The sequence below is a fragment of the Vanessa atalanta genome, chromosome 5 (assembly GCF_905147765.1).
Source record: "Vanessa atalanta chromosome 5, ilVanAtal1.2, whole genome shotgun sequence".
In the NCBI taxonomy this organism is placed as follows: domain Eukaryota; kingdom Metazoa; phylum Arthropoda; class Insecta; order Lepidoptera; family Nymphalidae; genus Vanessa; species Vanessa atalanta.
The window spans coordinates 2,295,104-2,523,090 of NC_061875.1; the positions used below are offsets into that span (position 1 = coordinate 2,295,104).

A 227,987-nucleotide genomic window follows, 5' to 3' on the forward strand; every position below is an offset into this window, starting at 1 on the left:
ACGTTTGCTTCACATATACGCTAGGGACATAGTACGTTAGTTACCAAGGTTGGCCGCGCATTAGCGACGTAAGGAATGAGTTAATATTTATAGTAGTTCTAATTTTTACGGACGGTGGTGACACTTACCATCAGGTGAAAATTTTCCCATCTCCAATAAGCTTCACCAATAAAATTTCAAAGTTGGTGGTGAGTGGGCGACGCTAATGGTGAATATTTTTTACATTGTCGATGTCCGTGGGCGATTGTAATCATTTACCATCAGGTGACCCAGTCTTGCATTCAATTATATATTTAATTTAAAGAAAAACATTGGTATGAATCCCGTTATTTTTCTCATTAATTTCGGATCACACTTCACTTGTCACACGCTTGTAAGCGCACATGCGGAAGGAAGATACTCAGCCAGTCAGTGTTTGTAATGCGGAAAGAGACCTTCATGCTCATCTTAACAAATATACAAACTTTTTTATATTAACACTGGCCACAATCTCACTTGATTATTTAAAAAAAAAAACTGATTATTTTTGTCTTGAAAATTTATAAGGCTTAGAAGAAACTAGACGTGTTTAGTATTTTCTCTCGCTTGAAATATGTATGTATGTCGTTTCATTCGCCTTATAATATTACACTCATTCACTATATGTATAATCTTTGCATTACATAAATAAATTTCTTTTATAAATTTGAACCAGGAAGTATATACAATATAAATTATATAAAATTGTCAAATAGTTACAACTGTCCAAAGTCATTGGCGCTGTAATAAATATTAACCATTTTCTATATTACCAATGCGCCACCAACCTTGGGACCAATCTCATGTCCCTCGTACCTCTAGTTACACTGACTCATTCAGTATATAAATCTTCAAATCGTCTCTTCAAAATTGAGAGGAAGGAGACCTAAAACCAACAGTTTAAATTAATAGTTAATTCCTCAGATATTAAAAAAGAGCTTTTAAATTAAATTTCAACCATATAAAAAAATGCACTAAGAGTGAAAACCGAATAAAATATTTTTAAATCAAAACCTTTTTACAAGGTAAATAAAAAAAAAACATAAGAAAGAATTTTTAAAGACAGATTTTTAAAAAAGGAACATTTCAAGCAAACGTTGAACAGTGAAGTCCCATTTCGACACTACACCCACACTCAAGTGGATGTTTTTTTTGTATTGCAGACGTAGGAAGTTGGAGTAATGACCCTCAACGCTATCTTTAAAACTTGAAAATACTTTTAACGAAGATTTTTCAAATATGCGCAAATAAAACAAAAAAGCCGGTGGAAGGGACTGTCCATATCGTAATGACACACACATGTATATGCGAAAGTAACTCTGTCTGTTTGTTATTCTTTCACAGCCCAACCGCTTAACTGAATTTGATGGAATAAAAAATACGACCACCCCATATAGTATATCAATCGATTATTTTTATGTAATGTCTAAAATTACTAAACGTATGTATGTAAAAAAATGTACTAGAGATGCCATCTGATAAAGTGTTAGTACTTATTTTCTTTTTACTATACAAAGAAACCTACTTTAAGTTTATTCCGCACGCTGTACAACTGAAAACGTTCAAGTGATTCAAGTTACGATAATAGTAAAGTGTAATTAATATATAAAGTTCTGGAATCATAAATGTTATTCAAGAGATCATTTAAGACCTTTAAATTTTTTTAAATCAAATCAACAACAATTATAAATATTTTTATCCAATATTTTAGTCTAAGACATTTTCTTTATATTTTTGTTAAATTATTATTTGACCTTTGCCATTGATCTTGAAGAAATAATAAAAATTTGAATTTGGAACAATATAATTTTGTAAAGAAAACAGCGCGGCGGACATGTGGTAAAAAAATTGAGCATCATTTCGAACAAGATACCGGCAACGCGTGAATCAAAGACATTTTACATTAAAAACATAATTTTCTTTAAGTATGCCCTATGTTATTACGTTACAGAATTTGGTCCTTATTAGCGATACTGCCGAATATATGGGTATTATAAACAGGTTATGTTCTATTTTTTCAAAATGTTGATTGAATGAGGAATATTGATTTTTCTAAAAAACAATTTAAAAATACTAATTTATATTTTTTATTATTTTGTTTAATTTCAGAAATCTTATAATCCTGAAGCTAAAATAAAAACCCAATTGACAAAAATCTACTATTCACATCACTTGAGTGATCGTAATTTTTTTATTTCTAATTTTGCGCGGGAAAACATCTTGTATTATTTTTTAGAGCCATACGAATGACGTTCTGAAATCGATTACACATATTTTTATGAAATCGGATACAATAAAAAAAAATGAGTTTATTAAATGTGTAATTATAATATAAATGTAACTGCATAATTTTTTTTCTTACACAATAATGCGGTTTTAGAATTCATCAAAATTCCGGACCCTCCTTTGAGTATTTTTAACTATTTCTCATAGTTTCGGACTTGGACATCCACCAGTTGAAAAATTAACTTATATACGAATCAGAAATGCTTTAAAAGTGACGGATTTAATCTCGAAGGTTAATCATAAAGTACGGTGATTTCCGGCCGTGGACGATGAAATTCTGAAATACTTCTAAGCCCGATATCATCGTGAAGGTTATCTGATACTTTCTACAATCTTTACCTTTAGGGAGCAGTTACCAGTTTTATGGGAAAAATATGAATTTTGTGGACTACGTTATGACACGTAACTTTGCCTGCAAATTCTTTAGTTTATCAATACCATTTCATATCTATTTGTATGGGTTCTATCCATAATCAAATATGAGTGCAATTTTGTGTTAAGTTTCTGTATTTGGTAGTAGTTGTTTGGGATGTGACTTGATATTAGGGCAATAACTAATAAAATACTTATAATAATAACCTTGACTATATAATCATATACCCAAATTTAACATTGGCAAGTATGAAAATTATAATATTCATTATTATTTTTTATGCCCCATTTTTTTTCCTAGATAGTACCTTTGATATTCTTCGTATTTTAAGTTATTCATAAACTTAATATCGTCAAAGACAATTTTATTTTCCAAATACTGGCTATGATTTATAAATATTATTTAATTAATTGCAGCTTAAGCACGAATAACAAAAAAAAGGGTAATCATAATTACAGATAAAATATTAAACTTCGTAATTGCTAAACTCAAAAGACTTCTTACTATTAAATTTTGGTACGCCGAAAATTATCTTTTCATTTTGTTCAACCGACTTGTACGACTTGCGGCGTTCGACGTAGATTTATCAGTGTAAACTTTATATTTCGAATGACATGTTTTTTTAAAGAAAATATGATTTTGATGGAGTATTAAATACAGAAATATATATTCTTAAAGTATTATTTATCATTATCTGTTTAATAATTATAAAACACATAGATATATAATAGTTGAACTACTGATAAAATACTATCATTCCCCTTTCTAGGTAAGATTGGTGATTGTACAAGATCTGACATAATTTTAGCCACATGACTTTTCCTCGCAATGTTTTCCTTCACCGAGTGACTCATTTTTTTATGAAATACATATATAAACTTTTATAACCAGTCTTGGACTTCTTCGTCCAGAAAAAGGAAGGAGTCCAGGACGGAAATTAAATCTATAAAAACTCAGCTTGCCCAGGTGCAAGATCGCAATAAGTTCAGAATCATACGTTTAAGTCACTGGACTTTCTTCGGTCTAATTTATATACATCTTGGTCACAACGATATAAAAAAAAACAGTGTATGACGGAATTAAAAATGGTCGCGAGACTACACAATTCGAACAGCGATGGTCCTAGTATTAAACAGAAACCTAATGAACAGAAGAAACTTATAAATCACAGAAGTTCTACACGAGATCATATAAATCCATTCATTGACTTCTGACGAACTCAATACTTCGCGATTGACTTAAAAGTTTATGTAACTTTTTGTATTCATACTTATTACTTCAGCAGGAATCGTTCATAGAGACATACTGATATAAATTAATACGTTGACAATATAATTAATGTTTAAAAATAAAGAATCAATGCAATCGAGCATTAAGTTCTAAAGCAATTAATTTTATAAAAAGGAAAAATATGTGCTGTGAAATTGTATCTTTAGGTAATCTTATCGCTGATAGCAATCTCTTACAACCAACACGAGGTGTGAGTTTTAATCATAATGGCTTTCTCCGCGTAACGTGTGATTGGTTGGTTATCACGTCATCTCTCGGCATTGGTTGCCAAAGCATCGTAGTCAGAATCGAAATTGCACACCGACTTTTATCCTATTTTATATTTTCTATGTATGTATATGTACTTGCTATGTACATTTTAATTTATGTATTTTAAATCAAAATAATCTTGAATCAAATCTGCTCATAAAACAATTCTTGAAGCACCATGCTACAGTATTGATTTAATGCAAAGTACCACAAATGTTATTATAATTATTTTTTATGGTGTAGAAAACAAACGTGCGGGAGGCCCACCTGATGGTAAGTACTACCACCGCCAATGGGTATCTACAACATCGGGGCTTGCAGGTATATTGCCGGTCTTAAGGAAGTGTGTAGGCTGTTTTCTTAAAGGAAGTCTAATCGAAACGGTTCGGAAAATCGACGGCAAAAACTGGTTCATCAGACCGAATCGAATCGTCAAAAAACTCAGAATTACTCTTTTATTTTAATTACAGAAACCATATCAATAAAGTCAATTCTGAAAATCGAAATTGTATTAAGTAATTAGATTAAATTAAAAAAAAAAAAAACGATTGCTATTTATATATCTCTATCATTTCTGACATATATTATATATATCTTATTAATTTTATTTTACGAAGAAAGGAAAACTATATGTAAATTGCAAATTGGGATTAGAGACAACGGCAATTTTTGTTCTATGTATTCTCTTTTATAAACACGTGAATATTTGGACGAAGGCAAACACGACATGTCCATTCTATTGTATATTTTATTGAAAAAAGTTAAAGAGGTCATCGTCCCCATATAAAATTATGTACAAAAGAAAGTAATATGAATAGCTTTGATATAGTAAACATACAGAATGACGGACCGATTCTGTTATTATATAACAATTGTCAGTCACGTATTCTTGTCACTCGGTCGACTTACGAAGTTTCTTTCAGAGGAATAGTTTGAAATTGCATTTCGAGGAGTGTCACCATAATTAATATAATAGGACTATTATACTAGCGCCGTGTCGCAGTTTTATCTGTACAGCATCTTCTTTGGGTCAAGATGTTTTTACCTTTGGTATGTTAATAATATGTTTATTGAGAACATTGATTATTTTCTCACATGTATGTTTCTTTACTATGTTTGTTTGAATTATAATCACATTCTTAGAGCAAGTGGAATTAATAGCACATGAACAAATAAAACATTCGGGTGAGATTCGATTTTTATCCACTAGCCCATCTTGATTTTTTTTTTTATATATTTTTTTTATAATATCATGTGCATGTGTCATAGAATCTATGACTAATGCAGAAGATAATTCACGGAATCAAGGTCAAATTTGGGAAAACGAGAGAGAGAGAACAAAAGACAAAATGGCTGCTGTTAGTTAGATAATTAAAGAATCGAATAGTATTACATCCATGAGCAGAAGAATATTGATATTTATAATGTTGTGCATGTTTGCCAATGCAAGGGTAGACCGATTTTTATGCCATCGTGTGTAAAAAAACAGCTTTTCTGATGCACGGGATTATATAGAGTACCAAAAGATTATATGAATGATTACTTGTTATAGAGATTTAACTCCACCATATCGACTAACATAAGGTGCAATTGATATTCAATAACTTTCCATTCATATTATATCGTAGCTTTATAACAAGCGTTCGACAGCACCAATCACGTCGGCCATCGAGTTTGAAAATGGAATAAGAATAGAACGGATTCTATTATTAATTGGAGATATTAATTTATTCCTCGTTAAACAAATCTAAACATCAATTTCGTCTCAATAGTACAGGATATGCCGTTAAATATGCAGGGCGGGTTCGTGTTGATCCGAATAATAGGTACCTATATCAATATTTAACTATGTGATTAGATCGGATATTATGTTACTTATTGTTTTATTGTTGTTATCTGACCTTGTCATAGGTGGAGACTAAATCTGAAACATTTATATATTTAATTAGATTAAAACATTCATTCATTAATTTAACCGAATGTCTTTTTGTGTCGTTTTTATTCCTAAGCTATCCAATTACCTTCAAACATCAATTAACAAAATTATTCTATGATTTAATTTACTATAAAACGCACATATTCGTTTCTAACTATGTAAATATAACAAATTTTAAAAGTTTAGTTTAGTTGTTTAGTTCATTAAAACATTACCGTTTATTTACATAAGAATTATTTACGTTGAGATAAATAACTACCGAACAAATCATGACTGCGTGGTATGTTACACAAAATGCTAGCAGCATTTCCCTTTTGAAACGCAATTTCTATTATTTAGATGGAAAATGATAATATACATATAATATGTTTAATATGTTTTAGAAATGCTTTTGTACAATTGCTACAAAGTCTAAGTTTATGCGTTCCTGATATGATATGGGGCCAATGTGCTTAACATCCAACAATGGACCCGTCTCTATTTCCAAGGAACCATTGCCAGCCGAAATTATTTCATATAAATTGAGGTGTTACTATTTTTACGGTATGTCTTCTCTATGTTTTATCAAGCAAGTGAATTATATTTAAAATATTAAATGTATAATTGTATTTCGGAAATGGCATTGATGATTTTTTCGGTCTATAATTTTTCTGAAATACATAATTGTTAATATTTTTTTAAATATCTAATTAATAAATACGTCCAGGTACTAAAGTCCATAAATAATAATAAGCTGCTTGACAATTTAGTGTACATGATGTTCTGTTGGCGTAGTCGCTAGATTAAAACACTAAAAATTCTGAAGGCAATAGCATCTTAGATTTCAAATATACGATGGGTGACTTTATACTTCTATCAGTGTCGAGGGTTACTTGTTCACATACCATCAGGTGATCAGTATGTTCCAATGCCTTTCTAAATAAAAAAAATCGAGAATTAAATAATACGTTCTTATTTTAAATTTATAATTATATCAGTAAAAGGTTAAACACAAAAAGTTACTTACCTACTTAATATTGTAAACTAGTTCGGCCGCGAAATTGTAATGTCAATATTCCAGATTTTCAAGGTACGATAAATTATAATTATAATGTAATTATCCACTTATTTTATTTACGTAATATTTTCTGCAACTTCGCATAAAAAAAAATATTATGAACATTTTGACAATTCATTAAAAATTACGGAGATGCTTAAACTTTTAAACGGCTTCGATATAAAGATAAAACTTTAACAATTAATGGTACGGGCTAAAAGTTATTGGTTTTACACAAGGATCAATTTTGGGTCCTTTTTTATTTTTGTTATATATATAATAAATAACATCTTCCGTATTCATATATAATGTTCTTCCTTTTTATATTAAAGGTTTTTATGATATTGTATTGTTTAAAAAATACTTCATAATTTTTAAGCGTGTATGTGGTATACAAAAAATTATTTAGTTTTAAATGGCAAAACGACTTCCCTAATGATCTAAATGTTATTGATACAGCATTTCTGGCAATAACTTTAAGTATTGAGACTTCAGTGGAATCCAAATTCATCATTCCTGACAGAAATTAACTGATATTTATACAATCATTTTCATAGTAGTATGTCTTATGTCACTCACTTTTGGGGTGACGTAACGGGTAACAGATATTTAAACTGTTTTTATAATGCAAAAAATAATTGTCCGGCTTATTAATAATCTTGGAGCTCGAGACTCCCTTCAGGATGTTTTTAATAGAGAGGGTGCACTTACAGTTGCTTTACGATATGTTTACAACAATATTATGTATATTCGCAATTGTGTAGATCGTTTTGAAATGAACAGTAACGATAATTGAATAGATACGAGGAGTAAAGGTAAACTTAAAACACCTAGTTGCCTTCGCATAGTCAATACAACCTTTTCGAGGTGCAGTGTTCGTTTCCATAATAATATTCCACAGTTATTAACTTGGTCTGTTACTAAATTTTACAGTTAAAAGTATTGATAACTAAGGCCGATATAAAACCGTGAAGTTATTTATCGTTGATTTCCAGGCAGGATATTTATAAATTTGATTGTACTTTATTGATATAATCTCAGTAATCGAAGTGGTGGAAAAAAATAACTACTGGGTTTACTACCAATTTTTTTTTAATTTCGAACCATTGGTAACTTTTAAGTAAAATTATCTTATATCTTGTGACAGTTAAAAACGGTTTTAAGAACCTTTTTTAATAAAGTATGTATATTTTCATAATGAATTTTATTTATAAGTAACTTATTTTTCTATACTAATATTTTTATAATATTATAAAGAGTTAAAACTTGTTTCTTTGTATGTAATCTCAGGAGCTCATGGTCGAATACTGAAATAAAAATCACTGTTAGGAACTTACATTATTCCTGAGTGTTATAGGATGTAAATAAATTATATTATATCATTTTCTTTATTAATAAATAGCTCTCGTGCGATGTCGGAGTGGGTCTTGCATATAAATATTGTCATGGGATAGCATTAAATTTGTTCGTAAAATTCTTTCCAAAAAAAATAGATACTCATGTAAAAAATACTGCTATCAAATTATTTAAGATAAGCGAATAAAGATCACCCTTTGACTATCAATGAACTGACATTACCAGCGCTGTAAGCACCTTTAAATAGCACATTTAGAAGATGTTTTTTGTAGATTATACAGGAATAATAAAAATATCGCAAAAAGTAATGACAGTACTTGTCTCTGATAAATGTAATACTTTAAGATTGCAGAAAAAGTGTTGGCGTTTATTATAATTTATAAATATATTAAGATTTTGACAATATATCGAAAGCTGAGGTGACCCAGTGGTTAGAATACGTAGAAACTTAACTAATTGTTCAATTGAAGGTTTGAATTTTCATGTGCTTCATTTGTTTTCATTCATATCGTGCCTCACCACCAATCCGCATAGGAGAAGAGTGGACAAGCTCCAAAAACTTCAACTACTTCAAATAGAATTAGACTTTGTTAGGCAAGCACGCTGGTAATTAGTAGAATTTAGTAGTTTATTGTGTTTGAGTAAATTAAGCGTCTTTTATATTTTCTTTGCACGTAAATATACGGCATTTTTGGACTTTTGTAACAGCTGTTCTCACAACTGCGGTTGATTTATATGTGGCTTTGAACGTGGCGTCATTAGTTTTATATAACGGAAATTAAACGTAGTCTTGGCATCTTTGGTAAAAGCGTAAGCTCTATAAGTAGTCTCCAGTTGCTTAAAGTCTTAAAACACGCGATACAAGAACAAATTATTTCGCCGATTATGATATATATGTTTCGTTAGAGTAATAGTTAATATTTTTTCTAACGTGGAAATTTTATTCTTTTATGTTATGATATACTGACAATATTTCGTAATCACTTCGAACTAGATTTCCCCATGCAAATGCATTATTAGGGCTGTTAAAGTGAGTTCTTAGAACGTACGCTAAGTCTCGATCGGGTGCACGGACAGGATGTCCGCTCCGGACATCTGACTCGGGCTTTCGATCCGACGTCGCAGTGGTGCGCGAAATTTATAGAAACGACCCACCGGCCATTTATGTGAAACCCCAGCGCATGCGCACCTCTTAAAGCTAAAACGATTTCTCAAAACAGACACTCGAGCGTGAACCCGTACGAGTTTTAGCGGACGCGTGTAAACTTTTGACTGATCACAATACAAGATTTTCATTGTAGACTGTTTGATTACTGTATAATTATTTCAATCAAAATTATATATAATGAAAATCAATGACTACGACCTCAAGGATATTATCTATAATTATATTCTAGTATATAATAATATACTCTATATAGCAATTTTTCTTCTCACTGTTCAACTGCGCATATGTAGTGCACAAATGTGTCCGCAAATACAGGTGCATTGTTTATTTATCCACTTTGATAATCCAATAGAGGTAAATTTCAATTCGAATGGTTCCGTAATGTAAGCGATGGCTTTATTGGTTTTTCAAAGAAAACATACAAGACTACCGATCTCTAGATTCACAGAAGTCAATGGAAAATTACTATGTCATCAATCAATTCAAATTTCATCCGTACCACCTCGTTGTCCAGAAATCCAAAGCGCGGTTTTTAAGGCATCTTCTGTCTGGCACGACTTTTTTTTATAGGCGGTTTTTTCGAGCCTGTATGACTTAGGGAACCTTCATGAAAAGAGCCTACTCATTACTTCGAGGCTCGCAATGCATCTGTAAGGTCCCAGGTAAGTACTGTTCAAGATGAGACTGCTTGTTAGCCACCTATGGCAAAAAAATAATTAATCAATTAAATTTAACAATAAAGCATCTTTGAATCGTCAATATGTTAACCACAGTTTTTGTAAACGGTGTCTATCGAACGGTATACACAAACATGCGTATCCTGCCTCTATGTGAATTGTGAATGACGACCTCCGTGGTCGAGTAGTGTGTACACCGGTTTTCATGGGTACGCCACTCCGAGGTCCCGGGTTCGATTCCCAGCCTAGTCGATGTAGAAAAAGTTCATTAGTTTTCTATGTTGTCTTGGGTCTTGGTGTTTGTTGTACCGTCGTTACTTCTGATTTCCATAACACAAGTGCTTTAGCTACTTACATTGGGATCAGAGTAATGTATGTGATGTTGTCCAATGTTTATATTTATTTATTAAAAATGCAGTTTACACTTAACAAATAACGTTAACATGAAAGGTAAACATTAACTAAATCATGGTTCAATACGTGAACTTGTTAGTATAGATTACCGATGTGACAAATTCGTGAATAATTCCATTAGGATGCAAGTAATTGAGTTTCCAGTCTTAGGTCAACATATCTTGCTTACCTTTGAAATCTTTGGTTAGCTACAATGAAGCTATTCCTGCTATAAGTGTTGATTATTACATGTATATATTATATACATGAAATATTTATAAGCCATGGAAATAAACGGCTTTTTTATATTATAAGATTTAAACAGTAAAAAAATAAAAAAAAATATATCAATTTTTATTTGTTGTAAAATAAATAAAATTAAGTATTTTTTTATAAATGTAGATATTTTTAAAGACATGTTATTGAACTTCACAGTTTTTATATTGTTTTCACAAATGAAATAGAGTCTTTGAACACCCAAAATGTAAGCAGTATGTAACTTTTAATCAAAAAATTAAACTATAAAATTATGGACAATGAACTAAGCGAATGATAATATTTAAACGATTCTGCTAAGATAAAACATTATTCGTTTGTGATTAATATTTTTTATTTAAATATATTTTTTTTATGGTATCGATGGCGGTTAAGCATATGGGCCACCTGGTGATAAGTGATCAACACCGCCCATAGACAATGGCGCTGTAAGTAAAATTAACCATTCGTTACATCACTAATGCGCCACCAACCTTGGTAACTAAGATGTTAAGTCCCTTGTGTCTGTAGTTACATTGGGTCACTCACTACTGCTTTTTGGCGGTAGAGTATCTGGTAGGTGGTACCTACCCAGCCGGATTTGCACAAGGCTCTACCACCAAGTGTAATAGTACAAGTGACTGACGTTGATGGGTCTTTTTTAATTTTATATTTAGTGATATTGTTTTATTCAAGATCAGGAAATTCACGCTTGTGTCGTTAATAGTCGGTATTGATACCGAGTGAAACTACGAAGCAGAACTACTTATATAATAACACAAGCTATACATCCCAGTTTCACTTGGTCACAATAATTTTATATACAACTTTCAGATAAAAGAACAAACATAAAAAGAAAAATTCTTGCTTTTTTTCTGCTATAACAGCGGAATTACTCGGCTTTTCTCTAGTATACATGTACGTATTATAAATGTAAACCTTCCCTTGAATTAGTCTGTTTATTAATGAAAAACGCATCAATAACCGTCGCGTAGTTTAAAAGATCTAAGGGTACAGATAAGGCGACTTTGTTTTATGCTATGTAGAGATTATTTATTAAAAACTTTTCTGAAACGCGTCGAATCATTCTGGTGTAAGTTTATATATGTTGCTTCAGTAGCTCACTCAGCCGAGATGGCCCAGTGGTTAGAACGCGTGCATCTTAACCGATGATTTCGGGCTTAAACCCAGACAAGCACCACTGAATTTTCATGTTCTTAATTTGGGTTTATAACTCATCTCGTGCTCGGCGGTGAAGGAAAACATCGTGAGGAAATCTGCATGTGTCTAATTTCAACGATATTCTGCCACATGTGTATTCCACCAACCGGCATTGGAGCAGCGTGGTGGAATATGCTCCAAACCATCTCCTCAAAGGGAGACGAGGCCTTAGCCCAGTAGTGGGAAATTTACAGGCTGTATGTAATGTAATGTAAAATGTATATGTTTGTTCATCTGGACATGACGTAAATCATTTATTGAGATATGCTTTCTATTATATCACGTATTAGTATCATTTAAATTTTTTTTTTTTTTAGCATTAGCAGCCCGTAAATGTCCCACTGCTGGGATAAAGGCCTCCTCTCCCTTTGAGGAGAAGGTTTGGAGCATATTCCACCACGCTGCTCCAATGCGGGTTGGCGGAATACACATGTGGCAGAATTTCGTTGAAATTAGACACATGCAGGTTTCCTCACGATGTTTTCCTTCACCGCCGAGCACGAGATGAATTATAAACACAAATTAAGCACATGAAAATTCAGTGGTGCCTGCCTGGGTTTGAACCCGAAATCATCAGTTAAGATGCACGCGTTCTAACCACTGGGCCATCTCGGCTCTTTCCTGTCATTTAATTACAAGGAGCAAATTTCTATAGACTGCATATGTTTAAGTAAATATTCATCGTAGCTTTGAGTAAATCTCAACGTTAACTCAGACTTGGTCTGGATTTAATGCAGAAGTTCACATTTCGAATTGTTCCTCGGATTAAATTTGCAAATTCACAATCAAACAATGTTGTCTTGTATTTCATTACCACCAGTCCCGATCCGCGTGTCTGAATCCAGAGATTACTTCTTTCTTGGTCGTGTTATAGAGACAATAGACACACACATTCAATTTTGTTCAATTTTGTATAAAACACTGAAAATAATGTTAAAATCAAGTAAATTTACTTGTATGTAAATGCAAATACTATCAATAAATAATATAACTGTATTTTAATTGTTATTTCAATTAAATTGTAATTATATTTGTATTGATCTTGTACAGCCCGTAATATATTTAAATAATAAAAAATCCATATAAACATGCATATAATTGTTGCTCCAAGTGTCAATAGATGTGAAAACCATATTTGAATGATGTTGATAATTTAATTTAATTAATTATCCCTTACGATTTTGTTGCAGCCTGAGTGTGCTCACAAAGATAGACATCTGGTCTATTTCCCATATAACGTAGTAAATTATTTGACATACTGTTATTTAACGTAACCATGTTTTGTTATGATAAATAAATAAATTATATAAGAAAATTTTAATACTAAATGTTCTAAGTTTTCACTTCTATCGGCAGTTCCTATAACTGCCAATTTTTTTTTTAAATATAAATGAAGAATTAGTTAACTGTATATCAGTACATTATACTTATACCGTTGGCTATTAAAATATACGGCTATATAAAAATGTTCCGCAATTAGAATGGTTTTAACAAGTTATACTGGTTATACTAGTTTCGTATGAAACCAAATATTTCAAGTAATAATTTCTCCAATCGCTGCGTGACATGTTTTGCGGTGAAAAGTCGACACAATAAAGTGACTATAGTAGCCGTTTTACTCTTTCATATTCTGTGCTAATATGTAAGAACACGCTTCAAAATCAAAATCAAAATCAAAATATACTGTATTCAAGTAAGCCTTTAGCACAAGCACAAGCACTTTTGAATCGTCATTAAACAAACATTCCGAGCCGTTGGTAGCTTTACTTAATAAGTAAAGCCAAATACCAACGGTTCGGAATGTCTACCGAGAAGAACCGGCAAGAAACTCATTAGTTACTCATTTTCAACATTCATTAATGTTAGTTAAATACAATTATATATGTATGTAATATATCCTGCCTGGGTTTTTTTATCATCTATATAATCTTGTATCGAATAATATGCCTTCTTCAGCGATGTATTTTTTACAAATGATTTGAATTTATGAAACGGCAAAGTTAAAAATGTCTCAGCTAAAGCGACTTACGATGATACGCATTTTTGACGTGTGTATCGTAATTCGTAAGAGGGTTGTTAATTTTAAAGTTGTCATGTCAAATTCTGACATATCACGATCAGGTGCTACGGTGAGTTTTGAGTTTTGTCTTACAGAATAGTATTCTTGTCAGACTTACCTACTAATAATTTATACAACGGGTCTAGTTTTCTATGATACTCGTGCTATAGACATTATCTATGATATTCACTTAAGATAATTTCAAAACAATTATATTTCTAAAGTGAAATTAATTTTAAATATTGTGACGTCGAAATTGAAAGCTGCGTTTCTGACGGTGTTTTATCGAAATAACTACTTATAGTCAAAATCCATAAAAAAATTACTTATACTAGTTTAAAGTATTAATATCTTCGCATAATAAATGAAACAGATAAAATAATGAAGAATATCATAGGAATGAAATTTATTACTTTGTATATTCGGGAGCTTGTAGTTCTAGAACTGATTTGAAATTTAATATTGCGGTTGCTAAGCATAAGGTATGTTCCTTTGTGAGGAAGACGAATTCTAAATTCAATATTGTTACTGAATTTCTTCATACTTGCTATGTTTGATAATGAAAAAATAAAATGCTTTAATATAAAGCACATTACCAAGTACAAGATTATATAGAAGATAAAAAAGCGTAAAGTACGTATTTGACATCATACAGGATGTATAAATTTAAATCGTATTTAATTAACATATTATTTAATTTAATTGGCGGAAAAAAAAGTAACAACTGATTTCATCTCGATAGAATTTACATTCCGAAACGGTAGTTTTGTATTCAATGTAATCTTGTGGGATGATGAAAAGTAATTATTAGTATTTGAAGTATTCAACAAGTTGGTAAGGAGTAATAAGTAATGGCTGCATTTATTTATTGTAACGAACATTTACACGGATGACAGTAGAGTGACAGAGACTGGCAGAGATTATCATGTAAGGAATTGCCCCTCCCGGCGACCTTTCCCTCTCTTTCCTTTTATCTCTGTCTCTTTTTATTGTTTATGTTTTTATACAATATGATTTAAATTTATTATTTTATTCATCTCTTATAACTGTTAAACTGTTTACCATAATTCGACGAATGAGGTCTCTTTAGAAGCGGCTTCATCATCCGCAGGCTATGTGACGTCACACTGAAGCCTATAAGGTGCCCTCTAAGATCTAAGTTCTGTAATAAAATAGTATCGAAGTCGATATAAAAAAATCACATACTAAATTTCAGATTCTGATTTTTCCTTTATCAGGTTTTAGTTTTAAATGTCTTATTATAAATAATTTAAACTTATTAAGTTCTTGTCTTTTACTATCATGAGTACGTTATGAATAATAAGGTTATGTGGAATTCGTTCAACCGAAGGTAAAGTTAATAAATAATTTAAAAATAAGCCTTCAATAAAACAATCTCTCATTGCGAAATATGTTATTGAATTATTGTTAAACTCATTAGCACGATATATGAATATTAAATTTACTTTTCAACTGGAATGCAATTACTATTATAGGTCACCGGAATTTTAATTTATATCTATATTCTAGAAGGGCATATTTAATTATCTTTGTATGAGTATGTAGAGATCTATTCACTAATAAAAGCGCGCGTCCCTATTAGGTAAAATTCATTAATTTTTAATAAAATGAACATAACAAATATTCAGTAACAGCCTGAAAATTTCCCACTGCTGGGCTACTCTCCCCTTGAGGAGAAGGTTTGGAGCATATTCCACCACGCTGCTCTAATACAACCTGTATTGGTTCCTCACGATGTTTTCCTTCACCACCGAGCAAAAAATTAATTATATACATAAATGAAGTACATGAAAATTCAGTGGTGCTGGCCTGGGTTTGAACCCGAAATCATCGGTTAAGATGAATGCTAACCACTGGGCCATCTCGGCTCAGTAGTTATAGACATAGGAGGAAAGGTCACCTGGAGGGGAGCATAACGCTTTTCCTTACGTGATGATTTTTGCCGGTTCATTAAGAAAGCCGCGTAAAAAAAATTTATTCCAATAACGAAAAAAACTGCATTGTCATGGTTATAACCGGAATAAAATATATACTGTCATCAGTAGCGCAATGGTTCATTGTAGCGTAGCGATCTGAATGTCGCAGGCTTATTCCTGATACTTGAGTATAATATCGTTACCTAATCTCGTACTCGTATTAGAGTACAAGCGTAAAGTTTAACTGGAGGGGTCAAAGGGCTTTTCAAATTTGTAGCATTATTCTTGCCTAATGATTGCCAAAAATCAACCACCCGTTAGAAAACCCGGCCGGATTTTGTTTTTTATGTCTTGTTTTACAACTGTAACCGCGGCTTTATGCGCGTGAATTTTATGAAACTTCATAATACATCAACCTGATTGTTCAATGCATAAACATTATTTAAGTTAACGAAGTTTTAAATTTATTCCCCGTACAAAATCCTCCCCTCTCTTCACACCTTTAAGGGATTGATTTCCGTGATAAAAACTGACCTATATCCTTCCTAGGGACTCAAAATATCTAATCTGAATTGGTCCAGCGGTTTAAGCGTAAAGAGGTAACAGACAGAGTTACTTTCGAATTTATAATATGTATAAATATAATTATACACATAAAAATATCTAGGTATAAATTCATGATATTTCATATTATAAAACATGCAAATTATATGCTATGTATAATAGTCAACGTGTAAATAATTGCATTGTAAATTTATGGCACCATTGTATACGATTACATAAAATTGACCTTTTACTCATTGTCAGTATATCTGTATACTTTGTAATTATCCTAGCTTAGGTATCATTTTGATTCTGTTAGAACCGTTTCAAATTAAATTTATTTGTAACGTTACGTACGATTAATCCTTTATAAATATTACATAATTAGAATAGAATATGACATTGTAGACGGACGTGTAAATGTGCCATCTCAGTAAGAAATATTAAACATTCCTACATCTTCAATGTGCTACCAACCTTGGGAACTAAGATTTTTAGTCTTAGACAGACCGTAAACAGACAGAAAAGAAAATCTATTAATCAAAATCAAATTGTTCTTTATTCAAGTAGGCTTTTAGAAGCACTTTTGAACCGTCATTTTACAAAATTGTACTGAGTGAAGTTGCCACCGTTCGTTCGGAATATAGATTATATCGATAAAACGGGCAAGAATCTCAGGAGTTACTCTTTTCCAATATTTAAATTGGAATTATATGTATAATATATTTTGTCTGAAACTCGATATCTTGTGTTGAATAATACGATTTATTTATCAATGTAATTTTTCAAATGATTCGAAGTTATGAATCGGCAAAGTTAATAATATCTTCATTTTTTCAATTAAAATTCAAATTATGAATTTTCAAAGTTCAAAATATCAAGTTAAATTTAATTTCGATACTTTGCCCCAAGAAGGATTTATTAGTAGTTGAAAATCATAAATAATGTAATTGTTTCGTTATCCTTTGTGTTTGAATTACGATTTAATTTTAACGATAAAAATAATGATGGTACATTGATTACCATTTTTATTGAAGGTGGAAAAAAAGTCGGTATCGCACCAAATGGTACCGATACAGTATTATGCTTCGTGTCGTTATGTGTGTCACGTATTGTATTCGATGTTCTCCTGATTCCGTTTTTCTTTTGACTGAAATGATTATTAAGAAACGAGCTTGCGATCCCACGCTGTGCGTTTACGATATATAGTATTTCAAGGACGTTTTAAATTACCTGGATAATATGTAACTTTACGTGGCCGTACCTTGATCAATGTAACCACAAATTAATACTATTTTATAATAAAAAAAAAAAAAATATTAAACAATTATATATTATATAGAAGCTGAAAGAGATCGCCGATAGAGTAACGTAAATTGTGAAAACTTTAAGTAGGATTCGTATGTCGTGACGTCAAACGGCATGACGTCATCTTCTGGTGCCGTCAGTAGTAGTAGTTATTGGAAACTTTTTCGTTGTATCCATTTAAAACGACACACGAAGAAAGCTGCTATCACAATTTCTCGTCTACATTTAAAACAATTATGCTACTTTTCACGACTAGGAAATACTTATAAATATTTAATTGAAAACGACACTAACATTGAATTAATCGAAGTAGACTACAAAATTTGTTTTGTAATTTCCCGACTCGAGGCCATTATTCGCATATCTGAAAGGGCTATACGTCACTATCGAATTTAGGCTAAACGTACATCTACATACGGCATAATTTAGCGCTATCTGTCTCTAATAATATCTTGATGTATATTGAACGTATTTCTATTAAATCCACTCAGAATACTATTCAGTTCTGATTATGGTCTGCAATATTTTTCTTATAAATATTAAATATTGGACAACATCACATACATTACTCTGATCCCAATGTAAGTAGCTAAAGAACTTGTATTATGGAAAATCAGAAGTAACGACGGTACCACAAACACCCAGACCCAAGACAACACAGAAAACTGATGAACTTGTTCTATATTGACTTGGCTGGGACTCGAGCCCGGGACCTCGGAGTGGCGTACCCGTGAAAACCGGTGTACACACTACTCGACCACGGAGGTCAGTCATCATAATTACCTTTTACAATTGTATAAATTATTGTAAAAGGAAATGTAAATTTGTATTTTATTAAATTTTTGTATTTTGGTAATGTCTATTTGATTCGAATTCCAGGAACCATGTATGTATATATATTACTACTTGGCCCTTGAAGTAGTAGGGTAAAAAAATAATTAATAGTCTAACATCTCGCTTTCTTGCCTTCACTGATGACAAGAGGACTGGTTCATTTTTTGCCCAGAGGATCGGAATAGCGATTCAATGGGGAAATGCGGCTAGCATTCATGACCGCGATAAAAGGTGTCAATTAACGCGGTCATGATTTGTAGAGTAACTATTAATGGATATAATGTTGTTTCACTTTGTTTAATCACAATAAATATGGGCGTTGGTGACCGCAAATTAACGCAAATCAAATCAATTTTACTCAAGTAAACTTCACAATGAAGCGTTCTTGAATAGTCGATTTTAAAATACTACCACCGTTTCGGAAAGCAGCTTCCAGCGAAAGGAAACAGCAAGAGACTCGCATAGTTGTTCTTTTCAAATAAACAGATTTACAATGCTGTTTCTTTACAATAATTAGTATTCGGTGATGGGACCCGAGCCTAAATCCAGGCGTTTTTTTTCTAAAAAGTACTCTTTTAATGAATAATAAAATTTATTTATTAATTTATTAAACTTTTTAAATTTTGTAAATGGTATATTGATTACATATCCCGGTATCTTATTATATATGCGTATACCATTGCCCAAAAACGTTCACTGTACCATAAGCAAACGGAAAGTAGGGGTTACAAGTTTATTCTTATTTCTTGTATTAATAGTATGCATATCAGCTTTTATGGAATACTTTTGTATATTCATCTGTATAAACATTACATTATCGTAAATATATTGTGAAGTAGCCGTTAATACACCTATACAACATCAGGATATCCATGTAATTATCAACGTATATCAGTCATTCATTCATGTGCAGTCGTAAATAGATAGTAGTAGCCGAAAATCGCATGATGTGTACAATTCATGATGAGCACCGCCGTCACCAATTTAGTACTGGTCAGCCTTATTATTCGTCAATTACACGGACGCGTGTCAATTTTCAACTTGTTACGGAAAGCGAGTATATAACTCACATAATATAATAGAATGTTTAATACAAATGGCCCATTGGCTAGAACGCGTGCATCTTAACCGATGATTTCGGGTTCAAGCCCAGGCGTTTATTATTCATCTCGTGCTCGACGGCGAAAGAAAACATTGTAAGGAAACCTGCATGTGTTTAATTTCAACGGAATTCTGCCACATGTGTATTCCACCAACCCGCATTGGAGCTGCGTGGTGGAATATGCTCCAAACCTTCTCCTCAAAGGGAGAGGAAAACTTAGCCCAGCAGTGGGAAATTTACACGCTGCTAATGTAAATGTAATGTAATACAAATAATATGTGTGTGTGTTTTATTTGCTAACACAAACCGGCAGACGTTTACCTTCTTATGTATACCATTATATAAGAGGAAGTTCGTCGTCGTTGAGTGATCTAAAGAAGAACCATATCTATACAAAAATACGTGACGCAATGATCGGTCAAATGGCTTTGAATCCTTTTTAGAAACAAAAGACATTTAACATATAGGGTGTTAGAAAGCGGACGAGCTGACGGTCCTGTATATGGTAAGCATTTATGTTTACTCATACTCATTGCACTGTAAGAAGTACAGGCCACTTCTTATATCATCATTACATTACCACATTAAGCACATGTAAATTCAGTGGTGCTTGTCTGGGCTTAAACCCGAAATCATCGGTTAAGATACACGTGTACCACTGGACCATCTCGGCTCACGCTCACTTATATCATCAACGCGTCGGAATAATAGTACAGGTATATGGCATCTAAGATGTCTTTTGTACACTTTTCAACACAAACACAAAGATTAAAATAACCGATGAGTGTTGAAATTGTAAGTGAAATTAAAGCAAATGTTTTATGATGTTATGAGATATATCAGTCGTATAGTAATTTCGATGGAACTAATTTGTTATTTGATATTGGAGTCAGTTATAGCAACTGACGTTCTAGCTTTGCTTTTATTTATTTTAACTTAAAAATAAAATCTTTCATGAAAATTGCTTTTCGAACAATATATCCAGTAAAGCGATAGAGTCATAATGAACATTACTCTGACGTTTAAATTGTCTGTCTCTTTTGTTTAGTTGCTAGTTTAAAAGGCTGTAACGAGAAGTCATGTGGTCTGAAACCAGCTTAGGCTAATCAAAAGAAAGTACGAATATAACATTTGTTGAATTTATTAAAAGAATATTAATTGTTTTTGTTAAGTCTTGTCGTCTTGCTAAAATCTTTCCAATCATTTTCGATGAGGTGGACATCTAAAGCATGCCACCCTGTTATTTTTTGAGAAATCAGAGCGCTTACCTACTTTGAAAAAATACTGTAAACGAACAAAAGGCTAGTCCCCGTAAATATAGTCGTCGTGGCTCGTGGTTAGGAAGTCATCATCACTTGGTGGTAGGGCTTTGTACAAGCCCGTCTGTGTAGGTACTCATCAGATATTCTACCGCCAAACAGCAGTACTCAGTATTGTTGTGTTCCTGTTTGAAGGGTGAGTGAGCCAGTGTAACTACAGACATACGGGACGTAACATCTTAGTTTCCAAGGTTAGTGGCGCATTGGTGATGTAAGGAATGGTTTATATTTCTTGCAGCGCCATTTTTTATCAGGTGGCCAATTTGCTCGTCCGTCTACCGATATCATAAAAAAATTATTATCGTTTAAATTTTTTTAATGCGTATGCGTACATCGTATTTTGAACTAATATAAGCTTACACGAAGCTTATGAATTATTAAAAAAAGAAAGATAAAAAAGGTAGATAAATACATATTCATATTTATTGAATACATTAAAAAGAACACACACATTTATCAATACATATAATCAATTATGTAAAACATATATGATCTTGTTATACTATTATAATTTGTTAAGTAGATATCACGCGGTCATCGACCTCACTTGTAACAAATTCTAAGATTAGCGATATTGATATACGAGATAATTATTTTGAAAAATGTGTATTATATAATGTTAGTAGATTATATATTTCATTATATAATTATTTATTTGTTAACATATTTAACATAATGAACGGATATTTTGTTCTCAGAAATGTAATTATTTTCTGTTTTTTTTTTAACAAATTGATTAGCGTGGATGACTTAGGTATGTAACTCATGAATATTTTGAGCCAATTAGTTAATAGAGACTGGCATCCAGTCATTGGCGTGCTCTTACCTTACTTATATATCTAGCCTACAAGAGCTATCTTGGTGTGCGTGACATCTAAACTTGTCACTTGCCAACTACTACTTTACTAGTGTGCATGTAGTTAGTAGCCAACAGTTGGCTAATATATTATTCTATGCGTTTTGAGCTTTAACGCTCTGTCTACATGTAAATAAAATCAAAGTTACGTAAACTAGATTTGAAAGTTTAATAAATTAATCTTTATAAGTGTGTAATTTTAAAAGTGTATATGTGTATTATTTGTGTTTTTGTGATTATAATATTAATTCTTTTTTCTAATGAAATATATTTTAACGTGTTTAGTGAATACCAAAAGTAAAGAAAAATAGTTACTTAAATTGGTATTCAGTGGGTGAAATTTCAACCGTGCATGGATAATATCCCTGCTAAATACACTACATATTATGTGCATGTATATAATGTTGATGTGTCTGTTAGTGATCGTGGACTTCTGAGCGACTGCCGATTGAGGTCATATTCAAACAAAATATTTGTTTTCCCGCGAAGATAAATAGCTATGCTAGGATCGTTCTATCGTAGCGTCGTTGGCCTAGTAGTTTTATAACCTGGTAACCCCAGGGGCTCAGGTACCTTTCTGAAGGTTTTCAAAGGCTATAAATCCAAAGACCCCGAGCTCGTACAAACTGTAAGTTCAACCAATTAATAATTTTAGCTTTTTGTTTACAGAAATTCTGCAATAATATTTATGTAGTCAGTGGTGTTAAAAAAAGAATAATAAACCGTTGGTAAAGTGTGATTAGAATAATTTAATTTTAACCGAATTTCCGGGTTCAAATCCGGGCACCAATCTCTTAAAATAAAGGGAACCTGCATGTGAGGGACTTGCCATACGTGTACACAATAAGCTGCGTTAGAACATCGTGGTGGAATCCAAGCCTTTTTGCAAAGAGAAGTTTTTAGCAGTGGCACATTGTTACTTAACATTATGTAAAATTAGGCATGTTATTTATCGGATATGTTTATCGGATATCCGAAATAAAAATCTATCCGAAACCGTAACCGAATCCGATAAAAAAATTATATATTTATTTATGCATATTTAAAGAAAGTAGGTATAATTGTTTTTTATTTTTATTTTATATAGTTTTCTGTGATTATTCCTAATTCCAAATAAACATAAATTGGTACCTTGCAAATTTCACTCTTGTATTTTCTAAATAATCTAATATTTATAACTAAAAAACTATCCGAAATAATTTCGTATCCGTAGCCGTATCTGAAACCGGTCAAATATTATTCATATATCCGAATCCATATCCAGATACAAAATTACATATCCATTTTTTTTTTTTTTAGCAGCCCGTAAATGTCCCACTGCTGGGATAAAGGCCTCCTCTCCTTTGAGGAGAAGGTTTGGAGCATATTCCACCACGCTGCTCCAATGCGGGTTGGCGGAATACACATGTGGCAGAATTTCGTTGAAATTAGACACATGCAGGTTTCCTCACGATGTTTTCCTTCACCGCCGAGCACGAGATGAATTATAAACACAAATTAAGCACATGAAAATTCAGTGGTGCCTGCCTGGGTTTGAACCCGAAATCATCGGTTAAGATGCACGCGTTCAAACCACTGGGCCATCTCGGCTCCATACTATAGACATATTAATAATAACATTCTAGTCAAGTGTAATAAGATACTTGAAAAGAACATTATCAGAGTATTCATAGATGTTTAATCACGTTTAAAAACGTATCCCTGTTAAATAAGCGTTGTAATGATTTATTTGTATAAAAAAGTTAATAGCGCTAGACGTCATTATTGAAGATAATTGTGATAATTATGAGAATAGTGTTGTGTCTATTGCCAAATGTATAACACACAAGTCATTATCGCACTTTGTTAATACGGTCTTATAAATTCGTGTTGTATATACACTGTTTAAAAATATCATAATATAATTTGTAAATATAAATACAAAGATTAAAGTAATATTTTCGGGTTTAATAATTTATATATTTAGAAGTGTTTCGTGTCGTATTTTGTTTATGTTATAATGAAATTCAATGAAGTGTGTATACAATTATGCAGTTTTAAAACAATTTTCACAGATGAATTCACATTTATAAAGATGCACACGTACAGATTAACCTTTGATATATGTAGTGGATAATCTAAAATTATCTCGAGAGATCTCAAACGCACGCCTGAGATGTAGTGATGATAAAAAAACTTATTCAAGAAGATCCAACAGATCCGAGTGTTAAAATACGCGCCATACAAAGTATATCTCTCGAAGAAAAAAAAAAAATGTGTCGAAAGTAGAAAGTTGGATAATCCGCTCTCAGTGCTCAAGTAATCGCGAGATTTATTGCAAAGGAACTGCGAAAATTTTCGTCGGACGCACGAGAAATTCTCGATATAAAACCTACGTGGTAAATACATTGTACAATTCTTTTTTTTTAAATCAGCTAACGTTCAATCTCGTTATAATCCTCCTTAATTGACTGACACGGATCGTTTTGTCGCAAAAACACGACGGGATAGCTTCTGATAGTGACGATGCGGGAGCGTTCCTTGCTCTTTTCATTTGACGTCTGAACTTCTCTGCGTGCGCCCGTGTCGCTGCATCTTCTGAACCCGCGCGAATTTTAAATAAAAACTAAATAAAACTTACGATGTTCGAAAGAGATGTGACTTAAATTCTGTTTATGAAAAATGTAGTTTTTAAAGGTTTTAATCAACAATTCAATCATGATTTCATTTTTAAATATAACGTATAATATTTTTTTTATTTAAAAAGTGAATTCGCGTAGTGTTTTGTCAATGACTAAACTAATTTAAGGAGATAAGTGGATTATTGGGTGTCGCCGAATTTCGAGTCAAGGATCAATTGAATTGTAAGTAATTATGTATAGTTAATGTCTGTTAAGTGTCAACGCATAGTAATTCACCTAATTATTATGAATAATTTATGTCTTGAACTCCTTGGAGTAAATTGCTCATATGAATACGTTTTATGAAATTGTTTTGAAATTCCAAGTAATAATAACTTAGAGGTGTTATAATAGTTTGTAAATGTGGAACGAGAAAATTAGCTCAGTGTTTTAATCAACTATTAAATTAATTGAATGAATAATTTTCATATAAAATTAATTAATGATTTTAGGCTTGTAATGATTTTTATAATTTAAGGAGAACAAAGTTCTCCTTTAGAGAACTTGAAAAACTAGACTAAACTAGAAAAGAGTCGGGATGTTAAAATAAAATAATTAATATACGCGATTAAATCCGTTAAAAAAAACTAGTTTTATTTCAATGTGTAATAATCGCGAAAATCTAAGACAACATTATAGAACAAAGTTAGTTTAAAAATAATATATAGATACTTGTTGATGTAAAACAAAATAATAACGTTGATGCAAGAATTAAGTGGTTTATTTATTGTTGTTTTAAAGTAACTAGTTTCGCGACACTCATTATTCAATAAAATAAAATAACTCTGGTCCTTATAACTATTTAATTTAAAGTATACATCGCTTTGATTAAAATAAATCAATAAAGTTTATAAACTTTTAAAAATAAATGATAAAAAATGAACTCTAGATTAAAAGTACGCGAGTAAATAAATTGTATTGAAGGATTTATTATACAAATAAGGAAAAAATAAATAAAGTTAATGATAGGACTGTAACCTTCGTTTAGTATCAATTAATGTACTTATTGTCATTTCTCTATCAGTCAATAATAAAAGAATATTCCTATTTTATTAATACCAAATAACATTCCAAAGAGTCGAGATGGCCCAGTGGTTAGAACGCGTGCATCTTAACCGATGATTTCGGGTTCAAACCCAGGCAGGCACCACTGAAATTTCATGTGCTTTATTTGTGTTTATAATTCATCTCGTGCTCGGCGGTGAAGGAAAACATCGTGAGGACACCTGCATGTGTCTAATTTCAACGAAATTCTGACACATGTGTATTCCGCCAACCCGCATTGGAGCAGCGTGGTGGAATATGCTCCAAACCTTCTCCTCAAAGGAGAGGAGGCCTTTATCCCAGCAGTGGGACATTTACGGGCTGCTAATGCTAATGCTAATGCTAAACATTCCATATTAAGGTAAGTAAATGACTCTTAATTTTTCGTCATATTTTGGTGATCCCTAAAAATGAACGAATTGACTTATAATATTAGATCGTTTTGTTTAATTTAGATAAAATAACTAAAATATATTTTTAAATAGATTATGTGAACTGAACTCACTATGTTAATAAAAAAAATAATATTGTAGGATTTTTAATTTATTGTTTAATTAGTATAACGAAAGAGTAAATTTATATATTAGGTACGTATTTTTTTAATTTAGTACTTGGAGTATGTAATGTTTTTTACTATTCAAGAATCTAAATAATTGTCAATAATAAATGTAAAAAGTTTCAACTTAAAAGAGTATGCACTATCATAGAATTCAGACAGAGAAATATTGACGTGGGCTGTTTGGCATTATACCATCACCACACAATATATGGTAAAAGTTTCGTGTCGAATTAAAAAATAAAGAGTATTTCAATATACTTAACGAACGTAATACCGAAGTTATCGTAACTATATGTATTTACGTTAATAATTATGTGAGACTATATCACCTAATTAAATGAGCAATTAACACTACTCGTAAGAAAGTATTGGAATTTTTCACGGTCAAATTGACACCGTTAAAGGGATTTTCCTAAATCGACAAAGCGCTGCTATTAGTTCGGTTTAATTGTTCCGATACCTCTTACTCTTGTGATTGCGTAGTAGGTACACGTGTCAGGTTAAATCGCGGTAGATCGCGAGTTACAATCCGGCCAAGTACAAAGTGTTTTGACATGATTCATTTGTACGTGTAATTCATTCTATTCTGCTCGTCAATAAAGTTCAGGTAAAAAAACAGCTTCTTATTATCCACTGTTGTGCAGGCCTCCTCTCCTTTTTTGAGGATAGGCTTGAAGTATAACTTTACATATAGAAACAATGTACAAAACTTGTCACTAGTCAAAATATGTACATAAAATACTATCAATAAAACTTGCTAATTGTGTGGTACCACCTACTCATCAGAAATTCTACCATCAAACAGCAGTACTCAGTATTTTTGTTTTTTTTAAATGTTTGAATTGTTACTAAAGAATAACAAATTTAGTTATAATAATACCATTGTGTGATTAATAAATATTAAATTAAAAAAAAAACTTTATCTAAATTGATTATTTTTATGTCATAGTCAGGCGTACGTGCAAGCTGGTCACCACTGTTGGTAGACATTGGTATCATTCATATGTCAACATACCTAGTTGTTAAGACACTTTTTTATTTACAGTATATATTTTTACCGTTGTTATATTATATATTATTAGCGTAAGCCGATTTTTGTCCCAGTGATTATGGGGCGATTGCTGCACATAAAAAAACGGTTATGGTCTCATTTTGAAGAGCTCATTTTTTAAAGTTACTGGCCGGCTAGAGGGCGGCGCAATGGATGTATAAGAAAAAAATGAAAAACGTAAATAAAATAAAATAAAATTGCTATTTGAATGATGCTAGAAATTTCATTTAAAAGAGGTATCATATCATAATTTTGGCGCCAAATGTAGACGAGTGTCTCGCAGTTTACAATTAAACGAAATCAAAACAAAACCTGTCATAGGTTTCGAAATTCCTAAAAAAACCCGAATAAACGCCAAATTTCGCGGGAGATCCACTAGTATCATATCGTGATTGTTATATCTCATTTATAATATTTCAATGCCCCTACATTTTATTGCCTCTTGCCAGGCAGTACAATCTGAATTTTCGGATTGAAAATTTATAATATTAGTTGAGACTATTTCAATTATTTTGAAGTTGAGGTTTCACAATAGTCAGTTAAGAAACAAAAGATTTTCAACGAGGTACTGTTCTTGATAAATATACAGTTTAAAACTTTGTTGAATTCAAACAAACGAATCTTAAATTACTTTATTGTATTGTTATAGTAATTAAAATATATTATTTTTGCCTCGTTGGTTTAGTGGCTAGTGTATAAGGCTGCCGAACGAGATCCTATAGCCATGATTGAAAAAAAAAAATATGCTGGAATGTTTACACTTGCCTTGAAAAGTCTGGAGTCAATCAGTTCTAGGTCTGAACTTTTCTTGATATGTCGGCCGGATTTTAAATTTAATTTATTTATATTAGATGTATCGACTATAGGAGATGTTGGTATTTGTGTAAGTAAACACACCTGTATAGTATATTATAACCCAGCTATTCTCTCTTGAAAATGTCCGCCGAGGACAAAACGGCCTAGCTTATGTTTATATAACACTTCTTCACGATTTTCTGAAATGTGTGGGACGAAAGTGTGTAACAAGAAATCGGGGAAGCGCGCGCTATTTGATTTAACCAATGAGCGCGTGGAAGGCTCAAGTTCTAGATTTAAGTATAGGTCAGTTTAGTTTACTTTGTTGTAGGGCTTTGTGCTAGCCCGTCTGGGTAGGTACCACCCACTCATCAGATATTCTACCGCCAAACAACAATACCCAGTGTTGTTGTGGTCCTAAGGTTGGTGGCACATTGGCGATGTAAGGAATGGTTAATATTTCTTACAGCATCATTGTTCATAGGTGGTGGTGACCACTTACCACCAGGTGGCCCATTTGCTCTTCCGCCAACCTATATCATAAAGAAAAGTTCATGTAAAGACAAGAACGTCTCCTGTGTTCATATTTCTATTATTATAATCCTTCTATTATACTTTGTCGATATTCATGGGCAGCAGCGACGTAACAATAAATACACTTTATACATAAATAAATGTTATTTTATAAATCTCAGCCTTAAAATTATTTTAGACTAATCGTCGTAATCTTCTCGCTCGCGTTTATGATGTTGATGGCCTATGACCTTCCTTAGAGTTCAAGCTTGTTTTATACCGATTTCATCAACTTCGGTTCAGTGATTTGACCGTGAAAGCGTTATACATAGAGAGACTTTCGTATTTATAATATTTGTATTCATTATCAATCAAAGTAACAGCTACCGATGTCGCAGTAACTAAACTACAATTATTACGGCTTCACGTGTTTTGTATCCGTTTTAATAAATAAATATGTTAATTTGAAACAAGATATTTATGAATCGAAAATAGATTTAATTTAAATCATACCTTAAAGAAAAAAAAAAATAACTAAAGAATCATTAAAAATAATATAAATAATCAGTTTCAATAAATTAAAAAAGGTTTAAATTATAATTACAAAATACTTATAACTTCAACACGCTTCCCTAATGATCGGATGTTATAAAAAAAAGCATTCTTTTTTTAATTCGTAAAATTTATGGTCATACAAATTTTTAAGCGAAGGATTTAAATAGACTATATATTTATTATAATTGATCACGCTATTTATCACCAAGTAAAGTGGCAATGGTGTGATAATATCCATCGTAATAATAACAATAATAATGACACTTAAATTTCGGCAACAGCCGTCGATTTAAAAGTGCACGCGATATTTTAGAGGACAGTTATATGCATTAAAAGAGGTGTATTGTCTGTTAGTCTTGAAGAAATGTCCATGTGTATTTGCCAACTCGCATTTTAATTAGGAATGGAGGTTTTCTTCCAGGTGTAAGACTTTCACGAGCAACAACATTAGGATGTATAGGTTGCCTGGAAGAGATCGCTGTTTTAGCGATAAGGCCTAAGGCCTCGTGCATCTTTCTTGAACGTGACTAATATTTGTGTTTATTGGTGTATAATAAAGAGTATTTTGATTTTTATATGGTTTGATATATAAAAACAAGTAATTAATATTTAAATTGAATCAATAATAAAACATTCATCGAAATTCCTGTTCCATAAAAACAGTGACGTGACGCATTGTTTAATTAAAGATAGAACCAGAACATGGTCGATAATTAAATTTTTATTTCGAAAGTAATCAACTATATTGCGATGCAAAATGATTTCATTAAATTATTGGCTTTCATTTAGCCGATTTCGCGGGTTAACTGTGTTTTAATTTAACAGAGGATGACGATTTTTCTTATTGACAAACGATACAGGGTAACTATAATGAACGATCTTAGTAAGATTATAATTGCGATAGTATCTGATCATAAAGGAAGATGGATGGAAGATTTTTTATGTCATATAGGTAGGCGGACTGGCTTATGAGACCACTGTCTTATTGGTGCTGTAAAAAATACGTATCATACTTCATTTTAACAATGCGCCAATATCTTTGGAAATTGTGATATTATGTCAATGTAAGATACATATCTTTAGTTACATTAAATCACTCGCTCTTTAAACTAGAATCCAACAATAATAAGCATTGCTGTTTGGCGGTAGAATATATCATGAGTGAACTTACCAGGCTTCCACAAAACCCTACCACAAAGTAATTATGGAAGAAAAACGGCTGAACGGAAACTGCCACACAAAAAAAAGAAAAGATTACAGTCTGGAATAGTACACAGGTTTGTCCTGACACGTACATGACCGGAAATATTTCGACGGAGTTCCGGAGTTTTAAAAGAGTTTTACGTGCTTTCTGAGGCATGGGAGTCCGAGGCAGGAACACCAACTTATGGACTCTAGGCTACTATTGAGTATTTTCCGACTGTAAACCCCTTGTTTTATTGGTCCGACCTGGGTTATGAACCACAAACGTTGGAATCTGTGATCTTATCTCTAGTAATAACTAGAGACTAATGAGGCAGTTGATTTATTAAAATAATTACTAAATAGCCAAGCCAACCAATGTTAAAGTAAAAAATAATAAAGTAATATTTTAATTTTTTTTTATATCGATATATATCGGCGTCTGGCCTGTCGTCAGGCCTACCTGTTAAGTAGTCGCTAGCGCCTATACACATTCGCGCCGATATAATTATTAACCATTCATATTCATCACCAATACGACTCAGAACTTGTGATGACATGTCCCTTGTAAGTTACACTGGCTCACTCACCTTTCGAACCGGAACACAAATACACTAAGTATTGATGTTTGTCGCTAGAATATCTGATGATTGGGTGGTACCTTTCCAGACTGGGGCTTGCATAAAGCATTGTGGTAGGCCACCAAGTGTTAAAAATAAATAATTATAATTTGCGAATAAGGTAACTTATTTTTAAATTTATTAAATCAAAAACTTTTAACGCTCTGTAACTGACAGGAATGTTGGCTCGTATTACTTTCAAAGAACTGCAAAGTCTTACTTACAGGGAATGCGGATGTCATTTAAAGCTCTAATTTTATGGAAATATTTGTAAAATATATTTTTTATGAGTTAAACTAATATCCTATACAACTTATACTAGAAGATGCAGTGCGTTTTGGAGAAGCTATATGGTATCTATACTAATGAATTGATGATATTTGATGACGGTTTAACCTCAAATAAGGACACAGGCTACATTTTTATATCTAAGACCTACAAACAATAATATTATTTCTTAATCATCAATTAAACCTACACTATTGGAACCAGACAAGGATTTGTCTATATTATAAATGTTTCCATTTAAGGTGTCTGTGCAATTTAAAACAAGTTAATTTCAAAAGTCATGTATCAAATTCTTAATAAGTAGCTGGGCCTCCTTCATCTTCAGGAGCTTCTTCACGCTGTTCTAATGCTGATCGAAACTCTTCCTTATTCATCTATAAAAGTCACTGTATTCAACTAATATTTAAACAAAAAAAAACATTCGTTGCGAAAACTTTTTAAAAGTCGGTGCAAGTCAATAATTAGCTTTGTGTAAATAATATAATTAATTGAACGTTACTATTACACTGTGTAGCTTATATTGCAAACGTTGGCTGAACTCTAAGAGTAGATCAAAATAATGTACTACAGTATTGTACACCTTGAAAGGTCTACAAAAAAGTCAGCGATGGTATTGGTCTATCTCTTAGGGATAACCCACAATAACTTTTTTTATCTCTTACTTTTTATGAGAAATAATGACTTATTTATGAAACGATTTTAAGCAATACAGCATTAATCCTTATCCAATTAAGTAACTTGAAAACATTGTGCAATTAATATAGAACAATATGGCCTTTTACAGCATGTAATTTAAATGAATATTTTCGAAGATATTACAAACTTAAAATGCAGGGACATAGTTCGCTTGTATTTTCTATTGACATAAAAGCTGTGACCGTTGTATATAAAGACATAGTATATTTAGTATCAATATAAAAAATGTTATATATGAAGCATAGGTCGACCCCTTCCGAAGCTTGTGACGCTATACAAGCTTCCTTTTACCTACAGTTCTAACATCTTCCACCCACGTTCAGCCCACGTGGTTTCGTTGATGTATTTACTACATACATCATTTTCTAAGCTAATTTTCGTGGAAAGAAATTCTCTCAGGTTTAGCAGATAAGTTAGAGAAATATATTTAAAAAGACAAAGGACGTTGACATTATTTCCTCATGAAACCACTAAACACTAACTCTAATTAAATACGTATTGATATTTCTATAAGAGCCGAGATGGCCCAGTGGTTAGAACGCGTGCATCTTAACCGATGATTTCGGGTTTAAACCCAGGCAGGCACCACTGAAATTTCATGTGCTTAATTTGTGTTTATAATTCATCTCGTGCTCGGCGGTGAAGGAAAACATCGTGAGGAAACCTGCATGTGTCTAATTTCAATGAAATTCTGCCACATGTGTATTCCGCCAACCCGCATTGGAGCAGCGTGGTGGAATATGCTCCAAACCTTCTCCTCAAAGGGAGAGGAGGCCTTTATCCCAGCAGTGGGACATTTACAGGCTGCTAATGCTAAAAAAAAAATGCTAAAATTTCTATATTAAGTTAAAAATATATTTGTATTGGTAGTAAATTAATTCAAATCAAATACCACAAACGGGGAATTAATTAATCAATATTTGACGCAACGAAAATTTTTAATAAATAACTTTGACAAGCTGACGTTTTTTCGAAGCTTAATAAAATTTCGTTCGATAAAATTGTTAATGTTCGTCGTAGAAATTTGCAAATATTTGTATAAACGTTAAAAATAAATGATTTAATTTACAATATGTTTTATATTTAAAACGTTTAATTATAAAATATGACCGGTTATTATATTTTTGTACAGGAAGAAAGAATGAAAAAATATCTATGTTTTTTAATTTTTTTCGTTGGGCAAAGAATTCGTCCGAGATATATCGCAAAGTCAAACCAGAAAAATAGTACAACGTGACGTTTGGTGTGTATAATAAATAATTGATAATCCTGAGCTGACTACGCAAACCTAAAGAAACAAAATTCTATAAAAAAAAAAAATTGAATCGCGCTAACGTTTGGTTCGCCACATTTATATAAAGTGTCTGACTTAGAAATATTTACTGTAGATGTTTCTTTAGTTTTTATCAGCTACCTATCTTCAGTAGTGGTGACAATTCGAATGCGGAAGTGTGTTTTTGGATCGTGAGTGTAGACCTAACATAACATAAAATAATTTGACAAAGAATTAAAAGTTAGTATAGAATAATTAAATCATATAAATTTGTATTTTAAATAGTATTTTAAGTAGGTTAAAAGTGGAATAAATTTTAAAACGATCTAAATATGTAAGAATGCCTTGGACACTTAAATATTTCCCGTCTGATATCTGGTATGCCGTAACGTCCAGATAATTAATAATATAAGCAGATAAGAGCAGCTAGACTCGGATATAATTGCTTTAATTAAATCAGAATAGTCGAGAGGTTGATTGGTCGGTGCTTGATCCCAGAAATGTATGCAGAATATATTACATTACTCTTGAACATCGTTTGGCTTCGATTGCAATAAGCGATACAGTTCTTGAGTCCATATCAAATCCAGCTGCCGCGATTATCTACGCAAGGTAATCAAACCCGAAACCTTAATATTTGCAACCGCATAAGCTAGCCACCAGACCAAAAGGGTATTTATTACGACTATTAGTATGTTATTTTTTTAATTTATTTCATAATAGTAGCAATAACAGGGCATGAAAAATAGTACCGGTCTTGCAATAGTATTTTAAGATAAATCTGAATATAATTTCGATTTTTCTTAGAATTAGACTCTAATGGGAAATGGGGGTTTATTGGGGAAAATTATTATAATTTATATTATTAAAAAAAAAAATCAAGATAGAAATGAAAATGTAATCTAAGTCAAAATTGCCTACATCACTACAATTAATAAAAATAATAATTTTAATTAATTAAAAATTTAATTCATATTTATATATATATATAAGCAATTAATTGTATTATGTCTTATGTTAATTAAATATTCTTTATTAGAGTAGGCTCACAAAAGCACACTTCACCACTAAACCATATCATAGCCTCAAAGGTCATATTTCTTGTTAGTAGGTTTATTCAATATAAAAGTACCAGCATTTGTACGTACATTTTAATATATAATTATAAGTGTTTAAAACGGGATATTTACCATGTTTTTTTTATTATTATTTGGTGGACTTCGATATATCGACTTTATCTACGAATGTTCTTGTTCTTGTATATAATGTACTTGTAGTAATAAAAATAAACATGTTAATTTAAAATCTTATAAAAAATATAACGAAAAAAATATATATATAATTATAAAAATTGAAATGATAATACTTGATGATTATTGCAATTAATATGTTTTAATTAACATTCTATCGTTTAATCAATTTAATGATTACATAACTTATCAAAGTTTATTTCGTTGCATAGAAAAATATCTTTACAGATTCACAGCTTATTACAGCTTACTAGTTTAAATTATTATAAAATTATTTAAAAATTACACCTCTTTTGTTTTATACGAACAAGGTCCAATAATATTTTGGTAGATAAAAAATATATTCGGTATTATTCTTCAATAGACATCAAAGTTACGTACTTGTATGTTCGAACTAAACTTTTAATCCTATTGACTAAAGTTCTAAAACTTAAAGTCTTACTTATCAACGTTGTTTAGCGGGTTTAATACTGATCTATTTTAATTTAGCATTGATTTGATATTCGAAAACTGACGTCGTAGAATATACAAATATTATTATATCTGTGTCAGAGCTTTCTGCAAACTATAAATTCGTGCATATCATTTTAGTTCCAATTAGTAATCTCTTGTGGTAGCTTGTTGGGGCTAGGCTTCTGTTACATCCATCAAGTAATTTTCCACTAAAAATGGATACACAATATATTATTTGTTTTTAAAAATCTTTAACAAATGAGTCATATTACTCTACAGAAGTTTTAGTTAGAGTAGTAGTTGTCTTTCGGGCAGGATTTAATATATAAATTTATTGTATTTTATTGATATAACTTTGTATTTAAAATCTGAAAAAAAACTATATTTCGTAACGGTAGTAACTTTACATTTAATTTAATTCTGTAAAATGAAGATTCAAAAGTGCTTGTGAAGGTCCACTCGAATAAAGTATATTTTGATTTAATAATGATTATTGGACAACATTACGTACATTACTCTGATCCCAAGTAGCTAAAGCACTTGTGTTATGGAAAATCGGAAGTAACGATGGTACCACAAACACCCAGATCAGTGATCAAGACAACATAGAAAACTAATAATGAACTTTTTCTACATCGACTCGGCCGGGAATCGAACCCGGGACCTCGGAGTGAAAACAGGTGTACACATTACTCGACCACGGAGGTTGTCAAATGTACGGAGGTTGATTTGATTTGATACACTCGACACTAAAGTCTATGAGCGACTTACTGAGGTGTCTACTTTTTTAAAGGCACACGACCTATTTTTTATTAAACAGAAATCTATATTTTTAGGACAATTTCAATTGAATGCAATAAAATGCTGCAACTGGCGTGCTCATAAATCAACTTTTTGGGGTAGTTCTATTGAGTTTTTGCATTGATTTCATTAAAATACATAAATATATCTTATTATTAGAGGTTTTTCTTCCTGTTCTTCGTGGTAAATCTACATTCCAAGCCGGTTGTGCCCTTTAAATTAATTTAGCTTTTAAAAATAACGATTTAAAATTGCTTGCATTTTAATGGTTGCAAAATAATTTTAAGCTTGAAAAATTTTTAAAATATCGATAATGCATAATTTTGCGTGCATTCGAGAGAAAACGATCACACATTTCTTCCGTCGACTGGCTTAACTGAAGTTTATGGTTTTATTTGGGTTTTGCGAGCGATTTAGTTTGCATGAAATGCCCTTACTGAATTATTGGAGCTGACTTCGTTGAATTGACCAATCCATTACCTTAATGTCACGCACAATCTCTCGATAACGTGCCAAAGTGCTGTGATATAGGACAACAACAAAATTAAATTGTTTATGACGTCATACATCCTCTGTCGCTCTGCGGATTTTATAGCTGTCGAGTAATTGTGCTGACATTGTTTCTGTGCGGTCATTGTATCTGGTTTATGTGCTAACGATCCCAGTTTCGATCACTTATTTGTATAGGCTATATGGATATGTAATGGATACTCTTAGAGCTATGAATAGGTAAATAAAAACCGTATCGAGAAAAAGAGGTTGCGGTTGACGTAATATTTGAAGCGTTCACTAGTCATTTTTTTATATTATCTGTCCAATTCCACTCCATAGAAACTTTCCGTTCTCACTGTCTCACAGAATAACGCTTCGCTCTTCCACATCAATGCCATGTAGAGTATCCTCGATACGATTATTCGCAGGGAGAAGTCTCGTCTTGCTTCGAGCACCAAGATATTCCCAATAAAAGTTATGCGAGGCACATCTACAGCGTTACTTGATCCATCTTTCAGTTTCCAATTCAGTGTTTAACCCATATAAATATTTTGCAATAGCTTTAAAACTAATGTTCGAATAGCAAAGCATAAACGGTAATTTTAATGAATAGAAAACGCTTACAGTTTGAACTAAAGTAACAATTTAAAGTTCATTTGTTTTCCGTACCGTACCTAACTATGAAATATGAATGCTAATACTAACATGAACTATTAAATATATACGTATATATATGTATAAATATAAACCCTATATACAAAGTTTTCTCATGTCTGCTATATTTATGATACGGTTGTTTTTGTTCAGAAAGTACCCGGACCGCCTACTTTCTCTACTGATAAAATTTTCTACATTTCAAAAAAAATATTTCTCATACTACACTTAGCATCACAATATAAAACTTCAATAGGAATCGATGTACTAGTTTTTGTGTGATTTGGCAAACAATTTTTGATATTGTTCTGCCATATGATATACGACTCTCATCGTTTCCTCATAACCTCATCATTATTATTATCATCATAATACGAATGAGGACGACATGATCGATTTATTCCAAAGCACCCAATCTTCAGAGATAATAGTCAACTGGGCGAGAGATATTACAGTTCACAAGTGTAAACTAATATAATCATTAACATGATTCTCGTAATCCGTTGGGTGGGCCAATTGAATGCTATCAAGAGTTTGGAGCGCAGGACCAATGATTTTACGTGCGAGTTACAATACCAATATCTACAGTACCGTCTCAGAATTTCTCTACAGAAAGACCTAATGACCCAAGGCTTAAACCTAAGACATCTCAATCTGCAGCCTTATAGCTAGCCACTAGACCAACGAGGCAGTTAAATGCATTATATGTTAGATACATTACCAAATAATTGTCGTACAACAACTCATTAATTATTAAACATTGATCTGGATAGTGCCCATCAATAAGTTCATTGTTGTGTAACGTTATATTAATAAAGGTATATTCGTTCATAAATGTATGTGTGTTATAAATATTATTCAACCATAACTCAGCGGGGAAAAATTAATGAAACTATTTGAAGATTATACGAAAGTATTTGCTGAGCATTATAAAATTAACTAAATATTTTCAGGAAGAAACCAGTAGACAGGATTAATGTACCAAAGTAAAACGTCTTATCATGGTAACTTAGTAATAAGAAGGTCATAAAGAGGACAGATCAAGAGGTCAAGCGATTATCAAAGTGAGAAATAAAGTAGAATATATTACGATTATTGGATTGTATAGAGGGTACTAATGGCACCTATCTCGGGATGCTCGACCATAAATACAAAGTTTTTGATAGTAATCAGCGTAGTTCGTAAAGTTATTTAACATTTGTTAGAGAATAAAGGATTTATTTTGTATTAGTTTCATCCGGACCTAACAACTCTTACTATTGTCTATATTATTACGAAAATCCTTAGACATTAATCTGTCACTAAGCAAAATGTCATAGATTATGTCAGGGTTGAAAATGAGGAGTTGTCTGAGGTTCTAAACTACGTAGTTGAAGTTGTGGTAAATACTTTAGCAAATTAATTAATTTTTAGGCTTAATACAAATTTTTGATTAGGCGCTGGAACCCTAGATTACGAAATATGTATTGTCCTTAGTTTAGGGTTTACAGTTTATTGCTTCGCATAATCCTCCACGAGAACGTTTTTTGTTTATGGGTTAGATTCCTGTCTGTAGATGTAGATGTAAAAATTCTCTTAGTCGGTTCGTATGACGTCTTTAGTTTAGAAGCAATTTATTCTATGACACCGAAGAGATAAAGTTTTCATAATTATGATGGTAATGATGACGATGACGAATCATTTATCATTTGTATATAGTCGTATAAGAAGTTAAATGTAACTGAGCCGCGAGTTATAATAGAAATAGGAACAAAAATAAAAAAAGCACAGTCGCTAGTCTCTGTGTGGAAGTAATTATAAATAAAATCGAGGGAATCTGAAGGAACACATTTGATAAAATAAGACCGCACTAATAATACATGAAAAGTTGTAAAGAAGAACCTATTAATTTAATGTCCTCACAATAGTTTCACGTTTTCAATATAATTATTACCAGTGACATAATTGGCTACATTAAATAAATTCACAATAGTAACAGTATATAATCCAAATATCCATAATACAATATTGTGGGCTTTGGTCATGCCACAATTATTGCGTTCCAAATTTAGAAAGGAATCAATTAAATATCTTCAATACTTGAACGAGACCAAAGTTCGATACTAAATGTTGATTTGGTACGAACACTTAATTGAAGTTGCAACGTTTAGGTGCCTTAACTATCCGCTAAAATACCTTAAATTAGTTTCAGATACCAGTTGAAATGGTTCGCTTTGTTATAATAAGGATTTAGTTGGAGTTCGTCGGTATCACGATTTCCAATTAAACCAAACTAGAAAACTAGTTAATAAAGAAGTTTATTTATAGAATACTAAACTCGTTGATCTAGTGACTGATGCATCCATAGGTTCCGAGGTTCAAGTCCCAGGTCTAGCCGATAAAGGGTTTGAGTTTTTCTGACGAAAAATTCTCTGTAAGAGCTCATAGTTTGGAAGTTCGAAGTATGTCTACTCCCGTGCCTTGAAAACAAGTAAAGATCCAGCGCATGAACTCTTTCAGATTTTCCATCCCATCGGATTATGAGAGTAAGTTTATGGAAACACATGTGCCCTGTAATATATCTGACGTAGTTTCCTGTATCTTGAGATTGATAGCCATGACTGAAATCGGTCATGACAACAACATCATTAAAATTGAAAAATAAATAAAAAACAAATATATCAGATTATCTTAAGATAGGTAAATAGATTTTAACTAGTCAAGTTGCTAGAACCCGAGAATATAAGTCGAAGGTACGGATTCTGTCTTTATTCTATTCTGTCACATGTCTTTTTACAAACGCGCATTGCAGCAGCATTCTTCTTCTTCAGCTCCAGATGAGGGCAGAATTACACTAGCAGGTAAATGTGATGTACCCAACATCACATTTACCTGTTTTTTTTTTATTTCATATATTTAGGTGGACTGACAAATAGGCCATCCGTTGATAAGTGACCGTCTTGTCTATAGACATTGCTACTGTTAGAAATATTAACCATTCCTTACGTTCCCTCTGCATCACCAATCTTGGGAACGTAAATGTTATATCGATGAACCATGAACATGAACACATGAACATGTTCCAATGAACATTGTGCCTGTAATATTACAGGCACAATGTTCATTGGACCATATGTACCTAATATGATTCACTCACCTTTTCAGCCAGGAAAAACAATAATAATTGCTGTTTGGCGGTAGAATATATGATGAGTGGGTGGTTACCCACCCACATGGTGTTGCACAAAGCCGTAATATCAAGTAAACTTACTTTACTGGCTAAAAACGATACCGATGCCTCGCACGGGGATTCTATGATTCCACAGACATAAACTATCGTCAGTTGGGATTAATAAGTGTAGGTAAAATTATTGAATATATACATTTCTGAAAATAACTCACAAAACATAAACGCATGTTTATTTGCATCCACACGTGATAAAAACGCGCTAACGCATCCGCACACCTACTAACAATTTTCACTAGCTATTATTAGACGTTGTACTCAACTAGTGTACAATATATTAAGAAAAAAAACTAGACAGTATCGCGAACTGGAATTAACCGTTTAACCAGTACAAGTTGATCCATTGTCGGTATAATACCGTTTCTAGAACCAGAACTTCCTACGAATCATGTATGATTGGATTTTTACCGTGAGAAACTTCGAACATGTCTTACATTGAACAATTTAATCTTAAAGTATTTTTCCTTGACGAGATCATAAGAAATACTAAAAACGATGTATTGTAGACTGGCACTGGAAATGGATTGTGCTTATGATTTTATTTTCGGAAGGAAATCATCGTCAGGAAACCTGCATAATATGCAGAATCCAAACGAAGCCGTAGAACGAACGCGCGCTTATTATTATTATTAATTCAGGAAGTTCGTGTCAACCTACGCATATGGTTCGGTTCTCTGTCATGCAAATTGTATGAGATAATTGTTTTGCGCGGTATAATTGTGTTTTTGTAAGGACACAATTGTCTGATTACTTAGTTAAAGATCTCACAACGTGTTCTATAGAAGGGTAGAATGATAATTACGTGATATTTACCCATTTAATTGACGCAGATTATAAATATCGTTTTACAAAGTTTATTTTCCGAGATAGAGCTTCGTATCTTAGTATTTTGAATGCTTAATTAATCTACAGTTCGTTCAAATTATAAAGCTACCCATTCTTCGTGTAGTAAAATGAGGATTGAATCTCGTGCTACTAAATTAATCCAATACATTGATATAATATGCATTATGCAATACTATTTTTTACGAGTTTGTTTGTGTAAATCTATGTCGCGTAATTTTTCTGAAACTATCGAGCCGAGATGGCCCAGTGGTTAGAACGCGTGCATCTTAACCGATGATTTCGGGTTCATACCCAGGCAGGCACCACTGAATTTTCATGTGCTTAATTTGTGTTTATAATTCATCTCGTGATCGACGGTGAAGGAAAACACCGTGAAGTAACCTACATGAAGTGTCTAATTTCAACGAAATTCTGCCACATGTGTATTCCACCAACTCGCATTGGAGCAGCGTGGTGGAATATGCTCCAAACCTTCTCCTCAAAGGGAGAGGAGGCCTTTAGCCCAGCAGTGGGAAAATTTACAGGCTGCTAATGCTAATGCTAATGCTATCGGAATTGCAAAGTATAAAGGCAAAATTGATGTTGTTTATTTTAATGAAGATTAACAAAAGTAAACTACAACTGTGTTTGTTTTCCTCTTTATTTAAACATTTTTATGTTGCTTAAGTTTGGGAAGACTCGATATTTTCAAAGACCTAATACTTCGACTGACTGATTTTGAGACTTTTAAAAATATTTCTTGGTTAGTTGTTAAAAATAACCAAACTTAATCTACACAGCATAAGTACTTGACCAGAGCTGGCTCTATATAGAGGTTTTATTAACGTCGCGGCTGTTTATATTTTAATTTTATAAAATATCTAAATGTTTGCCATTGTGTCAAATAGTTTTTGCCTTATTAACGAATCGGGCTGCAGATCTTAAGGTCTTGAAAATATATAAAATCATTGGTCTTGCGATTATGACATTTCTATGAATTTTATTATAATCTTAGATTATAATACAAGCAAATACGGAAGACGAAGCATGGAAGTGCATCAAAGACGAATATAAATTCCCGGTAGTTCGAAAAGACGTGCCGTTTTGTTAATACGTCAAAAGTGCTGTCACTTTAAGTATTAACTATTGAGGTATTAATGTTATGCGCACTCTATCTCAATTATTTTATAATCTAAGAGATAATTGTCAAAAGTCAGAGCAAACTAAGTTACACAATATAAATCGAGGAGTGAAATCTGGAAATACCTCCGAAATCTAAAATTATTTGTTCACTTTTGGCTCTACTAATTGTCAACTGGATTGTATGGACTGGAAAACACTTTCCAATTTCTGCTGCAATTTTTCCAATGTGACAACAAATATGGTTGAAAATTTTAGCTATTTTGAAATTAATTTAGAGAATTTTTTGACTTCACGGCTATTTAAATGTCAATCCCTTGAAACTGATTCTTAGTGACAAAATTTCCTGTTTTTTTTTTTTTTTTTATAATTCAAATATAAGTATTTGGTATTAAAAATTCAGAGTAAAATTATTAACGCATTAAACAATGCCAAAGGCGCTTTATTTAGAAATTTCATTATTTAGTGTTTCTTCAATATTGCAAATATTTGTAAATAGATAAAAGTAATTATTATAACATAAAATAAAACTATGAATCTGTATTATAGTTAGTAATAGTGACTTCTGTTTTAATTAGTTATTTAATTATTTATTTAATTAGTTGTTTATTTAATTAGTTGTTTAATCCACTGATCCGAATCCGCCCACGGTAACGCTAAACAAATGTAATATTGGCTCCGTTTTTATCAATCTAACCCAAGCACTGACCTGTCAATAAACGGACATCGGATCTAATATAAAATTCATGAAAGATATACGACGAGTTAACACACAAAAACTTAGTTACATCTATATGATATAAACAGATTAAAACATTTTAATCTACGTTGACATTAGGTCTGATAATTATTACTACAAAGCCTAAAATTGATTCCAACAATGTTTAAGCTTACGCAGCTTCGACTGACAATGTATTATTTTCACCCTATGCAGCTTCTAGTGAATATAGTTGTGTTTATTGTTTTTTTTTTTCAGGTTAAGTTTCACTTTTATAATTTTGTAGGAGTCTATATATTGAGAGGTCAGTCACCTTAAAACTGTCCACGCAATATTTATATGTAATTATAATTGTCCCACTGTTGGGAGAACGCCTCCACAGTTTAACAGGACTTGAAGCTTATACAATCTCGCTGTACTTTGCGTGGCGGATATATGTTTTTTTTTTAAATAATTTGACTTTGAATTGAGCTATCATCGATTGACTTATGTGTTGTATCCACTTGCCCATCATAGTACAAATCCATTCCATTCGTTATAAAAGCTTAACTTCAACGCTGATTGGTTTCGATCGATTTGATTCCACGAAACAGTTATTTTTACGATATATTTATATTTTATCGATACAAAATTAATTGTTTGTTTTTTTATTTATCGCGGCATAATTTGTTCTGACACCTTATTTGAAAAGGGATATAATTATTGTCATATTTTTTAATTAAAAAAAAAACATTATATTGTTAATGAGATAATTAATCGAAACATTAATAACTGTAAAGTTATTTGATGTCACAAGCCTTCGCTATTTTCGTCACCAGTATCACGTATTCCATCGATGCACACAATATTATTTCGAGTTAACCAATCCGTGAGCGTCGCTTGCATCGCGCTTACGAAGTTTTCTAAATTTTAACTATAAAACGAAATTTCAAACAGATATATCGGGCAGTCCGTATCTACGCAGTTAAATGCAAATATTGCATTATTAGTTCTCGAATGTATAGTACATTCAAAATGCATATCGGGTTGTAAAAATGCAGTTTTGAGTGTAGTATCACTAATAGGGTCAGATCAGTAGGATTTCTTCGGAGGCAAATTTACTTACACCTCTGTACAGTTGGGAGTTCGTGAGTTTGTCTATGTTGAAATTCTGCAAATCTGTTAGTTGTTTCGATGAACTCCTCAGGTCAATTCAATGACTGATACCTACTGACGTAGATGATTCATGACTTCCTTTTGCGCATACAATTTCTAGTAGCAGAAAATCTTGTTAGAATAACAATATTTTACGTTAATAGTAATAACTGATATTCTTGCCCGTTACATCTCGGTAGATTCAACATTCCGAACCATTGGTATCATTCATTATTAATTCCTGACACTGCAATGCTGTTATTTCAAGAGCTTGAATAAAGAATATTATGATTTTTTCGAATTAATGTTCCAATAAAAGTGATTTGTATCGTCCATTAATTTAACCTGGTCAAATTGTTTGGTTAAAACTAAATTTAAATCTGGGAGGTCAAACGCTCCGATCGTAACATCATTAGTGAATTTACAGATTCATTCAGCTATAAATCGTTTTGCGTCATTCTCTAGCGCCGTGTGTAGCGAATTGTATGATAGAACGGGTGAGCTATAAATCAAGATACGAAGATTACATAGCCAAATCCTATCTCAGATTAGTTAGAAAAATATACGTAACATTTTAATGTATCATACAAAGAAACTAATGAATTATGAGAAGTGAAAATACAACTCTGGTATTACTTTGAAGTGAATAAAAAATGTTATCTTTGGTTATTATTGGTACACGAGAATTTTTCCTTGAATTCAAAAATAGAGCACATAAATAAGTTATAGGGTACAGCTCGGAAAGCTGCCTCAGTGTTTAACTCGGATATTCATTTTACTTGGTAGTAGGGTGTTGTGCAAGCCCGTCTGGGTACCACCCACTTATCAGTCACCGCCAATTAGCAATACTTAGAATTCTTGTAGTTCTGTAGTAAGCGAGCCAGTGTAATGCATAACTCCTTAGCTCCCAAGGTTGGTGGTGCATTGGTTATGTAAGTAATGGTTAATATTTCAGCTCTAATGTCTATGGGTGGTGGTGACCACTTATCATCAGATGGCCCAGTCACCCGTCAAGCTATTTAAATCATAAAAAAGTGGGATAGATGCCTCTGATTTTGAATAAAGTTTGAATAAAGTCAGGGATCTCTTTGCCATTAGCGCTCTTGATAATGAGAAGCGCTCTTCCCGAGGGTCGAGGTGTCATGAAGTCAGCAATAATCTTACATGGCAAGATGTCGACGAACATCGAAATAATAATAGTTATAATTCTTTATTGATTTTTGGAAGGGAGTTCTTTTATGCGGCTTACAGTAGAGTGAACTGTCAGAAATCATCACGTAAGGTTTTGCACGCTTTTGCGTTATGTTCCTCCAGACCTCTCATTCTCATTATCTCTGTCTCTTTCTAATACATATGATTTAATATAACATTATGTTTACTTATTTTTCGTGGAATTTAATTTTATACGGCAATTTTATTTTTTATCATTTAATTATTCTTAATCGTTTTAAATTTATTCAATTTAGTCTTATTAATACATAATATATAATAGCAAAAGCAAATTAATTCCAATCGGGTAGCCCATGACACATCTCTATTTTTATGGATGTTTATTTCGAAAAAAAATTGTTTCTCACGCCGATGTCAATTGTGATTAACCGTTAGATTCACAATCAATCAACAGAAAGATAATATTATTATAATTATTATGAAATCAGAAAGCTGACCAGATAGTAAAGCAATGCAAGTCTGCCTGGGTAGGTATCAAACACTCATCTCTACCACCATACACAACAATCTTAAGTAATGCTACTATGATTGCTGTATACCGGTTTAAAGGTTTACTGAGTCAGCGTTATTACAAACACAGTTATGTCCCTGTGTTTGTAATATAATATATTGTTCCTCAAGATTGGCGGTGCATTGATGTTGAACGTGAATATTATAACAATGTTAGGAATGGCTAATATTTCTTACAGAGAAAGTGTTGTTACAAGGACTGTGGAATGGTGACAATTTACCATATATAGATAGCCCATCTGCCAGTCTGTCAAGCTTTTTTTATGATGTAGTAGGCGGACGAGCAAATGGGCCACCTGATGGTAAGTGGTCAACATCACCCATAAACAATGGCACTGTAAGAAATATTAACCATTCCTTACATCGCCAATGTGCCACCAACCTTAGGAACTAAGATGTTATGTCCCTTGTGCCTGTAGTAACACTGGCTCCCCCACTCTTCAAACCGCAACACAATACACCGTGTATTGCTATTTGGTAGAATATCTGATGAATGGGTGGTACCTACCCAGACGGGCTAGCATAAAGCTCTACTACCAAGTAAACCTACTAGAAATAAAAACAAATGAAAGGCAAGCAACTATTTACCGTTACCAACATCACAAAATAAAAACAAAATGGCCAACGTCGAGCAAGTAAAACATAATTAAAAAACGAATACTGTCATTTTAAGAAGTAAGAAATTTCGAGAAGTTACGGAATGTGTTAACATTAAGACTAATTCATTTATACAGCGAGCTGGATTGCAGGAACTTGAATGATATATTCAAAGGAGAAGATTGGCTGCACGTGTCGCTAAAATTTACCTGTCTAGTGCATTTCAACTATTTAATATACTGAGTTACAATCGTGTTAAATTTAACAAGTTATATGATTACTAATATTATAAATTAGTTAGTTATATTTCTTTAAAAAACGAAACGAAACGAAAACGCATGCCCTTAATACCTAAATAATAATATAACTGAGTTAGATTCGTGTTAAATTCAACAAGTTATATGATTACTAATATTATAAATTAGTTAGTTATATTTCTTTAAAAAACGAAACGAAACGAAAACTTAATAAGTGATTGAATTCATAGGTCACACATGTGATGTCAAAGTCAAGTCAAAGTCAAAAATCTTTATTCAATATGCTTATTGATAGTCAAAAATCTACCACCGATTCGGAATGGACCTAAGAAGAACCGGCGAAAGAAAATCAGCGGGATTCTTTTTTTTTTTCATTTTGCATGTACAATAATAATTATATTTTAGTTATTTGAAACATCCTGGAGGCGATCATTTCATTCCCAAGGTGTGCAGTCAACTAAAAAGTCATTAGTGTTGTAATATCCTTAGCACACAAACGCTCTTTAACGATTATTTTGAATTTTATAATTGAATAATTTTGAACTTTTTCTGGGATCCTGTTGTAAAAACGTATACATTGTTCCAAAAAAGAGTTACTAATCCTGTGTAATCGGGTACTTGGAGTAACAAGTTTATTCTAGATGGATGGTTGACATCCACTTATCATATATTGTACCACCAAAGAGAGTGAGGTAGAGCTACAGGCAGGAGGGATATAGCATCTTAGTTTCCAAGGTTGGTGGCACATTAGTGATGTAAGGAATTGTTAATATATCTATGTACATATTATGTTTGTAATATAATATTTCATGTTAAGTGTTACAAACAGTCAAAAAAAAGTATAGCGTTGTTATATAAATTTGGATAAATAAATAAAACATAACTTCGCTGTACAAGATATCGATAAACTGCGATACCAAGAGCTGAAATCTTTTACTTCTGGAACGTTTTAAACTTTTTCAATTTAACATAACAAAATTTTCCCCAACCATAAGTTTCATAAGAAATCTTCTGACGGCTACGTAATTCTCCTATATTTACGTTTTCCGCCAGTAAATTTTATTCATAATCGAATCGTTCCACGAATCATGCAAAATTATCGAACATCTTGCACGGATTCCAATCGCGTGAATTATTTACGTATTTATGTCGATATTTTCAGATCGACATTAAATTGAATGATTAATTAAACAATGCTCCGTCTTCTTCTTTCGAATACGAAATCGATTTGATAGAACGAGACATGAGTATTAAATTTTAAGTAAGGCTGTTAGCTTACTTAATAGCAGAATTAAAGTAGATACCAGTCGTTCGACAGGTATTCTACCGCCAAACAGAAATTTTTAGTATTGTTGTGTTCTGGTTTGAAGGGAGAGTGAGCCGGTATACACAATGGATAATCTTAACCAGGGTTGGTGGTGCATTGGCGGCCAATATCTATACATATATTTAAATAAAACTCTTATTTAAGCCAAGACGAGACAGGCAGCTGTCATATATTAAATAGTTATCTGAAACAACGATTGACTCAGACTTGACTTCAACGTGACTCGATATTTAAGCGCGATATTAAATGAGCAATACAAATGCTGAATAAGTTACAAAGAGACGACAGTATTCCTAATGGAAATGTCGGTAACAGATGTGAGCATCGCTTTACAGAAGAAAAAACGTCAATAACAAGATATAAAAATATATAAATACACTAGTTTAAGAACATCAATGCGATACTTAATTCACATTGCTATTGTCATCTTCAGTTGTTTCATGAGAGGAATCAGCTTAATCTGAGATGCTGTGTGGGATTCTCCCGGCAAAAACCTCACCATATAACCTTACCATATTCACTTTTAAAAACGGGCACTGCTAGTATTATTTATATTTTTAATACAATTATCCGATAGTAAGTATTTTTTTTTATTACTAATATTTTATACTTTGTGTGCCTTGTTTGGTTGTTGTATGTTTTCAAATTATTTTAAACATAACAATAACATTTGTCTCATATAGGATGCTAGAACAAATTGTGATTTAAATAATTATAAGACTGATTTATTGCTCTAAGCATTTATATTGAAGTTATAGTTAAAAATACACCATAATGCATAAGTTTCCAATCGCAAAAATATCTGAAACCAATTTCAGGACTTCCAAATAATTATATTCATCAACTCTTAAATTTTTATGATTTCATTTAATAAACTTAAAGGTAGCAATAAACAAATACGTAAGACGATTGTGTTGATATTAAGTGAGGTGTTATTTATATTTCAATGATTATTTTTAACGTCTTAGTCCTTTAATTCGAGCCGAGATGGCCCAGTGGTTAGAACGCGTGCATCTTAACCGATGATTTCGGGTTCAAGCCCAGGCAGGCACCACTGAATTTTTATGTGCTTAATTAGTGTTTATAATTCATCTCATGCTCGGCGGAGAAGAAAAACATCGAGAGGAAACCTGCATGTGTCTAATTTCAACGAAATTCTGCCACATGTGTATTACACCAACCCGCATTGGAGCAGCGTGGTGGAATATGCTCCAAACCTTCTCCTCAAAGGGAGAGGAGGCCTTTATCCCAGCAGTGGGACATTTACGGGCTGTTTATGTTTATGTTATGTTTTATTGTATAAACTCGAGGAGTAAGGATAAGCTTATAAAGTTAACTGCCCGAATCCGCAAAGTCAATAAATCCTTCCCGGGTCAAGGTAATATTCCAAAGGTATTATATAATTTATAATAAATTTCAATATTTAGTAATAAAATATTAATATATACGACATATTTAGCAACACTAAATAGTCTGTACTTTAAGATGGGAAACGAAAACAATAGTGAAAAAACTACTGAGTTTTTCGGTTCTTCTGGGAGATATGGCGCGCGTTAAAATATATTGACACTATACGAGCGGAGAAATTGCTTAGCTCAATTTATTATAATATTATATGAAAACCCGGCTTCGCTCGGATAAAATAAATAAAACTGAACAAATATGGTATATCATTTACTAATCATTTATTGTGGATAAGTTTCCATTGAGTTTAACGTATCCCTGCACGAAATTTTATTTGTAACACACTTTCTGAACGCACCCGTAAACGTCAAACATGGCCGCCCGTTGAACTTCATGTCTTTGCATTTTATGGATATCGAAATATCTCGATTATACGAATTTTGCTTTGATATATGTTGTCGGCTAAAAAATCATTATTTTTAAAGATCTATAATTATAAATAGGTTTCGATCGGATCTATCTACATCTACATGAAATGATTACTATAAAAAATGGTATTTATTTATATAACTCAATTTTCCATAATGAAACAAAAACATGAAGTTACGCTTGTGCTTGCTTGCACGTTAATAGTCTAAATTTAAACCTAGTGAAATTGCGAAGTGCATCTACTCATATAGTTATTTTATATATTAAGACATTTCCTGAAATAGGATGTACTATCTAGCATAAATATTTTTAAATATTAGTTTTTCAGTTAAAAATAATTTAAAAAAAGATGACGATTTTCATGTGCAGATATTTCTGGTACCTAGTATGTATAAGGTAGTAAGTACAAATACGCTTTAATCTTTATTTTACCTTGTGCAACAAAATTTAAGTCGCGTTTTCATTCGGCTCGCTTTTAGAGTCAGCAGGGAAGTGACAGTAGTGCTAAATAAACACTCACTAACTTCAGCGCTATTATTGTAGTATCGAAAGCGGTTGGCATTCCACATGTAGGTAGTAAACAAGAAAATGTGTGCAGACTTAAAGTGGACAGAATATACACAAGAAAGCGAATGACCTGTGTAGAATAGCGATCACTTCCAGCCGTGCTTAAGGTTGGAAAATAATATATAACATTGTACATACTATAATAGTAAAGAGGTCATTTTTTTTTTTTATTAATAAATAGCACTCGTGCGGTGCCGGGAGGTTAAATTTAAATATAATTCTTTGTAATTTTAAAAAATGGTCCTTAACGTAATTTCTTTAATTATTATTTGTTTTAAATTTTCAGGCAGCCCCATAGATATTGGTATTATATTAAATATTAATAATTAATCACATCGTCCTCTAAACTATTATGATTTTTATTCCATGTACTTGTATTCTTGTATCACACTGGCTCACTCACTCTCAAAACCGGAAAACAACAATACTTGAAAATATTTTAATAAATACCAATTTTCAGTATTGTTGATGGTTACATTTTTATACTAAAAAACTCCATCAAACATACTTTTTACAGCCGTTAAAAACATGGTACACTTTAGGTATTCTAATATACACTTTAAGTCTTGATCAGTATTACCCCCTCGAGGGGTGAATTAAAAGAAGTACTGATATCCTTTCTTAGGGCTTAAATCTACTCCGTACAGTGGACGAACATCTAGCAATTTAGCAATCATTCTATTAGTAAAGATTGTGCGTTGATAAATCACTTATTACATTTTTAATAAAACGCACCGAAATACATTGACAATTTAAAATGAATTTTATTCCAAAATTTCATTATTCACGGATGATTGATGCTACCTAATGACACATTTTAATAGTCGGGCTGGCTCGACCTTGGAAAAGGGCTTAAAGACGTTTATCATATTGTTAAAAGACTTGTCGGATCCAATAAAATTACGAGTCTGGGGTAAGAATAATGTTTTTTTTTTTAAACTGATAAACGCCAAAACGATTTGAGTTTTCATTTTTACTTTTAGAATTATGATAAATGTAGATTTTGGTGTATTGCACAGTAAATAAAATTATTGAAAAAAAAAAATGATATAATTACCTACCATCTGATGGTAAGTGTTCAGTGGAAATATTAATCATTCCTTGCATCGCCAATGCGTTACCAACCTTTGGAACTTTGATTGGCTGTAGAACATAGTCACAGAATGAACGCAGACGTGTTGACGTACTGTGCATAAGGAGCATCTTGTTCCAGCCATTATGTAAGTAAATAAGTAACGGTTCATAAAATTCCACAAAATTATTTATTTTTATATATTTGTATTTCGTATATAAAAGTCTTAATAACTCTAACTAACAAAAAAGTCGAACTAACTCTGCCTGCTATTATGAAATTTGGTACGGAGATAGTTTGAGTCCCGGATAGAATATAGTCACCCCTCGAGGGAGTGAAATGGTGGTAATGGTTTTTTGCTATAGGTAAAGTTAAATAAATGTCGCGTGGGTGAAGCCAGCTCAGCTAGTAATGTGTAAATAAAGTTTGATTTAAAATATGTTCCTGTTTATTTTAATTTCAATTTAATTCAATCTCCAATCAACAAAACTTGAATTTTCACTGTACCGAAAAATATTAAATACGCGAAACGAAGAAAACTTTAATACAGCTGTATCAAAATTTACGCAAAGTACCGTCTGTTCAACCCAACTTCGTTTATTTTGATAATGTTATAAGTAAGACAATATTATTATAGTAACCCTTTGAGTTAATGGAGCCGGGCTCATTGATTACGAGGCGTGACTCTTAGTCGATGATTCTGAGTTCAAACCCGGGGCTATTAACATTGAATTCATGTGATTAATTTGTGTTTATAATTCATCTCGCGCTCGGAAGGAAACCATAGAGATGAAACTAGCACGCGGCCGAAGAGAATTTGCCACCATCTCGCATTGAGGCAGCGTGTTGTCAACTCTAAACCTCAAAATTAGAGGAGGCCTTTGCCCAGCAGTGGGAAATTTAAACGCTGTTAATGTAAAAAAAATGCCTATTTTTTTAGTAGATTCTACATTCAAATTTAATTTGGCTTGTGAAATGATAATTCAAATAAGTAGTATATTTCGATTTTGTCAGGATCAGTGAGCCGCGCACCAATTTACAAGGATACTTATATTGCTTGCAGTGGCAATGGGTAGATGGACTTACTATTAGATGGTCTGAGAGTATCTATTGACCAGACAGACTGCATTCCCGGTAACATAAAAACTTACTAATGACTTTTTTTCCACCAACAAAATCATATCGGCATTTTAATTAAATACGGTTCAATTTATTTATCTAGGATGAAAATCAGCGAATAAATAACTCCACGCTTTATTATCTTTAATACAATCTTGTAATTAGTAATAGGCGTTATAATGTATTAATGTTTTTACGTAATATTAAAACTAATTAATTTGCAAATAAAAAAAATGCCTTCATATATATGTATATAAAATGGGATTTAAAGTGTAAAAAATTAACCTCATTTCCCAAATTCACGATTTTGGCGCTTCCGCTCTTCTTCCTCTCAACTGACGATGTTACAACAAGAGCGTGGCCACCCGAGTCAAACGTTACTATTCCGCCTCTTTGGGTTACAGCATGCTACATGATGTTGTATAGTCTACCTTTCTCGATAAACAGAATACTTCAGTAATTCAAACAAATAAAAAGTGGGAAACGCACATAACATATTAGTATAAATACACCTCTTACAATGATCATTGTCATCACTTGATTACTCTTATCTTATTTCTTTTGGAATCGGCAAAGTGGAAAATTAACAGACGGTCATTCACTTGTCTGACGCCAAACCTCCCTGTGAATGCGTTTCCTAGTAGGTTGGGTACCCGCCAACATACAAGTGTTTGAGGCGCTTATGTATTCGATGATGGAGCGCTTAAAATTCCTTAGTTACACCCACACGGGTCAAGACGGACTGGTGCAATTTTATTTACCAGAACTGGTTTGCTTTACCTAAGTACATAATTACATTGAAATTAATTGGTTTTAATAAAATTAATTAATAATTAATTTTAGAGCTTTGTCGTCTTTCCGCTGACGATATACAAATTGGTTTTGTACGGAAAAGTCAGAGACTATAACGATTAATTCCAACAAAACAGACGTGAAATTGCGTGGAGAAAAAATATAATTATAGATAATGAAATAATAAGAAAAGTACGTAAAAAACCGAAATTATTTCTTTGATAGTAATTAATTGATAAATTTTGTTGATTTGGGACCTTAATGATCGTTTATTTTCTTTCGCATAATTTCGGAAATCGTTTATAAAAATAATTTAATGGACATTCATTTGTAATTTTCAAAAATATATATGACGGAGTAGATTGTCCCGGCTTGTTTTTAAAAAAACATGACGTCAGCATAGCTGACGTCGCGAATGTCAGGTTTTGGATTTCTATCCATCCTCGAAGATATGAAATTAAACTCAGGAAATATTCTTCTCTGATTTATTCCAAGCTAGGGAGGTCCGAATGCTCCGACGGCTTGAACAAGCCTTCCATACCGGCGGGCGTTCGGCGTTTTATAACAAAAATAGGTGGCACTATTCACTCAATATAACACCTATTTATGGACGGTAAAATATTTCAATCTAATTTAACATCTCAAAATTCACTAAATATTATTAAATTAATGTTTGTTTATTAATTTAATAATATTTAGTGAATTTTGATTTTGGTTTTCAATTATTAAAAATAATTAAAACAATAACTTCCGGGCACGTGTTTTTCTTAAATAAGTAATTTTCCGCCGACATATAAAACATAATAGAAACGTTAAAAAAATAATAACCTAAAATTTTTTCCTGACAGTCAAATGTGAAACCTGAAAAATCTAAGTAACGAAAAAAAATGCTAGTTATTTCAGTAATTGAAGCTTCCCTATTGCGAGTTACTGTTATAGTTAGTTATCTTACTCAGTGTCAGTGTATAGTATAAAAAAAACTAAAATCTATGCCACAAAAAAAAATTATTGCACATTTATATTTTTTCATTTAACTTTGATATTTGGCAATAAGTAGAATTATTTTTTTCGTTGCAAAGAGCATTATGATTCGGTCTTATGAGTTTTCCATCGTTTTTACTACCAATGATGACTTTTGCTTATGATTTTAAATATAGTTTATCGTATTAGATAGAACAATTAGAACCTTGAAAATATTAAGATATTTGAATGATTACAAGTGTCTTAAGTCTAAGATTTATGTAGAGTATTCATTTCTTAAAAAAAAATCACAGTTTGGGAATGCGACATACTTTAGACATTTCTCTATATATAAAAAACGTACTATTTTTAATACCACGCATATTTCACAAATTTTGATCGTCGTGATAAAACAGTTAATAATGTTTAACTTAGGGATGAGAGTGAAAATTTATAAATTATTGGCTTCATTAAGAAGCGTTAGCAACACTTCATCAAATAGAAGCGTATCTTAATGAATATTCATACACGAGTAAATAATTTAACACTAATTAATTTTAATTTATAAGAAGTTCCGTTACTATTAACAGCTACCCCAAGACAGCGATAAATAATGAAGGTCCATTTTTCGGTTATCGCTGATAAAAAAATAAACTACATATTTCTTCTTCTGCCTGGAATTTATTAATCCTAGTTATTGTCAGGGTCTGCATCCCGACGAAGCCAATTATAATTTTCAGGGTATTTAACGTCATTTTATGTAATTCCATTGGCTCTAATGTCTTGCTTCACGACACCCAGCCATCGCGTCCAGGTACAAGCATATCAAGGCATTTTCTTCCAATATAATCCTTGGACCGATTCACGACATAGTCATACAACCTCAGATGACAATCTTGGAGTTTCTTCGCTACGTCATCAAAAATAAACTAACATTTTATAAATGTATAATTTTTTAAATGAACAAATCATTAAAATGAATCGCATATTATTCCAGAAAGATTTGCCAGTAGATTGTTAAACAAAAATCGGAAAGAATATTTGTCTCAGTACACAAATGCTTTTTTGATATTCCTTAATAATTAGCACACCCATTAATTTACATTAATTATATTCTAAGATATGCTAACAACTCTTAAAGTTAATAAACACTAGTTTGATAATAGTTGAACTTTACATTTAGAATTTGTAATCGTTAATCCTACGTTTTTTATCCGACTATTTCTGGGTAATTATTGTTTACAGATAGAATTTGAATTTACAAGAAAAAAGCCATAAAACTCTCGTTTGCGTGTATGAATAAAAAAATTACTTACACATGTGTAAGAATAAAAAAATTGAGGATATGTTTAGGGATAAATATTGGAAAGAAAAATTCTAAGCGAACTTATATAAATCGGTTGTTTAGAACACCATCATCGTCATCATTATCATTATCATCTCAATCATTGTGATTAATCCAATGAACATAATAATAGTTTACTTACAATTCTGATTTTATGGACGTGTTTACAAGAATCCTTATTACAAATGATTTGAAATACTCAAGGCATTCTCAACTCAAAAATTATTTTTGGTATCTCTTAGTTCTATTAGGTAGTTACTTAAAATGAGGACAATAAAAAAAAATATATTGGGGTTTTCTGTCAATAAATTCTGCAAGTAAACCCAAATTTTGGAAGTTGGTCGCGCTTATACTGTGTCTCGGAAAGTAAGGATTTCTTTTGGTGCTACACGTGAACTCAATTTCAGTCGGATCCGATTTGTCAGTCTTTTGGATAAGCGATAAAGAGTCAAGATTCAGAGAGTACTTACGTACTAGTATCTTTGCGCGATATTTAGCGATCCTCCACTAAGAATAGCCGCCGTGGATAAAAGAAGTCAGATCATCAGAACAAGATCATCGTATAATTTTCAGCTGATAAATATGACAAAACAATATAAAATTAGCTAGATTGCTATTCGTGATTGCGAGAACATAATTTCAATTATTTGCCACAATCGAAAACCATTATCGTTTCGAATCACGAATTATAATTAGATGATTAATTAAGCTGACTCGTGCACGAATCAATGTTTGGTATCTGCTAATAAAATATGATGTTATTGTGCACAAGCAATTTGATTTTATTGTCTAAGCATTTTTACTTGACAGCGGTTTTTTGGGAATCAATCTGGTTAAGTTCCCCCTCATTAAATATTCGACCGCGACTTAGCCACCTTGTAATGCAGTGTTTCGGTTTAAGTGTGAGCTTGTCTTATTAAAAACACAATTGATGTAACATTTAATTGTCATGACTTGTGGAGAATAGTTAATAGATAGAATTGTATGTCGATTGTGTACTCAGGTGAAACTATTCGCCCGACTAAATTATTATATTAAGATTGAAAAATATGATGTAGAAGAAAGTCTGATATTGGCATAAGTATTTATATTCAATAATAGCCAAGATTTCCCAGTGGATTTCCCACATACACCTAACTACTGCTCTATTAAAGATTGCAGGTTTTCATAAGTTTATAAATTACCTCCGCCTCGACGTTGAATATATTTTCCAAGAATCTTTCAATCTTTGAATGATTAGAAAAGTTACTATCTTTAAAATCAGGGTATTAATATTGAAAAGGCAAAAATTGTTTTCATTATACAGTACTACATTATACAATATTTCCATTCCACTGACTTTTGGAACTCTCCACATAATGAATTGCCTATTCCATTAATACTGGAAGGTAAAATATAATTGGAGTACCTCATGACTGGATCACATAAAAAGTCCACGCAAAATCTTTTTGTTCAATATAACCTCACAAGAGAAACTCGCATAGTCTCCGGAAAAGTGCTATTGAAACTTTTAATGAATGACTTGATTGTTTAAAAAATTCAATCTAATTTCAAATGATCATACATTGATAAAATTTTACTAAATAAATGACATGATATCAATTAAAAATGCTTCGTGTTGAATTTATGAAAAAGATATCCATGTGAGGAAACCTGCATGTGTCTAATTTCAACGAAATTCTGCCACATGTGTATTCCGCCAACCCGCATTGGAGCAGCGTGGTGGAATATGCTCCAAACCTTCTCCTCAAAGGGAGAGGAGGTCTTTATCCCAGCAGTGGGACATTTACGGGCTGCTAATGCTAATGTTTTATTAGGAGTTTTGATTTAATTTGATTTTATTCGTACGTAGATATAATTTATAAATCGGTGTATTCTAAATTTACTAGTACCGATAACTGTTCGAAATTTGAGCATAAACATTATTGAAGAATTAAAAAAATATTTTTGACTCTTATTTAATTTTTTATTGGTCTCCTAAAGTTAACCCTAGGGCTCAGCTAAATAGTTTTATATACAGAAGATAATAGCAGTAAAATGTTTTGTCTTTGCCTATTTAAATTTTTTATGTAATATTACATAATACAGTGTACTATTCTTATATTTAAAATAATGATAGGCGACCTTTAAATTTGTTTGTATTCTTACGTTTTATGTACGTATATTTTGATCAAAGATTGAACATAGTTTCAACATCGTGTTTGACGTAGTTAAGAAGATATTTTTAGAGACTTGCATTTTAAAAAGGAACTCGAAATGTTGTATATTTAAAAGTCGTCAAGAAAAATAGGTATCTAAGTTTTATGTATTTTAAGACATGGTTTCTTCCGACATTTATGCTGACATTATTAATGGGCTAACTATTTTGACCTCGCTTTAACAGGACACTACTTGTACTCACGATAGCGATCAACCTCAACTGAAGATAACAAATGTTATAGGACAATTATATGTTGTAATACGAAAGGGCTTAACTTATTATAAAATTTCATAGACATTAATTATTTTAGACATATGTCTAAAATATTTATATTTCAAGATGACGTATTTGTTTGAAATTTGAAAAGTAATCAATTCAAACCCGGTGCTGTAAGAAATATTAACCATTCCTTTCACCACCAATGCGCCACCAACCTTGGGAACTAAGATGTTACGTCCCTTGTGCCTGTAGTTACAATGGCTCACATACCCTCCAAAACAGAACATAACAAAACTGACTGCTGCTGTTTGACGGTAAAAAATCTGATGAGTGGATACTATTTTTGTACTGCAGAAGAGGGCTAATCGTGCAATTTATAATCTGGGCCCAAAAGATTCGTTAAGAGGTAAATTTAAAGAAATTAAAATAATGACTGTCGTTTCTCAGTTTGTTTTTGATAATGTTATGTATGTTCGCAAAAACATAAATGATTTTCCCAGAAATTGTGACGTACATTCTATTAACACTAGGAACAAGAATAAACTTGTAACTCCAAGTACCCGATTACACAGGGTTAGTAACTCTTTTTTGAGGCAATGTATACGTTTTTACAACAGGATCCCAGAAAACGTTCAAAATTATTCAATTATAAAATTCAAAAGAATCGTTAAAGAGCGTTTGTGTGCTAAAGGATATTACAACACTAATGACTTTTTAGTTGACTGCCCACCTTGGGAATGAAATGATCGCCTCCAGGCTTCAAATAACTATAATATAATTATCATTGTACATGCAAAATGGTAAAAAAAATAATATATATATATCCCGCTGAGTTTCTTTCGCCGGTTCTTTTCAGGTCCAAGGTGCTAAATTCCGAACCGGTGGTAGATTTTTGACTAAACACTTCATAAGCAAGTGTAAACACTTCTATATTGAATAAAGATTTTTGACTTTGACTTTGGTACCTACCCAGGCTTGCACAAAGCCCCACCACCAAGTAACATAGTTGCTTGGTGTTAAAGTTTACCATTACGTTTTGGGTTTTTATACAATGATTGTGTCTGATTCGATTATAAAAAGATATGCTTATTACTGTAATATACATAATATTCTTGTATACATATTGTGTAAGTAATATATAATAATGTCATACTAATATAAAAAAGATTTACTTATTTCTTTGTTTATTTTACAGATTTCCGCAAAAAGAACTACTTGGTAAGAGATTTTATATCACGATAATGTAATATTATAAGCAGCTTACGGATGTCAGTAATTTAGCATATATACTGTAATATATATACTCTTATTTATATGTTGTATATGTTATTTGAAACGGAATTAATATATACATTAATATTCCGAAAATAAATCACGCAGATTTTAACAAGGGCGATAAATTATTAAATTCATAAAATATATTAAAAAAAAACAAATTGTAGCTCTATGTACATATTTGTAATACTTTTAATTCACATGACTGGCTTGGTTTGCGATGAGTGAATCGTTCAGTGCGGTGGACTCGGTCATTTTACAATCATTCATTTAAACTCCACCTGTTAGGTGTGGGTAAAATCTTGCAACGAATTTTAAATCACTTATTCGATCGATTCAGATGAATTTTTGCTTACAATTGATGCTGATACAATCAATAAATAAATATTTACTAATATTATAGATTCGAATGTGTGTTTGTTACCTGTTCGCGCTTAAGCCGATGTATCGGTTTAGATGAAATATGGTTTGGAGATAGTTGGGAGTCCCGAGGAGGGAGGATTTTTTATGGCAAAATGGGACCGTAAAATGGGGGCGTGTAGGTAAAGTTTAATATATTTCGCGCGGGTAAAGCGGCAGGTTCAGCTAGTGGATTATATTTGCGCTAGTACAAAATTTATATAAAAACTTATTCATATTAATATTTGTACCAAAAGTGCATTATAATAATACGTTGAGTTCTTGTTCGGTTCAAGTCTTGATGTCAAAACATCTATTGTGGGTTTTTACAAGGGGTTAACTTTTGGGTAAGCCGAGACGGCAACCGGGATGACGCTTTTAAGACTCTTGTGTGTGCGTGGCACACACACTGAATACTTTCTCATGTATTATTGTAACGAAACTATTTTTTTAAAACTGGAACACAACAAGACTAAACATCGTTTTTTGGCGGTAGAATATAATTGTGATACCAAGAACAGGCTAGAATTTCAATGGTTACTCTTTTCCATCAATTTAATTGAAGTACATAATACACATAATTAAATACAGTTTTATTTCATTCACTTGGATATAAAACAACTTACCTTATACGTTATAGAGTTAAGATGTCAGTATAATAAAGAAATTTTAACGGATTGAGTCATACCGAGAAACCGTGTGATTGGGTCCATATATGGTACACTTGTTCTGTACACTAGATCAACGTACACTTGCTATAATAAATCTTAACGATTCCTATATTATTATACACATACTATATTATAATATAAATATTTTAATACTAAAATCGATGATTTGTTACACAAGTATAATTGCCTAGTTATATAATAGATGGCGTTAGTAGTTTATTATATAAATTGTATCTATTGTTATATGTAAAATGTTTGAACATTAGAATATGTTTTAAAAGTTTTTTTTTTATGTAATCGGTAGGCGGACGAGCAAAGGGGCTTTGGGCCTGATGGTAAGTGGTCATTACCGTCCACAGACAATGGCATTGTAAGAAATATTAGCCATTCCTTACATCACCAATGCGCAACCGACCTTGGGAACAAAGATGTTACGTCCCTTGTGCCTGTAGTTACACTGGCTTACTCACTCTTCAAACCGGAACGCAACAATACTGAGTACTGCGGTTTGGCGATAAATTATCTGATGAGTGGCTTAAACCCAGACGGGCTTGCACAAAGCCCTGCCATCAAGTAAAAAATTAATTTCTCATTACCGAAATAACCCATATAATTTTAAAAACTAAGCTTAACTTAACTTGTGATCAAAGTTAAAAATTAATTATGTATGATTCAATTTTAAATTAATTAGTTAAAACTGAAAAAAATGGCACAATCAAATGATTAATTATTTATTCCTTTAAATAAACACAACATTACGACGTTTAGGAATAAAAGAAAAGAACTTTAAAGATGTCTTTCTATTGATTCATTTATTAAAGATTATTTATACAAAGGATGTACGGGATAAATTTTATTAAAAGTGCATCTTATGCATTATTATAATTATATCATTAATTTTACATGAAATTACAAATTTATTGTTTGAATTTGCATAAACTCTTACATAAAAAATGAATCATTAATAATTTAAATTTGTACACAGTAACAGTCTGTAAATTTCCCACTGCTGGGCTAAGACCTCCTCTCTATGGGAGAGGAACTTTTTTAATTTTTCATAACGTACCTAAAGAAGTATTTCTTCAAACATCCATTAAAATCGTCCGTATCGTTGAATACCAATCATCAGTACTGCGTCGTTTCGACGTCATTCTATGCTTAAGTGGGAAACGACTCTTGAAGCCTTTCAATTAGCTGTCAAAACCACTAGGACTTATACAGCGATACATAATATATAAATAAACAAATCTATTCGATTTTTTTTTCATATCATCTCTTCTTTTTTATCTATATACGTATAATAAAATTGGATTGTGTGTTTGTAATATTAAAATAACCGCTTTCTACTAAATGTATATGCATGTTTACACGGTACATATACCGATTTTTTTTACATTAGCAGCCCGTAAATGTCCCACTGCTGGGATAAAGGCCTCCTCTCCCTTTGAGGAGAAGGTTTGGAGCATATTCCACCACGCTGCTCCATTGCGGGTTGGCGGAATACACATGTGGCACAATTTCGTTGAAATTAGACACATGCAGGTTTCCTCACGATGTTTTCCTTCACCGCCGAGCACGAGATGAATTATAAACACAAATTAAGCACATGAAATTTCAGTGGTGCCTGCCTGGGTTTGAACCCGAAATCATCGGTTAAGATGCACGCGTTCTAACCACTGGGCCATCTCGGCATTTTTTTTACAATTTTTGTTTAACTGTCTGTCTGTTTGTTCCGGCTAATCTCTGGAACGGCTGGACCTCGATTTTGACGAGACTTTCACTGATGTAATAAGGAGTAACTTGAGCTACTATTACTTTAAAATTAAATATAAAATAGTAATAAAGTCACACTGGAATATGGAAATACTATCCAGAACCGCACGCAGCCCTCACGCATGTGATTGATTCACTAAATCTACAGTCACAGATAGTTTTAAAATAAAACACATGCACATACAACAGTCGACGATTTCACCAAAAAAGGATCAAACTATAGGTAACACTACACTAGTTCCTTGAATTTTAATTTGTTAGTAACCTCCAAGTTTCACTAATTTGCCGAAATCTGCTTATATATTAACATTTGTTCGTAAAAACTAAGATTTATTTAAGACCAGCTTCTTTAAGCAATTGTGATTTGTTAAAATAATTCGATTGTATTATTTGGATTTTTGAATGTAAATAAGTCAACAATTTAATTCGGCTTTTTAAATATTTCGAGGCTTTTATAAAATCAGAATTCTTGAAGCTAAAAATATTTGAAGCAACGGCGGGTACTTATATATATAAATTAATTCAATGTAACATCGGTATTCCAGGCACTTGCAAAGAAAGTATTCTCAAAACGATTTCCTTATTTTCTGTATAATGACGACATTTGTAAACGCTCTCACGGGCCCTTTGCCGTTACAAGCTCACGCACTAACGGTTAAGACGTTGAAATAAAACTACTTAGTTAAACTTTGGTCCTTTAATACATTAAAACGAAAACAAACCAAAACAAAACTCAAAGTAAGATGTTACGTTTTTTTTTATAATTTTGGAACTATATCTGATTAAGGACAAGGTCAGATTTAAAGGTGTAGAGGCATTAAGGCCGCAAAGGAGTGGAAGGGCCTAACTATTATTTTACAAATTAATTTGAACATTTTTATATCTATCACAGAGGTTTATCAATAATATGTTTACTTTTTGTATCAGTTCCTTTTAAAAGAATAATTAATGATAATATTATAATTTGACCATATCTATATATCTGAACATGTATTACGTTAAATTTGTCAACTCGTCGGAATCTCTATAGTAAGGGGAGGGGGGGGGATTGTAGTTGCCCCGGTTGGCCTCTCCTAAATCCGGCCTTGATTAAGAATATATTTATATAACTACAACACTTACCTATTAATAATTTTACAACAGAAATATAACATGAAAAATTCTTATTCCAAGAAGATTATATTATATGGTTTTGACTAATAGCTGCTCCGAGCAGTATCACCCACCTTAAGTATGCTCTACTTCAATGGATCGTGGCATAACCTTATGTCTTTAAACTTTCTGAACATAACTATGGGCTATTATTTATTATTAATTAATATTCAGATTGTTAGACCATGAATGAACACATTCAAACAAACAAACAAACTGTTCACCTTTATAATATCAGTTAAGATAAGTTACCAAAATCTGGAGATACATAATTTGTATTTGCGTATAAATTGTTGTGTTTGGAATAACAAACTAATAGCTGTTTCAGGAGTGAGATAATATGAACCAAATATGAATATGACATGACATGACAGGCTATGACATGATATGACATGATATGAATATGACAGGTAAAAACCTGTAGTTGCACTGGATAACTTATATTTCAAACCAGAACACAATAATACTAAGTTTTGCTGTATGGCGGTAGAATATATGATACGCAGTTGTTTCCTACCCAGACAGATTGCACAAAGTCCTACCAACTTAATAATGTTCGTTTTATATAGAATTCCCTGTGACGCTATATTTTGAAATTCTTGCTGATATTAAAAGACCAAATAAAAAATAACTAAGTCGAGGTAATGTAGTGGTTGCAGGTTATGCCCCAGCACAGCAGTACTGAATTTCATTGACTGAATACATCGTGAATGTGTATGTGTGTGTGTCAAACTTAAATCTGCCACACGTGTATTCACCGGATCGCCGTTGAGCCGTAGTGGAATTCGTTCTAAATCTCATAAGGAGAGAAAGAGTCAATCTGTGAGATATTTACAGCTAGTTTATTTATTAAAATCAATTCATGAAATATATCCATATTAAAATAAAATGACTAGAAAATAGTCATTAATATAAAAAATATTTTAGGTAATTGATCAAACCATCAAAAAGTACACACATATTACATTGAAAAAAAAAATATATACAGCATTTTGAGAATAGATTACTTAGATCGTTTACGATAGCAGTCAAAATAGAATGAACATTGCGTCTAAGTATTTGCTAGAAAGAAGCCGCTTTTACTTAAAACGGCAAAGAAGGCAGTGATTCTTGCAGTCATTGTTTTCCATTAAATTACTAAAAAATTGTTAAAAGAAGTTGCAATCGTTCGATCGTTATAAAAATATGAAATAAGAATACATTCCATTTATAAACTACAAATATGACATTTACTGCTTTACATATTGAACTTTGCTTTTTATCTCCGAAATGACGCTCATCTTATTATAATAGTTATAATTTTAAAGAACATACGACATTCCAACTATAACATACCGAATGACATTTATCATTCGTGTTATTGTGTTTCCGTTCTGTCCACGTCCCTTTTTTATTACAAAATAAATAAGTACAAAAGTTTTTGTTTGCGTTTGAACCGACATCAATCAAACGGAATCCAATAAAGCTTCCAAAAGTTAATAAATTCGTGATTTGATTCGTTAGGAAATTTTACAAATTAAAACCATGTCACATTTAAATATAATATAAATATTATACATGCTTATGCTCTACTAGGTTGTTTAAACTTAAGTCTATGAAAAAAGAAATAAAAAAATGGTCTCGTGGATAATATCACGCGAAAATTGAAGGTTGCGGGATCAAACTTGAACCAGCATCACTGACTGTGTATGGTTAACTGGTTTTTAAATCCCATATTGTGCCTGACGGTGAAGAAATTTTTTTATGGAATTCCGCCTGTATTCGATGAAATTGTGAATACCAAGTATGAGCTGAGATGCCCCAGAGGTTAGAACGCGTACATCTTCACCGATGATTGCGGGTTCAAAGCAGAACTGAAATTTCATGTGCTTAATTTGAGTTTAGAATTAATTTCGTGCTAGTCGATGACGGAAAATATCGCGAGAGAACCTGCATGTATGTTGGAAGAGGAGACCTGAGTCCAGTAGTGGGATATTTAGAAGCTGGTACTTTACTTTGTCCAGTAGTGGGATATTTAGAAGCTGATACTTTACTTTGTCCAGTAGTGGGATATTTAGAAGCTGATACTTTACTTTGTCCAGTAGTGGGATATTTAGAAGCTGATACTTTACTTTTATACCGAGCAAGCGGTTTTAGAATACTGCTTTGTGATAAGCTCAATATCTTTTACGAAAATAGAAAGTCTTGTCTAAATGTGGCAGATTTATTGGTTCTTTTTTTCCATTGATCAAGTGATAAGTTAAACGAAAATTCGATCAAATAAAATTAACTAAAATTAAAATTACATGTTCGATTTTGTTAGAAACTTTTCATCGGTATTCCTATTGAATTTAGCAATTCACAAATTACAATTCAAGAACACATTCTTTAGTTAATTTTATATTATTTAGTTATTACAACGGAGTTTAATAATAAAAAAAAAGTGTTTGCCGCTGCACGTGATGTGAATTTAAATTCTATTTTCGAAATAAGTGTCTAAATTTCGGGTCGAGGGAGTCCTGAATTGAGTTAACTCCTTATGGAATGCTTCATTTTCATAAGCTTCTCGAGAATAAAAATTAACTTAAAATTTCAAACGTTTTACATTGAATAAATCATAAATCGAATTCAAAATATAAATTTAAAATAAGATAATGCTTGTAAAAGCCTACTTGAATAAAGTATATTTTGATTTTATAAGTGAGAATTATTCAATGTGGACCATAATATTTGTTCGTTTAATATATATATATACTACATTTACTGCCTGAAAATCAACAAATAAGCTCAACCTTTTTTGCTATCTATACAACCTTGTGTTGAATAATATGCTTTATTTATTAATGTTTTCTTTTTAACGAATATTCTGAATTTATGAATCGGAAAATAAAACCAATGAGTTTAATGTATGTAAGAATTTAGGCTCAGCGTTGAATGAAACATTACGTGTCGTTTTATGTGTCGGGTGGATTTAAGTGTATCCACAAAACCGCAAGAAGAGATGAGGCCATTTCCTAACTCTGGGTAAAACATTCCTATTTATAATTAGACTATGATATGCAATCGTTATTCCAATAAAATTTCGCACATCTGTTACCAATATGAAATAACTACAAAAATAGCTGATCGCAAAAGATTGAAAATAGGATTGACTTTTCACGAACGTAAACCACGAATAGTTTTTACGTGTGACATTTAAAAATTTTAGAAAAGTTATTCGTGCGATCGAGTATAGATTTTAAATAATCAATCTCGTGTTTAGACGTTTAATGATTGGTTTTCAAGCTCATCATAAAATTATTGATATTAATATCCGAAGCGACATAAGCAACGGTGGTGGGGCACCTGATGATGGTGGTGGATTGGCTGCCGAAGTCGGTAAAATCAGGTGTGAAATACACAGTTGGCGACCGCTGCTGCTATCACTGATTTTGTTTAACACGTCCTCAAAGTCGCGTAAAACACCACGGCCGGTAATTAATTGATTATTTATACGGTAGGTTTATGACCCAAATTGAACATTGACGACTTCTGCAAAAATATACGAGTTGTGATCTAGTAAACTGATGAAATTCGACGTGTTTTAGGACTAAGGGGATTATCCATTGCATATACATATTAAATAATACAATAAGAAATAAAAGAATAATAAGAAAATTGTACCAATTTTAGTGTTTTAATGTTAATATAATTTTACAAAGGATTCCATCCCATATATTCATCAATGGTAATGACCGTTTAGTAAACGAGGCAATTCTATCAGGAAAGGAAATTGACACACAACCAGATTATTCTGAAGTTTTAAATATCTATAAATAAGGGAATTTGGTTTCGTACTATCTAAAGTGAACCTCCTTACATACTATGGTTTACTAGAAACAAAATAAACAGGTTATATATTACTATAGCTCATCCTCTTAGATGTGGATATATCCCATAAAAAAGTTTTAGATTCCATATGAAAAAAAATATTTCTCCTAATCGTGATAAGCGTGATCGATGATCTAACTTGTTGATGGAATGTGACAAGACTCAGAATCAGAGAAAGTTACTCGTAACTAATTTAAAAGTATGTTTGTTCGATGCTGGATTAGTTCAGAGCATTCTTTCGTATCCTTTATCAGAATATCCTAGGATGCTCCCGGTATTCTATCTAATAGCTATAAATTATTAATAATGTTTAAAAAAAAGGAAGAAGGACAATGGGACTGACGTAGGTACCTGTGTTGGACAAAAGTTCCAAAAAAAAATAAGAAAAAAAATGGTGATGAAATGTCTATATTTAGATCCTCTTTTAAACAATGATGTTAAAAATTATCGAGGCTAATTTCAGACTAATATTAAACAACAATTTTGATTGCCTTTTTCATAATAATTGATACTTACACGCAATATTTTTTTGCTTATTTCAGCATTACTAAGCAAGCCTTGAAGCTTATTTAAAAGCTTCCTATGGAAGGAAATGGTCATTTTCCTCTGTCAAATAAACACTTGGATAATACTGGCAACCTATTAGCTCACGGAGACATAAATTGTCGTACAACGTCTGGTAAATGTGTCGTGGCCTATAATTTTATCGGATCCTACTAATGCGAATAGATGGACCGGTACATTTATCGTCCTGACAAATGTGTCCGACGTTACGTGAAGGACTTATTTCTACTTGAATCATATTTAATTTAGTTTGCAAAAGCTCCTTTATTTTGAAAAAATCGGGATGCCAATTAAATAAGGCCTATATTAATTTGTTATACAAAATAAATTTTATATATATTTTGACCGATCGTCTTCTCAATAATACATATTACTAAACGGCTGATACTTCAAAAATCAAATCACCATCACATCGTTGTCATAATCATCACTATCTTTATCGAAATCTGTAACGCCACAGTGTCTGACCTTCACCGTTACTTTTGATATGGTAACTCCTGAAGACGTTCTCTCATGTATTTGTGAAAACTCGGTTTACACTGAATGATGTCCCCGAATCGAAACGAATGTAAATCGGTTATAAATTTGGCGACAGGTGTATCTCCATGTACTTTACCATGTTATTCATTTATTAAAATCAAATTATGCAAACTAAGGCAAAGAATGACACTTTGTTTTAATTGTTCATCATTGTTTGTTTGAAATTCTCGAATCGAACATAAAAAAAAAATATATATACATATATATTAGGTAAGCGGATTTGGAAATAGGCTAACAAACCTTATGTGGCTCGTTGCTGTAATTATTCTAGCTCAGTCACCCTTCGAATCATCAAAACTCTCTTAGTTTTATAGTATTCACAACAACAATATTTTTAAAATGATGTTTAACGATAAAAAATAAAAAATAAAATTTCTTTATTCAATTATCATCATAAAATCACTTTTCAATCGTCATGTTTCTATCACGAAGAACCGGCAAGAAACTCGGTAGTTACTCTTTTCCACCAATTTCTTCATCCTGTTCCCATATGGGCTTGCACAAAGCGCCACCAAGTAACAAAGACACCAAGAATTTAATAACTTCATAAAATATTATAAATATTACTTAAACAGAACATAAACTGAAAAAAGTTTTAATGAGAAATATTAACTCTTCAAAGACGTTAATATTGCTACGAAACTTTCAAATTCACCGTTAAAGCCTGGAAAAGACATTATATAAAACAAACCATTAAACCGAAGTTATTTTAATGACAAAACAACAAAATAAGAGCTGCAAACAAAACAACATCCATAAACATGGGTAGGCTAGTCCACACAGGAAGGTAACGCTTTTTTCCATTCAACCGCCAAGCATAAAAACATAGCGTGGATGAATTTTGATTTCAAATGTAACTAGTGTCATTAAAGGCACAGCTAATAGGATTAGTGAAATAGAGTAATTACTGAATATCTTGTCGGCTCTCTTCGCTAGGATCTACATTCCGAAGCGGAGGCATTTCGTTTAATTAAATACTACAGAACGACGATTCAAAAGTGAGATTAAACCTACTTGACAACTGAATAACAATTCTCTATGTTTTATATATCACAAATCAAACCATTGTAATAGAACTTAAGATTCATATTGTCCTAAAATTATACAAATCTATATATATAATAAAATTAGAGTGTCTGTTTGTAATATTAAAATAACCGCGTTTTACTAAATGCACGTGTATACACGGTACATATACCTAAATATTTTTTTTTACAATTTTTGTCTGTCTGTTGGTTTCGGCTCGTCCGATTTTGACGGGACTTTCACTGGCAGATAGCTGATATAATAAGGAGTAACTTAGGCTACTTTTATTTTAGAATTATATGTAAAATAATAATAAAGTCACGCTTTTTTATTAAATTCAAACGCGCACGAAGTCGCGGGCACAACCAGTATTATACTAAATCTTTTGTAGTGACAATGTACTTATATCTAAGTGCTGTTGTAGATTTTTCATGAATTTTAATACATAATTATTATTTACTGTAACATTATTATTTCTCTATTTGTATTCAAAGTCTTATTCACTTTTGAAAATTTCTAATTGAAAATAACGAGGGAATTAAGTTCGTTTTATGTATCTCGTTTAATTTTCGTTTTGGTTTATTAAAATATCACCAAGTCATTGTGACCTTAATATCACTAAAAGTTTAATTTAAATACGTGTTCCTTTAATAATAATAGGACGTCATAGGTTGCAAACACACAAGACACATGCAAGTAAATGCAAAGCAAGGAAACAAGAATAAAAACACTAATTTAGCATGTGAAAAATCGGTGGTACTCGCCTTGGTTTGAACCCGCAAACTTGATTTGAGATTCGCCTGTTCTGGCCGCTGCACCATTTGGGGTCATATCTTTGTGTATGCGTGTGTGATAATTATTGCTATAGGACAATGTTAAGGCAGATAATCGAATAAATCGCACGAAAAATATGTTTAAGTAAATAACTGCAAAGCCTCACACAAAACAAAAGTTCGATTAATAAGATTCCCTTTACTCTTTCTCCTCGTAATTAAAGTGACTTTAACAATGAATAATATTGATAAGTTTATTGTTTGTTTATTTTGAATCTTTTGAAGTCGAAAATCCATTAGTGATTAAATCATTTTCTCTTCGAATACTTTGTAAATTATATAATATTTTACGAACGTAGAAATAAGAGTACGCCCTTATTTAATAACATTGTTTAGCGGGTGCTTAGTTAGAATTGTGTTTATTTACCTCGGGTATTACCGGGGGATCAAATGGTGAATGAAACTTGGGAAGTGCTTTCAAATGTTTTATTTGATTTTTTTTTTTAATTGACTGTAGTGCAGGAGTAGCGGTTGTACATAGTGTAAAGTGACACTAGGTGGACGTGTCGTAGAAGACTCTGCCGGATGATCAATTTACATTTTTCTTTTCAAATTGAGTTTGCTTTTGGCCCTAATGGCCTTTACAGCGTCACCGGTGAGACGAGTTATAATAATCAAACCTGAAACCTGGATGTTGGCCGTTGGGAACCCACTTAAGGGGTCCGAATACACGCGGTCTTAGGGTGCCTCCTGTAAGGCCGGACCTAGGCATAGAACGCCGTCATCGTCGAGAGGAACAATTTACGTCAAATATCCTACTCTATATATAATCAGTAGCTAATATCTGGACAGCGTGATTCAGAAAAGTGACATTTTCAATCAGCGCCATCTATCGCTACTGGGTTGTAACATACGTATTACCTTTTTCAGCACTGATTTCAAATTCGAAAAAAGAATACTCAAAGTAATATAATTAAGATAAATATGCATTTGGTTATTAACATTTTACGTACATTCTTAATCTGTCCATGCGAAGCCGGGAAGGTTAGCTAGTAAATAATAAAATATGCCATATTGTCACTTTACTGACATTAAATATGTTTTATATATGTTTTTCTATAATGTATTATAATGTTCCCAGCTTAATAACGACTACAGTAATAAAAGAGTAAGAGGTTATAAAAAGTCCATAAAAGTTACAGTTTATCTTAAAGTATCTTTACCCGCTGGATTTAAGCCATATTGAGTTTGTGGTTGTAAAGAGATTAGTTTAATAGCTACGAGACATAAAATTTTCGACTCTAGTTTGGGATAAAGATGTTTTTAGATTCGCGTATAGAAGTCAGTGGCGTCGAATACGTGTTTGTTCGTTTTATAAACGAAAAATAATATTACAAGAAATATTTTCACAGTTAAAATATGAACTTTTTTAATATCCATAAAATGTGAAGTTTTTTTTTTTAGAGTACGGTCATTATATACATTTATATAGCAAGTGACTGGGGAGGCTGATTTTTCGATACTGTGTAGGGAGGCTTAGAAAAGCTTTACTTGAAATTGTCGACAAAGATTTCCTATGGGCTTTCTCCGCCATCTTGAATGAGGAGGTAAATTTTGTGATTTTTTGTGATACTCGACTCTAATAAAATACGAGAATTGTTATGACATACTTTTTTATTGCTTTTAATACGTTCTACAATTTATATCATATTATTTTTTCAGATATCGTTGATGGTTTTTGTGATATCTAATGAAATGTTAAAAAATAAGTGATTGGTTTACCTTATCTCTCTTGAGATACATATCAAAAAATATTTGTTGAATTTAAAATATTTCATTGTATATAGTTTGACTATGTTTAAAGAGTTTTTTTATCGATTGAATCTACTTTTTTTCAGACCGAAATTTTAGCAATGAATTTCTGATATCAATATATACGAACAGCAGATAGGTTTAGCGGTTCATTGTGCTGGATATTTTCACGCGTTATCACAGACTGCAATAACGGCTATTTCTGAACTAGTATTAATAGAATTTGGCTTCAATCCTCTGAGACAAACGAAAGGGCATACGTTTTATTTCACATTGTCATAGGATTAAGTTTGATTGAAAAAATATCAATTATAATAGGTTGCACAGAATGGAGTACATTATACGGAATTTCTATCATATTTAGGTATTTTCGTAACGTGATATTAAGGTAGACATTTAAGCACTGGCTACTTGACAGTTAGTTATTAAGGATAAAATGTAATTAAATATAAATTAAAAAAATATATCGTAGACATAATAATATAGCTAATATATCTTATAATTGTTATTCTAGTCCTTAAACAAAATAAATAAGCCTATCAGCGGCTAGGGCTGTGAAAATTGTAATAAAACAGCACTTTTAAAATAGTTTTTTACAAACACTTTCGAATGTCACGAAGCGAAATGATAATTGCGCTTGATTGAAATTATTTAACAAAATAATACCACGGAAGATTATTGAGACTTTATTTTTATATTTATCATTTGCTTGTCTAAATTATATTATTTATTGGAAGTCAGCCCTGTGTACGCTGCCTGCCTGACACTGACATATTTTGATGCCTAATAATTTTGACGTTAGGGTGTTCCTCACTATCAAGAGTTGAAGTTTGGTATAAGGATGTATTGAAAGCAAATTACTTAATCTTAACTATTGGATAATTTTTAATCAACACGATTTTAGGCTAAAACGATGTGAAAAAATGGACTTTGTCATGTACTGTCAAATAGGTACAATTTAAGTGTAAAAATATATCAATAATTTAGAAAATATAGCTAAATATTCTCGTGTGGCATCAAAGCAAATCGTTTAAAAAAGGAGACAAATAAATCGCCGGGCAAAGACAAAAACGATCTGTTTTTCCACCGCTTCAACTCGAGCGTAAGTAAAGATAAAACGGTGTGACACAAAGAACTTCCGATAAACTAAAACAGTGAATTTAAAATCTCCGTATATAAACTCGAACAAATTCGACGTTTATTGGAGCTTTGATATTTTTCACCGCAGAATCTCGCATTTCCGTTTTTTAATAAATGTCGATCGACGAATATTTATTGAGTAACTAAAAACATATCTGAATCGAATTATAAATCAAATTCTATCATCTATCTGTCACATATATATTAAACATGAGTGTTATCGTAACGTGGAATTATTAATAAATTATAATACGTTGTACTAGCTGTCCATGTTTTTCTCCTCAATTCCTTCTTGAAACTGAAATTTCAAAGAGTCATCTCTCAGTGAGCGTCGACGTCGTGAAAGTAACTGTGCTAAATTTCAAGTAAATTGGATTTCAGAGATTACAGGTGTGTGCACTAACACAGTTGCACTTCATTCGAATGTAACACGACCGGAAGGAGTTCAGGCGCAGAACCTGGAGGTTTTTTCGTGCTCTCCGAAATGAGAATTTTTCGATAGAAAAACTTAATAATTTTTCTAATAATTTTTTTATGAAAAAATACATATCATGATGATCGATCAAAACGACTTCTAAGTCTATTTAGCTAAAACTGCAAATAAACCAATAACTGTTTTTGTATATAAGACATATTACGTAATTTTTCAAGTGTTGTTTATCGGGGTTATAAATACGCGGAGATTAAGTATTCCGTCCTTGATCTTGGCAGTGTAGATAGAAATGCAAGGCGCCCCCGAAATCGGGATCTCAAGTATTTAACTGGAGCCAAAATACTTAGATAAATGTTAAAAGGAATTTATATTGATACTATTTTAAGCCCAACATTTGTTTATCTGCACATTGTCTATTTTTATAAGCACAAATAGTGTTATGTGTTAGGATTTATTAAATATGGTTGCGTAATACGTTCATATAGCGTAGTTTGGTTTGGTTGTATTATTTTGTTAAACTGACCACACGGATAATATTTATGAAGTCGTGGTTTGCTATTATGGTTAAGATGCTTCAATTTTCCTCGAGTTTTAAAGCGTCTGGCGAAGTCAGAGCTCACAGATATCTTCTGTCAATAAATAATATTGGTTTTTAATATTATTGTGAACTAGTTCACGCCTGCGGCTTCATCCGCGTATTCAGTTCCTCTAATACCCTATATTATTTTCTGTACCGCTCCTAGAGTGTGCAAAGTTCGGTTGTGTGTTTAAGACGTAACAGCGTACCAAACATACTGAGTTCCACATTTATATTATTAAGTTAGGATTAAACAAAAAAAAAACACTTTTTTAATTTCAAAGAGCGAAATTTTTTTGTACGTCCAAAATCAGCTTCCTGTAAAGGTTAATAATATGTATGTACGTTTACGCTATCTGTAATAACATTATAAATACGAAAGTAAGTGTCTGTCTGTTGCTCTTTAAGGGCTGAATCACTGAACAAAATTTGATGAAATTTGGTGTGAAGCAAATTTGAGCTCTAAAGAAGGACATATGAAGGATACTTTTTTATGTCTAGTAGTATATAATACAAATATAATTATTTTAAAAGTAAATTCACACTGATAAATATCCTACTGTTGGAAAAAAAAAACTTCTCTCCACTTAAGTAGAAGGCTAGGACCTTATCTTACCACACTTCTGCAATGCGGTTTGGCGGATACTTCAGGTTCTCAGACGACGTTTTTCTTCACCGCAAAGCACGAGATGAATTAAATTAAACACATTAAATCTAAGTATCTTTAATCCGGCTTTGAACCCATTATCAACAATTAAGATTCGAGTGTTTTAGCCACAACAAATACAATGATATCTAAGTTATAATATATTTTCATAAAGTGACATATTACAGGTACTCCATACGCATTAATAGTTTAGTTAGTGCCTACGAGCTACAGGCCGCAATTTTATCCTCCTAGTGCGGCGATGTTTTAAAAAAGTTAAAATCGTGTTATTTTTTAGCAAAAAAAAAAATGAATACTATAAAAATCTAGCAGATTTTAATTTCACTTGTTGTACGTTGCGTCTATAAAAATAATAATAGTAAAATTATAAACTGGGTAACTTTTGTAGAAGAATAAAAATCTATTGAAAGTATCTGAACTTTAGCATCGCCGTCTAATTGTTTCAGACATTCGAGAAAACTTCAATAAAACTCAAGAATCCGTACTGTTAAATGTTACAGTTTATTTGTTTCTAAAATTATCACACGGACAGCTTGGATAACCAGCAGATACATTTGATGTCACATTGAAATTCCTAATGGTGTTCTATACTCGTATATACTTGGTTGCATGGAGTTGGTAACACATTACAGGCTACATACATTACAGGGTCGAGGAAACTCCCAAAGGCCTCATATCTAATTTAAAAAGAAGTAATGGAACGTTTGTGTGAAAAAAGTATCTATAACAAAAAAAAAAACAAAATATATTCAAGTATATTTTGTTTTTTTTTTTTTGTTATAAAAAATATATTCAAGTAGGTTCATGAAAGCATTTCTGTTACAGTGTTGAATTAATTGAGACCCGAGATGACCCAGTGGTCGAACGCGTCTTAACCGATGTTCCCGAGTTCAAACCCAGGCAAGCACCACTGAATTTTCATGTGCTTAATTTGTGTTTATAATTCATCTCGTCCTCGGCGGTGAAGGAAAACATCGTGAAGAAACCTGCATGTGTCTAATTTCAACGAAACTCTGCCACATGTTTATCCACCAACCCTCATTGGAGCAGCGTGATGGAATATGCTCTAAAACCTTCTCCTCAAAGGGAGAGGAGGCCTTAGCCCAGCCATGGGAAATTTACAGGCTGTTAATGTAATGTAAAATGTTAATGTTGAATTAAATGTGAAGTCATCACATTTAGTAGCTTCATAGAGATCATACGTTTGAAATGAAATAATCGTCTTCTTCTTATTAATTTCTTGTATTTAAATTTGTAAATAATTATAAAATGTGCAAAATTCTAATAGAATTTTTTGAATCACTTTTTCTCTGGTTTAGGTATTAGTATTTCCGAACTGGTTGTAATATTTACATTTACTATCACTAGAGTATAATGCTTCTAAAATGCATTTTAATTGAAATACTTGTTGGCTAAATGAAAATTATACGTTTTTGTTGCTGAGTCGGTATTGCAGCCAGCATTTTCTCCCTACTAGCATATTCACGCGCTTCGCGTAAATTTACTTTTAATATAATGAAAACTTTTTTTAAAAAAACTTCAATGTTTATACTTATATGAGTTTTTCGCTTTAAATCTCATTACATAGTATAAAACAAAGTCGCTTACCGCTGTCTGTCCCTATGTATGCTTAGATCTTTAAAATTACACACTGAATTTTGAAGAGGTTTTTTTTATAGATATATTGATTCAAGAGAAAGGTTTATATGTATAATACATGCATAATAGATCAATATGGCCCTGTACACAATGTAATTTAAATGAATATTTTTGAAGATATTACAGATTTAAACCGAAGGGACATAGCGGTTTGTATTGTATAACGACTGAAAAACTGAACGTTGTAAGACATTCTGTAGTATATTTAGTAACAGCATTGCACCCGTGCGAAGCCGGGGCGGGTCGCTAGTTAATAAATATTTCATAACCGCGAAAAATGGTGGTAAGTAAAATCTGGTAGTAACCAGATTTTCCCTGTTAAATCGCAATTCTGATATTCTTGGCGAAAAATGAACCTGCCCTCGTATCACCAGTGGAGGCAATAAGACGTGCTATACTTAAAGCAATGATTACATTAAATATAAAAAAGCGTGGACTTAATATTTATTGCCTTCTAGGCAAAATAAATATATATAAGAAAAATTGTTGTTTATTGATATACTATGTAATTAAATAATGGAAAAAGGTACCTCTGAGTTTTATGCCGGTTCTTCTCAGTAGAGAAACGGTGGTAGCTTTAAATTTAATTCAACACTGTAACATGACGATACAAAAGTGATTTTATGAGTCTGCTTGAATAAAGAATATTTTGATTTTGACTTTTGATTTTGAAATGATTTTTGCACTATTACTCCAAGTTTGAGAGTTTCGATTTCGAATGGAACAAAGACATTCATTCATCATCATCATCATTCATCATCATTTGGAATAAGAGATAAATATTTGCATCATTTTTTCGCATCAGCCATTTTTGCGGTGGCCTTAGTGGAGAGCCGGGTTCCTAAACGCAATTTCCTTGATATGAGACAGGGCCATTGTGTTAAGGCATCTAGTGTTTCACAAAAGTACGCACATTAAGTTTTAAATTCCCAAGGAACGAGTATCAGTCCATCACCTCTCTTGCCATAATTACGACTAACGTCACGAGGATCAATAAGAGCAGGAACGTCGATATCAAGAGCCCTTTTTATTATATTATTAAGAGAATATTAGCTTTAAATATATTTTATCAATTTGTTTCAACATGCTTGAGGATGCACGTACTTTGGCGTCGAGCCAAACTACACATGATGGCTATGATGTACCCGTAATTCTCTTCAAAGACACTATGACAAATATTTTCTCAGCAAAAATCGTAATTGACGTTCTTGGACGTTCCATTTATTGTTAGCTGTAATTATGAATTTTGTGTTAACACTCTATGTATCTCACTGGATTGTAATCTGGTGAAAAATTGTGAATAATCGTGTCAACTTACAATAAAACTTTCTCACTTCTTAACTTCAATTCTCATCCAAAGTTTCGATTCGAGAATTGTATAATTTAACTGAAATTCGTTTCGATATTCGACATTTCACTTGACGGTAGGGCTTTGTGCAAGCCCGTCTGGGTACGTACCACCCACTCATCAGATATTCTACCGCCAGATAACAGTACTCTGTATTGTTGTGTTCCAGTTAGAAGGGTGAGTATACCAGTGTAATCACAGGCACAAGGGACATAACATCTTAGTTTCCAAGGTTGGTGGCGCATAGGTGATGTAAGGAATGGTTAATACTGCTTACAGCACCTTTTTCTATGGGCGGTGGTGACCACTTACCATCCACCAAGTGGCCCTAATGCTCGTCCGCCAACCAATGCCATAAAAATATATATAACGAATAATTATGAGTTAAATTATAAGTAGGTCCCGGTCCCGAGGCTTGAACCTAGGTCATTGAAATCTGCGTTTATAGCTTACCACTAGATAAGAATAATCTTTATGTATCTCATAAGGTATACCAGTTGTTAGAATATAAATGCGCTCCCCACGGGCTTAATGATATGACACTTATGCCCTTATTATACTGACAATCAAGGAAATTTGGAAGGTAGCAATATATTATATAACAGTATTCGTGTTTTGTGGTTTGATCACTGGTCACTGAGTGTTACAGATACAAATCCATCTGCATACAGAATTAATATGTTTATAAATATACATAATGTAGAAATATTGATATATCAGATGAAAAACAGCGGTTTTATTGTTAGTCTATAGTCTTCTGTTTTTATTGAACATCACTGCGTAACAGAAGCTTTATTTCGTAAATTCCAAACCGAAAATCATATAAATATTAGTTCAACCAGAACTCACTAATCCATCTCTTAGTTTTTATTATTCAATAAAAACTATTTTCGCCCAAACGCTTCCCACTATCCGCTAACCGGCTATTTTATTATTGTTCGCATTGCCAGAAACTCTTACCATTAATGGTGGCCTCAAGGGCAAAACATTTACCCGCAAAAGATTACTACGGTTTCCGAGCGCACGTTCGAGTATTACAGTTCGTAAATGTATTTCCCTTGCAACCTTGGTACCGACCGTTAGCGTGAGCTTATGTTATAGGCTATCATTCCATTTTCAAATAACTTTTTTAATAATTTTTTTGTTGAAACTAACTATTGAAATGCAAAATAGTTTAACATCTACTAACAATACATGTACGTGTGTTTGGACTTTTTCTATAAGTAGGCGGATGAGCAAATGGGCTATCTACCAATTTTACCAAAAACTACTAATTATTAAAATGTGTGTTGCTATCTAAAAAAAACTTATTAAAATCTTACAGGATCAATAAGATACTCAGAGTTACAACCCAGTACCTTAAATATAATCATGGGATTATACTATGTGTCTTAATTATTAAATTTGAATTGAACTATTGAATGATTTATTCATATGAAAACAATGTATAGTAAAGATACAATGGATACAGATAATGAAAATGATACCATTGAAAACGACAATCATTCATTTAACGCTGTCAGTTCATTTATTTGGACCGGCGATTGATTGCTTCATTTGTCTATCATTACTCAATATTGAGCCGCAGTATTAGAACAGATACCATTTTTATTATTAGTAAGAAATACCTAGTATTTAAGCCGATATGACCCATTGGCTAGATCACGTGAATCTTAAACGAAAATTTCAGGTTCAAGCCCGGGCAAGGACTATTGAACTTTGATGTGCTTAATTTGTTTTTATTGTGTATAACATGCTCGGCGGTGCAGACAAGCTTCTTGAAGAAATGTGCATGTTTGTTCATGGGTATCCACCAAGCCACACTAGGGCTGCGGGGCGGAATAAGCTGTACATCTCCTCAAGAAAGAAGGAGACGGTTGCGAATGATTAGTTGGACTTTATATTGCTAATATCATTGTTGGAATCTATTAATACAAAGCGAGTCATCTGATGTAGATTCGTTATTGAAATTCTGAAGGTTTTATTTACGCTACTACCTCTTCGGTCAAGAAGACGGATTTAACTGAATCCATCACGCTGCCACGTTTTCATCGCGTACTTCCGAACATGACTCAGATTTTCTTATGAAAAAATCAGATTCCGTTACGATGTTTTAACCACTTTAAACCCACGGTCATTCTAATCTCGAAATGTTTACAAAAATAACTAAAGCTCATGATAAAATATTTTGATTGTATTTGCCATGATAGAATACTTTAAAAAAAAACTAGCTTTGTTTTTTAGAATGAGTCATTCTTTGGCGTAGATCCTGACAATTTTAAATTTTTATGTCGCCGCTAGATGGCGCCGTATTAAATGAACTTAACATAATATTCAAGCCATCGCTATGATATTTGGGTAAATTGTCTCGTTAGAAGATTTACATCCGAGGCAATCCTGTGTCTCGGAAAGCATACAAATCCGTTGAACCTGAACTTAATTTTTTTCCGGTCGTTTCGGATTTGCCGTCCAATCGGCTAATGAGAATGAGGGATTATAGAGTGGACCTGTGTTCGTGCACATTTTTGTGCGCTATAATATTATGTGCTGTTGTTGTTGTTGTTGTTGGCTGGTCTCTCATGAGATATTTTGCTCTGTTTGGCTAAATCGGTTGGGATGATATCATCATGATGTTTGGTACATATTCAACGGGCAACGTTTGCAAGGATTAGCTATAATTTAATGTCAAAATATGTACTATTGAATCTTCGTAAAATACAAAACGTGGTCACCAGACTGCGTCCCTATCGTTATTCGCTACAACTAAAAGGTCACCGTAGGTATTTTTTTTTTGCGAATATCTTTTACGCGAACCCTTGTTTATAGTTCGTGCTTAGGTCGCGCGGGTAAGATGTCGGTGTTAGGGTTTTCTTTTAAGACGGAGATCAGCTTTATCTCGCTTGTAGCAAAGAGGTTGTATTAAAATAACGTTATTTTTATTTCACCGTAAAGTTATATATTTTATTTTGTAACTTTTCTAGGACTTCGCTTTTTATTTAAATGTATTATGTGAGAATCTATCGATTTAAGAAGTTATAAAAATAAAAATAAGAACATTTTATGGTTACAATATTATAAATTCTAGATAACTTCCAATAATTTCGCATTTTTCACGAAATACTTTTTTTTTTTCTATAGTCTGTAATAAACAAAGAATCTTAAATAGATTTATCAACTGTCGAAATTATAATAAAATCTATTTAATCGAAAATTGATCTAGATTAAAGATCAAACCTTTTTATAGGTTTGTTGTAAATGCTATCAATAAATAATTGACATATAAATCTTTTCCAACAATATCTTCGGATATCAGATCGTTTTTCAAAGATTCGTTTTTAGAAAATTTAATTGGATTTTATTTTATATAAACATTTTAGCTATATTATTAATCGTAATAAATTGTATTTCTAGACAAATCTTTCATCATTTTAGTGTTGTATATCAAAAAGTGTTCATAATAGCTGATGTTAAACGAACGCAGATTGAACCCTTCTGATAAAAATAAAAATATAATTTTATATAACTGTCACGCTTGCTTATATTTTTCTGTTTTGTAATCGCTTTTTGTTACAATACAATATAAAGTAGAGTGAACTTAAATGTAAAAAATAACTATAAAATTAATGTATTTTACTTTTATGTAAAATAAAAATAATTGAGTCCAAATAAAATAAATAACCAAAATTTCTTGAATAGTTTTTGATCTATATTAACAAACCTCTAGCAAGAACAGAGGAGCGTTTATGCCGGATTAGCCGTTTCCACGAGTTTTCTTAAAGGGATTGTGAGTGAAATATTTATCTTTACTTAAACATAATATGCAAAACTTAAATCTCTTATTAAATCAATCAATTAAATCATTGACAATTTTTTTTGTTAACGTAATGTCAAATAAACATGTAAGTTCTTTTTACGAAAAAAATATAATAGTGATTTAAATTTGGAATTAATTATATTTTTTTTTTCATAGTTACTATCAACTTTGATCAAACGCAACACTCAAATTGGCATTACGCACCGTGCGCTCACGAAGGCTGGATGTATTGATCGTTGCTGCGTGCCATACGTGTTTGAATTAAAACAATAACAAAAGGGAAAAAGAATGAGAGGAAAAAGTCGACTGGAGTCATATGACGCTTTTTTCTTACGTGACTTTTTCAGCCAGTTCTAATGTAAGCCGTTAAGTCTAAGATCTTTGCTCTAATAAACAAATTAACTTTCACACTCATAGTATTACCTAGGATAGTCAAAAAATCACACACACATACACATTGTCAATATGTTTCAACCTATATGAATGATAGCAGTGACCTCTACCCTCGACAATATAACGGCACTGGTCAGTAATAGGGCATTAATAGGGCTATTAGAGAAAACATTATTCTTATTTATGACCCGAAGGTAATGGTTTGATTTATTTAATGGCAATTACTGAGCTGGATTAGCAATTTCGATCACGAATAGATCTTATGAACTATGCTTTTTATGAAGGTAATAATAGGTTTGATGACAGCATACAGTCTTCGGGTAAGGTAAAGGGTCAAAGTCAAGTCAAAAGTCAAAAATATTTATTCAATGAAAGCGTTACCGCAGATTTATATACCCTTGGTAGACCTCTCTTGATTCGATTTTCTACTCTAGAAGAGTATTATCAGTCTACAATTACGGGAACACAATTTAAAATAGTAGAACATTCAGTTTAGGTATAGCACAAATTTCGGGCACGCTTGGTCGGACGGCTCGTCGTATCCAGTCCTACTCAAAATCTATACGCTTTACATATTTATTTACTTTGAAAAATCTAACTAATAATTTATAAAATATATCTTGTAATACATAATTCATGTACATAAAAATATACCTCTTTTATAAATATATTGTTGGTAAAAGGCGTTGGCTATTTAAAAGTCACTTAAAAGAACGAATTTTACGAACAATAAAAATTTGCATTTTATAAGTTTCATGAATAACTCAATACATAATATTGTTTTTATAAACTAAATTATGGATCATCAAAGTCTATTTTTTACAAAATAATTATTTGCGTTCTTCATAGGTTTTTTTTTTATCTTATCGAGACTCTTCGTAATTTTAAAAAGTCCTTCTGTCCCTCGTCTACTCGAATGTGAATTAATGCATGCAATCAGCAAATATATTAATTCTACCCGAATGTGTTGTGGCGCCTTGTTGATGCTTAAACCTTATAGAATTCTATTCGTTTCGCTTGTCACAAATTTCCAAAATATTTACACGTATTATTAAATAAAGCTGTTTTTCCAAAAACAGAAACAATTTATGGTAATTGTCAATTTTATGTAATTGTTGAATGACTTCACTTGATACTAGGATTTTGTGAAAACTCTCCTGGGTAGGTTATCACTCACTCATCATGTATTATATCGCTAAGCAGTAATACTTAGTAGTCGTTTTGTTCCGGTTTGAAGGGTGAGTAAGCCAGTGCATCTACAAGTATAAGGGACATAACATCTTCGCGCGCAAGATTAGTGGCGCCTTGTTGATGTAAGGAATGTTTAATCAGTACTAATGTGGCACTAAAGGCGGCCCATTTGCCCGCCAACATATGCCATAAAAAATAATTTTCGGAGATTGCAATTGCAGAGAAATGCCAACTGCTTCTGAAATTATCTTTGGAATCAAATTTATAATATTATATACAATGTAACGAAATATCTCTTTCTTTATAATACATTTTGACACTTGCGATTGTCCGGTACTGCAATGTTCGTACACTATGAAATTTTTCCAAGACCTAGCTTTCATGTGTATACGTTATCGTCATTAACCGACTTCGGTTACAGCGGTAACTACATGGAGTGTTTGTTATCAGTAACGTGTAAACGTCAGCCACTATGAGTGGCTATTGACCCTGATTCGGCTGAGAGCCCGTTTACAGGACGCGACTTTTAGCACCCACGCGTATTAAGCTTTATGTACAAAGCAGAAGTGTTCTAAATATTTACTTAGTATTAGTATTATAGGATACACTTAATGTTTCATATATTTTTTTAATATTAAGGTATATATGTATCAAACAGTCCACAATGGAGCAGCGTGGTGGAATATTGTCCAAAATTTCTTCTCATGAGGACAAAAGTTTTGTCTTTTAATATTTGCAAGTTACTTTTACAGTATCGATTAAATAGTTTAAAGTTATAGTTGACATAACATTGATTTTTTCTAAAAAATGTTATTTAGATTTTGTAACCGGGTTCTCTGTTGTGTTTTATTTAATTGCGCATAATATCGTTAATTAAATTTATAGTTCAGAGTTAAGGTATATTTAATATGTACGGTATATGCATGTAAATATTGTTTGATTATAATGTTATGCCTGCCTTTGTAACTACGAATAATCACAGGCTCATAAATAATACTTTAGAGAAAACTTGTTAATTCAATTGAATAACTATACAATTCAATTCAAATTAAAAAAAATACACAATTATTTATATTTCGCTTTGTACCGCTTTGCACGAGTAGAATAGGTTACTACATAAATCGTTGAATTCGTAATTAATATTATAACTATTGGTTTACGCAGTGCAAGCCAATAAAACTGCCAGTCGATTGTTTTTTGACATATTTCAGGCAATTTGTGCAAAACCATTATGAATTTTACAACTAAATCTCGAGAATCACTCCGTTCATTGGTGAAAACCATATGACGTACGACAGACAGACGCAGTGGGTTCAGGTAGACGAAAGAAACAGATATAGAAAGAAGTAGGCCTGTATAAGGTAGATATAAACATAATATATAAATACATTACAGTGAAATAATAATATATTCAAAATAATAATAAATAATGTACACTACCTGATATCTAACATGCAAACATATATGTATGTATCTAATTAGATATAAAATTAAACTAAAATTCTCGCGAATATATACAACATTAAAGTACAATAATATTCAATCATTAATCAATACTATATTTTATTGTTTAATGAATGAATATTATTTTATTTTTTAATCATATGATGTTTATTTAAGTAAAATCTTTGAATATCTATAATAATAAAATTTTTATGATAAAGCATAACAATTAGGGGTACCTCTGACCCACGCAAGGCTAAAATATTATTCCACTCCGGTAATAAATAGACATCATATATTTCTGTCAGCATCATTGGTCCAGGGTACTTTCGGGTTATATTTGCATCAAATATAACCTTATAAATTTAAGGTTAAGTTATATATACTATACCTTCGGCTAAGTACGATATAAAAAGCTTTGTTTTTTTTTTTTTTATAATATCATCAATTTCAAGTAGTTAATTTAAAGATTGCAAGTATCAAAAATCATTGCATTAATTTTTTTTTCTTTGAAAGTGTTTGTTTTCTTATTTGTAACCTGATTTTTGGCGGTTGTTTACTCTTCTGCGCCTGAGACTGTACATAAAGCATTAGGGAACAGAGTATGCATCATATAAGCACTATAATGATTATATCGCCAGTTAAGAGAGGGCTCTATTGAGAGTGGTCGAAATCGAAATCGGTCTAGAGGAATTCGGAATCATCCTCAACTTTGAGCAATACTTTCTTAAGTGTTATTTTATAATGTACGAGCTGAACCTGCGGCTTAACCCGTGCGGAATTTATAAAACTACCTATAGCACACAACTACTACTGAGTTTCTTGCCACTTTGGTAGAATTTATTTTCCAAACATGTGGTAACTCTACAATTAATTTAACACTGTAACGTGATGATTAAAAAGTGTTTTCATGGGCCTATATAATTTTTTATACTTCATTTTTTTACCTCGGATTTAAAAACAGTCAAAAAAATGCGAAGGGAATTTTTTTGTTTAAAAATAAATTCTTATTCCGTCATTTCTATTGATATGTGCAAGGAAACAAACTGTCAAACCAACGAACTTAACGCATTTATAGTATTTATTTATTTAGAAATCAATCAGTTCACTACACACAAAACAAACACACATATACATCTGTCAAAACTAAATAAAACGCATAATTCTTAACTATAATAATAATATCTAAAATTTGCTTTAAAATTTAATAAATATACTGTGAGTATGAAGGTGAGGATTCTACGTATGTAAGTTCTAAACTCAACATTATATGGCTGCTCAGCGATTTGAATGTTGCTGGTTCAAGTAATCTCGTTCTATTTTAGTACTAGTATAAATTTAACGCTCAGCTGTTTGGTTGAGATATATTATTAATCTCGCAAATATCCGAGATGGCCCAGTGGTTAGAATGCGTGCATCTTAACCGATGATTTCGGGTTCAAACGCAGGCAGGCACCACTGAATTTTCATGTGCTTAATTTGTGTTTATAATTAATCTCGTGCTCGGCGGTGAAGGAAAACATCGTAAGGAAACCTGCATGTGTCTAATTTCAACGAAATTCTGCCACATGTGTATTCCACCAACCCGCATTGGAGCAGCGTGCTGGAATATGCTCCAAACCTTCTCCTCAAATGGAGAAGAGGCCTTAGCCCAGCAGTGGGAAATTTACAGGCTGCTAATGTTATGTAATGATGTAAAAGATATTCGTCTACATCACATTTGTTATCATTCGTATATCATCCTAATATTAAAAAGGCGAAAGTTTGTATGTACGGATGTTTGTTCCTACATTTATGACATCGCACCTTGTTATATAATTAAACCTTTTTCGATAAATGAGCCATAAGTGTAACACCTTGTTTTTCAAATCGTGTTTCGAAATACAAACAATTTTCTTCATGGACAAATTGACACAAAACTAATAAAAATAAAAACAGAAGAATTAAGAAAAACTAAACTAACAAAAGAAATATTGGTAACTTTTTATAATAAAAATAATAATAATAACAAAAACACATGACAGTTGCAGCAGTGCGACGTTACAAATAAGGACTTATGTATGTAAGTCTTGCCATCGAGTTATAACGTTCATTTTCCGATCCGCTTCGCAAGAATTGAATTAGTAAGATTTTCATCTTTCTGCATTACGTCTTAAACGTGAGAACGGTTTCCTTCAACATTTCTGTCACGTGAGTTTCGTTCATACTTCCTCTTATTAACTCGTTTCAAGTGCTTTGTGCAAGTAATTCTGACATCTGGGTAGGTACCGCCCATATATTATATATTCTACCGCCAACCAGCAATGGTTAGTATAATTGAGTAGCAATACCTAAAACTATATGTTTCGTTAGTAATTTTTTTGTTTAAATTTTATTACGTTTATAATAAACTAGAATTCGCCTGCGGCGTCGCTGGATGTCGGTGTAAGGTTTTAGGTATAAAAAGCGGCCAAGTTCGAGTCGGACTTGCCCAGAAAGGGTTCCGTAGCAAGTAGCGCAAATATTCAGTTTAAAAAGAAATGAGATTAGACCTCAATACCAACTCCGCACGTAAGGGTTTGATGAAAAGATTTTTCTTTGTTTCAGTTCTAAGTATGGGGTACCCCCAAAACTTATTGCTTTATTTTCTGTTTTTGTGTGAAAATCTTAATGCGGTTCATAGAATACATCTTACTTACCAAGTTTCAACAGTATATTTCTTATAGTTTCGGAAAAAAGTGGCTGTGACGTACGAACGCACAGCAAATAGATATGACGAATCTACAAGGGTTCCGTTTTTTGCCATTTGGCTACGGAACCCTAAAAAATAGCCATGTCCTTCCTTAGGGCTCGAGCTTGCTTCATACTTCCATCAAATTCGGTTAAATGGTTTTGCCGTGAAAGCGTAACAGACAGACTTACATTCACATTTATAGTATTAGTATAGATAATTACAGCTTATTATTTATTAATCAAGGTCTGATATGAATTTTTGATAAATCTAAAATGTGTTCGGAATTCTAGAGCAATTTCAATTTTCTGAGCGATAATGAAGCCTTCCTGTTACCACTCGAGGCATTAACACGGATAATCTTTTAAACGTTCGTACGCTCCACTCAAGTACTGATTTGTTTCGACTGAAAACGGAACTAATATATTAACAAATAAGACGACAATTACAACCGATGTAATTAATTTACTGTTACTGTCAAAAGTTCCCTCTGACGTAACGAATTTCAACGAGGGACAAAAAGTCGATTCGACCTTTTCGAACAAATAACATTTCACACGTAACTAATTTGCCATTTTAATATACTTACAATCAAATGTACATATATACGTGCGAAGAGATTTTTTACAAATTTTAATTTCAAATTCGAATTTCAAAATATTAATATAAATAAATAAAACAATTAACAAAAAAAAACCGCTTTCAAATAAAACACTATTCCAGAACAAATTAATATGCACTAAAAAGTAAAAAAAATAATAATTGCGTATTCTTCTACAACTAAATAATCAATTTACATTTTCCACTCATCAATATGTAGGTACGATCTATGAGTTGACCACGCGAGAAGTTAGGTGGGTACATACCCACTTTAAATCTAACTTAACACATACCTATGAATAACAAACAATGATCAAAAAATTTTTCAGAGTTCTCCTGAGTAAAAAAATGATATGAAAAATATTAGAATACTTAAAAGATTTACGATAATAATTTAGTTACAATTATTGTTAGTTTTGTAGTCGGTGTACAATGTAACACTACAATATACCAAGCAAAAAAAACCTTGAAACAAAAAAAAAAATACAGACGAATTGATAACCTCCTCCTTTTCGAAATCGGTTAAAAAGAGAGGATAACAGATAGAGAAATAAAGTTGCGTTTTCAAATTGTTATTAAAAATCTCATAGGATTTAAATCATTAACAAACAATAAGCTTAAATAATATTAGCTTTAACCGTATAATTATATAAGGTTTCTATTAAGAAAAATATAGAGAGACAGTGAAAGAGAATAGAAGAGAATAGAAGAGAATGGGAAAAAGAAAGAGAGGGGAAGAGAATGAAGAAGACAGTATTAGGTCACCTGGACAGCTTTTCCTTGTCGATATCTACCAGCCATTTCTCAGTCTACTGTAAGCCACGTAATATAATTTCGTTTCAAAAATATTTAAAACATACCTACCTACATAGAATAAGTTGTTCATTTTTATATAAAAAAATAAGATTATAAATACGAAAGTGAGTTCGTTTATTTGTTATGCTTACTACTGAACTGATTATAATGAAATTTTAGCATATAGGTGGTCAAATCAAATCAAATCAATTTATTTAAGTAAACTTTACAATGAAGCGTTATTGAATTGTCAATATCAAACTGCCAGGGGCAGGTGCAAACCCTGGCAATTGTCGGGATTAATAAATACCAGGCAGAAGTAGAGATTATTACGGGTAAAAGGACATGGCCACCTGACACCTGTCGCCTTCCACGGGCGAAGCTGAAATAGGAAACTAGTATAAAAAACTGAGCAAAATTGCAGTAAATATAATTGGTTGAGCAAAATGTGTGCCTCTATTTCAATCAATCGAAATATTCAAAGTCTCATCTTATTGAGATTAGACAACACCACGCTATAATTACACTAATATATTTGTTTTATTTTCAGGGGGCGAAGTCGCGGTGTAGCGTATCACGTAAGTTAATACATTATTTTTATCTTTAAGGTTTCGTATCTTCTATTCAAAATTACCTCAAATTGTTTGAACCCAAACCAAAGGTGAAAGATACAATATCAAAAATCTTACCTAAAAATTCCGGGTGAATATTTACAAAACCCTATTTTATTGGATCAGGCGTTACGTATGCTCGAGCGTGCGGTTAATATTTTTCATTTATTTTATGATCGCAGAAAATATATTTTTTCAACTAAATCCTTTTGATATTTTTATTGGTAAAATTGTTATACTACTAAGAAGCTATTTTGTTCAAGTTGTAGAAATATTTATATAAGAAAATGTCAATGTCCTGATTGACGACAGGTTAAAAGAGGTTAAACGTGAAATTTGAAAGAGACATTTGAGTCATAAAGTAATCATGAATTTAAAGCACCTTCTTCAAAATCATGATAAATAATGACAACACCAATATTACCTGGTGTTGATGTTGTCATTGTTTTGAAAACAATGATATAAATCAATGCAGATAAAAACTTTTAGATAAAGGTGGCACACTGCAAACTCATTAATTTATTTGTTCTGACTTTACGACAAAAACCGTGCGTTGCATCGTGAAGGTAATGGAAGTAATGACTAAAAGAGATTTTAAATTAAATAAGTAATTACTATAAATGATAGTATACCAAGAAGAAAAAAAAATAAAAAAAATGACAAGACAATGCAGGCGACCTCATAATTTTATGTTTATAAATGATTAAACAAAACGAAATCGAACGTATACAAAATAAGATTCAATGAATACTACATTAACATTTACAAGGTATTTCATAAGAAATTCCCATTACAAGGATCAAACAGATCTTTTATACGTAATGATGAAACCGTCCGACATCCACGGGATTAAAGAACGCTTGTGTAAACCAGCTATTCAGATTAAAATTGACTGCTAAACGGTTAAGAGCAAGATCGCCTGTTAAGATAAACGATATCGAAGACAGGAACGTCTTTGTAAAGGTTTTGGCATCTTACAAATACTCGTAATGTATATTTGAGTCTCTTTGAAAATAGAAATAAATATTTATTTTAATCTTGAATCAGTAAATACATCGGTTCCATCACATTCACGTTGGATCCGATTCCAGATATTTGTCATTAGTCAAATTGAAAAAAAGTTTTGGTGAGTTTTTCCGAAAATGGCAGCTGTTTCAGGAGTTTGGGGACTACTCTGTTCAAAAAAGGTATAATAACTTTATTTCTTCTAGTTACTCGTATATTTAAATAGGCCTAGACCAGATGTCCTGGAGTTTATTGTTGCTTTATATCAAGTAAGAAATACTACAGCTTTTACTCAAAATTGGTTTGGCGGTCAAAGATTATTGTTAGTGTTTTTTTCAGAGTTAAACAAAAAACTTAATCAATTCAAAATAGGCATAATGAAAATGGCCTTAAAATTGATTTCCTAATTTAAAGTCAAACTCCTTGTCGATTGGCATATTAAAGGTTCACCGTTTGGAATAAATGTTTTAAATTTCCGGTAAAGCTTTGACAGTCATCGAACTGGTTAGGACGAAGAAAAAAATGGGTTTTTGACGTATTAAAGAAAGATGACATGAAATTCCAATGACATGGAATTCCCGTATAAGTAGAATTTGCACTAATATACATATATATACATAGTAGTTAAATTTCTGGAGAGGAGTGGTTACTGAGTTATTGACGATACCTTTCTATAAAATTACTTTCCAATCGATGACAGCCTTAAAATTAATTTAATATTTTAAATAATGACGTAGGTATATAATGGCCTTTTTACCAGGTCTTCTTTCTACTACCAATTTTTCCACTTTACCATATTCTGATCATCATATTTTAACACTCTGTAGCTCTTCATGTATTTTCTGCCAACTATCAGCTTCGGCTTCCGCGCCATATGTCTAAAGTTCAAGTCGATTAGAACACACGTTGTTTGGTTGGTTGGCTCTGATATTTCACCAATAATTAGAATTACTCATAGGATTTCAAACAGTTTGCTACATTGTTTGATATTTATGGTTATTTAGCTCCTAAGACTTGCGTGCAGTAATGTAGTGCATATCAATCCACAATAAACGGACTGTTCAAAGCGAATATAATTATTCAAATCAAGTATGATTCCTGCAATGAAATAGCGGCTGTATTACAAAAGAATCAGATTACGGTAATATGCCGTATTACAGAGGTATGTAGAACATGCATAAGTGCCGTATATCATGTAGATTAAAATGTAAAATATATATTATCAAATAAAATGCATACTACCCGAGTAGTATGCATTTTACAAATGATAGAAGCGATATATTTAATTAAATACAGAAACGTTACATATAGAAAAAATGAAATTAAAATTTTGGAAACTTTTTTTTTATGATATGGGTAAACGGATGGGTAAAAAAATCCTTACAACGCCAATGCATCACCAACCACAATATAGAAGCGATAGAATATCTGATGAGGGAATGAATGGTACCTACCCAGACTGGCTTGCACAAGGCTCTAACACCAAGTAAATTTTTGTCACGTGTATTTAATTTTTTTATCACAATACATATATTTTATGAAAGGTTTTATATTTCTGAATCAGGTGATAATTGTAGCCACTTTTTATCTTTTTAAACGCTATTGTAGCTTACTATCTCAACTGCTTTAAAATTACATCAATCTTATATAATATAAATAAAGATATTCAAATGCAATACAATACGCTTAACGCAATCACCTTCGTCTTATTGAGTCTAGATAGAATCTGTACATTAACATATAGTTTCAAATTGCTATTCTATTTTATTTACCGTCATATATATTCTGAAGTAATAGCTTATATGTTTGTCATACAAAAGATTTCGAATCTCGCACGCTATTGAATCTAGATTAAATCAGTTTAATTTTTTATTTTATTCAGATGTTATAATACAAGCGAGAGTTCCCGTCCTTAATATTACTTCACATCCGGTACTTCTCCTCTATTTTTATCACGTCTATACTAACTACACCAAAATTTATATATATATAATAAATAGGAGTAGTGATTTTAGAAGATTATTTATTAAATGTAAAATTTAGTTTACAATGTAATTCTACCGAAGAGAAATGACCAGAAACTACATAGTCTTCTCAACCAATTAAATAATATGGCTGTGTTAATTAAATATACATAGCAATGAATATACGAATCATGTAGACAAACTGATGTTTCTCTCATTCTTAAACAAAAAACAATTAAAAATAATATTCATAATTTTTTTTTATTTACAATCTCCATGACGGGCTCACAGCTGCTCGTGTCTTTTTTTACATTTTACTTTTATACATTTTGGCGTTTTATATTTTATATTTTTACTGAACATCAGCAGATCTTCGCTGGACCTCAAGCTTATCGTTGTTCAACATTCAAAAAAAATAATTTCATTTCATTTATCAACATAACATATATCAAAAAAATACAAAAATCTTAAATACGTTACATCTTCATGAATACGTATTTTCTTTGAGTAAAGGTCCTTTTTATACCTTGAGACAAAATAATAAAGTATAAAAAAACGATTAAAAATCTATCACATTTAATTAAGGTATATCAAAGAAATATTTCAATAATAAGTGACAGTTCTATAGGTCGATGAACTTCACAGATCATAGGAATTTCGCTGCGACGAACAGACCTTGCAATAACAGGAAGCAGACCAAATAAACCTGATAATGGGGACAACATGTGCTCGGAAACTACGTAAGATAAACATCTTTACAGGTATAGTGGAATTAAACTGGAGATACTACTGAAAGAATACGAAATCTAGTTTACACGTAATGTTTTAATAAAAGGAAAAAAGTTCTGATTACATTTTATATTATAGGAATACATGAGAGGTCTAATAATGAGCTTCGATTTACTTAAAAAAAAAACGATATAGAACCGTTACACTTCCTTATTGATTGTGAATTAAAAATAAACACCGAAGAAATGAATATAAACTGAGAAAAACCGACGAAATAATCAGCGGATTGTTTTTTCAATATAATATTATATAATTATTAGGAGCTACGTTGTTTAACTTAAAATTACTTAAATTTTTGACTATTGATATGTTAAGCATGAGTTTTGTGATCACATTTGGGTTTTCACTGCGATTATTTCATAACCGTTTATTATTTTGTCCAGAAAATAGTTCTCATGTTTTCTTACGAAAATTCGACTTCCCATAATAATTTAAACTTTAAAAAAATATTTTTAATTACACTTAATTACTTTCTTAATAATCAAGTTCTTAATTCAAAATTGATAACACTGATGCTATTTTTTAATCATTCTCTGACAGTTAAATGCTACCTTCATAGTTTAAATATTAAAAAATATTTCAAAAATTCATCGAAATAATGTTTATTTATGTATAGAAAAATAATGTTCTTAAGTTTATCCAATATATACATAAAGTATTTATCCATAAAGATTCAATTTGCTTGGGTCGGACACGACGTGAACTATACCAACCTAAGAAAATCAAATAATGCGAAAATACACGATTACGACCTCAATGTTAAAATTTATATCATGACATAATATGATTGGAGTTCTAAATTCAAACTCAATTTTATCATTTTGTTTTTTTTTTTTTTGTTTTCTGAAAGCTGACAAAGAAATTTTGATGGAAGAATATAATACTTTGAATGGTAAAATTGTATTATCTGTAAATTAATATTTTTAAGGTGCGCAAGGTTCTTTATCTTTTATTCTCAGAAATATTCAAACTCAAACAATTTAGTTAAAGTAATTTAGGGGTTTCAATAGACAAGTCGATTCGAAAAAAAAAAAAAAAATGAAAATGAATTAACACTTATTTCTTTTTAAATTTGTCAGAATGTGTTTTTGTTCAGACCCCACTGGTGTAACGCTTCGCATGAAATATTCAAAGAAGTCGATGTTTCGAAAGGTTGCGAGTAAACATTTTATATTTGATCAATTCATGCGAGAAATCAAGACGAAAGGTTGAAATGTAATAAGGGAAAATTCACAAATAAAAATATTTGTATAAACTTTTTCTAAATGACGAAACTTCGAAAAGTATTTCGGAGAAAACAATAAAGTACGTAACGTTGTGAGCAAATAAAAAAATATCATACAATATCTGTGAAATATTTTACTGTTGCTTAAAACTTAGAGATAAATTCTTACCTAGTTAATATTATTAAGATGCAAAAAGAATATATATTTTTGTGACAAATCCGTATAATAAGTATTTTCTTATTAGTTATCGGCCGCGGTTTCGCTCGCGCTTTAAGAGTTGATGATGATGATGAGGTAATCTTGAACCCTAAAGAAGGACCCTTAAAGTTCAAGATTACTTCACGTGGTTTAGCCGTGAAAGCGCAGCAGTTAAAAAGATAAAGTTACTTTCGTTGCTAATCGTTGAAAATAAATAATACTTCTCCGCATACTAAATAGCGACATTAATTTAAGTTATTTTCAAAAAAGATTTACAAAACATTTTGGACTCATGTTAAATGTCACACTAGGAGATTAAACCTTTTCATCTTTTCAAGAACTCTCTCCCACACATGCGGGAACGCGAGTAACATGTTACAAATCAAAAGCAAATCTGTAAGTAAAAAAAAATCAGTTAACGTAGTCTAAAATTCGATAAATATAATAAAATAATTTCCAAATAGCTTCATTTGTATAAAATCATAATTAATATACATATTATATTATGAATTTATTTAATTTATTGTTTTAATTTAATTAATTATTTGGCAATACACTTGCCTATATATATATCTAAAGTATCTTGGGCATATATTTTAGACGCGATGACGACGTGAGTGAGGCATAGTAAATACAGACACAAGGGACATAACACTTAGATGTAATGTCGCTTGTATTCCCAAAGTGGTGGATTGGCGATGTTTAATATTTATTATAGCGCCATAGACCAATCGAAAAAAGACCGTATAATTCAAACGAAGAACATCACCTATGTTAATTTTACGGAGATGGAAACTTGGTGTTATAAGGTTATCTTCAGTTCTTATGTTTATGTTACAATTGTCACTTTGTCTATAAAATGAATATTGTAAAACACTTGTAAATAAAATTATTAGCATTATTTAATTCGATTTTTAAATTAACTAAAACAAAATTAAAACGTACGGAAATTGAAATGTTTCTTAGGTCAATTTCATTAAGTCTGTACAGACGGATCAAATAGCTGTCGATTTTGCAGTCAATCGGCTAAAACCGACCAGTGTGAACGCGATTAGCAGCATACGTACGCTTCAATCAATTTGATCTACGAATGACGACGGGACATTTAGACAAATTTACGACCCGACCCGGCTTAGTGTCACGTCGTTAAGAATATCACAAATAACTTAGTGACACTTTACACTGCGTTTTAGTTTAAAAATTTTACAGTTTTATCAATATCAAACAAAGAACTTGGTGGTAGAGTTTTGGATAGATACTACCCACTTATCAGATATTCTATCGCCACATAGCAGGTCTTAGTATTGTTGTGTTTTGATTTGTACAATGAGCAAGCCAGTGTTACTAAAGCTATTAAAACATCCTGCCTCCCAAGGTAGGTAGCGCCTATGGGTAGGACATTGGTAACGACATACAACCAAATTATTAAAAAAAGAAACACCCAAAACAGATGAAGAACTTTACTTGATGACAATACTTCATGCGGCCCCGTTTGGGTAAATACCATACACTCATTATATATTCTAAACCCAAACAGCAAGACTTAATACTGTTGTGTCCTGATTTAGAAGATGAGTAACACAGTATAACTATAGGCACAATAGACATAAAATCTTAGCTTCCAAGGTTGGTGGTGCATTTAGCTATGTATGGAATGGTTAATAATATTTTACAAAGTTTATAGGTGATAGACACGTCTTACGATAAGATGTACGTCCGCCTACATATTTAAAAACCCCACTCAATACATATATGCATAGTGTATAAAATTGACATGCGATACTGATTAGTACATCATTATATTTTAAAAGTATCACGCATCAAAATAATGTAGAAATAAGAAGTGAGTTCTTACAGAATAACACTGCCAGTAAAACTAATACATATGACGTTATGATTTTAATTGTGTTAAAGGTAAAGAAAATTAGGTTAAATTATTTTCTGCTCAATTGTGACAAGATGTCGTGTCTTGATGTGTAAAGACTGTTACTCATAATTCATCGAAAAGGTTTTACGAGTTGACAGCGGGAAATTCGTAAAAATATAACCGTATGATGTGATCGAAATTGATCGCTATATTGTAACGATGTGTCAGGGTCAAAGGTATAGAAAGCGAGTAAACGGCACATAAACTCCGCGTGCGTTGCTCCATAAAAATAGAACTTGCCGTATTCGATGTTACGACGTCTTAACATGGGCTTAGTCACATTGTTAAGCTCGCGTTATATTTCCAAAAATACTTTTTTGTCTGTACTATGATGCTAAAATATACTTTTAACATTATCGCTCGTGTTTGACATGTATCTACTTTTTGGACGTAACTCGAATACATTCTTAAATTGAATTTAGCATTTTTTTTATGGTTAGTGGTCGCGCATATGGGCTATCTGTTGGTAAGTGATCTCCACCGCCCATAGACAAAGGCGCTGTAAGAAATATTAACCATTCCTTACATCACTTATGCGCCACCAACCTTGGGAACTAAGATGATATGTCCCTTGTGCCTGTGATTACACTGTCTCACTCCCCCTTCTAACCGGAACACAAAAATCCAGAGTACTGTTATTTGGCGGTGAATATCTGATGAGTGGGTGGTATCTACCCAGACGGGCTTGCACAAAGCCCTACCACCAAGTAGGAATTGATAAAAAAACAACGTGTTCGTAGTAATAGTACAAAGATTAATAAGAACAAAATCAAACGAAATTTTTTTAGTAGGTCTATTGTAGATCGGAGTGTTGGGCCACTAAAGTTACAGACAACAAACAAAGGTATTCAAAGGTAGTTGAGATGTGTGCTTAGAAATTGGTGTGGGAGACGAGAATAGATAGAGTATGACATGAATAAGTAAGATGAAGTTGGAAGTATGTACCGTGACGGGAATGCTGAAAGGAAACCGATTATAATGGTATGAATGTGTAATGTGGAGGAATGTAGGAGGGATGAGATCATTTTAAATGAAACTTCACGTTTTTTTTTCAAAATATTTTTTTAGGTACCTATTTCGAAACCTATTTTATTTTTTATTTCATTGTAAACTGCAAGTCACTCAACCCCATTTGGCGCCAAAATGATGAAACCTTATTTGAATGAAATTTATGATGTCAAATAGTATACATTATTTACTTCAATTTGGTTTTTCTTATACAACCATTTCGCCGCTCTCTAATCGGCCAGTAACTTTATTTACTTTGTTAACTTGTAACAATTTATTAAAATTCAACCAATAATCCTCTTTAATTTTCTGCACATTTACGGCTGGAGCTCTTCAAAATTAAAACCGTAATCGTTTTTTATGTTCAGCTATCGTCCTATAAACACTGAGACAAAAATCGTCTTACGCTATTAATATGCCTACAAGAAGATACTGAATAAATATTCAGTCATTATTTTCAACGTTCACGTATTAATAGTATATACATTATTAAGAACGTAATTTAGAAAAGTCATACATCATATCTGTTACGGCACATTGACGTATTAAATATTCTTACTAAATTACATTTTGTACAATTCAAGTAATTAGTTTTTATTATTATGATATTTCGGAATTAAGATAGTTCCACACCTATCTAAAGATAATATTTTTAGAATAATTTTCAATGTGATAGAAATATATTTTTTTTTTATCCAAAAACGATTCCTGTCAATCAAGTATTTAACCACTGTTACTTACAAAAAAAATCCCTAAATGAGTCATTTTTATAAATCATTTGTTTCAGTAAATAAACGTCAACATTTTGTACGAATGGCTATTTTACTCAGTGTCGTTTCTTGATCTATACATATTATAAAATTGGAGTGTCTGTTTGTAATATTAAAATAACCCATTTTTACTAAATGCATATGTATACGCGGTACATATACCAAAATAACATTTTTTACAATTTTTGTCTGTCTGTCTGTCTGCCTGCTTGTTCCGGCTAATCTCTGGATCGGCTGAACCGATTTTGACGGGACTTTCACTGGGAGATAGCGGATGTAATAAGGAGTAACTTAGGCTTTTATTTTAGAATTATATATAGAATAAAAATAAAATCACGCTACAATATCCACATAACATAAATTCCAACAACGCGCACAAAGTCGCAGCCACAGCTAATAGTTAATAAAAAACCGACAGATTTGAATCGTATATAATATTTAGAGGGTATTCCATTTCCATTTATTTTATTTTAATGAAACCCTACTTAAAATAGGCCTCTATATATTATATAATTTCATCGAAATGTTCAAGCAGATGCCTGGGAGTGTATTACGTAATTTATTTCATTAACTTTTTAAAATTATTCAGGTTATGATACATTTTAATATTGCGTGTAACTCGTTCCAAAAAGATCACACAAATCAACAATACCATTCGTCCATGCTTTCACATTAAAGATCTCAGCATGAATTTAAATATCCTAAATTTATAAACACGGGCGATCATTTTTCATTAATCTTATTTGGGTTATGAACGTACATGTACTTCGTAGACTTCGCCTTTATGGACATCGCTATAAAGGTGAAAATGCAACGAAAATTTTGAAATGTTTTGCAGTGAATAAAATTAATAATGTTTATTCACAGCCATTATACGGTGCAATGTTTGTTCGGACTGCTTTATTATTGTTAATATTAGTACATTCAAAGAGAAAAGTGTATTGCGTGTCTGTCTTTTTTAATGTGTTTGGTAACAATTTATATTTTCCCGTCGAGTCAGTGAACGATTTAATATTATTGCAATAACTTCATAGCGCTTTCGTAAAAGGATTAAATGTTGTAAAATATTTTAATGATATCTTGGACGTATTACATACGAGAATCGTATTTTTACTGGTTTCGAAATCTGGGATCAAGTATTATATACTTTTATTTTTAAAGGAGAAGAGTTTATTATTGCTGATAGTAAGTGGTAATCACTACCTATAGATATCGGCGCTGTGAATAGTGTAAACCATTCCTTACATCGCCAATGCACTTCCGGCCTTAGGATTTGAGATTTTTTCACTCACCATTTAATCCAATTAATAATAAAATTGTTGTTTGGCGGTATAATAACTGATAAGTGGATGTTGCCTACCTAAACAGGTTCGTATAAAGTCAAATTTAGTTTGGAGTTACACATGTGTTAGAATTTTATGCGGCACGGGCGACGGGCAATTCATTTCACAACATTTTCGTTCACCAAATACAAGATGAATTAAATAAAAACTGAACCTCGATCTTCGATTGAAATTTTATCCGTTGGATTGCAATAAACTTTTGTAGCCATTTACCGAAAATTTTGTAGTTTTTTTTATTATTATTTATCATTAGCAATTTAATACGTTATTTTGTACTTTTGTTGAATATAACTAGTATTTAAGCCCAAAAACAGAATACTAGATTTCACTCATTCATTAATCAAGGCTAATATATAATTAATTAGTACGGAACTCTACAAGCGTGTACGACTCGCATTTGACTAGGTAAACACAAATTCGAGGGATATTTGAATATTTGATAAATGGTTCACAAATTAAAATACACGCAACCATTAAACCCAATGAGGGAACCATTAAAAGATTAAAACAATATGAAACAGCTTTATACCTCTATAATTCTAAATTAGGGGAAGCCTATCCTGACAATAAAAATAAATGCTCAAAATTTTTGTCGTGATTTAATTTGTTAAGCTAATCGTTTATAAATCAACACCACAAATCAACATAAGGCTTTGTGATATCAGTTACCATCCATTTATAATTTACTAGTTGTCGCCCGCGGCGTCGCTCGCTTTTAAGGAGGTTGGTTGTCATGTGTTGGGTAAAAAAAAGTGGCCTATGTCCTTCCTTGGAGTTCAAGTTTGCTTCATAACAAGTTTCATAAGATTCGGTTCATTGGTTTGGCAGTGAAAGAGCGACAGACAGACAGACTTACTTTCACATATTTTATAACATTATTAGTAATAGTATAGAAGTATACATTAAACGGCTAAACAGTAATATCCCACTGCTAGTGAGTATAATTATTGCCACTTTAAAATTTTTATGTACTTCAGTTTAATACGGACTTATATTTCATTTCGTACACTCGCTGTGAAAATCTGAATAGGAAATCTGCGTATATTAGATAAAAATCTTCGGGAAATTTACCGACTGTTACCAACATGTCAACGTTAAGTTGGTAACGACCTCCGTGGTCGAATAGTGTGTTAACCGGTTTTCATAGGTAGGCCACTCCGAGGTCCCGGGTTCCATTTCCGGCTGAGTCGATGTAGAAAAAATTCATTAGTTTTCTGTGTTGTCTTGGGTCTGGGTATTTTCTGTACCGTCGTTACTTCTGATTTTCCATAACACAAGTGCATTTTAAATTTTTATAAATTTATTGGACAACATTACATACATTACTCTGATCCCAATGTAAGTAGCTAAAGCACTTGTGTTATGGAAATCAGAAGTGTAAGTGCTTTAGCTACTTACATTGGGATCAGAGTAATGTATATGATGTTAACCAATAAAAAAAGGCAACAACAATGTCAATATTACTAGAAGTGTTCATTTAAAAGTAACTTTAACAAAAGGATAGACAACAATAGTAGGAAAAAGTAATTACTCAACGGTAGATGTATTGGTTAGCGGTCAAAGAGGTAGTTTTTGTGATGATTCCTTTGATTGTTCAAGCAGTCTTAATGACTAAGTCAGGTTGACCCCTTGGTAAGAGGTTCAACTAATTGGATGTTTAAATTATGCGGTTTTGCTTACTTTAAAGGTGAACGCCTACATAATACAATTACGCACATACACCCCCAAATTACATGTTCATGATGCTGTCCTTTTAATCAATTTTGGTTACGATGGAACTCCATGGAGATATTATGGTATCCCTTAGAGCCCTACAAATACGAAAAGGGCACCAATATTTTTTTAGTGATGTTTCTAACACCAGGTACAATGCAGGTGCAATGATCCCCCCTAACAACGTGATCGTTATAACACCCCCCCCCGCATTACACGAGGACGTCATGGCATTTTGCTGTGAGGACAAAAAAGCGGAGATGCTATAGTGATCCAAGATACGGATAAAGAAATCGGTAAATACTGAAATATCGAGAGAAAGTGTAGTAATTTTGCGATTTGAAAAAAATAGTTGAGATTGACGAGGTAGTTCCTGTAAATCGTGAACCATTCGTCAGACTTAAAAGCTTAGTAACTTTTTACTTAAGTGACGTCGGATAGACTGGAGAGACTAGATATTATCTAAAACATCTTTTGTAGTATTGTTCCAAGATGGCAGCTACAGTGGCAATCACTAAATCGTACTAATCTATCAAATTCTAGCTCTCCTTGACTTTTGGTGAGGTAGAAGTTTCCAAGATTGGTGGGATATTGGTGTTATACGGAATGGTTAATATTTCTTACGGCACAAATGTCTAAGGGTGATCGTGACTAATTACTACCTTCCTTACTACCTACATTATAATAACTAAGAATTACACTAGCCCACTACTTTTTCATTTTCACCTTTCACAATTACAGACGTTCTTTATTTCATGCGGTGTACTTCGTCTTTACAAAGGTAAATGAGGACTCGTTAACTTAACAAAGGTTGCTCGCAGTTTTTAATACAATTATTTTTAATTAAACTACGTGAATTGGCTGCGTTACGTGTGACATCGAAGTTGAATATTAGAAAACTTGCTAAATTCTAAATTCATTGAATGCATTTTTTTCTTCTCATAATCAAGTAATAAGCCTTATTTATATTATAGTACATAAATATGAAAATTGTAAATCTAAGGTTTTTTTATCGCTCACACCTCATGGTTTTGTTAAGCCATAAATAATGTATTAAATGATTGTAATCAAAATTTAAATGAAGAAGAAATTTATTAATCTTGACTCAGTTCGCGCCTATATATATATATATTGATGGATTTTTTGGAACTTATCACGTAGAGATAATAAGAGTCAGCCAAACAGCCAAAACTACGGAAGTGTTCTTTGGATAGTGCACTCATGATCCAAAAGAACAGTTTGGTATTAGCTATAATAGTTCTACTAGCACTTCTATCTGGAGACTACGCTCTTCCATAACACTTAGTACACGAAAACTTTAGAGGATGCTTATAACAATATAATAGAAAATGGTCTTAAAAAATTGTAGAACGTAGAAATCTTTTGATAATAACCATATTATAGGTGTTGGGTGGATATACTTGTGGCAGAATTTTATTCGATATGTGCAGGTTTTGTTACGATATGTACTTACTTGGTCGTAGGACTTTTTGCAATGATCGCACAATAGGCAAAAGGGACATGAAAGCTTGGTTCATAAAATTGGCTGCGCATTGATGATCTTAGAAATGGTTATAATCGCCAAACAAACATGCATTTCTTAAGTCTTTTAGTGACTATGTCGTAAATGACATCAACTAATTCGGCTAAAAATAATCAATGGAGTTTTTTTATTCTGTTTTCATTTTGAACTTTTTTTTAGAGTAAGCAATATTTATATGTTCTAAATGCTTACTTAATCTATTAGTGGCATATACAAAGTCAGATTTATTTTCTAAGATTTTGTCTATTACTAAAATGTGGAAATTAAATTGTTGGCTTAGTCTTTAAATAAAAAAAAAATGATCTTTCTTTCACCGCCGAGCACGAGATGAATTATAAACACAAATTAACCACATGAAAATTCAATGGTGCCTGCCTGAGTTTGAACCCGAAATCATCGGTTAATATGCACGCGTTCTAACCACTGGGTCATCTCGCCTCACACTTACAGGTTACTTCTCTGAAATTTAATTTAAATCCAACTTCAAACATTTCAAAAATAATAATTAGTTCCACCGTCAGACATACACATTTAAATTAGCATAATGTAAGTGTTGTGTTATTGTACTAAAACCATTTTACATCAATTTATCTCTAGATAAACTTTGCACCCTTTAACCTTATGGCTTAGGTAATTAGTTTAATTTGTTAATTTTTAGTATATGTACCTCTATATAGTTGTCATTTAATGGAGAGACTGACTGAAATGTTTCGTTCATTTAAACTTTGATTTCTTCCATTTGATAGAGATTAATTCTGTTTGTATGAGCACATTACAGTAAATTTCATGCTCGTAATTATTATTTTTTTGGTTCTTCTGTTAGTAAGTAAATGTTGTCTATCTACATATGTTCATAGACATACTTACCAATATTATATGAACTTTTCTTGAAAATATTCGGTTGATTTGTTTTTATAAAAATTGTAGACGGGCCAATGATCACTTTTTGGTAAGTGGGACCGCCGCCCAAAGACATTAACACTGTAAAATATAATAATAATTGATTACATCACCAATGCGCTATCAACCTCGGAAACTAAGATTTTATGACCCTTGTGCAGTTTTACTAGCCCACTCACCATGCAAGCTGGAAGACAACAATATTCATTGCTTTTAGGCGGAATAATTCGTAATGTACTTACTCAGATGAGCTCGCATAAAAACCTACCACCAATTAAATGAACGACGAATTCAAAGCATACATTAACAGATATCCGAGATTTTTTTCTGTAAGTTGAACCGTCTGTTCAGACCTTCCTTCCTCATGTTGTGAGGAAAGGTCTTGAGCATAGATGTGGATGGATATAGAGGACGACTAAAGAAACGATGGCTGGATTGTGTGAAAGACGATATGGTTAGAAAGAATGTTACTTATGAGATGACGTCCGACAGAGAAGTATGGAAGAAGAAGAAATGCTGCACCAACCCCAAGTAAAATTGGGATAAGGGCAGAGGGATGACGAGAACGTCTGTTATAGATACCGACCCATTAGTAATAATATAACTGCTTTCTAAAGAATATTAAATAAATTACTTTGATTGGATCCTGTAAATGACACGTTTTCTGTATCCCCGTTTTCTTTTGCATCGTGTATTACATGCCTTATCAGATTTAAAAGTCCATAGGAATTGTTTACCCTCATCACCCTTTTATTGGATAAACGATAATCCCTTCACGTTCGGTTTGCATTCCTTTATTGACTTTTTATTAAAACGAGTCGACTTTTTAATTTAACTGTATAAAAATTTTGTTAATTGAAGATTGATGTTTGTTGGTTTTTCTTTTTTAATAATTATTATTTAGTATGTTTCGTTTCGGTCCTATGATTAAAAAAAATGTATAAAGTTATAGTGTGTAAATGGCCCTCTTTTGGGTTTTGTCCTTTGAGGTTTCTTAAGGAGAAGGTTTGGAGATAATTTCACGACGCGGCTCCAATGTGAATTGGCTGATACATGTTTTGTAAAACAAATTTGGGGTGTCGTCTCTAAAGTGTTCTAATCACTGGCCCTTAAAAATAAAATAAATCTCTTTGTGGGCCACGTCATTTGAGAAGAACGGCGACCCTAGCGAAGATCTGCTGATATCAATAAAGAAAATTATAAATAGCCACAAACAAGGCAGAGGCAATTCTAAGTCCGTGTATGTTATTAAACAAATCACTGATCTATCTGGCTTAGTAAATTGAACATAACCACAAAATCGTGTAATTAAATTTTAACAGAATTAACAGATTTTTATTCTATTTGTAACATACATTTTATTTCAATTGAATTCAAATATATTTCCCCTTTTCGCATTGTGAAGAAAAATCATATTATGTTTTGATGGCGAAATTCTTTCATGTCATTGAAAGATGTTATTTTCATTTCCGATGGCTGTCATAGTATATTTTAAATCGCTTCGGTGTATATGTTTTTTTTTTTAGCATTAGCAGCCCGTAAATGTCCCACTGTTGGGATAAAGGCCTCCTCTCCCTTTGAGGAGAAGGTTTGGAGCATATTCCACCACGCTGCTCCAATGCGGGTTGGCGGAATACACATGTGGCAGAATTTCGTTGAAATTAGACACATGCAGGTTTCCTCACGATGTTTTCCTTCACCGCCGAGCACGAGATGAATTATAAACACAAATTAAGCACATGAAAATTCAGTGGTGCCTGCCTGGGTTTGAACCCGAAATCATCGGTTAAGATGCACGCGTTCTAACTACTGGGCCATCTCACTCTCTGTATATGTTTTATGAGTACATTTTTAATAATTATTATATTTTAAATATTTTCTAAAATAATAACACATCTTGATATTAACTAAACCAAATATGATCACGTGTTGGTTCGTTTGGTCTTCGGAAATAGTATTTCATTACAATTTCTGATGAAATTAAAATATTACGTTAATCTAAGACCTCTTTTATATACCACATTGGTAGAATATCCAGAAACGCTTATATACCTACGTATCTACTATTTTTTTTTATCAGCAGTCCAAAAATCAAGTTTCATGCTTCTAACTTCAAAAATGACAGACTTCCATACAAACATTCAACACCTATTTCACCTCCTTGAAGGTAGAATTTCTTCAATTCCTTCCTTAGTGGGTGTAGGAAAATTTCATGACCCTAAGTTTATTAGTGTAGCCTCGGCAATGATGAATCAGTCACTCAGGAAATGTTATTTTTTAAGTACAGATAGATAATAGAGTTAATGTCGTACACATTCTGACATTTGACTGTCGTGTGTGGCAGTGAGTTTCGAATATATAACGACAATTAATTATAATTATTTTATCGACTAAAAATTAAATAAAATTTCGAATGAACACCAGAAATCAATCAATACTAAATATTATTGTTCTAATGTAACAATATTTCCGAAAGTACTTAATTCAAATAATAAAGTTATCAACAGCTAAGATTGTATTTATAAGTGTCTGCATTTCTTAGTCATGCAAATGGCGCAAAACAATGTTGAATGTTATTTGTTATAACTCGGTTATCCATATTTCTCAAAGTTTTTATAAGTCGCTCGAAACACCGTTGAGTGACAGTTCTCGTCTAAGTTTTATATTTAACGATTTTAAAATTTATAAACAAAGAGTAAAAAATACGAAGCGAAGATACATTTTTATTGCTGTTTTGATAAATAGTAATGCGATTATTGCTGATAACTTATTTTTATAGAATACGAGTTGTCTCCCGCGACCTCGCTCGCGTTTTAGGGTTTAGTCGGCAGGTGAAAAGCATAAAAAATTGTAATAAAACTGAGTTATGACGATACCTTTCTTTACAGTCTACAACCCGAATCGTTGACAGCTTGACATTTAATTTATCTTGTAAAACCGATTGATTAAATCGTAGGTGTGACTGTTAATGAATAACTAGTTGTAGGCCGCGGCTTCGCTCGCGTTTTAGAAGTTGGTATCTGTTGTTATGCATAAAGAGGTAATCTACATTAATTTCATCAAATTCGGTTCAGTGGTATTGTTCAGCAACAGACAGACAGACAGATATAGTTACTTTTATAGTTATAATATTTGTATAGATGTACGAGGACGAACAATTGAGCACAGTAATTTGTGCCGTGAGATATAAACCACTCCTTACATCGTCGATTCGGTACCAATCTTGGCAAACTTAAGTTTTATTTCAATTGTGCCTGTAGTAAAATACTAGTGCATACTAATTTGCGACTGGAACACAAAAATACTAAGTATTGCTGTTTGGCGGTAGAAAATGCGATGAGCGGTTGATATCTACCCAGACGGGCTTGCACTGTCGAAGATAAATAGTTAAATATTTAGAGGAGGTAAGGCCGTCTTATTTAAAAAAAAAACAGATTCTAGATTAGCTACTAGTTTTAAAGTTTGTTTAGTAAGTCCTGGTAGTTACTACTCATTCACAAATCTACTGCTAATCATCATTACTATTAATTACTGGATTTCAATTTGACGGATGAAGGGCCCGTATAATTTAATTGGTAAATGAGACATAATGTCTTCAATACCATCGTAGGAGACCCATAGTCTAAGGTATGTCTTATGAATTTAACCAATTTAATATTTATGGTATATTGTCAATATTTACAACTAAACATACAAATTGTAAGAATAACGTTAAGTATTTTTATGAATAAAACGTCCGTCGGAGGTATCAGTATTTTTAAGATAGGGATATCTGGGAACCTATGAGGCTGCAATTCTTAAAAATCTTGGTTTGAACTCTGAGTCGAATAATAATAAAAAAATAGACTAATTTTGTTGACCAGAAATACCGATTAGCTAGATTGCCGGGCCTCAGGAAGCAAGAACACTCCATTTTTTTAAGGGAATAGTTAGTGCGTTTACTAACATAATAATTTTTCATTAATATATATACGAAAAAGGACGGAAATAAAAATGGAACCAATTCTGTCCTAGCTGATTCCAATGAATAATAATCATCTGATTTATAAAAAAAAACATCTAACTTCGTAATCGTAATTCATCGTGAATATTACAAGCGACAAATCAATCAAAGATGTTTTCGTTAACATTACGGCCTACGTATGCAATATCCGCTGTAATCATTTGAATTGGTAAGTAATGTGGGATAACATCGCCGGCAAATAAATTAGTTTGTCGCGTATTACTTGGGGCAATTTAAATTGTTCGGGGCAATGAGGGGATGATTGATGTATTAGCCGACCCACTTACGAATGACTGTTTTGAATTTCGTTTTTATTCAGGCAAGCGGATTTCGAGCCGCGGGCCGCATGTCATTGAAACTTTTGCACGTTCCTATTTGCAAGGAATGTCTATTAAAAATGTATATCGATATATGTAGAGGGCATGACATTTGGGTTGGATATTTTTATCAATTTATCTTTTAATTTATGGTAGAGCTTTGTGGAAGCCCGTCTGGGTAGGTACCACCTAATCATCAGATATTCTTTTTGAGTACAGTACTCAGTGCAGTACTCAGTATTCTTGTTGAGTGAACCAGTATAAGGAACATATATCTTAGCTTCCAAGGGAATGGTCAATATTTCTTACAGAGCCAATGTCTTGCTCATTTTTTGACATTTTTATAGTACTTAGTGATGATATTGTCCTTCTAAACAATTTACATCAGAGTACCATTCACGGTAGTGTATAATACAGATGATATATTTCATCATTTACTGTCATAATCTGATCAGACGGCTATCTGAAACGACCAAAGGTCGACGTTAGAACGAACGTCTATTTGTGCTTTTCGAAGCATCGTATGTTAAAATAAGTTCTTCAGAATATGACATAATAACATTTTAATGTCTCGACCTGGTCGAACCCCGAACCTCAGGATCTTTAGATTAATTCGCTAGCCACTACACCAATGAGATGACCAATTTTCATAATAATACTATTCTACTAAAATAACACAATGAAGTTCTTTTGATTCCCAAAACAACTTTAACTAGGTTGAAGGATCAAAGTATTGATTTATTCAAATAAATTTACCCTCGAGGTACGTTACACTGTTTTGACATGTATTTAAAGCTTTAGGTTGTAACAGAAGGGGTTAACTTGATAAATTAAACATAAGATTTATTTATGATTCTTATCACACAAACAATTTTAATCTGAATCTGATAAAACAATTTCAATCAGAAATTTCATTTTATTTGTATTTTAAGGATTTATATTGAAATATTATGTACCTATGGGTAACATTGATCACTTCGATAGAATCGGTGATAATCATTGTATGTAAACGAAATGCAAGGCTAAGCTTATAACGCATTATCCGTATCCGTCTCTATACTAAAATTCTACAAAGAATTCTGAAAGGCCGGCAACGCATCTGCAAGCCCTCTGTTGTTGCAGATGTCCATACGCGGTGGTAGTCACTTTCCATCAGGTGAGTCTCCTGCTCGTTTGCCACCTCTAACATAAAAAAAAAACAAATATATTTAATTCATAAATTCATTTAATTTAAATAATAAAAAGCATGTTATTCAATACAAGATTATATAGATGATAAAAAACGTGGAGCAGGCATATATTATATACACATAATATAATTGCATTTAATTAACAAATAAAAGTACTTTTTTGTCAGTTCCTCTCGGTAATATCTACATTCCGGACCGGTGGTAGCTTCATTTAATATAGTTTGTAAAAAGACGACGAAAAGTGCGTGTAAAAGTCTACTTGAATAAAGTATTATATTATGATATTTTTTTTATATTATTACAATTGAGTCGAATTGTCTAAGTGGTTGGATCTGATATTAACTAAAGTTTGAATATGCGTTAAGAAGCAAGGAAGACGTTGTAAAGAAAAATCCATATTTCAGATAGAACTCTGTTACATGTGTGTTACACACACATTGGATTAGTGTGTTGGAATAAGTTCCAACTGTCTTTGAAATGTAAGGAAAAAAATTAAAAAAAATTGGAATGAAATAAACAGAAGACTCTAGAAATTAATACTTTGTTCTAGAGAACCAACTTCTACTTCTTACCCGTCTGGACTTGACATGGGTAGAATGAGGATCCTCATTAAACGTTGATATTGTAATACATTTTAACTCTATTGGTTCAACGAAACTATTATCATGTTTTAGCCAATTTGTGCCAAAATCTTGAATAATACACCTAAACCGTCCTCATGAATCAACGTCCGTTGGAGGCAATCGTATGAAAATACGTTTGGTAGTTTTTGTATTTATCGCTTTTACACCGATAACAGACTTTGTTTTGTAATATGTAGTGATATTAAATTATTTATATTATTAGTAAAAAATATTAATAATATAACCATTTATTAAAAAATATCATAAAACATTTAATTTACATCGTTTCAATATAATTGTCACGCAATGTTTTTTCATGCGAAAGATATTGAATTCAACAATTTTTTGTGAATAAATTCCAGATTTAAGATAGCAATGTAAAGTAGTAGATACAGATAACAAGGTGATTTAATAAATGCATGAGAAAATGAGGCGAGGCGAGCGTTCACACAGTACGGGCGGATGGATGGCGTGGCGAGAATTTGTGTAATCGTTTATACCTATAATATTATTAAAGAAATATATCTATTATACTGCTATGTTCACTAGTAGTCTTACATCTTAAGTTTTATAATTGAAAACGAACTCCTTATTTTATTCAGATATATTTTTCTGAGTACTGTCTTAAGAAACGACTTCTAGCTCTATATGAAAAAAACCTATAATTATAGAACATTTTGTGGCTTCTATCATCATCGAATGAAAGTTATCTTCACGTAAAAAATACTAAGTGAATTTTAACTCACGATCTTCGTTTAATATCCACGTATACCAACCACTGAGTCATTTCGTATCCGTAATAAATTAAAAAATTAAATAGTTCTAATTGTGATAAAAATTCTATTTAATATCATTGAAATCTACTAGCTTTTAAACCTGGCGTCATAGGTTTCTCATATAATAAATATCTTTAGAAAAATTGAAAAGGATCGCGTTCATTGTACCGAGCTTAGCTCGTACTAGTGGTAATATTTTATCAAAAGAATGAATCGCTGTGTGCGAGGAATAAAGCAATGGAATAACGTGGGAATCTATCTAAGCCCACTTGAAGAGAATTACACATACAAATTTATTTTTTATCTACAAAACCAAAATAAGAGGATGACTCGAATGTTTCGAGAATGTTCCTCATTTTTAGCTTTATAATTAAAGTTTTATTCAGAAACATTTTTAGTCTGTGATATTTTTATGCGACTGTCAAAGGTAGTAAGAATAAAAAAAGGTTATAATTTTAATGACAATTTGGTTTGCGGTATTTTATCAAACGAAATAACAAAATAATACTTCCTTACATTTATAAAAAGTAAGAATTTATGTAAATAAAAGAAATATCTTCCTATCTCACTCGTGTGATGTTGATAATCGACTTACGGTGAGACGTCATTTTGATACGTGTATCTTATAGATTTTATAATTATTATAGTCAGTGACGCATATCAAACTATGACATTGCAACACCTCGTGTGCTGAAAGTTTCGTGTATCTTATCACAAAATAACGCCATAGCATCGAGTTTTTTTTATTTTTTTTTATTTTAGGCAAACAAACAATGAGATGACACTTATGCCATATAAATATACAATTTTACATGCATCAGCTAAGTTTCCACTGATACTAATTACGCAATTATTAAAATAAAATAAAATGACTAACATACATAAAATCAAATAGGTAACATTATATTAATGTGATCAATAAACGTATACTAAGGGAAATCTTAAACAATTATGAATAAAGTTAAACATGATTAAACGAAAAAAAAAAAATTAAAAATAGGTATCTAGATAGAGATACCTATTTTTAATTTACTACTACATGCACTACGAAAGATCTAAAACAAACGAGCTAAATTTATTATTTTGGTGTGGGTGACAGGTACGCTCGACAATCGCCAAACTTTACTAGTGTGAGTGTTCTTATTAGTCAACCACTGGCCTCTATTTTTTTCGTATTCTCACCGTTGACTGTCTATATGGACGTTTTAATAATTAAAGCTGTAGATCCACTTTCACCTCGTTTTGTTACCCAATTTTTTTATGTTACCAATAAAAATAAAGAGTATACAAGAATTTCTGAAACAATTCATATTATGTTTTGGTTGAATTCCGAACACTGGATGAACATTAATACAATTTATCTATGGCGTAGAAACTAAAATACAACCTCTTTAGATGTAAGCTATTTATCAAGATATGAGATTGCAATACACTCATAACATAATGTTATTTAACCTATCTATCGACGAAGATGATGACGTCATTATCTTAAAGGAGATTTCGTTTTTCGAATAGAGAAAATAAATCATTTATTTTTGGATAAAAGTCTTCATAATACATTACGTAGCAGCAACAAATTTATATAACAAAAACGTAAAAAAAAGTTTTTATAGATAATAACTTTATTATTATTTTTGAAGTGATTTTAAATAATAAAATGGTAATATTATATTATTGAATATATTATTTATATTTAAAATAAATAATGTTTCGTAAGAATATTTGCAGGACTAATTTTTTGTCACCGACAGAGGCATCGTCTATACCTATATATTTGTAATATTCAATATTTCCATATGAAGACTCTTTTCAATACCAAAGACAAATGTTAAGATCGTTTAAAAAAAAGAACTATATTTTTGTTTAAATTTAAGTGCCCGCGAATACTAAAGCTGGGCAGAGATCTCTTCTGCTCTGAACTAGAAAGTTTAGATTTAAATAGAAGGTTTCAGCATACTGTTCTAACGTCGCTGGTTGTAAAGCTTATAATATTATTTACTTAGTAAAGATTTGTAATAGTAAACATTTTTAATATATTTAAATTATAAATATTTTTTAATTTATTTGTTTGTTATACAAACATACACATTACATTGTTATAACCGCAAAAAGACTGACACTTAACTTCTATCATAAAAGCGTATGACTGCCCTTAACTACGGAGCACGAGATAAAATAATATCATATATTTAGCACATGAAAACTCAGCACTACTCGTCCAGGTTAGGTTAGTACCCACAATCTAAGATTGAAATCATCTACCCAGGCCATCTCGGCTTACAAATAATATTATAATTTGATCTGTCGAGGCCAGATATTCGACACGCAATCGACAGTAGGCTTGTAATTGCCATTCACGTAAATAATTTATTTATATACTTACTTGAAAACGCAAGAACTAAAGATTTTTATTGACTTTATGCCGAGGTACCATATAAAGTAATAAATAGGCGATAAATATGACAAATAATAAAGTTTGAATATCAAAAATATTATGACGAGATATTTTAATAACAGTTCCGATCCGGGTCGTTAGTTAAATAGTTGCCGCAAAGTTAGTTGGCTTGAAATTCATTCAGTTCGTTTCGTTTTGCATTCAGGGGAAATAATAATTCAAACATTTATTTTAAGCTTAACATTTATTTTACCTTCAATGAGATTCAAATCCAGTACACACATTAACTACAAATACCAAACCGTACAAAACGTTTGTTACATTTATAAAAAATACAATAATTAATAATCTTTTTTAAATGACGTAAAAACTGAAATACAACCTTATTCGATAGACACTCTTTATCAGAATAAGGATTTGTGATAGCAATACAATCTCATGTTATATAACCTACTATTGTCCACGATTGACGTCATCGTATTAAACGAGGCTTTGAAATAAAACCAATGTAATGGACTTAAATCCTCCACTTCTATTTATACGCCTCCTTCCTCCTTCTATTCAACGATTTAGTACTTTTAATAATTCATATTATCTATACATACATATACATATAATAAAATTGGAGTGTCTGTATGTATACACGGTATATATATACCAAAACATCATATCTTTCCATTTTTGTCTGTTGGTTCCGGCTAATCTCCGGAACGGCTGGACCGATTTTGACGGGGCTTTTACAGGCAGATAACTAATGTGATAAGGATTAACTAAGGCTACAACGATAACTTTTTTTTTGTTAAATTCAAATGCACACGAAGTCGCGGGCACAGCTAGTTTCATATATAAAAAAGGAGTATTATTTAATTAAAAAACATAATATCCGCAGAGCACTGGAGGAATTATAAGCACTATTATAACAGGAAATTTAGCTTGCCTGGGTTTGAACCCACAATCACAGGCATTGATTTGGTAAAATTACTTAATTGAAATGCTTTTTTAAGAATTAAGATATTCCCTTTATTGAAAAATAAATAAGATATTATGAACCATTCATATCAAATAATATAAAAAAGAATATATAAAATAATAAAATATATGTTGGCTTTAGATTTGGAATACCTGAAATACTATGTACTACAGCTATGTGCATCTCAGATGCACCCTCGCAGTCACAGCAAGTATTTTGCTTCCGTGATATCCTACAGCAGACTAAGCACTCGTATGCACGCTTGCCAATGTTGTTCGGACGTCCATTGGAGCACGTTAACAAACCTCATCGGGTGACCCTCAATGTACAGCGGACGTGCACGGCAAGACATTAAAGGCTAGTTTAAGGCACGATTTGCTGCCGTGGAAACCAAAGTCAGGTAGGTTGTGATTACGATTGATAGTGTTTATTTAATCCGAGACAGTTGGAAATCAACCATAAAGGTTTCAAGGTCATTTTAATTAAATCGATACATGAAATTTTGAATGAACTTGAATATGTCAATAGCGCAATGATTTACATGCCACCTAGCGATGTATCACATGATCACATCATTTTCGTCCCTAGTCCTAGCACAAGCTTTCTGCTTAATTAGAGGGGTAAATGGGAATATTAGTAATTCCTTAAAAAGGGGCACTATAAAATATTACCTTTAAAAAAATACAATTTAGCAAATATTATCTTAAAAAATTGAAATCCGTATGTTGAAATCCCTGGCTGTAATCTTCATCGACGATCGGTTACTTTGTAATAACGGCGAAAAATGACACAAGTACTAGTAACATTCTACATAGGTTTTAATTCCTAACTTGTTGATAGATTAGGATTTTTTATGTAAATATTTTTTTTACTCAATTATTAAATATTATAATTTAAAGTATAAAGTATTATTAAAATATTAAGCTTATAATAATTACATAGTTTTTTATATTTTTGGGTATTCATCAAAATTGGAGAAGAGAAGTAACTTTAAACTATCTATAAATGATGTAATATTATTTTGAGTTTCTGAATTATTATTTTTTTTATAATAAAGGGCGTACAAATGGGTACCACCTGAAGTCCCAACCGTTCAGAGACATTGGTAAGTCATTGGTAAGCCTGTAAGAAATATTAACCATTCCTTTCATCGCCAATGTGCCACCAAGCTTTGGAATTAAGATGTTGTATCCCGAAACACCACTAAGCATTGCTGTTTGACGGTAGAATATATGGTCAGTGGGTGATACATATCTAGACGGTCTTGGAGCAAGGCCTACCACAAAGTAAATCATTACTAAAATACTTTAATACATTGTTTGATTTTATTTTTAAATCTCTTGATATAATTTTCTTCTTTTGTTGGTATACCTTATAAAGGTTGTCTCCTTCATACGAATGTATGTATGTAACCAACTGCTAGTGCTATACATCATTTGTAAGTCCAATAATATACAAATATATTATTTGTGTCTATTTTTTCAACAGGGAAAATAGGAAATAAACTAAGAGTAAAGAAAAAACGTGATATGAAAAAATATGCGCGCTTGCGATTTATGATGGTATATTTTGTATATTTGCAGAGCACACCCGATGTTATCACTGATAAATATTTATTTGAGATACTCTTCGATATATAATATTTTTATATTTAATAAATAATGCTTGTTTATAGTCGGTGTGTTGGTTCTTCCTGCTTGACCTAGGCCAAGCGGGGTACGGGCCTCGAGGCATGCCTGCGCATGTTCTCAACGGTAGCGTGCAGCTACCGTGTCAGTGTATTTTGACCCGGTGGGTCAGGACCCTATAGGCTCAGTGGCCTGTAAAATAGTTTATAGTCGTTGTCTATGTGGTTTTTTTTATGATATCGGTTGGCGGACTATCAAAAGGGCCACCTGATGGTAAGTGGTCACCACAGACAATGGCGCTGTAAGACATATTAACCATCCCTTACATCGCAAATGCGCCACAAACCTTGAGAAAACTTTGGTTGTCACGTACTTTGTCGATTTAAATGATACTTGATGTTGATTCTTCTTTGAAGTTTTATGGCTTAGTATGAATCTAAGCATGCAAGACATGTCGGTTTAAAAATGAATCTTTGCAACACATGCCGAGTAGTTACCACATTTTCTGGGTTTTTTGTCGCTCGCGAAATGTTCGATCGCTATCCGGGTCTAAGAGAAACGAACGAAGATTCATAACAAGAAATCGTTAGAAAATTTACTTGTTTAAGGCATTTTTAACTCACTTCGCCTATTCCTTTTACATAACATTACATTAGCAGCCTGTAAATTCCCCTCCTCCTCTCCCTTCGAGGAGAAGGTTTGGACCATATTCCACCACGCTGCTCCAATGCGGGTTGGTGGGAATTATGAATGTAGAATGAATGATTTATGAAAGCTGTGAATTCGTTTTAATAACTAATATGAATCTACAATCAATAATATCAAACTTACAAGGAAAACCGACATAGTACATTCATGATCCAATATAGATATTGGACATGAGGCTCATTTATTATTATTATTGATTTTGTTGTATATAATATATTCGTTTGAATGGTGAGTCAAATCGAAATGCACCAATACTAAATATTGCTGTTTTATTTAGAATATATAAGAGGGTATCTACCCAGACGCGCTTGCACCAAACACCGAGTACATTACAATTGAAAACTAACGCATCTATACCCTATACAAGTTAGGTTGATCTTTTTGACAGATGTAAATTTTTCTGATCGACATAACTTTGCAATGACGAACATATTATTTTCTAAATTAAATAATTTTAAAAATTGTAAAGATTCAAGCGTTATACGAAAATTATAAGACTTTTTATTGCTTCAAAGTAAAATTTTTAATAGTAACACTGAAAATTATAGACGTTCGTACAATGTTACATCGGTCGGATGGTTGGGACACGAATAACAGGCAGTAACTGTTACAAATATCGATTACAAAAAATCATTATCAAAAATCATTGCTAAGATTGTTACGAACGGGTGTTTCTGTTTCCCATCACTAGCCCGTCTGTCAAAAAGATCAAGGTAACTTGTACAGGGTGTAGGTTACATTCATTTTAATATTAATAATGTTGATTGTACATTATAAAATATTATATTTTATACATGCTAGAAAAGATTACTCTAGCAGATATTCGAGATTTAAAATATAAAATTCGAGAAAGTGGTGTCTCGCAATAACCACTTCTTATGAAAAATTTAAAACGTACTCAAGATGTGTGCTTCGAGAGTCTCACAATTTTAAAACCGTAGGAAAGATTTCTGAATTTAAAAAAGGCGATTACTCGCACCGAAAGCAGGATCTTTGCGAATAAGAAATAAAAAAAAAATCTAACATTGAAATTCTCGGATTTTAATTATGTTGATTTTGTTTTGATAACGAATGTTTAAAACGTGATTCGATTTTTTAATACGAATAAAGGTTCTATACGAGTGTATATTGAAATTATGTCGCACACTAGATTTTATCAGGACGTTAATAAGATAATTAAAATGTAGGGGACAAAAAACGAAAGCCCGTGGACGTAACGAATGAAGCTCTTAGTAAAATTGAACAACGAATGCCTTGCATATTTGAATAAAGTAACGCATGGTAAGAATATTTTATTTATTTACCGTTACATATAAATAAATTCGACTTGATGGTGATGGTGTTCCCCTAGTGACGTTTGGACACAACGACAGTTCCCATTGGAGAATAGTGACCAGAAAGAGCTCAGGCTGAGTATCAACAGCTTTACATGCTATATTGAAGCTCTACAGAGAATAGGAGACATGTCATTAATTACATCATATGGTCGTAAAGAAAACAATGACGTTTTTGAGGGTTTGAACTTATGACCTTGGAAAAAAATCCTAGTGTTCTGCCAACTGATATATCTCAGCTTCTATTTGGAGTCACCGTAGTTCTGCACTGCATGTAATGGGATTTGACCTTTTTAAACTTCCTGAGAATATTTTTCTAGGGTTAGTTTTCCGACAAAATACGAGTAGTGGAAACTCTTAAGTGCTTGATGGTACTGGTAGATGCACTTAGTAGGCTCTTACGACATACACGGGTCGAGATAAAGTGGTTCTATTCTACCGAACCTAAACAGCCCTCCATCTTAACCACACGGAACTATAACCGAGGTATGCTATGATAATATAATGCAATGTACTTAAATAAACAGACCAAATAGTTTTTATATTGAATAGGTTATGTTAAATTACTTAAGAAATATAATAGTGAAGTCGCTACAAATGGCTTATTGCCTAAATAAATTATCTACAAAACAACGCTAAGGTAAATCTGGAATAAACAAAGAGAGTTCTGTAACGATTAAGACCTACTTATATAAATAACATAGATATTATTATATAAATAATATGTAACAAAACATATGTCAGTAAAAGAAACGAGGAATGTCATAGATACTCAATACGAACAACGTTTGAGAATAATTACAAGAAAAAAAATTATCATTTAAACTGACATCTGAATTTAAACAATAACAAAACAGATTGGAAAGAGACAGAGAGAAGGAGAAAGAGAAAGAAAGGTCGCCAAGGGGCAACGCTTTTCCTTATGTGACGATTTCTGACAGTTCACTCTAATATAAAAAGTATGAAAATATTTCGTTCCAAAAAGAACAAATTTTATTAAAAAAATATTATACACTTAAATGGTATATTATAACATATGATAACTGATATATCGGACGACCTGGTGAAGGTCGCGGGAAGCCGCTGGTTGCGGGCTGCACAAGACCAGTCGTTGTGGCGATCTTTGGGAGAGGCCTTTGTCCAGCAGTGGACGTCCTTCAGCTGAGAGATGAGATAATGAGATGAATAGCTTATCAAGTTGAATATTTATAAATAATTCATCAAACATATCATAACTATAATATGGATGGGGATACGGTTGGTCAATTGAGGAAGATGTATAAACTTGTCAGCCCTTCGTCAAAAACGACATCCAATGCTTGCCTGTGATGATGGTGCATTTAACATCGTACTTATATGAATACTAATATATAAAGATAATATACATGATATAATATCCCAAATATGATATAAATTATTAAAATAATGAGTTCGTTATTATAAACTTTAAATAGTTTTTTTGTTTGGGACTTAAGGATTCGACAGTGGAAAATAATAAAAAAAAATATGTTTTTTAAAGGTTTTATTATTTAATTTATTAATCTATATAATTTTATTAACGAAAAGAGTAATTACAAAGTATTTTGGCGTTTGGTTTACTAGAATCTACATTTTGTGACTTTAAACTTTATTAAATTTTATAAAATGACAAAGCATTTTATAAGAATCAATAATGAAACAATAATCAAACAATAAGGTATTATTAGGTAGGTAGGTAATATAGGTTTATTTTATCTAATATGTATATGAAAAATATATTACTCTTTAAGTGTTTTCTAGAAGCACTATCTACGACACAGCAATAAATATTATTTGTTTCTAGTAAGTCAGCGTGAACTACGCCAGTCTTAAGTGTCTAGCCATCTTATTCTGTTTCCGTAGCGCTTGGAGTAAAGCGGAGATTTTTATCATCGTCTCTCAAAGATTTGGTACGATTGGTGAAAATGTATAAAGAGACCAATAATCTTTTATTACAGTTTAAAAACTAAAACCCGAATTAGGTAAAAATGTGAAAAGTATTACGTAATGTGAACGAATTGATATCATATCAATTCATTTTTCACCAACGGACTGTCTTTTAACAAGTGATGTATTAACCCTTCAAGTTTTTATTTTGACTTTATTAATACGTTCCTTGAATTCACATTAAATCGAATAATATTTTCAATTTAAAAAAGCATCGGGTTAAGTTAGTGAATTTTAAGAGGATTTCAAATACGAGTGCGAAATAAAATTATAAACCGCAATGAAATATTTTAAAAGGTTTCCGTCTGAATGCGAAAAATGCAATTTCGCGACGCGTTCAGTTCACGTCGATAAATTAAACCTTTTTGTGTAAATATGTTGAACGAGCTATGACCACGATTTCACGTTTCAGTCACACGGAAATATTTTTTTTTCTCCCGGATAACCATAAAATATTACATATATAAAACTTTTGTGTGTTAAAAATTGATTGATGGTTGTCCCTAGAACTGGAACACTAGAATACATAAGCAAATGAATTTGTTTTATTTTTAATTTCTTTGGAAAACACATGAATAAAACACATTAAGGACCCCGAATAAAGCTGAAACTCATCTCCTCTATTAATCAAACCTCACTACAATTTCCCGGTGTACATTAAAGTACATTTTTAATATTCCATGTTTTCGCCTGGGTAACCATATAATTAAAACTTTGTTTGTTAATTAATTGATAAGTTATATATCCTGTAACCAACATAACTCATCAAGCTCACTTTTTTAAATTTCCACTGGGTAACCCATTAACTTAACGTGTCAAGTGATCCCAGATAACCCTGAAACCAAATGTGTATAACTGTTTAAGCAAGTTACTCTCATTACAGCTTCACGTGTCACTAATGACATTACATTGTACATTTATAATATCATTATATCATAAGTTTGTTTGTAGAAATCATTGGAAACAGTTTCTATGACAACGAGTTTTGTTAATCCGGTTTATTATGAAATTAAAATCGTTACTATATCCATAAAACTAATCCATAACAAATAATCATTTGTATTAACAATTCGAGTAAATTAAGTCTTTGTATAGTTTCATAATGCTGTTTTCTTCTTTCCACTGATAACAGAAAGAGATAAATGATTATGCAAGTAATCTCTTGATGTTAAGTCATGAACTCTAATCTCAAAGGAGACTAGCCAACTGTGCAGTAAAAGGATCTAAGTTTATTTCTCCAATTAAAGTCGATTATTTTCTTATATAAATATTTTATTGTTAATAATTATATTCAACAATAATGTCAAGTGCCTTCTCGTTATTATTCCCCCGTTGCCATAGTTACATAATTAAAGTAATTATGTGACTAAGGCCAGTTATAACTTAGGCATTTGATACTTATTAGTGTATACATTACATAGTATTAAATAAATACATCATAATATAATCTATATGTATATCTTGGCTAATTAACTCTACAGCAGGATATAATATTATTTGGCATAAATTTGCACAAACATACGCCCTATGTCCTAAGTGATCGTACCATATATAGCAGTTCCGCCATATTCCCATCGTATGCATTCACTCGCAGTTCAAACAGGATCAGGTATTTCGAGTATTTGTTAAATGCGCGACGAATTTCGCGTGCGCGTTTTCCGCGGCACAGGAATGTAACTTTGTTATAGAAGATTTAATAAATATGGCGTATTATTCAACACAAGATTATATGGATGATAAAAACGTGTGGAGATAAGATTTTCAGGGTTTATAATAATATGAATTTAATTATATTTAATTGACATAATTATGTTTGTCAATAGTTGAAAAAGAGTAACCTGTGATCTTCTTACCGGTTATAGGTAGAATCTACATGAATCTTAAATTTACGTTTAATACAATTGTAATGTAAAATGAGAATTCTAAAGTGCTTGTAAAGTCTACTTGAATAAATTATATTTTGATTTGATTTAAATTTTCTAACCAGAATCTCAGGGTCTGCAGCCGTATGAGCTAGCCAATAGACCAATAGGCAGACAAGTAGGTCGGAACAGGCGTAATATGTAAATTTTTTTACATTACCACCCTGTAAATTTCCCACTTCTGGGCTAAGGCCTCCTCTCCCTTTGAGGAGAAGGTTTGGAACATATTCCACCAGGCTGCTCCAATGCGGGTTGGTGGAATACACATGTGGCAGAATTTCGTTGAAATTAGACACGTCATGTAGGTTACTTCACGGTGTTTTCCTGCACCGTCGAGCACGAGATGAATTATAAACACAAATTAAGCACATAAAAATTCAGTGGTGCCTGCCTGGGTATGAACCAGAAATCATCGGTTAAGACGCACGCGTTCTGACCACTGGGCCATCTCAATCTCTTAATATGCTCGGAATTTGTCAATAACCCACTATTAAGCCACTATCGACGTTCATTACAAAGACCATAAATGTTTTTCATTTATATATTTTTTGTAAGACCAGTACGTTAAGCTGATCCATCGAAAGTATTTAATAGCAATCGTTAACGCCTCAATGACCAATCTATATTAATGAGTCACAAAAACCCTCTTAATTGATTGGGGAGCTAGAAGGCCTCGCCTTCAGGGCTGTTCAAAGCTTACGACTCAGATAAACGTATAATTACGTGAATTATGCTAATAACCTTAGGTTTTGTTATTCCGTAATAACAAATTGCAGAAAATTCGTAACGATTTAGCATTTTCATAATCCACATATTTTTTTTTTTTTGAAAACGTCGTTAAAATTTTCAATGTTTTACTTGGTGGTAGAACTTTGTGCAAGCCCGTCTGGATAGGTACTATCCACTCAACATATAATCTACCGCCAAACAGAAATACTTTTTATTGTTGTCTTCGATTTGAAAGTTGAGTGGAGCCAGTGTAACTAAAGATACAAGAGGTATAATAAAATAGTTCCCACGGTTGGTGGAGATGTAAGGAATGATTAAAATTTCTTACAGAGCTAATGTCTATGGACCATCACCAGGTGGCCCATTTTCTCTGAGCTATTTCATAAAAAAAAAGTTATCTCGTTTTATTTTTTGTTTTAAAATATGCGTAGTGCTTTTAATTACGTATCAAAACGAAATAATGCTTTATTATTAAGTTTTATTTAATATGTCATCTATATATGTAAATGATTATCTAAACTCGTATGTTATATAAAGCCTTCTCGCAACTAAAACTTACAGACAGCTGGAAATCGTTAAAAACTTTAAAAGCTTGAAAGGTATTCGATATAAGTCTTTTTTAAAACTTTAAGTAGTTTACATGCGTTTATACGTTTATAATCTTTATTTAGATGATAAAAAATATATTTACGTATTTATATATTTTATTAATAAAATAAAAGTTTCAGGAAAGGAAAACTTCAATATATCAACAATACATTCGAACGCCAATCCAATTAAGACGATCAATTTGGCCCCGATTCATTTGACCCAAGGTTTAAAGTCAATTTCTTAACTTCTCATCAAGTAGCTATTAGAAATAAGTACTCGGATCTACTTAATTCTTAATAATAAATCTTCGAACTTATCCGAGGACGGATCTTAAAATAGCGGTAATCAATCTTTGGTTCGTTCCATAACTGTTATATTGACCTGTTTCTATTATATTGATAGCAAAATATGGGTCACGAAAAAAAAAGGATCGAATGAGTGATGTGATCTGTGATCTTCCGCGTTATTATTTCCTATTACCGATCGAATGAAAAAGAGGGAAGACCTGATACACATGTGGTGATAACGGAATATTTCATTTCTTATATTTAATATAAAATGGGAACGGGTAGTGATTTCTTTGTTATTTTTGTTAGGTGACATATGGGTCACCTGACGGTAAGTGGTGACCACCGCTCATTGATATTGTCGCTGTAAGAATTGGCTGAGTATTACTGTTTGGCGGTAGAATGTGACGAGGGTGTTGTGTCTAACCAGACGGGTTAGCATAAAGCCTCATCACCAAGTAATCTATATATACAAGGTCTATACTTAACTTTGAAATATTTTAGAATACTTTTCAAGAAAGTCAATTTAGTAAAGTAAAGCAACAACTTACTTACGTCCCATAGCCATTGGATTGGTGGTTTCCTCACAATCATTTCCTTCACTGTCGAGCACGAGACGAATTATTAATACAAATTAAGCACGTGATGCTCGCACTGGGTTTGAACCGGGTTAAGATTCACGTCTTGTAATCACTGGGCCATCATGGCTTTAGCTAAACTAATTAAGCTAATATGAATACTAATGTTAACGAAATTTACTAGAGATAGCTCTTATCGAGTATCAAGAGATAGTTCTTTGAAGCCGCCTAGTTGGAAATGGCATATTATACTTATGAATGTACATAAGCAGGGCTGCTGTTAGCTTAGGCACTTATTGTCCGAAATTTGATCTTAACTATTCAAACGAATGTGTTTCATATACAATTTTGAACTTTATTATTTGGAGATAAGATTGAAAATCCAATGATACGCGTCAAGATAGGTTTACCTTGATTTCATTTATCAATATGATCTCATAGTTTGTGCAAAGCCTTTGTCTAAACTCCAGAATTGACTAAGGCTTTAAATAGGTACTATCGATGGCACGTAAGAATAAAGATAAACAAATCTTAGATTAACGCATTTCATCCTAATTATTTGTTATAGCTCAGCTCTATTGTGCACTACTGAGAGTTTTTGGTTAATATATCTTTATTCATAATACAACACTATTACCCTTTACTACATATATCAACTTTAATTTTACATCAAAAGTTTTTTTAATGGGATAAGTTGGCGGACGAACATATGGGCCACCTGATGGTAAGTGGTCACCACCGCCCTTAGACATGAGCACTGTTAGAAATATTGAACAGTCCTTATATCGCCAATGTGCCACCAACCTTGAGAACTAAGATGTTATGTCCCTTGTGACTGTAGTTACGCTGGCTCACTGACCCTTCATCTGGCTTGAACACAACAATACTGAATACTGTTGTTTGGCGTTAGAATATCTGATGAGTGGGTGGTACCTACCCAGACGGGCGTGCACAAAGCCACCAAGTAAAAGTTCCGATAACAGTTTCATCGACGTTCAAAACGCTTTCTATTATTTTCGAAAATCCATAATGAAAATCATATATTGTATTGTTGTGATTGAAATAGACTATGTATATATATATATATGTATATACTATCATTTGCAATATAAAAAAATAATTTAGTGAAGAGTCTTGAGTATTAATCGTTGTTTATATACGTATGTATAATATAGTAACATTTCTTCGTGCTATGTGACGTCATACAGCTTACTAACACATTACATGAATTAATAATATGAGTTTAAACAAATACTTTATGAAACAAAGCTGTCCAAAAGCGGTCCTATCACTTATACAAAATATAATTGACAAAAAAAACGTAATATTGTGACTAAGAGCGAAACTTAAAATTTCAGAGTTCTAATATGAAACTAGGTGTGTCCGTGACTTCGTGTGCATTTGAATTAAACAAAAAAGATATTTTTTAGCCTAACTATTACGTCAGCTCTCTGCCAGTGAAAGTCCCATCAAAATCGGTCCAGCCGTTCCGGAGATTAGTCGGAACCAACAGACAAAAATTTAAAGATATGTTGTTTTGGTATATATATACCGTGTATATATAAATATGCATTTAGTAAAAAGCGCTTATTTTAATATTACAAACAGACACTCCAATTTTATTTTATATATATAAAGATTGTTACAAATACATTTATAAGAATAATATTAAAAAAATATAGAGCATTTATATATTTATGATATATTTAATTACATCTAATTAGGATTCAAACGGGCATGTCACGATTACTTTCATCACATCGTGTTCAAATAAAGTCTTTCCATTAAACAAAGAACAAGCCGACGACTTAATTAAGTCCCAATGTTATTTACATTTACAATAAGTACCTTATACCTTATTATATATACAAGTGGCTTGTTCATCTAATGGTCAGTATATGGTCCCGTAGAATTAGCAGGCTCGGAACAAACAATATTAATAAAAATTTGGGCGGAGACATTTTCAGTAGCTGTCCGGAGTCTTTTCTATCAAGATGTACCGATAGAAAGTGTCGTGATGGCTCAGTGGTCACAAGACGGAATTTTAAATGATGATTCTGAGTTCGAGTGAGTTTCCGGCAAGCAAAGTTCCGGCGTTCGCGGTGAAGGAAACCATCGAGAGGAAACCTGCAAATATGCACCCGCTTTAGAGCAGCGTGGTGCAGCTTTAAAACTTCACCACAATAGGAGAAGACGATTTTCCAAGCAATGGTACATCAATAGTGTTTTATTTTTCACTGCTGATATTAAAGAAATACGGGAAGAAATTCTCGATTATGTTTGAGATGTGTTCCAGCCCACATCGTCTTGAAACTAACCACAATCAACTCGAGACACATCTGTGTTCAATTTACTCTGAAACTCAAACTTCAGAACTATTCCAGAGAAACTCGAACTATTGCGGAAGTGTAGTACTAATAATTACATTTTACATTTTTCAGATACTTAAATATTAAAATTCCTCTGTATTTTGCTTCCTTGGTTGAAATGAGAAAATTCGTTTTAATTCGCGATTTGTAGATATATTCGTATAGAGGCTTTTTGGTATACTATGGTTACTACCATAGTATGTATACTTCTATATATGTATGTACATTAAGACACTTCAGCTGATATCAATTGTAATTGTCTTGTAAAAGAGGTTATTCGCGCAATTTATAATTATAGCTTTAAAACATTTAGACTCCCATCTTAATATATTATATATTAATGAACTAATATTTTCGTTAAAAGATAAAATAATTTCCTAGAAATTGTGACGTGCACAATCAAAATATTCTTGATTCAAGTAGGCTCATAAAATCACTTCTTAAGTCATATTTAAACAACTGAGTTCATGCCAATGAAGTACAATGAGAAATATATTCTGCTTGGAAATCGACAAATACTGAGTTCACTTTTTATCATGAATATAATCTTCTATTAAGTAATATACTTTATTTATCAATAATTTTGACAGGAGATTTAAATATGTCATTAAATACAAATGGACAAACACAAATTGTGACATATCTAGAGCTATCAGAATAAACACAAAACGATAGAACGCAATCAAATGTGATAGACGACAATGACTCTAATTATTATTAAATTTAAAAGATATACGGATCAAAATTGCGTATTATCGTAAGTCGGTTATCAATGTTCTACGAATCCGATACGAAGTAAATTATTACAGAATAGCACTGCTATTATCCAACTACAAAGGGTTAATAAATTTCTATTGTGGGACAAGGTATACGATTTTACAACAGGAAAACGTTCAGAAATGTTCAATTTATTAAAACATTTTTAGAATCGTTTACGTGGAAAGGAACGAATTTATACATTATATAAATCCTTGGAATCGTTCGATCGACTCCAGGTTGTTTGGTTCGTTTTCTGTACTGACAACGTGTAGGCAAAATATCATGATGATCAGTTGAGTTGTTATTATATAAAAGCGTAATATATAAACAAACTCGCTTTAGCATAAACTATATTACATAATATAGTATATATGTTTAATCGAGCTTTCATTAGCAATGGAATATGAAGTCAATTAATAATATAATGCTTATTAGAATGATCAAAATTAAATAATATTTCAATGAATTTGTTTTCGTATAAAATGCAGCTCAAGAAAAAAAATTTAACTAATATTTAGTTCAAGTGTAAGATACACTTTTATAACAATAACAATGTGTCAAATTTTTGAAAAATTGTTATAAAAATTGTGTCAAATTCTACATTTGTCAAATATTATAAAAAATATTTGAAAGAAATGAAAATATATACAGAAAGATACACTTGAACTAAATATTAGTTAAAAAATTTTTGTTGAGCAGCATTTTATACGAAAACAAATTAAAATATTACTCTGTCATTCCGATCTATATATGTATATCTATATTAATTTTATAAAAGCTAAAGTAACTCAGTCTGTCTGTTACCTCGTTACGCTTAAACAGCTAAACAAATTTGCATGAAATTTGGTCTTGAGACAGCTATAGCATATATATTGTTTGTCATAGTCTAGGACTTTTTGATTAATTCCTTGAGGGGGTAAAGGGGGCGGGGGTGTTTGCGTGCTATAGGTAAAATTTTAGAAATGTAGCTTAGGTAAAGCCTCAGGTTTCAGCTTGAAAGTGAATAAGTGTTATAAGTTTCATTGATTATTATTTAAAATATCTTGCAAAATTGTCATTAGTTCTGAAATCATTAATTTCTGAGTGTATACGTCCGTAGTGTTTTCTCGCTGGCGTTTAATTCTTATTCTATGAAGAAGTTTATTTCATCCGTTTCGTATTATTTCGCAATCAGTATCCCGTTTCATGAAAATATGTTTTATGAGCTGCCAAGAATAAAATAAACATTATTTTTCATTTCGTAAACTGTAATGTATAATTTTACAGATAACAGTTGCTGTTAAATAATCTTAGTGATGTTATAAACGCGGAAGTTTATGCGACTCGATAGATTATTACTGGTATAGAAGTCGATTACGTAGTGCTTACACAAGTACCTTGAAACAATAATAATGTAGGAAGTTTCAGTCTACACGAAGATTTTAGCAAAATTGTTTATTGTGGAATATTACAGTATATGATAAACGATTTCCTTAACATTACATTACATTAACAGCCTGTAAATTTCCCACTGCCGGGCTAAGGCCTCTCCCTTCGAGGAGAAGGTTTGGAGCATATTCCACAACGCTGCTCCAATGCGGTGGAATACACATGTGGCAGAATTTCGTTGAAATTAGACACATGCAGGTTTCCTCACGGTGTTTTCCTTCACCGCCGAGCACGAGATGAATTATAAACACAAATTAAGCACATGAAAATTCAGTAGTGCTTCCTGGGTTTGAACCCGAAATCATCGGTTAAGATGATCCTTTAATTAAATAGCTACTGTACTGTAATAATAATCACGAATGCATGAAGAGCGAGAAGGCTAGATACTATTTTAGCATTGAATCGCAGTCGAGATTCTGTCCAGTGGTTCTTAAAATTTAATTGGTGAATACCATTTGACATATTTTTTGTATTGCCATGGACCACACACAGTTTTAAGGTAAATAAGCATTGTATTAACTAGAAATAAAACAAAAAAACTATCTAAAGTAAAATATTTTATTTTTTTAAGACGAAAATTTAACACGATTATGTCGATGCATTGTCACTTTTTTCCAATGGTTTCTCGGATCAATTCGGGTGCTAGCGGGGACCAATAGTAGTCCGCGGGCCACGATTTATGTCATTATTAAAGGATGTTTTCTGTTGCTAGTACTTATTTGTCTAATTTGTCTGCCCTATGATAAATCTTTTTTTATATCAAAATTATAAAGATGCTTCTATGAATAAGCGTTACGTTATATGTAGTTCACGTTGACGTTTATTGCTTTATTTTTGTAGAATGGACGGAAACAACGTATGTGTTGCAATTTTGTTACTTGAAACGGTGAAGTCAACATGTCTTAGGATGTAATAAAGTCTGTGATATATATTTAACTATTTATTTGCATATGACAATTGGGTAAGATGATTTTTCACTCCATTTATTATCGGTATGGTACTGATGAAAGAAGTACACGCTGTTCTGAGATTTTTTTTAGCATTTTGCAGGTACCACCATGATTGTGTTATTGGCTGTCTGAATATACAAAATAAAAGTTTTGTTTAACTGGATTTTTTTTTATTAAAACACTATTTTTGTTCTATGTAATGTTTAAAGTCTTAAATTATAACTTTATTTTTATAAACAAGAAAATAACTCTTTTAAATGAATTGATAGTTAACCATCCGTCTTTGTAATAAAAAATAACAACCAACTATTACTTTCATTACTTTAAATAAATGATTTATAATAGAAAGCAACTAAATCGACATCACCGCCTTACCTGTCATAAAAGAGAACATCACTTTTTTAAACGATAGACAAAATTAATTAATGACAAAAACCAACTTAAACGCATTTTTTAAATTCAGAAATTGTAACTCCGAATCAACATCGCACACGAAACGTAAACCTACGCCTTTGGGCTCTGTGAAAGGCGGTCGCGCACTCTTTTTTTTAGATATAAAATTTAGTTAGTTACTTAGTTTTAAATTAGTCGGTTAGTTGGAACTGGTTTCATATTCAATTGAAAAATTGACTCATACACTAATAAGTTAAATTAAACAAATCATTTCTGGTAGTCATATCTGGAAAGAAATTTAAATTGAAATGCTTCTATTGTTACAGAATCATGGATCCAGATCTCATGGTAGAAGAGATGGGGGATGTGACCACCACGTCCCCGTACACCGTATTCCCCTCGAACCATAGCTTCTGGAAGAATGGCACTGAAAGTAACCTCAACATATACTATTTTTATGACGTAAGTACTCCATGCAACAATAGTAATACTATAGACAATAATAGCACTTAAAACTAATTGAAAGATCACCGCATCACTTAACTGGTAATTAATTAATGAAACAACGAAAAAGTTAATGACCTTAGCTTAGAATTCTTTGGTGGCTTTTGGTTTGGGTCACGTATACTAAGCCAGTCTTCCTCCTTATTTGGGTCAACTAAGCAGTGAATAAAAAATACTAATGAGGTCTTGAGAGACGCTCGACGAAATTGAAGCTGCTATTGTGTGTAAAATTGAATTTATCTAAGCAAAGTATAATTATATTTATAATATAATTAATGACACGATAAAGAAGTTCAGAGTTCCTTGCCGGTTCCTCTTGGCAGAATCTACATTCCGAACCGGTGGTAACATTAATTTTTTTAAATTAAATCTCGTAAAATGCCGATTCAAAAGTGCTTGTTGAATGCCGATTCAAGAGCCTACTTGAACAGGCTTTAAATTTGATTTAATATTTAGGATATTTTTTTAATGCTATTTTATGATATAGGTAGGTGGATGAGCAGACGGACCACCTGATTGTAAGCGGTCACCACCACCCATAGACAATTTATTATAACAAATGACATGACAATAAATTTAATAGAAAATGTCCTAAGCTAGAGCCTTCTCAGTAAAGCTTATCTTAGATACATAAATATTGTGAAAAAATATCATAGATAGATTTATAGTTGAAATTGATTTGACCACTACGTTAAGTTCAGAGATGTGTTAACGCTTCTTTTGACCGGCGTTTTATTAGAAGCTCAATATATAAGCTTTAATAATATAATGATATACATTCAGATTCATATTTATCGCACATTAATACTATATTTTGATAAAAAAAAAGTTTTTTAAGCATATACATTAATTGTGACTCTGTCCGGTGACAAAAACTTGCAGGCACACTAAGATAAAAAATACAAACTAATAAAAGGTACCAAAGCCACGGACAACATATCTGTGGAGACATAAATAAAACAATAAAAAAAAGGAACATGCGGTTTCATCAAATAAAAATAGGATTCTCGTTTACAAAATAATTTAATTCGTCAATTTTTTTTTTTCTTCTTTTAATATTAGATATAATGTTGATAAAGTCGAGACATAAGTAGCAATGACATAAGTATATTTAAATTTGAATTTAATTCAAATTTGAATTGGCAATTAAATACGTCAAATAAATCAAGAGAAATTTCTGAGTGTGCAATGACATTTAAACTACACGATGGAATTGCTCGCTAAGCTGCTAATGAAGTGGCAAGTCGCTCAAAATAGACAACTTCAGCTGTATCCACGTAAAATATTCAAATAAAGAAATATAAATGTATAGGAAATTACGCTGAATATTTCACAAGATACGGAACGAGAATAAGCTGGATTATTTTTTGCTTTCAATTATTTTTTAAGCGATTTGAACATTATTTTCTTAGATCTGTGTATTGATGAACTGTTATAGTATCAAGATTAACACAAACATCAACACCATAGTAAAAAACTTATAATGCCAAGAGTAAGACGAATTGTATTTTAAATGTGAAACGTTGATGACCGACTTAAGATAAAACGCTATTTTGATACATGTTGCCTTTAAATCTATATAATAAAATCGGAGTGTATGTTTGTAATATTAAAATAACCCATTTTTACTAAATGCATAATTATGTATACACGGTACACATATCAAAATAACATTTTTTACTATTTCCGTCTGTCTGTCTTGTCTGTTTGTTCCGGCTAATCTCTGGAACAGCTGAACCGATTTCGACGGGACTTTCACTGGCAGATAGCGGATGTAATAAAGACATAGGCAGTAACTTAGGCTACTTTTATTTTAGAATTATAATTAAATCACGCTACAATATCCAAATAACTTAAATTCAAATAACGCGCACGAAGTCGCGGGCACACTAGTGTTATAATAATTACGTTCAATTTCGTATATCACAATGTACGATTGTGTTTTAAGCTTTATAGCTCTATAGATGTTACATTTTGCATTTACCCATTTGTATTTATCATGTCAAAAAACATTGATAAATAAAGCATATTACTCAATACAAAATGATGTTACCTAATGATAAAAAAGCGGGGACTTAGTTTTTGTCTATTTCCAAGCAGGATATACATATGTACTTATTGTACTATATAAATAAAAACTCTGTAATTAAAATGAAAGAAAATAGTAACTACCGAATCACGTGCCGGATCTCCTCGGTAGAATCTAGATTCCGAACCGGTGGTAGTTTTATTTAAAATGACGATTCAAAAGTGCTTTTAAAAGCCTTGAATAAGGTTTATTTTAATTAAATTATTCATAGTAAAAACTTCATGGTGTGCATTTATAGTTCTATTTTCATTAGCACAAAGTTTGCTCACTAAACCCTGAGTTTTCATGTTTTCTAAAACCACGCACAATTTCATTAGTTTGCATTTCAGCGTAAAACTTTTGGGTACACATGCTTATTAAGGCCCGGAAAAGCATTTTATGACCGTAAGGTATAATAATTTCATATTTAATGTTTGTATGTTCATTGTATTAGGTCAATCAGGTACTTTATAAATTTTATAATTTATTCGCGCAAAGCAAATTTAAGTGAAATACAGACCTACGAGTACATTAAATTCATAATCATTTAATTTATAAACTCTGCAAATTTTGAATTAAATAGCGTTTGTTAACTTACATTGGTGATAAGAGGCAATACAGGACATTAATAGCATGTAAAGATACCAATGTATGGCTTCCTATCGCCTTTGAGGAGAATGCTTAGAGCTGGTGTTCAATGCGGATTGGTTGACAAGAGGCAATCATTTAACAATATATAGACTGACAAGCGAAAATCGCAAGTTCTATTTTGACCTCTCATTTCAATGTCGTTTCCACTTCTAACTCTTATTTAAATATTTACCAAATAGAAAAATTAAATTAATAGTAATAATAACAAAAAAAACAATAATGCAGATTATTGTTCGTACAGTATTAAAAGTAAAGTAAAAGTTACGTTTTGCAATATTGTTATGAGACGTTTGAATTTATGTGCACCATTTTTTTATTAAAAAATTAACAAGGATGTGTATTTTAATTAGAAACACAGAGGTAAGCCCAGAGACCGAGTTTTTAATCCCAAACATAATCTCATTTGGACCGTAATAACTTTTTAAATCTCATGTAAGAAAATCTCGTAGCCCTTGTATTAATTTAGATAATTCTATAGAAATACTACCAGCCTGTCCCGATTTTGTACGTCTGAAATAAGAAATTTATTAATTTTATTAAAAATGAATTCGTGGAACATGATCTCAGCTCCAGCCACCGGGGCCAATCACTCAAATACATAGGAAAAAAATCATCAAATTTATATTTAAATATGGACAAGGATAAGTTCAAATTTTCATTTGATTTTAATGAAGGTTATACTTCTTTTGAAACTTTATTTTTATTCATGAGAGTTATTTTTTACGATGCGCGTTACAGGTTGTTGCTACAAACCATACTTACTATAAAGAAATAATTTCTATCCCTGTCCCAGTGCAAACAGTATCCCGTCAAATAAAGATTTTTAAGAGACTTTCTTGGGCGCCTTACTGGTGGGCCAAGATTCGATTATTATTAAGAAGGCGTCCCCCAACACGCGGCGCCCTGGATTAATATGGGTTGAACAGACCTTTAGAATCAGAACATGCTATAAAGAAATAATTTCCATCCAAGACTTTACAAATACAGTCAATAAATTCGTAAATACTTTACATATGTATAAATAATCATTAAACTTATTTAAAATAATAAAAGAAAAAACTGAGTAAAACGTATAAAATGGCGGTCGATACTCGTTATGACTATTTTAATATTGATAGATTTAAAATTCAAAGCATTTGTAAAATAATATAGAATAATATAGTTACTGTAATCAAATTACTTAAAAATCCTTCTCATACTTAGAAAGCGTAAAAAATAAAAATTAATCAAATGTATGGATAATGGTTTGGTGAGTCAGTCGAAAATTAAAAGTAACATTTTCAATATCTGTAGCCGAAACGCGTGAAGTCAATGGTTCCCGCCCACATGTTTATGGGGATTAGGGCCATAAAAACACTGAAAGGTTTCAATCGTGTAATGGACGTTACGCAGGTGTTGATAAGCTTATCAGCTTACACTGATACCGAATAATTATGTTGCGTACTTTTAATAAAGTAGATGTACATCAGATCAGATAACGTTACTTTTAATTAGCTATTTTTGTATCATTTCAAATTCGAGAAATTCGACGAAAATCGAAGGAAACAAAATACCTCGACTTGAGCTGAACCGCTGAACGTACCTTCATCGGTTTTGACGTCAAATTTGACGATCACTTTCAATTTTCATAGTAACTCCGATTTGGAAACAAAATATCTAGAACCGTTCCGATGGATTGCTTGGATTAATCCCGGCCACTGAATTTCACCTTCACACTTTCAAATTTTGTCCGCGATACTTCGATGTCCGGAAATCCATAACTGCGCGATTTTTAATGCATTTTTTGCCTCTGAGTGGTTGTGCGCAGTTGACTTTAACCGCCAGTTTTTCCGAATCAATAAAGGAAAGTCTGGCAATGGGTCCGCAGGCCTCAAAGTGTGACAGATGACCATGGGTTTAGGTAGTCACCTTCCATCAGGTGAGGCCCTTGCTAGTTTGCCACATACGTCATAAAAAAAATATTCCGGCGATTATTTATTAGCAAATTTCTACTTGTTCATGTCGTATTCCACACATTAAAAATTCTCAAAATAGTAACGCAATTCTTAGAATAATTTGTAAATTATCAATGTCTTAAAGGAACGCTCTTTCGCATTTGATAGACATACTTCGATCTTTATACATTCCTATAAAAAAATCATGAAAAATAATCATGTATGTGGTATGTAATTTATATGTGTCGTGCCTTCAATTACGGAAGAACACATTATTTAAAATTAACAAAAAAAAAAAAACAATTGTTGTGTGACAGAGAAAAAAAATCAACTTAAAATTATACACGCACTCCCTTCACCTTAATTCTCTTACACAATAAATGTTACATCAATCTCCTTGGGACTCATCGTTACCTGGTACAAAAAGTTTTGGTACTAAAATTTTTTTCAGGGTATAAGCAATAACCATAGCGAGATGTAATAAAAAACATGCGCGTAATGTTCGTTCAGATGGACAAGAAAGAGACAAATATAAACAAAAACTGGTCCAGTTTGATTTGGTTTGTTAAATATAACAATTTACCATTAACGCCCTAAGAGATAATTACAATTATTACAATAACAACATCACAGCGTTTGAGTTTAGTCGTCAATACAGACCCTATTCTTCCACCGTCAAATAGTGGTACTTTAATATTTTGCGTTTCAGTACGAGAAATTGCTTTTACGAGAAATTATAATTACGAAGAAATAATGATTACGAGAAATATCCTGCTTAGAAATCATGATATACTAAGTCTACGCATTTATCTTTAATATAATCTTGTATTGAGTAATACGCCTTAAATAAAGATATTGTTTTGATCTTTAATTTTTTTAATAGTCCATGTTAAAAATAACTGTGTTATCTTATTATAGAAACTAATATTTGACCCAGGAAAGATGTATTAAGTTTGCGAATTTGGAAACTAGGTGTTACTAGTATTCCTTTTCGTGTCTATACAATGATACGAAGATCAACAATAAGAGTATACGTTCATACGTCTCATAAGGAGTAAGGTTTGTAAATAAATAACCAATAATTACATAAATTCATTCACTAAGAGTTTTAAGACTAATCTTTTAGAACTTGCACGAATGCCTAATGAATTTGTTATTTTCAACAGACTAATAGCATACGCAGATGTGGACTTTGTTGTGAGAATTCGAAACAATTAATTATACGTTGTAACAGAGAAATCTTACAATAGATTTCGAACAATCGCCTTGAAGATATAGGCTGAGGCTACGAGTTCGACGTTACTTTGACAGTTGAAACGGGGATTCGGGGGAAACGGGGATTAGTTCGGTCGGATTTTGGAAAGCTTTATAAAAAAATGACTCATAAAAATAAGATCAGAATTTATATTTAAAATTAACGGTTATACATGAAGCATTTAATTAGCTTCATTAAGCCTTTAAAAATAGCTTCGTAATATTATATATTTTTAACGACTATAATGTTATAGTGGAATGAACACGTGGGCTATAATCTAATGATAGATTTAACTGCACATTACGCATTTTTGTTTTGTTAATATCTGAAAATTCTACAAATTTTCCAATCTCTGTCTTTAATGTTGGATCGATTATGATGTTTTTTTTTGTGTGATCGAGTGGATTCCCGTATTTAGCTTTAGTTAATTGAATCAAATTAATTGGTCTAACCGTTTTGAAGTAAATTATAAAACACATATTTTATTACATTCAGAGTACTCGGAAGTTTGACGGAAAAACTCGAGTTGTCGACGTCGGAGGTTGAAAGCGGAAATTGGAGTAATAAAACCGTTCATTATGTTCCTTTTTTTTTTCGCTGAAAAACGGTTTACTCGCTTCCCCCACGTGATGGTAAGTGGGGGGGTGTGTGGGACTCCCCGGAGCCCTGGACGCCGAGTGTGCCCAGGTACACCGGGTTTACCCACTAAAAACCAGCGGTACGCTCTCCGTCTTTCGGCGGGCGCCACGGGATCGCTAAGTTCATTATGTTATATTTATTGTGAAATATTTGGCAGCCGTAAATAATCTTACATGAAGTTACTGTCAATATATTTTAAAAGGTATTATGTCGAGACATGTCATTTATCTTTGCGCAAATCGATGTGAAGTAAACAACAGTAAATGTCTATTTTGTTCAAATATGATTGACATCGTCAGATTATAATTGTTTATTAACAAACGAATTTTATCGATAAATCTCCTGGAGCGAAACTGGTCGTCGCGCGCGGCTTTGCTCCCGTTATAGGGGTTAGTTATCAAGTGTACTTACTAGATACGAAATTTAATCAAATTCGGTTTAGGGGTTTGACAGTGAAGGAATAATAGACAGACAAACTAAATGAGTTGCTTTCAAATTATGATATTAGTATAGACATATTAGTATAGATACATGTATACTAATTAAATACATGATTTTTTTACAAATGATTAAGTGTCGAATTGCTAATGTAATTGCATTTCCCTGTTAAATCGCATCTGATTCGCTGGGCGCAAAATGAACCAGCTTTCTTTTAACCAGTGAGACAATACTAAATACTGTTAAATTTGACGTTTTTTTTTAAACACAAAAATAAAGTTTTAAAAAAAACTCTTGTGATTTTTGTTCAAATATAATTAAGTGAATTAAAAATCACCATTTTATTATATTATTCAGGATTTAATTAAAAAAAAGAACCTTACATAAAAACCCAATCTAATTCAACGAAATCTCATTGAAATTGTACTTGATATTTTTATGAATAAGGTGTTTGTAAAGATGTGGATTTTTTATCATACGATAAATCCTAATGAGATTGTGTTTTGTTTCTTAACCGACATCAAAAATAGTTAATACATTTTTTTTAATCGTAATCCGTTCAATACTTGTTTATTATAATGCAGCTTAAATTGACCCATACTTGCAGACGTTTTCCTACTTCTCATGAACATTAAATCGATTTTAAGCATTTTTAAAAAATAAAAATTACAATTTAGATGAGTAGTGTCAGATTTATTATACTGTGCATCTAGTAACGAAAAAGAAATTAAAATAAAAAGGAGTAATGACGTTAACCGTTTAATTTACTTGGTGGTAGGGCTTTGTGCAAGCCCGTCTGGGCAGGTTGTGTTCCGATTTGAAGGGTGAGTGAGACAGTGTAACTACAGGCACAAAGGACATATCATCTTAGTTCTCATGGTTGGTAGTGCTCTGGTCTGATATAAGATTTTTTTATTACTCCATGCAGCGTCACTGTCTAAGGGCGGTGGTGGCTTACCATCAGGTGGTCTATTTGCCCGATCTACCTTTGACACAAAAAAGAACATTTAGAACTTTTTAATAAAACTTAATTTATTGTCATTTTTTATTGATTAATTATTTATTTAAGCATATTTTACTAGTTTAGGATTAGTATTATTAATATTATTTAACGTGAGATCATATATTATTTAAAAAAATGCATACAAACATTACGTATGGTACGAAAACACAGAAGTTGAACAGAGAATAAATTGCCGTGGGAAAGCTAAAGTATTTCTATGGATTTTAGCCAAATTGGTTTTCAATATGATTGCACTTACTAACTGGTCAATTAGTTTCTGACAAGTGTGACTATCGAATTTATTACTAGAATGTATTTGTGTGAATTTTCCGACGAATGCTAGTAAAATAATCAAGCATCCTCAGTTTTCCATTTGAGAGTTACTATATATTCAAATTTAGAACAAAAAAAATTCGAAATGTGATAGCTATATTTAATAGCATATTAAAAATTATATAATTATAATTTTATAAGGCAAGAATGACGATGTGATTTTCAAACTTATCTTGTTTTCGAACTTTCAAAAAGAACAATCGTTACGTCAGGCTTTTTTTACTGAATCATTTTTATGTCAAAAGTTTTCCGTCAACTCAATAAAATGCTTCAATAACTCAAATGTATATTGACCGCCTAGCAATGTGAAAGTCGCAGGTTCAGTTCTAAGCTGGTGATATTATCGTACGTACTCTTAACACAGAAAAGAAAAATATTACTAATTGCTTGAATTGATAAAAAGAGTTATTGAATTACTTTTTAAATTATTCAAAATTTAAAAAATACATGCTATATACAAAATATATTATTTAATGTAATTTAATTGTTATACATTATGATCATGTTTGCAGACGATACATTTCGACCAAACAAATAATATGATCTATTTCTTTAACAAAAGAGTTAAAAGATTATTTTAAAATTGAATAAATATTCTTACATTAACAGCCTGTAAATTTCCCACTGCTGGGCTAAGGCCTCCTCTCAGATGTGGCAGAATTTCGTTGAAATTAGTCACACACAGGTTTCCTCACGATGTTTTCCTTCACTGCCGAGCACGAGATGAATTATAAACACAAATTAAGCACATGAAAATTCAATGGTGCTTGGGTTTGAACCAGAAATCATCGGTTAAGATGAAGATACATATTCTCATTGATTTCGAACTTTGAATATATATTCTTTTTGAATTGAACATAGTACTAGTATTATTTACTGAAAATAAAACCTTAATAAGCATATTGTTAAATGTGTATCAAATTTTTTTGTTAAAATGTGTGTTATATATCAGTAAAATAAATTGATGTGAGTTATAATCATACGAATTTACATAAATGCATTTCTATTCAAAATTATCCGAAAATATATTACGGATAACGTCTGGCATTAAAATTAAGTACCATTGATAAATATACCAAATCGATTGAGTGAGCGAACGCTGGACACGTGGCAGCCGTCTAGATGAAAGAAACATTGGCACACAGTGTACAATTCCTGAATTCGCTACTGCAAACTTTCCGATTCGACTTCGACTATTCCTCACAAAACCCTTAGCTCAATCGTAACTTAGAGCCAATTTCTACTTATTTATATCGATTACAATACGATCCCGATTATATTTCGATATATTCGAACGTACCGTAACTGGATTGTTGTGTTAGTTGAATATGAAAACGGCGGAACGTTAACGATTAAGTAATTAGTTGTATAATCTATTGCGACAATTTTTTAGTGAAATTGGCCCCCAGTTTTAGGGATGAGTCAATTAAAAACTAAGTTACCAACATTTACAATGTTAGACAAATGATTGGTGACGACTTTGAGTGAACTCAGAAGCTTTGAACCCAACGGCCAAGTTTCTAATCGTCCTTTAATGCAGTCATAGCTTTAGATTAACCAGTAAATCGCTTACTATAAAATAAGTGCTTCCACGCCTCTTAAAGGAACGTTTAGATCAGATATCTATGGCTTAACGGGAATATACACCTTTAACCGAAACAGTTCTAACACGTAGTTTCCTACTTCGCAAAGTCAACACATCCTTCCTGGGGCACGCTATTCGTTTCTATAATAAGATCCCACAGTTATTTTTAACTTCGTCTATTAATAAACGTAAATCTCATCTCAAAAGAACATGTAGGTACTTCCACGCTTTTTTTATAATATATATTATACTTGATAAAAAAGCGAAGACTTGATATTTGTTGATTCTCAAGCAGGATTTAAACTCAAATTTCAACTTTGTAATTATAATGGTAAAATATAGTAACTATTGAGTGTTTCTTCTCGGTTGAATCTACTTTCTCATCTCATGACGACTTAAATTACCCTTATGAACCTACCGGAATGAAGATTATTTTGATATGATTTTTTCTCATTGAAATTTAAATCATGATTATTTTACTACAGTTGAAAAAAACTGGAGTTTTATGTCCTACCTACACTGGAGCAGCGTTAAGCTTCAAGCCTTCTACCCAAAAACAGAGGAGGATATTAGTCAACAGAGGGCCATTTAGAGACTGTTACTTTTATATTATGTACTAGCTTTGCCCGCGACTTCGAGCGCGTTTGAATTTAATAAAAAAGTTATTGCCGTAGCCTAAGTTACTCCTTATTACATCAGAAATCGACCAGTGAAAGTTATTATAGATTCATTATTTTGTTCCAATTATTTTTATTATATAACCTATAATTACATATATGTATCCTTTGTTTCAGTCGGTCCAGTTCACGGTGATGTGGGTCCTATTTGTTCTGATCGTGGTACTGAACGCGTCTGTCATTGCAGCATTGCTTTGCACCAATGCAAGGAAGAGCAGGATGAACTTCTTCATCATGCAATTGGCTATTGCAGGTTTGGACTTATTTCGATTTCTTTTAACTTTACCCTTAGTTATAGTATATTCTTACAGAAAGAGACAATCTTTTTTCCACATACCTTTTTTGAATTACTCTATGCTAGATCATTGTGCAAAATATTAACTGTAATAATTAGTTTTCTTATAAGCAATATATTTAACGACCATTGTTAAGATTATAAGGCTATTCAACATAACATTGCTAGTGGTGATCACTTATTAGTAGATAGTCTATTTAGCAGTAAGCCTTATTATAACATACAAAAAAATTGTCTTAATTAGTAGACGCAGTATATGATGAATTTTCGTATAAAATTTAATATACTTAGATTTTAAAATATTACTGTATTTAAATTAAATGAAAATTAATAATTTGCGTTAACAGATATATTTATACTAGGCCTTTGACAAATTATATAACAGCTTGTCGTATTATGGAAAGTATAGATTGCATTGTCACCAAACATGTTTGCAAGATATCATTTCAATTGGGTACTGATTTAAATTTGAATATCAGTGTAATATACAGTGTAATGTACTATAAGTGTAAATCGTTTGTTAAAAAAACATTAGTAAATAAGGCTTATTGTTCAATACAAGATTATATAAATGATAAAAAAGCGTGGAGCTAATATCTGATGATTACTACTAGTACTTCAAAAGATACGGAAGGAGTATTAATAAAGAGGAGTAGAAAGGAGTATTATTCTTCTTTTCTATTATGTTTAAAACATTTTGAATAATTCTAATTGCTTAGAACCGTTCATTGATATTGTTTTGAAGAAATTTTATAGTATCAAGATTATTCAAAAATGTCAACATTATATTATCAAACATATAATGAGAAACGTATGAATAATTGTATTTTAAATGTTGGAAAAGGGTAACTACTGAGTTTCTTGCCGGTTCTTCTCGGTAGAATCTACATTCCGAACCAGTTGTAAACATAAAGCTACGTAACTCTGTTAAATAATTCAAAAGTGCTTGTAAAAGTCTACTGGAATAAATTATACGATTTTGATTAGGCATATATATGCCTGTTAATATTAACCGTTAGAGTTAAAGAAGTCAGTAAAATTTAATCATATTAAGTTTCTATTTGGACTTGAAAAGACGTATGCCACATTTTATCCTTCAATATAAAATGATTTCAAATAGGAGTAATAATAAGTTATTATTTCGTCTGTCTTATTTACTAAATTAAAAACAAACAATGGAAGGAAATATTTACAATTTATTTATCATGCAAATGTGTGCAATATTTGTGCTCTTTGCATTTTAAGCAATCGCTCAAACATTTCTAAAATATATAATACGCCGTCTTATTGCCAATTGTGCCAGGAGGTTCGCAATGAGAATCGGAATTGTGATTTAAGGGGAAAATGCTGTTGGTATTCTTGTCACGAACGCGGTTATGATTCGTACAATACTTATTACTTAATTATTGGTATTTATACTCCTTTAAGTAATCTATTTAAATAAATCTTATATTCATATACATTGTATATATGTAAAAAAAAAAACAATTGTTATAAATTTTAATTTAATTATATAAGAAGCAATTTTATCGGATATTTAATATTATGTATAATGATGCCTGATGGTTATTCATTTAATTATTTAAGGTAATGGATGTAAATAGTCACTGGTTCGATCCTGACCCCTTGGGCTATTATTGTACCCCACTCCTAGCACAAGCTTAAAGCTTTATAGGAGGGGTAAATAGGAATAGTTGTAGTTCCTTTTAGTGCATTGCCAATATTATTAATTTATATATGTGGGGTTATAGTGAGTGAAGCGTTTTAAAAAGAGTGATATTTCTTTAATAATTTCGGAACAAAAATAAACACGTCTTACATCGGGTTACGTTCTATGACAGCTGTCTCGTGTCACCATACTTACAAAAAAATCCTCTAGGAGGTGTAACATTAAAAAAAATAATTATTAGTATACCATATATATATATAGAGATGACTTTTTTAATAATTAAATCTTCAGATACGTCATCGTAAAGCATAAGTTAAAAAGAAAATTTAAATTTAATGGCTTATGATATAAGTTTGTTATAGCTTAAATTTTTTATTTTATATATTTTTTTGTAAACTACTCTTAGTGGTCGAATGCGTTTATTAAAAACTAATAAGCTAGATCTTAACAAGAACAAGAAAAACATAGCTCTAAATAATAGTATTAATTTATTTTCAACACCTCGCCTTATTGCTGCCACTGGTGACAGGAGGGCTGGTTAACTTTTTGCCCAGAGGATCGGAATTGCGATTCAACGGGGAAATGCTGCGAGTTTTCCTGCCTACATTCACACGTTCATGTTTTATACAGTAATTTTTTTTTGTTAACTTATTTGTATTTAGTTAAGGATTTGGTGTTAACAATTCTTATATAAACGAATAAAAAATATATTTTCTAAAACTATAATAAAGTAAAAGTTTAATATCAATTAGTTCTGTAGTCTATACAATATTAGTATAATGCAAGATTCTCCGTAGTGTATTTACATCCATTATTTACCTTTTTCGTATTGTTATCATTTAGTTACATTTTATCTTTCTGTTGTTTTTGAGGGTTCCGTATCGCTAAAAAAAAAAAAAAATTATAAGATCACTTCGTTATCCGTCTTACCAAATGTCTGCATTTGCGTCAAGAACCTTTTTAGGTATGCGGTGAGGTATAAAGTTGATACCAAATAGGAATACGTCAGCGGACTTTTGGAGCTGTAAAAAAATCAAACTTTTGACTAGAAGTTTGATTTTTTTTAACAGTACTAATGATCCGCTGGTCTTCTAGACTTCTACGAAGTCTACGCAATAAAAAGATATAGCCGTTAAATTTTCCTAACATTCGGAAAAGGGAATCAAAATCTATAGGTTACTTCTTTTTGACCCAGCACAGGTTTAGGATAAAATCTGAAATACGTAAATTTATTGTTACATTAGTGTATTATTATTGTGTGGTAGTACGGAACAGTTAGTGCGCGAGTCCGACTCACACTAGCATGGTTTTTATTTATTTTTATAAATGATGGTAATAAAATGTAGGCGTTTTCTGGCTCCTAGTTACTATTCTTTTATATATATTTTTTGTCTTATTTTATATTTTACTTTTTGTTAGGTTCTATGTAAGTAATCCTACTCTGGCGGACTTTGTGCAAGTCTCCTGGGCAGGATTATCTACATAGAACCTACCAAAAACTGAAATATAAAATAAGAAAAAAAAATAGTATCGTTCACTCTTCAGACATTCATACATAGGTACATCATAATAGCACATGATATTATTTATAGCAGGATAAAAGTATGTGTGTTGTAGTACCTATTAAGTAGAAAGCCTTATAATAATAGTTATAATACTTATAATATTAATAGTACCAAAAAAAAAATAATAACAATAAGAGGCCAAAATGTTATGCTAAAATTATATATATTGTTGTTTTTATTATAATCTGCATATATCCACCTTATCAAAAAAAAAACTGCCGAGAAAAACCGCCGACGAGATTATCACGAGATTTCTGAAATTATTGGTCTTATGATTTAAAATTTAACATTTAAATTTTAATGTGGAAGATATTTTTTATAGTTTGCGCGAATTTTACCCTTACGAAGTTATGACTCGCAGTTAGTAAGCAGCAGTAATGTTTTGCAATATTTTAAATTACGCGCAACACACACACACAAGGAAGTAGAGATTTTGTGGAAAGGGAGCTTGATGTATATGAGATTATTGTGCCATTCACTGTCACGGCATACGAGTTAATATTACCCCCAAGATGCGCCAATACGTATACGTCACTTCAAAAATATTATATACTAGTAGCGCCCGGAGCTTCGCTCGCGTTTAAGGGTTTGGTCATCAGTTTGTAAGCATAATAAAGGCATACTCATATTCAAGCTTGCTTCATATCAAATTTCGTCAAAACTCAGTTCAGTGGTTTGGCTGTGTAAGATCAACAGACGGACTGACAAATTGAGTAATTTTCGCATTAATAATAATAGTAAAGCCTAATCGTAAAGATCTAAAACGTATCCCTAATATGAGATTAACAAGGAAGGTACATCTTGCATTCGTAAAAATATTGCTCTTTCATGCTCTCGTAATCAACGTAACCCCTAAGGGAGCACCCGGATTATGAACAACAGCCGCACATAACTTAATCATAATGCTGTAATTACTTGGATAAACTCTGATATTTGTACTATTATAATATCGCTAGTTATGAAACCTCTTTTGTTTTAAATGCTTAATTTTACATTTTATGGTCCCTATTTAAAAAACAATCCGTTTTGTTAACGGATCGTGAAATTGTGTGAATTGACATTTGTTATAAAAACACAAGTATATGTGACATTTATACATTTCTACTAATTATTTTTCGTAGGCTGATGCGTAAAGCAAGCTAATAGCATCTATGAGTATATGACGTCTCCTAGACTCAGCAGACCGTTAATTGTGTGATATTTGCGTTTATTAACATTTGGATTTTCTTGGTTACTTTTCCATTAATATCTTATTCAGTATAATAATGTTAGTTTGATGGTGATGGTGAGTAGAGTAAACCAGCGACAAAACATTTATTAGATACGTATATTAAAATACCAACAATAATGTTTATGGGATTGCCAATTGACAGTCTTCATTAACACTTCGAATGTTTACTTTGGTGCTTTGTGCTTATTTGGGTAGGAGGTACTCATCAGATATTATACCGCTAAACAACAATACATAGTATTGATGTGTTCCGGTTTGAAGGGTGAGTAAGCCAACCAACTACAGACACAATGAACAGTTCCCAAGGTTGGTGATGCATTGGCAATATAAGGATTTTTTTATATTTATTACAGCGCCAATTGGTGACCACTTACCACTAGGGGGCCAATTTGCCCATCCGCCTACCTGCCTACTAAAATAATGTATCCAACCAAGCATCGTCGTAATTATCACAGTGTATAGATTGTGTACATGAAAAAGGGGGAGTGTGGGGTGGGGTCGGACATGTGATTAAAATGGATAACGTTGGCAACAGTTTAATGTATACACATATATGTTATGGTACATATGTATCCTCCCACGTGTATATATATATACCGAAGTTATTTTAATTAATCGGTTAACAACCCCGGAAAGAAATTATTTCTGTTTATCAAATCCATTTATTTAAGTCAAATCTAATCAAAATACACTTTGTTCAAAGTGGCTCTTTCGAGCACTTTTGAAAGTACCACCGGTTCGGAATGTAGACTCTAGGAGAAGAGTGAGAACCGGCAAGAAACTCGGTAGTTACTCTATTCTGATAATCAGTTAAATGAATTATTACTTATCGTATAATATAACCGTCACCAAAAAATACAACATATTATATATCACAATGACAACATGAATATAGGATTGTCCATTTACAAATTATGTTGAAATATATCTATATATCAAACAGGCTTATTTTATTTATATTATATTAATAAGCTGTTTTTGTTATATGTTGTTAAGTAATTATTAGTTCTTTAATAATTAATACCTAAGATAAAATGTATCGTTATAATTATTATTTACCTTATATTAGGTAATAATATTATTCGCTATACGCAAAGAATAATTCTTGTAGGACTTCGTGAAGGTTTTTCTAGGTATCAAGAACTTTTTATTATACCTCTATTTATATATATACATGTATTATAATTCAGTGCCTGTATTTTTGTGTTACCGTTATCAAGCAAAAAAATTTAATTTAAATATTTTAGCTCTATGCGTTTCTGGTACATTTCCTCATACAGCAAGCCATTGTATTGTTGATTATTCGGTAAGTAATCCTCGGGTAGCCTTTTTAGGAGTTCCATATCATACACACGTAAAGAAAATTAAAGATGTAAAGATTATTAATAAATTAAAAAAAAATTAAAATATAAAGTTGAGACTATGCTGGGCATAGGTTGTGATCATCTTTAGCACATGGTATGTAGTTTATTTGACAATGCTGCTCCTCTGCGAGTTTGTGAATATTCAATTTCCATACTATGTTATATAATATTGTTCAGAATCAGACCTGAAATTTATTTCTCAATACCACGCGTATACCGTTGAGCTAATTAGGTTGAATGTATCACGTTCATAAAAAGTAACAATCAAGGTAATTTTTTAAGAGCATTGTCTGTTAACTGTCACTGACATGTTTTAGAAAATAATGAATAATACTGGAAATGACAAACAAATGTTTCAAGATTCTCATTCCAACGTTTACCCAAACAAATTTGTTTACAGCAATTTATATTTCATATAAAGTTTTTAATGGCGTCACTTGTCCTATTATTGAAATAGGTGTTTATTAGGTTACGGGTTGTATACTACTTACTATTATATAAAATCATTGTTGGTGGCTATCGCTGACTATTTATATAGAGGCTAACACAAACATACGTTTACAGAACGTACGTAGTAGTTTCGAAATAAAATATTAAAGAAACATTAAAAATATCGATTTTGAGTGCAGCTTACGTTTCTAAATATAACATTTCTGACACGTCATACATATGTGCTATCAGTGCCGAATCTAAGCAGTCGTTTCATATTTAATACTTCAATTTTTATTTCTTATATAAGTTAAAAAAGTTCGCATCTCGTTTATGAAAACTATATTTATAGTTTGAAAAACTGTTAGACCATGTGGAGATAATCGCACATCGAACGAACTCCAAACTTCCTCATATTTCCACTAATATTTTTAACACTCCTATCATATTTCAATCACTTTGTTATAAATGAAGTAACGCCTCTAATCCAAACATCGAATTTGTAAATAAACGCCGCATCTAACCGACGAATAAACTGAAAATAAACTCGTTTTGAAACATTTCCTTCGCACAAATTTGAATTTTACGTTCCGGTATTAAAGAATATTTAGCAATTGGTTAGGAACCATATTTTCTAGAACCAAACTCTTGTTTCGATATAAATAAAGGGGATTTACGAGATTCACTCGCGACGTAAACTTAAAATAGTTTATTTTGAGGAGCGTACGTAACGAAATTTGCCGTCGGGTTTTAACTTTGAAAATAAGAGCGGTCTTGTGTTTTTGTTCACAAAATGTTGATGTGCCGTAAATAAGAAAATTATGTGAAGCTTGTTTTTGATGTGATCTTTATTTGACCTGCTGTGGCTTCGCACGGGTAGCACTGAGTAAATAATTGATAATAATATTCTACCATACATCATGTTCCTATAAGTTTATGTAACAATAATATTAACACAGCATACAAAACAATTGTGTCTGAGTTGATCCATAAATATCATAAAAATTTTACCTAATTTGCACAATATTATAAAGAGATAATATTTGTTTTATTGCATGCAGGGGGTAATCTCCGGAATTAATGATACAATTCTAAAAAAAATCACTGGTATAAAGATGCGTTATTCCTGAGTGCTATAGGTAATAAATTATATAAATATCATATTAATTTCTTTACTATCAAATCGAATCCGCGTGAAGCTGGGTTGGTTTGCTAGTATATTTTGAAATAATCTGTCTATTGGTGAAATCGTGTTGAAAATCCACATAGCAGTTCCTGACTAGTAATAAATGTGATTTGTGATGACCAATGGTAGAAAAAGATTTTGCTAAAAGTCTATAATATTCTTTATTTAGAATAAACTCAGAATCAAGAAACTCCGCCTCCGGACAAAACACACGAGTTTCGCTTAAACTTCTTATTTATTTAATAGAGCTATTTCAAAACTTCACTATAATGTATGAGGACGCTAACGATGATCACTAACAATACATTAGCGTTTGATAATTGATGTTGAAAAATAATTGATGTTAGTGACAGGTCTTTTTTATGGCATAGGTTGGCGGATGAGCAAATGGGTCACCTGATGGTAAGTGGTCACCACCGCACATAGACAATAACGCTGTAAGAAATATTAATATAAAAAATCGCCAATGCGCCCCTTTTTAAAATAAAATGTATAATTCAACTAAAAAATAAAAATAAAATTAACAGCCATTAAATGCATCACAGCTGGGCCTTTAGAGGAGAAGGCTTGCTTATTCCACGACGCTGCTCCAATGCAGATTGGTAGATACATATGCCATAAATTTTATCCTTCCTCAGAAAAGAATCTTTCATAACCGAGCAATGAATGAATAAATGAAAATGAATTATAACAACAGATTAAGCACATGAAAGCTTAATGGTACCTGCCGGCTTTGAACCCGCTATTATCGTTTAAGATTCACGAGTACCAGTAGTCTATTTCAGCATTGTATATTTATCTAAATTCAACTGAATTAAATAAAATTGGCGCGCTGGTTAATTTATAAGCCAACCAATGTCAAGGTACGAAAACAAAATAAAAACATCGTAGCGTACCTTAAAAAATACGTGAAGAAATCCTATTATTTTCCGTCTAGACGTTAAGAATTACAATCCCAAAAAGATTTAAAACTATAACACGACTGGCTGAGTCGTAAATGTCTGATCAACGGTCACTTTGTATTATTCGCGCTATAAAAACGTCAAATGTCGAAATAACACGTCTTGTTATCTGTATAAAATAAAAGATTTTCAAATGGATCTTTAAACGCCATGATATATGTTGGATTTTATCTTTATTTTGACCACGTGTTATCGTAAATGTCAATTCGAAATGTATTAACGATGACGTAGACTACTTATGACAACCGATGCAGTATTCTAGGTATGTATGATGTAAAGTTGATAGCTCGGTATTTTTCTTACTGATATCCCGGAGTCTGCAACCTGGAGAATATTGTCTTATAGGTTGCAGACTCGTGTGCTGAAAATTTATAATAAATAATTTTTTTTTTTTTGCTCAAGCTGAGGTTGGACTAAGACCTCGAGATTAGATCAACAAGGCAGTAATGAGTTTCGAATTTATAATATTATTATAGATATAGATTATTTTCTGTTAGAAACTATAGCTCATATTAAGTATGTCTGTCAAACGTCAGGTTATTCATATCTATGTACAAGTGTTGCCCTATAACAAAAACTTGAGTTACGTGCTTTCTAACGTACATATTTCAAGAGAAAATAATGGTCATATAAGAGATATACACACGATATTTCTTTTCACAAAAACTTCATATAATTTTTCGTATTCGTCAGTCGTATTTACGCGGTACCATAGTAATGCTACGGTGTATTATGTATATATATTTTATAAGAGAGAAAAAGAATTGGGTCACACGAAATATGTCTTCACTATTGTCTGTTGGTATTTTACTTTGACAATCCGTGGCCACCATTGGACAAAGAGTCTTATTACAGAACCAACTAAAAACTACCACTAATGGTTGTTCCATTGGTGGTAGTTTTTTCACATTGTTATATTTCACACAATGATATATTTCAAGTAATATATATCAAGTAAATAAATTTTACTTGGCGGTAGAGCTTTGTAAAATCCCGCATAGCACGGCACAGCGACCCAGGCCCTCCCACGTTCGGTAGGAGGCGGCCGAGGGCGGCAGCGGTGATAATCTTATCTTTAGTGACGGAGTGGTCTACCCCCGTCACATTAACATCCACTTTTCTTATGGGATGAACGACGCTGGCCACCTTAACCAACACTGTGCGGAGCTGGTCGGCTAGTTTTTCTACCTGGTCCGACTGTTCTCTCAGCAGCTCCAGCTCTGGCCCTCGTCGCCGAGCGTCGGACTTTTAACCCGCCATAAATCCCGAGGTCCTGCAGTTTTATGCCTTGCTCAACGCAATCCAAGACCCGGGCATGTGACACCTTTCTGCTCCGCTTCCGGCTGCAACGTAACTACCACTGCAGCTGTACGATGAGTAGTTAGCTTGGGTTTAACCGCCTGAGTTGCCTTAAGCTCCGTATGTGTCACCGTGGCTCCACGCCTTTTATGTTATATTTTTTTACTTTTATTCGTTACGGAGGAATACGCCTACATTAGATTTAAAATTATTAATTAGCAAAGCGAAAAATTAATTGATGAAATGTGATAATATATTTTTGTGAAACAATATCGTACATAACTGGCTTTCTGTTCAATCATATTTTTAATTAGAGATGAAATACAACGCTATGGAACATAATACTACTTAATATAATATATAATTTGAAAATAGAATTATTAATTTCATCTTGACATATAATATTTTATTTATTTAATGTTATATTTTATACATATATATATAGCGTCAATAAAAAGTAGGTAATGTTTAAGCATAATTTCTACTAGCAGAAAAGAACGTTAGCGGGTTTGTGTGTCACAATGATAAAACTGTCTGATTAGGTATCACCCACTTATCAGATATTCTTCCGTCGAACAGCTATACTCAGTACTGTTGTGTTTCGGTTTGAAGGGCGAGCGATCACTGTAACTACACAAGGGACATAACATTTTAGTTCCCAAGCTTAAAGGTAGTGGTTAATGTTTCTTACAGCGTCATTATCTATGGGCAGTGGTGAACACTTGGCATCGGGTGGCTTTGGCCGTCCTATATCATAAAAAAATAACGCTAATGATGATGTTGTCTTGGCACCTTTCAACCACAACGCATCGAAATTTAGTAACAGACAGTAAAATATACATATCCCATAGATAGGCAGTCTTCCTCTTCTGTTCTTGAGAGGATGGGTTAAGAGCTTAGTTAACTAAGCTCGAATGGGATTGGTGAAAACACAAGTCGCAGAATACTGGCTGTCATAGGAAGGTCTCATTGCAATGCTTTCTTTCATTGCACAAGATGAATAAACATTAATCAATCACGTACGAACTTTTGGTAAAGACGTTTTTGGTTTAATCACATGTTCTTAGGAAGTTATTTCGGCATCACTCGCGCTAAAATACCACTTACGTACATATATCTTTAATAAGTCTTCGTGTGGTCTTTATTTTCCAATCCTATCACACTGTTTCAAAAATTCCCTTTGCTAAAATTGAAGTTTTAATTCCCATGAGTATTATTTCCGTTCTAATGACTAAAATCCTCTCTCATTCTACATTATTTCACAGCAAATCCTTTAGAGGACAGGCTGCCAGTCTTGAATACCTCACTATTAAACGCGAACAAACGCTTGCAGTAAAAACTTTAATGACTACTTTTTTGTGTGTCATTGTAGAAAGTATTACATTTTATAATACTTACTTACTTTATTTCTACTGTAAAGTGTAATTCGATGTTATTATTTCGGACGTATCTTCTGATTAAATACTTTATCTTTTACACCTAAACTGTACTGTATTATTTCCTCAACGCTAAGGGTATTCATGCTCTGAAAAATATTGTTCTTCATTACATTTTTACATTAGCAAGCCCCTAAATTTCCCACTGCTGGGCTAAGGCCTCCTCTCCCTTTGAGAACAAGGTTTAGAGCATAATCCACCACGAGGCTCCAATGCGGGATTGTTCTTCAGATGCTTGTATTATACACTAGCTGACCATCTTCAAATAAAATACGCCCACCCCCCTCCACTGTAGTTAAAACTTCAAAAAATAATTTCTTAGCGCATATCTACGTTATAAAATAAACTTAAATATGTTCAAAATTTCAGCTTTCGAAACTCAATAATCGGCTTAGCATTGATAGCTAGTCAGTTATAAACGATTTTATAAGTAGATACCGATTTATCATTTATTTCCTCAATGCCTTTATTATTTTGTCGGTTTGTAATACTTTAATATTAAATATAGTTAGTATATAGTTGGTGTATATATAATACATTTCAACAGAATTCATAGATTATGGTAAGTTTTTGGGTAACCTCTGACGATTACGTCATTATGAAAAGAGGCAAATATGTTTTTTAAATTTCAAAGCGACGCTGTCGTAATGGTTAATAATTTCGCGTGAAATAAAAAGTTCGCGTATAATGATTTATATGACTTGATCTGATATTATATTTCATTTCCACTTTACTGCTAAGAATTGGTCTGAGAAATATACTTTTCCAATAATGTCTGTTGGTCTATTTGTTTTAAGCTACGCTAACTGGTTACTTATGATGGTCATCGTTATATAATATAAAATAGTCCCGCAGCGTCTGTCTGTATGAAATCGATAAACTCAAAAACTTCTCAACAAATTATCAGACGCTTTTTACCAATGAGTTCATGGGAAGATATAGATAGTGTGTAATTTGCTAAATTATGACGACGATGATTGAGAATGTCACAAAAAATCTTGCAGAATCGCAGTTTGCGCGCCTTGTGTAAAACAAAAGAGCTCCATGTATTTAAATATAAGCGTTTTATAAAAACCATTAGTAATTCCTTAACGTGGATTTGCTACTATTATTTAATTTAAAAAAATCATATCGATTATTAATATGTAGTTTTTGATTTATTATAGAGTTATTATTTAGATTGAAGTGTTTTACGCTTATAGTAGAGTTAACTGGTAGAAATTTTCACACAAGGTAAAAGCGTTATGCCTCCTTCAGATGATCTTCAACTTTTTTGATATTTCTATTGGTTATTGTTTTAATTCAAACACATTTTAATAACAATTTAGTAATTATTTTACATTACATTATCAGCCTGTAAATTTTCCACTGCTGGGCTAAGAACTCCTCTCCCTTCGAGGAGAAGGTATGGAACATATTCCACCACGCGGATTGGTAGAATACATATGTGGCAGAATTTCGTTGAAATTAGACACATGCGGGTTTTTTCACTATGTTTTCCTTCACCACCGAGCGCACAAGATGAATTATAAACATAAATTAAGCACATGAAAATTCAGTGGTGCTTGCCTGGGTTTGAACCCACAATCGTCGGTTAAAATGCACATGTTCTAACCACTGTGCCATCTCGGCACACTATAGCCATCGTCATTTAATTATTTTTAAAGGTCGTCAATTTATTTTATTGTGTGTGTTACCTAATACAACATATCCCGTTTTTTATTTGTTGTCATATACTTAAAGAATTTTATTATTTCCGTACATTTATGTTAACTTTATGCGTGCAATGTTTGTCTATCCCGAATAAATGTTATCTTGTTTCTTATTAAATATTTTTAATGAGACCTTTGTTACTGTAATCTTTATATACCGTAAAGGCTGTTGCAAATATTTTCTTAGCAATTTCGGCTGTCTACAAATCTATTATACAATTGTCTAGGTTGTCTGTGTTAGTTTTGGCAACGTTAGGCTGGAAACCATCCAGACCAGCGTTTTCTGCTTAAATCCCTTATTCATATTAGTTCGACGAAGTTATAATTTTTATATACCACTGTTATTATTATTGAAATCATATATAGGAAGGCAGGATATATTATAATTTTAGAGGACAAAAGTATTTTAACAGTTCAATTGTTTTTTAAATAACTTTACTTTACCGTAACTGTTTTTAAAGCTTCAATAGGGCAATGGTTGCGTGTAGCGATGTAAAAAGTCGCAGGATTGATCCCCTTGGCTATTGTAGTCCCCACTCCAACACAAGCGATAAGCAAGGAATATTAGTAATTACTTTATTAATTTGGGGTATTGCTACTATTCTTCTTATGGATTAAAAAAAACGGAAGCAGAAATATCGTTAAATTATAACCAGTAGCGAAAATTGCGTTATTGGAAAGCTTAATCTATTCGATCGTCAATAATATAACTACGTTACTAAAAGGTAGTGACAATTTATAGTATATTTTTTATTGACTTTCGACACCGTCTCAATAAATTTTGTGGAAATAAAACGAAATAAATACCAAAAAACACACTGTTGTCTTTCTACGACTTTATCGGTGAATAGGTGAGATAAAGATATATTCTTGTTTCATTCTAACACGCCTTTAATTACAAACTCGTGTTACTCAAACTTTATGGAGGTTGGAATTCCTTGTAGAGATAAACTTGCCCTTAAAACATATTTATTATATTTATTACTATAAGATAGCATAATAATTGTAAACATATATGAAAATATGATATAATGTTTTATATAATTGTATAAATAAAACGAGCTTACCATGTGGCGTTTGTAGTTTGTTGCATTTCTCATGGTCAAACCTTTTATTATGATGCCATTCTTTTTCAGCTTTACTTATTTTCATTATTATGTTATATTAATACTAGCTGCTCTACGCGACTTCGCTCGGCTATAACCGTTTACGCAGCGAACGTAACGGTTAAAGTAAAACTCTCAAATTTTCCCCGTTTTTGCAACATTTTTCATTGTTACTTTGCTCCTATTGGTCGTAACGTAACAGATGAATGGGCTACCTATGACTGAAATAATTTTTCAAATCTGACCAGAGTAGTTGCTGAGATAAGCACGTTCAATCTTAAGAACGAAAAAACTCTTCAGCTTTATAATATTAGTTAAGATTTAAATACGAACTTTCGTATTAGACAGACAGACAGAGCTACTTAGCTCTGTCTGTTTGTCTGTTAACTCGTCAGGACTGAAGAGAATTGGACATTCTGGTATCCTCGGACAGAGTCATATATTGAATACATTTCTCATGTAAAATAAGAAGTATTCTATAAGATATATTGTCATTGCTTTTTTTTATGATATCGGTAGGCGGACGAGCAAATCGGCCACCTGATGGTAAGTGGTCACCACCGCCCATAGACAATGGCGTTGTAAGAAATATTAACCATTCCTTACATCACCAATACGCCACCAACCTTGGGACCTAAGATGTTACACTGGCTCACTCACCCTTCAAATCGGAACACAACAATACTGAGTACTGCTGTTTGGCGGTAGAATATCTGATGAGTGGGTGGTATCTACCCAAACGGGCTTGCATAAAGCCCTACCACCAAGTGAAATGTAAACGTCTTGCAATAATATATATTTTTTAAATTTGATTTTGTAAAGTTCTTTGAAACGGGTAATAATATTAATTCAAAAACATTTCATTGCAGATTTATTCGTGGGGCTGATATACGTTTTTGTGGATATCGTTCAAAAGATTACCATTGCGTGGCTGGCTGGCGAATTCATGTGCAAAATTGTGAAATTCCTCCAGGTAATATAAATTATGTAGATGATATGTGGATATCATAAATTCTACTCTTTTTAAATTGGCTAGACTCGACCGACATTATTTCCAAATTTTCTACACTTGACCTGTTTACGTTTTATTATATCAAAAGGCCTATTGATAGTTTTATTGTCTTGTTGTTTTATGATTGCATAAAAGTGTGTAAATAACAAAAGTATTCTGTGGCTCATAATATGTAACTCTAGCTGTTCCCGCGGCTTTGTCCGCGTGGAATTCAGTTTGTGACTATAAGAGTACGCACACATTTACGCGCACGCGTCTGTTTTGATTTCCAAATAAATGTATTACTACTGAAATAAAGTATATGTTAATTTGTTATCAAGATTTCTGTTGGTGAAAAGATTTTTTAAATCGGTTCAGTAGTTTCAATGAAACAAACAAACAAACAAACCCTGTATATTTATAACATAAGCATATATATAGAGATGATTCTATTATGATGGAAATATTTTTTTATATTTCTTGTTTTATGATTAAACATTAAATTTTCTTTATTATTATTATTATATATTCCCAGTTTTTATTGCCATTCTCTGCTTATTCTTGTGATATCCATTTGGGATAGACGCGTTGTTTAATGATTTGACGTTTACAACCTGTTGTTATTTATTAAATAGCTATTCATTTTATTACGTGTTTTTTTTTAGTGACAACAAAACTGTCATTTTTAAATTACGAAATGTTTTTGTGCGTATATTTTAGTGATTTCTAAAGAGGACTGCTATTTATAAAAAAAAAAGGTTTTATATAATTCAACAAAACCTACGTAGGTATCACATATTAGAATATGTAATGGTACCTACCCAGGCTAATAATTAATTAATTGTTGTGTTTCTGATTTAAGTTTGGGCATGCAAAATACCCTATCGCTGATATATATATGTTTAAAAATAATTAATGTATTTTTTTAGGCTGTGGTAATGTATGCATCGACATACGTGCTGGTAGCCCTCAGTATAGACCGGTGCGATGCCATCACGAACCCCATGAATTTCTCCGGGAGTTGTGAGTATTGAATATATTTTCTTTACTTATTTAAAACTTTATAATTTACAAGAAAAGAAACATTGCGTTCTAAGGTAAAACAAATTTATCTACACAATATTTACATCCGAATTTACTTTTGAAAGGTAAGTTTAAACCATTCGTTATGGAAAGAAGCTAAAAATTTTACCTTGAATAATTAATAAACTACGCGAGACACGAATGCCAGTTAACTTTTAAGCTCTCTTGATTTACCGACATTGAAAGATCGACTAGAGGCGTTTTCAATTGATCAATCAGCTGTGGCTGGACCTAATGCTCTTAAAATTGTATTTTTTAAAAACAAGAATCCTCAATTATATTTTTATTGTGATGCCGATATAATTTTATGGCAGCAATAATTTTTTTTTTAACATATTCGGCTCAAAATTAGATATTATGCGCCCCAAAATTCTACTTCTGCAGGGCTTTTCTATCAAACTCGAAAATCACCGCAGAACACGATTATGAAACATCAGATAGATGCGACATCAAATATTAAATTTATAAGGTTTTAATTATACCAACAAGCAGTATATATAATATTCTATCAAAGTAAATCTACGAGGTACGAGTGAGATCATTCACAATAAGCCATTTTTTTTTAAATATTGATTATAAATTTTTTTAAATGATTTTTTAAATAAATAATATTGTTCCATTATTTTTTTCATTACTTCGGGTCTTGTAGGTACAGAGTACAATGATGTTTATTCGTCTTAAAGCAAGCAAGGCGCTTAATTATAAATAAGGTTTGTTGACGATGTCAGAAAGCGTGTTTAAAACAAAATTGTTATTAATAAAATGTCCGCAGTCTATTATAAATTGCATTCAATATTACAGAGTTAATTTACGTAACAAAGGAAGTTTTCATTTGTTGTTGAAGTGATTAACAAGTATATTGCCTGTCTTAAGTGTTTTTATTTATAAACACAGCCCTTAGGAATGCATATGGCATGTATTGTTGCTTGCAAATATCTTTAAAAATATACCTACAAAATTGTTCAAGATTAAAATACTAGCTTTATATATAGAATAGTTGTATATAATATAGTAATTATGTATTATATATCCAATCCTGGAAGTCAACAAGTATTAGTTCCCGCCTTTCGTATAATCTATAACTGTGTTTAATAATAAAACTTATTTATTAATTATGTTTTTTAACGATTTGAATTTATGAATCGACAAAGTTAAAAATATCTACGGAATTTAATTAAACAAACGAATAAACCAAGAAGAATTTATTGACTTTGTGGATTCGGAAACTCGGCGTTATAAGAGTATCCTTACATCTCGTGTTCATACAATGATTATCACTGATTCCATCAAAATGTATGTTACTGTGAATGTACATAACATTGTTGTATTGTGTCACGGTAATTAAGTAAATATTTAAAATAAAATTAATGAAATATTAATTTAAAAAAACTACACATAAATATGAAATGTCTGTCGGTATTTCTCTGAATAGAGAGAATAATGCCTTGTGATACAAAAAATACACACATCAAAGTTACGTTATCGTGGCTGTCTGAAGCTCCTTGACTAAATGTACTGATGTTTTTTTTTTCAGGTAACTAAGTATGGTATATGGATTCTTGTCGAAAATGTTTCGTTTTAATTATATTTAATAATGCCATATACACACTTATATTAATGAATAGAGTGACTAACGAATTTTTTACCGATTCTTTTAACATTACATAACAATTTAGAACATATTCTTTTATATAATTTAAAATTTAAGCACTATAATTAATTCTTGAACATGACATAGAACTAAAGCAATTCAGGCTAGGCTTGGATAACTTTCAGTTTATACACAGTTTATATACATATAACTCCACAAATAGTTTTAATATATAAAACATACTGCGTAAATTACTATACATATGAATATAACCTAAATACATACTATTACATAAATATATCTAGAGAAATATTTATATAACTGAATTCTTTGAAAGTGTTAAGGATATACATATATGTATATATATAAGTCAATAAATGTTTTACAACAAAAGGAATAAATAAAAAAGCATCTATGTGTGCACCAAACACATAACATTTTTGCGTGTCTGAAAGCTGTACTCGAAGGAAGAAACTTTTATTCAGAGACACGTAAGTCAAAAGAAATGACGTATGAATCTAAAGGTTGTCGTTCACTATACAGAACGGTATCTTATACAGAGTGATGTTAAACAATGCATAATATTTTATCTAAATATTTACAATTATTATGTGCTCAATACATAGAACATACATTTCCTGTGGATATTAGTTATTTGACAAATAAACTTTTTTCGTTATATTAATAAGATGACATTTTGCATACAAACTGTTTTAAAAAAAATATATATTCTAATTTAACAACATACAATTATAATTAAAATTAATATGTCTGAGCAGAGGCGTATGCTCTAAATTAATGTTGTTCTCTTCAGGACATACGATCCCAAAGTATGGAATGGTACCATAACTGATATTCTGCTAATCAAGCATTAATTTCTATCGTCTTCGTGCTTTGAGCTAACTTAACTACATACAGATGCAAATATTATTCGTATTTATATAATATAAGGAGTAAAGCATGATATATAATTATTAAAGATTGTCGCTAATATTTCAATCGGCAATCCTTAATTTCCAAAAATATTATGATTATTTGAAATATCAACTCAATTGTATTTAAATAAAAATGCTAGCGTTAAGTTAGTTACAACCTTTATATTATTTGAACAGAAAAAGTGTATGGAGTTGATTGACTATGGGTACTTAACCTTTTTTTATTTTTATAGGGAACCGTGCAAGGGGTCTCATCGTGTCAGCCTGGCTTATTAGTATAGTGTTCTCCATTCCGCTTCTCATACTATACGAAGTGAAGGAAGTACAAGGTGAGTAAGCGATTATTCTTAGCTATTTGAGTAGGTACCACTCAATCATCATATTTCTATTGCTAAACAGTAATGCTTAGTATTGCTATGCTGTGTGTGTGCGGTTTGAGGGTGAGTGAGTCTATGTAACTACGTGCGCAAGGGACGTAACGTTTTAACTTCCAAGGTGGGTAGCAAATTGGTGATACCCATATGGTTAATACTTACTAATAGGCATTTGTCTTCGTAGTCGGACCGACTATAAATAGGGCATAAAATGTAAGATACGTGAATTTTTTTTTATTCATACCTAGACATTTTTGAATATCTGTAGATCACGATTTATGGTTACAATTGACGTGGTTTATGAGGCTATGATTTCAATAAAACATCAAAACTTTTTGTTTACTGCGAATATTAATCGTTTTTGTGTTAAACTGCACTAAATTTACGTAATTATCAATTGATTGTAATATTTTATCAATGGCGAACTTCGAACAGAGACTTGTGAACGTGTGTGTGCGAACTACCTACACCAGTATAAATGATAATATATAAATAAATATTGTTATAAAACAATCACGATCGCGCCGTTAGATTTCTATCCGCCTATACAGTGTAGACTGTTCGACGTACATCTTAATGCACATCCCACGTATTTTGTCATGGTTTAAAAATAAGTATTATATTATTAAGCTAATTTTCGTCAGCGCATTCGCTCACATATTAGGTTAGGTTAGGTATAAAAATGTATTCCGGAGTGGAGGCGATCCGTCCACACTTGAGTCGCTGGGTCGAGAGGAAGAAGGGCACACTCACCTTCAGGATGACATGTGTACTTACCGGGCACGGATGCTTCGGTAAGTACATAGTACAAGTGCGCGGCGGGAGGTGTCACCCTCCTGCCAGTGGTGCGCCAGTCGACACGGCGCACCACACCCTGAGTGAGTGCGCTGCGTAGGGGCCCCAGAGGCACACCCTGGCGGCGACTATGGGCGGAGACCTCTCGCTGCCGAGCATCGTCAACGAAATGCTCGGTAGCGAGAGTAGTATGCGTAAGCGATCCCGTGGCGCCCGCCGAAAGACGGAGAGGGTATCGCTGGTTTTTTAGTGGGTAAACCCGACGTACCTGGGCGCACGGAAGCCCACACCCCCTCCACTTTCCATCACGTGGGGGAAGCGCGTAACGCGTTTTTCCAGCCAGAAAAAAAAAATGGTATAAAAATATATCCTTGTAATTCCTTGGGGTTCAAGCTTAGTTTATTTTAAATTTCATGAATCGTCTTAGTCGAGGAAACGTAACAGACAGAAGTTAATTAGTATAGAAGTATAGATATAACGAAACATTGTTTATCTGGTACGTTACGTTAAGAATTTAAGATAATACAAATCAATAGAAAATAAAGAATATATATAAAACTTCTGGTCTAAATAAAAAATGTGATCAGTAAATTTTCAAATGCTTAAAATTAATATGTTATTTATTTTGATAAAGATTAATACAGTGTGACAACTACAATATATCCTCCCAACTAAGTCATCGTATATTTATCCATTTATTAAGACATACATTTATTTATTTGACTTAGTCGAGATAGATATGTCATACTGTCCCATATTTTTCTTTAGACATTTTGAAAGTCTATAAATCTTACGAGCAAAGTTTTCGTTTATCTCATATGTTTTGGCAAATAAGTATTTTATCAAAAAGACCAGATCGAAGGTTTTCTTTCTGACGTTGACGTAATAAGCAATATGTTTAATAAATATTTTACTACAAAGTTACTAGCTGTGTAATTTCCTAGGCGGATAATTTCTTAATATATAACAAAGCCTTAAAATTGCCGCGTTATATGATAACATAATATACTGAATTACATATATAATGACTACTATTAGTTATTAACGACTCTGGCGCAGAATTAATGGGTCTGTTATTAAGACTGATGGCCAGTAATTTATTTAGTAGTTAGTATTTCGAGTTTGAATTTAAATAATCAATTAACCCATTTATTCTCATGTGATGCATGGATAGACAGGATATATTAATGGTGTGTTAATTATAGCGAGCCGAGATGGCCCAGTGGTTAGAATGCGTGCACCACTGAATTTTCATGTTTTTTTTTTATGGCATTGGTTGGCGGACGTGCATATGGGCCACCTGATGGTAAGTGGTCACCGCCCATAGACAAAGGCGCTGTAAGAAATATGAACCATTCCTTACATCACCTATGCGCCACCAACCTTGGGAACTAAGATGTTATATCCCTTGTGCCTGTGATTACACTTGCTCACTCACCCTTCTAACCGGAACACAACAATACAGTGTACTGTTATTTGGCGGTAGAATATCTGATCAATGGGTGGTACCTACCCAGACGGGCTTGCACAAAGCCCTACCACCAAGTAGTGCATAATTTGTGTTTGTAAAAATGATCTCTGAAAATGAAATGATGAATGTAATGATGAAAACTTAAAAATATATTGATAATACACAGCGCAATGTAGCCTTAGCTACTGAACTATAGAAATATACACAAACGTTAGGCTTTTAGTACCGGGACGAGTAGCTATTTAATAATAAATAAGTAAATAAGTATTTATGTATATCGACAACTGCGATACGCTACAAAATGATTGTAATAAACTTCATTGTAACACTAAGGACGTTAATCCCTTAATTTAAAATTATGTATAAAAGATTCTTCTTTTAAATTTAAATTATTTTTAGGTCAGCACTTACCACTAAAGTTTTAAAGCTATCCCAAACTATTACTAGGTCTTATGTTGGCGTTTTTGTATTAAGTAAATTTATAGTTGTTATCGTGTATTATCAAATAGTCGTGTACTCTATATTTAAAAATTCGCGCTGCAAAAACATCCACGATACAGACGCGGTGTGATGTGTTGCGAATTTAAGCCGCGTAAATAATATTTACACTATGGCATTACTCGCCAACACATTTCAGGGAATTAATTCTTTGGCATTTGTATAATAATAATTTATGCTATGTTTAAGTTTCGTTTCGTTAAAAAGTTTTGTAAATCACGGATTAAAATAGAGTCTTACAGATCTAACATATAACACTTTTTATTTATTATAATGTTCTATGATACAATTAAATTTGATTCTACAGTGATGGACTAAACGCTTTTGTATCATCCACCAGCCAACTGCTAAACTTATAAGAAAGGTTGTTAATGACTTCTATGATTAAATAGATTTCCTTTAATGATAAATTAATGTTCTGTTAAAATTTATTTTAATTGTTTATACAATATCATAAAAATCACGCTTGTTATGTCAATATTCTAAATTTAAAGCGAAACCGGGACATATATTTACGTAATAAGAAGGTCGAAAATCTTAGCATTCCATGAATTCAGTGCCGCGCAGTGCCGGGTGCATTGTGTAGCAGAGGGAGGAATTCCGAGCAGTTCCAGGAACTTGCCAATAGGGTAAGTGATTGAGGGGGCCATTGCATTGCACGACGACGCTCTTCACCGTTCGTGTTGCCTTCCTGTCTAGTTAAAGTTTATAGGCAGCTGTTAGTACAGCTTTAGATATTGGTAGAAAAATAAAACTTACCACAGTTAAAAGCCATGCTTTTAGTTGGTTATTGAAATATTTGACTCTTAAACTTCTCGTTCTTACTTCCACTGCATATAAATCAACCACATACCAATTTTATTTAGTTCATGAATTCAGTTTTTTTTTTTAAAGAAATAGGCAGGCGAAAGCGATAATTTTAATATTTCCATTTTCCATACTCCCCAATGCGTTACCGAACTTGGGAACTAAGTTATTATGTCCCATGTGCCTGTATTTCGTAATATTTTTTATCTTTTTAAACTTTCTTTCTTGGCTTTCAGAAATGTTCACTTCTCACGTTTATATACTGAAATCTTCTCCGAAAATTTTACTACTATAAATTATCAAAGTTCTAATACAGTTTTGCATGTATGTCTGTACATGCAAAACTGTATAAGAACTTTGTATGTATAACATGTATGTCTGTATGTCTGTACATGTTTACTCTATATTTTAAAGATAGTAAATATATTGAATGAATGCTTGGAGGTAAAACGTAACGAGACGTAGAGTCGAATTTAAATTGAACATTGTTTGTTAGTTAGTAATTCACATATTTCAATAAAATTAAATTCAATCAACCTTATATACTAAAGAATTCGAAGTAGCTTGTTTTAAGTAATTATCATTTACGTGTTCTTAATGATAGGTTCTGAAATTGAGGCATTATTCTATATAAATTTAAGCACACTTTACAAAATGTTAGCAAACGCTTATCTCAAACTAAAGATTGTTGATAATCTTCAATTCCCAAGATGTCAGACGAGACAGTAGTAAAGAGTACTTGAAATAATTTTGAAAAGGTCATTCACCTTTAACATTTGCAGTCGTACCTGAAACGTCTCTTGGGAATTTAAATAAATTTTTATCCAGCCTTGGTAATGATTAGAATGATCAATAAAATGTAAGAAGTATTTGGCAATGTTTTTTGGCCCTTTGGTTGTTGACAACGATTTAATTTTTAAATTCATTAAATATTTATATCAAATTCATACTTATATCTTAATTATATTTAAGAATATGATGTTAGGTGAAAACATTAAATATATCATCTGAGTGGAAGATTTTGTTTTGCAAGTCAAACGCCCCATTCCGGTGAAAATTACTGTCGGCTGAAAAGTACTTATTATGTAGGTTACTTTAACAAGAAAAATACAAGTACCAGCGTTATCATACTAAATATCCAACTATACGCTCAATGTGAATGCATTTAAATAGCTCAGTTGTTAAAAAAAAAAAAAACATTCCAAAAACAAGTTTTAATTTATTTCGTATACTAAAACATCGTAGCTGCGAAATTGTATTGTCACAGTTGTATAGCGCCAGAAGTGTATTCATATATTATAGCATACAAGTGTACGCTATACTTTGAGCTCAATCAAACTGGTTAAAAAACCAATAGCAATTTTCAACCCAAGCATAAAAAAAAACAATTTAAAGTAAGACTGCTGGGCTAAGGCCTTTTGAGGAGAAATCCTTCGCGCAGAAGAAATTTAATCAGCTTATTTCATCATGCTTCTCTGATGCAAGTTTGAAGATTTTCGTCCGATACATACTAATTTTCTTGTGAAGTTTTCCTTCACCAAGGAGTACGAAAAAATAAACACAAATTCGGTGGTCGTAGCCTGAAGTTGAAATCCACCCCACGCTTACTTCCATTTGAAATTAAATAAAATGTTTTTTGAAAGAAAATTTAAAAACTATTATTATACAGAAAATACTTTCCGGTATAGGAGTATTGAACTCGTTGGGCATCTAGTAAGGATTTCTTCTGACTTTTCATCCTATATATAAAACCCTAAAATCAAGGTATATGTTTGCTATTTTGCAGGTCAGCTACAATGCTGGATAGAATTAGGCACAGCTCGACGTTGGCAGATCTGGATGACTCTGGTGTCAGTCATGATCTTCGTGCTACCGGCGCTTGCTATCGCCGCTTGTTATGCCGTTATTGTCCTGACTATTTGGACGAAAAGCAAGGCTGTCGTCATGAGTCCTCCTATCAACTCCAGAAGAACAAAAACTTTAAGAAACGGTAAGTGTTTGCAATTATTAGTAAATCCTAGGATTTGGTGGGGCCAGAGAGGTGTTGAATGAAGGTGGTCTCCTTTTGCGGTAGTGTCATGTCACAGTAAGTGGTCGCGTAGCAGGAGCGTGAGGAGAATGCATCCGTTGACCGATTCCGTCGGAGAAGACCGGGAAATTGACATCTACGCATTATGCTCACTTCCCTTCGCTTCGAGCACCGCAGGAACACTGAGATTGGATTGCTAAAAATATGCAATGTGTTTTTAAAAATTGACATATTTTTTTAATTAGGCACGGCGCCAATTCTTAAAATAATGTTTCATTTAATGTTACAAATTTGAGCGGAAATATTAATACCGATTGATATCAAGAGGTTGTCAAACAGAGAGATGAAACGGCACAACTGCGCTTTTGTTGAAACAGGAAACAGACAAACATCTGACAGATTGCTAATGACCGAATCAGTGTTTTTTGTTTCGAATTTGAACGATGACAAATTCTAAAGTATATATTCTCTTTCTTAAAGGAGACTAGATAATTACACAGAAGATTTTATAGTACGAGAATGTACAAGTTGCAGTCTCGATTGTCGTAAGATAAATTTAGTCCATACGAATGACTATCCAATAAAACGGAAGAAATGGCAAGTTTTATGGACCTTCTAATATTTTTGAAACTCAGGAGCTTTCACTGGAGGAGGAGCTCAGGAGCTCAGAATTACTCATCCTAAGATTTGAACGGAAAAAAGAGTAACTACTGAGTTTCTTGCCGGTCCTTCGGTAGATTTTGTATTCCGAACTTGGTGACAACTTCACTTAATATAGTTTGTTAATGACGATTCAAAAGTCCTGGTAAAAGCCTACTTGAATAAAGTATATTTTGATTTTGATTTTATGCTGTACAAGATGCAAGAACTCTTAGGCAATTATATAATAACATAAATGTACTATATACCTTATATATTATAGATTCTCTTGTATATAGTATGCACGTCAAGCGATTAGACATCATAACGACACTAATCAACAGCTTACGACGAAAGTCTCTAATTGAATCAGCTAGTCGTGAATTAGATTTATTATATATTTATGTATCATGTGTATTTATTATGTACTTATTACCTTTCTTTATTAGATTCTTTTCTCCCCCATTATTTTTGTGTGAAAGAGATTCCGTCTTAGCGATAAGGCCGCTTCTTGTACATTTTGAACAAGATAAGGCCACTGTATTTTATTTTTATTTTATTGTTTTTATTCTATTGTATACGCTCATTAGTTCATGCTATTATTTAGTTTAACTGTGGTCGTTTTATTTTACTTTTTAATATAGATAAGAAACCAATATATATACATATACATATATATATATATATATTATGAGTTATCAGCATGTGAATAAAAAAAGTAGTCTATGTCTTTTCCCGAGACTCAAACTCACTAAATTTTGATTTAAATTAGTTTAGCAGATTAAGCGTGAGCGAGTTACTTTCGCATTTAATTTAGATATAGAAGGCCTTTTTTTATTAAATCAATAGTTGATCATTGACAATTGTGTACAATTACTGTATTTATTTTGAGTTGACATGTTATATTTGTTTCATAAACATATTTTAGCAGCCAGTAACAGAAATCCGCTTAGCGATAACTCTCTTTGGATAGGCTTTTTGTTTAATTCTAATGTGATTGAATGCGCTTAAAATAAAAATCCTCAATCAAAAATATATTTCATTCGAGTGAACTCTTACAGCAACTTTTATCATCATTATATAATCATTATATATATAGTCTTTTTTAGTAATTATATATTCTTTAATTTATAATTCCTGTACGAAAACTTTTTAGTATCTAAAATCTTTTATGTTATACTTCAATTGGTGCGTTATGAAAAAAATATTAAATGACGTCTCATGATACGCGCACACAGGGTGACTTGCTCACAAGACCGTCGTTAAGAAACAACTTGCTGGAAATATGTAGACAACATCAAATTTATCTTATTTTACAATGTTTATAGAACTAAAAATTTATATTGCGAATATTTAAATTTCATTTATCATATTTATTAAAAATAAAATAATAATTAGTTTTATAATTATTATTTCATTTTTAATAAAAATATAAATATTATTGTTTTAGTGTAATTAATTATTTACGTGCAAATAAGAAATATTTTTAACTAAATCGAAAGAGTAGATCTTCTTAATCGCGCACATGATTACATGGACCTCTTTTTTAATGTAAGTTTTATATTCATTCATTGGTAAATATAAAATAATCTACAACATTTTATTGACATCAATGGATGAGATATATCACCCCATTTTGCATAATTACGCACCATTCTAATTTTAAACAACACATGATAAAATTTCCCGTGCGAATCTTAAGAAAAAAATATTCGAAACGTACTTTTTAAAATTTCTTTTTTTACTTTTTTTTTTCAGGGCAAGTGGAATGCGACCCCGATTCCAGACGCGCCAGTTCGCGTGGCTTAATACCCAGAGCTAAAATCAAAAGCGTCAAAATGACTTTTGTAATTGTTTTCGGTGAGTGACTTAAAATAATACAATTCACGATGGCCTGCTGACCGATTTTGACCATATCGTACATTATCAAAAGAGATTAGCTAACAGTGAAGGATACAAAAGCGTATATTTTATTTCTTCACTGACCTTATCCAGTCGGACGGAAAATCGAATATGACCGGAAGAGTCAAGGAGAAATATTTATTACGATAAAATATAATAACTGCCTCTATATGATTCACATCTAGTCAACAATCTCCTCTCTTCTCTTCTCTCTTGTTTCGCCGTTCATCATCATCATCACTTTAAGCAGAATTGAAAAACATGAAGACTACGTTCAGTGGCGCTAGACTGGGTTCGAACCTGGGTCGGTTAAGATTCACGTATTAATCCACTGAGTTATACCGTTTATTAAAATAATAATAAATCAAAAAAATATTTATGTTACGAATGTATAAGTTTCGCGTCTTGTTAAAATACATTATATATTTCAACAAGACGCGATGTAACATAAAAGCTTCATAATTGATAAATTGTTATTAACCGACAAACAGACATGCGATATTTTCCCATCACTAGCATGAGATTAAACGAAGCGCCTCCTGGACTACATATATTTAAAAATAAAAATGACCGCCCTCTATTCAGTTCAAGATCAAATACATACATATTTATAGATCACGTTGTTTTCGACTTCCTGACATGTTACATTACGCATCTGTTGTTTTGATAACACATATTTTTACGATTTTCTTACAAGTTTTTACGGTTTTCTCTGGCCATTGATACCGACGGACGCCTACGTTGACGAAAAAATCCCAGTTAATATATATATATGTTGTATTCATTAGCGTATTTTATTCTAATTATTATGTAGTTTTTTGCGTTTCTATGGCTCGGTTTTTCTGTTAATTATTCATACCCTTCATTATATATTATATGTTGATATTATTAAAAAGCATTTGTATGTAGCTGAGTATTAGTTATATATTTTCGTTTGCAAATACATATTATTAATCAATTAGCTCAAATTATGCAAATGCGGGCAGACATAATGCAAAATGGTACATTCCAATCAATCTACTTGATGGTAGGGCTTTGTGCTAGCCTATCTGGGTAGGTACCACCCACTCGTCTTATATACTACCGCCAAGCAGCAATGCTTGGTATTCTTGTGTTTTGGTTTGAAGGGTGAGTTAGCCAATATAACTGCAGACACCAGAGACGTATAATCACAGTAAGGAATGGCACAAGTGACCACTTACTATCGGATCTATGCCATCCTCCTACCGATGCAATAACTATACTAAACTAACAAATCAATATCCAGTTCAATCCAGTTTCATAAATCTAAACGTGTATATAAATAATTAAGCTCAAAGTCGTCGGTGCACGAATGTCCACGTGCTTCGAATGAATTTCAACCACATAAGCTATCAGTAAAATATCATAGGAAATCTTGGAAAATTTTACAAAGAAGTTTGGAGGCCTTAGTAGTATAGGGAATGCTTGAAAACTGAATTTTAAGTAATGATGTTCTTATTTATTTTAAAAATACATTACATATAAAGATAGACTATATGTTTGTATGTTTCATATTGCTAGTAGCATCTAGCTACAATTTTATACGTATGTATAGAAAGTATCAATAAACGCCCGTCGTTTTCTTAAGAACTGACGAAGTTAATAAGAAAAGTTGTAACGTTAGCTTCATTTAAACGTAACAAGAAAAGTTGAAGATGAGAGCGAGAACAAAGATATTAATCACATGCTGTAATTAAATGTCATTCATTTATTTAATTATAATTGAACTAATTAGTAAAAATCCATTGCTTGAAACAAAGTTTGTAAATTTCCTTTAAATAACATTTAAGAATCATAAGTCTGCGACCACGCAGAGAACAGAAGAGAATTTTTTTACATAAATTGGGCGACAAAATTTTAAGCTCTAGCTAAGTCTTTAGATTTTAATTCAAATTAATGTATCAATAAAGTCGGTCACGAGGGACATAACGTCTCATTTATCGAGGTTGGTGGTGCATTGGGTGGTAGTGATAACTTGCCATTATGTGAATTGTGTAAGCCGAGATGGCCCAGTGGTTGGAACGCGTGCATCTTAACCGATGATTTCGGGTTCAAACCTAGGCAGGCACCGCTGAATTTTAATGTGCTTAATTTGTGTTTATAATTCACCTCGTGCTCGGCGGTGAAGGAAAACATCGTGAGAAAACCTGCATGTGTCTAATTTCAACGAAATTCTGCCACATGTGTATTCCACCAACCCGCATTGGAGCAGCGTGCTGGAATATGCTCCCAACCTTCTCCTCAAAAGGAGAGGAGGTCTTAGCCCAGCAGTGGGAAATTTACAGGCTGCTAATGTAAAAAAAAGTGATCCGAACAAAAAGATAGTAACAAAAGTTTTTATTGTTCTAAAAGTGAAATATTTTTTTTTTATTTTCAGTGTTCGTCCTATGCTGGTCTCCATACATAGTGTTCGATCTATTGCAAGTATACAATCAGATACCGTTGACACAAACGAACCTTGCCATCGCCACTCTAATACAAAGTCTTGCGCCGCTCAATTCTGCAGCAAACCCCTTGATATGCTGCATGTTCTCGCCGCACATTTACTCAAGTCTAAGGTGAGTTACTTTATTATAGTATAAAAAAATTTTGTACTGTCAACAAAACATAGTTTAGTGATATGAGTTACATGAATTATTGTCTTTATTAATAATAATAACATATGTGATTTATTACATGTAAGTAACGGAACAATTTGTTTAGGGGAAATATAATTAATTATTATAAGTGATTAGTATGTCAGCTAAATGGCAATGGCAATTTTTTATGATATTGTTATATTATGTCATCTCTATTAGGGTTAAGTTTGTATTAAGATAAAAAGAGTAACTACAAGTCTGATGCAGGCTTTGCTTGGAAGAATTTACATCCCGAACCGTATGGGATATTTTTAATACGACATACGACATACGACGTTCTGGATTTTTATGAAGGAAATTTCAAATGCTTCAGACGAGTACCGCCCTATCGCTGGCTCTGGTGCGGACGACGTCGGAGGCGGCACGTACGCGGAACTGTGCGCTCTCGTTCTGATTCCACCGCTAACTCCGACTTACTGAGCTCCACCCACGCGAGACGCTCGCACTCCGTCGCCACTGTAAGTAAACATGTCAGCATGTTAAACATGTACTAAATTAATTTCAAGTTTTTATAACATTTCATAGTATCCATATCTTACGTTGTAAGATATGGATACATTGTCACAGACCGACACAACTAAAGAGAATGGTACACCTAGGTGAGACACGATTGCAGTTGTTGTTGTTATAATCTTTTTTTTTTCTTTATTGTCATTTCTTCGTTTATATTAAGTAATGTTTTTCTTTTGTCTACTTTTCAGTCAATATATTATGTCTTAAATAAACTTTTTCTTATTCATATTTATTGTCGAGTCGATATATATATATTTATAGACATTTTATTGACAATGTCAGGATTATTCGAGATAAGTGGGCGTATATTCAAACGATTTTATATGAACGATCCACAAATTTAGTTAGTTTTTAATTAAACAAATCAGTTACACAGATATATTCACAACAGTCATCAATATCGGTTCGTTATTAAATAGTTTACAAAAATACGCATAAATCACTGAATCTATTACAAAAGAATAAAGATAATGTTGGAAATTGGCGATTGGTCGCAAACGTGGTGCGCGGGAAATCTTGAATATAAGATCCAAGATGGCTGCCACGCTACCATCGACGCGACGCTACACTAGAGCGCCGTTCAACTCCCGTTCAAATTGACACTCTTTTCTAACTAGTATGAATAAACAATGAAATAAAACTAGTTTTTTAACGGATTTAATCGCGTATATTATCGCGTGGTCACGGGCAGACACGAACACTGCAAAGTGCTCGAAACGTCGGGATGTTAAAAATAATTAATATACGCGAGAGCCGAGATGTTAGAACCAGTTAGGCCCAGTGGTTAGAACGCGTGCATCTTAACCGATGATTTCGGGTTCAAACCCAGGCAGGCACCACTGAAATTTCATGTGCTTAATTTGTGTTTATAATTCATCTCGTGCTCGGCGGTGAAGGAAAACATCGTGAGGAAACCTGCATGTGTCTAATTTCAACGAAATTCAGCCACATGTGTATTCCGCCAACCCGCATTGGAGCAGCGTGGTGGAGTATGCTCCAAACCTTCTCCTCAAAGGGAGAGGAGGCCTTTATCCCAGCAGTGGGACATTTACGGGCTGCTTATGCTTATGTTGTGTTTTTTTTCTTTTTTAATTTAATTAACAACATCCACGGGCTCACAGTTGCCCGTATCTTTTTTTACATTTTACTTCTATACATTTTTATATTTTTACTGAACATCAGCAGATCTTCGCTGGACTTCGAGCTTGTCGTCGTCTTGACATTTGTTGTGTTGATACATGTGATTGTATTTTCAGATACTAAACCGCACCCGTAGTGGCAGCATAACGCGAGCGCAGGAGCAACGCCGCACCCAGCTTCTAGTGCTGCTGCCGCCACGAGACTGACGTCGACCCGCCGCGCTAGCTCGCGACGTTATGCTTTAACGAATATTATTATGTATACGCTTAATGATACCCAAATTAAGCATAGTGATTGGTTAGTATTAATAAGCGTAAATTGTTTTATTAATAGTATACGTTAATAATATATAGCTAACTTATAAAAAAAAATCGGAATTTAGCCATATATCAGATCGTATTTATTAAACACGTGACACTATTAATGTAATCACATTTAAAATTTTATTGTGAATGTATCTGGCAAATATTAAAATACCGTGAAAAAATGGCTATCAAAATCAGCTCCGTAATGTGACGCAGGAATGTAAACGGACTTGATGCTAATCTTGATAATTTCTAATCTAAATAGACGTGTTGATCATATCTTCGGCTCATTTTTCTCTTATTTGATTAGCATAGCTATTAAATATTGCTTTTTGGGTAAGTTTTCTTCCTTGTATAATTAATTTATCGTAATGGGATTATGAATTGCTGTTCTAGATGGTATCCCGTTAGTCTCCACTAATACGAATTTGGTGTTTCAAATCAAACGGATTTTGTTAAGACCCTAATTGTTACAAATATGACGATATAATATTATTGCCATTTCAGCTATGCCAAACGAATATTTATATAGATGTTATATTATTTGATTTAGTTATCCCTGCGTTGTATTCGACAAGAGATTTGCCCTTTTTGGTTACGTTTGAGTCAATTGCTTTATCAAAATTCTGAACTGGCAAATCTGAATTCTAAATTTAAAATATTAGCGACTAGAACTCAATGATAGATTGATCTATTCACCGGCTAAGCTTGTATCATCTTGCCTATTATATCGATAAGCTTAAAAATGTTTTACTTATGTGAAAAAGTCATCTATATATATACTATATAATGTAATGTAATAATATATGAAACGATTTGGTTAATTTATAATTTGTTAATAAATAATGAACATACGTTGAGGTACGAGCACTTTTAATTGCTTCTAAAGTTCATCACGTGATGTGTTAGTGACTTTGTCATACTTATCTCTCAAGTATAGTATTAGAAGAGTTACTTCCTAAGTGTTATTTTTATTGGTCTTTAAAAATCATTTATTTCAAACTATATGCCCATATTGTTAGTAATATTTTTCTTGTCGTAGTTTTGTAGATTAAATAAAAAAAAAATAAGAGAACACTGTTTACAATTGCTGCTGAGCCATTCCGTTAAAGATTGCAGAACAGTGATTGGTATATAAGAAGTCGAGTCTGCTGGCGAGCATGCAGAGAACTGATTTTTTGTTGTGCTTTTATATTTTGACATATTATTATTGTAAAGGGGATACCTCGGAAATTTTGTAGATTTTTCACTTCAAATATTGCTTTAATATATATACTCTTAAAATATTTAAGATTATGTTTTTTTTTTTTTTATAATGTGAACAATATTTTCATACTAAAAACACAAAAATTTTTTTTTAAATAAACCATTATATTGAAAAGTAGGCTGCGAACTATTTTTCATAGCGTAAAAAAAAAAATATATTGATTACCGCTTAAATCGCGTTCAGTACAAGTAATTATTTCATATTTCTATGACTTGGACTTCCAGTTTCATTTGAATAAAAACAGTATTCAGTAATGACTGAAACTGATTTATAATTTTTTTCCGAGATATCTTCTTAAAACAAGTTCCTATTTTCTTAATATGATTTATCGTATATTTTTGAATTTTATAATTAATAATTAATTTTATGTTTGCGTTGTATATTTTAATAGGAAATAGGAATAAAGTGAAAATTGTAGTTTTAATATGCATTTGGAAATCGCCAGAATAAACTTACAACAACCAAAGAGTTATATTTATAGTGTTTTGTATAATTTTTGTAACTCTAGTATTATTATTTAATAAAATATAATGTAGCATAAGTTTTAAATATATTAATAATTTATTCAATTTCATTAAGAAAGTCTTTCCAAATTGTCCTTTTTAATTATTTAGGTAAAAGCAACTTTGGTACTGGTATATTTAAAAAAAAACTATCCCAACCAAGACCAGTACAAGTTTCAAAACATCAACTATTGACTGAAAACGATCATGACATAAACCCTTGTTTACATTTTGTTTTTTTTTTTTTTTTATTTAATGTTGTGATTTTTGTTTTAATTTATAATAAGACTTTCTAATTTCGAATTGAATGAATAAAAAAATATTTAATTTATATTTAGTGGTCGCTATTGATTAGAATATAAAAATCTTATAAAATTAAGATTAATTGTTATTTTTCTAATATTATTGTGTAATTAAAAAAAAAATGTATATCTTAAATTTAATATAATGGCACTAAAATTCTAGTATCGTAAAAGTGTTCATATTGTAATCATATATTTCTAAATATTTAATATAGAAAATAATCGAATTTGAAAACAAATCAAATTTATATTGCGCACAATCATTTCATTTAAGACTTCTAGTACTTGCTATCCTTATCGTCTTCCACAACTGAGAAAGAGATAGCAATACTAGAGTCCTGTCAAAATTATTGTTGGCACTATAATGATGTAATATATTGTAAATAATGTTGGCCGGACAGAAATAAAGCAAATACATTTTTTTTTTCATAATTGAGACTTAGACACATTTAATGTATTATTATAATTTCAGCTACCTTCATAATTGAGTATTGTTAAGCATACGAATATGTTAAGCATATAAGTCATATAGTTTTAGACTAAAATTATATACGGAGAAGTTTTTCTAAGGGTGCTTCTAAACGGACATTATATTATCAATAATAATAATAAATACATTAAGAATATAAATGTAACGAATCCATTTCATGTTAATATAATATATACAGACAGACAATACGAAAAAAAACACATACATTCGCATAAAAAATTAAAATATCGCATATAAACTACATTAATAAGAAACAGATACACCTGCGTATCGGGACGCTTGACAGAAATGATAACTTAAACTAATCGCTGCCGTATGCGCAAGAGAAAGAGAAGCCAGATAGACTTGCGCCGTAACGCGTTACGTAACGAAGCGCTTTACCCTATCATAAGAAGTTATCACTTTAAGAGAAAGGAGTACGGATCGAATTGGAACGAAGTTGTTCTCGGTATATCAAGTATAGAACCGTCTGAGGATAATTAAATGACAATTTTTTTATTAAAAATCACTCTCCGGATTAATCAATAACAAAAAATATGTCTGATTAATACTATATAAAATCGTATATAATAGACAGAGATTGAGATAAAGAGGGGGAAAGTCACCTTGAGGAGGTGTAACGCTTATTCCTTACGTGACGATTACTGCCAATTTACTCTACTGCAAGCGTAAAAGAACTCGTTTCAATAGCCGTGATAAGTTAAATACAAGATTCAATCACATCAGTATTTAATAGCAAACTACTATTAGACACAATTATTTTTATAGCGTAAAAGTAATCAATGATAGTTCTTATACTGCAATATTTCAATGTATTCTATATTAAGTAAATAGAGCGATTGTCTAGCATCACTCCATCTTGCATCCTTTGACTATTTATACGTAGATAGACTATCAAAGCTGAGAGCGCATAGAAAAAAATATTGGCCAACAAGTTTTGGCCACTAAGTACACGCACACTAGGAAAGTGGTATGACGTTTAGAGAGAGTCGGGCGTAGCTGTCACGCACACCAAGATAATTAATTCGGTTCGTTTGTTTTATTTCTGCAACTTAATAAATGGAAAAAATTGTCATATTTTCAGCCATAGCATATAATTGCTTATAACCTAATATAATATAATTTTTTTCGCTTAGAAGCACCTTAAGTTACAAATTAAATTAGCTCTGGTGTTCGCTTTCATTATTTTTATTGACAGTTTCAATATTTTGATAATTCTATTCCTCAATTTTTTTTTAATTGAACGTATATTGTTTCGTTTTTCAAATAAGTCTAATTTTAGAATCATTAAATTCATAATGAATATATAAAATCCATTATAAATACATTCTTAACATATTAGCGTTGTCAAAATTATAGACGTATTAATTCGTATTAATATTTTGTAAATAGGTTTTATTCTACTTATAAGCCAATAATCAAATATGTGTACAATTATTTTTGTACTGTAAAAAATGTTGTGTCTAAAACGGTTCTTATTCAAGAGATTATATTATAAATTGTATCACGAGTTGCCTCTTTTTATGACTACACTACCACAAAAATCCATTATTTCCAAATAAATAAGTAATTGGTAAATGAATCAAAGCATTTTATAATCACCGGTAAAAGGGCTTTGGACAGTACCCATGTACCAGTCTACCACCACTCTGCAATACTTTAAATTGCCTTGCCTCGATTTGATAGTTGAGTAAGGCAGTGTAACGATGATGCTGATGCTGTCTGGATAGATTTCGGTTATGGCGACCAAGCTCAATTTACTCTGATGACATACACGTAAAAGAACTTCGTTTCAAAACAATCGATACATTATTGCAATATCTGGCTCCTATATGTCAATAAATATGTATCTATAATATCCACCAACCAGCATTGGAGCAGCGTGGTGAAATAAGCTCCAAACCTTCTCCTCAAAGGGAGAGGAGATCCAGCAGTGGGAAATTTACAAGCTGTTACTAACCAATCTCAAAGGAAGACCAGCCAGCTACGCAGGACATCTTATTATAGTACACAAGTCTATTGTTTTTACCGCAAAGGCTGCAGAGCTGGGTCTAGTCGCCAATCTCTTTATATGGGGGGCCCATCGGAGCTGTTGTTTCTAGAACATGTAATATTCCCCATTCAAATGTATATTCGTTTTGATACATCTTACTTTAGGAGTACTGAAATTAATACATTTTGTCTTCTTACTATTTAACAGTAAGTTATTAATACTAAATCTATATACAATTTCAAATATTTGTACACATAGTCATACATACATTTAAAGACGTCTTTTTTATTTTAAAAATTTAAGAGATCACATCTGCATACTGTACTATCTCGTGTTTATTACCCGAAAGATGGGAGAGCTCATTTTGATAAACAAGAAACATAAATGGACCAAGAAATGATCTTTGAGACCCCCGCAATAAGTGGAGCCAAGGAAGAACTCTTTCTATTAACATCAACAGTCTGAAAGCGTCAATTAATGTTATTTTAACATTAATTAACTACAAACAATAATTACTAAGATTTGAGTAGGTAATAATTTTTCAAAGATATTGCTGAGTGTTGGTAATACAGTATGGGCTTATAATTATTGGGATCTGAAATACTACCTGATTTAAGTACTGGGATTACATTACTGTGCTTCATGAAGTCAGGTAATACGCCAATTTTAACACAATTATGGAATACACTTGCAAGGTAAGGTCACAATCACATCAATTATTAAATTAAGTATCTTAACAGAGATTATCCATAGATTGACCGTTTTATTAATATCTAATGATTTGAAAGAACTTATTATATTTTTTACATTGAGATTTTTTTTATTTAAAGACTGAATTACATTCTTCAACATTATTTTTTAGCAATGATTTAGCGAAGGTAGGAGAGGATTGTGCTATAGTGGTCACAATTAGAAAGCAAGCCAAAAAAAAACCATTCAAATATAATATATAACAAATATATCTATAATAAAATATATTTATAATAACTAGAATGTAGTCAATTTATCAGATATCATTCATATTCCAAGTGGAAAGAAATCAAGTTTTCCGTCAACAACTTTCTTTGCGGTTTCAATATATGTCGCCTGGGAATATTGGAATACGTGAAATTGTATCACTAGATAACTTTTCCGAGAAATTCCTCTATTCAAAAGATATATTTAATTAACAAATATATAGTACGTAGTAAAACTTCGAAGAACTAAGGTGACAAAGAAGCTAGAAAAATGATACTAAAAAGAAAACCGTAGTATTAAATCATTGCAAACGTCAAACCAATGACTTGTGACGTGTTTATCTGACTGGCAGTGAACATATTTATTTATTGAGGCTCAGTAATCAAATATAACTGTTCCTTTCTTGAATAAATATTTTAAATTTGAATCTTGATTATGTACTCGTAAGCAAGTTGACTATATATTTTTTTTAAATATCATTTTGTTCTTAAAGGAAAAATTATATAATAATAATTGAATCAAGATAATTAATATCCCATCAAAAACATAAATGTAAAAATGAGAGCCAAGTTAAATATTATGATATATACCTTGGTTGTTGACTTCAACGACAAAAGAAGTGAGATCTAAATTTTTGCCAAGTTAAATAGCCCTTCTGAAATTTATTTATAACTACATAAAATAGCATTTCTTCTTATAACTTGGGATAATATATTGTTGCCTAAGGTCTGACTTGGCTAGTTCTCATATAAGAATTATATTATAGCCTTCGTAAGTTCTAAGCCTTTACAAATGAATTATAAACACAAATTAAGCACGCAAATATTCAATGGTACTTGTCTAGATATGAACTCGCAATATCTGGTTAAGATTCATGTTTTCTAGTGACTGGACCATCGCAGCTCTTAATGTACGTATATACTAACTAAGCAATACTGAGCTGTCCTCCATTCTTCTTAGATGTTCTGAGTTATAATTTGTTATTTTAAACACAAACTACGAGTTGTGTTTATAAACATATAAGAACTAGCCAAGTCAGACCTTAGGCAACAATATATTATCCCAAGTTATAAGAAGAAATGCTATTTTATGTAGTTATAAATAAATTTCAGAAGGGCTATTTAACTTGGCAAAAATTTAGATCTCACTTCTTTTGTCGTTGAAGTCAACAACCAAGGTATATATCATAATATTTAACTTGGCTCTCATTTTTACATTTATGTTTTTGATGGGATATCACTACTTTTTGTATATAAATTATTAATAGGTACTTATTAATAACAAAATTAATACCAAATGGTTTTTGTTAAGCTATTCTATTTTCCTACGTTTACGGGGTATAATTGTCTTTTTTTTGATACGTTCTTATTTTTCTTGTAGGTACCTCTGAAATGTTCGAGTGAATTGTCCATTCAGTGTCCGGATTTTTTTTACGCGTTTTCTGTTTATACTTAATTTGGCCAAGTAGGGGTGGTATAACGTGCGCAGACGGTTGTACTCTACAATAGAGCTCTCTTGTGTCTTGATTTGAATTGGACCTAAATTGATAAGATGTACTCCATCTAAGGTTTTAACTCTAGAGAGGCCAACGTAAGCCTGCTCTTTTCTTAATATAGAGGAGCCTATGTCGAAAAGAGCACCGTCAAGGCGAAGGCCTTGTAATTTGTGTATAATAGTAGAATATGCTAAGCAAATAGAGAATTATTTCCTTTGAACATATATGTACATTACTTAATATTTGTAACTTGGTTTTGACTTCTAGTTCGCAAATTAAATTATGTTTAAATTGAATTGTTATTTTACGTGCGCTATTGCTGTTATCGACGTCCCCAATGTACCTTCTCTATTTTTCCATTGGACCCATTCATCAGTCCTTTGCTGACATCAGCATGCTTGCTCGATACTGTTCTTCCAAGCAATAAGGATCCCCGTTTGTAGCGCTAGAGTACAAACTTAAATCATTCCAGTTACGATATACATACTCTACTACAATCTCACGAAACCTATTTTATTGTTGTATACTAGTATACTCAAACAAAAAATATGCAGTCGAATAGACTAGGCAGTTTCCATCGGAAGGTATTGAAATAATTCTTATGAGCGCGAATGCCACTCGCTCAGACACGTCCGCGGTAAGGTTTAATCGCAACGCTCCTAACCCGCTGCTCCGGCGTCGCGTCGCACGCCGTGTACCGAAATGCCTATTATTATTATTTTTTTAAGTATAATTATTTGGCACCATTGATGTGCGCTAAATGCTAGTTAATAACGTAATAAATACGAAAGTCGGCTATACTCATAAGTACTAAAACGGAAATATTTGGATTTAAAAAACTTAAGGGTGGTATTCAACTTGTTATATATTCACGTGAAGACCTTAAAACCCACATGAAGACCGGCTGTCATAAGTTTTGATTGCTGGTTCTTACATATTTTTTTTATTATTACAGTTATTACAGGAACTAAGTATATAAGTGTTCCTATAGACCCAATAAAATGAAAAATTATAATAAAATGATAAAAAAATACCAGTTTCAGATTTTTTCCTTTATATTGGCCTAATTATCTACCTGCATGCCAAATTTGAACTTTCTAGGTCACCTGGAAGTAGGATATAGTTTTGATCTATAGGTCAGTCAGTGATAAAAATGACGATTTTTAGACGTTAATATCTAAATAACCATTTGAGATGCGTTTATGAAATTTGGAAAACATATGTATCTCGCGAGTCTCAATATATGAGCCAAATTTGACACATCTATGTCAAATAGTTTTTGAGTTATGAGGAGGTCAAAAGTGGCTCCAAATGGTTCGTGTAATATTACACACGGTGCTACTAGCCAGTTCTGTTACTAGAACTTGGCTGACACGCTACCGCGTGTCTAGATGTTGATCGAAGACATCGGGCAAAAAACTTCGCTATTACTTCTTTAACCTAAACAAAGTTTAAATAAAAAATGTTGATTAAACATTCCATTTTACTTGAATAAGTGGTTAAATCACTGTTACAGCGTGTTAACATCGGTCACGAAATAAATTAGAATATTAATTATATACTTATTTTTATATAGTAGTTGAAGAGCATTACATTATAAGCACCTACCTATATATTATCTTTGATATTTATATTTATATTGTGTTCCGATTGAAGGTGTTAGTAATTAATCAAAATATTGTAATACATGCAACACTAATGGTTACAGTGCTATGTCCGTTTAAGATCATTAAAAACGTCATTAACCTTTTTTGTTCGGTTGAACACGTTCGTTTTATTTTAGAAGGGTAATTAATCATCAGCATTATCATAATTTCATTAGGAATTCGGATTTTTCTGGATAAAGAGCTCCTTCAAAGATTTCAACAACAGCCAGTCTTGCAATACCTGCATCCAGTGGCATCCCGCGAGCCTCATCAGATCGTCAGTTCACGCTGTAGGGGGACCTGCCTACGCTGCTTTTCGTGGTCGCCATTTGAGAATTTTCTACCCCCACGACCATCGGTTCTACGAACTATGTGCCCTGCCACTGCCACTTCAGTTCGGATATCTTTTGGGCTATGTCGATATTTTGATTCACCTGCGGATTTCGTCATTTCTGATTTGACACGCAGGATATGTCTCACCGTTATTACCCTCTTCAATATTTGCAGGAGAGTCTTGTTGAATTATTATTTATATAAGATTGGTGTTTAACTATTATTATTAATTGTATTGATTCGTTATAATTAAGTTATACAACAGAATAAATAAAGATATAATAATTATAAATAATAATTTTGATAATAGTTAACATTCTGCGATAACTCTAATAGTACTTTCAGTTGAAAAACACTTAAATATAAGTACTGATAATAACAATTGATATTTATATAAGACTTTGCTTTAAACTCATAATTGTGTTATTCCAAGTGAAGTTTTGTGAAGCAAATATCAAAATGTATATCAAATTATTTATTGCAGTTGCGGTGATTTTAATTAATACGCAAGTTTGTCAGTGCACTGATTTAAAATTGGGCAGCAGTCTTAAAGCAAAGTTGTATAGTAATAAGGAGGTTCAGCTCCCCGCTATAGCTGGCGTGGTTAGAAGTCAGATAGTTGAAATTGTACCGAAACAAAAAATTAAGGTTTGTGAAACTTTATATACTAAATGAGTCATATTAGGGACAGACCCGGAACTCAAGATTAATTTATGCACTACAACATCACTAAAAATATGTTTGAAATGGTAATAATGACACGATAAAAACCAAAAATCAAACATTGATTTCTCACGTAACTACCTAAATACAGGGAGCAATTTACTAATTGTCATTATTGGCATTTTGGCAAAACGATAATATTGTACCAAATTGTCAATCTACGCTAATATCATAAATACGAAAGTAACTCCGACTTACTTTCTGTCTATTTATGCTTTTTTGGCTAAGCCACTGAGCCGATCTTGATAAAATAATGATTAATTGGGATAAAGGGTTGTGAATTAAATTAAATTTTGAATTCCAAGCGGTCGAAACCACGGGTTCAGCCAATAATCAAAAAGAATTCTCCTCGTCGATTAAGTACGTTTCGTTACATAAAGCAAAAATTCAAAATCATTGGTTTGTTTTAGTATAAACATAATCTTTTGCGGTAAAATGTTATTTTTTATTAATGATTTTTAATTTTCAGGCTATAAATGTAACTGATTTGAACAAATCAAGTGAAAAACCAACAATAACATCCGGCGGAATTGGTTTGGAGTTCGTCAACATTAAACTCAAGAGTGACCGTGGAAAGAGTCTGAAATACAGAATAGATATATATGTTTAACTTGTTCATAAACATAAAACATAAGCAGCCCGTAAATGTCCCACTGCTGGGATAAAGGCCTCCTCTCCCTTAACTTGTTCATCTCGTAAATATTCCATTGTATATAATGTAAGCTGTAACAAACCAAACTGTTGCCATCTCTTTTTTACAGATGTGATTAATATGCATAACAATATATAGATGAGGTATTAATTTCATCTTTATTTTATCTTAACAAATTATTCCAGCTTAATGTTCTAAAGCTTACCTAAAATTTGTCTGGACATTCCTATTAAGATATAAGTATCTTTATAAAAAATAATAAACATCAATAAACATCACCAAGTTCAATTCTTTTTTTTATTATTCTAAGAACCTTCTTAAGAAAAGTGTCGTCGAATTATAAAAAGTTTAATACCTCCAGGAGATTACTATTCAACTGAACAACATGTACATACAAGTTGTCAGAAGAAGAGAAAAGGATACAGTTTACCTATGTCGTGCTCACCACCCTCCTCGCACACGTACCCAAGGACGGTAACGAATTTACTAACGCCTGAAACAAAGAGCCATAGTGGTCCACTGGCTACGGTACAATCATCTTAACAAAAGACTTCGGATGCAAATCTGGACAAGGCCCTATCAGTTTTCGTGTGCTTAATTTGTGTTAGTTTATTTGTTTGTTTATCTGATGTCTTCATATAAGGCCATCGATCCCGGTTTTTAGCTTCAAATCCCTGGTTGGGTCGATGTTGGGTTTTATATACTACCGTGCTTCGGAAAGCATGTAAAGCCGTTGGTTCTGTACTTGAACTCTTTCCGGTCGAGTTAGATTTGCCTTCCCATCGGATTATGAGAGTAACGGATATTGCACCTGCATATCTATTTCGTAGTTGATTGGTTTCTCACGAGTTTGGCCGCCGTGACTGGAATACGGCCGGGCGATACCATAACTCAACGATCAATAAGCAAACAAATATAAGGATAAGAATACCAAAAAAAAAAAAAAATATACAAAAAAATTACAGTAAATTAAACATTAACAAAGACTATAAGAAAACAACAATATAAGAACTAAAAAAAAAAACAATATTTTATAAATACACGAACATAATCTTATCATATGATTTCTGCAACCGTGTTGTGTCCCAAAAATGTGTAATAATAAATAAATAAATATTTGACAACATCACACATTACTCTGATCCCAATGTAAGTAGCTAAAGCACTTGTGTTATGGAAAATCAAAAGTAACAACGGTACCCCAAGCACCCAGACCCGAGACAATGTAGAAAATTAAAAGCTGATATTCAATAGTGATGATTTGTGATGAGCCGTGACAAGGTGATGAATAAAAATTAATTATAGTTACATAAAATAATAAGAATATTATATAAGTATTAAGAATATAAGTAATTCTATTCATACTGCAAAGAAACTATGCCAATAAACGCTAAACAATTCCGTTCGCTACGTAAAATAAGAATTTTCTAACATTAAGGAATAACATAACTTCTAAGTCCAATTTGTATAAAAGCGATAACAGATGATTGGCCGTTATTTATCGAAGAAACAGCGCTTTCGATGCAAATCTCATACAAGTTTCGACCTAATCTCTAACTTTGGAAATATAACAATTTATAAACTGTATGAACTGCTTATGTTATGAACAACATTCTTTACTTACCCGTTTTATTATATGTTATCAGGAATTCAATCATAAACTATTTATTATTTATTGATTAAATTCATAATTATTAATTTAGCTGTGATAAATCGTTTTGTACAGCGCGAAATAATTAACGCATGATAACTCAGTCAGGCCCATTTTAATTCAATGTGCTGTGGTGCAAAAACTACGGGCGCTGCTCCTCATGGCCTCACCGATGGTAGTCAAGACTTGGAGCATTATTAAGGTGCCTCAGAAGGTATCTTAAATATATTTTATGGTAAGGTATCTTATATACATAATATTATATATAAGATATATTCAAGACTGGGCTGAACTCAGTGGTAATTACGCGGGCTTGAACCCGCATCTTCAAACAAGATTCACATTCAGCCACTGGGATACCTCTTAATCTTAATATATCTTGATAAATAGTGATCATTATTGCTTCTAATTATACATGAATTAAGTGAAAAGCAGGATGTACGCGCCTTCATTAATTTGTGGAGCAAATATTGCCTGCGACGCATTACCGATAATGTAGATAAGGCTGTTCGCAATGCTACATACGAAGACTACATACGAAGCCCTGTCGACCAATCGTTGCAGCCCGACGTCATCAAAGGTCCGACGTCATCGACCGAGGAGAAGGGACCCTGCAACGACGACACTTTTTTCCGAGACCTCTGGGCGTTCGGCGATAATCATCTTCGTTCTTGTATTTTATATTTTGAGACCATAAGTTCCTGTAATCTTCTTTTGAGCATTAAATTGATTTGTACAGTGCTCGAAGTTTAACTGTAGTTAGGCTTCCTAATATTTCTGTGTCCGAGACATAGAAAAGTGGCGACCGTGACAGGACACTGGTTGGCTCAGAATCATTGCCTACAAGCAAGCATCTAGATCTATCCTTAGATCTTTCTAACAATCCACGAGGACGTCGCCGAGTCGCACCCGTTACATCACAGGGTCAGCACAGCAAGAAGGAACAAAGCCCAGTTTTGGTAGGCCACAGCTTCAGGTCATCACGCCGGTCAGCAATCCGCACCGCAGCGTCAGCCAATCAGCTAAGTGTTTCTTTTCTAATTTCCCATGCATTCCCTAACCCATTAAAATCCCTAGTTTAGCTCCACAATTGTGTAAAACAAATGTTAGCAAACTCCAGATCGTCATCATAATTGTTTTAAAGCCTAGACTTTACCTAGAGTAGCATATTTTACTTTATAACTAGCATAATATTATATGTAATGTAATTTAGCGTAAATATAAAAAATACTTAATCAAGCTAGCCGCTCGGGTAATAAGCAATTTGGAGGTAACCGAGTCTAACTATAACATGGCTTGGCAGTTACTGTATGAGCGGTACGATACCTATAACTTGGACAGGTTCCGTAGAAGTAGACTGTAAACATAGCTTGTCTCTTAATCTTTGAGAAATTAAACTTGATTGACTACCATTGTCCAGTAACACGCGCACCAGCTCGCCTTTATTAGTAATAGGATTTAACGCCCTAACTATAGCTGTAGATAATAAAGTTAATTTGTTGTTATTGTTACTGGCAAAATTAACGTTCACATCCTGTTGATGGACAGAAGTTGCTGGAATAGACGTGTTAGGGGTAGTAGCATCTGACGATTTGCAACTATTATTACAAAGCAAAGTATTATGTCGCCCTTTGCATTTGCGACACGAACCAAGACGACATGTGTAGCTTGTATGTCCAGTACGCAAGCAATTGCGGCAAAGCTTAAATTTAGAGACGAGCTCTTGCCGTTGCACTACCGACTTAGACTTAAAATTGGAACAATCATAAATACGGTGTTGGCCATTGCAAACTACACAATTTTTCATATTGTCCTGAGTAATAAGTTGTGCTGAAAATGAACCTCGAGTCTGTCCCCCCTTATGTCCTTTATTAGACTTGTTTGTGTTAGGGTGAGACAAGGAATCGAACCTTGACTTACTATGGTTATATGTTTCTAAAATGTCTGCACGATCCTTAAGAAACTTGTTAAATTGCTCTAAAGTAGGTGAATCAGGAAGATTGTTTCTGTGCTCCTCCCATTTCATACTAGTTACGCTCCCTAGCTTCGAAGTGACTAAATGAATTATAATTGTATCCCATTTAGAAGTAGGTTCGCCAAGGGTAGACAACGCACGTAAATTTTTATTTACATTGTCAATAATAGACCTAAGCGACCTTTCGCTTTCACGATCTGTTGCCTTGCTGTCAAAGTTAAAAAGAGAATTTAGATGACTCTTTATTAAAACTCTTTTGTTATCGTACCGCTCATACAGTAACTGCCAAGCCATGTTATAGTTAGACTCGGTTACCTCCAAATTGCTTATTACCCGAGCGGCCTCCCCCTCCAAGTAGGAATTCAGATAGCAAAATTTGATGGTGGCCGGAATTTGCTTGTTATCGTGGACAAGTGAACAAAATAGATCCCTAAACTCAAGCCATTTATAGTAGCTTCCATCAAATTTCCCTATTTGCAGAGTTGGAGGTTTGAAACCTATTCCTGATTGTTCATGACAACATTGCGATGAGTTACTATGAGCATCGATGGCGTGCGAAGTATTAGCTTCATTGTATTTATTTTGAAAACGCTGAGCGGTGGCAATGAGGCTAGCAAATTCGACCTCAATGCTATCACGCTCATCAATCTCCACATCCAACTGTGCCGAATTCAAAACTTCTATCTGAGTTTGCAAATCCTCAAAAGATTTTGATAAATTCTCTATTTTAGCGAGTTGTATGTTTAATTTCGATATCTCGACCTCATCGAGCTTGCTTAGGTTGTCTAAGTAGCTTAAATAATTTTTAAATTTGGTTAAACGTCCTTTAACTGAGCTACGTTTAGTAAGCAAATCTTTTATCTTCGCGTCCGACATGATTATTCTTTAAATGACTAAAATCTCGACTTCAATCGTAAACAAATTGTAAACAAAAAATATTAAATGAAATAAACAAATATTAAATGAAAGAAACTATAAAATAAACGCTAATGCAATGTAATTAAAACTTAATATTGTGGCTTACGCTTCCCCTTTTGTTTATATTACTTATCTCATTTAACCGGCGCGTGCGGTCGTCTATCCGCTAGCCGCGAACAATGGGACGGTAAGTATCAAGTCAGCTGTCCGCTCCACCTGTAAATCTATACAGAAAATATTTATAAATCATTTGAAAACAAACAGCTGATGAGGGAATGCGACAAAAAATATATTAGAAACTAAATGGACTATATAAACTTTAACAAAATGATTTAAACTACACAAGTTTCTTAGTCGAGCTTATCTTCAAAAAATAACTTGTAAATGGTAATAATACACAAGAATAAATCGCAAGATAAAATATTACTTATACTTGGATTGAAATGTAGCTTGTGAATGTAACTTAATTTGTTTAGAGGTAATAAATGGTTCTATTTTATAATTTAATGTATTATATCCTACCAAATCTAACGTTAACTATACTGTAAAATATTAATATACATATGTCTTTTAAATAAAGTATTAACAAAAAATAATGTAAAGATTTTATAATTACCTATAATGAAGGTGGGTAGCTTGATTAAGTATTTTTTATATTTACGCTAAATTACATTACATATAATATTATGCTAGTTATAAAGTAAAATATGCTACTCTAGGTAAAGTCTAGGCTTTAAAACAATTATGATGACGATCTGGAGTTTGCTAACATTTGTTTTACACAATTGTGGAGCTAAACTAGGGATTTTAATGGGTTAGGGAATGCATGGGAAATTAGAAAAGAAACACTTAGCTGATTGGCTGACGCTGCGGTGCGGATTGCTGACCGGCGTGATGACCTGAAGCTGTGGCCTACCAAAACTGGGCTTTGTTCCTTCTTGCTGTGCTGACCCTGTGATGTAACGGGTGCGACTCGGCGACGTCCTCGTGGATTGTTAGAAAGATCTAAGGATAGATCTAGATGCTTGCTTGTAGGCAATGATTCTGAGCCAACCAGTGTCCTGTCACGGTCGCCACTTTTATATGTCTCGGACACAGAAATATTAGGAAGCCTAACTACAGTTAAACTTCGAGCACTGTACAAATCAATTTCAATCGCTGCACAATGATTTTTGCGTCGATGTAACATGTCCGGTGCTACCAGAACTGACTGGCAATATTCCTAGGTTTTTTATAAATACTAAGATTCTCAATATACCTATGGATGTTCAGTTAGCCGATCCAACGTTTTACAAGCCATCGCTAATAGATGTGCTAGTCGGCGCTGATCTATTTTGGAGCATCATAGGTAGCGAGCGTAAGGATCTAGGTTCTAATAAGCCATATCTAATAAACTCTGAGTTCGGGTGGATTTTATCCGGCTCTTTATATTTGAACTCTCAATTATCTACTATTAATTGTAATTTTCAAACTTTAAGTACACAATCCAACGATCTTAATAAACTAATTGAACGATTTGTTGAGCTAGAAGAACTACCTCTAAGGCAAATATTAAGCGAGGACGAGAAAGCGTGTGAGCAACATTTTAAGACTCACACTTCTCGCGATTCCTCGGGTAGATTTTGTGTTCGTCTACCTCTCAAAGACTCACCAGACAATTTAGGCAACTCTTACGTTCAAGCTAGGACTAGGTTTTTAAATCTTGAAAGACGTTTTAAAGCACAACCTCAGCTTAAGACACAATACGTCGAATTCATAAATGAGTATATCAAGTTAGGTCATTGTTCTGTGCTACAAGGTCCACGACCAAATCCGTGCTATTATTTATGCCATCACGCAGTACTACGACAAACCAGCGAGTCAACTAAATTAAGGGTAGTGTTTGATGGATCTGCGCGCACTTCATCTGGTATTTCCATTAATGATTTACAGTTTAATGGCCCGACGGTTCAAGATTCCCTATTCTCCATTTTATTGCGTTTCCGCCAACATAGATACGTGCTGACTGGTGACATCGAAAAGATGTTTCGCCAAATTACTGTGCATGAAATGGATCGCAATCTTCAATTAATTTTATGGAGATCCGACGAGTCGCAGCCTATTCAAACCCTTAGACTAAATACGGTCACTTACGGTTTCGCAAGTGCCAGTTATCTTAGCACTAAGTGCATCTGGCAGTTAGGAGAAGAGTGTGCGGATGAACAAATTAAAACAATAATTCAGCACGATTTTTACATCGATGACTTGTTGACAGGAGCCGATTCAATCCCGCAATTGGAAAATATTTTAAAATCTGTTGTTTCAGTGTTAAGTTCTGGTTGCTTTCCACTTAGAAAATTCAAATCCAATGTGCCTTCCATCTTTGAAAATTCATTAATAAATACTTTAGATCCATTAATATTAAGTGAGTCTACGAACGCTTTAGGTTTACAATGGCAACCACTTAATGACACCTTGCACATATTAACAAATATACCTTACGATAGTAACGATCAAGCAACCAAGAGGATAATTTTATCACATTCGTTTAAAATTTTTGATCCTCTTGGCCTCGTTAGCCCATGCACCATTCGAACTAAGCTTCTTATGCAAGAACTATGGCTTCGTAAGGTGGATTGGGATGAACCCGTTCCCCTTGACTTAAAGCGTACTTGGGATGAATTGAAAATTGATTTGGTGGTATTGGAATCAGTCAAAATTTCTAGATTTGTTTTATGCAATTCACCCGATACCGTTGAAATGCATTCGTTCAGCGACGCATCTATATCGGCCTACGGAGCATGCGTATATCTTAGATCTATTGACTCAAATGGCAACGTAGTGGTCAGATTGCTTTGCTCTAAGTCGAAGGTAAATCCAAGCAAACCCATCACCATTCCTCGTTTGGAATTGCTAGGAGCTTTACTCGCTGCTCGGCTTTGCAAATCAGTGCTAGAATCTTTACGATGCAACATAACTCGAATTGTACACTGGTGTGATTCTAGTGTAGTGCTAGGGTGGTTGAATACAAGTCCAAATAAATTAAAGACATTCGTGGCTAATAGAGTCGTTGAAATTTGTGAAACCACGACTCCCGCGAATTGGCGTCACGTACCAACAAATGATAACCCGGCTGACCTTATTTCTAGAGGCGCTAAAACAAATTTTTTAGTAGAATCCAAATTATGGTGGTCAGGTCCAAGTTTTTTAGCTAATTCTGAATCGGAGTGGCCATCACTAAACAAACGAACTAATTACGAATTGCCGGAATTAAAGGTTAGTGTAGCTCTAGTGGTTGATCCAATAATTCAATTTGAAAGATTTTCTAATTTTATTCGATTAAAACGATCATTTGCTTATGCTTTACGATTCATTCATAATATTAAATCGCTTAAAACTAAAAAAAGAGGGATTCTCACGACAGATGAATTACAAATTTCATTTAATTATCTTTGCAAATTTGCTCAAATACAGTCATTTCCTGATGAATATAATGCACTAAGACAAACTCAATTTATTTCAAGTAAAAGTATTCTTCAGTCACTTAACGTATTTTTAGATAATTCAGGCATTATTCGAGTAGGCGGAAGATTAGAACACTCAAATTACGACTACGAAAAGAAACATCCAATAGTTTTACAGTCTAAACATTATTTAACGATTTTAATTTTTCGATACGAACACATAAAACAAATGCACGCTGGACCACAGCTTTTATTATATACGGTGCGTAACTACATATGGCCATTAGCTGGCAGAAATCTCGCACGTCGCACTGTACGCAACTGTGTTCGATGTAGGCGCTTACAGGGTCGTACGTTAACACCTATAATGGGCCATCTCCCGTCACAACGAACTATACCAGCATTTCCATTTCTTACGACAGGGGTAGACTTCGCAGGTCCATTTATGATTTTAAATAAGAAAGGCCGCGGCGCAAAACTTTCAAAGTGTTACTTATGTCTTTTTATATGTTTCCGATACAAATGCGTGCATTTAGAAGCCGTAACAGAGCTGTCAAAGGATGCCTTTGTTATGACATTACGGAGATTTGTTGCCCGACGCGGCAAACCGCTTGAAATCTATTCCGATAACGGTAGGAATTTCGTTGCCGTTGCAAAGGAAATCGGTAGTTTCTTAAAAGAAAATCAAAACTCTCTATCGGAGTACGCAGCTACCGAAAATATAAAATTTCATTTTATACCAACTTACGCTTCTCATTTTGGGGGATATTGGGAAGGCGGCATCAAGTCAGCTAAGCACCACATTAAAAGAGTAATGGGCAATTTAAATCTCACGTACGAAGAACTTTCTACTTTGTTTGCACAGGTGGAAGCTATTCTAAATAGCCGACCCTTATATCCTGTTTCTTCTTCCCCTCACGACCTTCTTTCTCTCACTCCAGGGCACTTCCTGATTGGCCGACCACTGTCTTCCCTGCCAGCTCCAGTCTTGGAGGAAGAAAAGGCTACTCGCCTGCAGCGCTATAACCGCATAGAGCAAGCTCGCCAGCATTTCTGGAGACGCTGGCAAAATGAATATGTCAGCGAGTTGCAGCAGCGATCCAAGTGGCGTACACAGAAGTGCAACCCTCTTCGTGTCGGGGATTTAGTTCTTCTCCAAGAGGACAACAATCCACCCCTTCATTGGCGTTTGGGACGTGTCATCCACTTACATCCCGGCATCGATGGTGTGAGCAGAGTTGCTGATATCATGACTGAGAGAGGCAGCGTACGGAGGCCATTTACAAGACTATGCCCTCTACCAAATCAAGATGATAACTAGAATACCGAAGGTATTCCAGGGGGGGTGCTTATGTACGCGCCTTCATTAATTTGTGGAGCAAATATTGCCTGCGACGCATTACCGATAATGTAGATAAGGCTGTTCGCAATGCTACATACGAAGACTACATACGAAGCCCTGTCGACCAATCGTTGCAGCCCGACGTCATCAAAGGTCCGACGTCATCGACCGAGGAGAAGGGACCCTGCAACGACGACACTTTTTTCCGAGACCTCTGGGCGTTCGGCGATAATCATCTTCGTTCTTGTATTTTATATTTTGAGACCATAAGTTCCTGTAATCTTCTTTTGAGCATTAAATTGATTTGTACAGTGCTCGAAGTTTAACTGTAGTTAGGCTTCCTAATATTTCTGTGTCCGAGACACAGGAGTAACAAATTCTTAACATAGTTGGTCTCCACCGGTGACATGAGGCCTAGTTCATTATTCACCCATGAAATTGGAATTTTGATGGAGGGGAAACGCACCTCACATTCTTGCCTTGATTCTAAAGTAATTACTTTAAAATAATGGTTGTACTTCAACTCTTATTTTTAAGTAATTACGTTATATGACGATGAATTGTGAATTAAAAAAAGGGCAAAGTAAGTAGGTATTCGTTGATTTTCAGGTAGGATGTGTCAATTAAATTGTATTTTATTAACATACTTATGCTATTTAATTTAAGGAAAAGATTAACAATATAATTTTACCGGTTATTCTCGGTAGCTTCTAAACTTCATCTTGTGACAATTCAAAAATGTGTTTAATTTTGGTAAATATGCAAGAAACTCAAGAAGTAGAAGAGGTATTTATTCTTTGAATTAACTGCCTTTTAGATTCAAATTAAGTTTTGTTTCATAGTATAGTGAAACCGAGTGATAAAGAAGTTCCAAAACTATCTACCTTCTACATGTATATCTTATACATATGGCAGTATTTCATCCGACATAATATGCAGAAATCCTCACAATGAGATTTTAAAATAATTTGAAATCTACATGGTGGTAGATTTTAAGTAGTATTTTATTAGTAGGACTTTGTGCAAGTCCGTCTGGGTAGGTACCACCCATTCATCAGATATTCTACCGCCAAACAGCAGTACTCAGTATTGTTGTGAAGGGTGAGTGAGCCAGTGTAAGTACAGGCACAAGGGACATAACATCTGAGTTCCCGAGGTTGGTGGCGCATTGGTGATGAAAGGAGTGGTTAATATTTCTTACAGCGCCATTGTCTATGGGCGGTAGTGACCACTTACCATCAGGTGACCTATATGCTAGTCCGCCTAGCGACATCATAAAAAAAAAAGATGAGATTATTATCCAGATAGCTTGCAAAAATCCCTATCACCGAGCGAAGTCATGAACCCTGATTTGACCACATGGTCTTAGGCTAAGAATAATATTTTATATCTAATGGACTGTCTGCGATCTTTTCTTCTGAATACGTGGATTAAACGAAACTTGTTAAACGAACCATTATCACTGGGTTCACAAATTTTAAGCTTGAAATTTCGATCATTAATTTGTTTCGTCTAAATGGCTGTCAGTGCTCGAGTAATGAACGAGAAAGGTAAACTCAAATATTCTATAAATGGCTTAGAAATTTACGATAACAGAGTAATTACAATTAACAGATCAGTAAATCTTATGAATTTTGAGCAATTTAGTTAAAAATGGTAAAACAAAATATTATATGATAATTATAAAGATAAAGAATAACTTTTTTATTTAATTTAAAATATGTTGGTAATTTTCTAGTCTACCAAACTGACCATCTTGTGGTCACCACTCTCATTGGAACTAATAGTAAAGATCCCTTATATATACGACTACGTTATTCAAGAATTACTAGTGAGTCGCCCGCGAATCTTCGCGTTTATTTAAAAGATATATATATTTTTTATTTCTTTTCATTGTAAAATGCAAGTCACTCATCTACACTTTGTGCGAACATAATTTTGGCATTATAAACATTATTTGATTGAGATTTTTTTAATGTAAAATAGTAAGAATTTGAATTTTACGATAACAATTTACTTTAATTTTGTTAACGTTTTTCACCCGTAGCACCGATTTTTAACCGGCCAGTAACTATTTTCCGCTCTCTAAAATTAATTCTTTGTTAAATCGTAACAATTTGGTAAATTGCAATCAAAAATCATCTTTATTATTCTGCACATCTACGGCTGGAGCTCTTCAAAATGAAACCTACCGTCCCTAGTTTGAATCGTCATTTAATAAACTATTTTAAGTGAAGCTACCAACGGTTCGGAATGTAGATTCTACCGAGAAGAACCTGAATTTGTGAAAACCATCTAACGTTAATGATGATGACGATGTCGTCCGGCCGATTTCAGTTACGTCGACTGATCTCATGAGAGACCAGCCAACTAAACACCATATTATAGTGCAAATGGCGCGCAAATACAGGTGCACATTATACTTCACCAGTCTCATAATCCGCCGGGACGACAAACTCGACACGACCGGAAAGAATGAAGGCGCAGCACCAAAGTTTTTACCTTCTTTCCGAAAGACGATAGTGTACACACTTCTAACTTCCAGACTTCGCGCTGGGATTTGAACTCCGAATCTCGGGATCGATGGCCCTATATCAAGTCAATAGACTGGCAATTAACGTTAATATGATATATATGAATATGCCGCACGTTCGGGCTCAGATCACTCTTCCTCCATTACTCAATGCTCAAATAAAACCGTTAACGGATTTCTCAATATTTTATTTTTCAATTCAATTCAATTCTTAGCTTAATGGCTTTTAGTTGTGCCGACAGGGCACAGATTATTTCGATAATGTCACGTAGGATGGAGAAGACACGAAAGAGATATTTTATTTTTAAAATCAGTAATAATAAATGAATGAATGACAGCTCCATCAAAAATGTAGTGTTGCCGTTTCGCAAAATCGATTCCATCCAATTGTCAACTTGACATTTCGATATCGAGAATTTATTAACTAGCAACACCGAGGCATAGTTCTTGATCGTATTAACAAATAGCGTTGCTCGTTCCTCGACAAATATAATATGTGATGGAATTATTCTTTTGAAATGAAAAACCGAGGTACTATATGCCTGTCTTCTTGGTGCTTTGTTACTTGTTGGGTCGTTAATCGGTATATAAAAGTTTATTAAGGCCGTAATAACATACTATTTTTCACGAAGCAATTAACCTCTAAAATACCTTTCAGCTTAAATGTATTTTTAATTATGCCATAAATTAAGGTTAAGATTAATTAAGAACTATAGTCGTATGAAGGTTGCATGCAATTATTTTGTCATTGTGAAAATACTATTGTTAATTATGGAACGGCTTTATTTTTAAAGAGAAAATTTAAAGTAAAATACGTTTTGGTTCTAAATGGACTTGCAATAATTTGAATCGCTGTTAGTTTTTTCGAAATCAAATAAAATCTCATATATATGATTTCTCTCTTACAAATATTACGAATGCTTGCAGGAAAGCGACTGTCAACTATGCACAGCTGTCAACGAAAACTGGGAATCGAACAATATGAGCTCAATATTTTATATGAGCCCGGATTTATTTTCGACATTTCAACACGATAGGAAATCATAAATTTTCATATTGACAGACTTTTGCATTTTTAGCACGTAAATTTATTATCTTGATAATATATTTATATTCGAAATTTAAATTACAATATTTTACATAATAATAAAGTATTTTATTTTTGTATTAGATTTAGACTGTTAACAATGATAAGTTATGTTGTAAATGCTTAGCGTGTGTAGCGTATCTTTTATTTATAATATTTTTTTAAAATATAGAATGCATTTTCCAGCGGCGTATAATAAGCAGGTCGGTTGGTAGGTTACAATTTATTCCAAGGGAAGAATCTAAGGCATTCGTTGAAGTATATATAATTATTTCTATAATATGAAGAAGGTAATGTTAAGGTAAATGCTTGGAGCTCATTCCACCACGCTACTCCAATGCGGATTGGTACTTTTTTATGTTATAGGTGGCAAACGAGCAGGAGGAGGAGGAGGAGGCTCACTCCTGATGGAAAGTGACTACCACCGCCCATGGACATCTGTAACCCCGGGGGCCTTGCAGATTGCCAGCCTTTTAGGAAGGAATATGGAGTATTATTATGTTATACTATCACATGTACTACATGTATACATACAAAGAAGTATCTTGGTCTTGATTAAGAACTAAGTGTACGGTTCACTGAACGATTTCTACTAAATGAAAATTTAATTTCGCTAAATCTACAAGATAAATTCGTTCGCGCAAATAGTAATTCATTTCAACCGTTTAATCTACATTCACTCGAATGCTAATCTTAAGATAACATAAATTATCTTAGAATTTACACTTCTTATGTAACTAGTTTTTATTCAAGTTAAACAAAAATCCACTTCCCTGAATAAACCGAATATTATGAACCTAAAACATTACATTAAAAACTTTATAGTGATTCACTTTTGAATGCGTTAAACTAATATATATCTAAAGGCTACAATTTAAAGCTCGTTTTACCAAAACAATGAAATTTAAACAATTTAATTCGTTGAGATATTCAAGGAATATTTTAAGATTAGAAAATCATGATATGCGTTCAGAAAAATTTAATTCTTGAAAATAGCATATTTTTAAAATTTTGTGATAAAAGTTATTTTTGTTGAATTTAAGGTCGAATGCGTAAAAGAAGGCACGGTTATACCATCAAAAAAAAAAAAACAGTTAACCAACGGTGCAGAATATATATATAGTGCACAGACACAAACACAAGTGCACCCTATATTCTCTCATTCTCATAATATCGGATTAGGTAGGGAATACCCCCGTTTGGGTGGACTCGGTGGGTCAAACATAATACGTTCAGAGTATTTCACTTTGATTAATAAGGAATTTTCACATTAACCTATCTGCGTTCCACCCGATAGATCATGAACTTTTGTTTTACCATAGCTTAGAAACTCATTAAACCCGATGAACGTATTATTTATTGAAGTAAGTTCTTATAAGCATCATTGAATAATCATTTCACAAAATCATATTAAATGATCCACTGGAAGGATCGACAATAATATCGGTAGATAACTGTTTTCCTCAAATTAAACAACATATATGCAATTGTTATCCGCGGTTTCAGTAGCGTTTTAGAGGTTAGTCATCAGGTGTAAGATATAAAACACACCACCGGGTCAAAAGACATTGATACAATAGCTGAAAGCCGTTGAAGAAACGCCCGGGCACGGAGGAACACCTCGAGACCATTTGCCAAGCAGGAGGACGCCACTCTTTGCCTTGGTGTTTAAGCTTGTTTCGTACAAAATGTTGTCAAATTCAGTTCAGTGAAAGCGTAAGAGACAGACTGACTGACAAAGTTCCTATAACATTCATAATATTAGTACAGCTAAAGAAAACAATTTAACGCTTTACGCTTTTCATCATCAACACCTAGTACTTATGCCAGATGATATGAGTAATGTAGACGGTACCCACAAACATAGCGCTCAGCTTTGTGCAGCCACAAGGACTTCTCACCTAGGAGCATGCAATATTGCACATTGCAAAAGTGTGAGCGTGTTGGAGCAGTTGTGTGACCGCGGAGCGCTATTCGCAAATATAGTGAAAGAACCCTGAGAATGCTACGATGTGATCGTAAAGCGAGCAGTTAAAAGGTCAAGAAAGCTGGTTAGTATTATCGGTTGAAAATCTAATATTATTCTCTGTGCTTAGGGAATTGTTACGAAGAAATTGTCATCTAGAGATCTTCTGTAAGAATTAAACGCGTTGCACGATCGACCATTTTTAATAAGACACGAACTTACGTTATTCTAAGTTTACATCTAGATTTTTATAAATATATCTGCATTAAATATTGAACGACTCAAATACGATTTTCATTGCTTGATTATCGTTAGAAAAACTATCGTGAAACATTTAGTTTAATTTATTTTTACCGATTTTATATTGCACTTATTTATTGGAAAACGTGGTTTTAGCGCGCCTGGTTACAATCTATATCTGTATGTCTGAGAACAGTCGATTTATATACATTATATTCTTAACTAGCGACCCGCCCCGGCTTCGCACAGATGCAATGCTACCACTAAATATACTACAGAATGTCTTACAACGTTCACAGTTTTTCAGTCGTTATACAATACAAACCGCTATGTCCTTGTGCTTTAAATCTGTAAAATCTTCAAAAATATTCATTTTAATTACATGCTGTAAGGGGCCATACTGATCAACTTTACCTCATTGGATATGGATTTTTACTGTATTACTCAAAATCGCTTCGAAAATAAGCCATTATTTCTCGTAAAAAGTAAAGGATAAAAAATGGTTGTTGTGGGCTATCGATAAGAGATACATATACCATTGCGAACTTTTTTGAAGATTACATTATTTTGATCTATCTCTATAGTGTACATCCCGTTAACCTAGAATCTTGAAATTTGTCAAGTAGCAATATTTTGTAGTATAAGTATAGGAAAAAATCCGAAAACCCGTTAAACGTTCAGTATTGTGCGGTGGTACGGAATTACACAGACTTACTTGCATTTGTCGGGTTTTTTTACATATAACTACTCTGTCTGTTTTAAACACTTGATTAGTATAATATAATCAAGTTTAGCGAATAAAGTACGTAATTACACAAGTAACTTTTTTTTCTATCTAAACACGCGGTAGCGTGTCAGCCAAGTTCTAGTAAAAGAACTGGCGAGCATCACCGGGTGTAATATTACACGAATCATTTGGAGCCACTTTTGACCTCCTCATAACTCAAAAACTATCTGACATAAACGTGTCAAATTTGGCTCATATATTGAGACTTAATTTAATTCGTATATGAGAACTAGCCAAGACAGACCTTAGGCAACAATATATTATCCTAAGTTATAAGAAGAAATGATATTTTATGTAGTTATAAATAAATTTCAGGAAGGACCATCTAACTTGGCACTCATTTAGATCTCACTTCTTTTATCGTTGAAGTCAACAACCAAGGTATATATCATAATACTGGACTTGGCTCTCATTTTTACATTTATGTTTTTGATGGGATTGATATTATCGCTTCACGGACTAGCGTTTGGTGGATCAATTTATGTCAGATTGCTTAGAGTTTATTGTTATTGACCAGTGGCTTAGCTCTTTCGTATCGTGAATTAATACATAAAACATATTGCGAAACTATTCAACTAAAAATATAAATAATATTTGTATAGACTAAACTGTTTAATCGATATATTTTTTCGCATATTCGATATCAAAACCCGAATAAATTATATCAAATGAAAAATATACGTCAATTTACTTCACAATACGAACCATACGAATGCAAAATAAGTTTTTATTGTTTTATGTAAAGCAAGCTTTGTTGATTTATAATTGATTGAATATTAAATTGAAAGATTGATCGCTATCACACTTCCTGTTAATACGCTTCGCTGAGTTCACAATTAAAAGATTAATCTTTATTTGAATAAAATCTTTATCCTCTTTTAAAACACGATTCACATTTTAAATTAGCAGCCTGTAAGCCAAATTTCCCACTGCTGGGCTTAGGCCTCCTCTTTGAGAAGGTTTGGAGCATATTCCACCACGCTGCTCCAATGCGGGCTGGAAATCACGATAGTAAAATTTAATTCATGACTTAATATTATTAATCGAAGTCCTCCCGCCGCGTTTGTCCATCTGACAGTTAAACTTTGTTCTATCCGTGCAAAGCAGAGGTAGGTAGTGTAAGATAAAGAAATTCTAACCAAAGTGTGTTAATTACATAAAATAAATATCGTAAAAGTATGAATTAAGCAATTTAGACTGCGTGTTTACTGATACGTATCAGCTCCGATAGTGTAAAGTCTATATTGTAATAATTAATTTTTTCCATCATCGTGACTCACTATAAAATATGAAATTGCTTGAAAAACCACTCTCTAAACTTTGAACGAACGAATTTTTCAATTTAAATTAATCATAATATTCATAATATTTTTTTACTGATGCGTTTAATGACTTGAATGAATTTTACTATCAAAGGTCGAGACCTTTGATAGTAAAATTCTTGACCAACCGCGTGTTATGACACTTTTTATATACACGGGAATCTGAGATCGCCCTAAGGAATACTCTTACATCTTTCTGTAGATTATCAACGTACATTTTCTAAGCTCAGTTCTTTGCTATGATTTTACCTAAACAAACACAATTTTATTCTCTCCGTACCGAAGAAATCTCCGGCTGATTGTACCACTTTTTACGTTGTTCTCCAGTCTATTCGACTAGCTTATATTTAGTGGAAAACAAAATCAGTAAAACCTGCACACGGACAAAGTTTTTTACATTACATTAGTAGCCTGTAAATTTCCCACTGCTGGACTAAGGCCTCCACTCCCTTTGAGAAGAAGGTTTGGAGCATATTCCACCACGCTGCTCCGATGCGGGTTGCTGGAATACACATGTGGCAGAATTTCGTTGAAATTAGACACGTCATGTAGGTTACTTCACGGTGTTTTCCTTCACCGTCGAGCACGAGATGAATTATAAAAACAAATTAAGCACATGAAAATTCAGTGGTGCCTGCCTGGGTATGAACCCGAAATCATCGGTTAAGATGCACGCGTTCTAACCACTGGGCCATCTCGTTTAAACAACAAAATAACCGTGGAGCTCGCTCATAATCAGAAACGGATACAATGCTAATTCAATAATAATAGGTATATTTTTGTTAATCAAATTATTCTGAGAGCCGGTTGGGCTCTTAATGGATGTTAATTGAATTAGCTATTACTATAACGGTTCAATAATTCTAAATTTAAATTACATCAAATGTACTAATTATATTTCATATTTAGTAAAGTAGATTATATTTTATCGAGTTAAAACCGTATTCATTATGCGTATTTAATAAATTTCTAATAATATTTAACGGTTTCATTTGTAGACGTTTTATAGCAGCTGTATAGTTAAATACTGTTTTCTTTCATTCAGTCCTAATTTATTTGACATTCGAATGAGAAGATATTCATTGTTTAACTAGTCACCATAGAAGATATATTCAACGTCATCAGTCAGTCTGGATATGTCATCAATACCGTCAAATGTCAATACTTTGTTTGTATTGTTGTGTTTCGTTTTCAAGGGTGTTTTCAGCACCTCATTGCTTTTTCATAATACGGTCGAATTATTTCAATTCCAATATTATTATTTTGCAATGAAATTTCATTTGTTTTTTTTTTTAATGTCATTGCCGTTTATTTATTTTCCATTTATAATTCATTTGTTTTATCGTTGATTTTTATCAATTTTAAATTTAGAATACATAAGAATTTTACTATTTTCTAACAAAAACTATTAAAGAATTATATCATAAAAGTTTTATAGCTTTTATTTGAAGTCGTTTTAAAACGGATAAATGGACAACTCTCTAGAAGTTCAAACTAAGTAACTATATAAGTTTTGCAATGAATTATGAACATTTTAAAACTTTCATAAATCCAAATGTGTATTGCATTCCATTTGTTCCAAGATGTTGATAACTTTGTTAACTTTAAAATAGTATATGAGTATTGTTTGAATTGCTGGGCTTTGATTATTTATATATCTAGAGAGTGTCGAAAGAGAATTAAAACGCACGAGCCAACTACACTATCTTGGTGTGCGTGACAGCTACTCTTGACACTCTCCAAACGTCATACTGCTTTACTAGTGTGCGTGTATTTTAGTGGGCAACAATTTAAGCCACTTATCATGTTTAATTGGATCACGTATGCAAAAACAAAAGAACAATACAGATTAATTTTTTAAAAAAGGAAGGCTTTACACAACGGAACGTCACATAAACTATAATTGTCGTCGCATACACAACGAACGAACGTCACATAAACAAGGAAACCAATAATTAGTGGAGCATTTACAGCGATCAATATGTTTAAATTTATAATTGAACAGAAAACAATTTTTTATTTTATTTTAAAGATATTGATAGGCAATTGTTTTTGGTACTGGCTACGTCTACTCATAATTATCACACAAATAAGTTACTTTATTTAAAATAAGTTACTTTAGTTAAGGTTCTATGAAAGGCTTATATTAAACACAAATACACAAAGAGGACACGGTATTCTTCCTTAATATAAAAATCATAACATTTTAAGCGTTTCAGAGTATAATATAGTACGTAGGCACGTAGGCTGTTGCGATTCCAGAAAAACACTAATATATTTTTCTGGATTGGACTATAATTATTATTATAGTTAATATGTTAAATTAATCAATACAACAACTTATTATTGTATTATTAGATTAAGAATTTAATTAAAATTAATAAATACCGCAGTTCTTATGATTTGAAATTTTAATAATTACAGTTTAATTTTAAATAATTAATAGCAATTTGTAAATTTTCAATTAGTCATATTAGAATCAATTCCTCATTATTTATTTGTTATTTTGGTGAAAATTAGATTTGATTAAGTTATTAACATTAAGTATATTCTAAAGTTTCGGCGTTTTAACTTCGAGATTTATTTGATTTCCGTGTAATCCACACATAGCGTTTATTAATATATACACACAGAGTTTATTAATGTTTACCTATATAAAACTTTTGAATAACGAATCGAAGTGTTACTTACAATTAGTAATATTCGTCACTGTGTGATAATGACGTCTGTTAAAATACTGAGTACTCAGAGGTACTTTGGCGGTAGAATATTTGATGGGTGGTTACTTAGACGTTTTTAAGGTTTTTTTAGTTAGGCATTACAATAAAAAAACGTCACCTCATGTATATTAGATAGACATAGATAATTTATATTTATAATAATAATTAAATAATAATTTATAATTTAATAGTTTTGATCACAATTACATTATTATTATTATCAATATAAATAATTCAAAGAATAAAATATATAACAGAACCTAACTTATATTTTATTATACTTCTAATTTCGTACTAAGGAAATTATAGATTGTGAGTTTTAAAAACTCACTGGAGAATTTAGAAAAGCTACGTGGAGCTTATTTGAAAAAAAAAACTTTTATTTGAGTTAAGTAGGCCGAGCGAGTTTCAGCTGAAGTGTAATTTTGAGGACTTTGCATCATCAGCACGTAGACTTGACACAGGAAAACTCTTACGGAGCCTTTGGGATTGGGACCCACGTGACCTTCCAACATTCTATACTCCTATATAGGGTTGGTTAATAGTGTCACGATGAAGTGAGCCTTTTTTAGCCGAAATCAAAAAAGGAAAAGATTCTCAATTCGACTGTATATATATTTTTTAATTATAATAAATCGTTGAACGTATACAGACTTTTGTAATTTTTTATAAGCTTCAATAAAACATAGGACTTTGTACAAGTCTATTACATTATTCTAGTATTAACACGTATGCGTTTTTACTGCTAGCTCTCAACGTCATTAGAGTCACAGAGGATTTATATTATTGTTCTCAGTTACCATGGCAACGCAATAATAATGTTATCTTCTTCTATATTAATAATTTCCTTCGGATAAAGTCAATCGAAACTTATCCACAGTTACAGATCATTAAAAAATAATTATTTTTAGACGATGAAAACATATATCCTGCCGTTCTGCCGTTCTGGAGTGACGAAGTAACGAACATCCATTCATCAAAACTATAACATTTTGATATTTGTAAGATAAAGTCAAATTTATACCATTTAATACAATCCGTCTTTATTACTAGATAAACCAATTGCTTAAAATATTTGAATAATCGACCAAAGTTTTAAAGCGGCGTCCCTTACCGTACTTCAAATATTGAAGGATCCATTTTCACGAACGCTTGTATTTAGTAGTATACTTCCAGATTTAATAAGTTTTCATTTGAAAATCAAGAGTTTTTTTTATTTTAATTTAATTATTTTTATTATATTCTATATGAAAATAGTAATAATCAGAAATAATTATTGTTTATTGGCTAATTAGACATTTTCTAGAAAACCGAATCAAAAACTCACGTCCATAAAAGTATGTACATCGTTAGGTTAGGTTAGTCACTACCTACGGATCGTAAGGCTACGATAACGGATAGTATGGTAAATCTTTTAAGATGACAGACTAGGCCCACAGCTGGGAGCAGTACTTAAGGAAGTACTGCTTTCAGCTGTATAGCTTCCTAATGTGACGTGATTTAATAAACAAACTTTGTAAAAGAAATGTTTGCCATAAAAATACCAAAATATCCAGACATTTTGTCTAGTTTCGAGAAACAGCTACTATACTTTTTATTATATAAGTACGGGCGAATTGGCACATGATTATCACCAAACCATAGACTTTGGTGCTAAATGGGCCACCGACCTTAGAAACTAAGATGTCATGTACCTTATGCCTATACACTATTTACTACTTACTTTGTAACACTGGTTCGATCACCTGTCAAACCGGAAACCCACAACGCCAAGCAACAATACTTACAAAGCTTGGTGGTAGAATATCTGATGAGTGGCTGAGTCCTACTAAAACGTGTAGTGAGTAGACCAAAATAATTAGTTTTGTAATATTGTAAGCTTGTTTATACTTTACTTATACCATTTAGAATTATTAATGAAGAAAAACGAAAATAAATAACAAATACTACTTGAAAAAATAAATAATTACTTATTTCGTTTAATATTTCCATTAATGACTTGCTTACAAACGAACACCACAAGGGGTTCATTTAAACCGCTTGTTTTAATAGCAACGGTTACGTGTTACTGACTTTGATTGAGCGAGGTCAATTAAATTTCTATGTTGCTATAACTTGACATCATTATTCAGCCACTTGGCACATTGAGCCGGCTTTAAAATTATTATAAAGTAAATTTACTGTTCGCTTTGATTGTAAGTTAAAACGAATGGTTGGTCAAGACAGATTCGAGATATTGCATACTTAGAGTATTTTGTCACTTGAAGGTTATTTCAACACGAGGTGATGACGACATGCGTCTGATTTATAAAAGACATCATTTCGTTAAACGAAAACTCACATTCATACCTTTTACGCTCACATCCAAACATAGAATAAAGCTTGCATATTAACATTAATATTATACAACACATACAACCGGAATCTGCGACTTTACCCGTCTTTACTTAGGGGTTTAACCGGATCTGTTCAATAAGATATGTCTGCATTTTTCTTTCAAGAGTTTTTCAGTAATAATATTTAATTATTTTAAATATTGGAAAAGTACTACTGAGTTTCTTGTCAGTTTTTCTCGGTAGAATCTACATTCCAAGCCGATGATAGTTATAATTTTAATGTAGTTCTTTAAAATAACGATTCAAAACTGCTTGTAAAAGCCTCCTTGAATAAAATATATTTTGATTTTGAGTAACGTAAATAACGTTATTGTAACGCAGTTAAGATATAAAACCGATTTTAATTACATTATATATAGATGATCAGAGTGATCGGTAAATTTCATCCACAAACGATACAAGTTAAAAATAATAGCAGGTATAGTAATAAAAAACTAGACGTAAATAAATTAATAATAAAAAAATACAAGGGATAAAAAAGAACAGCCAAAAATCTTAGCCTCAATAATTTATAAAAAAAAAACTAAGTTCAACTAGTTTCAAATGTATGTGAAAATAAATGAAAAAATATAATTTATACTACCGATTCAGTAAATTATACTACTAGGCTACTAGTTGAAAATCCCATCGCTAACTGTCAATAATATTTGAAATATACATCACTAGCGACCCGCCCCGGCCTAGCATGGCAAAAAATTATATGATATCAATAAAATATATACCATACTCAGGAATGATGTAACTTTCTACCAAAATGTTTTTTAAAATAAGTAGTGTACCCCTTTATACAAACAAACAGGTTTGACCACTTTATAATATTACTACAGATGTCCATGGAGAGAAACTTATTCAATATGTTGTGACATATACATACATCATCCTTGAATAGTGACATGAAACGATACAGCAACCTTTAATACAATGATCGAGTTTTAGTTCCCATATGTGTTCAGTTAGGCTATTCTGGAACAAGAAACTCGAAACTCACCGCAGAACATGAGCTTGAAATTTCAGAATATGATATAGGTATATATATTGAATATAATTATAAAATGTACATGATACACGTATCAAAATGCCGTCTCACTGTAAATCAGTTGTCAATGTTTCACGAGTTAGATAGGAAGTTGTTTCCCTCAGAATCACACTGCTGTTTACACTTGTCAAATATATATAAATACAAATTAATATTTTTATTCGATGATCGGTTATATTTTTGTAAAGTATGTAGTTCTCGGATTTGTTCACGTTCAATTTCATAAAATGCTGAATTGACGAGTTTTGCGAAATACTCTACGGCTTATTCCAATCGAAGAACGAAACTCTTACGGACAAACAAACGACAAACCATATATTCTATAGCTCATCTCTTTTGTGCACCACTATTTTCATCTCAATATAAATATAAGGATTACAGTATATGTTATCTTAATCGGTAGCTATCGGCCTGCTTTAGTGTCACCCAAAAAAATACTATAATATAAAAAAAAGCAAATTCATATTTGCATTCCTCAAAATTTTCAACAATTATAGTCAAATTTCAAATCCTTACGAAACTCTCCTAAAAAAAACTAAAACAGGAATAGAGAATATTTCTCTTACATTTCGAGTTTCACTTCGTCGTGACAATAGAAATCGGTCGCCAAGTCTGTCACTAACTCCATGGGTATTTTATTACTAAAGTTTGGGAATTGATGTTCGCCGATAGCAAGCCGTAAGAATTTTGGGTTGAATCCAAAAATAAGTAATGTAAGTGTGGAGCTGAATTATACGGCGGGCGAATATAAAACACTTTCATACAAATCTGAGTGGTTAGTCGCACCTTGACGTGATGGGAAAACGGTAAACATTTTAATCACCAATGTTATACGAAGGCTGAGATGACCCGGTGATTCCAACTCGTGAAATCTTACATTCAATGTACCTACACAAATCCCTACCACTAATTAAACTATTAACCTAACCTTAGAATTAATAAAGAAAAACAAAAATAATGTTAAAATACTTAACAGTAGACGGCGCAGTGTTCTCACGGTGGAAGGGTTCTATGTTAAATCATTACAAGAAATATAATCTAAAATGGATATTTTCATTTTGATGTCTTTATTCTTACACTAGACATAGCACGAGAACTTATAATAATGGATCCTGATAACCACATTGGACGGGCGCGTCTTAGTGAGTAGATATATACTGAAGTTGTAAATAAATTATCAGCGTTTACCTTTCATAGAACAAATTGTTTCCATCGGTGTAAGGTTCCCATTGTCAATCTCTAAAGTTTTGAGTTTATCGTAACCATTTTCAATTATAGTTATAGCTCGGGAGACACGCTCCTCTGAGATCATGTGTTATCCCTTAAATTTAGGTATCGTGATTGTTAATGACAAGGATTAATGAAATTAAACACAAACTTATTTTTTTGGAATTCAAATAAAACTGCATATATGCATGCATAGTATGACGCCTATTCTGATGCCAAACTAAATTGTATAATTTAATAAGCCACCCTCGTTCAATAAAATTCAAATTTAATACAATAGTATTTCAAACAAAATGGGTAAAAATAAGATCAAAGTTGGTACGAAAAATATTAATATAAATGAGATTTCATATTTCCTACCGAGATATATAATATTTACTTTTGCAAATAATCTTATGAACTAAACACACATATTTACAAAGAAGCGACGTCTGACACACACAGACACACGCATTAACAGTAAAAATGAAACGTTGAGAAGTAAATAAATCCTTTTTTATTTTATAATAAAACTGCGTGATAACATCAAGAGTCTAATTTTGACTTTCATTGTGAATAGTGAAAAATATCTTCGGTAATATTACCTATCAGAAAGTTCTAGTTTAAATTTAAGGTCTGGCGAACATCCAAGCTCTTAAGACGAATATAGGGGAAGCGTAGTACGAAACTCTTGTAAAATTCGCTTCCTTTCTTGAATGACTAACAAATCTTCTAACAATGCACACTTGAGGGCACTTGCTAGATTATTCTACAATTTATTCTCCCAACGTCCTTTACTAGTAACTTAAGTACATTTAAATCGTAGATACAGCTAAATATTACACTACTAAAACGATGCACGAAGTATATTTAAAGGTTTCACTTATTTAGTTGTTGTATAATATTTCAAATGGTGTTTTTTAATGTAAAGTAAAATATTTTATTGGGCAACTTAATAATTGCAGTCGTGTAAAGTATTTGAATAACTAATTACAACCAATCAAAAGTGTTTCCGGAATTAAAAATAGTCGGAAAAGATCTAATTTTATTGATATTGATTATATATATATTTTTAAATTAACTCCAGTGTAAACTAATTACACACAGATCTCTACATAGTATAAAACAAAGCCTCTTCCAGCCGTCTGTATATCTTATCTGAATCTCGGAATCTAAATCTTAGATCTTTTAAACTATGGAACGGATTTTATTTCGGTTTTCACCAATTAAAGAGTCATTTAAGATGAAGTTTATGTGTATAATACATGCGTATTGACGCTGAAATGGCCCAGTGTACAGGACGTATGCATCTTAACCGATGATTGCGGGTTCAAACCCAGGCATGCATGTGTCTATTATCAATAAATCTGCTACATGTGTATCCACCAATATTTGGGGTCATTGCACTATATTTTCTAATCTACAAGTAAAAGTACTTATACGCCAAATCTTCTGATCTTCTTAATCGGTTGGTGGTTTTTGAGCCATCACACTGGTTGTCGAGACGCGTGGATGCGCTTGTAACAACATTTGATATACGACCTAACGACCCCTAGTTTAAATTGGCTATATAGTACTATACTTAAAACCATTTGATATTAAAAACAAATGAACAATGATTTAATCAAGTAAGGGATTACTTGACAAAAAATGCAAAATTAATTTACAATTACCTGAATTTAATAATCCTAATATATTTTGATGTAAAGCTGTTATAACGTCTAAAGTGCTGCCGTAAAAACAAATGGTCTCCCTAATTAATAAAATTGTCAACGCAGGTCACATTTCACTAAGACATTTACATGCACATAAAAAATGATGTCCGTTAAACGTTAATCACACTAACTGTATCGGTAAGCGAGGGCAATGTTAAGCTGCCTACAGATTTTCCCCTAATTGCAAGGAAATGAGTGAAAATTTTTATTGAGTCGTAACTTCCGTCGTAAATAAATTGTCGAAGTTCATCGCACTCTGTTGTAATGCGTTGGGTTTTATAGGCTTCACATCGCCTTTTAGGCTTTATTAATTAAATACTATTGTAGCCAAATGGATACCTCGATAGAAATATTTTAATTGTGACGTAATTTGTTCTAATTGTTTTTGAAATAATTTAATTGGTATTTAAGTTTGTAATAAACACACTATCAAAGATTTTAATTTCAAGATTTTTCAATGACATGATGCGAAAAACCGATTTAAAAACATAATCCGTCGAGAAATATCAATAAAATAATAAATATATACAATACGGTAAGAAAAAGTGTTTTTTTTTATTATAAAATTATTTTCACAGCATATATTTAAAAAAATGGTTAAGATTTAGGTAAGGTTAGGTTTAAATGGGGTATTCCGTTAGAAGAAACTCACAAGGCATGGCAGATCACGGGCGTGAAATATCAGGATTATGATATATGACATACTATGATCGTAAATTGATTGTCAACAATTTACGGGTGAAATACGAAGTGATTTCAGAATAGCACTGCTCATATTGCATCTAGCATTCGAAGAAATATCGAGACCAGCTAAACGGTTCTTAATGTATCAAATGTCATAAAATAACTAGCCTAATCTTTGGGAAAATGTTTAGCGAAACCCATCGTTTTACTGAATCCAATGCAGGAGCTCATTTTTCTAAATTATTTATCGTCCTTTTTGTTCTACACATCGCTTACTTAACAAAACATGATTTCAATATAAAACAAACTTTCTACGATAGAAACATTACGTATACTTGTTGGAAGCCTATTCGTTAAGACCACAAAGGAGATAAAATATATGATCACGAGCAGAAAAACAAGCCTGACCTTGTTCGTCCTTGACTCAGGATAGCCTTCAAAAAGTGCCAACAGGTTTTACGACGTATTTTATGAGAATCTTCCGGGATCCTATAAGCTAGATAATATTAAAACGTAATACCTACGTTCGCTAGACTCTGTCATTAATTTGAGTTAATTAATTGAGGTTGGCTTATTTATAAGAAAGAACATTAACTTATTTTTAGATTCATCCAAATTATCTTTACAATAATTGTAATGACGCTGTCTATATATTTTTTTATCTTTATATGAAGTTAAATTAATAGTCCTCAAATGCACTACTGTTGTGCGATAGATTATTACACTTTTAAAGCAAAAATATGCTTTAAGCCGTTAGCGTGAAATCACTTAATCCAGTTCAAATCCAGTTTAAACACGGAGGACCGACCAATGGTCAACCTGGTGCTGTAAAAAATATTAACCATCAATGCGCCATCTACCTTGGGAACAATCTATCTTTTTTTATGAAGTTCTTTGTGCCTGCACCCCTTCAAGAACAGAAGAAGTACAATTTAGCGGTAGAATAAGTGATGAGTCCCCCCTTCCAACTAAATTTAAGTAAAAATTTGATTGATATTCAGTTGAAGCCATATTGATAATCCATCTCGGGCCTTTGATTCTCGCTTATCGAGTAAGTAATTAGGATACCGTGGATAAGCCTTAGTTTTAGGGATTTTGTAATTTGTAATGTGTTTAATATATTTGTCTGTTACGCAATCCGTCGAAGATTATCTCGTTGGTCTTTCAGTACTGAATTTCAGGTTACGTCATTAAAAAAGTTGGTTTTGTGGCTGTCAATTGTACAATATTTGTAGGTAATGTTAATTTTTGTTTGTCACTCGAAAAATTGCTAATTATTTGACAAACAAAATCAATACAGTACATACGTATATAACTTAGCGATTTTCTAAGATTAACTGGGGTGCTCGATTGCGATGGAATTAGGGAGCCGAAATTGGATTGTGGCAATTATTTACTTAGACTTTGGAATTTCTAGGCTTATTACAGAGCAGAGTACTTGCTTTGTATATTTCCTCTAATGCTTGTATTAATTTAATCATTGGCTGACGACCTAATTGAACGATAACATCTCTCAAACGAACTATTTATATTTAATATTACCATATTATATTTTATTATTAACTAGCTGATCATAAAGCTACACCAGCGCGAAATTTAAAAAAAAATCACCTGTAGTGTTATTGTACGCAAACCATCACCCCAAATGTTACCCCCACAAAGTGTTCATACCAAATTTTAACCAAATCGGTGCATCGGTTTGAGAGTGAAGAGGTTACAGAGTAAGCTTTCGCATTTTTAATATAATTGTTAAACTGTATATTAATACTGAAATTATTGAGTACAACAAGCAAACGATATCTACGTTTATCGTATTAGATATTATAACGTCAGTTCTATGAGAGACAGGATGAACCCAAGATAATTATTAAACTTATTAAAAAATCCAAATTTTGTTGGACGAGATATTTTTCATTAGAAGTTGCTTTATTTTCTTAATTGTTTCGACAGTCTGTAAACTTTCCATGTCTTACGGGAAAAGAAAATGATTTAATTTTAATCACTAACATAATATTGTATCTTATAGATTCAGGACGGGCATGCTGAAAACTCATAGTATGATAATCTGTTTCATATTTTTAGATACTTTTATAGATTTTACTTGCTGGTAGGATTTTGTTCAAGCCCCTATGGATACCTACTCGTCGGATATTTTATAAACAGATGGCGGGCCGGTGACGCAAAATTTAATCGACGATTCTGAGTTCCAACCCGTGGCAAGCACCACTGATTTATAGGCATAATTCGTGAGGAAACCACCAATCCGTATATCAGCGTGGTGGAGTAAGCTCTCTCTCCTCAAAAGCAGCTAGGGGTTCATTAGTGGGATTCCAGGCAGGATATGTTATATGTATGTATGTATATATATAATTGTATTTAACTTACATAACTTTGTCTTTTTAATGTTGAAAAAGAGTACCTACTCAGTTTCTTGCCGGTTCATCGCGGTAGAATCTACATTCCGAAACGGTGGTTGCTTCACATAGTATGGTTTGTAAAATGACTATTCCAAAGTGCTTGTACTTGTACTTGAAAAAAGTATATTTTGACTTTGATTTACTTTTACTTTTAAATTACTTTTAATAAAAAATACAAGTACGAAGTCGGAACAGAGTTATTCATTAATATACGATGATGATAATTTATTTAGTATGAAAGTTGCCTAACAGCACACGTGACGCCTATTACAATAAGCTTTTACAAATGGTTTCCGTTCAAGACCACGAATTTCCCAATTTTTACAATATTACATATATTGAGAATAAATTCAGCCATTAATCATTAACAATTTCGTTCACGTCACACGTCACGTAACATGGAACGCACACTAATGAGTTTTCAACGTTAAGCATTCGACATTTTTTTTTTGTAAAATAAAAATTGTTACGACATGTTATTAAATAACGTTGTTATTAATTATATTGTCTTTTTTTAATAAAATTAAAAATATATATAACAAATACATAATATTATATTTAATGTGAATAATACTATTTTTATAATGAAGAAGATTTATTGAACACTTAATATTTACTTAGTGGCAGTTCTTTGTGCAAGCCCGTCTGGGTAGGTACCACCCACTCATCATATATTCTACCACCAAACAGCAGTATTGTTGTGTTCCGGTTTGAAATGTGAGTGATAACTACAGGCACAAAGGACATAACATCTTACTTTCCAAGATTGGCGGTGCATTAGCGATGTAAGGGAATGATTAATATTTTTTACATCGCCATTTTCTATGGGCGGTGGTGATCGACCCATGTGCCTTCTCTCCTTTTTAAGAGATAAGAACAAACATGCAGATTTCTTTATGATGTATTTCTTCCGACGAAAGCGATATAAATATTTATTGACAATTCACTGGTGCTTGTCCGGCCTTCACCCCGAAGTGCTCGGTATAAATTGATATGTTTATCCGATTTCATATTCCATGATATAATAGTCTACACTGAGCAACTCCCTTATACTTTTAGTAAGAAAGATCTGTCAAATTGTATATGTATACGACGCAAACATTATAATTGTTAGATGTTGAACAAAGATCTTATTAACATGTCGTTATTGATCGTCAGAGTGACTTCTTCACAAAATATGAATAAATTTATTAACGACTCGTTTCCAACTGTGGTTTCGTCCGTGTTTGAGGGTGTTAGTTTGACCGTAGAATAATATTATTTTATTCGGTACTATCTGCTGGTTCTGACTTCGGCCGGCTGTATTACAGATTCTGTCCTACATGATTTCGCTTTTATTGGTCGTAGCATAATGGTATAGCCTTCCTGAATAAAGGACTATCTAGCACTGAAAGATTTTTAAATCGGACCAGTAGTTCCACAGATTAGCGCGTTCAAATAAACAACCTTTTCAGCAGTCAGGCAGCCAAATAAAATTAATTAAGTCGTACCTATAAAGTTATTTAATTTTTTTAACAAAATGAACACGTATTTCAAGTATTATTCTATTATTATTAGGATATTATTGAAATAATGGATAATTAGTAACACCAGTGCGAATAAGCACCAATGTAATAAAATCCATTAAAAAGATTATAGTTGACGAGCCTACTTGGTGCATAAAAGGTTAAAAAAAGCGGCAGAACTATTTTTTAATTGTCATCTAATATAATATATTATAATAATAATATTTATTTATTAAAAAATAAGTTGTAATGTAATTTTACAGTTGAAACAGTAACTGCTAAGTTTATTGGGGATTATTCACGGCAATGTGTTCGGTGTCTTCCCTACCAATAGTTTTTATTTTAACTATCAACGGACAAGTGATTTTGTATTCTACAAAGGATTTTGAAAATTATTTTGATATTGCATTAAACTATCGAAGTTACGATCGGATTTCGTTCAACTAAGGGACAAATTTAGTTAAATATTAATCAAGTAATAAATTATCAAGTTGCCTTAAACTTACTGCCGTATCATCAAGCGGCCTGTCTTACTTAGCCAGTGTTAAAACTTACTTAATATGAGACCTAAACTAACAGAAACTCGTGTCGTATTGCTCAGGAAGTCGCTATAAAGTTTTTAATATCGCTATGAACTGTCACACAGGTTTTCAAACATGAAGTTTAATCCGAATTATAAATAGCTTCTCTGTCAAAGTAGAAACATTTGCAATAATTTTAATAACTTCTATTTGATCTGCTATACGATTTAATTTAAGGTGGATTGTATTTAAATAATAATACTGTATCAGCGCATAATATCAGCGCATATTTATCGTTTTAATTGATTAAAGGTACAAAAGTTTCAAGTGGTGACAGGATTGGATACGATATTTATGTTAAATATTTATTTAATTTTATAGTACATTTGACGCCCACGTATAAAAATAAATCGCAAATAAATTAAAATCCTTATATTTTCGAATCATACCATTCTTCTAATAAGTAAGTTTCGAATTTTGTATTTTGTTACTCAATCACGCAAAGTAACTCTATGGACAAAATTTGGAAAAGAGATAAAAACAACACAACAAAAAAGAAAGAAAAAAATATTGTATGACAACTTTTAATACATTTTTCGGTATTAATTCTTGTCTAACTTAGTTAATTCTAATTCAACATAATTAGGTTCTGCTAACAAACTCCAATAGCACTTAGATTACTAAGTAGGTCAAAGGTCATAACCAAATAACATGATAGACTTATATTCAAATAACAATAAGTAATTACAATTCTGGGTATTGTAACATAGCCTTTTAGTAACAGCCCGTATATCTTCAATTGTCTCATAAAGTATTCCTTTCCTGGTAGGATTTATAGCGTAATCCTACGTGTTGCTTCACTGCGAGTTGATTTTTTTGCTCATCGTTAAGTACAAGAAAAAATTACACAGATTAATCACGGTTTGATTTCCCGTATTGTATTTAATGTCTCGTTGACATAGACAGTTGTTCTTACTCTTTTTTCACGAGAAGAATCATGCAACGAGCCTAGCACGATACTAGAGAGGCAAAGGAATGTGTTAAACCAATTTCACAGCCTCTCCGATCCGTATCTAGGAAGGTCATCGCATTGGTTTTAGTGGGTAAGAATCCACTAAGCCGTTTCCTTTCAAGACCCGAAAATCTATTAAAGTAAAAATTACTACATTCAACTCTCGCCTTGTAGTGAGCTACTAAAGTAAGGTTAATACCATACTTTCACTCAGTCGTCTATATTGTAACAATTGAGTGAGAACTGAGCATTGCAGAGTGCAACCTGTAACGGTACAATTCATAATATTTCATCATTAAGAGAGAAGAACCAACATTTACTATTAACTAATACTGATTCTTATAAAATGAATTATAAAAATAAAATAACTATTTCACAATTAAAGTCATAAAACCATTACAACCATATTAAAAATACGAATGTCTACGTCTGTATTGACACCGCGGTATGACTATCATCTATTTTCCGATACGAATTTAAGTTTTTCGTGCTTGGATATGACTCGTTATATAATTTGCCATGTCTCGTATATAATTAAAAAGAAATTAGAGTTCAAAAATAAATTTACCGAAAATGATGTCACAGTAAACAGCTTGTTATATAATATTGTCCAAAATAAATTCTCCGTATCGACAAACGTAATAAAAATCACGACATCCCAATTAGCTTATAAATGGCTTAGGACATAAAACGCAAATTATAAGTACATTGTCCAAGAATGCTTGTATCAAATAACTCGACAAATGAAGGTGCTTTATGAGGTGTCTTATAATAAATTTTGTTGTGAACACACTGTTTCTTTGGAACGCCGCCAGAATACGTCACGGTGAATTATATGAGACAATACCGACGGTATCTATCTTAAGTCGCCTGTCATCTTTGTTTGTAAACCATAATTATATTAGTCCAGAGTACTACCACAATCTGTATCTATTTGAAATCTTCAAGGCCTAATATAATGTCCTCTGTTTAATATCGGGGGAGACCAACAAACTGTACTAAGTGTATGCGCAAATATAGATATCTAATCTCATAATCCAGTGGCAAATCTGACACCAGAGGAAAGAAGCGCAGGACCAATGGTTTAACGAGCTCTCCGAGGCACGGGAGGCACACTTCAAACTTCCAGACTTCGGGCTGTTAATGGGAATTATTCGACAGAAAAACCCAAAAACTTTGAACCCAGAACCATCTTTGGTCTTATATCAAGTCAATAGACCAACGAGGCAGGTTTATATAGAGTTTAATATAGGATGGGCATTACTAGGTTTAGTTCGTGGGCCTCCAAAAAGGGTCCTCCACGATTTTAGACTATTATAAATAGCAACTATTGACATCCCTTTTTTATTTAAATGTTTAATTTTAAAATATTTTATAAAAAGCTTACTTTTTTATGTTCATTAAAAGTTAAATTATATTTCTTACGTTAATTAATTATATAAAATATGAAATTTAATTAAAAATTCCTACATCTACTTTATTTTCATCATGGAAAGCTGATACCAACTGTATCACCCGATAGCTGATACTACATCTTTATTTATAAATAATGAAAGGAATTATTTACAATATCTGTACCCATATACAAGATAAAGGGAATTATGAAGTATTTTTACATAGCCGTTAATTAATTGATGCGTGGGCGGTTTTCAAACGGGCTTTTTATCAAACATTCTCAAAACTCAATAAATTTGGGCTAATTTAAGTTAATTATTTCTAATTCTAATTTCCAACTGATCGGCTAATTCCCTTTTCTCCTAGAAAATTTAGGTATCAGCTTACCCTGCTCCAATGCGGCTTTGATGATATCTTGGACAAGAATTTCATACGACATATACAGAAATTCTGCGTGATAGTTATAGCTTATAATTATATGTGCTTACATAATATACCATATATGAGAATGATAGAATCTTCTCGGTAGAATCTACATTCCATCTTCATTCATTAGAACCGGTGGTAGTTTTACTTTAAATAGTTTGTTTAACGACGATTCAAAAGTGCTTGTAAAAACCTACTTGCATAAAGTATATTTTGATTTTTGATTGTTTTTTTTTTATATCAATTAAGCATGTGAAAATGAAATTGGCCTTAACTCGTTATTTTAGGCTGTCATTTCAAACATTTTGCCCAAAGAACAACCTCGACTTCAGTCAACAACCTGCAGTAACGTAATAAATAGTTACTGGCATAATGCCGGAAAATTATAGGAAGAATATATAGAAAGAATTCGACAAAACCATCCTTGACCGAATACCGCAATATGCTAATACATTGTCCCCGTTGTATCCAGTAATAATGTTTATAAAAATACATTTTATTTTTATTTTCGACGCTGACCTGCCTGTAGCGAGACTCGTCAGTTGCCGGTCAAAACAATCAATCCCTTTGACAATACTTTCAAAAGGTTTTACTGCTCTTGTGAAATTACTAATCCTATCGTTACTAGAGGGATAGAAATCTGAAGCGCTAAAATGGCTTTAAACTATATATGTATGTATATCAAGATTATAAGCTATCTCGCGAGATTGTAAACTCTCCAAAAAATGTAAACCGCAATATACTGCTTTCAATTTAACGCATTATTTTTCGTAAGACTATAATTTATCGTATCTAATTTCAGTTAAATTATTATATAAATTCTATCCTAGACAAATTATAAATTAATCACCAACGTTCACAATTTTAGAGCCGAGATGTTAAAACGCTTGCATCTTAACCGATGATTTCGGGTTCAAGCCCAGGCAGGAACCACTGAATTTTCATGTGCTTAATTTGTGTTTATAATTCATCTCGTGCTCGGTGGTGAAGGAAAACATCGTGAGGAAACCTGCATGTGTCTAATTTCAACGCAATTCTGCCACATGTGTATTCCAAATCCCATTGGAGCAGCGTGGTGGAATATGCTCCAAACCCTTTTCTCAAAGGGAGAGGAGGCCTTAGTCCAGCTGTGGGAAATTTACAACTACAAAATTCCGCGAGAAGGATTATATTCTAACGGTATTAACAATTTACTGATTTACATACTAAAAGGTAAAAACCTGTGAATGTCATATTTGTGGGTAATTCCTTGTCTCTTTTTGAGGATACGGCTTGAAGTTTATTCCACTAACTTGCCCCAATGCAGAGTCGTGGATATATATATGCCAAAATTTTCTCAGACATAAATTTTCCTTCACCGTTGCGCTTTGAATTATATCTTCACAATAGTTTAACTGAATTTTAAAAACTGGCAAAAATTATAGACACTAATTTTATTGCAGATAGAAAACGTATTATAATAAAATATATGTAAATTAAAATATTAGATATCTTGATCATTTTGAAACAAGATGATAAGACGACAAACAATTATTCATAAAAAACAGAGATAGAGTTACCTTCAATCTGGTAACACTTAAACTGTTTACTTTAGACTCAAAGTCAAGCCAGCTAATGTATTTATGGACATTAATAGACTGTCGCTTCTGACATTTTGCTGTGGATGAAAACCAGCGCGACGTCATTAGGCTTAGCTGAGCGTTAAATGGATTTGTAGCGTCACTTTACAGTTACACTAGCGAGCCGCCCTGACTCCGCACTTATTGACGTTATAAAGTAGTTCGATATTCATTTTTTCCAGATAGATATGTAAACATCTTTAATACTTTTTTTGTATGTAATAGATGGAACGGGAAAAATGGTTCCTGATGGTTGGTCACCACCTCCTATAGACTTTTGCGCTGTAATAATAGAAGTACGCAGAATAACCCTTACATCATACGTCACCAACCTTAGGAGCTAAGATGTTATGTCGATGATGCCTGTTACACACTGGCTCACTCACGCTTCAACCCGGAACACAACAATACAAAAAGTATTGCTATTTGGGGTTATAATAACTAATGAGTGGTCGGTACCGAGATATACAAAGAAAAGACAAATGTTGTCCCTCATCTGTGTATATATAACCACTATATATATATGTATGTGGTTGTCATGTGGATCTGCTTAACGGATAAGTTATTATGCTGCAGCACCATCTTGTGATGAGTTCCAATAAAAAAACATAATATTATTTGTGATATTTTATAATATTTTATTTATAATTAAAACTATATTCATAAAAATACATAGGTGCCTACCTAGGCCTTTGCCAATATTCTTGGTGACCATTAATACAGTGGTTCTATGAATCGTAAAAATAATAACATTATCCATTTTTATATACATTCTTCTGACTAAATAAAAATAACGCCTTCACTGTATAAACCAAGTATACAATTTGCTTGAATTTTTAACTCGGCCGTATTATGCCTGAAATAGATATGTACATATTTTACGTAACTGTCTTTTAAAGAAAATGTTATCAGTTTGATATATAAATCGACAACATCAATTCCATTTATATGCAAATGTAGAGTATTACCTGCAAGATAGTTTCAGAATCAGGCCGTAGTAACTATAGGAATGAAGAACGAACTTATTTTTATCTATAATCGATTTTCATGTTGAATTCATTATTTTATTATCGGTATTATCTGTTTCTTTTATGTGTTTAGTATGTTTTAATAAGTGTTTTGATATCATTTATTACTTTGTCGACATTATTTTTTAAAGTTATAAGAATTATGATTTTTGTTATGATTAAAAACAGGGACATACTCTTTATAGATTTGGAGAAGGCATACAACCGGTCACCTAGAAAGGTTTTGTGGTGGGTTTTAAGAAAGAAAAGGATGCCTGATACTATAATCTGAGCAATGTGCAGCTGTTTAAGAACAAAAGTCCAGTCTACGGTCAGTACCACTTCCATGTGGCTGTAGGCTTGCACCAAAGGTCAGCTCTCAGACCATCCATACATCTTCCTAATGATATTAAACGCTCTGACATCGGACATTCAGAAGGAGGTACCCTGGTGCATGCTATTTGCCGATGACATGTAGTCGGCAACTAAAAGTGATCTATTTGTCCAGATTAATCAAAGTCAAAGTCAAAAATCTTTATTCAATATAGAAGTGTTTACATTTGACGATCAATAATAGTCAAAAATCTACCACTGGTTCGGAATTTAACACCTCGGACCTGAGAAGAACCGGCGAAAGAAACTCAGCGGGATATATATTTTTTTTATATAATAGGTCGGAGAGGTGGCGTCAGAGGCTTGGAAATGAACAGAACTTAAACCGAATACATGTTCTGTGATTTCGGCGGTCTGTCCAGCTCATAACTCAGCGGGAGTACCCTTACCAGCCTGCTCCGACTTCTGGTACCTTCACTCGTGCAAGGTGACTGTGATATTAACAGGGACCTTACAAATCGGATCAGATCGGAATGCTGGGCCGTGAAGAAGGATGAAAATAAATTCCATCTAGCAGAATTGGTATGGATAAGTGGAGATATGATATGGAGATGGAATAAGTGAGTAATGAGAATGAATAGAATAAGAAACGAGTAGATAAGACGAAGGCTAAATGTAGCGTCAATAGCAGAAAAAGTGAAAATAAACTGTTTGAGTTGGCATTGACATGTGAGGTGGAGGGAGGAGACACACATAACTTTTGTATGAGTATGAGCTTAGAGGTAGGAGGGAGAAAATGATTACCTAAGAAGACATGGATAGAGCGTGTTAGTTATATGAGAGAGATGGATGTGAACGATCAGACCCCAAATATACCGGGACACTGGCAGGAAAAAGAAAAGAAAGAATACGTTTTTTGTTTTTAAATCGTGAAAAGCTTAAACAAGAAAGTGTAAATAAAAAAAATTTTTTTTTTTCTTATATTCCAATATAAGAAATAATTATTAAGTAAACTATTACAAAGACAATTTTGTGACCTGTTGTAATAACTAATATGTTTAATTGCTAGGTTTTATTTCAGGCACAAGGAACATAACGTCTTAGTTCCCAAGTCCCGGTGGTGCATTGATGATGTAAGGAATGGTTAATATTTCTTACAGTACCAGTGATGATGATAGGTAGTGACCACATAATGTCAGGTGGACCATTTGTCAGTTAACCAAAAAAAGATATATATATATATTATAAAAATGAAATGAATGGTGGTTTATTTATTTTATCGATAAAATTATAAATAAATCAAAATAAAATGTTTATAAGCTTTATAAAATCATTTAGTACAAACACGTTGAATGTAAACATACGAAAGAAAATGCATTAGTAAATCCGTGTTATGCGACGCCATTTTAAATTAAATTTTCCAAGAAATTTATATTAAGACAATCGGAGTAATTTTCCTTGTACCGAAATAGATTAATTATAAGATACGTTGTACAACCGCTATATATTTACGATGTATAATATTTTAATTTGGTATTAACATACTTATATATAATACTAGATGTCACCGCGGTTTCGTTTGCGGTTCTGGGATTGGCTGTCCGTAGAAGAGTAGCCTATGTTCTTTCTTGATGTTAAAAATTTTACATTAGCAGCCTGTAAATTTCCCACTAAGGCTAAGGCTTCCTCTGCTTTTGAGGAGAAGGTTTGGAGCATATTCCACCACGCTTCTCACTTATCGTATTCTCGCTTATCATCATCGCGGATTGGTGAATACACATGTGCTAGAATTTCGTTGAAATTAGATACATGCAGGTTTCTTCAAGATGTTTTCCACGAGATGAATTATAAACACAAATTAAGCACATGAAAATTCAGTGGTGCCTGCCTGGGTTTGAACCCGAAATCATCGGTTAAGATGCACGCGTTCTAACCACTGGGCCATCTCGACTCTTGTTAAAGATTACGTTATACCAAATTTCATCAAATTCGGTTCAGTGGTTTGGTCGTGAGAGCGTAACAGACAGAATTACTTTCGCATTTATATTATTATGTAGATTGATTGATGGATTATGTTATATAAATGTTTTCTTTTCCAAAATCTATATAATACGAAACAACATCAGTGGGAGTAACCGTATTTAGTTAGTAAGTACAATAGCCTAAAAATAACAATTAAAAGACGTACTAATTAATATTCTGACTAATTAACTCGCTTCGAACAATAGATTTTCGGTAGTTTTTATTTTGAGGGTGACTCCTGTTGTTTTTATAATTTTATACTTTTGTTATACAATCCGCTCTTTTCAGTTCGTTTTTTTTAAACTAAGAATTAATATTACAGTTCTATGAATTTTACGATATAGGTATGTGTCACCACCGCCCATAGACAAAGGCGCTGTAAGAAATATTAAACATTCCTTACATCACCAATGCGTCACAATCCTAAATACGTTAATATGTTCCCTTTGATTGTTGTTACACTGGCTCACTCGCCCTTCAAATCGGACCACAAAAATACTGAGTACTACTGTTTGTGATATCACATGATGAGTGAGTGGTACATACCAAGACGGGCTTACACGAAGTCCTACCATCAAGTAACATAAGTCTATATTTATAAGAAATCAGAATCAAGATTTAATTCAAGAATATTAAGAGTGATGTCGTATCCAGTAATATGAAGCGACAAAAAGTTATCCACAGGTAAGCCGAGATAGTCCGAACTAATTCCAGACTTATCTAAGGGACCGTTTCTCATCAAATAAGCGGCAGATGTCTCCGTTCACACTGATGTTTTTGTACCAAAAACTGACAGGTTTATTCGTTACACTCCGATAGTTTAGGTATTAGATATTATATCAATGAAAAACCATATATTTGAGACCAATAGGTTCCAGTATCACAAGGTTTTAACTACTGTATAATTAAATTAAATTTTAGTTTATTTTTGGAACTAACTAAAAGAAAAACAAACTACTAAAGAAGTGTAGTTTAATGTATAAACTATGCTAAATAAAATTATTATTCGAGCGCTGCACTGAGAATGTAGCGACCCTTTTTGCTAGTACTTTTACACCTGCCAGTGGTGTATAAGGTTTACAAAGCGTTGCTACAACACAATAAGATTTGTAATGCGTTTCGCTTCTTAATGAAGAAGTCACGTTTCTGCAGCCATGTTTGCTTCTGCGAGAGTCTCTGACTTCTTCGCTATTTTCAAACTAAGGAACTTCGTTGAAGCAAACACTGAGATTTAGAACTCATTCTATTTTGACTGCTATTGTAGAGGAATTAAGAAATTATTTGGTGTAGCATGCGTCGGTCCAAGAATAATACATAAAATGTTTAATTACGTTTTCCTCTTTAAGTGTTATGTTTTTACTTTTTTATATCTGTACATTTGATTACAATAATTACTTAATGTAAGTCAACTTCAGCCAGCGAAAAAAGCAAAACGTTCGAAGTAAGTACAAACTATTATTTTAAACTCACGGATGCACGTCACGTTCACAGAGTATAATAAGAAAACGCTAAAGTGAACATTCATTTGTTTTGTCCATTTTATAGGACGCATCACAAATCATCTTACACGGACGTAGCCGTAACTTTACCAGAGTATTTTTCTACGACACGAGACAAACATATGATTCTGTAGATCCGTTAGATTGAAGTCCACCGACAGACGAAGTATACTTATATTTATTAAATAGCATTATCAACTTGGCACGGGTAAATTTAAGCTTAGCTATATAAATACTAGATGAATCTGCAGCTTTATGCGAGCGTGATTTATATAATTTTACCTATATAACACAAATCGCCACCTCCCATTTTACCCCCTCGTGGGGTGAATTAAAGTAGCTCGGGACTCAAACTATCTCCATACCAAATTTCATATAAAGCGATTCAGCGTTTTAGCGGAAAAGGTAACAGACAGATACTTTCGCAATTTTAATATTAGTATATATTTAGTTCTTTTTATATAATATACTATCATCAACATTATACGGATAGTCATTTTTACGCTTGGGCAAGCTGATGCAGCTGGAGAGAGTTTAAAAGCGGGACCACTGTTAAGTTCCAATCTCCGCATTGCTATTAAGATTTATGTCCAAAAAATTCTAATGTTAAAGTAATTTTGTCCAAATAATTATTTTAATTATAACTATTTTGTATGCTACACGTACTATATCGCTTTGAAGCAGCGTGGTGGAATAAACTCGGCACCTTTTCCTCACAACAAAGCCTAAGCCCAGCTATGAGACATTTACAGATTGTAATAACTTCCAACTATATTAATCGTTAATTTAGATTTTGTGTAAGCGAAGCCAATGAAAAAAATATTGTAAATACTATTGTAAAACTAGATTAGTTTTAAGCAATAATTGTAAAATCCACATTATATTTTCATGCCAATTCATACAAAATGATCGAATCGAAAAAAATACAATCGTGTTAGATACGAATGAAAAAACGTTCCAAACCTCAATTTCCTTTGTGACATGTTGAAAGGACATGTTATGTAGGAACATTACGAAGGTCATTCAAGGGCAAGGGCGAACATTATACGTAGATAAAAGTACATAACTATAAAAAGTCCGGATAGTGGTCCATATCATAGAACCATAACACTGTTCTGGGTTTATTATGATAGCTAAGTTTTCATATATTTTTGTTGACACAAATATATATTGTATTAAGGTTTTAATGAAGTGGAGTAGATGTTTATGGTTATATTTATTGAGATTCTAAGAAATTTTTTCAATAAAATATTTGAAAAATGAACATTTAATTTTATTTTCAGTTCTGAACCGAATAGAACTGTAACCCTGAGACCCTACGACCCTGGGTATCACAATGGACGACCAAGATATTTTTAACCGAACCTTTCTGTTAATGTATGCGAAATTAAAATCATCAACAACCATAGTAATAGGACCAAAAAAGGGTTCGCAAAGTTAGAGTCAGAAACACGAGTTGTCGTAAAAACTTGTAGACCAATTTTTTTGCAGCGAAAATACGGCGCTGACCTCAAATAAATGAGATAAGTAAATGATGATGACACTCCCATTTAAAAGGTTCGAAAGCTTCAGTTTTTACAAGCGGCTTGAGATCATAATTGTCAGTCAGAAATTAAAGGATTATTTCCAAGTACAATTAACTTTAACCTAGACTATAAAGAATTATTTCGTGTAAACATCCATAATTTTGTGATTTTGGTGAGAACTAAAATCATGTTAATTGTATATCACCAAAAATTCTTCGGGTACAAAACATAGTAGCTTGTAAATTCCTAATGCTAACTAAAGATCTATTTTTCTTTTGATTTTGATAGAACATTTGTAGTTTATTCCACTGAACAGCTGTAATTTGGGTTGAAAGATGTGGCGAATTTTCATCGAACTTAACATGTTGTTTTTTTCAGGATGTTTTTCTTCAAAGGCGAATACGAAATTTATCATACAATGAAAGAGAAATAAATTGACATTTTAATACAATATAATTCAATTAATACGATGCTATGTCGACGTACTCCAAAATCCTTATAAGTTATTACAAAAGTAAAATAATTTAGCTCTTAATTTTTTTTCGACATGCCCTTTCGCGTTTGAAAAGAATATTAACAATTGAAGCATTAATTCAAATGAAAAGAAAATTATTATAAAATGTCACGTTTCACAATGTTCTCGACGAAAGTTTTTTTCTTTATTGTATACGAAAAATGTGTCGAAATAGTCCTGTGGGTGGAAAACGTAGATCTCAACGGAAGGTTTTGAATTCAAACACTCAAGCATCTGACACTGTACACCGAGGGAATAACACCCGTAAAATTTTAAGAAAAAACTATTTTGGACATTTTTAGTAATAATTATAGATTGGACGATTCTCCATGGTGAAGAGGGAGTCGCTAGTTTTGACGTGCAGTCTGGAATATAACCAAGAAAGCCGTATATAGCCCTCGCTTGGAATGAATGGATTAGCTTTTAAAAATATTTGTAAGTAGCTACCCAAAAACTGGTTATGTGACTGGTAGTAACTGTTCTTCACAGACTCTAAGTTGTCTTTATCATTGGAAATAGGAAACGTATTTTTTGACCATAATTGAATCGACTCATTTATCAATAACACTAAAACAACATCGGTTGTTGGTATAATTAAGGGTAGAAAATCAAGCGAACTTGCCCAAAACCATTGGTATCCAAAAATCATATTAACAATTTTATTAAATTATGCTGAAAACAGTTTATTTTCATATTTCGTCAAAATAATTGAATTCTCATATTTTATTGAATATTCTCAGTCAGCATTGATTTGTCATTCATTGGCCTTATATTTCGGGCTTTATTAGCAAAGGATGTGAATATTTGGATTCTTTGCACGAAAATCAGTCGATTTTCTTATATGAATTTGGACAAAACCGTCTATAGAGCTTCGCAAAATGGAGTTATCACATTGTTTACTACAACAATATATCACATTTTGAAAATTAACCTTCGTGACAAAACGGAGTTCAATCGTCTGATATGTAATGCTTCTCCCACACATTTACAGTAACAAACAATGTAATGAGACATTTTTTTTTCTTACATAAGCGCTAAAATAACTTAGTCACCGGCTAAAAAAATTGGTAACCATTGAAAATCATTCTCTAAATCAAACTTAGAAATAGAATTTTCGAAACAAATAACAGATGCAGGCATTTCAGATATTTTGTTTGTAATGTTATACAAGCGATCTCTGTTTTTTTAATTTCAATAAATTTATATTTTTTTTCTCGTAAAATAGTCATACTAAATTTATATTTTTCACTTTTTATTTCGAATACTTGTTTTTTGTAGATTTATTTAATTATAACATAAGTTTGTCTGCAATATCTATTTGCTCGAAGTAAATCTTATCTCATTCCTATAATGATTTTAATGAATGGGCTGGTAATTGAATTTTTATTCTATTTATGAATTTAAAAAAAAAAAAATTTTATCTATGACAGTGTTGTTGTTTAAGTTGCTTTTTTGGATCAGATAAGAGTGAAACATTTTAGAAAGGGTACATTTGAGTAAATTGTATGCGTGTGACGTCGCAAACTAATTTTACTTCTGTCATAAGTCTAAATTATATATTTTTAATGAAAATGAAATCATTACAGTTCTCCAACAGCTTCAAACTACCTAGTAAATATTTCTGAACGCAACTAACTTCATTAGGTGTTCGAAACTCTTTATTAAAATCTGTGACCGAAACTTGAAATTACGTCACTTACAGTTTGGCTATTGAGCTCGATAAGCCGTTGGATATTTTTGTAAAGTCGGGAATGCTTAAACAGCTGCACCTTTGGCCTTGCAGCTGATCTCTCAGTCTCTATCCAATGTTGGATAACCGGCCCATCGATTAGATTGTCTGCTATCACTCTTGATTTTTAAATTATGCCTTGCGGAGTTCTTTTTGCAGAATGGCCGAAATATTAATGAGGTATTTAAATTTGTGTATTTTTATGGGATTCCACAAAAACTATTGTACTGTATAATATAAGTTACACTGAGCAAAAACAAAACATTACATATATTCAATAACAAAGTCTACTCTACGTCTCCTTATGTTTTATTTTG

At 32.3% G+C, this 227,987-nt stretch overlaps 2 protein-coding genes across 2 annotated transcripts; both read left to right on the forward strand.

Annotated features, from left to right (window-relative positions):
* Positions 1 to 24,777: 24,777 nt before the first annotated feature.
* LOC125064110 (cardioacceleratory peptide receptor-like) lies at positions 24,778 to 172,918 on the forward strand. Its single transcript, XM_047670908.1, has 12 exons — positions 24,778 to 25,059; positions 89,328 to 89,355; positions 130,016 to 130,151; positions 140,894 to 141,029; positions 155,900 to 156,003; positions 156,951 to 157,044; positions 159,864 to 159,959; positions 165,362 to 165,565; positions 168,002 to 168,103; positions 170,544 to 170,724; positions 171,119 to 171,263; positions 172,575 to 172,918. The coding sequence occupies exons 3-12, from the start codon at positions 130,020 to 130,022 to the stop codon at positions 172,662 to 172,664; spliced, it is 1,284 nt and encodes a 427-aa protein (XP_047526864.1). The 5' UTR covers positions 24,778 to 25,059; positions 89,328 to 89,355; positions 130,016 to 130,019; the 3' UTR covers positions 172,665 to 172,918.
* A 17,346-nt stretch (positions 172,919 to 190,264) lies between these two features.
* LOC125064193 lies at positions 190,265 to 192,767 on the forward strand. The gene has a single exon (XM_047671120.1). The coding sequence runs from the start codon at positions 190,408 to 190,410 to the stop codon at positions 192,430 to 192,432; it is 2,025 nt and encodes a 674-aa protein (XP_047527076.1). The 5' UTR covers positions 190,265 to 190,407; the 3' UTR covers positions 192,433 to 192,767.
* Positions 192,768 to 227,987: the final 35,220 nt, after the last annotated feature.

Coding starts and splice junctions, on each gene's coding strand:
- LOC125064193 (XM_047671120.1), top strand. CDS start 190,408: ATGCATTCGTTCAGCGACGCATCTATATCGGCCTACGGAGCATGCGTA.
- LOC125064110 (XM_047670908.1), top strand. CDS start 130,020: ATGGATCCAGATCTCATGGTAGAAGAGATGGGGGATGTGACCACCACG. Junction 156,004..156,950: donor AAATTGTGAAATTCCTCCAG/GTAATATAAATT, acceptor GTATTTTTTTAG/GCTGTGGTAATGTATGCATC. Junction 170,725..171,118: donor CACATTTACTCAAGTCTAAG/GTGAGTTACTTT, acceptor CAAATGCTTCAG/ACGAGTACCGCCCTATCGCT.